Source organism: Bos taurus, chromosome 19 (assembly GCF_002263795.3).
Source record: "Bos taurus isolate L1 Dominette 01449 registration number 42190680 breed Hereford chromosome 19, ARS-UCD2.0, whole genome shotgun sequence".
NCBI lineage: Eukaryota > Metazoa > Chordata > Mammalia > Artiodactyla > Bovidae > Bos > Bos taurus.
The window spans coordinates 20319601-20579129 of record NC_037346.1 but is presented as its reverse complement, the minus strand read 5'-3'; the positions used below and the strand labels follow the sequence as shown (position 1 = coordinate 20579129).

At 51.8% G+C, this 259529-nt stretch overlaps 4 protein-coding genes, 2 long non-coding RNA genes and 2 other non-coding genes across 28 annotated transcripts; 3 read left to right on the top strand and 5 right to left on the bottom strand.

The window, feature by feature from the left end:
* Window positions 1-12661: 12661 nt before the first annotated feature.
* TRNAG-CCC (transfer RNA glycine (anticodon CCC)) lies at window positions 12662-12735 on the bottom strand. Its single transcript has one exon. It is a non-coding gene; the product is annotated as a tRNA-Gly (tRNA).
* Window positions 12736-21721: 8986 nt separating this feature from the next.
* LOC101903567 (cytochrome c oxidase subunit 7C, mitochondrial) lies at window positions 21722-22201 on the bottom strand. Its single transcript, XM_010815864.4, has one exon. It carries the CDS (start codon window positions 22138-22140, stop codon window positions 21949-21951), a length of 192 nt encoding a protein of 63 aa, XP_010814166.2. The 5' UTR covers window positions 22141-22201; the 3' UTR covers window positions 21722-21948.
* A 2422-nt stretch (window positions 22202-24623) lies between these two features.
* On the bottom strand, window positions 24624-42726 carry LOC100848570 (uncharacterized). The gene is made up of 4 exons (XR_813169.4): window positions 42450-42726; window positions 29603-29744; window positions 28887-28969; window positions 24624-28803 (listed from the first exon to the last, which is right to left on the bottom strand). It is a non-coding gene; the product is annotated as an uncharacterized lncRNA (long non-coding RNA).
* On the top strand, window positions 35388-35519 carry LOC112442791 (small nucleolar RNA SNORA72). Its single transcript, XR_003031084.1, has one exon. It is a non-coding gene; the product is annotated as a small nucleolar RNA SNORA72 (small nucleolar RNA).
* Window positions 42727-42788: 62 nt separating the features above from the next.
* MYO18A (myosin XVIIIA) lies at window positions 42789-143986 on the top strand. Of its 20 annotated transcripts, none has more exons than XM_059878444.1 (45): window positions 81091-81171; window positions 86724-86850; window positions 89151-89209; window positions 91621-92265; window positions 94354-94431; window positions 95625-95660; window positions 97735-97822; window positions 98014-98120; window positions 98244-98420; window positions 98763-98976; window positions 99515-99657; window positions 100215-100315; window positions 101017-101080; window positions 101309-101453; window positions 103958-104134; window positions 104314-104404; window positions 104625-104817; window positions 105631-105717; window positions 107746-107887; window positions 108060-108219; window positions 108479-108665; window positions 109021-109267; window positions 111267-111376; window positions 114798-114863; window positions 118263-118391; window positions 119108-119251; window positions 119623-119712; window positions 119853-119972; window positions 120170-120281; window positions 120830-120957; window positions 121252-121406; window positions 123151-123274; window positions 123362-123562; window positions 124114-124224; window positions 125005-125109; window positions 125386-125532; window positions 125894-126007; window positions 127594-127710; window positions 127880-127963; window positions 128381-128518; window positions 130520-130705; window positions 131085-131224; window positions 132029-132073; window positions 135189-135311; window positions 136789-138086. In XM_059878444.1, exons 2-45 carry the CDS (start codon window positions 86811-86813, stop codon window positions 138080-138082), a joined length of 7164 nt encoding a protein of 2387 aa, XP_059734427.1. In that variant the 5' UTR covers window positions 81091-81171; window positions 86724-86810; the 3' UTR covers window positions 138083-138086. The 20 variants fall into 20 exon arrangements, with proteins under 20 accessions (XP_059734433.1, XP_059734434.1, XP_059734435.1 ...); XM_059878441.1 differs by having other exon boundaries at window positions 86724-87629; window positions 89150-89209; XM_059878442.1 differs by having other exon boundaries at window positions 81091-81496; window positions 86724-87629; window positions 89150-89209.
* A 15152-nt stretch (window positions 143987-159138) lies between these two features.
* Window positions 159139-172779, bottom strand: PIPOX (pipecolic acid and sarcosine oxidase). The gene is given in 8 exon segments (NM_001014878.2): window positions 159139-160735; window positions 161029-161104; window positions 161692-161850; window positions 162238-162390; window positions 162943-163125; window positions 163408-163621; window positions 171192-171340; window positions 172587-172779. Coding segments are annotated over 8 exon segments (1179 nt in total). The 5' UTR covers window positions 172701-172779; the 3' UTR covers window positions 159139-160604.
* A 12611-nt stretch (window positions 172780-185390) lies between these two features.
* Window positions 185391-203453, bottom strand: LOC132343027 (uncharacterized). The gene is made up of 3 exons (XR_009491673.1): window positions 201998-203453; window positions 189587-189722; window positions 185391-189169 (listed from the first exon to the last, which is right to left on the bottom strand). It is a non-coding gene; the product is annotated as an uncharacterized lncRNA (long non-coding RNA).
* Window positions 203454-210371: 6918 nt separating this feature from the next.
* SEZ6 (seizure related 6 homolog) lies at window positions 210372-258546 on the top strand. 2 transcript variants are annotated; one of them, XM_005220112.5, is made up of 17 exons: window positions 210372-210571; window positions 231333-231968; window positions 232690-232823; window positions 245613-245808; window positions 250274-250459; window positions 252900-253068; window positions 253201-253367; window positions 253934-254128; window positions 254379-254517; window positions 254609-254805; window positions 255352-255546; window positions 255932-256123; window positions 256208-256405; window positions 256684-256722; window positions 256981-257098; window positions 257183-257285; window positions 257466-258546. In XM_005220112.5, exons 1-17 carry the CDS (start codon window positions 210517-210519, stop codon window positions 257493-257495), a joined length of 2949 nt encoding a protein of 982 aa, XP_005220169.1. In that variant the 5' UTR covers window positions 210372-210516; the 3' UTR covers window positions 257496-258546.
* Window positions 258547-259529: the final 983 nt, after the last annotated feature.

Here is a 259529-nt window from a genome sequence, read left to right as displayed (position 1 = left end):
AATTTCTCGACACTAGGGCTATGTGCCAGGCATGATAGAGGCTCAGTAGAACTTTATGAATGGCTTGGATCCCCTGGCCTTGCCTCTGGGCCCAGGGAGCCTCACAGGATGAGGCCCAGGGCGGGAGGGGTGAGGTCATGGGGCCAGGGTGGCCCCTGGACTCAGCACTTTCTGGCAAGAGCATAATGGGGCTGACCAGGCGGCTGAGCAGCACTTCTGTTGTTTGGGAATAAGCAGGCTGAGTACAAAGCAAAGGGCCCAGTCAGCGTTCAGCCAGCACCTACCTCCCCCATGAGGGGCTGCTCCTGGGGGATCTTTTTTGCCCTAGTCCTTGCTACACCTTTCAACAAGTAGGAGAGCCAGGACCTGGCTGGGCCTGAGAAGGCTTGAATACTGGGAGAGAATTTGGGAGGCATCTCAAGCCTCCAGATCTTTCTGAGCTCTCTCTGCATTCATCCATCCCTCTGCTTCCAGGCAAAAATGGATGCTTGCCTGCCTGCCTGCCTGCGAGGGACTGCTGCTGTCCTAAGGGGTCAGGCTCCTAGCCTGCTTCTTCTGTGTTTAACTAGCTGGAGGACATCTCAATTCCACTCAATCTTACTGAATTTCTCAGTTGTTGTGCAGTTGCTAAGTCGTTTCCGACTCTTTTGCAACCTCATGACTGCAGCACGCCAGGCTTCTGTCTTCCACTTTCTCCTGGAGTTTGCTCAAATCTTCTGTCGGCCCCTTGTCCTTTTGCCTTCAATCTTTCCAGCATCAGGGTCTATCCAATGAGTCAGCTCTTCGCATCAGGTGGCCAAAGTATTGGAGTTTCAGCTTCAGCATCAGTCCTTCCAATGAATATTCAGGATTGATTTCCTTTAGGATTGACTGGTTTGATCTCTTTGCAGCCCAAGGGATTCTCAAGTCTTCTCCAGCACAATTCAAAAGCATCAGTTCTTCAGTGCTCAGCCTTCTTTATGGTCCAGCTCTCACATCTGTACATGACTATTGGAAAAACTTTCTCAGTACTGAAGCTTAAAGTAATTTCCTCTCAACTGGAACCCTGTGAAGCTATTAGAAAAATAGGCACCAATAACAAGAGAAAAACAGGTATCCTATTGCAAGGCACTCAGCCCACTCAAACACAACCAAGTAGCTCAATTCTCTCTCTCTCTCTTAGTTCCCCAACCAGGGATTGAACCCGTGGCCCCTGCAGTGGAAGCATGGTGTCTCAACCACTAGACCTCTAGGGAAGTCTGTTTCATTTAGAGCAGCCAGGTTTAGCAAATAAAGATATAGGACACCCAGGTAAATTTGAATTCCAGATAAATGATTACTATTTCGAAGTATAAATAGGTCCCAAACATTTTTTGTGTTGTTTTTGTTGTCTATATTTTGGCCTCACCACCCAGCATGTGGAATCTTAGTTCCCTGACCAGGGATCGAACCCACACCCTCTGTGTTCAGTGCAGAGTCTTAACCACTGGGCCACTAGGGAAGCCCCACAACATCTTTTATGCTAAAACATTCAGTTCAGTTCAGTTCAGTCGTGTCCAACTCTTGTGACCCCATGAACCACAGCACGCCAGGCCTCCCTGTCCATCACCAACTCCTGGAGTCCACCCAAACCCATGTCCATTGAGTCGGTGATGCCATCCAGCCATCTCATCCTCTGTCATCCCCTTCTCCTCCTGCCCTCAATCTTTCCCAGCATCAGGGTCTTTTCAAATGAGTCAGCTCTTTACATCAGGTGGCCAAAGTATTGGAATTTCAGTTTCAACATCAGTCCTTCCAATGAACACCCAGGACTGATCTCCTTTAGGATGGACTGGTTGGATCTCCTTGCAGTCCAAGGGACTCTTACCTGTTGTTTATCTGAAATGGGCTTCCCTGGTGACTCAGCTGGTAAAGAATCCGCCTACAATGTGGGAAACCTGGGTTCGATCCCTGAGTTGGGAAGATCTCCTGGAGAAGGGAATGGCTACCCACTCCAGTATTCTGGCCTGGAGAATTCCATGGACTATTCCAGGGGGTCACTAAGAGTAGGACACAGCTGAGTGACTTTCACTTTCACTATACTTATGTGAAATTCAAACTGAACGGGATGTCCTGCATTTTATTTGCCAACACCAGTCTCCTTCCACCTCTATCTGGAGCCCCCTGTGATACTCCTCAGCCAATCCGCTTCTCTTTTTTCCTTTGGAGAAGACAGTGTGAAAAAAAAGTCACCATTCTCATGATCATTTTCCTGGCATACCCTGTCCCACCAACCGTCCTACAACCGTCCTTGGATAAAATGGAGAATGGGAGGAAATCTGGATGTTTTAAAGTATTTTCCCAAATGTTATTTAATCCTCCCAAGTAACCCTGAGAGATATGTTTGTGTGTTAGTTGCTCAGTCGTGTTCGACTCTTTCTGACTCCATGGACTGTAGCCCACCAGGCTCCTCTGTCCATGAAATTCTCCTGTCAAGAATACTGGAGTGGGTTGCCATTTCCTCCTCCAGGGGATATTCCCAACCTAGGGATTGAACCCATGTCTGCTGTGTCTCCCATCTGAGCCACCAGGGAAGCCTGAGAGATCTGCTTTAATTAACCTCATTTTACAGTAGAAACCTGAGACTCAGAAAGCCTATGTTACTTACCCAAGGTCACAATGCTGGGAAGTGGCAGAACCAGATCTCAAACTCAATTCTCTTTGGTTCCAAAATCTATATTCTTTAGCATGCTGTTTACAGGAATCCCTCGCCCTTCATTTGTTTAAACAGGTATGACTCATGGTGAGTAGCCATAAAAGCAAATTTATTTCATTTCCTCTGCGTCGTTATGTTTTTCCATTGTGGCTAATTTCTTTCCCTTGCCTTGGATATAAACCTGGGCAGTCCGATGACTTTTTGTGGCCATTTTTAGGTAATTAAAAAGTTGGATGGTACTTTGAAAAATAAAAGACAGTCTCAATTTAAAACGAGAATGTTCAATCCATCATCAAAATGTCAATCTCCATTTGAAGGTAAGTCTCCTCCCTGCTACCTCAGATAGGACCTGGATTAGGCAGAAAGCCTGCACCCAGGTGAAGGGCACTCTTTTTTCTCTTTCCTGCTTACTCACTGACTTCTGATCCTTCAGGAGAGCAGGACATTCCTTACTCAATGGTTCTGTGATAAGATGGCTTCACACTCTATGTCCAGCAACTCTTACAGCTGCCTGTCTCCTGGGCACTTCCTGGTTCTTGGGAGAGTCCCACCTATAGTAACCCTGACCCAGGTCTGTGCCTCTCCGCTCTGGCTATTCCTTTTACAGCCCCAAGGCACCTGATGGTTCACCTCTACTTTTACTCTGTGGAGGACCCCTCCATCCTTGGAATTCTGCTGGACTAAATCTGCTCCAGCCCCATTCCAGCCTCCTTCTGGAGGCATGACCCACCTCAGAAACCCAGACCTACATGGGAAACACTCATACGTGCTTTGCCTCAGCAAATTTCGGAATGCAGGCTGATTGTTGCTTAGGCTCCTCACTTTGCTTCATTCCTCAGCAATTGCCCAGCCCAACTTCTGACCTTTAGATTTCTCACTACAGGGACACATAACCAGTTTTCTAAGTGGAGCCCTTGGAGCCTTCACCTGAAGCTCTTTTACTCCTGCCCTGAAGGTTGGTGGGGTTCCCAGCACAATGTCCCAGAAAAACTCTCTCCACAGTTGGTCTCACATTTCTCCAACTTGATAACCTCAGCATCAGAAGGAAAGGTTAAGAGCCGTCAAATCAGTTCTCAAACACCTCCTTTGAAATTTTATGCAACATAGTGTTCTGCTGCATAACTCGTTTTGATTTCTAATACCTACCACTTTAATGCCCATTTTCACATCCTGTGACGTGCTGTGTTACTTTACTGCTCTCCACACTGCTCACCCACCTGGGCTCCCTTTACTCCCAGCAGGAGACCTTACATCCTGTTTCATCAGACATGGATTTCCTCAACTTCCTGCCCCTGGAACCTACCATACCTGCAACACTATTTCCACATCTACCTCTTCACCTCCTGTCCCAGATGTTTACCACTTCCTGTCCTGGGTAACATACCATTCTGTCCTCTTAGGAACTTTGTTTAACTCATTAGCCCTCTCTTGAGGACTTCCCTGGTGATTCAATAGCTAAGACTGCACATTCCCAATGCTGGGGGCCTGGGTTCCATCCCTGGTCAGGAAACTAGATCCTGCATGCCACAGCTAAGACCTGATGCTGCCAAAATACATACATAAGTAAATATTAAAAACATTGTAAATATTGAAATAAATATTTAAAATACTCTCTCATCTAGTATTTAAAAAGATAATTTCTACATTTTATTATAAAAGTATATGTGGCTTAAGTCACATATTTTTAAAATATGCACAATAGATAGTTTTTACAAACTATGTGTGATAGTATTTACAAACTAACTATAGATATTTTACAAACTATTTCAGCAGCCCTGCTTCTCATAAGTTACCATTTTCAACTCTTTTAGCTTTTCCTTCGGTATTCCTTGATTTTAGACATTACATGCTGATTTCTTTTTTTTTTTAACATGCTGATTTCTTATTTGGCAGATGGAATTTTAGCTCTCTTGCCCTTCCCACCCTTCTGTAGATCTATTACAAATTTTGCTTAAATCCATAATCATTGTATCAGCTTCTACGACTTTGTAAATATTATTTACTACTGGTCCAAGTAATGCATGATAATGTCCTCTTTCTTGAACCATGTTTTGCTTTCCCTGGAGTTAAACATTTCCTAGTTTTGTCGTGTGTTCAATTTTTCTGCGTCTTCATGAAAAGTGAGAATGAAAGTGTTAATCACTGACTCTCTGCAACCCCATAGACTGTAGCCCGCCAGGCTCCTCTGTCCATGGAATTCTCCAGGCAAGAATACTGGAGTGGGTTGCCATTCCCTTCTCCAAGGCATCTTCCCGGCCCAGGGATCAAACCCTGGTCTCCTGCATCACAGGCAGATTCTTTACCATCTGAGCCATCAGGAAAGACCCCTTAATACAATATTCATGAATTTTATTAATATGTTATTATTTATTATAAATATTATTTACTTATATTTATTAATAATTATTTTATATTTTATTAATATGTTATTGTTAGTATTTTAAATTATTTTATTAACAATTTTATTAGTAAAATTATTTAATAATTGTATTTCTATTGTATTAAGAGCCTTTCATGAATATTCATGAAATGCCTCTTAACACAATCTGCTATATAGGCAACCCATCAGCATCTATCGGCTCCATTTTTGTCCTTGGAGACTTCCATCTGGATGCCTCTGTTTTCTTGCTCCAGACCAAAGAAGTTTCCGTCTATGCTGCTGCATAGGTATTGTCCAGAGACCTCTCTTGGCTGACATCCTAGAAACTCCCTTGGCAGTGCTCCAGGGTTGAATCTGTATCCTCATTCATAATTCACCTTTTTATGTTAGTAAAACATATTCTGCAATAGTGTCCTAAGAAGTGGCAAATGGACATCATTTTTTTAAGGTCAAAATATCTAAAAATGTATTTTGGTGTGGTCACATTTGATTGATGGTTTGCTGGGTATAGAGTTGCTAGTACCTACGAACGGGGAAGGCAGCTCCCCATTGCCTTCTGTGTGCAATGTTGCTGTTGAGACATATAATATCACTTTGATTCTTGATCCTTTGTATAAGAGTTTTTTTCTTTCTAAAAGCTTATTTTAAAGGAAAAATTCCCAGTGATCTGAATTTCCTGAGGCTGTGCTTTTGTAAAAATCTTTCTTTATTTCTCTGGGCATTTAGTAGCCTCTTTCAAAAGTATGTCCTTCAATTCTCTGAAATGTTCTTATATTGTTTCTTTGATCATTTTCTCACCTCTGTTTAATGTGTTTCTTTCTCTGCAACTTTTATTGTTGGAATGTTGGACCTCCTGAACTGATACTCTAGTTTTTTATATTCCTATCTTACTTTTACATCTCTTTGTCTTTCTGTTCTGACATTTGAGAGATTTCCTTGATTAAAAAAATATATATTTATTTTTGACTGCTGGGTCTTTGTTGCTGTGTGTAGGCTTTCTAGTTGCAGTGAGCAGGGGTGCCCTCCGGTTGTGGTGCGCTTCTCTTGTTGTGGAGCAGGGCCTCTAGCTGCACAGGCTTCAGTAGTTCCGGCACTGTGGGCTCAACAGTCGAATGAGTGGGCTCCAGAGCGTGAACTCAGTAGCACGGGCTTTGTTGTCCCTCAGCAGGTGGCTCTTCCTAGACCAGGGATCAAAACGGTGTCCCCTGCATTTGCAAGGCCAATTCTAAACCACTGAACCACCAGGGAAGCCTGAGATTTCCTTGATTTTAGCTTTTAATTCTGTATTAGTGTCCTGTTGCTACTATCGCGAATTACTACCACAAACACAGTGACTTCCATTTCTGGAGGCAGGACTATATTCTTTCTGGAGGCTCTTGGGGAGGATCTGTTTCTTTGCCTTTTCCAGCTTCTAGAGGCTGGCTGCCTGCATTTCTTGGCCAATGGCCCCTTCCTTCAACTTCAAAGCCAATAGCATAGCATCTTTGAATCTGTCTCTGACTCTGGTCTTCCCGACTGCATCTGTCAGAAGGACCTTGTAATTATGAAGCCAGATGAAGAAGTGAACTGAAGTGAAGTCGCTCAGTCGTGTCTGACTCTTTGTGACCCCACGGACTGTAGCCTACCAGGTTCCACGATTCATGGGATTTTCCAGGCAAGAGTACTGGAGTGGGGTGCCATTTCCTTCTCCAGGAGATCTTCCCGACTGAGGGATTGAACCCCGGTCTCCCACATGGTAGGCATTGTAGGCAGACGCTTTACTGTCTGAGCCACCAGGGAAGATCCCATTAAGCCATATAACCCACCATAATCTCTCCCATCTCAAACTCCTTAATCATATCTGCAAAGGCCCTTTGTCAGGTATGATCATCTTCATAAGCTGTGTAGACATCTTTGGAGGGCTGTTATTCTGTCTGCCACAAACTTTTTGCTAAATTTGTTATTTTAACGATCCCATTTTTAATGTCCAAGAGTCCAGTTTTGTTTCCTCTGATTGTTTCATTTTTAAAGCATCCTGTTCTTATTCCAGAGACACAGCATTTTCTTTTATCTCTCTGAGGGTGTGTTTGCTTCTTTGAAGTTTTCTTCCTCTCCCTACATAATCTTCACTCGCTTCAGATTCCTTTACTTCTGTTTATTATTATTATTATTTTATGTTGGAGACATTTCCCAAATGTGTCATGATCTGTAGATTCCATCCTTATGAAAGAAAAAGCAGACTGAGTAAAACTTATTGGAAATTCTGGATGGCTGGGTAAGTAAGTGTTAGTCGCTCAGTCGTGCCCGACTCTTTGCGACCCCGTGGACTGCAGCCCACCAGGCTCCTCTGTCCATGAGATTTTCCAGGCAAGGATACTGGAGTAGGTTGCCATTTCCTTCTCCAGGGTATCTTCCCAACCTAGGGATCAAACCCGGGCCTTCTGCACTGCAGGTAAATTCTTTACCAACTGAGCTACAAGGGGATGGCTGGACAGAGACTGTCAACTGTAGATTTCATTATATGGCAAAGGGTGGTCAGTCAGCTTTTTTTTGTTGTTGTTGGCGATTGTTAAAAACCAGTGATGTTTTGCTTGGGTTGGCTTCCCTTTCTGGATGTCATACTGCACTCTTTGGGTCATTGTGCACAGCCCGAACACAGGGACTGGTGAGTTACACTCCACCTCCTTAAAGGACCCTTGTTCACTTTTTGTTTTGTTTATTTGTTTTTAAATATTTGTTTATTTGGCCGAAACAAGTCTGAGCTGTGGCACGTGGGATCTTTAGCTGTGGCATGTGAACTCTAAGTTGCAGCATGTGGGCTATAGTTCCCTAACCAGGGATTGAACCCAGGCCCCCTGCATTGGGAGCACAGAGTCTTAGCCACTGGACCACCAGGGAAGTTCTTGATTTTTGTTTTAAAGATCTGCTTGGAAGTTACATATGTCTCTAGTTTCATCAGGGAGGGAGTTTGTGTTTCTGTTTTTTGGTTTCTGTGTCATGTTCCTGTAGTTTTTAATCTCTCTCCAACTGACTTTTTCCTCAGCCTGTAAACATGCATAAGCCTCCCTCATTTCAAAAACAAAACCCCAATCTACCCCCTCCCCCAGCCTCTGCTTCCCCTTCTGGTCATCACCCACTCCCTCTGCCTTTATAACCACAGGCCTTAAAAGATTTAGTAACTATTTCAACTTCCTCACCTCCCTCTCAGGCTTCAAAAACAGCAGTCTTATTTCTGTCCTTGCCTTTCTTCCAAGACTTTTCTGCCCCAGAAGACCAGTGATTTCCATATTGCCACACCCAACTGACCCTTTTTTTTTTCTCTATGATATTTGGCCCATTGAACATGTCCTTCTTCACAAACACTCTCTTCCTTTGACCTCCGTCCAAGTGACCTCTCTGCTGCTCCTCTTGAATCTTCTTCATCTATTCCTTTTCCTCTTCCTGCTCCTTCCATGTCAGTTTTCCTGAGTCTGTTCTTGGCCTCCTTTCTCTTCTCATTCTAGACTCTCCTTAGATAATCTTATCTACTCCCAAGACCTCAACAACCACTTACTTTATGCTGATAACTCTCAAAGGTAAATTTCAAATTCAGACATCTCTCTTTGTATTCATTTCCTAGGGCTACTATACAAATAACCACAAACTTGGCTTAAAGCAACAGACATTTATTTTCTGACAGTTCCTTTGGCTACACATTTTACTCATGGTGTCAGCATGGTCAGTTCCTTCTGGAGGTTCTTAGGCAGAAACTGTCCTCATGCCGCTCTCGTAGCTCCTGGCAAGTGAAGTCATTCAGTCGTGTCTAACTCTTATGCACTGTAGCCCACCACGCTTCTCCATCCATGGGATTTTCCAGGTAAGAGTACTGGAGTGGGTTGCCATTTCCTTCTCCAGAGGATCTTCCCAACCCAGGGATCAAACCCCGGTCTCCTGCATTGTAAGCAAGACACTTTACCGTCTGAGCCACCAGGGAAGTCCTTTCGTAGCTCCTGGAATTGCTGGCAATTCTTAGCCTTCCTCGGCTTGTGGGTTTATCACTCTGGTCTCTGCCATTATCTTCACATGCTGTTCTCCCCAGGTGGTTCTCTGTGTCTTCGCATTTCTGATTTCTGATAAAGACACCGTCATTGGATTTAGGGCCCACTCTAATCCAGTAAAAAATCTGCCTGCAATTCAGGAGACCTGGGTTCAATCCCTGGGTTGGAAAGATCCCCTGGAGAAGGGAATGGCAGCCCACTCCAGCATTCTTGCCTGGAGAATTCTGTGGATAGAGGAGTCTGGCAGGCTATAGTCCATGGGGTCGCAAAGAGTCGTACATGACTGAATGACTTTCACTTCACTAATCCAGTATGATCTCATCTAAGTTTGCCTAATTTCATCTGCAATGACCCTACTCCCATATAAGGTCCTGTTCTGAGGTTCCAGATGGACATGAAATTTTGGGGAGACATTATTCACCATTCAAGTCCAGTTTTGTGTATTCAGCTTCCTCCTGGACACGTCTAGTTAGAAAGCTTCAAACAGACTCCTCTGTTTGAAACCCAACATAGCCGAACTGCTCAGATGATTTCCACTGTCACTCCTGCTCCCCAACTTGGTCTTCCTCTGACTTTCGCTGCCTCAGAGATGATGTCACCATTAAGTTATCCAAGCTAGAAATCAGGATCAATCTTGACTCCTCTCTGTTTCTAACCATCCCATCTAAACTTTGGCTGAATATTGCTAATTCTACCTCCTTAATAGTTTTAGATGTCTCCACTTCTCCATCCCCATTGTATCAGTTATTATAAGTTTGGCTGTAAGTAATAGAAAACCTAACGCAAACTGGCTTAGATAATAAGAAAATTATTTACTTCGTTTCACAGACAATAATGCAGTAAGGTAAGCTTCAGGCTTGATTGACCCAGTGATGTTGCAATAACCTGGGTTTTTTCCATCTTTGTTTTACTGACTTCAGTGTTGGCTTCATTGTAAGCCTGATTGCTTTCACGAATTGGATGTTTTCCAGTAGCATTCGGGGCTGTGTGTTTCATTGTTCACATCCATCAGAAGAGAGAGAGTGGCTTCCTGTGACTTTCTAAAGTAAGAAAGAACTTTCCCAGCCGCCTTCAACCTCTAAACCTCATGCCTTACAGCCAGAATTAACGAGGTTAACATTTGGACATATTTACTTCAGATCTTTTTAAAAAAATAAACCTTACAGATAAAATCAAAGATTCCTTTGTACTCACCCCCTGCCCCGTCTTATTCCCTTCAATCCTTTCTCAGAACCAACCACTATTCTGAAGTTAGTATGGATGTTTCCCATCTATGTTTGTATATTTCTAGCACAGAGTCGGACACGACTGAAGCGACTTAGCAGCAGCAGCAGCAGCAGTACATACTTATAAGGATATATGTGTATAATTTTTGTTTTGCAAAAATAAGTATATATAAAAATATTTGTGTATAATTTTCTATGTTTTGCAAAACTAAATACATAATGTACATGTAAATTATATAAATATAAATTACACATATAAATTCTGCAAATCCTTTTCTTTCTTCAACATTATATTTTTGGAATCTGTCCATGCTGATACATTCACTCACTTTATGGACTATATAATATTCCACAGTGTGAATTTGTTGTTCAGTTGCTCAGTTGTGTCACACTGTTTGTGACCCCATGGACTGCAGCATGTCAGGCTTCCGTGTCCTTCACGGTCCCCTGGAGTTTGCTCAAACTCATGTCCATTGAGTCAGTGATGCCATCCAACCATCTCATCCTCTGTTGTCCCTTTCTCCTCATGCCCTCATTCTTCCCAAGCATCTGGGTCTTTACTGCAATTTACAGTCTTACTTTGTGTCTTTTTAAAAAAATTGTGATTTTCTGTGCTTTTCTCCCTTCACTCCTGCCTTATGACTCTGTCAATGACCTTTTTTTTCCTCCACTGGCTTGAAAAGTGTACAGTCTCTTTCTTTTATTTTAGCAATTACATAGTCTTAAATGTGTCCAGTTTCTCTATGCTTCTGAACAAGATAAAGATCTTAATTCTGAACTGTCTATTCCTATATTGTATGTTATTGTTTGGTCCTTTATTTTATTCACTTTTAAAAAACACTTACTTAGATTTACCAATTAAAAACAAACAAACAAAAAAAGATTTACCAATTAATATTTTATCATTCCTTCTTGCATTTCAGTCCTTTCTTCTGGATTTGTCTTCCTTGTTACCATAGTAATTCTTCAATAGTTCTTTCAGTAAATTTATTAAAATAATAAACTCTCTTAATCTTTATAAGTCTGAAAACAAATTATTTCACCCTTACTTTATATGTAAGTATAAAATTTTGATTGGCAGTTATTTCCCCTGAGCAGTTTGATAATATTATGTCATTGTCTTCTGGAAACTTCAGCAATGATGGGAAATCCACTGTCCTTCTGATTAGTGTTCCTATGTAGGTAATCTGTTATCTTTTATCTTTAGTAGCCTTTAAGATATTCTGTTTATCTTTCAGTTCAGTTCAGTTCAGTCGCTCAGTCGTGTCCGACTCTTTGCAACCCCACAAATTGCAGCACGCCAGGCCTCCCTGTCCATCACCAACTCCCGGAGTTCACTCAAACTCACATTCATGCATGTTGATGTATGGCAAAACCAATACAATATTGTAAAGTAAAATAAATAAAATAATAATGAAAAAAACAAACTCAGTTCATCGAGTCGGTGATGACATCCACCCATCTCATCCTCTGTCGTCCCCTTTTCCTCCTGCCCCCAATCCCTCCCAGCATCAGAGTCTTTTCCAATGAGTCAACTCTTCGCATGAGATGGCCAAAGTACTGGAGTTTCTTTAATGCTCTGCAATTCCATTGGAGGTGCTGGATATGGACTTTAAAAAAAATTACATTTTGTGCTTCTTCAATTGGCAAACTCACCTCTCCTTCAGTTCTGAAAACTTCCCATTGTTACCTGTTAGTGTGCTTCCTCTCTTTTCTGCTACCTTTATCTTCCTCTCTCTGAACTCCTGTCTGGAACTTCTCATCCTATAGTAGTATAGTGTGTTAGTTGCTAAGTCATGTCCAATTCTTTTGCAACCCTGTGGACCATAGTCCACCAGGCTCCTCTGTGTATGGGATTCTCCAAGCAAGAATACAGGAGAGAGTACCCATTCCCTTCTCCGAGGATCTTCCAGATCCAGGGACTGAGACCTGGGTCTCCTGCATTGCAGGCAGATTCTTGACCGTCTGAGCGACCAGGGAAGCCCTCTCATCCTATATACCATGTATACTTCCTCTTTCTTATTTTCTGTCTCCTTATCTCTCTGTACCACATCCTGAACAACTTCCTCATCTTTGTCTTCCATTCATTAATTCAGTCTATAGCAGGATCTAGTTAATTGTCCAACTCTCTACTAGATTCTGTTTAAAAAACCGAAATGTCTACATGTTTTTTATTTCTAGAGTTTCTATTTGGTCATTTTGGTTTGTTTGTTTTGTTTTTAGAGAAGATGTGGTTTTGAAAAATACTATTTATTTGGCTGTGCCAGGTCTTATTTACATCACATGTGATCTTTGATCATCACTGTGGCATGCGACATCATTAGGTGCAGCGTTCGAACTCTTAGTTGTGACATGTGGGACCTAGTTTCCTGACCAGGGATTGAACCTGGGCCCCCTACATTGGGAGTGAAGAGTCTTAGCCACTGGACCATCAGAGAAGTCCCTCTATTTGGTCTTTTTCAAACTCACCTTTCCCCCCACAATATCTCACTTATGATATGGATTTTACTTCTCCCTTCATGTATTTGAACATTTTGCTGCTGCTGCTGCTGCTGCTAAGTCGCTTCAGTCGTGTCCGACTCTGTGCAACCCCAGAGATGGCAGCCCACCAGGCTCCCCCGTCCCTGGGATTCTCCAAGCAAGAATACTGGAGTGGGTTGCCATTTCCTTCTCCAATGCATGAAAGTGAGAAGTGAAAGTGAAGTCGCTCAGTCGTTTCTGACTCTTAGTGACCCCATGGTCTGCAGCCTACCAGGCTCCTCCATCCATGGGATTTTCCAGGCAAGAGTACTGGAGTGGGTTGCCATTGCCTTCTCCGTTGAACATTTTAGACTTGTTTATTTTAAATCAGCTTTCATGTTTCATGAATGGAAGCATTTTTTCAGATTATGCTTTTACCTGTAAATCTAGGGGTATAAATTTTCTCATTTATTGCATCTGCCATCTCTCCATCATGACATTTTCTTCAGTATTTATTTGCTTCTTGAGGGGTCAGCATTTTGCTCATTCTCAGGGTTTTGGAGGATTCCTGTAGGGGTTGTTTTGTCTTTCTCTGTGCTATTATTATATGGGTTTCACCACTTCTGTTTCCTAATTTCTTGGAATGGAGTTCTCAAACAGGCAATCTAGCATGGGCCCAGGTGCTAGCTTTGTGATTGGCTTGGTGTTAGAGTCTGATTTTTCCACCTAGAGACTCCAGGCAGATACTGAGCCCTCTTGCTGTGTTCCATAGCACAATGATGTAGTTTTTCTAGAAACTGTTTTATCCACAAGAAAGACTTTTTCTTCTTGGCTTTGAGCAGGAAACCTGCCTCCAGCTCAAGGAGCCTAGGCCACATCTCCCATCCTTAGAGGAGCATTGAATTCCTGATTCTGATACCCTATAGGACTCTGGGCTCTTGTAATGAGTGATACCTGAGTATATTCTGTGACTGGTCATGAGGGACCTATCAAGAGATTTTTAGGTAAACTTTTTATTGAAATCTAATATACTTATGGGGCCTCCCAGATGGCTCAGTGATGAAGAATCTGCCTGCCAATGCAGGAGATGGAAGAGAAGCAGATTCAATCCCTGGGTCAGGAAGATCCCCTGGAGTAGGAAATGGCAGCCCACTCCAGTTCTTGCCTGGGAAATTCCATAGACAGAGGAGCAACTGAGCACACATGCAACATACTTACAGAAGAGTGCACAATATATGACAAGTTTTTATAAAGTGCACACAATTGTTTGATTGCCACACACATCAAGATATAGAACTAATTGCCACTTTGCAGAAGCCTCCTCATACCTTCTCCAAGCACAAGGGTACTCTACTCTGAAAGGTAACTACTGTTCCAATCCGTACAGCATTAGATTCATTTTGACCGCTTTGTACTTCTTAAAATTTATTTATTGTGCCAAGTGGCTTGCAGGATCTTGATTTCCTGACCAGGGATCAAACTTGTGTCCCCTGCAATAGAAGCACTGGACTGCCAGGGAATGCCCCATTTTGTACTTATATACATGCAGCTGTAAGGTACATGGTCTTCAGTGTCTGGCTTCTTTGGCTTCTTTCTCTCAACATCAAACAATCTCATATTTGTGAGATTCTCCCATGTCATTATGTTCATTCCTAGTTTGCTCCTTTTCATTGCTGTATGGTAGTATTCTATGAAAATACCAGTTTTTAAATCCATTCTACTGTTGATAGATATTTGAGTAGCTCCCACTCTGGGACTGATATAAATAATATTGCTATGAACTGGGCTTCCCTGTTGGCTCAGCAGTAAAGAGTCTGCCTGCCAGTGCAGGAGACACGGATTCAATCCCTGGGTTGGGAAGATCCCCTGGAGAAGGAATTGGCAACCCACTCCAGTATTCTTGTCTGGGAAATCCCATGGACAGAGGAGCCTAACAGGCTACAGTCCATGGGGTCGCAAAAGAGTCGGACACAACTTAGCAAATGAACAGCAACAACATTGCTATGAACATACTTATATATGTTTTTGGTTAAGATCTATAAGCATTTATTTGGAGCATATACCTAGGGGTGAATTGCTGGGTCATACACACACTCAGTTTTAGCAGACATTGTCAAACAAGTTTCCAATGTTGTACTAATTTACACTCCCACTAAGGGTGTGGAGTAGTTTGCATGTCTATGGAACTAGAATTGGAGAAGGAAATGGCAACCCACTCCAGCATTCTTGCCTGGAGAATCCCAGGGACAGAGGAGCCTGGTGCGCTGCCGTCTATGGGGTCGCACAGAGTTGGACACAACTGAATTGACTTAGCAGCAGCAGGAACTAGAATAGATCTTTTCCCTCAATTGCACAGAACTGAGAATTATTAATAGTTCTTTTAGCTCCTTTTCATGGAGAATAAATCAAGATTGATATGAGAATCCCTGGTTTATCTCTTTTATATTCCATAATATGTGTGCTTCCTCAGTCACTCAGTGGTGTCCGACTCTTTGTGACCCGTGGACTGTAGCCTGCCAGGCTCCTCTGTCCATGGGATTCTCTAGGCAAGAATACTGGAGTGGGTTGCCATTTCCTCCTCCAGGGGTTGCCATTTCTTCCTCCTTCCAGGGGATGCCATTTCCTCCTTGCATCTCCTGCATTGCAGATGGATTCTTAACTACTGAGCCACCTGGGAAGTCCATAGTCCATGATATATAACTACAAAGTATATCAAAAGTACTAAGTTTTTCAAGCTTCTACCATGTGCCAGGCACTCTTCTAAGAGGCTGTTTTCCTCCCCATTACAACCCTGTGAGGTGGTAATTATTATTGCTTCATGTTCCAGGCAAGGGAGCTGCAACTCAGGAAGATTAAAGAACTGTCCCAGGACTCCAGAGCCTGAAGCAGCAGTTGCAGCAGCCTAACTCCGAAGCCTGGCCTCCTCACACCGCATGGCAAATACACACCTGCATCTTCCGCCAGAGTGTGGGCTCAGCTTTTCTCAGAAACCTCTTTTACACCTCCCTAAAAATCTAAAATGGGCTTCCCAGGTGGTACTAGTGGTAAAGAACCTGCCTGCCAACGGAGGAGACACAGGAGACGTGGGTTAGATCCCTGGGTCGGGAAGATCCCCTGGAGGAGGACGTGGCAACCCACTCCAGTATTCTTGCCTGGAGAATCCCATGGACAGAGGAGCTTGGTGGGCTACAGTCCATGGGATTGCACACAGTCAGACATGACTGAAGCAACTTAGCCCACGTGGACACGCAAAAATCTAAAATACAGAGCCATGTGTTATCAGATATGACTACCTGGAATCAGTTCAGTTCAGTCGCTCAGTTGTGTCCAGCTCTTTTGTGACCCCATTGACTACATGACTACCTGCAACAGGTGACATTGGCCCAACTGCAGCTTGAAATCCATGCCTCTGTACTGGTGGGTGAAAACAAGTAAGCGGCCACCTTGAAGAATGCTGCTCTCAGAAGTCTTGCTTCTGTCGCGCGCATCATGAGTTATGCTGGCTCAGTGCTGGCACACAGTGGCACCTTAGGAACATTCACTGAACAGAATTGTAGAAAAATTCTCATTTGTGATATTGACCAGGAGCCCTCTCGGCTGCAGTTCCTGGCTTCTAATATCTGACCACCAGGGGGCACAATATCTGTCGCTGGTGCACCCTCTTTGTCCTGAAGCCATTTCCCTGCGGAAAAGAGGTGTCTGCAGGAAAACTGAATTTTGAAAAAAGATACAAGAGAATTGGGTCTTTCCAGGTGTGGTCCAAGTACCACCAAATCATAATCACCTACTGTGTGTAGCTAAAATGCAAGCTCCATCTTGTTCACATGAGACCTAGAAAATCAGACTTTCCAGGGGTAGAACCTAGGAATTGTGGCTTAAGCAAGGTCATCAGGTGATTTTTTTTTTTTTTTCATGCACGTGGCTCTGTATTCAGACTACCCGTGTTCAAATATTGACTTTTTCACATGTTAACTGGTGGCTTTGAGCAAGTCAATTAACCTGAGACTCTATAATCATCAAAGAAGATCTTAAAAACAGACTTAACTCTTAAGAGATGCTGTAAGTAATAAATGAGACAATCCATGTGGAGAGCTCAGCATGGTGCTGGGCAGTATGTTAGCACTTATAAAGCTCAAGATATCATCATTATTGATTGATCTTAGGAAGGAGTGCGATGAAGGGGCAAGAGGACAGTGGATGAGACCCAAAGAAGTCTGGGATATCTACTTCCAGTGTAGGCTCTGCCGCTCTCACCAGCTGTGTGTTCTTGGGCAGGTCACTTGACTTCCCTGGGGCTCAGTTTCTGTACAAATAAAATGAGACAGTGGGACTAATTGGCCTGGGAGATCGCTTCCAGTGCTGATGCTTCATGAACTCTTCACAGGGTTTGAGGATTCTCATAAACACACACAACATTTACACACACACACACACACCACCTCTACAGCCCCTGTATGGCTCCTATGTGGGTCCTATCAGCCCTTGTGTGATTGTATCACATCAGATTACATTGCTAATGCTCTTCTCTGCTTTTTGTGAGAAGAGCAGGGCCCATGTCTTCATTCCAGGGACTCAGAGCCTGGCACATTGCCTGCCACATAACTGCTGTGCAATAAATATCATGTATATTGAGAAAGTAGAAATACACAGTGTGACACAAATGTGAAGAATTAGGATAACTGTTGTTCTTGCTGGTCTTAAGAAAACACCTATTGGGGTAGAGAAGAGGGTGAGGCCAAGAATGGCTGAAGGAGCCTGGAGGCTAAGGTGGGATTCGGGTGTGACTAATGGGTAGACAGAGAACTGGGAGCAGGGACTGGAAAAAAGGGAAAGCAGGTGGGACTCAGGGAGTTACAGTGGTTTATCTACCAGCCTCCTTCTGAAGGTGACTTTCTTTTTGTTGTGGTCCATCTGGTTTTTGTGAGGAGCAGGAATAGGGTCAGTGCCTAGCGTGATAACCTTCAAGTCGTAGACCTTCAAATATAGAAGTGCTGTACAGAAGTGCTGGAAGGAAGAGAGAAGTCAGAGGTGATCCTCTCATTTTTACAACAAAGCAGAAAAATATGTGCCAGGAAGAAAGAACCCCTTGCTTAAGACAACACATCGCAGGTTGTAGTGGAGACGGGCACGTGGGTCTGCCAACTTCCATCCCAGGGCTCTGCCCTGGACCCGGCTTCCTCCAACACTTTTAATGAACAATGAATGGACACAAGTGGGAACGTTTCGGAATGTGTGTGCATGTCTTTACTGGTCTTTGCGTCTGTCCAGCTGTGTGTCTAGCTGCCTCCTGCATCACTTCCCCTGGGTGGCCCCCAGGCATTAAAAACGCAGATAGCCCAAACTCACAACCTTCTTCCCAAGTCTTCTACTTCCCTTTTCTGTTTTCTCTCTCAACAAATGATGCCACTGTTTATTATTCTGTTACTCAGATTAGAAACCTGGGTACCACTCTTTTTTTCAGCTGCACTGTGCAACTTGTCAGATCTCATTTCTGCAACCAGGAATTGAACCCGGGCCCTCAGCAGTTAAAGCCTGGAATTTTAACCACTAGGTAGTTAGAATTCCTGTGGGTACACGCTTGACTCCTGCTTCTCCCTCACCCATCATCACCAAGGCCTGGCAGTCCCACCTCCTGCTCTCTTCATTTCATCCCCCTGAAGCTGCTGGGGACTTTTTCAGGAACCCTGCAGAGTCCTAACCAGTGTCACTTCTCTTCACTTCATCTCCAGATCCCAACAGTTTGAAGCATCAGTTGCTGTCTGGTTGTAAAATATGAACCTGTGAAAATATTTATTGAGGTTCTGTGCTAGGTGATAAGTGAATGATGATGAACAAGACAGGGATGGTCCATGAGATAAGCAGAGCAAGGATGATATGGACAAGTAAGTGGGTAATTACAGTGGATCATGGTAAGCGTTATGATGAGGGAAGTATGGAGTGAGATAAGAGCTTTGGGGAGCGGCAGCTACTGAGCTTGGTTTGTTGAATGAGTAAATGAGAGTAAATGAACAGTTCTAATCCTGTGAGATTTCACTATCTGCTCACCCTCCCCAACCCCCATGTCTTGTGGGCTGTATGTGCACTGCATTTTGTGAATATGTCTGGTTTAAACAAGATAGAAGTTTCTTTGTTCTCTGACTTCAAGTCCAGACTTAGTGGTCTAGGGCTGGTGTGCTTTTAGAATAAGGTTGAAAATTCTTTGACACTCCTCCCATTGAGAAGTATAGGTTTGTGACCCTTCTCCTCAATTCTGGGTGAGCTTGTGACTGCTTTAACCAATAGCATAAGCAGAAATGATGGCAAGTGGTTTCCAAGGCTCAGTTGTAAAAGGCCATGGAGTGTCTGTCTGGATCCTTGGAAGCCTTGCTCTTGGAGCCCTGAGCTGCCATGTAAGAAGTCCAGCTCTCTTGAGGTTATCACGCTGGTCACACATGGGTGCTCCAAAAGATTGTACCACAGGAACCTTTCCCTAAAAGCTGCCCCACCAAAATGCTGGACATGTGAGTGACACTGACTTGGACATTCCAAGCCAACTCGTGCACCAACTGAATACCAGCAGGTGACCTCAGTCAGTAGTACAAAACCACCTAGCTGAGTCTACCTGGAAGTTGCGTTGGCACTTCCTGTACATCCATAGAGCGTAGTCATATGGCCACCCTCTCTGAAAAGAAGACTGGGAAATGAGATCTTTAGTCTGGGTAGATATTGCCTAGCTACTGATTAGCAATCTCTGTCACTCTGTGTATATGTGTAAGTGTGTGTGTGTGTGTGTGTGTGTACAAGCTGGACCTGGAATGTGAAGCTTTGGTTGAGGTTGACCACTCACTTCCCAAGACCAGACTGCTCACACTTGCTTCATCTGACACCACTTTCTGGTACCCACATTCCAGATGGATGAAGAGATTCTGAATTAGGGCAGTGATTTCCCAGCATTCTGCAGAAGAGAGAGAAGACAGGCTGGTGGTGGGTGCAGCCTGGAATCCCAGCAATGCTTCTGAGCCAGGCCTGGGGACCCCAGTGCCAGGTGGGCCAAAGACCTACGGTCTGGTCTTTTGGTCCTTGGGAGTAACCTCCCTCCTAGCCAACTTCCTGCTTCTGCAGGTGAAACCAGTTCTCGTCAACATTCCATTACATCCTTGCCTGGGAAGCTGCCTGACTTGCTAGTATACAATATTTCTTGATGCTGGTGAGTGAGCAGCCTGAATGATACTGGCCAGCTAACTCCTGAGGCTTTATGGTGCATCTGGACAGTGTGGCCCAGTGGCTGCTGCACAATCTCTGGAGTCAGAAAACTGAGAGCCAGACTCCTCACCTACATGTTGTAAGATCTAGGGGCACAGCTCTCTGAGGGTCAATTTCCTCTTGTGTAAAATGGGGATAATAAGAACTGTCTCATAGGATTTTTATGAGAATTCAATGGAATTATACAAATATGGCACTTATCATAGTGCACCTCAACATATATTAAGCCATTGTTATCATTAGTGTTATTCCCGCTACTGCTAGTACTAAGCCCTGCAAGGCTATATCTCTGCCTCTAAGGAAAAGAGAATTGGAAGAAGAATAGTATGTTTGTATAAGATTGTTGATGTAATTTTTTTTTGAGATCTTACACATTTCCCCCCTTACTGTTGATGTTTTTAACAGCTCACCCACCATTGCCCACCTTTCAAGGAGCTGGGTTATCTTGTGCTCCTTGCCTCAGAGGTTGATGCCTCAGATATAAAGTTGCTTTTTGGCCTTGCTGGCTCAGACAGTAAAGAATCTGCCTGCAATGCAGGGGATGCAGGTTCGATGCCTGGGTTGGGAAGCTCCCCTGGAGAAGGAAGTAACAACCCACTCCAATATTCTTGTCTGGGAAGTCCTATGGACAGAGGAGCCTGGCGGGCTACAGTCCATGGGGTCGCAAGAGTCAGACACGACTTAGTGACTAAACCACCACTACCACAAGACAGATGTAAAGTTCACATCTATTTCCCACACTCTGCAGTAGAGGACTATGCTGTGTCAAGTACCATAACTTTTAAAATATATTTTAAAATATTTATTTATTTGGCTGTACCAGGTCTTAGTTGTGGCATGTGAAGTCTTTTAGTTGCAGCATCTGGGATCTAGTTCCTTGGCTAGGGATCGAACCCACACCCCTGCATTGGCAGCATGGAGTCTTAGCCAGTGGAAAACAAGGGAAGTCCCTCTAGTACTTTATAGTTACAAAGGGAATCTGTGGAGTTGGAGTCACCTAGACCTCGGTTGAATTCCAGATGAGTGATCCCAGCTAAGTTACTTAACCTCTCTGGTCTTCTGTCCACCTTGCTACAGTGTACAGATACTAATATCAACCCCACAGGATTGCAGAGAGGATATGAAAGAGTCAAGGGATGTAAAGTTCCAGAGTCTGGCCCTGGGAAGCCATACAGTATTTGCTTTGCTTCTGTTACATAAATGAGGATCAGAGAGGTGGAGTGAATTGCCCCACGCCACACAGGAAGTGATAGAGCCTGATTTCAGAATCAGATGCTGGAGACATCAAGACAGTCAGACACACTGGGAAGTCTTTCTAAAGAAGAGGGCTTTCTCCCAGGGAAACACTTCTAAACTTCATCCCCAAACTTCCCCAGGCCCCTCTACCAAGCAGGGAGAAAGGATTTTCACTAGTAAGAACTTCTGCTTTGGGAATGGAACAGCCCCACCTTCTGACTCATTCCTGGTCTTGGCGGCCAAGCTCTCCTGGTGGCCAGGCGGTTTCCAAGCCAGGCCTCACCGATGCCTCGGCATGGGTAACTTGTCAGGGTGTCTGTACCTGGAAATTGCTCAGAGGGAACTTCCCAGATCTGGCAGGCCCTGGCCACAGCTTGGTCCTGAACAGTGGAGGATGGGGGTATACTTGTAGTTTCTGTTGTAATGAGTGTGTAGGATTCTAAACATGAAGAATGCCCATTGTGTGTCTCAGCTTTTTTTTTTTAAACAAGCTAAATCAAATACATATTTAATTAAGAAACTAATAATGCAATATTACCCAAACAAAATGTAAGCACATGTTCAATTATCATGTTCCATATTTCAGAGAAGAGGCATTAAGGATTTATGCTATAAGTTTATTTACAAACATATCTAGGATGCTGAGTTCAAGGGATTGATCCTTTTAAGAGACTGCACCTCTTAATATGCTCCTCTTTCTATCTGTCTTATGGATTACTTTTTAAGCAGTTGGTGTCTTACTATAAAGAAAGGTGCAGCAAATCCAGACCCAAAGAACAAAGTCATCATAGCTAGTAATCTCCACTTGTTTTCTACTGAAAATGGTATATTCTTCCCTGGACCCTCCTCATAGTGGCTCCGATGAACCACTGAGGTTGTGAACCTCCGGATGCTCTGTCCCAGCATAGCGCTGTTGGACGCTCTACAAAAGATCCAGAGACCAGAGGCGGAAGAAATGGCGGCTGCAAACCTACCGCTCCTTGCCTCACGACCTTGCTCCTCTAACAGCAAGGATCCTTTTTTTTTTTTTTTTTTTTTTTTTTAATCTTCCTTTTATTTATTTGTCTGAACTGGGTCTTAGTTGCAGTGCTTGGGCTTCTCTTGTTTCCATTCATGGGCTCTAGAGTGTGTGGGCTCAGTAGTTGTGGTGCTTGGGCTTAGTTGCCCTGTGGTATGTGGGATCTTTGTTCCCCCACAAGGGATTGAACCCATGTCCTCTGCACTGGAAATCAGACTCTTAAACACTGGACCACCAGGGAGGTCCTGTCTCAGTTTTGGCTCCACCATTTTCTGAGTTTCCCTCCTTCAGGGCCCCCACATCTTGGGGATAAAGAGCCCATGTTCTGCATGTTTCCAATTCTGCAGCATCCCAGAGCAGGTAGCAGATTTATTTCAGCCTCCAGTTCCCAGCGACAACCACACCCTCTCAGGGAGGAAAGTGATGGGCCTGACTCTGGGGGTCTCCAGAATCCAGAGCGAACATAAAAAGTATTTAGAATAGACTGAAAGATTACCTTGCTGATGGGAAGGAGGAGAAGGAAGGCTCCAGAGCAGTCCTTGTCTATGGCTCAGGTTCAATGGCATTTTTTAAAAACTGGGATCAGAGAGACGTCTAGGTATTTCTCCTGTACCCTGTGGGCTCTAGATCGTGTTTGTCTCTTGCTTGGGAGGCTGCGTCATAGGAAGAGCACAAGCTTTGGATGCAGCGGACCTAGATTTAAATCCTGGCTCTGCTACTCAGTTTTCTCATCTGTGAAGTGGGGATAATCACGTCCATCTCAACTAGCTGTTGGGAAAACTTCAAACAGTGCACATATGAATAGCCTGGCATGAGGTAGGTGGTTTCTGCAAAGAAAGCGAATTCAGAGTAATTTTCTGTTGGCCAAGGGGCTCCGGTGTTGCCCACCTGGGATCATATGAAACAAGGAATTGGGAAGAAAATGAAAGAGCAAGTAACTACCTTCTTAACCAAGAAACTTTGGAGTAAGAATGGCAAAGAGATGCCAACATGGGTGTGCTGGTAAATGTTTAAAAACTGGCTCCTTGGAAAGATGTGTACAAACACATAGGTTATTAAAATGTTTTGTACGTATAAAGAACGTGTAGCACACAATTTAGAAATAACAAAATATACCACATTCTTGTCAATTCCATTTAGCCAATTATTCCCACAAAATGCTTTCATTGATTTTTGAGAGCCGCTTGTATCAGTAATCAACCTTAAGTTATACATGATAAATAGGTGTTTTTGTTTTTAATTTTCTTGGTTGCAATGCATGGCATGTGGGATCTTAGTTCCCCAACCAGGAATCTAACCCACTCCCCTTTCATTGGAAGTGCTGAGTTTCAACCACTGAACCACCGGGGAAGTTCCAAATAGGTGTAGTTTTGACATGAATGTTGGTTGATATTTTTGTTTAAGACATAAAATGAAAGTGCGACGATTATGATTTTTTTTTGTCTGAATTTGACTTGTTGGTTAACAACTGAGTAACTTCCTTGCTGAATTGCATAGCAGTTTTCAAGTACTGGAAGGCTAGTTCCTCAAATTTTTGTGCTATTCACAATACAATGGCTATAGATGTGACACACTAAGTTTACTCTACATTATTAATATTTCTCCACCAACACTTTAAGTCTAGGGAATTTCCTGGTGGTCCAGTGGTTAGAACTCAGTGATTTCCCTCTTGGGGATCCGGGGTTTGATCCCTAGTCCAAGATTAAGATCTGCAAGCCACATGGCACAGCCAAAAAAAAAAAACAAAAACCCAAAATAACAACTTAAGCCTAGACAATCAGCTACACAATGAACAAGCCCTGTTTTGCGGTGTTTGCCAATTTCCATGTTGTAACTACTCCTACTGTGGCCAATTTCGTGCCTCTAACATGACAAAACTGAACACAGTGTTGGGAAGAGATGCAGTAGTACACCAATATAAAATATTTCCACCATACAGGAGTAATAGGTATACATAACCTCAAGAACATAGATAATAATAAAATGGTAAAATAATAGTTATAGTAAAAGCTTGGAAGGACTGATGATGAAGCTGAAGCTCCGATACTCTGACCACCTGATGAGAAGAGTCAACTCCTTGGAAAAGACCCTGATACTGAGAAAGATTGAAGGCAGGAGGAGAAGGAGGTGACAGAGGATGAGATGGTTGGATGGCATCGCCAAGTCAATGGACATGAGTTTGAGCAAACTCTGGGAGATAGTGAAGGACAGGGAAGCCTGGCGTACTGCAGTCCAAAGGGTCGCAAAGAGCTGGACGTGACTGAGCGACTGAACAGCAATAGTAAAATAGTAAAAGTAGTAATTAGGAAGTTGAGTTTTATTTTCAATTTAATGTACTTAATTGTAAGTTTATATAATTTAATTTAAAAACTGATTTTATTGAATTATATTTGATTTGCAGTGCTGTGCCATGTAGATTTCTTAATATTTATTTATTTTTATTAATTTATTTGGCTGTGCCAGGTCTTAGTTGCTGCACGAGGGATCTTTAGTTGAGGCATGTGAATTTTTAGCTGTGGCACATAGGATCTATTTCCCTGACCAGGGATCAAGCCCGGGCCTCCTGCATTGGGAGCAGGAAGTCTTAGCCATGGGCCACCAGGGAGGTCCCCTAATTTAATTTTTTTATATGAGTGTGCTCAACAGCTGACTCTAGAAATTTGACCATTGGCTCTTGTAAGCAGGCATAAACCAGCTCTGGCACAGAAAATCAGATGGGTCTTATAAGTGGGAGAAGCCGGGGGAGTGTGTCTGAGGGAAGTTGGACAGCACCTCCTACCTTAAGATTCCCTGGTAGCTCAGCTGGTAAAGAATCCGCCTGCAATACAGGAGACCCCAGTTCAATTCTTGGGTCAGGAAGAACTGTTGGAGAAGAGATAGGTTACCCAATCCACACCAGTATTCTTGGGTTTCCCTGGTGGCTCAGCTGGTAAAGAAACCGCCTTCAATGTGGGAGACCTGGGTTTGATCCCTGTGTTGGAAAGAGCCCCTGGAGAAGGGAGAGGCTACCCACTCCAGTATTCTGGCCTGGAGAATTACATGGACTGTATAGTCCATGGGGTTGTGAAGAGTCGGACACGCCCTAGTGACTTTCACTTTCACTTTTTTTCCTACCCTAAGCCAAAAACCACTAACCAGGTCCCGCCAGCCATTGTCTATGGTATGTAGTGTAGCTAGATCACCCAACGTTTCAAAAGAAGCCAGAAATGTGGATTTTTATGTGATTCTCTTGACTTTAAAAAGATTGGCAACAAATCAAGACATTTTTGAAAACACAGTGCTAGCCAGTCAAAACACATTTATGTGCAGAATTCAGCCCACGGGTTTCCATTTGTGACCTCAGCATTCACTTGCGCCTTTCAGGCTGACCTGTTGGGGACCCACTGAGCTGGGCTGGGGTGAGAGTGAGGTGAGGGAGGCAGTAGCCTCAGGCACAAAATTGAAGGAATGCCAAAAACTCACTAATTAAGATAAAAACATATTTTAAAAAATTTAAACGAACGCAAAAAAAAAAAATTCTTGTTGAACACAATAATGTTCTCTATACAGACAGGATCAGTGACAGTATTGTGCCAGGCCACATTAGGGCCTGAGGCAAAAAGAAAAATCTGTACTACTGATCTGGAACTAGAGGAGCTTGAGAACATTTCCAAGCACTGCCACTCTCTGGCCCTGTATCCTAGAGTTTGAGGGAAGGGCAGGGATCCCCTAAGAAATGGCCTGGAAGTCTTCCCAGGCCTCGGTTCTTCTTACTAGCCTCTATGATCGTGGCTCTAAGGAAAGCCCAGAGAAGTCTGTCCAGCAGCCTCCTGCAACCCCGGAAGGTCTGAGTTCAGAGGAAGAACTGGACCCACCAGAGGTGAGACGGAAAACCTGGGGACTCACTGCTCCTAACTGCAGGGTCCTTGCTGTGTGACCTTGGCCAGTTGATTGGAGATTCAATTTTCTGTGATGTGGGGTTTTGCTCTGCTCCCTGACTTCTAGCCAGTCACAGCATCTTGTTTACCTCTCTTGCAGTTTTTCATTTTGGATCTTAGAATCTGCAGGTCAGCTCTATCATCCCCTGCTCCAAGCAAGAAAACAGTTTGCTTAGCCTAAACCAGTGGTTCTCAATTTTGTTACCCAGAGGCTATTTGGCAATGAAGATTTAAAATATATATATTTATTTATTTGTCTGTGTTAGTCTTAGTTGCAGGATTCAAACTCTTAGTTGTGGCGTGCGGGATCTAGTTTCCTGACCAGGGATCAAACCCAGGCCCCTCACATTGGGAGTATGGAGTCTTAGCTACTGAATCACCAGGGAAATCCCAGTGGGAACACTTTTGATTGCCACGACTGGAGATGGCTGCTGCTACTGCTGCTGCTAAGTTGCGTCAGTCATGTCTGACTCCGTGCGACCCCATAGATGGCAGCCCACCAGGCTCCCCCATCCCTGGGATTCTCCAGGCAAGAACACTGGAGTGGGTTGCCATTTCCTTCTCCAATGCATGCAAGTGAAGAGTGAAAGTGAAGTCGCTCAGTCGTGTCTGACTCCTCGAGACCCCTGGACTGCAGCCCACCAGGCTCCTCCGTCCATGGGATTCTCCAGGCAAGAGTACCGGAGTGGGTTGCCATTGCCTTCAACTGGAGATGAAGTCAGGTGCTATTGGCATCTAGTAAATAGAAGCCAGAGATGCTGCTAAACCTCCTTCAATGCAGAGGACAGTCCCCTGTAAAGGAGAATTATCAGGTCCAAAATGTCAATGTGCTAAGGTTGAAGCTGGGGTTGAGAAACCCGGGCTGGGCACAGATAGATCTCTGCCCCATTTTCAAAGTTCTCCTGAGAGATTGTGTTCTCATCCATTGTCTTAAAGCCCTGGTAACCAGAAACATCAACACTTGTTCACTCATGTTGAGAACTTGACGTTTTGAAAGTTAAGGAGAGGGACTTCCCTAATGGTCCAGAGGCTAAGACTCCACGTTCCCAATGCAGGGGGCCAGAGTTTGAACTCGATCACGCATGCTGCAATTAGAAGTTTACATGTCAAGCCTAGAAGATGTAGAGTGCTGCAACTAAGATCTGGCACAATCAAATAAATAAACAAAAATAAATAAGTATTTTTTTTAAAGAAAGAAAGTTAAGGGGGATAGAAATGTTCTAGGGACGGCTCCAGGATCCTGTTTAGGAGACAAGGGGAGGGAAGGCAATGAAGTCAGTGGTGAAGGCTGGAGTCCTATCTAGCCCCTGAGTTTGCACAATAAGCCAAGCTGCTGGTTTATTTAGAGTGTGCATTTGGGAGCCTGAAAGATGGGGTTGATGGTGATAACGGGTGTCAATGTTATGTTGCAGGAAGGAGGACCCCTTCCAGGGCCCGAAACTGGGCTCTTGTCTAACACTCGGAAATGAATTGTCCGAGGAGACACATGTGCTGACAAAGCAAGAGACTTTATTGGGAAAGGGCACCCAGGTGGAGAGCAGTAGGGTAAGGGAACTCAGGCGAACTGCTCTGCCGTGTGGCTCGCAGTCTCGGGTTTTATGGTGATGGGATTAGTTTTGGGGTGGTCTTTGGCCAATCATTCTAATTCAGAGTCTTTCCTGGTGGCGCATGCATCGCTCAGCCAAGATGGATGCTAACGAGAGGGATTCTGGGAAGTGGATGGACACGCGGTGTCTCCTTTTAACCTTTCCCGAACTCTTGCTGTTGGGGGTGGCTTATTAGTTCCCTATTCCTTATCAGGATCTCCTGTCATAAAACAACTCATGCAAGTGGTTACTATGGTGCCTGGCCAGGGTGGGCGGTTTCAATCAGTGTGCTTCCCCTAACAACTATGTTTAGTCGCTAAGTCACGATGATTCTTTTGCAATTCCGTGGAGCCCGCCAGGCTCCTCTGTCCACGGGATTTCCCAGGAATGAATACTGGATTGGGTTGCAGTTTCCTTCTCCAGGGAAATCTTCCTGACCCAGGGATTGACCCTGCGTCTCCTGCATTGGCAGGCAGTTTCTTTACCACTGAGCCACCAGGGAAGCCAAGGGATGTCAATGCCCATCCCCCAAACTATTCTTGGAAATATTTTCAGTAATTCCCAGGATGAGAAGCTACAGACATGTAAAGTCAGATAAGATTTTTACAATGTGAGGCCTTAAAGAGGGTCCACCTGGCAAGAATGGGGGCTGTCAGACCTATCTCTTCCAGATCCTGCCATGGGGACTAAAGTTATTTGTGACCCTGGAACCTGGAGGAAAAACTATCTAAGTTGTGGATAGTCTGCTGTGGCCTCTTGGGAAAAACATGCCTGGTGCTATGTAAGTCTGAAAAAAAAAGTGCCCAGGACAGCTGGAAGGTTCAAAATCTCATCAGTCAGGAACATTTCTGCGGAAGCCCAGTTGTAGCATTTAAGCGTGCAGACTGTCTTGGTTAATTCGCGGTTGTGTTGGGGAGAAACTTGGAGAGTTGCTGCGTCCATCCTTTCCTCCTCCGTGTCCTTTTCTCTGCCAGTTTGTTCTTCTTGTCCTTGTCAGGCAGCAAGTGGCACGCCTGGGCGTCAGGCACAGATGGAACTGGAGCTCTTGCTGAGGGCCAGAAATAGTTATGCAAATATCTGGCTGCTGGGGCTTTATATTCTCCCCCTTCCCCTCCTCTTCCTTCCCCTTACTTCAATTCCTTCCTTAAAGCTTGAGATTTCAGGGATCCAGACTGGAGCTCCTGGGGTCTTCTCACTTCCTAGAGGCACAGCTCCTGGTGGGAGAGAGAATTCTCCCCTAGTGCCTGGAGGCTGCAGCCCAGGACCCCAACCTGAGGTCACACAGGCCTTTGGCCATCTACCTCACCCACCTGGTGCTGGGGGCCTTTACGGGGTTGGTCCTCCTGCTGGGGCAATCCCCTCTGTTTGGGGTGGATGTTCCATGCTTGTTTCACGGCTGTTCCTACCCCGCCCCCTCATACTAAAAAAGATGATCCCCCTGAATTGGGGGTGAGAGTGGGCTGCTTCCTCCTGAACCTGGTGGAGCTGCAGTTCTTCCCCTGCCAGTGGGGTCTTTCCCCGCCAGCACCTTCTTGTGGCCTGCATCGGGTGCTCCCACTTCTGGGCCGGCCTGCTCATCCTCCCCTGCTCCCTTCTAACAAGACAGCCCTGGGTTCCAGGAGCCCTCCTGCATGGAGGTGTAGCAGCTGGCAAAGTGCAGACCCCAGCATGGCGTGCTTCAGGCTCACTGCCTAATAGTGAGAGGCAACCAGCTCAAGGGAGCAGCAGAGACCTGATGTCTGACTGGGCAAAAAACCCTGCACTGGCCATCACTCTCCTGCCTGATCCTTGAGGTTGGGGAATGTGGCATGGGAGTGGGGAACCCTGCTTCCTCCTGAAAGCATTACCTCAACAGATATAAGATAGCAAAGTGATTAAGAGCAAGGTTTCTGGGTCCGGACTGCCTGCGTTCAAATCCCAGATCTGCCAGGTACCAGCTGGATAGCTTTGGACAAGTTGCTTAACCTCTCTGTGCCTCAGTTCTTTCATCTGAAAAAAAAAAGGTAGGGGGGATAAAAATGAACCCTGCCTTCTAAGAACACTGTGAAGATGAGTTTATAAATGTAAAGTACTTGCCAATAGTAGCTGATTGCAATAAACATTAGCCACTGTATTTTTTTTTTTCCTTTTAATATTTATTTATTTAGCTGAACCGGGTCTTAGTTGCAGCTTGCAGGATCTTTGATTTTCACTGTGGCATGTGAGATCTAGTTCCCTGACCAGGGATTGAACCCAGGCCTCCTGTTTTGGGAGCTCGGAGTGTTAGCCACTGGACCAGCAGGGCAGTCCCTATCCATTGTGTTAACCTTAGCTCTCTGGAGAGTTGCTTTTGCCTTGCTGTCTCATGCACCCAGAACTGTGAAATCAACTACTAATTCCTCCCTCACTTGCTCCTATGGCTATTGTTAGCTGAGTCCCCACACAGATCCTCCTTCCCAATCTCTCCTACGCTGTCCCCCTCCTTCCAGTCCCCCCATCACCTCCCTGGCTCAGACCTGCCTTCACTGCCATTGCTGAACCTGCCCAGCACCTTCCTGCCTGAACAGTCCCCTCCCTCCCTCCCAACCAGCACTTGCCTCCTGGTCAGCACTCCAGCTGAATTAACCACCTGAAGCTCCTCAACCTGGCATCCAGCATCTTCTATGAGTCAGCCCCAACCTCACTCGCTATCCACTCTTTCCCATTCCAGCCACGCTAGGGGCCATGCCTGGACTTTCTTCCCACCCTTTGCTCCAGTCCCTCCTGGGGAGCTCTGCCCTGGTCAGCTTTAGGACCAAACTAACTGGGTTCCAGCTCTGCTTTGCCACTCACTGGCTGTGTGATCTAGGACAAGCAGCTAGGGGTTTGGGGGCTCTTTTCTGTATAAAAAGAGACTGACAGGGACTTCCCCGGTGGCCCAGTGGTTAAGGCTTCACCTTCCAGTGCAGGGGGTGTGGGTTCAATCCCTGGTCTGGGAGCTAAGATCCTACATGCGTCTTGGCCAAAAAAACAAAGCATAAAACAGAAACAATAGTGTAACAAATTCAATAAAGACTTTAAAAAGAGGTCCACATCAAAAAAAAAAAAATCTTAAAAGAAAGAGAGACTAATAATACCCACTTCACAGCGTTGTTGTGAGGATTAAACAAGATAATAAAGTAAATAAAGTGCCAGGTGCACAATGCTCCTTGGCAAGCAGTGCTCTTACCATCTAAATCCTACTATTATAGGCTCTGATCCTAGCCTCTGTCTGTGAAGCCTTCCTTGACTCCTCCTCTGCTCTGTTGCTCCTCTGAGCCTCCATGACGATTTCACTCGACAATTAATTACACACTGCTGTGACTCCCCTTGACCGTGGCCTTCAGTGGTTATTTCCATCCATCCTGCTGTGTGACTTTGCATGTATCTCTGATGTCTTTGCATCTCAGTCGCAGGAGGGGGAAAGGTGCTGTGCTTTGTGGAAAGAGGACACACAGTCCTGCTCTTAACAGTGCTTTGCAGGGAATAGCGGCTTGATGCATCTATCCTGATTTATCCTGATATTGTTAGGCCAGAATTGGGAGTGGCCAAACAGGGCTTCGTCTGAAGCATGTCAGAAAACCACAGGAGATGGTATTCCTCTGTCTCCTTCCACAACTTGGGGCAATTTTTAACAATCATTTAACAGCTACGAAAGTTCTTTCCAAGGTCTAATTAGAGTCCTGCTTGCTGCAGTGGAAGCTATTCTCCTTGGGCCTCAGGCAGTTCGTGTCTAGGTCCTGAGTAGCGGTGAGCTACTGCTTTTTGTTGTTGTTCAGTCACTCAGTTGTGTCCGACTCTTTGTGAGCCCATGGGCTGCAGCATGCCAGGCTTCCCTGTCCTTCACTATCTCTGGAGTTTGCTCGAACTCATGTCCATTGAGTTGATGATGCCATCCAACCATCTCGTCCTCTGTTGCCCCTTCTCTTCCTGCCTTCAATCTTTCCCAGCATCAGGGTCTTTTCCAATGAGTCTGTTCTTTGCATCGGGTGGCCAAAGTATTGGAGCTTCAGCTTCAGCATCAGTCCTTCCAGTGAATATTCAGGGTTGATTTCCTTTTGGATTTACTGATTTGATCTCCTTGCTAACCAAGGGATTCTCAAGAGTCTTCTCCAGCACCAAAATTCAAAAGCATCAATTCTTCGGCGTTCAGCCTTCTTCATGGTCCAACTCTCATATCCGCACATGACTGCTGGAAAACCGTAGCTTTGGCTAGGTGGACCTTTGTCGGCAAAGTGAGATCTCTGATTTTTGGACTGCCATGAACAACCATGAAAGGCAAAAAGTGCCTTTGGGTTATGTTAATAAGCTTGGACACTATTCCTTAGGCCATGGGTTAGCAAAGTGTAGTCCTTGGGCCAAATTTGGCCCACATCTTTTTTTTTTTTGTGGCTGCACTGGGTCTTCATTGCTGCACTCAGGTTTTCTCTAGTTGTGGCAAACAGGGGCTGCTCTCTAGCTGTGGTGCACAGGCTTCTCATTGCAGTGGCTTCTCTTGTTGCAGAGCAGGGGCTCTAGGGCACGCAGACTTTAGTAGCTGCGCCTCACAGGCTCTAAAGTTTGGGCTCAGTAGGTACAAGGACTTAGTTGCCCACGGCATGTGGAATTTTCCCAGACCAGGGATCGAACCAATGTCCTCTGCATTAGCAGAAGGATTCTTAACCATTGGACCAACAGGGAAGTCCCCACCATCTGTTTTTATAAATAAACTGTTTTTGGGACACAGACATGATCATTGGTTTCTATATTGTCTACGGCTGCTTTTGTGCTGCATAGAAATGACTAGTTGAGACATGTGAAAAGCCTAAAATATTTACTATCAGACACTTTACAAAAAAGTTGGCTGATCCCTGTACTAGGCCATCAGAAGCCTTTGAAGAATTCCAAGCCGGGGAGTGACATGATCGAGTTGGTATTTTAGGAACATCACTGGAAGATGTGTCAGAGGGGATGAGGAGGGAGCAGGTGGCTGTGAGGAGATTGTTGCAATTGTCTGGTCAAGAACTGATGAGGCCTGAACTGAGGCAGTGCAATGGGGATGGATAAACGATGCAGGCTGGAGAGATAGTTAATGAGAAGAACCAATAGGACATGAGCTCTGAGAAGGAGGGGATGGAGGGAGAGGGAGGAGGCAGGGGGAGTGGATTTCTGGCTTTACTGACTGAGGGTTAGAGTCATCAACCAAAAGGAAGAAGTCAGCGAGGAAGACTTGTACACTTGGCTTTGGATACAGTTTACTTGGGGTATTTGCAAGAGATGGGGAAAGTACCAAGCCCTCTAGTGTGATGTCTGCCATGGAAATTTGCGAGTTATCCATGGCTTGGGAGGTATTTGGGGGTCCTGGGAATGAACAAGATCTCCTAAGAAGGGGGTGCAAGATCCAAAGTACAGAACACAAGGAAGAAATCCTAGGAAGCACCAACACCGAAAGACAAACAGAAGTATGTCCAGCAAAGAGATTCAGAAGAAGAGATTCTATGGGCCAAGTTGAGAAGAAAAGTCAGGTCAAATAGGCAGCAGTAAGCAAGCCTGAGAGGCAGTCCCTAGATTAGCAATTGGTAGGTCATGGTTTGGGTGACTAACTTGTCCCATTTTGCATGGAACTTTCTGTTTTGACACTGAAAAATCCCATATCTCCAGGGAACCCTCAGTGTTGGCATTAACAGTTTGTTGCTCTTCTACTGACATCACCAAGAATGATGTCAAGAAAAGTTTAGCTTGCAAAGTACCCCACCAGGACTTCCTTGGTGGTTCAGTGGTTAAGACTCCACGATCCCAATGTAGGTGGTCTGGGTTCGATTCCTGGTCAGGGAACTAGATTCCACATGTTGAAACAAAAAGGTCCCGCATGCTATAATGAAGATCGACGATCCCACACGCTGCAGCCAACACCTGGTGCAGCCAAATGAATACATTAAAAAAACATTTTTTAAAAGTAACTAACTTCTGGAGACATTATTTTCCCATTGAGCTGACAAACCTATATCCTAGTTGGATCCTCTTTGAGTCACTGCTAGCATGATGAAAACATGAAGCTCTCTCTTGGTACAGCGCTTGACCATTACACAACTTTATTCCATCCTTACAACAACCCTGCGAGGTAGGAGTTCACAGCCCTAATTTTATTGGAATGGAAGCTGAGCGGTTAAGCTCTCATGGCAAAATAGGCTCAATTTCAAGCCTCATAACTCCAGAAGCCCATGTCCTGGCTGCCTCCACAGCTCTGCTTGTAGATGTTTATAATCTAGAACACTGGGCTGGAGGCTGGTGGGACTGTGGATCCCCTGCTTGTTGCAGAGTTAGGCAAAGGCCATGAAATTCTTGGGAGCATGGATTGAACCCTATAACTATGTGCAGATCAATACAGAAGGAGTAAGGCTGCAGGTTCAAACAAAAGTAGACATATAAACTGAGGCCATCAAAGTTGTGTAAGAGGACCCATATTCTATGCAATAGCTGGGTTCTTTTTTTTTTTTTTAACTGCACTTGAGTGGCTTGTAGGGTCTTAGTTCAACCACCAGGGTTTGAACCTAGGCCCCAGTAGTGACAGCTCCAAGTCCTAACCATTGGACTGCCCAGGGAACTCCCAATAGCTAGGCTCTTTTAAATATTGTTTTATTGTAGTAAAATATGCATAACATAGGGCTTTTCTGATAGCTTAGTTGGTAAAGAATCCACTTGCAATGCGGAAGACCTGGGTTCAATCCCTGGTCTTGGGATGATTGGTCAGGGTTGGGACGATCCCCTGGAAAAGGGAAAGGCTACCCACTCCAGTATTCTAGCCTGGAGGATTCCATGGACTGTATAGTCCATGGGGTCACAAAGAGTCGGACTCGACTGAGTGACTTTCACTCACTCATAATGCATAACATAACATTTACCATTTTTACCATTAAGTGTATAATTCAGCATCATTAGTTACTTTCATAATGTTGTACAAGCATCACCGCTATTCATTTCCATTAGTTTTTCATCATCCCCAACAGAAACTCTGTACCCATTAAACAAGGACTCCCCATTTCCTCCTCCCCTAGACTCTGGTAGCCTCTACTCTACTTTCTGCCTCTATGAATTTGCATATTCTAGGTACCTCGTGTGAGTGGACTCATATAGCATTTGTACTTCTGTATACGGCTTCTTTCGTTTAGCATAATGTCCTTAAGGCTCAATCATGTTGCAGCCTGTGTCAGAATTTTTCCTTCTTTTTTATGGCTGAGTGATATTTCATTGTATAAATGCCACGTTTTGTTCACCCATACGTCTGTTGAGGGATGGGCTCTTTTCATATTCTTATACTTCTAATAAAGTTAATCATATATTTCTAATGTTTTTAAGTGTCATTTGAGAGACAAGGATACTATATGCTTCCTAAAAAAAGACCATGCCACCTATGAAGTATTTGTCCCTTCAAAATAAAACTCAAATCTGCTCAAGCCTCTAGATTTGCCAATATACAGGAAATACAGAGGCCTGAGTATCATATTAAACTACCCTATGGGGATGCCATCAACAAAATCCAGACAGGAAAATCTGTAGGATAAATGACCTAGTTTCTTCTACAGATAAGTTGCAAGGGGAAAAAATATAGAGATAGGAGAGATAAAAAAGATATAAGAGATACTTAACAGTCTTGTCCTGCGAATATTCTCGCTCCTCTAATTTTGTAATAATTTGGGCAGGCTAAACATGTGCTACACTGAGACCATGTTTGTGTCTCCAGACCTAGATCTTTCCTTAGTTCTGGTTTTATAAATGCCGGTAGTAAATTAAGCCTGACTTATACAATGCATCTTATGTGGAAAATGTCTGTGACTCCAGGTATCTGACCAAACGTGAGAAATTACTGAATAACTAGTATAATAATGGGCTTTCCAGGTGGCTTAGTAGTAAAGAATCCGCCTGCCAATGCAGGAGACAAAGGAGACGTGGGTTTGATCCTTGGGTTGGAAGATCCCCTGGAGGAGGAAAGGGCAATCCATTTCCGTATTCTTGCTGAAATAATCCCATGGACAGAAAAGCCTGGTTGCAAAGAGTCAGACACGACTGAGCAACTGAGCACACATGCAGCGTAACATTTGAAGATAACCATTGCTAATTTGATGATTACCTGTTGCCGTTAAAAGAATTGGGCTTCCCTGATGGTTCAGACAGTAAAGAATCTGCCTGCAATGTGGGAGATCTGGGTTCAGTCCCTGGGTTGGGAAGATCCCCTGGAGGAGGGCATGGAAACCCACTCCAGTATTCTTGCCTGGAGAATCCCATGGTAAGAGGAGCCTGGCAGGCTACAGCCCATGGGGTAGCAAAGAGTCAGACACGACTGAGAGCGACTAACACTTTCACTTCTTCACTTTCATTAAGTGAATTATATTTTTTTTAAAAAGTCAATTAACTGCAACATGTGAATCTTGATTCAATCAAACAAGTAGTTTTTTAAAAAAAATGTTATGGAGATAATTGGAAATTTGAACACTGATTTTCTGATGATATCAGCGAATTATTGTTAAAAAATTTTGAGTTTGACAATAGTATGTGGTTTTGTTTTTAAAAAAGTCCTTATCTTTTAGACACATACACTAAAATGTTTTCAGATGAAGTGATATGATATTTGTTTTATATAATTTGGAATTTGTTTTAAGGTTATGGGAGGGAGTAGAGTTGAAATAAGATTTCCATGAGTTCATAACTATTGAAACTTTGTGATGGATAATCAGGGGTTTGTTGTCTTATTTTGTTTGCTTTCGTCTGTGTTTGGACTTCCTCAAAATAAAACTTTTTTTCCTTTTCTCTACACAGGCTCTTTGTTGCAGTGCACAGGCTTAGTTGTCCCAGGGAATGTGGGATCTTAGGTCCCCAACAGGGACTGAACCCACATCCCCTGCATTGGAAGGTGGATTCTTAACCACTGGAGCACCAGGGAAGTCCTCCCAAATAAAACTTTTTAATGTCATTTCAGAGATACACTCCTTTATTTTGGGCTGACCTTCGGCAGGTGCTCTCTTCCTAGGATTTAGCTTCAAGTTCCCTAAAGAGCATTCTCCACCCACATTCCAAGTGTCTGTACAAAAGAATAAAGGATCTTATGCTAATAAATGCATTTTAAGGAACAGTATTCAATATGTGTTCTTGTCATCTGAACGTCACTTGTTATCAGGCAGCTATGCAATTCTGTGGGCTTGAAAAAAATGGCTTGCCTAGGAATTTTCCTGGTGGTCCAGGGGTTAAAACTTCACCTTCAGTGCAGAGGGTGCAGGTTCGATCCCTGGCTGGGGATCTAAGACCCCACATGTCTCACGGCCAAAAAGCCAAAACATAAAACAGAAGCAATATTGTAACAAATTCAGTAAAGACTTAAAAAAAATTGTCCACATTAAATATATATATATATATATGTATATAGTTTTTAAAATGACTTTCCTACCTGCAATCCTTTCTGGAGGGTCATGTTGTGGTAGCTTACTATGTGACAAATATCATCTACATGCTCTACATTTTCCATTTCTCCTAAGCCTCACAGTACCTCTATGACTTACACATTATTATCAGCCTCCATTTTACAGATGGGGAGAGTCAGAGAGATTAACAAGGGCTGACATCTGTTAACCATTTACGATCTGTCAAGTACTGGGCTAATTGCTCTAAATGAATTTGCTTGTTTTATCCTTACATGCTTATGAGGTAGGCACTATTATTATCCCCATTTTATAGATGAGGCAATTGAGGCTTAGAGAGGCAAAGGAACTCGCTAACAGCTGCTAGACCAAGTGTTCCACTCTGCCCTGAACACAGCCCAGTCGCATGATTCAGAGCAAGCATTCCGGGCTCCGCTACTTATTAGCTGTGTAGCCTTGGGTAAATTATTTCATCTTCCTCAGCCTGGTTTCTAATGTGCAAGATGGGGATAAAAACATCACCTCCCTGGTGGGATGGTGGGGTAGGGTGTTGGGGGGGCGTGATGGGAGGGAGACTTAAGAGGAAGGGAATATATGTATACATACAGCTGATTCACATTGTTGTACAGCAGAAACTAACACAACACTGTAAGGCAATTATCAGCTCAGTTCAGTCACTCAGTCGTGTCCAACTCTTTGCAACCCCATGAATCGCGGCACGCCAGGCCTCCCTGTCCATCACCAACTCCCGGAGTTCACTCAGACTCACGTCCATCAAGTCGGTGATGCCATCCAGCATCTCATCCTCTGTCGTCCCCTTCTCCTCCTGCCCCCAATCCCTCCCAGCATCAGAGTCTTTTCCAATGAGTCAGCTCTTTGCATGAGGTGGCCAAAGTACTGGAGTTTCAGCTTTAGCAATTATACTAAATATAAAGCAATTATACTCCAATGAAAAAAATAATTTTAAAAAATATAAAAAAGAACATCACCTCTGTAATAGGGTGAGACTGAGCACTAAATGAGACAATTCTGGCCAAGGGGTTAGCATGATGGTGACCTACTGTGAGGGTTCAATTGTTGTAATCAATTTTTATTATCACCAGGCTTCTTGCTCAGGGCGCTTTTCCACTCAAGTCAGATTGCTTTGGGAGCTTAGGAATTTTCTGGAAAAACCAGCCTTTCTGTGGTCATCTGAGCTATTTTAAGTGGACACTGCTGTGCCGTTTTTCTATGAGGGGTGGAGGGGACTACACTTTTACTTAGAACCAGTACAGGGATTATTCTGACCTATGAGACGTGAAAGATTAAAAACAAGTGAGCTTGAGGCAAAATCGTTGTGGGTGTTGCCCTGGTGTTTCGTTCTTGCCAGGTCTCTGAAATCAGTTCCTGGTCCAGGCTGGAGGAGCTCTTAGGAACATCGTGTAATACTCCAAGTGCCCTGATGTGGACATACATAAACAAAGCAGGTGTTAATATCTCTGTTTATTCACTGCCATGATACAGGGAAAAAACATGGGCTCTGAGCCTTGGGGACCTCAATCTGAATCCCGATGCTGCCACTGGCAGGCTGTTTCCTTAGCTGAGAGTTGGGAAGGTTATGACAATAAAGCTAAAAGTTACAGAATGCTTCCTATATGCTGGGCCCTTTTTACTCATTAACTCACTGAATTATTTTAAAAGTTGGTAAACTTTATTTTTTAAAGCCATTTTATTTTTTAGGCTGTGCCACACAGCACGTAGGATCTTAGTTCCCCTACCAGGGATCGAACCTATGTTCCCTGCAGTGGAAGTGTGATGTCCTAGCCACTAGACTGCCAGGGAATTCCCTTTAAAGCAATAGCAGAACTGAGCTCAAAGTACAGTGTTCCCATAATACCCTCTTCACCTCCCCACACACAGCCTCCCCACTGTCAACACCCTGCACCAGCGTGGGACAGTTGTCACACCTGATAAACATACACAGCACATCATCATCGCTTAGCCTATAGTCTACATTAGGGGTCACTCTTGGTGTTTACATTCTGTTGGTTTGGATAAAAGTATCAGGACATGCATCCATCATTGTAGTACCAAATAGAGTAGTTTCGCTGCCCTAAAAATCCTATGTGCCCTGCCTGTTCATCCCTCCCTTATCACAACCCTGACAACACCTGATCTTTTTATTGTCTCCACAGTTTTACCACAGAGTTGGAATCATATAGCCTTGTCACATTGATTTCTCTTGCTTAATAATATGCATGCTCCACCATGTCTTTTCATGGCTTAACAGTTTATTTCTGAATAAGAATACATTGTCTGGATAAAATAAAATGTCTGTTTAACCATTCAGCTACTGAAGGATATCTCGGTTGCTTGTTAAGTGTTGGCAATTATATATAAAGCTGTTGTAAACATCCGTGTGCAGATGTCTGTGTGGATATGTTCTCAACTCCGTTAGGTAAAGAACAAGGACAATTGCTGCGTCATATGGATAGAGTGTGTTTAGCTTTATAAGAAACTGCCAAACTGTCTCCCAAAGAAGCTGTGCCATTTTGCATTCCCATCAGCAATGAATGAGAGTTCCTGTTGCCCCTCACCCCCTCTAGCATTGGGCATTGTCTGTGTTCCAGTCATTGGCCTTTCTAACAGATGTGTAATGGTATCTTGTTGTTTTAATTTGCGATTCTCTATGACATGTGTCGGAGAAGGCAATGGCACCCCATTCCAGTACTCTTGCCTGGAAAATCCATAGACCGAGGAGCCTGGTAGGCTGCAGTCCATGGGGTCGCGAAGAGTCAGACACGACTGAGCGACTTCCCTTTCACTTTTCTCTTTCATGCATGGGAGAAGGAAATGGCAACCCACTCCAGTGTTCTTGCCTGGAGAATCCCAGGGATGGGGGAGCCTCGTGGGCTGCCGTCTATGGGGTCGCACAGAGTCGGACACGACTGAAACAACTTAGCAGCAGCAGCAGCATGACACGTGTACCTTGGACAGCAAGGAGACCAAACCAGACAATCCTAAAGGAAATCAACCCTGAGTATTCATTGGAAGGACTGATGCTGAAGCTGAAGCTCCCAGCACTTTGGCCACCTGACGATAAGATCCGACTCATTGGAAAAGTGCTTGAAGCTGCGAAAGATTGAGGGCAGGTGAAGGGGGTGGCAGAGAATAAGGTAGTTAGATTCCATCACCGACTCAACAGACATGAGTTTGAGCAAACTCCCAGAGATAGTGAAGGACAGGGAAGCCTAGCGTGCTGCAGTCCATGGGGTCGCAAAGAATCGGACATGACTTAGCGACTGAACAACAAGATGACATGTGATGAAGAACATCTTTTCAAATGCTTATTTACCATCTGTATATCTCCTTTGGTGAAGTGTATATTCAGGTTTTGGGTCCATTTTTAAATCGGATCATTTGTTTTCTTATTGAATTTTAAGAGTTCTTTGTATATTTTGGATAACAGTTCTTTATCAGATGTTTTTTGCAAGTATTTTCTCCCAGTCTTTGGTTTGTCTTCTCATTCTCTTGACATTGTCTTTTACGAAGCAGAAGTTTTTAATTTTAATTTTAATGAAGTCTAGCTTCTTATTAATTCTTTCTTCTCATTGTTTCATAAATTGTGCCTCTGATACTGTATATGAAAAATCATCACCATATTCAAAATCAGCTAGGTTTCCTCCTGTGTTAACTTTCTACAGCTTTGTGGATATGTTTAGGTCTATGACTCATTTTAATTTTTGTGAAGGGTGTAAGGTATGTGTCTAGACTCTTGTTTTTTTTTGCCTGTGGAGGATGTCCAGTTGTTTTAGCACCATTTGTTGAGAAGACTAAATTCATTTGATTTTCAAACTAAACTTTGAGGTGGGCATTTTTAGCCCATACTTTTCAGATTAAAAAACTGAGGCACAGAGAGGTTTTGTAAGTCACTCAGAGTAATACAGGCAGACATGACAGAGCTGAGATTTGATCCCAGGCAACCTGACTCTTGAGTCCATGCATTCAATCCCTATCTATAAAAATAATGTCTCCTTAATAGGTTTGTAGTGAGGAAGAGACATAGTGTTTAGCACATGGTACGTGCTCAGAAAGCAATTGTGATAGTCATTGTGCTCCCTAGCTTCCCAGGTTTCATTGAAGCGTCATGTCCTCAGAGCAGCTTTCTTTCATTCCTTCAGCCAAATGAGCCATCCATCACAGCATCATCTCATCATCCAAGGGATGACAGTGTGGTGAATCCTGTGGGCATGCTAAGTCGCTTTAGTCATGTCTGACTCTTTGCCACCCATGGACGGAGCCTGCCAGTCTCCTCTGTCCTTGGGATTCTCCAGGCAAGAATACTGAAGTGGGTTGCCACGCCCTCCTCCATGGGATCTTTCTGACCCAGGGATCGAACCCGCGTCCCCCGCATTGGCAGGCAGGTTCTTTACCACTAGGGCCATCTAGGAAGCCCGTGGTGAATCCTACTGAGGTCAAAGTTCACCCCTCGCCCTCACCATGTGAGTTCCCTAGAGAGAGGGTCCAAATCTGATATCTCTCTGTTCCTCAGAGTGCCTGGTGCTGCCCTTGGCACTTGGCAGGGTCTCAGCCCAAGTGTGTTGAATTAAGTTTGGATTGCGTGCTATTCCTTTATTCAAGATGCACATTCTGGGTGTGGTCTATTCCTCAGGATCGCCCAGCTAATCCTCAGCTCTTAGCTCCTGAATCCCCTCGCTTGAACCTTCCCTGGTGTGTCAGGTTGAGCCACCTCTGCCTGGAGAAGTTCCGGGTTGGGCTGTTTATGGAGGCAGCTGCCCTTGTCTGCTACACCCTTCTTCCTGCACCACCCGGCTCAGTTTCTTCCACATTCTGGGTACCTCCCTTCAGTATGGACACCGCCTGTAGAAGCACCCACCTCTCTCTCTCAGCTCAAGACGTAAGCCCTTTCTTGGAAACCTGTTCTCTAAATGCCTCTGGCCTCTTTGGGAGAGTCTAACACTCCTTCTCAATGGGTAGAGCAGCTCACCTGATATTGACAGGACATGAGGACCCAGGGGCAGACCTCATTCCTAAGAGCTTCTGAAGCTGTTAATTTTGGTATTGTTGGGCTCCTTTAGGGAGTGCGAGCCACTTATGGCTATCACCGGTGGGTCTTGGTTCACCCCATAGACAGCTCCACCTGAAGCATGCCTCTCTCAAACCAGCCCACCAGGAATCTGGGGGGTACATCCTGCCAGTACCCCCTTGGCAGCCCCTGCTTTGGACTGGGCCGTACGGCATCCTCCAGCATCATCCTGCGTCTGCCTCTGCAGAGCTGCTCTGGGGAGATGTGACCCGCAAGACTCACCTGGACAGCACTGCCCCGGGAAGGCACCCTCTTGGACACAGCCAGCATAGTCCACTGGCGCCCGCCTAGGACAGGGCCTGTTTTATACACTCAGCGTGACCCCAGTGCCCGCCCTGAGCGCGCCCAGCAGCCTCGGTTGCCCGGTGCAGAGAACCTCCAGGCAGGGCCTGTGGGACCCTCACAGAGGTCTCCAGGGCAGTGCCGGGTGCCGCCTGGCCCGCTCTGGAGGCGCGCCCAGGCGCTGCCAGGAAGGCCGACCGTTTATCCCCGGAGCCGCCAGCAGGGAGCTCCCTTTCGGTTCGGCTCGCGCGGCCGCGGGGGGCGGCGCTGCGCTGCGCCGCGCTGCGCTCCTGCCCGGACCGGGCCGGGGCCGCTGGATGCCGCGTCTCCGCTCCTGCTCCCTGCCGGGCGGGCTCCAGTGGCCGGTGAGTGCGGGGCGGCGGGGGCGACCGCTCGGTGACCGGCCGGGCCCGGGGTGGGGGTGGAGGGGCGGCGGGGCGGGCTCGGGCCGGGAAGGCGGGCGGGCGGCGGGGCCCGCCGGCTCCTCCTCCTCCTCCTCCTCTCCTGTCCCCTGGAAGCGGCGGCCCGGACTCCCGGCTCTGGTCCCTGGCCGCGCCGCGAAGCTCGGCGCCGGGGACGCGGGGCCGATCCGGAGCGGGGCGGGAGGGCGAGCTCCCGCCCCTTTGCCTGCTCGAGCGGCGCTGGGAGGCCGGACAGGGTGGCCTTCAGTTTGGGAGGGTTCGGGGCTGGGGGGAGCCCAGGTGGCCCCGAGCTGCGGGGTGCAGGCTGCAGCCTGGGGGTGTAAGGAGAATTCTTGAGGCCAGTCCCAGGCACCCTCCTCGACAAACCGATGGACCGAGGTTCGGAGGAAGAGCCCTTTATCCCTCCCAGCGGCCTTCAACCCTTTCACTGCCAGGCCGACACCGGGCTCCTCTCAAAGGAGCAGCTGCCAGACAGCTGGCAAAACAATGGAGACCCTGCTTGCCTGGGCCCCCTCTCCTTGGGACAGAAGATGAGGTCGGGGGGGGTGGGGGCGGTGAACCGTAGGCTGCGGGGATTAGGGCGTGCAGGCTGCCCCCTGCAACTGGCAGCTCACCTCGCTTCTCCCTGCCAAGGGGTGGGGTACGTGTGGGAAGGTCGGCCCGCCTGCCCCAGGCCTCTGGGAGAGACTGACCCGACGCCCCGCCCTGCGAACCTGTCATGCCAGTTGCTTCACCAATGGGAAGGGGAGGTGGTAAGGTTCGAGATCGCGCCCCCCGCCCCCCGCCGCCCCAACCCCGCACCGCCCTGCTGGGGGTGCTGCTGGGTGCTGCTGGTACCCAGCCTGGTAAAGAGTGGGTGCTGTTCCTGGCTGAGATAAGGCCTGCAGGGACACACTGCATATTGGGGCTTTGTTGGGGGTGGGGTGGACTGGGGGCTGGGGGTGTCACCCTGTTGCAAGGCACATGTGTCCTGGTGATTAGTTGGAGAGGCTGCCAGTAGGGAGGGGGAGGATGGGGAAGGCTGCCAGCTGGGTTTTGAAGCGGTGCTCCTTTTGCCTGGTCACTTGGCCAATGGGGCATGTGTTTGGCAGTGTCCTCGTGGTTTGTGTTTGTGCACGGAGGCCTGGGAGGATGCTTCCTAGGAGGAGCTCTCCTGCCTAAGGTCTTCCTGCCTTCAGATGGTTCCCCCCAAATTATGGAATCGCATTTGCTCCGCTCTTCACTATGGCAATGATTTATATGGATTCATTTTGTCTTTTGGAGTGCCTGGTATGCTGGTGGCTGAGGAGGCCTAGTAAAACCCCCATATAAAGAGTTAAATGAGCTGAGTGTGTATGCACTGCAGTCAGGCTGGTCAGGACGAAAGGTCGTCCAGGTGATTAAGAGCAAGATCACCTTAGCAAGACATTGAATCTAGATAGTCAAGCTGCCTTTCCAGGTGCTTGCCAGGTCTGGAGCCCTTTTCTTGGGCAGGTTGGTATCCTGTTGTCATGGCAATGGGCTCTGCCTTGCCTCCTGTTCTCCACCCTCTTAGCTCAGAAGTTGCTTTCTATTTGGGGATATTGAAAGTTACTCTCCTGAAGTCTCTGGCTTCCGGACAGACCTCACTGGCTCTTTGTCAGTGGCCTGCCACCTCCCCAGCTTCCCCTTTGTCCTTTTGTGATGAAGACTTTCCAGGAAATATCCTCCTGGTTGCTGGACATGACTGGTTGGTTATATATAGCCTCGGGTGGAGGTGTGCTTGTCCATTTGGGGTTAGGAACATTGAAGCTGGGGCTCAATTCCAAGAAGATGGTGGGGAAAACTATTGTGTTGGGGGGTTTAGGGGAATGAGAAGGGTCACAGGTGAGAGTGCAGGGTGGGTGAGGGAGGAGGGGAATGTTGATGGTCACTTCCTGTGGGAGCTTTGAGCTTTGAACAATCAATGACCTGGCGCCTGGCAGCTCTGAATATCTGGTTTGTTTATAGTCTCTTGGCCTGGCTCAGGTGCCAGGGTATGTGACCGAGGGCTTCCTCTCATGCTCCAGGCTGTCCTCAGAAGCCTTCAAGTGTATATGCCCTTCCTGAATCCTGCCTGCTCCCTTAACCTCACTGCCTGGCAGTTGGGGCAGCCAGCCTGTTGCCTGGAGCCCCCTTCATTGGATGAGTTTGTGGCTGCTCATTGAGGGGTGCGTGTGTCTTCAGAAAGGTGAATCTGAAAACTCCAGTTTTCCCCCCAGAGGCAGACATCTGAAGGTGGACTGGGAGGGGCAGAACTGGGACTTGTGTGAAAGGGAGAATCCAACCTGCTTGGGTGGAGCAGAGAGTTGTTGGAACTCAGGAAGCCTTGATCCAGGCTTGCTGTGTCACAGGTCTCCAGGGCAGCAGGGCTGTGCTGACTCTTTCTCAACCAGAGGTCAGTCCCCTGCCAGACCTCCCTCACCTGGAGTGGACACCACAGACTGGAGCCAGAGCATCCGAGTGAGCAGGGTCCCGTGGGTGGCCCTGGGGCCCAGGCCTTGTCCTAGGCCTCTCCTGGATGTGGCGGGTAAAGCCGAGGGGCTCTGGCCCCATGTAGTTTAAACATTTGAGGGGACCGGAGGGCCCAGCCCACACTGTGCTATGATTAACAGGCTTCCCCCCGACTTGGGTTGGGGGCTTGATGGAGCTTTTAAGTTCTGCTTTGCATCAGGCCCTGGGGTTCTTTATGGCCTGCTCACTGCACCTCCCCGCCCACCCCCTTCACCATTTTTTGAGGCAGCCTAAATTAGAGGGTGAGTTGGTGCAGTGGTGGGAGCTGGATTGGGAAGGGTGGGGAGCAGACCTGAAAACCCCACCCCCCACCCCCACTTTCCTGTCTTTTCCCTTGAGGTAGGAATTGTGTGGCTTGTAAATTATACACATTCCCTTGACATTTCAAATAGTTTACAGTCAGGCAGCAGTTTAAATTGTGGACTGACGATTTTATAGGGCCCAGGGCCCTTTCTCTCAGTCAAGTACTTTAGAGTCACTCTCAAGGAATTGTTTTTGTTATTCTCTAGTATTCAGAGATGTCGGATAACTGGGCTGTTGGTCATGCAGCCAGTCAGCAGGAGAGCGGGATTCGAACCTGCCGTGTGTGGTTGAACGGAATACCTCTTCGGCAAAGGCCATGTCTGAAGTCTCAGGCCCCTGGAGATTTTGGAGTTGGACTAGCTGAGGTCTAGAGAGAGGACGGGACTGGTTCAAGGTCACCCCGGAGGTGGGGTGTGGGGATGTCAGCTGAGGTTAGTGCCCTGCGGGCTGCGGCAGGCCCCGCGTGGGGCCGAGGAGGCGCACCTGGAAGAGCCGCGGGGGACCTGGCGGGGCTGCTGGCGTAGCTCCTGCACTTGTTTCTCCCGGGACCTGCGGGATGGTTGCGTTCCAGGGGAGACCGTATCGCTGCGGAGGCGCCGCGGGGCCGCGGCTGCCCCGGACCGGGCCGCCTGGAGGTGCCAGGGCCGAGGTTCCCCGCGCGGTGGCGGGCTGGGCGGGGAGCCGGCGGGCCGGCGGGCCGGCTGATGTCATGTGAGAAGCGTGCAGACGGACTGAGCGAGCACACCTGGAGCCAGATAAGCTCCGTGTGACCCGGCCGTGAGTCACGGGGCGCAGCGGGGCTCAGCAGCACCGCCGGGAAGAGGCTCCGCGGCGGCGACAGGCGTCACCCTGCGCTGTCCTGGGGCCCGGCTAGGTGCCAGTGGAGCCCCCCACCCCGGGCCACTCCTGCGATTGCTCGGTGCGGGCGGGTGAGCCGGGTTAGCTACCCATCAAGGCCTCGGGGCCTTAGGAAACTGCCGCTCGGGGAGGTCAGAGGCCGAGCGAGAGAGGCCGGCTCTCTCGGGAAAGTATTTCCTTTGTATTTATTTATGAGTGCCGTGCTGGGTGGGTGAGAATGGGGGTACTGATCGTTTTAAGTATCCACCCGCAGCAGCCAAGTCTGGGCGCCCTGTCTTGGGATTTTAACGTTATAGTTTCCATTTCCTGGGGTTTCTGCTTTGCCAGCTGCAGGGTGACCCATTTAAATCTGTCCCCGACTTAAAGCCACAAGACAGCAATGAGATCTATTTTAACCAAGTCCCTCAAGTCACTTTTTTCAAAGCATGAGAAAGCAAGCTTTGAACTTGCCCTTGCAAACCCCTTTACAGTGGTAACGCTAAATGGATTGCTTACTACTTTGTCAAACCTTCCTTTTTTCTCTTTTGAACTTTAAAATCACAAAAGTAACATGCTAAAAAAAGGTTCCATCTGTAGCAAGTCTACAAGTGTTACCCCTCTTTGCCACTACTCCACAGAGAAAATCACGGATATATTTGTGTAATGGATCTTTCCAGGCTATTTTTTTAAAAGCTTGTCATGAATATTTTATATATTATGTATTTATAGTTTAATACATATATTTTATATAAATAGAATTTTATATAAATTTTCTTTCTGTGGGAAATAAAGGGCATGAAGAAGGAAATTTATACATAATCCACTATCTAAAGGCCCTAGGCGTAAGTGAACACATGCAGGTGTGCACACACGTACCCGTACCAGCTAAATATTCTCACCATCAATAATTAAAACAATATAGACAAAACACAGAAGTCTCCTTTGGTTTTCCCAAAATCTTTGTCTCTTTCCCAGAGTATACATTTTTCTATCCATGTGGAAATACTATACATAATACACATGTGTATATATGCACACATATACATAGCTTAAAAGTTCTTAGTAAAAATTATATACTATCTGGCAGCTTTCTTTTTTTCATTAAACAAGAGAGTATAGAATCTTTCCAGGTCAGTATACACAAATCTACATCATTCTTTTAAATAACTGTCTAGTTCTATAATTATAGCTATTACCCTAGTGGTGGATATTTAGAACGACAGAATTTTGCTATTACAAACAATTCTGCAAAGATTAACCCCATTTATTGTGTGAATATATCTATAATGTCCTATAAATGGAATTGCCCTGTCAAAGAATATATATCTTTAAATATTTTCATAGATACTACAAACCTGCCCTTCTTATATCAATTTATATTCTCAACATGTATGAGACACCCTGCTTCTCATCCTCTGATTGATGTTATTAATCTTGGTACTTTTTACTAAATTGCTAAGTGAACACAATATATCTCTGTTTTACTTCATACATCTGTGATTATTATTGAGGCTGAATACCTGTTCACGTTTGTTGGCCATTTATATTTCTGCAACTATGAATTGCTTGTCCTTATCTTGGCAGTAGTTTTATGGGGCCTCTGGACTTGAGCCAGTGTGATCCAGCTTGGCCCTGTTCTCACTGGATTGCTTTCACTTCTTTAGGCTTTACTTTCCATACACAAAGGTCCTGTCCAGCATTAAGATTGCTTGTCTAGGGATTTCCCTGGCATTTTGGCGGTTAAGACTCTGAGCTTCCAATGTAGGGGGCACAGGTTGGATCCCTGGTGGGAGAACTATGATCCTGTGTGTCTCACATCACAGTAAAAAAAAAAAAAAGATTCTATGTCTAGACTTACTTTGTCATACTGGTGCTGATAGTCATTTGTGCACTTCATCACCCTCTCTACCATTCCATTTAGATGGCAAGACTGTGCCCTGCTACTATTGGGTACCACTTTTGAGGGCTTAGTCTGGGCTAGGCATTTTATGAAAGGTATATATATATATTTCATTTAATTCCCATGGCTTAAATGGCAGGTACTATTATCTCCATTAAAAAAAAATGACTTAAGTCATTACCTTAAGTGACTTGCCCCAGATTGCCTCAATATTAACTCAAATTTGTTCTCAGCTTTATTTCCTGATACCCGAAGCCTAAATTCTTTCATGAATTTTATTTATCTTTATACTCCCTGTATTTGGTAAGGTGCTTGATAAATATATATATTTTCCCAACATTTTATCACAAAGCTCTGCAAACATTTTTAAAAGTTAGAGTTTTACAGTACCTTCTAGATTCTACAGTGAACACTTTGTGTGTGTGTGTGCTTAGTCATGTGTGACTCTTTGCAACCCCATGGACTGTAGCCCACCAGGCTCCTCTGTTCATGGGATTCTCCAGGCAAGAATACTGGAATGGGTTGCCATGCCTCCTCCAGGGGATCTTCCTGACCCAGGGAGTGAACCCGAGTTTCCTTTGTCTCCTGCATTGACAGGTGGATTCTTCACCACCAAGCCACCTGGGAAGCCACAGTGAACACTTTACTCTCCTGTTTACCACATCTTTATCCCTTGATACAACCCTAAGCCATCTTAACTTTATTTACTTTTTTTTTTTTTTTTTGCCACACTGCGTGGCTTGTGGGATCTTAGTTCTCTGACCAGAAATTGAACCTGGGTCATTGCAGTAAAAGTGCTGAGTCCTAGCTACTGGATCACCAGGGAATTCCTCCATCTTACATTTTTGATGCATCTCAAAGTACACAACAGACACTAAATATACCTTCCCCCAAAACGTTAGCATACATATCATAGAGTTCAGTATTTGTTTATAATTCTTTTTGTCTTTTGAGTATTTCATCCAATGAAATGCACCAATCTTTCTTGATAACTGTTACATCTGTTAGTTCAATTCAGTCACTCAGTCATGTCCAACTCTTTGCAACCCCATGAACCGCAGCACGCCAGGCCTCCCTGTCCATCACCAGCTCCCGGAGTTCACCCAAACCCATGTCCATTGAGTCGGTGATGCCATCCAACCATCTCATCCTCTGTCGTCCCCTTCTCCTCCTGCCCTCAATCTTTCCCAGCATCAGGGTCTTTTCAAATGAGTCAGCTCTTCGCATTAGGTGGCCAAAGTATTGAGTTTCAGCTTCAACATCAGTCCTACCAATGAACACCAAGGACTGATCTCCTTTAGGATGGACTGGTTGGATCTCCGTGCAGCCCCAGGGACTCTCAAGAGTCTTCTCCAACACCACAGTTCAAAAGCATCAATTCTTCGGTGCTCAGCTTTCTTCACAGTCCAACTCTCACATCCACACATGACTACTGGAAAAACCATAGCCTTGACTAGACGGACCTTTGTTGACAAAGTAATGTCTCTGCTTTTCAATATGATGTCTAGGTTGGTCATAACTTTCCTAAGCCTAGTCCTTATCAAGATATGTAACATGAACATCACCCCCAAAAGTCCCCTTATGCCCTTTCTCAGGCAATTCCCACTCCCAACCCACCCTTGCTTCCCAGAGGTAACCACTGTTCTGACTTTTTTTCCCCATAGGTTACTTTGACTATACCAGAAGTTCATATAAATAGTACCAAATAGTAGTTCAAGGCTTCTTTTATAGTCACTTAAGAGATGGAGAATCCCAGGGACAGGGAAGCCTGGTGGGCTGCCGTTCTATGGGGTTGCACAGGGTCAGACACAACTGTACTGGCTTAGCAGCAGCAGCAGCAAGAGATGTTTTTGAGATTCATCCTTGTTGTGTGTATCAGCAGTTGTTTCCTTTTTATTGCTGAGTAGTGTTCTTGCCTGGAGAATCCCAGGGACGGGGGAGCCTGGTGGGCTGCCGTCTGTGGGGTTGCACAGAGTCGGACACGACTGAAGCGACTTAGCAGCAGCAGCAGTATTCCATCATGTGACCATGTACATTGAATTGATGCATATTTGTTTTTTAAGTTTTATTTATGTATTTATTTTTGACTGTGTTGGTCTTTGTTGGTGCACTTGGGCTTTCCCCAGTTGTGGCGAGCAGGGACTACTCTCTAGTTGCGATGCCCAGGCTTCTTATTGAGTTCTCTTGTTGTGGAGCACGGACTTTAGGGTGCAGGGCTTCAGTAGTTGTGGCACTTGGGCTCAGTAGTTGTGGCTCTTGGGCTCTGGAGCACAGGCTTAGTTGTTCCATGGCATGTGGGATCTTCCCAGATCAAAGATCAAACTGGTGTCTCCTCTACTGCCAGGTGGATTCTTTACCACCGGACCACCAGGGAAGCCCGATACGTGCATATTTGAATTGAATGGTCCTTGTCTTCAAAATGCTTTATGTCTTAATGTGATAAAGCAGCTGAGTTGATTGAGTCAATGGTATTCTGCTTAGATTTGGGGGATAGTAGGGTCGACATGGGGAACTTTCCAGATGGTGTGGTGGTAAAGAACCTTCCTGCCAATGCAGGAGATGTGGGTTTGATCCCTAGGCTGGGAACACGCCCTGAGGAGGAAATGGCAACTCATTCCAGTATTCTTGCCTGAGAAATCTCATGGACAGAGGAGCCTGGCAGGCTGCAGTCCATGGGGTCACAAAGAGGCAGACATGGCTGAGTGACTGAGCGTGTGCACGCACGCACACACACACACACACGGTCAAGATGATTCAGGTACATATCCTAATTTGCATACATACCTTTCCTCCACTTAAAATTAGGAAAGACCTCCTGGAGTAGGGTGATGGGTGAAAGGCAGAGAAGTGGATCAAAAAAAGTTATCATCACTGGAGGGAGTGAGAGATGAAGGGGAGGTAGGTAGAAACTGCAGCCTGAAAGGAGTCCGGAGGTAATGATATCATTGCTACCAGAGACTTTGAACTTGAGGACAGGAGATGTGGCAAAGTCCAAGGTCTACAGGAAGTTGACAGAACCCAGGTCTCTGGCAAACTAGGCTCTGAGACATAAGAAACAGCTGCAGCTGTATTGCAGGTCTGACCCTGGAGGGGGACGCTGCCAGTAGCTCTAAACGTGGGGCACAGGAGAGAATCCAGGCCACAGCCAGGCCTGGCAATTGGTGGGACAACAGTGAGGAGGGGGGATCTTGTGAGCTGTGCAGATAACAGTGGCAGGACAGGGGGTGATGAGGAAAGGGCTGAAATGGATCTAGTTTCCAGAGGCCCCAAGGATTGGGATGAGAGAGGGGTGACTTTGGCAGAAAGTTAATAAATAACCTGTGTCCACAGGAGACTTAGATATTTGGAATTTTAGAGCTAGAAGAGACCTAGATCATGTCGTCCAACCTTGAGCAAAGTGACAGGTTCAAGGTCCCCCAGTGATTTGTTGGCAGATCCAGGCCTAGATACCAGATCTTCTAACATTTCCTGCCAGCACCGTCCCCGTGCTGCTGCTGTGACCGTCTGCGGCTTCTGCCGGCTGCAATGACAGTGAGGGACAAGCTTTTGCCGAGACAGCCCAAAGATTCTAGAATTCTGGGGCTGTTTTCCATTGATACCGATCAGATACCTAGCCCCCAGCAAAGAGCCAGGATTGGGTAAGGACTGCAGAGTGAGAACTGGAGACTCTAAAAGGTGTGTTGGTGGGACAGCATTGGAGGCAGTTGGGTTCTCTGTGGTTGAACTGGGGCTAAGATACTGGTTTGTTCCCTCCAAGTCCCCAGGGTGGGTTTCTTTCCCCATTTCCCCCCCAGGTCCCTCTGGAACCATCTTCTAAGCTAGCCTTTTAAGAGCATGCAGGTAGTGATGGATGAGAGGTAAGATGAGCAGTGATCAGCCAGAGATCCTTCATCCTAATATATGGTAGGTCTGTCCACACCCCCATCAGCATTCAGGAGGAGAGAGAAAGACTCCCTATGTTGAAATAGAGGCCTGAAGAGACAATACCTGATCCAGGCACTCTGCCACCCTGTATCAGTCCAGGTGCAGCTGCTGGCCAGGGCTGTTCCTGGATTTGTACTTCTTGGGCCCTTAGATTGATTTCCTAGCTTCCCACCCCCAGGTACTATGCATGGAGCAGTAAGAACGAAACAATTCAAAGGGAACTTTGTTTTATCAGGTAGAAACTGAGGTCAGAGGGGGAGAAGGGTACCTGCTAGGTCCACAGAGAGCTGATGGCCAGATTTCCCACCTCTTTGCATATGCTCTACAACAGAAGAATTCTCTAGGCTTGTGCTGCCCAATCTGATAGCCACAAATCAGATTGTCAAATACAGTAAGTCCCTTACTTAAGAACCTTCACGTTGCAAACTTTCAAAGATACAAATGTGCATGCCAGCCCCTATATGCCAGCTGTTGGTTGCATTGTACTACTATACTTTTCCAGGCGTAGTACTGTAAGAGTAAACATGTTTTCTTTATTTTTTGTGTTTTTTTATCTACATATCATTTAAGTGGAAAGTATTATAAACCTATTACAGTACAGTACTATACAGCCGATTGTGTTGGTTGGGTACCTAGGCTTTGTTGGACCTGTGAACAAACTGGACTTACAAACATGCTCTTGAAACAGAATTTGTTCATATGTAGGGGACTTACTGTACTTGAAATGTGGTTTGTCTGAATCGAGACATGCTCTAAATGCTAAACACACACTGGATTTTGAAGACTTAATATGGAAAAGAGAATGTAAAATATCTCAATATTTTTATATAAATAACATGTTGAGATGACAATATTTTGGATATATTTACATTAAATAAACGGTATTGTTAATTTTACCCATTTCCTTTTACCTTTTTTTTTTTTAATGTGGCTGCTAGAAAATTTACAACTCCATATATGATTTGAATTATATTTCTTGTGGACAGTGCTGCTCTAGAAAAGATACAATGATCTCTCAGGAGCCACATGGGTCAGGGCGCTGGGTGGAGCAGAAACAATCAACCAGCACCCCAGGGCCCTTGGGCATTCCTGGCCCTTGAAGCCTTCCTAGGCACTGTACCTGGGTTGGGAATCCTCAGTAGAATGGGGAGCCCGGAAGACCCTCTTGGTTGTGAGGATGGGGTGCACTGAGAGGAAGGGCCTCTCCAGGGCTTGGCCAGAGCTCACTGCTGTAAAGAGTAAGCTTGCAGGTCTTGGGTCTAGAACTCAGAACAGGAAGCTTTCACAGAGAGAGAAAAAATTACATTTAATTTCTAATTAGGCGGTATGGCCTACTTCTTGTTCCCTGCTGGTTAGAACTAGGAAACCTCTCTCAACTCCACCCCCACCAGGTTTTTCTCTGGTCCTGTCCCCAGTTGAGTGTGCTTGGGGATGGGAGGAGGTTGGTCTCATAAACACTAGAGCTCTGGAGCTAGGTTTTTCTCTCTGGCTGCCACAACTTACTTCCCAAGGCTATATTTAGGTGTCGGTCTGGGGAAAAGGATGTGAGTTTTTCAGGATCCTGTTTATCCAGCAGACCCCACCCCACCCCCACCTTGCAGCTGTCTGTCTTCTGTTCAGTCTGGAACTTCCCCCTTACTTCCCTCCCTGCTTCACTGTGGGCGCCCAGGCCCTAGAAAGAAAACAACATTTGCCATTGAATCCTGCAGTTGCCACCTACTAGCTGTGTGACAACTAACATATACTTAATTTTCGGAGCCCCGTTTTCTCATTTGCAAAGTAGAGATAATGATACCTACCTTGCAGGGATGCTGTGAGGTTCAAATGAGATAGTGTAAAGGGCCTGGCATTATGCCTGGTGAGTGGCAGTCATTAAATAAGTGTTGGTTCTTTGAGATCTGTCCAGCGGTGGCTCAGGCTGCTGCTTCAGGGGTAGCAGGTTTAGGAACGAGCCCAGGAGCATGTGATGTCTGGTGCCTTAATGGACAGTGGCTGTGGAAGGTCACTTGCCTTGTTCCTTTGTGTTTGAATCTTAAGTTAGGTCCCAGGTTGGCTTGATGGCATCCTTTTTTTAAAAAAATTCTTTTATTTACTGACTTATTTTTGGCTATGCTGGGTCTTCATTGCTGCATGGGCTTTTATCTACTTGGGGCGAGTGGGGGCTTACTCTCTAGTTGTGGTGCTCAGGCTTCTCATTGTGGTGGCTTCTCTTGTCGGGGATCCGGGCTCTAGGGTGTGCCCGCTCTAGGGCCCCCGGGCTTTGTAGCTGTGGCACATGGGCTCAGCAGTTGCAGCTGCCAGGGTCTACAGTACAGGCTCAATAGTTGTGGTGCATGGGCTAAGTTACTCCACGTGGCATGTGGGATCTTCCTGGACCAGGGATTGAACCTGTGTCTCCTACATTGGCAGGCGGATTCTTTACCACTGAGCCACCAGGGAAGCCCCAACAGCATCCTCTTAACTAGGAGGTTAGAGCTCCCAGATGCCATGCTGTGTACACCTAAGCGTGGGTCTATCAGGGATTACAGGAAATGATAAGATTTTGAAGTCTGGGCTTTTACAAACTTGTATCGTTTCCTTATTTGTAAAATGGGAGTAATGATAGACCTATCCATGGCATCACCAACTCAATGGATATGAGTTGGAGCAAACTCAGAGATAGTGAAGGACATGGAAGCCTGGTGTGCTGCAGTCCGTGAGGGTCGCAAAGAGTTGGATACGACCTAGCGACTGAACAACAATAACAAGAACACCCATAGCAGTGTTATGAGGGTCACCTCGAGACAGTATTGGGTGAGACAGAGCCCCTGGCACGTAGCTGGCACTCGGTGAGGGGCAGTTGTGCTCATTGGTTGGCCATGTGTGGGCTCTGCTGGAATAACCTCTCTCTGTTTCTGTCTGCAGCGGCAAGGGCGGGGCACAAGGGCCCTGTACTAAGCACCTGTAATCCTCTGGGGGTGCCACCCCTGGAAACAGCGCCCCCACCATGTTTAACCTCATGAAGAAAGACAAGGACAAAGATGGCGGGCGGAAGGAGAAGAAGGAAAAGAAGGAGAAGAAGGAGCGGATGTCGGCGGCGGAGCTGCGGAGCCTGGAAGAGATGAGCCTGCGTCGCGGCTTCTTCAACCTGAACCGCTCCTCCAAGCGCGACTCCAGGACGCGCCTGGAGATCTCCAACCCCATCCCCATCAAGGTGGCCAGCGGCTCGGACCTGCACCTGACGGACATCGACTCAGACAGCAACAGGGGCAGCGTCGTCCTGGACTCGGGCCACCTGAGCACAGCCAGCTCCAGCGATGACCTCAAGGGCGAGGAAGGCGGCGGGCGGGGTTCGGTGCTGCAGCGGGCGGCCAAGTTCGGCTCCCTGGCCAAGCAGAACTCGCAAATGATCGCCAAGCGCTTCTCCTTCTCCCAGCGTAGCCGGGACGAGAGCACGTCGGAAACCTCCACCCCCTCAGAGCACTCTGCCGCCCCATCTCCGCAGGTGGAGGTGAGGACCCTGGAGGGACAACTGACGCAGCATCCCGGCCTGAGTATCCCTCGATCAGGACCTCGGTCCCGAGCCCCGGAGCTGGTGACCAAGAGGTTTCCGGCTGACCTGCGTTTGCCCCCGGTGCTGCCCCCACCACCCCCTGCCCTCCGGGAACTAGAACTGCTGCGAAGGCCCACCGGGGACTTCGGCTTCTCCCTGCGGCGCACCACCATGCTGGATCGGGGGCCCGAAGGCCAGGTCTACCGGCGGGTGGTTCATTTTGCGGAGCCCGGCGCGGGCACCAAGGACCTGGCCCTGGGGCTGGTGCCCGGTGACCGTCTGGTGGAGATCAATGGACTCAAGGTGGAGAACAAGTCCAGGGATGAGATTGTGGAGATGATCCGGCAGTCTGGGGACAGCGTGCGGCTCAAGGTGCAGCCTATCCCAGAGCTCAGCGAGCTCAGCCAGAGCTGGCTGCGGAGCGTGGAGGGACTCCGCAGGGAGCCAGCCCATGTGAGTGTTTGCCTGGGCAGCCGGGGGTGAGCGGGGACTGGGTATGCTGGCCTCTCTGGTGTTTGTACCTGGGAGTTTGGTTGGGGTACCCAATAGCTATCATTAGAGCCTAGCAAGTGCGAGGGGTGATGCGATCCACTCCTTGGGCTCTGGGACAACTTATCTGGCCTGTGGGGAGAAGTGACCCCAGCAGATGTGATACACTGCAATACAGAATGTGTGATACCTGCGTGGGCTTGTATGTCCTGAGCCCTAAATTGAGGCACTGAGAAAGCTAACATGTGCCACTTCCAGCTATGAGAGACACTCTGGACTACTACTAGTCCAGACAGGTATTGAACTAAAATATAGGATTTCCATTTTTTATGTATTGGAGGTGAAAAAAAGAAATTATTTTAAATCAGGTCTCACATGGGACATCTGTAATGTGTGGCTGCTTTAGTATAGCTCTTGGGGAGATGACTGCAGGCCTCCTTTTACCCCTGAGCAACTGAGGAGCTGAACACCAGGTAAGGTTGCAGAGATAAGCAGGGGCCAGATCATGGAGGACCTTGTAAATAATGGTAGGAGTTTAGATTTTAGTCCAGTGAAATGGTACCATTGTAGGATTTTCAGCAGGGGAGTGACTGGATCTGATTTATAAAGATCACTTGGGCTCCAACAGTCTTTATTATCTCCTGGAAGAAGAAAAGCACAGCCCTGGAAAGGTAACAGGGATCTAGCCTACAGAGATAGTATGACCTGACTGTCCCTGAGATCTCAACTCATATCCAGCCCACACAAAACAGCCATGGAAGGGGTGACATAGGAGCAGAAGACACTGAGATTAGATGTGTGAGCAGGTCTCTAGGGGAATGGATATCTCTAACCCCAGGGGACTTTTGATAGGGTGGCTACATATCAGTTTGGAATGTTCTGCCTAGAGACAATCCATGAGGGATAAGTTGGCTCTAGCCCTCCCTTTCTCCTGCCTGTGGGTTTTAGGATTGTCTGGATCTGGTCCCTGCAGCCTGACCACTGCATAGCCTGGCCGGGACCTTTCAGCACTAAGTGACCGGCCAGATGTGTCAAAGTCAAAAGTGGGAGGAAATGCTAAGGAAGCAGGCAGAGTCCCCATCCTAGCTTTCTCCCAGGGAGGGGAAGTGGACACTCGGTTGGCTGTTCAGTCTGGCAGCATCTTGGGCCTGGAGGGCCTGGGAGCAGCAGGGTTAGGCTCTGGCAGGAAGCACTGGAGTCAGGTCTCCGACCTTCCTCTACCCTGGGGCTGGTGGGGTCAGGATGCTCTGCTAGTCAGGAAAGGGTTGTGAGGGGGAGGGAGCCTGTCATGGAATCCAGGGTAGGACTGGGACTCATTTATTCCAGAAACACTCATCAAGCACCTACTATGTGTTAGCCATCAGACTAGACTGAACTCAGGGAACCACGGCCTAGAGGGAGTAGGCTTTATTTCAGAGCCAGAGATCATACCATGATCATACCACGGGTCTCTCTGCTTTCTACCAGGGTAATATTGCTTTTAACAGATGGAATTTTCTTCCTCTTTAAGAATGAATCCCCTCTGGGAGATTGTTGCCAGCTCCCTGCTGAACCACAGCACAGGCCTCTGAGGGGCCCTGGGCCTGGCATCCCAGATGCTGTTCAGTTTTGTCCTTATAGCACACGGATCATCCTGGCATCTCACATTTCCCAGCCACTCTCCCTTCCCAGCTAGCTGCTGCTGCCTCCTCCCTGGGGAATTGGATGGCTCAGCTGTCGAGGCCCTGGTGGATCCTGCAGTACAGCAGGTACCCCTGAAAGGCCGGGTTGCTTTCACCCCTGTGGGGCAAACCCAGCTGATGCCCAGAGGACGTCTCCCTCCACCTGGGGGATCAGGCATGGGAGGCAGTAGAAAGCCCCATCGTCAGGAGTCTCCTAGAGCCCTCTGACAGGTTCAGAGTAGCCTCTGCATCTTTTCCTACCTGGGTAGGTGGTGGGGACTCGGGCCACAGCAGAGAGAAGCAGAGCGAGCCCGGCATTCCAGTGTCCTGGGACGGCCCCCCGGGGCTGGTGGAGGAGTGTTGCAGCCTCTTCTGGGACTCTCGTCCTTTATCTCCTCCTCTTCCTCCCACTCCTACTCCTGCTTCTTTTCTTGGCAGCGATTCTAATCCCAGTTCCATGCCAAGAAAAGTCTTCCCGCCTCCTCCAGGCTCCTGGGCGGGGAACCCTGACAACTCCAGCCCCACAGGGACAGCTCCTGGCGGTCACCCTGCCCATCAGGCCATCCATCAACTGTGTCCACACGTCGCCTGTCCCCAGGGAGCTCTGAGGGAGCTGGCTAGACATCTGTTCCCTCTCTGCACACAGATGGGGGCCATGGGGCCTTTTCTCCGCAACCTCTTCAGAGGACCCCAGGGAGACACAGCCCCGTGGGTTTCCTTCTCACATGGTGTGTGTCCAGAATGCTCGGTTCACACCTCCTTCGTGTGTTCCTGTGGCTGCTCAACAGGGTTCCACTGGGAGCAGGGGTGAGCTCCGGCAGGACTTGGGACCTTATAGGAATCACTTAGCTGGCCCGGGAGAAGCAGCTCTTGTGTCTTTTCTTCCACTCACCTGCCTATGAAACAAACATTTGTTGAGCACTTCCTGTGTGCTCGGTCCTGGGGTCCAGCACTGAATAGCACATAACCCCAGCCCCAAGGAGCTCACAGTCTGGTGGGAGAGATGCTCAAGCAGCAGACAAAGACGGTGCCATTTGAGGAGCTCAATGACAGAAGCCAGGACATGGTCCTGGGGAGCACAGAAGAGGGACTTCTAGCACAGCCTTGGGAAGGAATGAGAGAGAACCAATATCTGGGAGGGAGATGAGTGTAGGGGAGACAAGAGGAGGAAGAGGAAGGCAGTAAGACACATGGCGAGGTCTGGAGACTGGAGAGAATGACACATCTGGGGAATAAGACTGGGGGATTGTGTGGGGACAGTATTGAGAGGAGCAGCAGGAGAGGCGAGCAGGAAGCATGTCATTGAGGCCCTTGTGAGTCATCTAGGGAATGCGAACTTTAACCTAAAGGCAGTGAATCGATTTAATTAGGGAGTGATGGGAACAGGTTTTTGAAAAACCTCTCTGGCTGCTTATGGAGAATGCTTTCAGCTCAAGCAAGGATAGCTGTGGGGAGACTAGTGAGGGAGCTGTAGTATCTCAGTTAAGATGGACGGAGGCCTGAATTCTGGTAGAAGCAGTGCAGATGGAGAGACATATCCGACAGGAGCAACTGAAGTAGGCTCTGTTGTCTTTTTTTATTTGTTTTTATTTAAAAAATTTTTAAAAATTATAGTTGATATACAATGTTGTGTTAGTTTTTGGTGTTCAGCAAAGTGATTCAGTTATGCGTGTGTGTGTGTGTGTATATATATATTTTTTTTTTCAGATTCTTTTCCACTAGTTCATTACAAGATATTGAATATTGTTCCTTGTGCTATACAGTAGGACCTTGTTGCTTATCTATTTTATTGGTATTTGTATTTGTTAATCCCAAGCTCCTAATGCATCTGTTCCACCTCCCGCTTTCTCCTTTGGTAATCATAAGTTTGTTTTCTATGTCTGTGAGTCTGTTTCTCTTCTGTAAATAAGTTTATTTATATCAAATTTTTAGACTCCACATTTAAGTGATGTCCTAGGATATTTGTCTTTCTCTGACTTACTTCCCTTAGTATGATAATATCTCTGTTTATTCATGTTGCTGCAAATGGCATTATTTCATTCTTTTTTTTATAGCTGAGTAGTATTCCATTATGTGTGTGTATGTATGTGTGTATAAATATAAATATATATATATATCACATTTTCTTTATCAGTTCATCTGTCCATGGACATTTAGGTTGCTTCCTTGTCTTGGCCATTGTAAATAGTGCTCTTATGAACTTAGGGGTGCCCTGTAGTCTTGTTGATTGGCTGGTGTGGGAGAAGGAAGAGAGGAGGGGTCAAGTGTGATGCCAGAGTTAGGGGAAGAGGCTAAGTCCTTTCTTCAGCTCCTCAGGGGAAATGTTTTAGGATGTCTGTTTGGGGATCAGTTACTAAAGTTTTCTAAAGGCAAAGAGATCCTTGAGTCGGTGAAATTGGAGGAGGTTTTGGTAATGATGAGGATCTTAAAACCCTAGTTGGTTCAGAATTCCTTCCTCCAGGTCCATGAGTCTGTGTGGGCAAGTCAATACTCTATAAGAAGGGGGAAAAGCCTGTTATGGACTAGGACCTGAGAGAAGGGAGAGCCGATCTTTTCTGTTCATATTCTCATTGGGCCTTCACAGGGGACAAATATGGTGTCTGAGAAATGGAGGGTGTTTCTACTGAGCTCAGAAAAGCCCACCTGGCTAAACCCTGCCCAATGCATTTGTCCCCCTGCCACCAAGAGCCAGAGGAGCTGGCCTGCATGGGAGCCATACCTAGAAAGCACTGGTCCCCTGAGCTTTCGAGGATGTGGTAGGAGGGGAGAGGTTGGTGCTTTAAGGAAGGTGTATCACTTATCACTCCCTCCCATCCAAGGCTGGTTTCCTGAACCCTCTCAAGCTGTCGGGCATTTGCCTGAGATCTGTAGTCCAGTCTCTTCTGTTGGAACTTAGGGTTTGTACTCAAAGGCTGTAGGGATGTAAGTTTCCTAAAGAGGTCATCGTGTCCATCTAAAACCACCTCCAGACTCAGGATAATCTGGAAGATAGCATTTATAATGTAAACAGCATAGACTTTGTAGCCAGAAAGACCTGTGTTTGCGTTTTCCTAAAGTTACCAAGCTTTTGTGAGCTTTAGTTTACTTACTCCTTTAAGCTTTTTTTAAAAAAAAATTTGCTTGGCTGTGCTAGGTCTTAGTTGCAGCATGCAGGATCTGGACCCCTGATCAGTTGCAGCATGTGAGATCTGATTCCCTGACCAGGGATGGAACCTGGGCCCCCTGCATTGGAAGGTGGACTCTTAACCATCCGACTGCCGGGGAAGTCCCTCCCTTAAACATTTAATGAATCTGCTTAGGGACTAGCACTATACCAGGCTTAGGGAGATTAAATAAATAAAATGCAATCTTTCCTTGAGGAAGCATGAAGTGAAGTGAAGTGAAGTCGCTCAGTCGTGTCTGCATAGACCTAAGTAAAGAAATGCAACCAGGTACTATAACTGCTATCACAGGTCTGAACAGCTATGCAGTGGGGTGAGGAGGAGGAAATGGCCAGTCCTGCCACAGGAGAAGGGGTGGCAATTAGGAGAGGCCTCCCAGGCAAAGTGAGCCATGACCACTCTAATGCTAATGCTAAGTCACTTCAGTTGTGTTCGACTCTGTGCGACCCCATAGACGGCAGCTCACCAGGCTCCCCCGTCCCTGTGATTCTCCAGGCAAGAACACTGCAGTGGGTTGCCATTTCCTTCTCCAATGCAGGAAAGTGAAAAGTGAAAGTAAAGTCGCTTAGTCGTGTCCGACTTTTAGCGACCCCGTGGACTGCAGCCTACCAGGCTCCTCCATCCATGGGATTTTCCAGGCAAGAGTACTGGAGTGGGGTGCCATTGCCTTAACAGGCTCTATTCTTTCCTCCCAGAATTTGAGAAGACTCAAACTCAGAGAAGTATTCACGCCCAACTAACTACAGTTTTCTCTGAGAAGGAGAATAAGACTGGTGCTAAAGGGAAACTTGTTTTTTATTCTGCACACCACGCTCTGTGGGCCTTTATTGAAGATAAACATGTTTGTGTATCAGATGATGTTACTTATTAGACTTTAGCAGTAGTAAACGCTCAGGGAGATTAGTTCCCTTCCCTCTGCCCAGTCTCTAATACCATCCATGGGAGGCAGTTTTACAGCCTCGGTGTTAATGAGGGGCTTCCCTAGTAGCTCAGCTGCTAAAGAATCTGCCTGCAATGCAAGAGACCCCAGTTCAATTCCTGGGTTGGGAAGTTCCCCTGGAGAAGGGATAGGCTACCCATTCCAGTGTTCATGGGCTTCCCTGGTGGCTCAGATGGTAAGGAATCTGCCTGCAGTGTGAGAGACCTGGGTTGGATCCCTGGGTTGGGAAGATGCCCTGGAGGAGGGCATGGCAACCCACTCCAGTATTCTTGCCTGGAGAATTCTCCCCATGGACAAAGGAGCCTGGCGGGCTACAGTCCATCGGGTCTCAAAGAGTCGGACATGACTGAGCCCACACACACATGCTACCTGTGTTAATCAGTCCATTCTAGTGCTTTTCCATTCTTGCCCCTGGTAAGGTTTTCTTTCCAATAGGACTCCTAACAATTTTGTCCAAACTCTTTCTCTGAAGCTCTGTTCTTAAAGACAGCCCACTGGTGGGAGAGGTGGGACACTGGGATGCTCTCTTGCTTTTTCCAGCATTTTAGAGCCAGGCTTTTCTGACCTGCAGGCGTGTTCCCCAATGGCCTTGCAGGAGACTGGCCAGGCAGGGTTGTCTGCATTTGGGAGAAGGCTATAATGGAGGCCCTGGGAAGAAACGGTGTGAGCCTCCTCTTCCTGGTCCCCAGGACCCCTGGGTACTGTCACGAGTGGGGCCCAAAAGATTCCAAGGGGAGACTTGAAACTGCTGCTTCCTGGTCTGCCAGGCTGGCTTCTGGGCAACAGGCTTTCCCAGGGGATTCTGCTGGTGGTGGGGTGGTGGGGTACTGCCTGAGTTCAGTGTTCTAGAATGCCCTGTTCCTACTGCTACTCCAGGACATTGTCACTTCATTTTATGCCAAAGTTTCTGGAATCAGAGTCTCACCATGGGAGAGCCTGGTTTGGGGGCTCAGGGTGGAACCCAAACTATGTCCTTTTGGATATATGAAAGGCAGGTGGGTAGGTTCAAGGATGTATGACCTGGTGAGCGAAAGGTCTTTTGGGGAGCATTTTGGGGGGTTGTCCTGGATTAGCGGGGCGCCTGGGACCAGCAGAATAGTGTGGTGAACTAGGTCACTTCCATTCTGCTAGGTCTCCCTTCTGTCTTCAGAGGTCCAGTCTGCCTTTTCCCCAGGGAGATGCTAGATGAACGACAGCCCCAGAGTGCCCTGGCCACCCAGCCCGTGGGTGGTGGGCACAGTGCCCAGGCCGCATTGGCCTGGGTGTGGGTACATGTCATGGTCACTGGTTGTTTTCGCAGGCACAGCTTGGAGCCCTGATGCAGGGGCAGGGCCTTGATGGAGGTAGGCTGTTCCAGCCCCTTCCGGCACTGGCCAGCACCCCTCCGGCCCACCCTGATCCCCCAGACCACCTTGGCCTCCTCTCCCTTCTGATCTCTTTTATTTATATTGAAATGGTTCTGGAAAATACCAGATATGCAAACACCCAGACGGGGGGAGGTGGGTGAGGAGTGGGGTGAAGGGGGGGGTGTGTGTGTGTGTGGCGGGTGGGAACACAAGTATTTTAAAAATGCTGCAAATCTCTACAGCATTTCCCAGAAACCACAAGCACGCGTTCTGCCTGCCAGCAGGGCTCCCGCTGCCCCCCTACCCTGAGCTGCTGGATTCTCCTCACTGGAGCCTGGGGTGGGGAGCAGCGTTGTGGGGGTGGGGATTGGTGACCCGTTGGTGTGGGGGCTCCCCTGCTGCCTGGGCAGGTTGCCTGGCGCCTCCTTTGTCCGTCTGGGCAGCGGGTATGAATGTGCCCCAGGCCTCCGCAGCACCCTGGGCACCCACTACGCCAGACAGGCACTGCCAAGGAGTGGAGTCATCATGGTCCCCCACCCCTTGCTGTGCCGTTTGGGGGGCCCCCAGCCAACCCTCGAGTCCCATGTGGTGTTTGGCAGCAGCTTCTGTTCTGTTAAATACAGGGGACAGTGTTAGCAAAGCTTATTTTTTCAGTCATTGGCTCTAGTTGGGTTGGGAAACTATTTCCTTAGACCTGGGTCACTGCTCTGGCTCCCTTCACCTCCTGCCATATGTTCCTCAGAATCAGGGCATGGCGTTCTGCCCCGGCCTGGTTCACCCAGCCACTCTGCACAAACTCTGTGGCAGGAAAGAATGTCAGGGGTCCACCTGGCCTTCTGTGTGGCACCCAGTACAGTGTGTAGCTCACACAGGCTCCCTAGGTGGTATTTAATTGATCTGGTAAAGATTTAGTCCGAATAGAAATGCTTTGAGGGAAGGGCAGGAAAAATAGTAGCGAGATTGAAGATCATGGTTAGTGTTCACTCCGCTTCTGTTAGAGGCTGTTCTAGATGTCTTCCACATATGAACTCAGTACATTTTCCCAGCAACCCTTTGAAGTAGGTACTATAATGATCTCTGTTTTGCAGATGAGGAAACTGGATTACAGAGAGGTTCAGGTTAGGTAAGTTGCCTACGGTTACATGGCTACTAAGTCCCTGGTCAGGATTTCAACTCAGGGTACACCTCCTGGCCCTTCACTCTGCATAGGAGAGCTGTTTATCCACATGCGTATGTATGTGTTAGTCGCTCAGTCACGTCTGACTCTCTGCGACTTTATGGACTGTATGCAGCCTGCCACACTCCTCTGTCCATGGAATTCTCCAGGCAAGAATACTGGAGTGGGTAGCCATTCCAGTATTCTTCTGGGGATCTTCCCAACCCAGGGGATCTTCTCCAGGGGATCTTCCCAACCCAGGGATGAAACCCCAGGTCTCCTGCATTGCAGGCAGATTCTTTACTGTCTGAGCCACCAGGGAAGCCCTGTGTATCCATATATCCATGTATACATCCATACATCTACATAAGGTAGAGGAAGGCAGTCTCTGGGTATCCTTATACATCCACTGCCCAGCCCAGGCCTGGGCCTTCTGATTCCTGCTCCCAGGTCCCTAGAAGCCTCTTCTCCAGAAGGAAAGGGGGCTCCAGGGGGATGACTGGCCACTCATGCTGTGTGGATGCTACAGAAGGATGTGACCGTTGCTCTCAGCCTCTCTGGAGAATCCACCTGAGGAAGCGAGCCCAAGGGGTAGCAGGCAGGATTCAATCTTTTTTTTTTTTTCCTGATGTGGACCATTTTAAAAGTCTTTATTGTGTTTGCTACAATATTGCTTCTGTCTTATGTTTTGGTTTGTGGGCACTGATGTGTGTGGGATCTTAGCTTCCCGACCAGGGGTCAAACCCATGCCCCCTGCATTGGAAGGTGAAGTCTTAACCACCGGACCACTGGGGAAGTCCTGGGATTTAACCTTGTGGGAGCTGGGAGAGGTACTGGAAAGGTGCCTGAGGGAAGCCATGGGAAGAGAAGTGTCTTGGCAGCCTTCAGGTTTGGAACCCTGGAGTGGGGGAGGGGTGTTCATTTGCCCCTTATACATCTTCCCCTGCTAGATTCCGGAAGCCAGGCACATTGCCCCCTCACCTTTTTGGCTCTCACTGACATGCTGGTACTGACCTCTGTAGCCCTTAGGGTAGCCAGATCCCAGAATGTCGCCTCTGACCAGGAGCAGGTCCTCTTATTTTATACAGGAGTGAGCGTGTCATTTTCTAGTGTGCCCCGTGGGACAAAGGCAAGGACTGCGGCCTGGCACAGTGCCTGGCAGGTGGCAGGCGTGCAACTCAGCGTTCCCGCTGGCTTCTGCCATCCAGTGCCTGCTGTTTCTTTTGTCTGTAATGCTTTTTCCCGTCCACCCCCGTATATTTATACATACACGGGGGCCCGGTTTGACCATCATTTCCCCAGGGAAACCTTCCCTGGTCCTCTCTCAGACCACATCAGGTCTACAGCCCCCTTCTTCTCCTTCATCAGGATTGTAATGAATTTGTTCTCTTCTCATGTCTGCCCTGCTGGAGCACTTGAGAGGGGTGGATATTTTGTTGAAGGAAAGAAGGTGGTTCTCGAGTAAGAAACTGGTTCCCTTGTTCAGCTCAGTCTGTGTTTCCTAGAACCGTCCCCGCTGGCCATCCTCCGTGACTCAGCTGCAGTGTGTTAGGACTCTTGGTTCTGTGCTCAGATGCTCAGCGTCCCTCACAGGAGTGGAGGCGAGATGGGACTAGGCAGCCAGGAACTGGAGCCTGGGAAGGGGCTCTGGGAGGAGGGCCGCTGGGACAGCCTGCCCAAGGAGGCACCGAGCGCGGGTGAGAAGCAGATTTGGGGTCACCTGGGGTCACACAGTGTCCGGCCCAGGGGACCTGGGAGGAATGTGCCTGTTTTAGTGGCTGCAGGTCTCTGAGGGGGTGGAGCGTGGCCCGGCCAGGGCACAGGGCGCCCTCTTCCCTTCTGCTTTCCCTGGGCTGCCTGAGTGCTGGAATGTTGGCAGGCTGGGAATGTTCACAGCAAGGATTTTTCCCAGTCAGGGTGACAGATTCCAGCTGGAGCCTGGGGACAGCTCCCCCGTGGGCAGGGGCTACCGGAGAGATGGGTGGGGCGGGGGCAGAGGTGGGACAGCCCCAACTCCTCTGCTCTTGGGGCCCGGACTCGATTCCCATCCTCTCTGGGAGATGCAAGGGGGACCCAGCGAGGGGGCAGCCGGGCTCCTGGAAAAGCGGTGGGAGGCCTTGGGGACCAGAGACCTTGCTCAGCAAGGCAAGAACATGGCTGGTCTTATCCTCCAAGCCCTCACTTCCTCCAGTCGGTGCATGCATCAGGAAGGGTGCCGCCTGGAATTCCATCCTCAGGTGGGGCTGCATCTGCTCAGACCTGGTTCTCTGGCCTCTAGGGACCAGCAGCCTTGGCGCGAGGTAGCACTGCTGAGTTTGTCATCTGCATCTTTCCGCCACCTCGCAGAGGCCCCACAGCCACCTCCAGGGTCTGATTCTTTCTTAGTGACCTTTCCAGCCCCTATGCCCTCTGATCTCAGTTCTGCTGGCTCCTCCCTCCCACTCCCATTTCTGCAAGGAGCTGACTCACTTCCTTCCTTCCCCACCAGCTTCTCTCACTGCCAAGTGCTAGGGCAAGCGTGTACCCACAGGGAGGGGGGTCTCTCACAGGGCACTTCCTGGGCTCCCTTCTCTGTCAGCAGGACTATGAGGCTGCCCCTGGCTCTGGGCAGAGCAGGGCTGGAAGCAAGGTGGACCGGGGATGGGTGGACCTGGCTCCAGGCTATAGGGAAGACTGGGTACCAGCGCCCAGAGCCTGGGACAGTCAGGGTGGGACATCAGGAAACCTTGAGGAGCACCTGAGCCCCGTTACCCTGGTGGGGGTTGGTTCTGGGGAGAAGAAAGGCTGATGACATCATCCCTGGGATCAAGAAGCCTGTACTTTCTCTAGAATAGAAGACATCTGCGAAAAGATAGATCTCAGCCCGGAGTGGCGCGGGCCGGAGGCCAAGCAGTGACAGCACTCGTCAGGCAGCACGAGACGGTCATGGCTCTCTGTGACACCCGGTTTCACGCCCAGCCCCATCCCATCAAAAGTGTCTGGAGAGTCCCGAGGAGCCTTCCAGGGACAAGGCGATGGGAGGGGTCTGATACAATGCCCTCGTTAGTTCCTCCTGTGGGTGACAGCGTCCTCCCCTCCCCACCCCCAGCTCCCTCCTCTGTGTGCTGGTTTGGTTGTGGAGCTGCCTGCAGAGGCACCAGCTTTGGGGCAGTGAGAGATTTCCTCTCCGGGTGGGCTGGCATCTTCTCTCCCCCCTGGAGCCTGTGTGCCTGGCACCGCGGGCACGGGGGACCCAGCCTGCACTGGGCCTGCCGCAGCCTTGCTTCCTCTTCTGCAGGCGGCCTAGGTTACCTAAAGGACACGGGCACAGGGTGAGGTCAAGTCCCCACTCACTTGGCGGTGCGTCAAGATCAATAGAGGCGAGAGGCAGACTGGGCGCCCCGCCTGAAGACCCTGGGGGGTGGGGGTGGCTGTGGGCTGTCTTCCTGGAATCCAGTGGCCAGCAAACATCCTTATTCCCCTTCGTGCTTGGCCTTGCCTGACGGAGCCCCCGTTTTCTCTGGCAGTCTCCGGTGACCCTGATTCTGGCTTCATTATTTCTGGACAGTGACAGGAGGTTCTTACCTAGGTGAGGTTGGGGGTGGCAGGCAGGAATGAGGCTAGGTTTGGAGAAGGTGAGGGGCACCAGCCTGAACACCTAGCTTGGGAAAATGCCCCCACCCTGCATCATGGGAGGTGAACCATGCTGCCCAGGCCCATGGAAGCCTGCCCGCATGCCTCTCAGGCAGGCATCTGTGTGCCTGGGCAGGGCGGTTCCCCTCCCTGCACCCATCATTACTTGGCCCTGACTTGGGGAGAAGAATCAGGTTCTGTGACGGGACACCTGGCTTGGAAATGGCTTGTACACACACACACACACACACACACACCCACAGCAGAATTTAGTCTGGGTTGTCCTTTTTACCCAGACCCTTCCAAAGCATTTTTGCCATGAGTCCTTCTAACCAGCCATCACCTTCTCTGTGCAGAGGAAGGCTGGCCTCAAACCAGAGGACTTGGTTTCTGGGGCAGAAGAAGGCACAGTTTTCTGATTTTTTAATCAGGGCCCTAGGTTCCCCACCCAACCCCTGTGTCTTCCTCAGACCACTGGTTTTGAGGTCTCTCTCTGTGCCTCTGAAGGAGGCCCTGCTATAAAGAGTTTCCCCTCCTCCCTCCCCATCCCTTCTCTTCAGAATCCCCAAACTGCAGCTCTTACTGTTTTGTAGGAACAGATGCTTGGCAGATCTGAAGTTGGTTGGGAGGGCTGGTTTTGGCTGCAAGAACTGCTTTCAGCTTATTTGGGGGAGGGCAGTGTGGGCAGAAGGGCCCACAAATCGAGAGTTGTATGTGATTGTGTGTGTTGTTAACACATTGGTACCGGGCACATCATGGATTCTGGAGCCGACTGCCTGGCTTTGAATCCTGGCCCTGATGTTTACTAGGCACGTGTGCCCAGTCATGTCTGACTCTTCACGACCTCATGAATCGTAGCCCAGGCTCCTCTGTCCATGGGATTTCCCAGGCAAGAGTAGTAGAGTGGGCTGCCATTTCCCCCTCCAGGGAATCTTCCCAACCCAGGGATTGAACCTGCATCTCCTGCATTGCAGCCAGATTCTTTACTGTTGAGCCACGAGGGAAGCCTCACTGGGTGACCCTGGGCAAATTAATTTCTCTGTGCCTCATTTCCCTCATCTGTAAAATAAGAATAATAGTACTCTCCTCATAAGGCTGTTTTGAGGATGAATGAATCAATACAAGTCACTCAGAACAGTGTCACATCATTATCTGTCTCTGACAGGCTGAGAAGCTCTTGATACCTGGGAGCTTGATGGGCCATCTGCCCACAGGAATGCCACAGCCTGTTAACAGCTCAGCTCGGCTCATGGCAGGTGCAGGGAGGGGTTTACTCTTCTCCTCAGGATGATGCTTTTGCCCCTGAGGCCTTCCAGGTCGTGGGTGTTCAGTTGCTCAGTCGTGTCCAACTCCTTGTAACCCTGTGGACCGCAGCATGCCAGCCTTCCCTGTCCTTTACCATCTCCCAGAGCTTGCTCAAACTCATGTCCATTGAGTGGGTGGGGCCATCCAACCATCTCATCCTCTGTCATCTCTTTCTCCTCCTGCTGTCAGCCTTTCCCAGCATCAGGGTCTTTTCCAAAGAGTCAGCTCTTCCAGGCAGAGATGGGGAAATAAGGTCCAGGTGGGACCCCACACTTACTTGGGGCCACAGAGTAGCCTCAGAGTGGGATTGCCTTGCCCTGAGCATCCACTGTCGTCTGCAGTTTGCTGCCAGCTTTCGAAGCTCTGCTTCTATTCCTGTGACTTCCTCCAGTCAAATTCTTGGCTGATACCAGTACCTTTCAAAGGCCAGGCTTCTTTCTACCTATTTGTTTTCCAATTGAACAAACAAACTCTACTTTTTTGTGGTCTCTTTACAAATCAATGTATTTCTTTACACCTGCCTTGCCTCTGACAGCCCATGTGGATTAGGGCTAACAGGAATTGAGGCATATGAGACTTCTCAGGTGGTCCAGTGGTGAAGGCTATGTGCTTCCTTCGCCACTGGACAAGGGGGCCCGGGTTCAATCCCTTGTCAGGGAAGTAGATCCCTCATGCCACAGCTAAAGATCCTGCATGCCACAGTGTGGCAATGAAGATATCATGTGCCCCAACTAAGACCTGGCACAGCCAAATAAATACATATTAAAAAAAAAAAAAAAGAGTATTGTGGCACAGAACAGAGAGGCAGCCCTGACCCACCAGTTCCTGGGTCTGCTCTCTGCTCCTTCCTTCACACATAGGAGTTTGCCCACGCACTCGCACCTTGAATTTTCTAGCTACTGTTGCAAAACTTTTCAAGTGAAGTGCCCATGATAGAATGTGGTAGCAGTCGGATCCGTGCCTTGCTGTCTTGTTCCTCCTGAGGGAGCTTGTTGGAGCCTCTCTAGCATGGTGAGCATGCCCCAGAGTCCTCCTCCTGCCCCTCCTCTTTAGCTTTATCCAGATGACATTGCAGGGAAGTGTCCAGCCATGGTCCCCACTACTCCAGGGCAGACCTCCTGGCTTTCTGCTCAGTATAAGACTTTATTGCCTTATTTGCCCTCAAGAGTTCAGGGTTCTGCTGGCAATTCTCCTTCTGGGAGCACTAACATCAGATGAGTCCAGCAGCCGGTGATGTGGGGAAGCCCTCAGGCCACTGCATTCCAGATGTCTTACCCATGCAGGGTCCAGAGACTCTGCAGAAACAAGGAATGATTGTGTGGCACTGAGGGGCTTTCTCCCAGGCCTGGGATGCCTTGGGGTGGGGGCTGGCTTCCACTCAGCCTTGCCTTTTCAGCCCCTTGGCATCTGGCTTCTGCTCCCAGGCTGGGGGTTCAATTGCGGCTACCATCCCTTCCCCCACTTCTCTCTGAAGCCTGGAGGTCAAAGCAAAGCACATGGGGACAGGAGTCTAAGCTGAATCTGGGTCAGGGGTGGGAGAGAACAGCAGGGGGTCAGGGACAATGCCTGAAGGAGTCTTTGTCAGAGACGACAAAGACTTTGTCAAGGACAAGCTGAACAGGGATCCTCTGGACCAGACCTTCCCAGTAGAAAGTTCTGCAGAGTGATAACTGTTCTGTCTTCTTTGCTTTCCAGCTTGGTAGCTGTTAGCCACACGTAGTTATTACCTACTTGAAATGTGGCCAGTGTGACTAAGAACTGAATTTAAAACTTTATTTGATTTTTAATTTAATCAGAAGCATTCTTTTGTTTCAGTTTAAATAGCCACACTTAACTAATGACTACCATGTTGAATAGGGCAGCTCTAGATAGCTCATTCAGGAAGAGATGGTGGAGTGGTCTGGAAGCTTGTCTCCTCTTGCAGCCCCCCCGGTGAGTCTGGGTAGGGGGCATGTTTTCCCTTCCTCCCAGGAAGGAAGGCTTGTCCTCTTGGGCAATTTCTACACTTCACCAGCTCAGGAATCCTGATGCCCCAGGGCCAACAGGTCCTGGCCGTGTGCCACCACAACTGTGGTAGTGCTTCCCCAGCTCACCAAGCATGTTTTCTGCCCGGCCTGGTAACACACAGGCACTCACATGCCCCAGTGGATTTGGCCAGGGCTCTTAACGTGGAGGTGTGGGTTGGTAGGAAAAGTAGAAGCTTCTGCATCTTCCTTCCTGCTTCTATGGAGTTTGGATCTGTGCTTTATTTTGACTTCAAAGGATTCTAGAAACAGGCCCAACAGAGGTCCCCAAAGGTGAACACACAGATCCTCAAACATTTATTGAATGTCCAGTGTTTGGAAGACACTGAGATTTAGCTGAAAGAACGGCTCTAACTTTGAGAATAAATAGCATAGGCTTCCAGCTCACACCCCAGGAGACCTCACTGATATTTTATTTAAACTGGTGTGTCTGACCCTTAAACTGGGTTTCCTTTTTTTTCTCCTATGGACATAGAGAAGAGTTGTCGATTATGTGAAAAAGAGAAGAACAGTTCTTCATTATGCCTATCGGCTCCTATCTCTCAGAGCGGGCAGGGATGGGAATATTGTGTCATTCATTTACTAGTGCCCCAAGTCTTGGTGGAATTTGGGGCAGGAGAGTGAAGGATGTTGGGAAATCATCCTCAAGGCTGGCCCTTGGCTTTGGACCTTGTGGGAGCTTGGCAAGCAGAGCCAGTTTGGAAATCCCCAAGGGCCATAAGGAAATCCCCAGCAGCTGAGAGTCCTCAGGGAGCAGCAGGCCAAATGAGGCACCAGTCAGGTGGTCCCTGCTGGCAGCCAGGACCTGACTTCGAGGAAATGGACTCCTGGTCTTGTCAGAGAGGACAAGCCCAGACTTCCCTGCCTGGGCTCTGTGCCCATGAGATGGTATGGGGTCCACAGGCTCTGAACAAACCTTTGGGTTTGCAGAGACAGGGACTTGGGGAGCCCTAAGCCTTAGTGGGATTCCCTGGTGGCTCAGACGGTAAAGAGTCTGCCAGTGTTGCGGGAGACCCAAGTTCGATCCCTGGGTCGGGAAGATCCCGTGGAGAAGGAAATGGCCACCCACTCAGTATTCTTGCCTGGAAAAAATCCCATGGACAGAGGAGCCTGGGGGCTACAGTCCACGGGGTCGCAAAGAGTTGGGACACAACTGAGCGACTTCACAAGCCTCAGTGACCACCTCTGGGGCAAGCCCACTGACCCTTCTGGATTGCTTGTCCCAGAACTGTCCCCACCACACAGGCTCAAGGCGTCCCTGGAGTCTTTTCTTTATTCATGAAGTCATCCATTCACCTGTTTTATTCCATCAGTAAGCGTTTGAATGCCTACTATACATGAGGACTGTTTTGGGCTGTGGGAATGGAGCAGTAATGAGCACAAAGTCTGCGCGGAGCTCGTCCTTCTCGAAGTACCCATGGGGTGAACGGAGAGGCCATCTTGACACTTCAGCCTCCTCTCCAGGGGGCGCCTCTTGGGGGAGGGGCCGGGAAGGCGACCCCGAGGAGGTGATATCCCACTGCCTGGGCCCTGGCGGACCCTTGAGAAGGAGGCGGCCGCCCTCTGCCGGGCTTTAGTAGCAACACAGGGCGGATGCACCGCGGGATTCCAGGCGCATGTGCCGACCTGGCCCCGCCCTCCCGATCCCGCCCTTGCGCTGGCGGCGAGCGGGCGGGGCCGGGAAGTGTAGGCCTCAAGGGTTGGGGGCGGGGCCGAGGCTGACTGGCCCCCTAGCCACCTCCTAGGCAGGATTATCTGCCCAGCCCTGGGTGTGCACCCTGGGTCTCAGCAGGTTTCCTCTAGTCCTCCTCCCCTCCCAGCAGGTTTCCTCTAGTCCTCCTCCCCATCCCTAGGCTTCTTCAAGGAGGTCAGTTGATTATTGGTTATTGATGCCCAACAATTTAAAAAAAATTGATGCCCACTTGTTATTGATGCCCAACAATTAAAAAAAAAAAACACCTTTAGTATCTCAAAGGGTACCAGTCACTACTAACACCCTTACACTGTTGTTTCATAGGCGAGAAGACGTTTGTTACACACACACACAGGTAATAAAGGATAATCCTTCCCAGCAGAGGAAAGTCACAAGTACTGAGGAACCTTTGAACTGATCACCCTGGAGAATGCATTTGTCTGATGGTGAGGCGTTTCCTACCCCAGGAAGCATAAATGCTCCAGCCCCTCCCCAGCCATCAGAGCTGAGTGCTGGAAACAGAACTTGTCCCAGCTTCCCTAAATAAAGAGTTCTATTGCATGCTTCTCTCATAGCTCAGTTGGTAAAGAATCTGCCTGCAATACAGGAGACCCTGGTTCAATTCCTGGGTCAGGAAGATCCCCTGAGAAGGGATAGGCTACCCACTCCAGTATTCTTGGGCTTCCCTGGGGGCTCAGCTGATCAAGAATCCACCTGCAATGCGGTCAACCTGGGTTCAATCCCTGGGTTGGGAAGATCCTCTGGAGAAGAGAAAGGCTACCCACTCCAGTATTCTGGCCTAGAAGAGAATTCCATGGACTGTATAGTCCACGGGGTCACAAAGAGACACGACTGAGCGACTTTCACTTTCACATTGCATGCTAGGTCGCTTCAGTTGTGTCTGACTCTTTGAGACCCTATGGACTGTAGCCCACGAGGCTCCTCTGTCCATGGGATTCTCCAGGCAAGAATACTGGAGTGGGTTGCCATACCCTCCTCCAGGGGATCTTTCTGACCCAGGGATCAAACCCACCTCTCTTACATCTCTTGCACTGGCAGGTGGGTTCTTTACCGCTAGTGCCAGGGGGGCAGGCCAAGAGTCCTATTAGTGACATTTTATACATTGCAAATTAGTAATAGTACAATGGATACTACACAGTTAGAATCCATTTCTGGAGACAGTGCTTATAGCCTTTTTCTTTTTTGGAGTTCTGATTAAAGGGGAATAACAAAGACAAATGGGGTCAGAGCAGTATTCTTTCATTAATGTGTTAACTAGAACCTCAGTCTCAATGTTTTACAAATGATCTCCCTCTAAACCAGCCTCAAGAAATTCAGTCTAGTGGTTAGGGGATGAAACAAACAAAAACCCAAAAAACCCAAAACAGGCATTGTGCTTCCCCACAGTGTTCACCTTGAGGTATTACATGTCAAAACTAGTTTCACAAGTAAACCACTTACTCCTCGGAACCTCCTGCCTAGCCTGCCCCAGCTCTGCTCAGCCACTTTGTCTGGCCCAGTGCCCAAAACAGAGCCAAGGACCGTTCACTCATCCAATGCCACCAATGTGGGAGAGCAGGGTAGTTGAAACTGTTCAGTTCAGTTCAGTCGCTCAGTTGTGTCCGACTCTTTGTGACCCCATGAATTGCAGCACGCCAGGCCTCCCTGTCCATCACCATCTCTGGGGTTCACTCAAACTTAAGTTCATCGAGTCGGTGATGACATCCAGCCATCTCATCCTCTGTTGTCCCCTTTTCCTCCTGCCCCCAATCCCTCTGAGCATCAGTGTCTTTTCCAATGAGTCAACTCTTCGCATGAGGTGGCCAAAGTACTGGAGTTTCAGCTTTAGCATCATTCCTTCCAAAGAAATCCCAGGGCTGATCTCCTTTAGAATGGACTGGTTGGATCTCCTTGCAGTCCAAGGGACTCTCAAGAGTCTTCTCCAACACCACAGTTCAAAAGCGTCAATTCTTTGGCGCTCAGCCCTCTTCACAGCCCAACTCTCACATTCATACATGACCACTGGAAAAACCATAGCCTTGACTAGACAGACCTTTGCTGGCAAAGTAATGTCTCTGCTTTTGAATATGCTGTCTAGGTTGGTCATAACTTTCCTTCCAAGGAGTAAGCATCTTTTAATTTCATGGCTGCAATCACCATCTGCAGTGATTTTGGAGCCCCCCAAAATAAAGTCTGACACTGTTTCCACTGTTTCCCCATCTATTTCCCATGAAGTGATGGGACCGGATGCCATGGTCTTAGTTTTCTCTATCTAAGTATTCCTTTGGTCCTCATTCTTTTCTCCACAGCTAATTGCACATACAGGCTTCCCTGGTGGCTCAGTGGTAAGGAATCTGCCTGCTGATGCAAGAGATGCAGGTTCCATCTCCGGTCTGGGAAGATCCCCTGGAGAAGGAAATGGCAACCCACTCCAGTATTCTTGCCTGGGAAATCCCACGGACAGAGGAGCCTGGCGGGCTATAGTCCATAAGGTTGCAAAAGAGTTAGAAACGACTTAGCAACTAAACAACAAGTTGCACAAGTACCTTTCAGATCAGTTGGTTAAATCCAGTGGGTATTTACTGAACACCTACTATGTGCCTAGTTCTACAGGGTGGGATGGTCTCTAAAGGAAGTAGGAAATGTTCTTGTTCTCCAGGGAGAGAAGAAGGCTTAAACATATCACACAAATGTATTACCATCAAAACATCAGTTTGGTCATGGCATACATTCACTCATTAAAATTCAATAAATTCAAATACAGCTCACTACCCGCCCTTCCACCACACACACACACAATCAGTGCGAAAGTAGAGCTTTCCTGTGAAACCTTTCGGAAGATGAAATGGTGCAAAGTGAAGAAGCAATTACCTTGGGGCACATTTTGCTAATGGATGCATTACAAAATCATGAAGCACAGATACAGATTCAGTTCAAATCTATGGTGATTTGATGCCGAGAGGCTGAGTGTGGTTCCTGGGGAAGGAGCTTGGCAGGGTTGCCCGGGGTGTGTGCTGCCTCTAAAACGCTCGCTGCAAAACAAACGCTGCACGCAGTGTTTGCTTCTATAGCATTTTTTTTTCCGTAAAAGCGAACCACCTCTTCAGATTTCTTTTGCTTGTCGGAAGCAGGTACTAATGTAGGTCTTCTGTAAAGCTAAGTAGCATAAAGCAAACTTTCAAAAAGCAGAGGATTCCTATATGTGGTTGTGTAGGAAACTGTATTACTTGTAGTCTGAAACTGTAACCATTGTACTTTGTCTACTTCACTGTGTACATTATGCTTTCAGGTATAAGGATGGTATATACAAAAGCACGTGTACTGTATTTTGTGAGCAAGTTAAGGGATTTTTAAGAGTAATTTTGACTATATTCTATTTTTGTCTTACATGTTGACTTTAGGGAATCTAACCCCCCATGGTGTGTGACTCCCATGTATGTGACAGAGCACTGTGCTGAGTATATTCAAGAATCACCATGCATGAGCGGTGATATTAATATTTATGTATAGGCAGTGAATGCTGTAGTTTTTAGTAATAATTTAATCACTATCGACCATTTGGCAGACCTAATGCTAGGTGCTTTCCACGTACTATTTTTTTTAATTCTCACAGCAACCCAAAAAGATTAGTATACTATAAGGCAAAAAAGTGGAAAGTTTAAGAAGTAACTTCCCCTTAGGTCAGACTGCAAAAAAAAAAAAAAAGAGGCTGAGCTGAGATTCGGTCTTTGCACTACCACAGCACGCAGGCCTTGGGTTTTTAGGAACGGCTTCATGAAGGAGGTGGGACTCGAGATGGACTTGGAGAAGTGGGGAGGGTTGGGAAGGTGGAGAGGCTTTCAGAAGTAGAGGCTCTGAGGCTGATGAGGGCCTGCGGTCTTGTCTGAGAGAGTGAGAGCCTGGCGTGCTGGGGAGATGGCGAGGGTGAGAGAAAGGTGAAGAGAAGTCCTGAGGAGGAGCCAGATTGTGGCCGTCCTTGGAGGCACTTGAGGCACCCAGCATGGTCTGGCTAGCTGTGGGAGTGGCCGCATGGCCCCCCAGAGCTGTAGGGCAGGTGTAAGGACCAGGCCCCGTAACAGCACTGAGCGTTGGGCCGCAGAGGGACCAGCCGTGGTTATGTGTGAATCTGAGTGGGTTGCCAGGACCCCAGCTTCCCTCTCTGAATGAAGAGGTCTTCCTTCTCACGAAGAGAAGTGAAACTGCTCCGAGAAGGTCCCTGTCAGTAACACCAAAAATCTCAGAGACAGAGTAGACAGGACCTAGTCATGAGCAGAACCTCAGAGTGGATGGGCCTGTGGTTACCAGAAGTTGGAACAAGACTGTGCAGATAAAGTGACCCTCAGTCACCCAGAAGCTTCCAGGACCTTGCTGAATGGGAGGGGCGCCCCGAAGGTTCTCATGCAGCCAAAATAGAGAACACCCAGTCTATGTGTGAAAACCCAGGCCCTTCACTCCCAGCAGAGGCTGTGGGCTCGCCGACATCCCACTGGTTCTGCTCTGGCCTCTTCTGTCAGGCTTGGTTATCGGGTTTTACAGCCTTTGGCAGAAACAGCTTGTCAGAAGGAGGTGAGACTGCTGGAGATAGGCACGTTGACAGGCAGAGTGACAGCAGGGGTAGGGGACAAATGGACTGAACGAACAGCAGATACACAGACACAGAGGGCATCGGAAGCCACAAGGGTGGAGCGAGGCTTCACGTTGGCTGCGGTGCCGAGATGGGCCTGGAGAGTGCCTCAGAGAGTGGTTCGGGGCATCGATGAGGCAGAAGCCAGGCTGTAAGTCAGGAGCTCAGAGTTTAAGGTGTTTGAGATGAGTTCTGTGCCTCAGACAGTAAAGAATCTGCCTCCAATGCAGGAGACCCGGCTACCATCCCTGGAGAAGGGAAGATCCCCTGGAGAAAGGAATGACAACCCACTCCAGTATTCTTGCCTGGAGAATCCCATGGACAGAGGAGACGGGTGGGCTACAGTCCATAGGGCCACAGAGTTGGACACGACTGAGAGACTAACACTTTCCCTTTCAGAGTATTTTAACTGAAGAAATTTAGAAAGTCTATAAAAAGTCTGTTATTTTTATGATTTTAAGTAGTCACAGAATTGAGAAAACTACTTAAAATAGAAAATATTTTGTCCCTTAAAGGGGGTAGACTTCAGTTACCTGGAAATTTTGCTTGTGATGTCCCTTTTCTCCCCTTAATGATCACAGATAATAACTGTTAAAACTTATTGAAAACATATGGGCTTTGCAAGTCCCACTTCATTTAATCCCTGCAATAACCCTATGTGTAGGCACTGTTTTTCTCCCCATTTTACAGGTGAAGAAATGGAAGCACAGAGTTAAGTTGTGTAGTTTACTACATGGAGGAGCCAAGATTAAACCAGGCAGTCTGACTCTGGAGGTCTCACTGACTTAAGCACAGTACACTGTGAATAATTCCTTTAAAGCAGTGATCCTCAGAATCATCTGGAGGGCTGGTAAAACCATAGATGCTGGGTCCCCTATCCAGAGTTTCTGATTCAGTAGGTCTGGGGTGCAACTGTAAAATTTACATTTCTAAAAAGTTCCTAGGTGATGTTGATCCTGCCAGGCTGGGGACCACATTTTGAAAACCAAAGCCATTTCACCAACTGAGGTTTCACCCATCTCATACTAACAGTATCAGTGCAGCCTAATCCTTGTTTCGCAATGACAGAAATTTAAGTCATCTGCTCATGGTCCCGCAGCTAAATCATTCAGTCCTTCATTCACCGACTCTCTCATTGATTTAACAAATAAGTACCTCTGCCTTAGGCCTTATGTTCACCGTCCAATCAAGCAACTCTCAGCTGTGGCTGCATGTAGGAATCACCTGGGGAGCTTTTAAAAATCCCAGTGTCCGGGCTGCCCTCCTAGACCAATCAGATCAGAAACTGGGAGGAAGTGGTGGGATCCAGGTGTCGATATCTTTAAAGTCCCACAGGGGTTATCAGTGTGCTGCTGAGGTTGGCATCATTGTATCAAGAAAGCCCTGGAGATGCAGAGACCTGTGACATGTGGTACATGCCCCTGAGGGGCCAGATCATCTTCCTAGGAAGACACACCATTCCCTAGGAAGCAGTTATTGCTGTTTAGTCGCTCAGTCTTGTCCGACTCTGCGACCCCATGGACTGTAGCCCGCCAGGCTCCTCTGTCCATGGGATTTCCCAGGCAAGAATACTGGAGTAAGTTGCCATTTCCTTCTCCAAGGGATCAAACCCGGATCTCCTGCATTGGCAGGTAGGTTCTTTACCACTGAGCCACCTGGGAAGCCCCCTTCCTAGAAAGCAGTGCTTGAGCGCTAAGGCGCTTCAGTTATGTTCAGGTCTCTTTGACCCTATGGACTGTAGTCTGCCAGCTTCCACCGTCCATGGAATTCTCCAGCCAAGAATACTGGAATAGGTTGCCCTGCCTCCTCCAGGGGATCTTCCGACCCAGGGATTGAACTCGCGTCTCTTAGGTCTCCTGTATTAGCAGGAGGGTTCTTTACCACTAGCACCACCTGGGGAGCCCAGTCCTGATGGCTGGTACAGTGAGTGGCAGGTAGGAGGTGGAACTGGGCTTTGGTCTTCTTGGGCAGTGCTTAGCAGCCTTTTCACTGGGCTCACTGGAGCGGCCAGGATGACAAGCCTGGGGTCTCCAGACCCCCTGCTGGGCCCTGGTTAGGTGACAGTTCTGCTCAGGCTTCTTAGCACCCTCACCCTCACCCCACCGTTGCTCTTCCTGGAGAGGAAGAGGGAGGTGACAACTGTTTCCTTTATTCTGCAGAGCTGACAGCGTCTGAGACAGCTTCAGAAGAGCTGTCTCTTGGCTCCTTCCCACCTGCTCCCAGCCCCCACTTCGGCCTCATGGGTGTCCCCAGCCCTGGTCTGGGCACCCTGGGGTACTAACTCCACAGGCTTCTCTCCATGTGGAGCACTGGCCTCTCACTGCAGCCCTTGCTCACCACCCAGACACCCACAATTTCCTCTGCCTGCAGGCCCACCCACCCCGCCCCACCAGCCCCACCCTCCTCAGTCGCTGGCAGCGTGGGGGAGAGGGACGTCTACACAGAGCGTGCAGTCGATTCCATGCACGTCCCCGGTGTATTTATAACAGGGAGGCGGCCACAGTGGGCCTCAGACTGATCGTGTGGGTCTCCGCTCCTGCTGGACTTCACGGGGTGGCCGTGCAGCTGCTGTTTGGGCACAGCGTGCAGCGGGCCCTGTGTGTGTCTGTTGCTGTTGTTGTATCGGAGGTGACGTTAGTGGTTGTCTTGGCCTCTGCCGCAGTCATTAGATGGCTGGGGTGAGCCTATGATTGCATGTTCTCAAGAACACCGTGCTGTGATCGAGTGTTCATGCGTGCTGGTGTGTGTGTGTGTACGTATGCTCATCTTGATCCTGGCCTGTGGGGCTGGGGGGCTGCAGGTCTCAAATTCCTCTGCTATTTTTAGGGGCCATATCAGCTCAGCTGTCGGGAGCCTGGGTGTGTGTCAGCCGGAAAGTCTCCCCCTCCCTGTCCCTTGCCCCTAGCCCTCCAACACCTCCGGCCCCCCACCTCCACCCCACGTCCTTCCCCTGAGAGCCTCCTCCTCCTCCTCCAGGCACGCTGTATCCCCCCTCTGCCTCCTAGCATACCTGGTTCCCGCAGTCCTCCCGGCCAGGCCACTCAATCTCTCACTCTCTCCGACTGGCTCTGGCCGGGGTTGGGCAGCTCCGGCCGGGAGGGGCCTGGGGAGAGGGAGGGGAACAGGGGCGGGGCCGCTGCCAGTGCTATTTTGAGCCGCTAACGGGAGCAGCTTCGGAGAGGAGACTCCTTGCTCTGGGCTGCTCCGGGCCAGGCCATGCGGGTGAGTGTCCCTGTGACCCCCCACCCCGGAAACGCCCCAGACTCCTCACGCTATTTCCTCATTTAGGAAAGGAGGGGCCTTTTTGTCGTTTCCCTCGATGTGGCTGAAGTAGGTGGGGAGGGAGGGGTCAGGCTCCTCTCTTGGCCTCTTGGTGGGGAGGAAATCCTTCATCCTCGCAGTCTCTGCCTCTCTGAGGCAAGGGGCAGGGACTCCTGGGTCTGACTCATGACTTCGGGAGTTTGGGAGGGGGCACCATCCTCTAAACCTCAGGGTCCGGGACAGTATCAGTCACCCCACCTGCCGGGACACGCCTTCCTCACAAACCGTGAGTGCTCCAGGCCTTTACTCCTGACAATGCTATTTCCTCCCGAAGCCCAGAACCCTAGCATCTCCCAGGCCTTTGGAAGTCCTGTCCCTGGTTTGCGTTGCCAGCAGAGCCCTCCACCTACCCCCCACCCCTCTTTCCTCCTGGTGAACAAGAGAGAGGGGCTTGAGAGGGCTGGTCTGGGGACTTGTCAGGGCTCCCCACTCAGAGCACCCGAGGGTGGGCTCAGCGTCGCCTCCTCCATTTCTATGAATCGGACACTCGAACGGGGCACAGATGGCATCTTGGGGATGCCCTGACTCTCTACAGGTCTCTTTTTTAGCAGAGATTACTTCAGAAGAGTAAGTTCCTTAAAAAAGCAAGTGAGGAGAGACAGAGCTGCCCTCAGTGTGTTCTGCTCCCCCCACGCCGCTCCTCCTGGCCACCAAGGATAAGGTTTTCAGTTGTGTCAGCAGTTGGCCGAGTCTAGGAGCTGGCCTGGCGGGGGTGGATCAGGAGCCTGAGATGTGCCCGAGAGCATTTGTGTCCCCCTGTGCCCAGAGCCTGCCCCGCCCCAGCCTCAAAACTGGCACCAGCTCCGAGGTGTGTGGGCGGGCTGGGGGTGGAGCCCGAGAGACTTCACACCCTGGGAGTGGGTGCTTCCTGCTTAACACCCCACCCCACCCCACCCCTGCCCACCTTGGGCATCCAGGTCTCTGGCACCAGGTCACAGATTTGGGGCCATGCACGGTGATGGCCAGGCAGTTGGCAAAGTGCCCTGCAGGTGGGCAGTGAGGATCCCCAGAGAAGGGGGGCCCCCCAGCAGGTCTGGCCGTTGGAAGAGGAAGCCTGGGCCTTCTGCAACTGCAGTGCTGACAGGAAGCCATCCCAGTGCACCTGCTTCCTCCAGGCTGGCCCGGCCGGCAGAGGCCTCTCACTTGGCGGCTTTCTGTTCCGCCCTGGGCCAGAGGAGGGCTCTCGCTGGAGGCTGGACCGAAGGGGCCGGGCTGTCCCTGCCAAACTCTTCTCCCTTTTCTCCTCTGGAGCCTGGCCTTGAAGGCATTCCTGGCAGAGCCACCCCCATTCCTCCCAGGAGGCTCAGTATAAAGCTTATTGCAGTCACGGGCAGGTGGAGGGGAAAGGCTATCTCTGGAAAACCCCTGCTTTCTACCCAAACTGTTGCTCTGGCAGGAGGTGTCATGGGAGGTCAGTGACGCAGGTGAACCAAGGAAGGGAGGGGGCAGGGCTACCTTCTGTCCCCTAACATGAGCCTCCGAGGTTCCTGCTGGAGGACAGACCTGGGTGTGCGTCCCAGTCGGCTACTTGCTCCCATGAGACTTTTGTTGTTGTTCAGTCGTGAAGTCGTGTCTGACTCTGTGAACCCATGAGACCTTGGACAAGTCAGTCCTGAGCTTCCTTTTGCTCATCTGTAAAGTAGGAATCAAACTAGTACCTGCTTCAGAGGGATGTTGTGAGGATTAATTGAGATAATGCATGTCAAGGGTTCAGCACAGTGCCTGACACTTAGTACATGCTCAATAAAGGCTAACTGTTCTTACTGGTATTTCTTCCTCACACCACCACCCTCCTCTCCCATCCTTAGATAAGTTGGTGCTAGGTTAGGACTAGCAGGAAGAGGGTCACCTGGGAGATACCCTCTGCATTCAAATGGTAGAGGGGAGAGCTGCCAGGCTCCTTGGTCACAAGTGGCGGATCTTCTCTTCCTTTAGGCACTCACTCTTGGGGTGTCCACTGTCCTTGGGGGCTCACAGTGGGTGGATGTCTTGCATGGACATTTGGGCCTCAATGCATTTGCCCAGGCTGAGCACTCCATGCCTGGAGGGTGCCTGGTGGGTGGGATGATTCTCCTAGGGGCGTTTGTACACCCGTCCCCTCCTGCAAGGGACCCAGAAGATGATAAGTAAAGAGCGGATGGTCCTGCTCGTGATGCAGAGGGTGAGACCCAGCCTGCCCCAGCCCCACAACCCAACCCCAGCCTTGGAAGCCTTCAGGGCAGAGAGTAGATGGGTCTCTCCACACATTTCTTAGATTTCTCCTCCTTGAGAACAAGTGTTTTTGGCTGTTATCTCTTCCACTTTTTCTTTTTTATGGACTGTTTTGCCATCTTTATAATAGAAATAAATAGTAAGTAACAAATACATAACACAATAAATACCAAGTGTTTCTATTGCGTCTAATTTGCACAATTTACAAGATTGTTATGATCACTGTTTGCTTACTATTTAGGTTCTAGTGTTTTTGATTGATGTTATTTTAGGAGGAGTTTTCCATATGGCTACATTGTCCACATAGTTGTTAGTTTAAATGGCAACATAACAATGGATTGTACTAATTTAGCACAGTTTACCTGATCCCCTCCCACTCTAGGGAGTTAATTATTTCCAATTTAGGGCTATTATAGATGCTGCATCTTTGCATAGGTTTGTGTGTGTGTGTGTGGCGGGGAGTGGTTTCTCCTAAGTCAGCTTATACATTCCCTAAGGTGGGATGGCTACTGTTGGCTCTGCAAAGAGCTACTAAGCAATTTCAGAGTGTCCTGCTCTCCCCTCATCCCCATGGCAATTGGGTTTACTATCTACTTATTGTTGCTAAATTTAGAGATTATACCTCCCTTGTTTTTCCCCACATCCCTGGGAATCGGGATGGACAAGCTTTATTCTCGATAATTTACAGCCAACGGAAGAGACCAGATGGGAATAAGAGGTTTGTACAGAGGACCCCCATTGCAGGACCGTCAGGCAGCAAACATCTATTAAGTGCCCACAGTATGATGAGTAAAAACAGAGTCCTGCCCATGAGGAAATCACAGTCTGGAGAGTGATCTAGGCAGCACAAGCGGCTCCCAAGATCCATCCTGGCTGTGAATCACAATGCTCCCACCTGCCAGCTGGGGGGCCCTCAGCGCGGGACTTGCCTTCTCCATTTCCTTACCCAGAAAGTGTGTTGTTGTTAGGATTAGGTGAGGAGGGAGTGTGAAGCACCTACCCCTGTGCTGAGTACCACAGTGAGGATTTGGTGAGCCTTGGTTTCTCTCCCCTTCCCGGAAGAGAAGAGGCCAGGAGTGCCAGAGAGGCAGGAGGTGGCCAGAGCCTTAGAGAGTGGCAGGGTTATGGTCCCTTTGCAAGTCCAGAAACTCAGTTTGGACACGTTGAATGCTGGTAAGCTCCGCCCTTTCAATCTCTGCTTTGGCTGGACCCAGGCCTCCCGGAGCTCGATGCTGACACAGATCTTAACCAGAGTTGGCCACTAAGGATGACTCAGCCCCCCAGCCCTGCCTGACACAGCAGAAAAGATGGGCCTCCAAGGGAGCCGCACAGGCTTGCAGCCGGAGCCACTGGGGTTGAAACCCCAGCCCCACCACTTACCAGCTTTGTGACTTCATCTCTGAGTCGTCTTCCTCGTCAGTAAAACAGGAATAATAATGGTTCTCCTATCCTAAGGCTATAAGATTTATATACAAAAATACACATAAAACACCTTTACAGGGCCCTTCTCATTGTAGGTGTTCCAGGTTCAGTAATGAATGTTGTTGGAAATGTCTGAACTCACCAGAGAGAGAACAGGTCAGAGAAGAGAGGCTGTTGCTCCCAGGTACCCTCGCTCCACAGAACCATCAGGTCTCAGTTCTGCTAGGGTAGCAGAGAGAGATGCAGGTGACTGTAGCAGAGAGAGATGCAGGTGATGTAGCAGAGATGTTGCCACCATCTTTGGGACTGCATTCCTTACCTGTTCTCTGTGGGACAAAGACAGGTATTTCTTAATTCTAATTTTAGTTAAAATCTAGTGATAAGGAAGAGAGGAAAAGATCCAGGCACTTGAGCACAGAAGCCACAGAAAGAATTTCCTCCAGGGAAAAGCCTACATCTGTGGTCGGAAGGATGCTCCTGAGGAGCAGCTGACGTGGAGGCAGCCGGGTGTCCTCAGAGCCTGAGGCTGACAGGCTCCTCTCTGGACACACGGGAGAGCTGGAGCAAGGCATCAGAGGATGAGTCAGTGAATTAAACAAGCCAACTTACAGTCTAGAATATAACCTGACAATAGGGTAGAAGCTTCCATGGTGGCTCAGTGGTCAAGAATCTGCCTGCCAATGCAGGAGATGAGGGTTCAATCCCTGGGTCGGGAAGATCCCCTGGAGAGGGAAATGGCAACCCACGCCAGTATTCTTGTCTGGAGAATCCCATGGACAGAGGAGCCTGGTAGGCTACAGCCCATGGGGTCGCAGAGGAATTGGACACAACTTAGCCACTGAACAGCAACAAATAGGATAGAAACATAAACAAAGCAAGTTAAAAATAATTCACTGAAAACAAAATATTCTCTCCTTTTTTTTTTTGCTATGAATTCATGATAAGTAAGAATAAGAGTGATGGGCTTCCCTGGTGGCTCAGTGGTAAAGAATCTGCCTGCAGTGTAGGAGATGCAGGTTCAACCCTGGGTTGGGAAGATCCCCTGGAGAAGGAAGTGGCAACCCACTCCAGTATTCTTGCCTGGGAAGTCCCATGGACAGAGGAGCCTGGCGGGCTACAATCCATGGGGTCGAAAAGAGTCAAACATGACTTAGTGACTCAACAACAACAATAAGAATGAACCAGTTTAAACTCCGCTGACTTGAACAGATTCTTGAGATGACACCTCTCCCTGGGCTGAGGCAGATTCCACCTGTTGAGTTTTGAGAGGACCCACTCTGGTTTCTAACCCCCAGACAGGGCAGCTGTGTTGTTCCCCAGGCTCCTACCCTTGGCAGGTGCTGGTGAGTTGCAGGTAAAAGGCAAAGCCACAGGAGTCCTAGTCCTTCCCTAACCCCCTCCTGGTTCCCAGGCCTGCAGGTTCACTGAATTAAGAGCTTGCATGAAAATCCCATAGACCGAGGAGCCTGGCGGGTTATAATCCACGAGTTACAATCGCAAAGAGCTCGACACGACTGAGCATGCACGCATGTGCCTGTCCGCACCCCGACTCCTAGGGTACCGGACCTAGAAAAGACTTTAGCCACTGTCTGGACCAGCCCATCCCCTGATTCCACAGAGAGGCCAGAGGGGTGAAGCAGCTTATTCAAGGACACACAGCTGCCCAGGGCAGGAAGGTCGAGGGCCTGTACCTCATTTTGTCTTCTCTTTCCTCTAATCTTTTATTCCTTACTCCTTCTCTGACCTTTTGAGCTTCATAATCCTCCCCCCTCCACTCCATCCTTCCTTTCCCCTGTGGCCCACAGTCTTTGTCCCGGCAGGTCCTGGTCTTTAGGAAGACTCCGAGCCCCTGAGAGAGCCTGCCCCCGTTTCTTCTCTGACCCAGGGTGTGGGCTGCTTTCGGCACCATGGCCTTTTCATCAAGGTTTGCCTTCTGGGAGCAAAAGGAAAGTTATACTTCAAAATCTTTGTGCTTTTTTCCCTCTGTGCTTGGCATGGCGTGTGCAGGCAGGAGACTGGCTGGTGCGAGAGGGAGCTTTGGGACCTGGCGATGGACTGGGGCATGTGTATTAGGGGGTTGGGTAGAAGGACCAGGGCGGGCAGTGAACTCCCTCTTCTTGCCTGGATGGGCTCCTCTGCTGGGTCATGCTCCTCCCCTGAGCTCCACCTCTGGTAAGCTGAGCTGCCTTTTGTCCCATGGGTGCCCCTCCAAGTTAACCCCTCAAGTCCTCTGCCGCTGCTTCTCTGACTCACCCCTGTGCACTTGAGCTGCTGTGAAGGGGCCACTGGGAATGGCTTTGGCTCTGAGGCCTCAGAACTGGGTCTCCCCAAGTCTGGGGTCTGGAATGGGGAGGGCGAGAAGGAGCCAGGAGTGGGGAGCCGGGCCAGTTGACTGCCTAGGGCCAGAGGGTGATTCAGGCTGCAGACCTGCGCGTGCCTTTGTGCTGTGCACAGTCCCCAGCTGGGCAATGACCTCCAGCAGACAGAACCCTCCGGTGGGGGAGGGGCGGTGAGTCAGCCTCAGGCTAAATCCAGACCTGAGCTCAGAGCTGGGTCTGGTGTCACAGCCATCTCAGGGGGCTGCCATGCCTCACCACTTGGGAAAGACCCTTGGGGCCCCAAGCTTGAGCCACCCAGAAGGAGGACAGACTTGGAGCTGGCGAAGGACACGGAGTGGACTTGGAGTCTGGGCCATCGCTGGGCCCGAGCTAACAGCACTGCGTGCCGTAATGAGTGTGTCTGGGTGGTGTGTGAACACTCGCTGACCCTCTAACCTGTATGCCCGGGAATTAATGCATGGTGTGATGGGGGATGGGTGGCATGGGCCTTTGCGGGGGGCGTCAGGTGCAGACCTAGACTCTCCTTCCTTTCCTCTCCACCAGCCCCTCTCTGCCTGTTCTCTGCTCCAGTCCCAAATTTCTGAAGTCGTGGAGTCCCTTCTGATGAATAATGGGCCTTTTTCCCCCTGTCCGTGGCAGTGTGAACTAACTTTGAAGCTTGAGCCCACTGAAAATAGCTCTATGGGCTATTAGCTTTAAAACTGCAGCAGCCATCAGGCTGGTCAGTGCCCCCAGGCATTGCTAATTAGAGCTCAAAATCAGCCATGGACCCTGGTTACACAAGGATAGTCCCCGCGGGTGGATAATTAAAATGATTCTGGATGCGTTTCTAAGGATCTTTTCCTTTAGGAATCAAGGACTCCTTCCCATGCTCCTGTCCCTGGTGACAGACCTGTCTTTTTCCTCTAGTCCTAAGTGACTGGGGGAAAAAGAGAAATGAAAACCATTGGGACTGCCTGAGCTTTTGAAGGGAGGGATGCTAGTGAGCGGGAGAGGAGAAGCCTCACCCAGACCGGAGGCCTAGCCCTCTGGGTCTGTTCTGAGCCAGGCTCTGAGCTGAAAGAACCATCAGAGCGGCCATACTGTCTGTTCTTTTCCCAGATACGTTATGGTCACTGCCGTCTGCCCCTGACTCTGTTCCTCCTCTCTAACTCAGGCCAGCCAGCTCCCAGGCCGGGCACAGACCCCAGAGCCCGGGCATCTTTCCTCCTTTCCCCTCCTCCACCCCCCCAACCTTGGGGTTGCCTCCCTCAACTGCATGGTTGGCAGAGTTCTGTGGGTCTGAGGTTGGGAAGATATCTGGTCTCCTGAATTCCTGCCTCTGCCCGACTTCCTGTCTCCAGCCAGGGCTCGGCTGGCTGGTGGGGAAGGCATGCAGACTCTGTGCTGAGGAAATCGTACCGACCTGGAGGCCAGCCCGATTGGGCTGCCTATTCACCCCACACTGAGCTCTGTAGGCCGCATACACAGGGGTCCTTCCCCCGCAACAGTCCTGGGGTCAGGGGGCTCTTGTTCAGACCACCTCCTGTTTGAGCTGGGAATGGCTCTTGTAGTTCGGCCTGAGTTGAACTCGCTGGATGCTTCCTATAAGCAAGGCCATGATGTCACTCTCATGGGTGGACCTCTGTAGGCAGCCCATGTGGGCCACATGGCCGGTCACTGACGGTAAAGGATCCATGGCTTTAACCCCCCACAGCGATGCTTCATCCTTGAAGTTGTCCCTGGACAATCTTGACCCCAGGGTAGGATAACTGTTGCCCGGGTCCAGAGCCCCAGGACTCCCAAGCACTCAGGAGCTCTGCCTCTCGGAGGGAGCCACAGCTTGGATGTTTACTTCCTGTGCTTTCACTGCCGGGTCTCCCCACCCTGACCTCTGACCTGCCAGTGACTTCTGTCTGCTCCCTCAGGTTAAAGAGGAGGACAAAGCTCTCCCGAAGCCTGGCCCTCCCGCCAAAGAGGAAGGGGCTGTAAGTGGTTCTCCCAGACGCATGTGTGTGTGTGTGAGAGAGAGAGAAAGGAAGTGAGTGAGTGAGTGAGTTGTGTGTCCAGGCGGGCTGTGTCTGGGAGGCAGTTCCATGGAGCCGGCAGGCCTGCTAGCATGCCCCTTCTCGTGTGGGGTGGCTGGAGGGAAGGCCACTAAAGTGATGGGAAGAACAGCAAATGTGATGCCAGCCTGGGGTGTGTGAAGGAGATGGCAGTGCCAGGCATGTTGGGGACCTCTCCCTAACCCCCCTCTCCTTCATTCCTTCCTATGGTCCTCGTTTCCTGAACTCTCTGGGGCTGGAGAGGCATGGGTAGGATCGCTCTTAGGTGGGCGAGCGTCACATGAGAGCTCAGCTGTTGGGACTCCGGGTCCTGCTCTGATGGCACAAGACAAGATGGGGAGGTATCTCACTGCAGCTGCTGCCATCTCTTCCCAAGACCCCGTCAGCTGCTCGGTGCAGGCAACCAGAGGCAGGCGCCAGCCACCCGGTGCCGTAACCCCCACCAGTCATTCTGCCTTGGGACAGAGGCAGAATAAAGGGACAGTGACCCTGAATAAAGCTGGACGCTTTTAAGGCAAGAGGGGAGAGAGTTCTACAGCAGCCAGGTCCAGAGATGTGCAGTTAGGCGAGGGCTGCTGTTGGCCCAGCGGGCAGGAGGGCCAAGGGCTCTGGGACTACTGGGTCACGGAACAGATCCGAACTTCGTTACCCCAGAAGGTGCCTGCCCTCCCCCGCCCCGCTTCCTTGGGTGGAGATTTGATTAGCCAGGTGTTAACGGCTTCTACCTGATCTGTTAGCAGTCCTGCCAGGCCAGGGTGATTTCAAAGGGATATGTTTGAGATCTGTGAGGGAGGGGCCTTAGAGCATGCCAGCTCTGGAGGGAGAATTAGATGTAAAGAGCTTAAAAGACTGCCTGGCACATAATAAGCTCCGGATGATGTTAGCAGTTACTAGCATCATCACTGTGATCATTAGCTTCAGTTAAAGGGTGTGGGAGGAAAGCCAGAAGGGAGTGGAGCGTGGGACCCAGCAGTGGGGGTCACGTCAGCTCTAGGGGCTCTACATGCCACTGAACACTCTCAACCCAAGAGCTTGAGGAGGAGGCCCCTTTAAGGCCTCCCTTCCCCACCCCTGCAGCCGGGCCACCCCTGCTGCTGAGGCTTGGGCTGAGGTCACTTGGTCTCAGTCCACACATGGCAGCCAGAGGTCTGTCCACTTCTCTGAGCACCTTCCTGCATATCAGCAGAGTGGCTGCCAGCCCCTCTCAGAGTCTGGTACCCAGGAACACCCTAGAACCAAGGTCACTGTTTGGGAGAACGAGGACTCAAGCACATCTCATGAATGTCAGAGGCTTACCAGCAAGGGGCCCCCAGGTTGACCTGGCTTCCCCAGGCAGGGTGGCCATCTTTGCAGGGGACTGCCCTGCCATACTAGCCAGCCTGGTTTGCCATGCCCAGTGGCAATCCCTGGAGACCACAGACTGTCTCCACCAGGCAGAATGTCACAGCATCTCTGGGGAACTCCTGGGTGCCCAGAAGTGGGCTGAGCCAGGGCCCCAGCTCTGAGCAGAGCTGAGATGTGGTTGCTTGAGTGCTTAACCCTTTGAGTGTCGCAGCTGCCCCCTCTTCCTCCTATTATTCCGCACACACACTCTGGGAGTCAGGAGGTCTCCAGTCCTTGAGAGGTTTGCACAAGGAAAACGGCGGGGAGAGTGGCAGAAAGCAGGCTGAGGTGGAAGCTTCCTGGGCCAGCACTGGTTTTCCGCAGCCCTGGAGAGCTCGGGTGAGGAGTGGATGGTGGCCACAGACCAGAGGAGTCGGGAGGAAAAAGGCTTGGCATGTTTGAGGGCTGAGAATTCCTTCCTGGCTGTGGTTTTCATTGGGATGGGCAGGCTCTGGCGCTGACTGCTGAGAAAGCCGGGTCATAGGAGGACCACAGAGGCAGGAAGGCCCAGAGTTAGGCGCAGGATTTAATGGTAGGAATGGGTGTTTGGCCTCACTGTGCTGCATCTCTGCTGTGTTTGGTCTGTGAGGGATTGGGCTTCCCTGGATCCAAGCTTGATTGCTGTCCTGATGTAAGCCCGTATTGCTGGGGTGCCTCCTGGGCCTTTGGATATCCTGTGCTGGCCTCTCAAAGCTCAGTCTAGAGATGGACAGCAGGTGACCTGCCTGTGCTCTGTGGGAGAGAGAAGCCAAACTCTTCGATGCAATTGTTCTATCTGGAGGATAGAACGGGGGCTTCCTGGGGCGGCCTCTTGGAGCTTGTGTTGTCTGTTGAATGAATGGAAGTTCTCCGTGACCAGGCGTGAGGGCACGCCTCTTACTTCCTCTGGGTAGGGTGGGCAGGGACACAGGGCCTGCTGCTAATGTCTCCCTATATTTGTGTGACCGTAGCCAGAGGGCAGCTCAAAGGGCAGCAGTGGCCCATCTAAGAGTCCTCAGCCTTCCACCAGCCCTGTGCCCTCCGAGCCTCCCCAGAGAGCCAAGAGCCCCACTTCTACTCCAGCCATGAACGGCCCGGCGGCTACCTCAGCGGATGGCCCCAGCGAGGAGGCCCAGGGCCTGTCCCGGAAGAGGGTGGCGAATGCAGTGAGGAAGGTGGTGAGCAGGGTGCTGCCTGGTGAGGAGCCTGGGAGCGCCAAGGAGCCTCCGGGCAGAGGGGTCCGATCCCCTGAGCACCCGGCTCGAGGCAAGAAGGCAGAAAAGGCAGCCCCTGGCCCCAAGCCGCCACCCCCACCTGCCCCCCCTCCTCCGCCTAAGCCCGAAGCAAAGAAGGAGGCAGCCAAGGACGAGCTCTCCATGGGCCTGCGGAGCCTGATGTCCCGGGGCCGGGGCAGGGACCACAAGCCGCGGGGCAGGCAGTCTCCTGGGAAGGCAGAGAAGCCCTCCTCCAGCCAGGAGCCAGGCTCCTCAGGGAAACCAGGCTCCCCGGCCCCGCCGGAAGAGCTGGCAGACCCAGGCTCCGCTGGCCCGAACCTCAAGTCGAACCTCACTGGATCGCAGCCGAACAAGTCAGCAGTCCCTGATGCTCAGCAGGAGGTACCCGAGTGTGTCACTAACCGCCCGGTCCCCTCGCTGTCCTCGACGGAGGGCTGGCGGTCAGCTTCCCCAGGCTCTTTTGCACAAGCCCTGCATGACCGCAAAGAAGCTGGGCCCGGGCCACGTGCAGATGGCAGGGCTGCATGGCTTTCCTTTACTGAACGCCAGAACCCAGGGGCCCTGTTGACCGCATGGAGCTGCTCTTTTCTCACTTTTCGTGGGAGGTGGGGCCTGGCCCTGAGCCGTGTACCGTGTCAGCGGGAGGCCACATCCCAAGCTGCCCGTCAGAATCTTAGCAGATCGTTAGAAGGGTAGAAAGAATTTCTGAGATCAGGTGGCCTGTGCTCACACCTTGCCCCCAGCCCCTCACTCCTGCGGGCCCTCAGCATCTCGAAGCCTTCCGCTGTCGCATGGGGTTCATATCGGTCTACCGTCTTTCCTCTGAAGCCCTTGGGGCCACAAGTATTTTGGAAATGAGTGATTTTTGTATTTGGGAGTGTCTTATGATGTACATAATGAGCAGCAACCCGTAACCAAGCACATTATTTCCACGAGAAAACGATGCCCCGGCTCAGTGGTAAAGGAAACACCTGCCAGGGCAGGAGACGCAGGTTCGATCCCTTAGTCGGGAAGATCCCCTGGAGAAGGAAATGGCAACCCACTCCAGTATTGTGGCCTGGGAAATCCCATGGACAGAGGAGCCTGGCGGGACACAGTCCACAGGGGTCGCAGAGAGTCAGCCACGACTGAGTGACTGAGCACACGGTGACGCTGATAACAGTGTTTGTTAATGCCATCCCTGCCGTCACGGTTTCTTCAGGCCTGGACAACTGTCCCCTGCTGTCCCCTCTGGCAGCAGGACTCTTGAGGAACTCTAGGCCCGAGTGGCAAAGGAGCACAGTGGGCCCCCCCTTTGGATCTGGGGTTCCCATCTGTCCACAGAGTGTCCTCTGGGTGGGACAGGAAGCTGAGAGGCACAGGGGATTCATCCAGCCCCTTTCCCTGGAAGGTGATGCCTGCTTGACTGGTCCTTGGGTTGGGGGGCATTTCTCTTCAAGCTTTGCCATTTTGTGAACCCTTCTGGGGCCTCATGGGGTTGCGCAGGGGAGTGGGGTACGTGCCAAGTTTCACTACTGCTTCTCTCTGCTCCTTCTGGCTGGAAGGGGACAGTTGGGGACGTGGGGGCAGGGGACTTCCTAAAGGCCTGTCCTGTCCCCCAGGCCCTAGAGGCCTACCTCTCTGACTGCTACCCGATAGGATTCCTAAGGTCCCAGACCCGCCTTGCTCCCCATTCCATTCTTCCTGGGCTTTGAAGAACTGAGAGGGGAGCAGCCGCAGCTCCCCCATCCCTCCTGGCCCACTCTGTCTCAGGGAAGTGACGACCTGGCACACAGGAGTTGGCAGGGGCATTTTGGCTGGATGGGCTGGTCGTGAGTTGAACCGCTAGCCCCTAAGGAGAACCTCCAAGGAGCCAGAGAGGGTCATGTGCCTGGTCCTGGGCCGGCTTCCCTCCCTCTGGCTCTCTGGGTCGAGTTGGGGCTGAGATGGGCCTTGACCTGGAGTTCAGCCATGTGTTTCCTGGGCCTGGGGCGGGGGCCAGAGAGGATGCATGGGAGAATGGGCCATCTAGGAGCTGAAAGGGTTAAGGTGGTGGAAAGAATTAACCCTGGAGCTCCCAGGCACCTTTTTTTAATTCTCCTGCGTGCGTGCTAAGTTGCTTTAGTCGTGTCCAACTCTTTGTGACCCCATGGACTGTAGCCCACCAGGCTCTTCTGTCCATAGGATTCTCCAGGCAAGAATACTGGAGTGGGTTGCCACACCCTCCTCCAAGGGATCTTCCCAACCCAGGGATTGAACCTCTGTCTCCTACGACTCCTGCATTGCAGGCAGATTCTTTACCTCTGAGATATCGGGGAAGCCCTTTTATTGTCATTTGATAGCTTAAAAGCTTAAAGTGGTGCCTTGCTTGCCTCACTGACCATATTCCACTTACCCATGGGGGTCCCAGTGGCTTCCTGAGCTAGAAGCTTGGTGTGCTGTGCCCCTAACGTTCCCGGGGGCCAGGACTAATGGTGGTTTGACCTTTAGGCTGGAGCTGCCCCTGAGGTCTGGCTGACCCCCGCAGAGGAGGCCCACCGGCGGCTCGAGAGGATCTTCACAGCTCCAGTAATGCCGCCTCTCACCTGTGGTTCCCAGTCCCTTGTCTCTTAGCAGGGGCTGCCGGCCAGGCTGTGTGTGTCCGTGTGTGTAGGAGCACCGACCATGGAAGGCGGGCTCCCTGGTGGCCTGGAGGCCTTCACGTGGGCTTCCCACGTGAAGAAATGAGAGAAGAGCAGGGCGGGGGGTCTGAGCACAGTGAGGCCTGTTCCTCCAGGGAACCCATGGGAGGGGCCCCTCTTGGCTGGAGATCCAGCCCGCTCCTCTGGCCCCAGTCTCTTGCCCCAGAGGGCCTGTCTCGGTGCCAGGACCTAGTGGGTGTGAGGCAGGGAGCAGTCACTCTCCTTTTTTGATCAAGCCCTGATTCTCCAGACCCAAGTGGGGCTCTAAACTCCTTGCCCATTTCTCACAGGCAAGGTCCAAGGCCGGGCGGCCTCCCCTTCGTTTCTAAAAAGGCCTTGGAGTAACCAGACCGAGATGGGGAGGCGAAGGCTGGCCACAGGCTCTGGCCACAATCTGTGGTCCTTGGGCAGCTGGCAGGTGCACCTGGATAGATGCAGCCTCTGCGTGCTGTGGGGTGGGAGTGGGGTGGGTGCTATGGGACTTTGAAGAAGGGATCCTAGACATAGAGCTGCTGGTGGTCTTGTTTGATGAGCTACGCAGAGGTGACAGCTCTCAAAGACCATCCTTGGCTTGGGGAGTGGCACCCTCGGGTGGGTGTTTGGAGGCCAGGGACAGCCCATGTTGGGGTCTGGTGGCTACAGGGGAGCTAGGCTGGGCAGTTCCCGGGAGATCAGGCCACAGGCTCCCAGGGTCTCGGGCCCTGTGGGTGGTGAGGTGGCCTGGCCTAGCAACACAGAAGAGGAGGCTGTTGCAGAGTAGACTAGATGGCCTAGGAGAGACTATGGCCAGAGGCAGGGAGGCTGCCACCTGTCACAGGGAACGACTTATCAGAGCATCTGCACTAAGGAGTCTGATGGTGACAAGTGTTTCTTCACCACCCAGGGCCTCTCCTTACCTGGTCTGGCCTCTCCTTACCTGGGTGCAATGCGCCTGCCCCAGCCAGCCCCCTTACCTCCTGGGGATGCGTCCCTCTTTCCCCCTACTTGGCCCGGGGTGCTTGCTGAAGGGGACACGCGGACAGCCTGCTTGTCTTCACCCCTCTCCTCTCTCTCTCTTTCTCCTTTGCCTGCCGCTGGTAGCTGGACCCTGAGGCCGCCTCTCCTGCCCACAGCCAGGTAGGGCACTCCTGCCCCGCTCAGGAGCCCTCCGGTGACCACCCGCCACCCCCGGCCTGTACCTGGGCTGGCGTCTGTGCTCGGGCTTCGTGCTGGAGTGTAAGGCCTCTTTCCCCTTCTGGCTCCCAGCTGGTATCTGGGGGGATCCCTGGGGGAGGCGATGCCGGGAGCTGGACATGGGGCCGCCACTCTGTGTCCAGCCCTGGAGGAGCCTCTAGGCCTCTGTGGCGCGAGGTTCTCAGCCACTGAAGCCCGAGGGCCTGGCGAGAGTGTCGGCTCCTAGCTGTTTCTGTTTCTGCGGTCTCTGGGTGTGTGTCTTCGCTCAGTCGTGTCCAACTCTGTGTGACCCTGTGGACTGTAGCCCTCCAGGCTCCTCTGTCCATGGGATTCTCCAGGCAAGAATACTGGAGTGGGTTGCCATACCTTCCTCTGGGGGAATCTTCCCAACCCAGGGATCGAACCCCAGTCTCCTGTGGCTCCAGCTCCGGGTAGAGAAAGCTGAAAAGACTGAATCTCTACCCAGCGCCCCACCACCACCTCTGCCCCCTCCCCAACTCTGGAGCCTGAAAAAGTGCCTCCTCTGTCTCCCCCTGCTGGCCAGTGTGGGAACCTCTCTTCAGATTAGCTTTAAAGGACTTGGTTGAGTTAGTTAGAGGCCCTTATCCTTTGATGTCATCAGTCACCAAACATCTGTCCCCTACAACGTGCCCGTTCAATACAAAGGTTTCACCTGTCTCATGATTTCTTTTTAAATAATTTTGTTTTATAAAGCCATTTTTTTTTCAAATATAAATATCTAGCCTTTTTAAAAAGATGCCTTATTAAAACGCTGGCAGCCCCATGATGGTGATCCTCCTGTTTGAGGGATAATTTCACCTGTCCACGATGTACAGAGTCTAGAGACCACTGTGTTAGCCAGCCTTCTGACTCTAGAGCCCAGGAGGGCTGAAGCAAGGGAGAGGGAGTGATCTGAAGCTGGAATTCACCCTGGGAGTAGGACACAGATCTTTTTCTTTCAGCTCCAAGAAATGTAATAGAGAACATACTTATTGTTATTATTTGTTCTTGTCCTTTATGATCCCTCACCCAGAGGATCAGTATCACAGAGCAGTGTCTGTACGTTGGCCTCAGGCCTCATGAGGATGGGGGACTCTAAGAGACTAATTATACCTCCGAGCTGGGGACCCCCAGAGAGCTGGGAGGTAGGGCTAGTTTGAGGACTGCTCATGCCCTGGGGAGGGTGACCATCTCCCCACGAGGCCACTGGATGAATCCTGCTGCCCTTTCGCCCACAAGACAAAAGGACCCTGATGGGCCGTGGGGGCTGAGCCCCTCTCCCGTTTGCCCAGCTCCCCCAGGCACCATTTCTGCTCAGCTCAGGTTGTCTTAGGGGGTGCCGGGTTTGGCAGCCCCACACCCTGACAGTGCCCGTGAATGCTTCTTTCTGACTGGTGACCACCTGGGCCTCCAGGGGCTCCCCGCCCCTTTATACTCATGTCCCTGGCCACGCTGCTTCATGCCCTTCTGTGGCCTCAGCACGTCCATATGGGTCTGGGCCCATTCCGGGGAGGCATGGAGGGGGCACAGGAGGCTGGCATGTGCATCTGAACACAGCCCCTGCCAGGACAGCATCCTCTGGAGGGAAGGCCAGGGACGAGGCTAGGAATCCAGACCTTCCCATCAGCTTGCACTGAGTCCCCGGGAGACATTCTCAGATTTGAGGACATGTCTTTTCCCTGCTTGGTGAAGGAGGGACTGTCAGGTGGATGATGGAGAAGCTGGGCCTGTGAGGTCACAGCAGCTGCAGCCCAGGGTGAGGGCTCAGGGCGCAGAACACTGATGGTCTAGGCTTCGCGGAGAGGGGACAGGTGATTTGCTCTCCTGGGATCTGCTATCTCCTGGGCACATCCACCACGTGTCCCTGTCTTTCTTCTCTGACATCTCTGATGTCTCTTGTCCCACTTGCCCAGTGGCTCATCTGGAAGCCCCTCCCGTCACGCATCTCCCCTCCTGCTGTCCCTGCCTGCTTTCCAGAACAGGCTCCGACTCTCTGTCCTTCCCCTCCCTCCGACAGGTGAAGACAGAAGAGCAGATTGCCGCCGAGGAGGCCTGGTATGAGACAGAGAAGGTGTGGCTTGTCCATAAGGATGGCTTCTCGCTGGGTGAGTCTGGGGAGGCCCAGGGGCCAGGTGCCTGGGCCTCTCTGGTTTCAGGACTGGGCAGCTGTTGGGCCTCTGGGTCTGGCCAGGGCTGGATGGTGCACAGGGAGAAGGCAGGGCCGTGAAGGCCCCAGAGAGGACTGCCATGGCTTCCCAGGCCCATGTCTGTCTGTCTGTCTGTCCCTGCTTTGCAGCCACTCAGCTCAAATCCAAGGAGCTCAGCCTGCCCGAGGGGAAGGTGCGCGTGAAGCTCGACCATGATGGGGCCGTCCTGGACGTGGATGAGGATGACGTGGAGAAGGTTCGAGGGAGGCTGGTGGAGGGCACCAGAGGCGGGCCGTGTCGGGCTGGGCAGGCTGTCTGCTGGCGCGGCCAACCAGATCTGCTTCTTCTTCGGTGCCCACCTGTCTGTCCCATCCCGCAGGCCAATGCTCCCTCCTGTGACCGTCTGGAGGATCTGGCCTCGTTGGTGTACCTCAACGAGTCTAGCGTCTTGCACACGCTGCGCCAGCGCTACGGTGCCAGCCTGCTGCACACGTATGCTGGCCCCAGCCTGCTGGTCCTCAGTCCCCGAGGGGCCCCGGCCGTGTACTCGGAGAAGGTGCGGCCCCACAGACCCACCACCCTCTACCTCCCCACCTCGCCTGCCTTCCCCAGCTCTGCCCCTTCCACTTGGCATACCACGGGGCTCCTGTCCACATTCACAGTGACCTTGGGGACAGGAGTCATTTCAAGGGATGGGGACAGAAGCCTCACCCCCCACCTCACACAGAGGCCAGGACTTGACTGGTATCTGCATTTCCATGCATGACCTTAGCCTCCAAACCTTCTGGCTCCTCTGGAGTGAAAAGCCCAGAAAGGTGTGGGTCTTGGGGGTGAAGGCTGTCCACATGGGGCCAGCTAAGAACGCCCATCCCTTTTTTCCATTCCTCTCACACCCAAGGTGATGCACATGTTCAAAGGGTGTCGGCGGGAGGACATGGCCCCCCACATCTACGCAGTAGCCCAGACCGCTTACAGGGCGATGCTTATGAGCCGTCAGGACCAGTCCATCATCCTCCTGGGCAGCAGTGGCAGTGGCAAGACCACTAGCTGCCAGCATCTGGTGCAATATTTGGCCACCGTCGCAGGCACCAGTGGGAACAAGGTGTTCTCTGGTGAGGCAGAGGCAACCAGGGAAACAGAATGGACTGGAGGGGGCGGTGCTGGAGAGGGGCCGGGCCGGAGGGAGAGGGGGTGGGGCGGGACTGGAGAGGGGGCGGAGCTGGAGGGGCGGGACTGGGAGGGGTGGGGCTGGAGAGGGGCGGGGCCGGAGGGAGAGGGGGCGGACCGGAGGGAGAGGGGGCGGAGCTGGAGGGGCGGGATGGGAGGGGGTGGGGCTGGAGAGGGGCGGGGCCGGAGGGAGAGGGGCGGGGCCGGAGGGAGAGGGGCGGGGCGGGACTGGAGAGGGGGCAGGGGCTGGAGACGGGGTGGGGATGGAGGCCCTGCCAAGATACCAGCTCTTTTCCTCCCGGGCCTTTCTGTGTCCTCAAATCCCCTCTGTCCCCAGCAGTTCTGGTGTGAGTAACTGAGCCTTTGGGTACTAGGGGAGTAGCCACGGGCTGGGCCTCCCATTCTGCCTGGGCCTCTGGAGCCCGTGGCTGGGGGCGAGCAGCACCTGGCCCTCCTGACAGCCCCGGGGTTTGTTTTCTGCAGTGGACAAGTGGCAGGCTCTGTCCACCCTCCTGGAAGCCTTTGGGAATAGCCCCACCGTCATGAACGGCAACGCCACCCGCTTCTCCCAGATCCTCTCCCTGGACTTTGACCAGGCTGGCCAGGTGGCCTCCGCCTCTATTCAGGTGAGGGACATGCAGGGTAGTAAGAGACTGGCTGCCCGATTTCATGCCTAGAAACCAGACTCTCTCCTGTGCCTCATTTTCCTGAGATTCTGCCCCAACGAAATGGACCCCAGCCCCAGCAGGGCTGTCCTGCTTTGCCCAGAGCCTCCACATTCTGCCCACCCACCGTGCCTCCTGCCCTGGGTGGGGCATGGCTTGGCTTCCTGCCTATCCGGGGGTGGCCCACACCTTAGTTGCTCAGGGCCTTCTCTCAGCCTGACTGACCCATGCAAGACTGGCCTGTCAGTAAAGTAAGGCCCCCTCTCTGAGGCTGGTTCCCTTCCATGCTTGTGAAATAGCTCACCCCGAGTGCCTGGTTCCCCTGGAGGCTGGGTTGGGTGGCAGGGCCTGTGATCTTCCCCAGCTCTGGGGTCTGCCCCCACGCTTGCCTGTGAGGTGATCTGGCCTCTGGTTGAGCTCCTGGAGAATAAGATGCAGCTGCTCATTGCCACGGGCCTGGTTGGGGAAGCCTGACCTGGGCCTGCCCTCCGGCCCACACACTCTATGCTGTGCCGCAGACCATGCTTCTGGAAAAGCTGCGTGTGGCCCGACGTCCAGCCGGTGAGGCCACGTTCAACGTCTTCTACTACCTGCTGGCCTGTGGGGATGGCACCCTCAGGTGAGTGGGACAGAGGGCACTGGGAGGATGCTCTAGGCTCCCACCCACTGACAGCTCCTGGGCTTTGCCCCCTGATTGCATCCCATGCCGGTTGTTTATTTCACGGCCGCTATGTGTTAGGCTATGAGCTAGGCCCTGGAGGTGATGAGCTGAATGAGCCATAGGCCTTGCCCGGCAGGAGCTCCCTGGCCTTGGACCCTGGGGGCCTGGCTATAGGTGAGGGGCACTATTGACCCTTCAGCATTCCCAGGGCTTGGCTAGGATCTCTGCTCCCTGTGACACCAGATCTAGAGAGGAAAGCACCCCGAGGTGCAGGTGGTCAGGGACTTGCCTGCAGTCCCATGGCTAGTGTGGGGCTAAGCTGGTGTTGGAGCCCACATACGGGCCAGAGGCTGAGCCTTTTTTCCATTGCCTTCCATGCTGGCCCCCTTGCCTCGATGTTGGCTCCTCTGCCAGGCTCTTCCCTTTAGACCTTGGGCTTGCTGTCTGTGTTCACTGAAAAAAGGATAAATGATAAGGCTGAGCAAGCAGCTCAGGGTGCTAGCCTCGCATCCGGGCCAGTTAGGAAAGGTGCCTGATGGAAGGGCATGGTGGAGAGACGGAACTGAGTCTGGAGGCAGAGTCTCTGCCTCCACCCTGGTGGGGAGATGGACTCGGTGTGGGGACCCAGCCCTGCGCTAACGCCTCGTGTGTACCCCTAGGACAGAGCTCCACTTGAACCACTTGGCAGAGAACAATGTTTTTGGGATTGTGCCACTGGCCAAGGTGAGGGGCCTGTGTGTGTGTGTGTGTGGCGGGGAGGTTGGCACCCGGGGCCTCAGAGTAGGAGAAGCTTCGGGTGGCCTGGAGTGCCCCAGGGGAATAGCAGGAACCTGGCTCCAGGTGGGTGGCAGTACCCCAGCCTGGGCTGCCCTGAGGGCCTGGCAGCATGGGGATGGCTGAAGGGACACCCCGTCTGAGATCCGCTGCCCATGTGCCCGTCTGACCCTGCAGCCTGAAGAGAAGCAGAAGGCAGCTCAGCAGTTCAGTAAGCTCCAGACGGCCATGAAGGTGCTGGGCGTCTCCCCGGACGAACAGAAAGCCTGCTGGCTCATCCTGGCTGCCATCTACCACCTGGGGGCTGCAGGCGCCACCAAAGGTAACCCACCGTAGAGCCCAGCAGGCTGGCTGGTCACCCGGGAAAGCTGGTGGGCGCCCGGCCCGCCCCCAGTTCGTCTTCACCCCGCACACACTTGCCTATTATCAGGCACCTCTCTCTGGCTTGTCCCTTTTCCCAGTCCCCCTCATCAGAGCAGAAGCCTCTAAACACCCAGAGGAGCGTCTCTGCCAGTGATGGCCAGAGGCGACAGTGGCCGGAAGGGCTGTGAACAGCAGGGGGCTGGGGGGAAAGACTAGGGCACGAACTCAGAGTAGCCCGCCTCCCCCAGAATAACTCTCCTTCTGTTCCCTTCCTGACAGAGGCCCCCGAGGAGCAAGCGGGTAACTGACGTTGACCCCGACCAGGGGTGTAGGGGCCACCGTGCCCTGTCTTGGTGCTTGCCCTGGGCTCTCTCTGGGGGCTGGGCTTTTTCTATCAGAGCAGAGGGCACTGGCCTGGGAGAAGCCCCAGGTTTGAGGGTGGAAAGGGTGCCTGTGGGCAGCGGGGCTTCTCAGAGGCCCAGGAATAGCTTCTTCTACGTGCTTTGAGTACAGATCCTGGAACCTCTCAGGATGCCCTCCGTGGGGCATAGGTGGGGAAGGGTGTGTTGCTTCCTGGGGCTTCCCAAGGCCAGTTTCCCCTCAATCTTCCCTAATCTTCACTGGTTTGGTATTTAAGAGCCTCTTCCTCTTGCATGTCAGGGTGGAGACCACTAGGGGGAAGCAGGCGCTGTGGTTCTTAAGGGCCTCTTCCTCTTGCATGTCAGGGTGGCGGCCACTAGGGGGCAGCAGGCGCCGTGGTATCGAATGGGCTGCAGCTTCAGCATTAGTGCTTGGGGTCTCACGAATGGCTGGGAGCTTGGTGTGGCTTGGTCTGCCTTCCTCCGAGATGAAATGGATGGGCCGGCGCTCTGAGCGCCTCTTCGCCTCTTTCTCCTCCAGTATAGAGAAAGGGCTGCTGCTTCTGAACGGCACCTGGGGCGCAGGCTTCATCTTCCTCTGGGATAGGAAGGGCCCCAGGCTGTCAGCAGGAGTGAGGAAGCGCTGGTGGGTGGGAGGCCGGGTGGGAACAGGAAAGAGCAGGCATCATAAGGTAGGTACCTTATGATCCCAGCAGGTGGCATCCCTGCCAAAGAGGAAGCGGGCTCAGAGTTAAAGCTGCTCCGCACTTGTGGATGGGCGGGTGGATGGGCGTATGGTTGTGTGTTGAGGACGTTCTTTCCCTCTGAGGAGGTGACAGCCCAGGTTTCCTGTAGCCCTACTCAGTGCTGACTGCATGTGGAGAGCTCTGAGTGCGTCAGCACATGGACCTTGTTGAGCAGCGTCTGTTAGCTCTTCAGAGCTTCCAGGATTTGCTAGAGGAGTGTGTGTGTGTGTGTGTGTGCACGTGCACATGTGTGTATGTGTGGTAGAAAGTATTTTTGGGTCTCTTTCTGTGTGTGTCGGTGCGATTATATCCATACAAATACTATGAGGCTGTGAATGTGTGCATATGTGTGTGTGTGTGTGTGTGTGTGTGTTTCTGAGTTTCTGAATGGGGGTTGTGTTCTCTGTCTGGCTCTTCTTCACAAACCCCCACCCCCTACAGGCCCTACCCTGGGCCTGGCAGGCTCAGCTGATGACTGTTTGCTAACACGCTGTTTTTCTTTGCATGCTGCATGCTGGTCCTTTGCCTTACAGAAGCTGCCGAAGGTAAAACCTTGTTTCTTGTTAGCGTTCCCTAATTGCGGCGATTAGACGCGTGTTGGCTGAGGCGCGTCGTCCCAGCCCCCTGCAGCTCTTTCTTGCCTCCCCACTGTTGGGCCACAGTGGACATTTGAGATCTCCCCTGGTGGATGGCTGAGGCGAAGGGGAAGGGCCCTAGTGTGTCCATGGAATGGGGGGGGGCGCCAGTACTCTTCTGATACACGTCCCCTGCCCCCCCACCACCAGGCACAGGCTGGTCTTGTGCTTTTCACAGGTGGGCCGGCTTGTCCTCTGTCCTTCCCCACCACTGGCACCTGGAGCCAAGCCCTCTAAAGGGGCTTTCCCAGCTGTTGGGGCGCCCTCTGGTGGCCGCAGCGTGGAGTTACCTCCTCTTTTTGGATCTGCTCATTCTCTCCAAGGGGCTTCCCTGGCGGCTCAGACAGTAAAGAATCTGCCTGCAATGCAGGAGGCTGGGGTTCAATCCCTCGGTGGGGAAAATCCCCCTGAAGGAAATGGCAACCCACTCCAGTTTTCTTGCCTGGAGACTTCTACAGGCAGAGGAGCCTGGAGGGGAGGGAGTCCATGGGGTCACAAAGAGTCGGAAACGCCACCCCTAAGAGACACAGGCAGCACTGGTAGCTGGTGGTTGTCCCTGTTATGCCTGGAGCCCTTGCTGATGTCATCAGGGCTCAGTTTTTTCCTTCTGGAGGGTGCCTGTTCCCTATCGCTGCGGGCGCGAGGGAGCCGAAGGGTACAGTGGTCATCAAGTAGCCTGAGGAAGGAGACCCAAGATGCTAGATTCTTTTTTCTACTTCATAGCTGGGCGCAGGCAGTTTGCTCGCCACGAGTGGGCCCAGAAGGCTGCGTACCTGCTGGGCTGCAGCCTGGAAGAGCTCTCCTCAGCCATCTTCAAGCACCACCACCAGGCTGGCACCCTGCAGCGCTCCACGTCCTTCCGCCAGGGCCCTGAGGAGAGCAGCCTGGGCGACGGCACAGGTACTCGAGTCCCGTGTGGTCAGAGGCCGCTTCCAGGGTGCACTGCCATCTCCGGGTGGGCAGACTGTTGGGCGAACAGATGCTCCATGCTGCCTGGGCCTGGGTGGGGGTGGGTAGGGAGCATGCCCAGGTATGGAGTCCCAGGGAGCAGGAGACAGAGCTGACCCTCTTGCCCACAGGCCCCAAACTGAGTGCGCTGGAATGCTTGGAGGGCATGGCATCCGGCCTCTACAGTGAGCTCTTCACGCTTCTCGTCTCCCTGGTGAACAGGTGGGTGCCAGGCACTCTCGGCTTCCTGGCCTGACAGAAGTAGGGTTGATGCCTATTGCCTGTGGGGTCGCTGAGGCAGAGCTAGCCTCCACCAGCAGCTGAGTTCTCCCCTCGGGTCCTGGGCTCCTGGGTGGGGATGGGGATCAGGCTTAGGGCAGGGTAGGCTGCCTGGCCACCGGGCACCACCCTGGGGGGCTCTGACCTGGCTCTCCCTGGGCAGGGCCCTCAAGTCCAGCCAGCACTCGCTCTGCTCTGTGATGATCGTGGACACCCCAGGCTTCCAGAACCCTGAGCAGGGTGGGTCGGCCCGTGGGGCCTCCTTTGAGGAGCTGTGCCACAACTATGCCCAGGACCGGCTGCAGAGGCTCTTCCATGAGCGGACCTTCGTTCAGGAGTTGGAAAGATACAAGGAGGTAGTACCTTGCCCCTGCCGCCTAGCCCCCCAGGCTCGCCTGGCCCTGGCACACTAGGGAGTCGGGGGGCATCTGTGGATGCAGTGGATTCCCTGCCGGCTGCTCCCTGCCCAGCTCTTTACTCTCTGACGTTTCTGTCCCCTGTGCTGTCTGGAGCAGGAGGCATTTCCTGCCAAGGGCGCATCCTTTCTTTTGTGGAGTTTGCTTTCCAAAAAGCCAAAGATGCTTGCAGGGCCCCTCCCTGGGGGCCCCTCTTTGCCCACCTTCAAGGCCACCTGCCTTGGCCCCATGAACCATCTCCGGGCAGTTCCTGCCTCCACGCGTGTCTGGCCTGACCTTCCCTGTCTCCTGATGTGTTAGGGTGATGACTGATTAAAAGGGTATCCCAGATGGTATCTGAGAATCCTACCTCACGTGGAGCTGAGTTAAATGAGCTGGGAAGTGTTGGGGGGTGATATTTATCTTGGATGAGAGAAGATTCAGGAGGAAAATGACCGTTGTTCTTCAAGTGTTTCAAGGATGAGTATGTGAAATCGAGAGTGGGCTAACTCCAGGTGGCCAGATCAGCGGGTGTGAGTAACAGGAATGTGTACGAGACTTTATCTCACTGTGAAGGAGGTGAGGAGAAGGTTAACTGTCCAGAGACACAGTGCGGGGCCTTGAGAGGTGGTGAGCGTCCATCAGTTGGGCTGCTGGAGTGTCCCTCACGCTCTGATGGGACGTTGGACTTGCTGACCCCAGTGTCCCCTGCCTGGCCTGCTCATAGGGCCGCACATGGCCCCGTGCTCACTATCACCCCACCTTCCTTCCTAGGAGAACATCGAGCTGGCATTTGACGACTTGGAGCCGGCCACGGATGACTCTGTGGCCGCCGTGGACCAGGCCTCCCATCAGTCCCTGGTAGGAATTCCAGGGAGGGCCTGGGCTGGCCTTTTATCTCCCTTCCTGTTCTTCTCCCTCGGTAGAGCCCTTCCCTATGAACTACTGCCTGCCAGTCAGAGGGGACACTGTGGGGGGGTGGGGGGCGTGCAGCAGTCAGGCCCAGATACCAAGCACTTTGCAGTTGTGTGCCCTGCCCTCAGCTGTCAGCCGGTCTGGCCAAGGAGGGGACACTGTGACCTTCGGCCCTGGTGCCATAGAGAGCTTCACCCCTGGGTGTCTGAGCTCAGGCCCTGTCCCAGCTGTGCTTCAAGTGTGTCTGCCAGGAGCCCTCGTACCACTTCCTTGCGGGTGAGGGCCTGGCTAGACCCAGAGGACACAGTCATCCCCTCCCCTTGTCCCCAAGTACAGGAACAAGCAGGGCAAGGAGGTGGCATTCTGGCCGAATATGGATACAGTATGCAGATATAAAACCAAGGGGCTGTGTGGGTGTGAGCCCTCACCCCTCATTCTGGGGATGGGCCTTGTCACCCGCTGGGCAAGCGTCTTGGGCACCTTGCTGCCTGGGGGACTGGCTGGCCTGATGGGCACTTAGAGTTCGGCAGTCTTCAGTTAGGGAAGCTTCATAAGGTGCTTGATTGAAGAACCGGCAATTTTGCCAGGTTGCTGATCTCCCTCCTCTGCTTGGATCCCACCTCCTTTCCCCCTCTCTCTGTGGGAAGGCTCTGGCCCAGGGGTGGTGCCCTGAGAGAATGAGTATCCATCCCCCTGGGACAAGTGCTTAATGTGCCCAAGTGCCCCCACCTCCCAGGGGAAGTTGGCTTTTCTTCCTGATACCTGGGCCCCCACCAAGGCCTCCCTCGAGAGTCTTTGCCCTTCCCAGGAGGTGGGCCAGTTGGCCCCGGGGACTTACGTGTAGCAGTGGGTCAGGTGGTGTGTTTGGATAGCGCTTGGCTGTCTCTTCCTTCCTCTGACCTCCCTCGCCTGATGGGCCTTGGCATCAGCAGCTGCACCTCCGGGCAAAGGAGCCCCTGGGCACCCCGCCCGCCACTCGCCCCTCCAGTGGTTGCCTGCTCATTCCTGCCACGCAGCTCCAGCTACTCTGTTGCCCACCGGTCCGTAGCCACCTTCTGCTTCCTCCTAGTCCGCACAGACCCCCTTGGGCAGCTGGGGTCAAAGAGGGCACTGCTCTTACTTCTCTTGTCCCCAGTCCCTAGAGGCCAGCCAGAGTCCTTCCTGCCCAAGGAAGACCTGGGAACTGCATAGAAAAGGCACCCTCACACCTAGTTATTTGGTCTGTATGGGGAATTAGAAACAGAATTCAGTATTTCCACATTCTCTTGGAAAACTGGGGAATTTACCAACACTCTCAGGCCCAGGTTCTTCCAGGATGGCAGGTGGCTGCTGCTAAGTGCCGGCTGGTAGGTGCTGACACCTGTCCCCGGTCACCCCAGCTCTGCCCGTTTTAGCTGCTACATGCGTTAAGTCAACCATCTTAGGCTTTCGGCACTCAAGTTTATGACCTTGCAGTGACCCCACCCTCAGAGCTCTAGGCCCTCTCTGCGTTCTCCCCTCCCGGGGGGACCAGGGGTCACCCCACAGCCGTCTCTTACCTCTTACTGACAGCCTTCTTTGGGCCAACCTCTGTACAGACCTGCTCTTTAAATGTGCCTGGAAGGTGATACCCAGAGAGTGCAGGCAACATAGGGCTCGCTCAAGCCCCCCTGACCTCCCAGGGACTGAAGGTGGAGGAGAACCTCTGGACGGGGGCCTGGCGTTCATAAGAAGCCTTCAGTCTTTCGGGACTTTGGACACAGGTCCTAGGAATCATGTCGTGCTGTGGGCTTCTCTCTCTGGCCCTTCTTTCTGCTTGCTGCCCACCTGCTCCACAGGGTGGCAGCCGTGAGTGGCAGGAGCTGGAATGTATGTGTGTGTATCCATGTAGCATGTTTAGAGTGTGTGGTTGGGAACCAGTGGTCCTGGCCGCCACCCCCGTCCCCCCCACCACAGCTCCGTGTGACCCTGTGGGATTTCTTTCCATCTCCCCAGGTCCGCTCGCTGGCCCGCACAGACGAGGCGAGGGGCCTGCTGTGGTTGCTGGAAGAGGAGGCTCTGGTGCCAGGGGCCACGGAGGACACCCTCCTGGAGCGCCTCTTTTCCTACTATGGCCCTCAGGAAGGCGACAAAAAAGGTGGGTACCCCTGGAGGGCAGCTCCCCGCTTCCTCTCCTGAGAACCTGGTTATGTATATATGAGTCCAACTGGCCTTGCCTGGGGTGGGGCTCACTGAGTCCGTGGGCTTTGTGGTAGGGGGGTCTGGGCACTGATGATCTGAACCTTGCTTCCTCCCCACCCTCAAACCAGGCCAAAGCCCCCTCCTGCGCAGCAGCAAATCGCACCATTTCCTCCTGGGCCACAGCCACGGCACCAACTGGGTGGAATACAACACAGCCGGCTGGCTGAGCTACACCAAGCAGAACCCAGCCGCCCAGAATGCCCCCCGGCTCCTACAGGACTCCCAGAAGTAAGAGTGCCGCTCGCTCTCCCCACCCCGGTTTTCTCTTCTTGCTGTTTGAGGATTTCCTCTGCAGTGTCTCTCTCGGGTGAGGGAGGGGAGGGTCTCCCCCGCCAGGGTCCCCCACACACACCCAGATAACCTGGACCCCTGGCCACGGTCATGTTGGGGTGGTGGGGCGTCCTAAGAGCTGTGCGAAGGGGCAGCCGGCCTCTACAGGCTCCATGAATGAGACCTTTCCCCTCCCTGGCCTCCCCTCCCCCGGCAGAAAAATTATCAGCAACCTGTTTCTGGGCCGGGCGGGCGGCGCCACGGTGCTCTCAGGCTCCATCGCAGGCCTGGAGGGCGGCTCGCAGCTGGCGCTGCGCCGGGCCACCAGCATGCGGAAGACCTTCACCACTGGGATGGCGGCGGTCAAGAAGAAGTCCCTGTGCATCCAGATTAAGCTGCAGGTGGTGAGTGTGCCCGCGGGGGCGCCGGGGCACTTCCGGAACGCTGGCAGGTGGCCAGGGGCCTCCTGGGCTCACTGAGGTCACCCGCGCCCGCTCAGCACCCCACTGGCCTCGGTCGCGGCTTGCGGGGGTCGGGTGGGGGGCACGGTCCTTCCTCAATGTAGCCGCCTGTGAGTGGTCTCCGGGGCCTGGTAGCCTGGTAGGGGCAGGATTGGCTAGGCTCAGCAGTGTCCTGGCCGGGGGAGGGGAGGGGGGCCACCTGCCATCCTGCCCAGAGTGGAGATGCTGGTACCCCGGTCCCCGCCTCCTGGCTCGGGCTGTCAGCGCCCACTGAGGACCGATCCTTCCGCTTCGGCAGGACGCCCTCATTGACACCGTGAAGAAGTCCAAACTGCATTTCGTCCACTGCTTCCTGCCGGTGGCCGAGGGCTGGGCCGGGGAGCCCCGCTCCGCCGCCTCCCGCAGAGTTAGCAGCAGCAGCGAGCTGGACCTGCCCCCGGGAGAGCACTGCGAGACCGGCGGCCTCCTGCCGCTGGACGTGCCACTGCTGCGGGCCCAGCTCCGGGGCTCCCGCCTGCTCGACGCCATGCGCATGTACCGCCAAGGTGGGGCCCTTCATCCCAGAGCCGCCCCTGACCCTCCCCACCGCGCTAACAGGCCCCCCCACCCCGGGGTCTGGAGGGGAGCTTCTCCCCTCCCGTCTCCCACCGGCCCTGGACCTCGCTCTTCTCTGTCACCGCCTCCCCTGGGGTCTCTCCCTGCATCTCTCCAGCTGGGTCTGTTCCTTTCGCTCTTTCTCTCCATCCTGCTGATCTTCCTTCTCTTCCACAGTCCAGCCCTCTTCATCCCGGCCCAACCGCACCCCACATGCCCTGTCCCCACAGCTCTCTCCTTCCCCTCCCCTGGTCTGGGCAGGCCAGCTCTGCCCACAGCTGACCCAGTGTCCTACTGGTACAGCTGCCTGTAAGAAGGGGCCAGCCCCGCAGTGAGAAATGAGGTGCTAACTCTTTCTGAAGAACTTGAAATTTCCAACAAAGGTCAGATAGACCCTTTCTATGGACCAATCTAGAAGAGGGGGCCAGAGAGGATGATAATAATAGTGGTTAACATCCTTAGCGCTTTTATAGTATACCAGATGCTATTCTAAAGCTACCACACAGATTAACTCATTTAATCGTCACAACAACTCATGAGATGTAGGTACTAGTACCATCCCCAGATGAGGTGGCTGAGGCTCAGAGAGGGTAAGTAGCTTCCCCAAAGTCACACAGCTCGTTAGTGGCAGAGCAGATCTGACCTAAGCAGACCAGCTTCCCCATAGCGTTTCGTTTGCCTGAGATGTTACGAGTTGCCAGGTTTCTGCCCTCATCTCCCTTAGCTGGAGGATCAGGCAGGCTCCCACCCACCAACAACCAGGTCCCCATGAGGTACCCCCAGGGGCACCGTCACTTTTCCTTAGCAGCCAGAGCCAGGAAACAGGCTCCCTGCCCTGCTGAAAATAAATCATCGATCTGTCCCCACGTCTTGATATGGAGTTGGTGTTTATTATTTCAAAACCAGATTGTTACCGCTCTGAACCAAAATCAATGTGCTTTACTCAAACAAGCAGGTCGATGCAGCCAGCGGCGGCAGGCCCCCCTCCCCTCCCCCAGCTCCCAGCCCCCATCGATAGCACTGATGATTAATTAAGATGCCAGGCGTCCGGACCTGCTATCCTGGCCCATCAATTTAATTGCAATTCAGATACAATCAATAGCTCACTTTGTCTTGGCCCCTCGGCGGCCCCCGCCTCCTGTTTCAATTATCAGGCACATGCATCAGCCCTTCTCCCAGTTGGAGGGTTTCCCAGAGCAGCTCTGGCTGCCGTGGCAGAGCGAGCCCCCGGCGGGTTGCTGGGAGCCCCGGTTTGGAATCCAGGGCTGCCCTCAGCTGCTCCTTGGGAGCTTGAGCAAGCCTGTCCCTCCACCTCACGGGCCTCAGTTTCCACGTCTGGAGGATGAGGTCTTTCTGGCTCTAAGGCTTCTTTTTTGGTTTGAGATTCTGTAGGAGTAGGTCTCTTGGTCTTCTGCTATGGGCTCTGGTGTTCTCGGGGTGACTTGGGGTAACCTCTCACTGGCCTCCATGCTGACCTTGCTCCAGCCTCAAGCCCAGGTGGTAGAGGATCTCTGTTAGAGGTGACACTCTTTAGGGAAAAGGAATCTACAAGGCTTTTTGGTCACCAGGCCTAGGGCCCACAGTCAGGATAGGGGCAGGAGGGGTGCCCTTTCTGATACCTGCCACAGGGAACCGAGGAAAGGAAAGGAGCATTTTGCTGAACATTCAACAAGTGAGCCAAGCTTGTTTCTCCATGTTTTCTCCTGTAAGCACTGTGACTGCGGGATAAGTGGGAGGGCTCCCCATTTAAAGATGAGGAAACGGAGGCTCAAAGAGGTTGAGTGACTCATCCAAAGTCATTGATATGAGGAGCCAGGGCAGGATTCCAGCCCCAAGCACTTGCACTTTTCCTCTCTGCTACTCCCTGATGCCCTCGTTTTTATGAAGTCCTTGAGACATCATTCTCTGGGAACAGACGAGGCTGATGGGCCTGGGCTCCTCTCTCCCTAGGTTACCCTGACCACATGGTGTTTTCCGAGTTCCGCCGCCGCTTTGACGTCCTGGCCCCACACCTGACCAAGAAACACGGGCGCAACTACATCGTGGTGGACGAAAGGCGGGTAGGTCTGTGCCCCCACGGCCCCACCAGGCCCTCCTCCCCCTGTTCAGACCCCTCTGAGCCAGCTGCCCTCCCTTGCCTAGAGAGAGCTGGGCTGGCCCTTGCTCAAGTGGCTGGTTTGGGCCGCCTAGGGCCGGGATGGGCACTTAGCAGTGGGCTTGGTGGTGGAGGGAAGGCAGCCTGGGCCATGGACTGCAGAAATCACAGAAGAGCCACCTGCTCTCAGGGCCCAAGGTGAGGGTGTCTGCTATCTGCTGAGCCAGACAGTCCCCCAAGAGCCTCCCAGGGGCAGGTTAGAACTAGTGTTTTGGATGCCCCACCGGTAGCGCCTGGGCTCCTCAGCCTTGAGCTCTACGTCAGGAACCGGTCCCTCCAGCAGGAAGCTGCCCAGGGCTGAGGCAGGCATCCCTCCCAGGAGAAGGGTTGCCGTGGCAGTGCCTCCCTGGTGCGGGGTGAGCCTCGGGCTCCCGGGGCAGGCCCTTGTCAGCCAGGTCAGTGACTTCCTGCCGCACAAAAGGATGTCTTCCTGCCATTCTTGGCTGTCACTCTGATCCCCAGAGGCAGCTCCTCAGAGAGGCAAAGGGCTCCTTGAGCAGAGGAACCCTCCTGCCCTGTGCCTTGGCCTCAGGCACAGCCTGACTCGGAAGGCATCTCAGGCCTTAGGATGGCTTTCCTACAAGGGAGCCTGCTATGCCAGATGGGGCAGGACCCCCCCACCTCCCACTGCCCCCCTGAGTCACAGACCCACACTGATGGAGCCTCAGAGACCCTCTCTCCACCCGTCCATCCAGGACCTGTCAGTGTCCACGGTGACCTTGGCGTGGATGTCGATGACCCGAGTCACACCCCCTTGTCTCTGACCCTTGACCTCCATTCCCAACTCCGCCCAGGATACACCCAGTGCTTCATCATCTCTGGAAGTGCTCCACTTCTGAAATCTCTGACCACAGCCTCCTGTGTGTGCGACTCATCCCCTTGCTTCCTCTCAGGACACCCGCTCTGTGACTCCATCGAGACTTCTCATTTCTGGACCCCACTCCATTTTCTCTGCTCTGTCCATTCCTTTCTGACTTCCCTTCCTCTTCCTCTCCGTCTGGATGCTGTGGTCCAGTTGGTTTTCATCACCCTCAGCTTCTCAGTCTCCCATAGCACCTGCCCTGCCCAACCCCTCCCTGAAGGGTCACCTTTGGGCATTAAGCCCTCCTTGGATTGGAGCTCCCAAACAGCTGTGGGGGAAAATGACGCAACCGTGGGGACCGAAATTCCTATAGGTCCGTGATCTCCAGTTTTCCCCGCGCTCCATCCTTACCTGGCTTCTGTTCCGAGCTCCTCTGCTATCCCATTCTCCGTCTTTCCCCTCAAATCCTCCCCTGCTGCATTTTCCCAGCACTTGACCTTGCCTCTGAACCCTAATAACAATCGGGGTTCCAACCTCCACTGGCCCCTGCGCTCTCCTCTCCAGGTGTCCCCTCCTCCCCTGCCCTCCTGTCTGGGTGTGGGAGGGGCACCTCTCATCCAGTCCCTTCCTCCTGTGCTTCAGAACCCATTCCCTCTGGTCTCTCTGGAAAGCTGCTCCATCAGCATGAAGTCTTCTCTGTCTCCTGTCCCTTGAGCCTCTCCTTCTCCGCCGGCTCTTTTCTCTCAGTTGAGAAGTAGTCCACAGATGTTATGTTCAGAAGGGAACTTCCATCAACCCTCCCTGGTGCCCTGGGCCATCAACATTTACTTCCCTCCTGCCGTTCATCCTTCCGCCCGCCACCCCCCGTGGCCCAGTTCCCAGCCCGAGGACACCTGGGACTGGCTTGTCCTCCCAAGCCCTCCGTGTTGCCAGAGCTCACGGGCACTTTTCAGTGCTTCTTGCCAACATGTGACCATCGACAGCCCTGTTCTTTTTGAAGGATTTTCTGCTCAGTTTCTTCTCTGCCGCTCCTGGTTTTGCCCTTGTGTCCCTCTTCTCTCTTTCTCGGTCCCTCTGAGCTTCCCTTCATCCATGTGCCCCTGAAGTAAAGGTCCTTCTCTTCTTTAAGACTCTGTCCTTGACCATATCTGTTTTCTATACAACACCCTCTTCCTAGGCAACCTCATTCACACTCGTCACTTCAATTACCGCATATATATTGATGACTCCCAGATCAATACCTCTAACCCAGGCTTCTCTCCCTTTCCAGACATGCATTTCTGTCTAGCTGCTTTCTAGCTCTTCTACCTGGATGCCTTACAGCACCCCAAACTCAGCATGTTCAAACCAAACTGATCATGTGCTTGGGCTCAGTCACAAAGTTGTGTCTGACTCTCTGCGACCCCATGGGCTGTAGCCTGCCAGGCTCCTCTGTCTCTAGAATTCTCCAGGCAAGTGGGTTGCCATTCCCTTCTCCAGGGGATCTTCTCAACCCAGGGATCGAACCAACCAGGGGTTGGTTCAATCGATCAACCCAGGGGTCTCCTGCATTACAGGCAGATTCTTTACCACTGAGCCACCAGGGAGGGCCCTAGAGATGGAGAATTGAATTAATTATTTACTATGCGAGTCAAAAACCTCCATATGTCCCTAGCTTCCTCTCTCTCATCTACCTCTCCCCGACATTGAGCAAGGCTCTGTCTTTTTTTTTTTCTTTTGGCCACACCCTGTGGCATGTGAAATCTTAGTTCCTGGACCCAGGATTGAATCCTGCATTGGAAGTGTGGCGTCTTAACCACTGGACCACCAGGGAGGTCTCTAAGCTCCATCTTCTTAACGTCTCTTGCATCTCCCCCTCCTCTTCTCCCTTTGGATCGGGCTCTAGTCTTCTCTCCTATGGATTCCTGCCTAAGGGGTCCATGCATCCTCCACTCATGGGCCGGTGGGATTTCTGTAAAGAGCAAACCTGACCACGCCCCTCCCAGGGAGAGAACCTTCAGGGGCTCAGAGCGCACAGGCTTACATCCTTTAGCCCCTGCCCACCTCTCCACCTGCACCTTAACTGCTGCCCACCCCTCTCCAGTTATTCTGAACCACCTGGAGTTTCCTCAGCGCTTCCCATTGTCTTATGCTTCCAGGCCTTCATGCCTGCTTGTCCCTCTGCCTGAAATGCCCTCGCCCCTACTTTGTCTGGTTAATCCTTACTTGTAGCTAAAGACAGCGCAAGCAACACCTCCTCCGGGTGCCTTCCACGGCCCCCTTCTCTGGCTTAGATGCCTCCTCCTCTGTGCATTTCACCAGTTTTCGTGTCTGGCTCCCCCACAAGATAGCTTTGTTCCTCTTGCAGTCATCTTTATATCCCCAGAATCCAACACAGAGCCTGGTGCTGCAGAAGCCACTGAAAGTGCCTGTTGACTACATTGTGGACTGAACGGAGGAAGAGAAGGGCTGAGTGACTGGGTGAAGCCCCGCGTGGAGGCGGGGAGTCTCCTGGGGGCTTCCTGACAGAGGCGTCTCCTTGCAGGCAGTGGAGGAGCTGCTAGAGTCCTTGGACCTGGAGAAGAGCAGCTGCTGCATGGGCCTGAGCCGGGTGAGTTGACCCTGCAGGAAGGCAGCCGGGCCCACACTCTGGTCACCCTTGTCCGGATGGTTGTTCCTCCCCTCCTGCCCTCCCCACTCAGTCCAACTTCTGGAGTCTCCTGGGGCCCCTGCTGGGTCTTGTCCCCCAGCCCCCTCACCCCAGCTGCTCTGGGGCTGCACTTCCTCTCAAATGGGCTTCCCTGGTGGCTGAGATGATGATGAATACGCCTGTAATGCAGGAGACCCAGGGTTGATCCCTGGTTTGGGAAGATCCCCTGGAGAAGGGAATGGCAACTCACGCCAGTATTCTTGCCTGGAGAATCCCATGGACAGAGGAGCCTGGGGGGCTACAGGCCATGGGGTCGCAAAGAGCCAGACACAACTGACTGACTGACACTATTGCTACAACTACTTCTTTTCAAGCTGCCCCCTTCAGGGCTGGGGGCCAGGAAGTTAGATGCTCCAGCTGCAGCAAACTTGACTCTGCTTCCCTCTCAAATATTGGCTTGCTCAGGGCCAGGAACACCTCTGTGATGTCAGGAGGGAGTGGGTCGGAAGGTGGTCCTGAGTGGGCCTGAGTCCTGGTGTGGGGAATGGGGAAGACTGAGAGCTGGGAGAGGCGGAAAGAGCGTCTTCATTGCTGAGCTGTCCAGGGTCTCAAAGAGGAAGCAGGGCTCTGTGAGGCTGTGCCGCTGCTGCCTGCCCACAGGCCGGGTTCCTCACCTGATTGGAATGTACATAAAAGGCAGGCGTGCCCGGCCCTGAGTGCCAGCCTGCCGCATCACTCCACCCCAGAGGGCCAGCCGGGCGTCCCTCCCTCGGGGCTGGGAGCCTGCGTGTCCCCCTACTGAGACTGGGAGGCTGACAGGCAGCATCCACGGACGTGCTCCAAGGGCCGAGGTGGGCAGAGAGCCGTGGGGAGTCCCGGGGAGGGTTCTGGACTGTCCATCTGTCCGCAGAGAGGGAGGGAACTCGTGGGGAGAGTGAGGTAGCAGGGGATGCTTGCAGAAAGGGCTCGCACTCCGCTCCTCAGCTCTGTTCTCCCTGCTCTGTGTTCTGAGTCATGATTTTGATTCCTACCGCCCCCTCCCTCTCTCCCTCTTTCCCTGGGAATCCCTTTCCTGTCCTCCTGTCTTTGGGTCTGCTGTCCCTGGTTTTTCCTTTTTCTTTGGGCCCCGGCAGTCCCTGCTGGTCTGTGTTCCTTGGTTTCGGGCTCTGCTATTTTCTGCTGCTTTCCTGGTTCTCTCTGCCTCCTGTGGTCCCGCCCTCTTCCGTGTCGTCTCTCGGGTTTTGGTCTCTGCTGTGTCTGGCTCCTTCCTCTCCTCCTCCCCACTTCTAAGTTCTTCTTCCCTGGGAAGCCTGAAGTCAGATTTTTTTCACCACAGCCTCTTTGGTCTTTCTCTGGGTGGGGTCCCATCCAGGGACTGGCAGGCTGAGCTACTGGCTAGCCTTGGGGGGATGGCACCGTCTCCAAGGCATGTCTTGGGTAGAAGAGGGCCTGTCCAGGCTGGTCCTCTTCCCAGCTGCTGTGTCTGTCTCTCGGCATTGTCCCAGGCACCTGCTAAAGCCGGTGAGCCCCGGAGCCCACTCACCCTCAGAGCAGAATTAGGGGCAAAGTCAGATGTTTGCTGACATCTGGTTTGAAAGAGAAATTTCTGGGTTTCTAGGCTGCGGTTGGGCTTCCCTAGTGGTTCAGCGGTGAAGGATTCCCCTGTGGTCCAGGAGCCACAGGAGATACAGGTTTGATCCCTGGGTCAGGAAGATCTCCTGGAGGAGGGCATGGCAACCCACTCCAGTGTTCTTGCCTAGAGAATCCCATGGACAGAGGAGCCTGGTGGGCTACAGTCCATGGGGTCGCAAAGAGCTGGACACGACTGAGCGACTTAGCACGCACGCACACAGGCTGTGGTGGTAAGCGAGGATTCCTGTGTGTTTGTCACATTGTTCCAGAGGAAAAGCGGTCTCCATCTCATCCCACAGGTGGCTGGGAGTGGAGCTCAGGCAAGGAAGTTTGGGGGTTTAAGAGCCTCCCTGACTTTGTTTGTAAAATACGTATGGATGGGTATGTCTGGGGGAGGAGATGGCCCTGAGATTTCACCTAATACCCCAAAAGACTCAATGGCACAGACAGCTGTTAAGAGAGGCTCACTACTCTCGACTCTGCACCACCCTTTCTCCAGAGTCTCCGTGTATTTCTGGGCCATTCTCCATCCCCCTCCCTGGCATCTCGCTGCTTCTGCCTAGTCAGACAGCTGCGTGCTGACCACTAGCACGTTGGCCCCCTCCCTCCAGGGACCTGGGTCTTCCCCACGCGCTGTGGAATCTCAGGCTTCCGCACTGTGGGACACGGAGGCTCAGAGAGGGCTGAGACCCACGGGAGATGCCCGGTGCTCAGCCTTATGTGTTGTGGAGGACTGAGCTGGCTTTCTCCCAGGCCAGCCCCACGGTACTCGGTTCCTGCCAGGAGACAAAACGTTCCCAGCAGAAAGTGCGGCCGTCTCCCCACTCCTTCCTTGGAGGGAAGCCTGGGGACGCCATACCTATTGGTGCTGTTTCCTGTGGAGTTCATGTCTTCTCTGTACCCCTCCAAAGTGAATATTCTGTCTTCTGGGCTTCGTGGTGGTGGTCTATACTTCCACGGCCTTTGCCCTCTCTGAGGATACCAGAGTCCTGTTTTTTTTCACCTGACCATTTCCCCCTCTTCTTCTCTTAGCACAGAGAATTTTACCCAGGCCCAGCTCAGGGCAGAGAAGACTGAGAGGAAAGGCCAGGTGTGGGGGCGCCCAGCTGGTTCCTCTCACATCTGCCCTCCTACCCCCAAACCTGTATGACAGGTCCCTTGCCTGGGCCAACCCCCGCCCACCCCACCGGTTTTTTCACGAGGTGAAACCTGGGTGTGGGGGTGGGTGTTGGCACATGAAAGAGGAGACGGTCTGGAATGAAACTGAGTGGGGAGGGTGCGGAGAAGGGGCCCCCTCCCCACCCTCTCCCTTCTCTGCACGCCGCTGCCTGGTATTTCCTTCCTTCACACATGTGCCATCCCCTGATCCCAGGAGGCTGGAATCTGTGGTTGGGCCTGTGGTGGCCGTGGTGGCCGTGGGCACAGGGGCGTGGGTGGCCCTGGGGACAAAGCCACCAGAGGTGTTGTGGGGCGTCCACAGCACATCCTTCTTGTCCCAGATGACTTCCTTCTGGCCTCCGTCTCCCTCGTCTCTTTCCCACAGTACTCCCTCCCAAGCCTCCCCAGCCGCCAGCCCTCCTCCCCCTTAGACACCAGGGTTTTAGGCTCTCCCCAGGCCAAGGGCCACGCCCTGGGCCTGCTGGTTTTCTGTGCCAGCTGCTTGTTCCTCTACCGGGCTGCCCCCTGCCTCTCTCCTTCCCCACCTTCATCTGGCCCATGTCTCCACAGGTGTTCTTCCGGGCAGGCACATTGGCACGGTTGGAGGAGCAGCGAGATGAACAAACCAGCAGGAACCTAACCCTGTTCCAAGCGGCCTGCAGGGGCTACCTGGCCCGGCAACACTTCAAGAAGAAGAAGGTGCTGCTCCAGGGACAGCCTGGTCCCTTTACCCAGCCTATCCGGGCAGAGCTGAGCTCCAAGGGTCGGGGTGGGACTGGGAGGGACATTCCCATGGGGCAGGAGGCCGGGCGTGGGGCTGTGAGTTATCTTTGTCTGGGGGACAAGAGGCAGGACCTCCCAGGGGCACCCTGGGCCAGGGCAGGGGATGGGCAGCACCCCCCTGCCACCCAGAGTGCTCGTGTGCCTGGTGATGAGACTGTGTGGCCTGGTCCGAGGCTGGGTGGTGAGGAGCAGGGCCCAGGCAAAGGTGGGCTAGGGATCGCAGGCTGCTCCATGAAGATTAAGGAGCTGTGTCAGCGACTCCTTTTCTTATTAGCAAGTCCATAAAACAGCCAGCACCGCCGCCTCTTGTGTTTCAGCAAGATTAGGTTTTATAGCACATCTAGGCCGGCGTGCTGGAAATAATCAGGCAGCAAATAAAGCAGACGAAATTATTCCTAATGATGGCAGATCGGTTAGTGCCCAGTGCGGTGCTCCAGGGGCCGCACTCTCTGCCGCCCACTCTCTGAGGATTGGAGGGAGGCTGGGGGCAAGGGGTGGCTCAGGGAGTGTTTGACTTGAGGTGGGTCCAGTGGCCAGAGGGGCAGCCCCAGAGGCTGGGGCTGGTGGCGGGGACCATCCTGGCTGGACTCGGGTCTGACAGTCTGCTGAGCACCACCCCCACCCCAACTTAGATCCAGGACCTGGCCATTCGCTGCGTGCAGAAGAACATCAAGAAGAACAAAGGGGTGAAGGACTGGCCCTGGTGGAAGCTCTTCACCACCGTGAGACCCCTCATCGAGGTCCAGCTGTCAGAAGAGCAGATCCGGAACAAAGACGTACGGAACAGCCCGGGGAGGGGAGGGCTGAACTTCATCCACGTGGGCCAGAGTTTTGCCAACTTGTCTTGGGCTCCCCAGTGCTCCTTTTTGCAGTCCAAAGAGCTGGTGTCCTTGAACCATGCCCAGCAAACAGAAGGCGTCCTTCTAGGGTGCTGGCTGAGCCCCCGGGTATCCTCTTAAGATAAAACCTCAGGCGTCCACCGCCCATGGGGAAGGGTCTAGGGAAGGAGCCCCAGGCAGGCGGTGGCTTCCAGTTCCCTCATGTCACGGCTTGAGCTTCACCAGCTTGGTTCACCCCAGGGGTGCAGATCCTGCCCCAGCGTCTCCCAGGGGCTCTGCCTTACTTTGCCCTCCTTCCTGCGCCCTAGGAGGAGATCCAGCAGCTGAAGAGCAAGCTCGAGAAAGTGGAGAAGGAGCGGAATGAGCTGCGACTCAGCAGTGACCGGCTGGAGACCCGGGTGAGTGAGTGATTCCCAGCACCAGCCAGACTGACCCCCCTCTGCAGGGTGCCCGGCCCAGGAGGCCCCACCCCCCACCCCCCCACAACTGTTCCAGCTGAGTGAGGCAGTCAACGGGTGGTGACTCCCTCCCCCATCAGATCTCAGAGCTGACATCGGAGCTGACGGATGAACGTAACACAGGAGAGTCCGCCTCCCAGCTGCTGGACGCAGAGACCGCGGAGAGGCTCCGGGCTGAGAAGGAGATGAAGGAGCTGCAGGTGAGGGCAGGGCTGAGCTAGTGGCTGCCACACGTGCTAGTGCCTGTCTGGTCCCCCTAAGACACATGGCATCCTTGCCACCAGCCCAGCACCCCTGTCTGCCCTGGTAAGCTTGTGACCATGGTCTGTGTGGTTCAGGGGCACGGGCGGTACTGTGAGGGGGTGGGGCAGCACGGCACATAACCACCTCTCTGCAGACCCAGTACGATGCACTGAAGAAGAAGATGGAGGTGATGGAGATGGAGGTGATGGAGGCCCGTCTCATCCGGGCAGCTGAGATCAATGGGGAAGTGGCTGATGGTGACACAGGTGGGTCAGAGGCCGGAGGACTTGGCCATGGCCTGAGTGGCAAGTTCTGAAGCCCCCCCTAGGCAACCACACCCCTCGTCTCCTGTCTGTAGAGCTGTTATAAGGCTACGTGAAATAAATTGATGAGAAAGTAGAGGTCCCAATAAGTGCAGGGGATTATCATGGAAGGTGGTAACAATGGCAACCCACTCCAGTATTCTTGCCTGGAGAATCCCATGGACAGAGGAGCCTGGCAGGCCACAGTCAATGGGGTGGCATGAGTCAGATATGACTTAGCAACTAAACCACCGCAGCAACCATGATAATGACAATGTTTGAGGACCATGGTCTGGCGGTCCTTGGGAGAAGACAGCACATGGGGCCGCATCACTCTCTCTAGGCTTCTCCCGGCTAGTGGCTCCTTCTGCCTTGGAAGGAAGTCACTGATCCAGGGACCTTTCTGAGTCCCTCTGGCTGACTCCACCTGCTCCCCAAGCCTTCATCCCCCTCCACCCCTTCTCGGGGACTCTCAGCATCTCATTCTTCCGCTGTCTGCCCCCACCCCACAGGCGGCGAGTGGCGTCTGAAGTATGAGCGAGCCATGCGGGAGGTGGACTTCACCAAGAAACGGCTCCAGCAGGAGTTTGAGGACAAGCTGGAGGTGGAGCAGCAGAGCAAGAGGCAGCTGGAGAGGCGGGTGAGGCTGGTGCCGGAGAGGTGTGGGGAGGGCTGGACGCCACATGTTGGCGTGGGGAATGGCCAGTGAGCCAGGCAGGCCCTGGGAGCACAGGGAAGGGTTGGCGCTGGATGTGAGGGACACCCAAGGGCAGACTACTGTCAGAGTGTCTTAGATTCCCTGGACGAGACTGACTTCATCCTTGGTCCCCAGACCACCCTCTCCTTCGCCCACTGCCCTCTCCTCACCTCCTCCACCAGTACCTCCAGGCCTCTCGAGGGCCACTGACCCTGCACCCCCGTCTCGCCCCCCTAGCTCGGGGACCTGCAGGCAGATAGTGATGAGAGCCAGCGGACGCTGCAGCAGCTCAAGAAGAAGTGCCAGCGGCTGACAGCTGAGCTGCAGGACACCAAGCTGCACCTGGAGGGCCAGCAGGTCCGCAACCACGAGCTGGAGAAGAAGCAGAGGAGGTGGGTGGGTCCCCTGGCCTGGATGCAGCAGGCCTCTTTGAGCAGTTCCCTGCCTCCCTCCAGGGAGGAGAGACGAGAGGGCCTGAATTTGGCCCTCTCATCTGCCTGGTCCCTCGCCCTGGAATAGGAGTCAGGGTCTGACTTCTGACCTCCAAGGCGCATGTAGACCACAGCGTTCCTGACAGCCTGCTCAGGGCTCTGCTCTCAGATGTTGCCTCCCTCACACCCCAGTGTGTGCTGTTACCCTGCCTGGGATCTAGAAGGATGAGCGTCAGCCAGGCCCCATGCAGGAACCACTCCACGGTGGTCCTGCCCCTTGCACCCCCCAACACCCGGCTCCCCATTCCTGTGCCCCCCCACCCCCGCCCCTGTTGCCTCAGCTACACAAACACAGACTCCTGGCTAATGTCATTAAACTACCTGCCACTTCCATCTCATTATGATAATGCCCCGAAGTGGCAAAGGTAGGGGGGACAGCCCTCGCAGGAGAAAAGCCAGTCTAAATTAATTTCCCAGGCCAGGATGGGAATGGGACACCTTTATTAGGAACAGGGAGGAACCCCCACATTCTGGGAACAGCAGGACGTTCCAGGGAATGGGGTGAGCACCCAGTTCCCCTCTGCAGAGGACGGGTTCTCAGAAGAGGCACCGGTTGCTTTTGTGAAGGGACAGCCCCATGGCCCTGGGGGTAAGGAGGGCAGGGCTGGGTCCCTCCAGGGACCCGGGGTTACCCTCGGCCTCCTGGGCTCATTGCCAAGTGAGGGGCACTAGGAAAGCCTTATATTCTTCTCCCCCAGCGCTCTGACTCTCTGCTCCCCTGGTTCTTATCTGTACCCCCACCCTCCCTTTTACCTAGAGACAGGCACCCTTAGGGGCCCCCCTTGGAGCACCCCATGACAGTGCCAGCTCGACCTAGTTACTATCTTGCTGCACTCCCTGCTGGGTAACTTATTAAGTTTCAGCGGGCCTGGAGTTTTCTTACTTTTTTTTTTTTTTTTCCTTAACGTGGGGTTGGGATGGGAGTGAGCTTGTCAGTTTTCTACAGGGACAGGAACCCGATTAGCTATTCCAGGAAGGTGTTAAGAGGAATTTCAGCAATTTGCTCCTTGTTTGGAGTCACTGGGCAGGAGATGGAAGGCTGGGAAGTGGAGGAAAAAAGGAGGAACCCCCCACCCCGGCCATGGCCCGCGTTCCCCCTTGAAGCATGCTGCCAACTGGGCACAGGGGGATGGGGTCCCCAGCCCGGGGTGGGGTGTCCTGGGGTGATGGGGTGCTGCTGGGACAGGTAGGCCTGGGTAGAAGCTGGGGCCCAGAGGTGGCCCGTCTAGAGCTGTAGAAAGTGCGTGAGATGAGGCAGGATGTTCATTTCCACCCCTTCTGACACCCCTTCTGCCTTCACCCTGGTCCCTCTTCCTATCCTTTGATCTGTTGAAAGAGAAAAGGCTGAGACTTAATGCCAGAGGAGAGTCTGTCCACTTTTTCCCTGGAAGCAGTCTGTGGGTCCCTCTTAGGCCCCCTTGATGAAATGCTCCCCCACCCCTCAAGCCCAGACCAGGTTGCTCAGCAGGGCCCTGGTGGCCTGACCTGTAACCCCTCTGCGCTGGCCCCAAGCTCAGGCTGCATGAGTCCTCCCGTCTTGCACCCTGTCTGGGTCTGTGGCACCACTTCCTGGCAGCCTCCGGGTGCTGGGGGCTGTGACTCTTCCTTCATCTGATGGAGCCGCCATGGCCATGCTCCCTGGCAGGTTCGACAGCGAGCTCTCTCAAGCACATGAGGAGGCCCAGCGAGAGAAGCTGCAGCGGGAGAAACTGCAGCGGGAGAAGGACATGCTCCTCGCTGAGGCCTTCAGCCTGAAGCAGCAGATGGAGGTGCGTGGAGCTGCCTGCCGTCCATACCTCCCCCCGCCCCAGGCTCGGGCTCGCCCAGGACCAGCCTCATCTTCTCTTTCCCTCCAGGAAAAAGACATGGACATTGCGGGGTTCACCCAGAAGGTTGTGTCACTGGAGGCCGAGCTCCAGGACATTTCCTCCCAAGAGTCCAAGGATGAAGCTTCTCTGGCCAAGGTCAAGAAACAGCTCCGAGACCTGGAGGCCAAGGTTAAGGATCAGGAGGAGGAGCTGGACGAGCAGGCGGGGACCATCCAGATGCTGGAGCAGGTGCTGAGGGCTGGGCCAAGGGAGGCAGCACTGTCCTCTCCATGTGGGGCAGAGGAGGACGAGATCCTAAATCCAATCGGTCATCCCTTCTCTTATTCACAAAGTACTGAGGGGGCACCTGATCTGTGCCAGCCACAGTGTGAAGATAATTAAGCTTTTTCACGGCACTTTCCATGAGAGCAGATCTTAATTGAGCTCCACTGGTGAGGGGCTCAGGAGGCAGGGTAGCTGGAAGGCCGTGAGCCCGTCCAGCCTGCCACTGAGCCACCGTGTCAGTTCAGGCAGCTAGAGCCCCGAGGCCAAGTGGAAAAGCGGCAGGATTGCCCCCGCGCCCAGCAGCCTTCCCTGGGCCTGTGCCAGGCCTCTAGTAAAGGAGTTCAGTTTCTCTGGAGAAGCCAGCTGCCACCAGAGCAAGGTGGGAGCACAGGGAACTGCTGGCAGAGACGTTCCTGCTCCTGAGCCCAGGAAGAGCGGCCGATCGGGACGTGGTGGGGAGGAGTTGGGGTGCTGCCAGAGAAGAAACCCAGCCCTTTACTCCCATCCACCTGCAGGCCAAGCTACGACTTGAGATGGAGATGGAGCGGATGAGGCAGACCCATTCCAAGGAGATGGAGAATCGGGATGAGGAGGTGGAGGAGGCCCGGCAGTCATGTCAGAAGAAGGTAAACCAGTTGGCTCTGACCCGTCCAGTAGAAACACTGGTTCCCCCATCACTGCTTTATAGTAATAACTTTTCCAGATGTAAACTATTATATATAGGATGGATAAACACTAAGGTCTTACCCTGTAGCTCAGGGAGCTATATTCATTATCCTGTGATAAAGCATAATGGAGAAGAACACTTTTTAAAAAAGAATGTCTCTATGTACATAACGAAATCACTTTGCCGTGCAGCAGAGATTGGCACAACATTGCAGATTAACTATATTTCAATTAAAAAACAAATCTAAAGTAAGGGCTTTTCTGTTTTCTTTACCTCTGTTTTCATTCAGTCGCTCAGTCATGTCTGACTCTCTGCGACCCATGGACTGCAGCACGCCGGGCTTCCCCATCCTTCACTATATTCCACTGCTATTCAGGACTGGGAAGTTCTGCTTGGGATCCTGGCGTTGGCCAGGATGTGTGCTGCTCTGAGGGTCCGTAGAGAGGCCCAGGCCCTTGGGGAGCTAACACCCCCCTGCTTTCTGTGCCAAGCTGCAAGCACAAAGGCTCTGGAACAAGAGCTCCCACCTGGGCCTGCGCCGCTGCTCGTGGCCTGCTGTCCCTCCCCTCCCTCCAAGGCTGCTCTGAAACCCTGGGAACTTTGAGTTCAGGGTATGCCCCTCCAGGTCATCCATCTTCAGCCCCTACCCCACTATTCTCCCAGGGGCGCAGGGGGGTCCAGCAGGGAAGGGGCTGGCTGGCACCTGACTCTGAAGGGACCCATGGGCCCCTGTTTGCAGTTAAAGCAAATGGAAGTACAGCTTGAGGAAGAGTACGAGGACAAGCAGAAGGTGCTGCGGGAGAAGCGGGAGCTGGAGGGCAAGCTGGCCACACTCAGTGACCAGGTGAGCAGAGACCACTGGCTGCGGCGGGGAGAGCCGGGAGCAGGAAGGCGCTGGCTCTGTAGGGCCCTGCCAGGAGGGTGATCACCTGCAGGAGGGTGATCACCACCCAGGGCACACCGGGCTTTCTCACCTCGGCTGGTGTGATCCCAGCCCTGCCACTATCGTTGCTCATTAAGGCATCTCTGAGAGTGAGTGCAGGGCGAGGAGGGGGCTCGGGGAAGACAAGCAGAGGCCCTGTGGCGGAGCCCAGAGCCCCAGCCCTTGGTGTCCACCCAGGTGAACCAGCGGGACTTTGAGTCAGAGAAGCGGCTCCGGAAAGACCTGAAGCGCACCAAGGCCCTGCTGGCAGATGCCCAGATCATGCTGGATCACCTGAAGAACAACGCACCCAGCAAGAGGGAGATCGCCCAGCTGAAGAACCAGGTATCCGCAGACAGGACGTCATCAGTTCCCTCTCCCTCTTGCCCCTGCCAGTGGTTCTTGAATCCTTGGGAAGGACGGTGATAGGGAAGCGGGGAGAAGCTGGACTCCTGAGGGTCAGCGTGTGCTGTAGGCATGACAGTCAAGCCCAGAGTGATGTGGATGGCCCAACACCTGCCACCCTGTCGTGGGCAGAGAAGTCAGTGCACTCAACGCATCACAGCCCTGGGGTCTGAAGTGAACAGAGGAGAAGGAGGAGAGTGCCAGGTTCCCTCTCCCCGGGGAGCCCCCTGCACAGCCCTCCTGTCCCTGGGGAGTGGCTGATGTCCCTCCCTGGGGTGGGGGTGGGGTTGGCTGTGTTCAGTTGGAGGAGTCAGAGTTCACGTGTGCAGCGGCCGTGAAAGCTCGGAAAGCGATGGAGGTGGAGATCGAAGACCTGCACTTGCAGATCGATGACATCGCCAAGGCCAAGACAGCGGTAAGGACGCGGGGTGTGCAGAGCCGGATTCGGGCGGCTGAGGGACAACGGAGCCATGACAGTGGCTCCTTTTATGCCAAACAAGGCTCCTTCCCCAGCCCAGGACTTTCTGCAGGGAGAGTAGGCCTCCACTCCTCTGCCTCTCCCCACTTAGAGGCCTGGGAGGGGGCGGCGAGACGGAGGAGGAAGCCAGCGAGGGCCCATCTCCCTGTTTAACCACCTGCCTGTGGGAGCTTGGCCACAGGCCCCAACACCATAAATAAAGCAGCTAATGTGGCTGAGGGATGTAAACAGGTACCTAGAGATTAGCAGAAGCACCGATAAGAGGACGGGATGACTCTGTTTCCCTCCCCTGCCCCCGGCCAGCCCCACTGACAAGCCCAAGTGGCAGCTAATTAGAGCGCTTATTTAATGCCTCCCTTTTAATTCCCCACCTCTCCCATGGCCCATCCATCGGCCGAGAGCTCATTACTGGGATTCGGCCGCTGGTATACCTCCTCGGGCAGGGAACGGGGCAGGGGAGGAGGCTGGGCTTGGCTCTGAGCTCCCTGGCCCCCCAGCTAGTCCCCCAGCTGCAGAGAGATGCCAGTCTCCTGGGCTTGATTTATCCCTGTGACATTTGTGCTCCTCAGCAGTTTTCAGGTGAGTAATTCAAATTCCTTAATTGTGTTAAAAAAGGCTGTTATAAAATTACCATTTTATTTAAATCCAAGTTAATAAATTTCTTGGCGGAGGCATCCCCAGCTCCCTGCAGCCCGGTAACAAGATGGATGGGGGCAGAGAAGGAGCCAACGTAGTCATTTTGGTTTGGAATTACTGGCTAATAGATTCATTCATTTCCTGAAGCTGCTGTTGGCTGTCTCTTCTCCTCCCTACAGGAGTGGACTGGCCGTGGGGACTGGATGGTCAGGAAGCAGGCAGTCCCGGGGGAGAACACCAGTGCAGGCCAGGAGAGCTTCACAGATTTGAGGGATCCTTCCCTGGGGCCTGGAGAGGGCAGAGGTTAAGGCCTAGCCGCTAGTGCTGGACGATGGGTCGTTTGGTTCTGGGTGGACCTTTTCTGCCTTCTCATTAGCCTCCAAAGAGCTGTGGGGAAGCAGCTGTCATTTAGCCCAGGGTCTGCCTGAGCTGGGCTTCCCAGGTGGCGCTATTTGTAAGGAACCTGCCTGCTAATCCTGGAGATATGAGAGACATGGGTTCCATCCCTAGGTTGGGAAGATCCCCTGGAGGAGGGCATGGCAACCTGCCCCAGTATTCTTGCCTGGAGAATCCCTTGGACAGAGGAGCCTGGTGGACTATAGTCCATAGACTTGCAAAGAGTTGGACATGACTGAAGTGACTTAGCACACACACACACGCTGCCTAAGCTGCAAAGACAGTCCTTCCACTCAGCTCCCAGGCCCAGAGCAGGGCAGGACAGGCAGCTCCCTGAGCATCACTGGTCCTGGCACCCCCTCCAGCGGGTCGGCCTGGCCCCATCCTTAGCTCCTCCCACGGGTGGTGGCCAAAGGAGGTTCAGTCTTCCCACCCAGAGCCATTAGTCACGCCAGGCCTGATGCTCTTGGTCTGTCTGTGCCTCTGTCCAGCTGGAGGAGCAGCTGAGCCGCCTTCAGCGTGAGAAAAATGAGATCCAGAACCGGCTGGAGGAGGATCAGGAGGACATGAACGAGCTGATGAAGAAGCACAAGGCGGCCGTGGCTCAGGTACCCTGCCCGGGAGTGCCCCGCCACACCCTGCACGGGCACCGTCCCCTGGTCCTCCTCGTAGGTCCCTGTCACGGTGCCTGTGTGCCCTGGCCCTCCAAGTGGAGCAGAGCGCGCTGGAATTTGGTGCTCATGGGAAGTCCTGCTTCAGTACTCTTTCCTTTCCCAGGCCTCCCGGGACCTGGCTCAGATGAATGATCTCCAGGCTCAGCTGGAAGAAGCCAACAAAGAGAAGCAAGAGCTGCAGGAGAAGGTGGGGACCAGGATTTCCCTTGGTAAAGAGAGGGTGACAGGGTCCCTGTTCGTGGGGACCAGCTCCCAAGCTCACAAGTTCACACGCGCTTCTCTCTGCCATCAGTCAACGTCAGTGAGTGCAAAGGCCTAGGCTTGGAGCCATGTCACCAGAGCAGACGTTTTTGGCTTCAACTGCCTCATTTTGCATTTCTATTCCCTCTCTGGTCCTTAGTTCTCTCCTTTCTCTCCAAAGGGCAAAATGTTTGTCAGCACAGGGTCAGGTTGGGGGGTGCCCTTGTCCCAGGGACCCATCCTTCCAGCTCCCTGTCCAGCCTTCTGGTCACCATGGTGATCTTGCAGGGAAGGGGGTACAGAACCTGCCCCTCTTCCCTTTCCAGGCTCAGTTCTTTCTTCCTTTCCTGCCCCCACCCCCCAGCTACAAGCCCTCCAGAGCCAAGTGGAGTTCCTGGAGCAGTCCATGGTGGACAAGTCCCTGGTGAGCAGGCAGGAAGCTAAGATCCGGGAGCTGGAGACACGCCTGGAGTTTGAAAGGACCCAAGTAAAGCGGCTGGAGGTGGGCACACACTTCCCCTATCCCTTCTGCAGTGGGGAAGGGCCGAGCGGCCCTGGCTGGAGCCACGCATGCTCAGCAGGGCCGGGCAGGCCTGAGGCCGCACCCCCGAGGCCTCTGCCAAGCTTCCAGGCCAGCTGATGGGCTGGTGCCTTCTCCCCCGCCCACCCGACCTGCTCTCTGGGCACCGCGGAGCCTGCCTGCTTTACATTCTGTTTCCGTGCGTGCTTTCTGCCAAGGGACCACAGCAGCTTAGCTTTTCGTCTTCATATTTTCCTCCACCGTGCGCTCCCCCCGTCGGTCCCCTCTCTGCTCTCCGGCAGGGTCATAAATATGCAGCGGATGGCGCCACTTCTTCAAGGGCTGGAGTCTGTCCTCTCATCTCACCGCTTGCTCTTTCTCTTTCCCTTTCTTATTCCCCTTTTCCGTCAATTTTCCCCATGCCTGCTGTCTCTGCTTTTCTCCTTCCCTCTTCATTTTCCTCCATTTTTGCCCCATTTTTTTCCCTCTCCCTCAGAGTCTGTTTTCTCCCCAATCTCATTCCCTTCCTTACTTCCCTGAGCTATTTCTTCCTTTCTCCCCATCCCCTTTGTCCTCTCCCTCTACTTTTCATTCTCTTCCCTCTAACCCTTCTCCTTTTTCTGTTCACCCCCGTCTTCTCTTTCCATCCCTCCTAACTATAATCTCCATCCTCCACATTTAATCCTTTCGGTTCCACTCTCTCAAAGCCCACATGCTCCAGCGCCTTTCTAACAGAGCAGGTAGGAAGAAAGAGGCCGGCAAAATGATCTCTCTGGGTTTACACTCCTCTCTCCCTATTTCCTTTCCTCCATCTCGAGCGTGCAGACATCATCTGAGCGCTGACTGGCCTCCATGAGAAGTGTGTTCATGCTGTGGGTGCTGAGCATCCCTGCCTCTTTCCCCCTTACCCATGAGTCAGTGGAGCAGGAAAGAGGATGGGGATGGAACCAGGTGACCATGGGGCTGGCAGTGGGCATCGGAGGGCATTAGTACCCTTGACCTAGAGAAAATGTGGCTGAACCTCCTAAGACAAGGTCACAGTTCTCCAGAGAGCTAGAGAGAATTAGAGGAGGCTTAGGAATAGTCCGTGCTCTGCCTTGGTAATATTTTGGTCCACAGTGTGCACACAGAAAGGGTTAAGTAGGTTGCCTCAGGCCCCAAAGCTATTACAGGGCAGAGGAGGCCGGTGGGCTGGTGGCTGTGAACAGACTGCAGCATTTGCCTCCTTTTCTCAAGGGTCCCAGTCCCTTTCCTCAGCTCTGTCTCTCATTTTGCCTTCAGCTCAGACAGCAGTCCTGTGGTTTAGATGCGCAGAATGTTAAACACCTATGGCCCTTAGAGATGTAGCCTAGCACTCTTATCTTTTCAAGACATAGAGGCTAGGGGCCGAGAGTGGAGCCCCCATGGCCAGTCCAAGATTAGGACCAGAGGCAGGGTGCTTCCCTCACACTGCCCCCACCTCCAGGTCGTTCTCTGCTCGGCGTCCTGTGGCCTGGGAGGGGGAACGTGTTCAAGTTTCTGGGGAAAGAGATTCATCGGGTTTAGAGGGATGGCTTTGTATTTGGCATGTGATGACTGTTTAGTCTCCTCCTAATCCAGAATTCTCAGGAAAGTCATTTGCCTCTAAGCACAGGCTCTCGCTTTTAGAGCTTCTGGGTTTAGGGTCTCTGGGGGAAGCCCTGCTGCCTGTGGAGGCCCCGCACATGGCGTCAGTATGGACTCGAGACAGAGCCCTCTTCCGACCTTGGTGATGGTGGTGATAATGACGTAGCTCCTTTCATCTTGCAGAGTGCTGTTACATCGCTTACCTTATTTGGGCCTTAAAAGACCCCTGGGGAATAGGTGTTATTCTCCCCCTTTTATAGAACGGCAAAGGGAGCCACCCACCCTGGGGCTTTAGTGCTTGCCCACCTGAGTCCGGAGCTCTGCCACACCCCACTCTCTGCCCCGCTGATGGATCTCTCTTCCCACTGCCCTGTCCAGAGCCTGGCCAGCCGGCTCAAGGACAACATGGAGAAGCTGACTGAGGAACGGGATCAGCGCGCGGCGGCTGAGAACCGGGAGAAGGAGCAAAACAAGAGGCTGCAGCGGCAGCTCCGGGACACCAAGGAGGAAATGGGCGAGCTTGCCAGGAAGGAAGCCGAGGCGAGCCGCAAGAAGCATGAACTGGTAATGCCCCCCACCCACGAGGCCGCAGGCCGGCAGCCCTCTGAGAGGCTGCTAAACACACACCTCCCCACCCTGGGCTTGTGGAGGTGGGCTGCAAAAAAACCATGGTTTAGAGAATTGGAGGGATGAGAATGTGCCAAGAGGACAGATAGTCCACCAAGCCTGAGGGCAGGCCAGGGGCTAAGGAGGGTGGCACCAGCTCTGCCTCAGGTGAGGCCCGGCCCCCACAGCCCAGCCACACCAGGGCAGAGAAAGTTCTGCAGGTTCTCTGCAGCACCCACAGAGCTGCTGCTGGCCTGGAAAGATGTGAAGCCAGCCTTTTCTGGGGCAGCTGGATAAGACGCCAGCCCTCCTATGGACTGCCCCCTCTCCCTTCTAGGAGATGGATCTGGAGAGTCTGGAAGCTGCTAACCAGAGCCTGCAGGCTGATCTGAAACTAGCGTTCAAGCGCATCGGGGACCTGCAAGCCGCCATTGAGGACGAGATGGAGAGCGACGAGAACGAGGACCTCATCAATAGGTGAGGGGCCTCTGGCAACTGTGGCCGGCTCGGAGGCCCTCTTGACCACCTCCAGACCAGGTAGAACAGCTGTGACCTGGGTCTCCCCACCACTGAGCTGCCTGCCCACCCTCCCCTCACTGCCAGACCCCAGCACGGACCCCCATCCGATGGCGGCTGAGGGCTGGACAGGTGGTGCCCACGTGAGAAGCCCTCCCCACGTCCTCTCCATTCCCCTTCCTGGGCCTCCCAGGACCTGGCTCTCCAGCTCTGCCTGTTCAAGATGAGTTATTCCCCCGTTTAGCTGCATTTCTGATGGCGCCTGCCCCACTCTGGGGACAGCAGAGATTTAAGGGCCGTGGTGTCTTGTTACAGTACCAGAGATTTTCTCTCATAAAACCCACCCGGGGAAAGGTTTAGGAGATTTGTGGTCTTAGGCTGAGGAGGCAGTCACGAGGCAGGCAGACCAGCGGTAGGGGTGAGTCTGGAGTAGGGGTAGGCTCTGGAGAAGCTCCTAAGGCTGCCCTGGGCAGACCCTCCTGCCCCGGGATTTGCCCCCATCCCGCGTGAAGGCTGGGACTCCATCCTGCTCCTGGGCTGTCCAGGAAGCCTGCTCCTTTGGGGCAGGGAAATGGTACCCTAGGCAACCTCCCTCTGAGCCTCCCTCTGAGCACAGCACTGTCCTACCTCCTGGTCTTAGCCAGCCAGAGCCTTGTCTTGCTGAAGAAGGAGGGGGTCCTCGGCTGAAGGGTCCACCCTGGTTTGCCCGTTGACTTTTCTGTGTTCTTTTGGCCCCCTTGCCCACTCTTTTCTTTCTGTTTCCAGTTTGCAGGACATGGTGACAAAGTATCAGAAAAGAAAGAATAAACCGTGAGGACTGGAGCGCACGCGCTCTCTGCCTCTCCTCGCGTGGTGTCTAACTGCCCCTAACCCCGGGCTCCCGCTGTGCTGCATGTCGCATGTGGACACACAATGACCTCCACTCCTCCTCCAGCTAGTCTCTCACGCTAACCGGGCTGACTCTGTCCTGGGGGAGGCAGGGCAGCAGGCCAGGGCCTGCGTCGGAGGCAGAGGGCAGGCCATGAGGGTGCTCCACCTGGGAGGCTTCTGGCCCCCACATCCTTGGTCAGCAGGATGGGGGCTCCATCAGAAAGTGGCTACCCTTGGTAGCCGCTTTCCGGCCTCTTCCTCTTGGGGGGGAAGATCTGGGTTGGATTTCTCCCCATCTGTGGGCTCCTTTGGAGCCTGACCTGCCTCAAAGAGGTGGGTTGTTTCATTTTGAAAGGTCCGCCCCCCTACTTTTGGCAGACGGGGTAGAAGGAGAGAGGCATCTAACAGTTACTTGTTGGGAGAAAGCAAGCAACTGTGGATGATGGCGTGGCAGGCTCTGTGTGGCAGGGGGAGGGAACACAGCCAGCTGTGTTTACTGTACCCGCCGTGGGCTCCTCGGGTCAGGAGGCCCCAGGCATTGGTGCCGGAGCTGTCAGTCAGGTGGGGGGAGCCCAGTAGCCCCACCCCCTTTCCGTTTCCTTCTTTCTGGGTGGGAGCCGGACAGCAGGTGCAGATGCTTGCACCTTCAGGAGGATTAGATCGAAGTGATCCTCCGTCAGATTCAACAGGGCTGGTCTTTAGAGGTTGTTATTCCAGGGCGGCCTTGGGTTTCCACCCCTCCCCTCTCTCTTGCTGGCAGGCCGCCTCCTCTGGCCAGGATGGGCTGGCGGCAGCGCAAAGGACTCCGTGAGAGCTAATGATAAATGTAATAGTGTGTAACAGTGATAGAGGGCCGCTGGAGCCCGGTTGTCACACACAATTAATATCCCCCGCCGTTCTGTCTCCGTTTGTTTGTTCCCCCGCGATTCGGCTCCCAGTTAACTAATAGCACATGAGCCTGGACATAAATTGTATTTGACACGAGGTTTAATTCCGACCATTTAAAATTTCAACTGCCCCCTGAGCTGGCCTGGCCCTGAAGTTTGTTTACGGGCCTGATTATTTAAGGAAAAGAAGCCAAACATCCTCTATAGGCTTGAAACTGAAGAGAAGGCGAGGGCAGGCAGGCCAGCTCCTCAACTCATGCGCTGCTCTGAATGTAAGGAGGCAAATTCGTATTCTGGGCCCGTAACTGTGTGTCCCCTGTGTGTTCCAGCCCTGCCATCCTTGGGCTGTTGGAGCTTCGAGGCCTGATAAAATGCGCATTTCAGTTCACATTCTAAATTCCTGCACACATGCGCGTGCACACACACCAGTGTGCACTCATGCAGGCACACGGGGGTCTGCAGTCCTAGCCCGGTTCCTGCTGATGGTAGAGGGTGGTGTAGGGGTGGTGTGGGTCTTTCCCTCGGCAGCCCTGAGCCCGAGCTCCAAGTTATTGAGCGCGTGTGCTAAGGCGGGCGAAAAATAATGTTTCGATTTACTTAGAGATACAGTTGTTATTGCCATAACCTTAATGAAAGCAGTAAACAGCACAGTATTAAGGGAGATTTATACAGAAACGCTTTTAACATGTAGACATAGATTTTGCGATGCATACAGCACCTCCTTTCTAAAGGCAATCAATATGGTTATGAACGGTGGTGATAAATTACAGGCTCTGAAGCTGGAGAAGGAGGTTTTTTGCACGGGTGTATAAATCAGGAGGTATTGGCGTTCCGTGGGGCCTGTGCACCACAGTAAATCTGCCGGGCTCAGATGGGCACAGGGCTTGCATTAACGGTTTCGGGGTTGTCTACTAAACTCCTGTTTACCCGGGGCATCAGCCAGCCTCGTCTTTGTTATAATTCTGTATTTGACGGAAGCCCATAAAATACGCCTCTTTATTCCCCTCCCCACGAGTCCTGCTGTCTCACAGTCCCCAGAACAGTGTCTGGTGGTGTGGTTTCTTCCGTGTGTGTGTGTGTGTGTGTGTGTGTGTGTGTGTGTACATGCCTGTGTGACTATTTATTCAAGAACATAATTCAGGAACGGGGCTGCTCCTGTTGACACAGATGAAAGGAAATTTATATCAAGGAGAAATCCTAGCGTATCCATAGCAGGGAACATGGTGAGCAGACATTTTGCAGAATTCTAGAAGCATTCTCACTCAGAAGCTGTCTCCAAGCCCTTGCTGCTTTGTGAAGAAATCTCCATGATTTCAGCATCAGAATTTGACTCCTGTGGGCTATCGAGAGGGCTCAGGTCAGCTTGGCCAGTAAAAGCCTTTGGGGAGCAAGAGCCACAGGCTACCTGAGGGAGGAAGAGGAGCTAGGAGAGACAGAGCCTTTGCCGGGGACTTCTGGGTGCCCCCCACCCCAATCTCCTGGTGCAGCTTGGATCTTGGAGCTGTGACCAGCCCCTTGGAAAATGCTGCTGCCCTGCCCTGTCCTTTCTCTGTTTCTGAAAGGCCAAGGGGAGCTTCAGGACGGATCTGGGGTACAGTCTGTAGTGCCCAGGTTGGCATTGCCATCAGCCCAGGAGACTCCAAGTTCAAGTTCACTTAAGTCATAATAAAGCCCTTCTCTTCTCCGTCCTATCACCACCAACCCTCCTTTTGCAGTGAAGTCATGGAAAGTGGGAGTAGCCGTAGCCACATGTGGGGGAACAGGCAGACAAGAACAGCAGAACAGGCCTCAGGGAGGAGGTGAAGGGCCCCTGACTCCGCTTTTTAACCAAGAGCCATTTAGCTATAATTGATGAATGGATGGTCTCCCTGTCATTCTCGGTCGGCTGAACAGCAGCTTGTCCCAGAAAGTGGGGTGGAGGTGCCTCCATGCTCCTCAGGGTCTTCTTGGTGGCTGTCACACAGTGTGGCCTGCTGGGCGGGGCAGGGTTTTTGTGAAAGGTGTGCTCTGGTCTAACCTCTCTTGTTCTCTCTGACTCACTGATGCGCATGCCGCCCTGCATCCCACCCCCCGCTGAGACAAACCTGCTGCCACTTAGTGCTCCCTCCTGGACCGTGGGTCATCACCTCTTCCCAGCCTTGCCTACCTTTCTGCTCCTTATCCCACAGCGAGGGGGACTCAGACGTGGACTCGGAGCTGGAGGACCGGGTCGACGGTGTCAAGTCATGGCTGTCTAAAAACAAAGGGCCTTCCAAGGCGGCTTCTGACGACGGCAGCTTGAAGAGTTCCAGGTAAGCACGTGGCCTTCGCTGAGAGCAAAGGCCACCTCATGCCCCAGGGATGGATGAGCAGTGCCTTGATCCCAAAGGGTGTGCCTCACGCCACCTGCGTCTCTTTCTTGCCTGGAGGGGCCTCGGCACAGAGGATATGCACAGGAGGCCAGGTTTCTTCTTAACTCAGGGTCTGCGTCACCATTATTTTGCCTAAGGAATATTTCCTTTACCAGGCTCAGGGCTTTGGTTTGGTGTAGGTTTAACTTCATCCCTACTCATTCATTCAACAAATGTTGATCGAACTGCCTGATGGTTTGTGTCCTTGGAATCAAGGCTGAAATAGGGCACAGGGAGACTCTGGATCCCACAACCCTGGACAGGGCCAGCTTTAGACCTCTGAGGTCTTGGTAGGAATAGTAGCAGAAGAGGCCTCGGTTCCCCTTGACTCCCCATCACAGCTACAGACACACTTCATTCTCTGCCTGTTCTCTTCTTCCTCTGGTCTTTTCACTTGGCCTCTGCTATGCTTTCTGCTAACACCCATCTACTGCAGAAACTGGCTCCCCTGTTGTCCAGGCCAGTCACGGTCTTCTGATGGCACAGGCAGCTAACCCAGAAATGTGGGACTCCGATTCCCATTCCTCACCTCTTGGCCAGCATGGGTCCCCTGCTCTTACCCCTCCTGCCACCCCTTCTCTGCTGACTACCCCCTCCCAACTCAGAGCCATCCTGATCCCCCAGAACACACTGTTCCACCCCCTCCGAGAGACAGCTGGTGTGCTGGGTAGAAAGAGTAATTCCTCTCTTCCCACAAGGGCTTCCCAGGTGTCTCAGTGGTAAAGAATCCACCTTCCAATGCAGGAGACGCGAGTTCGATCCCTGGGTCAGGAAGATCCCCTGGAGAAGGAAATGGCAACCCACTCCAGTATTGTTACCTGGGAAATCCCATGGACAGAGGAGCCTGGCAGGCTACAGTCCAGGGGGGTGGCAGAGAGTCCGGGGACACGACTTAGCAACTAAGCCACAACCACAATTCCTTCTCTAATGCCCCTGAGGCCCCTTGCCAAGCCCAGACCCTCACCACAAACACCCAGCCAGCCCCCCTCTAATTGGTTTAATGTATTCAGCCAAACATTTTGTTATTGCAGAAAATGCTGCCTTCCCCGCCCCACTGCCGTTCACCGCAGCGTGGCACCAGGCTCCAGGTAGTTGACAATGAAATAAATTGAACTAAACGTTTTAGAGGGGGAAAAGTGATGAAATAGAACAATAGTCTAATTTACATGACATTCTCCGTGAAGCTATTTTCACTGACGCAAATTATTTTGCTTCATTTCCTCCGACGTGCTCAGCGCCACTTTGCCAGAGCTGCTGCGAGCTCTCCTTCTTCCTCCTCCTCCTCCTCCTCCCTCCCCCGGTGTCTTTATTCTCTGGGTTTAATGCCTCTCTCTCTCTCTCATTCTCTCTCTGCTGCCCCCGAATCTATCCATGCCAGAACCGCCCTCAGCACCGCGGGGAAGGAGGGCAAGGGGGTGGAGGAGAGGCCGGCCTCAGTGCTCAGCTCGCTGAGCTACCGAAAGCGGCTTACCCTGAAGGACTCCATCGGGGGCACCGGGGACGAGGACTCGCTCTTCACCACCCTGAGCGAGCGGCCGGCCTCCCCAGAGAGGCCCCCTCGGAAGGCCCGCGGGGGCCCCAAGGAGGAGCCAGGCTCGGCCAGAAAGTCCGAGGAGCCAGACGAGGGCGGCTCGGTCCTCTCCGGCGGCGGCGTCGGGGGCCGCACGAGCCGGCTGGAGAAGCGCTGGGGCTCAGACTTGGACCGGGCCTCGGCCGTCTCAGCGCCGGTCAGCCGGGCCTCCTCGGCCACCCGGCGCGGCTCCGGCGGCGAGGACGGGGTGCGCTCCTCCTTGAGCTTCTCGCTGTCGGGCTCCCCCAGTTCCCGTCGCAGCACCTCCCGGCTCGACAGCCTATCGGTGACCCTCAGCCCTTCCTTAGGCCGGGCCTCACTCCTCGGCCGGGAGAGCCCCGATTCCCGCCTGTCCCTGGGCCGGAGCTGCCTGGACGACTGGGACGATGGAGCCAGCGTGGCCTTGAGCGAGGCACACTCGCAGTACAGCCACCCGTCGTCTCTGGCCCGCAGTCTGTCGGTGCCACCCCGGCCTCGCGCCTCCGCCTCCTCCACCCCGGAGGAGCCTCTGGGCTCCAGCGTCCGCCCGGTCAGCCGCCGCTCCTACCTGGACCCAGACCTGGAGGCCGCCATCAACGAGGTCCTGAGCTACAAACCCACCCCGTTCCACCGGAGCAGCCTGGAGCCGGACTCTGAGGAGGATGACCGGAAGAGCATCCAGAGCACCCGCAGCGCCCAGCTGGACCCTCCAGAGCGAGCCACCAGCATTCGCCGCTCCGCCTCGGCCGCAGACGTGTCTCGGTCCCGCGGCAGCCGGAAGAGCCGGAGCAAGAGGAGGAGTAGCTCCAGCTCCAGCTCCAGCTCCGAAGATTCCTCGGAGCACAGGCAGCGGAAGAAGGGGCGCTCTCGGAAGAGCAAGAAGAAGGCCAAATCGAGACGGAAGAGAACGGAGTCCTCCTCCTCCTCCTCCACCTCCTCCTCCTCCTCGTCCAGCGGCTCTACCATCTCCGGCCACAGCCGCTCGAGCGTGAAGAAGGGCCCGGCTGCGGAGGATGAGGAGGCCGGGCAGGGGCGCCGGCAGTCCCGGAAGGAGGAGAAGAAGCGCAAGAAGGAGGTGGACAGCCTGATGATGCGGTACCTGTACAGGCCCGAGAGCGACTAGTGCAGTAGGTGGCACCCGGCACGGAGTGCAGAGCATGGCGTGTGCCACTCGGTGTGAACTAACGTGCTCCCGGCCCACTCGCCACCACTCGGGCCCCTCCTGCGTTCCTCTCCAGCAAGCCTGGCCTCGCAGAGCCTCCTGGCTCCCTCAGAGAGCAGAGGCTGGCTGAGCTAGTCAGTCGTTCTGAGCCCAACGAGGAACTCTCTGGTGACGTCAAGTCACAACTCCCACTTAGCAAGCCCTTACCCTGGGCCAGGGACCACCCCCCTAAGATACTTGCCGTATTTTATTCACTTAATCCTCACACTAACCCCAAAACAAAGATCCGATCACGAGCCCATTTTCTAGGAAAAGAAGGTGAGGTTCAGGCGGGTTAAGTCGTTTGCCAAGGTTACTGAGCTGGAAAGTGATGTTGCCAGGATCTGAATGAAATCTCTTCAGCTCACCTTTAACCACTCCTCTGTATGACCCAAGGCAGATCACATGAGCGTAATATTTACTGTATGGGCCTAGCAGCATACATGCAGAGCTTTTGCCCATAGCCCTGAAAGGCTGGGCCCGGGAAAGGGCTGGAACTGACCCCCCGATGTGAGTTGATGCATCAGTGGCCATCAGCAATTAAGGGGCCTTTTGCTCAGCTCTCCCTCTGCCCTGCAATGTCATCTTCCCCTCTGGCATGGATCTTGAGGCTCAGAGTGCAAGGCTTACAGCACCCACAGCACCACACCCTGCAGCAGACCTGGAGATGCCTGACTCTCTCCCCACCCCTCCCACCTGAAGCCCACACATGGGCGTCACCTCATCTTAGCTCATCTTGTAAAGTTTTAATGAATAGAAATTAGCAGCTGTTGAGTGACAGCCCCCTCCTGGCTCTCCTGCCTCTCCCAGCCTTCTCCCTGTGGGAAGGAAGATCAAGCTGTTAGACCCTTTATGCCCACACCCCCACCTCCGAAAAAAGGCAAAGACTGACTCACTGGAATACCATTGTTGCCACTCTCCCTGGTGGGTGGTGACATTTGGATCACCCTGCTTATATGAAGCTGTTTTTGGCATGGTACCCTCCCAGGGCAAGCTTGCTGCTTCCCAGGAGGTATGACTCTAGAGCATAGCCCCCCTGGGGCACGGGCAGTGTTTCCTTGATGCATGAACTAACACACACGTGTTGCATGGTTGTGGGCCTCTTATGCAGTGGAGCTGCTGAGCAAGCACACGGACTTGGGCTGATTTCTACCAAAAGGGACCAGTTTCGTTTTAAGGAATGGAGCCTGTGAAAGTGAATGTTACTTGCAGCTGCTTGGAGATGGTGATGGGATGGGTTTGGGGAGACAGCATGGGGGAGGTGGAACCTGAACCCAGACCAGGCTCATGGCCAACTCAGATTCTGTGGGCCCTGAGTTGCTCCAGAACCAAGCCCTTGGACTTAGACCTGCTCTGTGGCTTCCCGCATGTGCCAGATGGTTGCAGGATGCTCTGGGAGGAGCAGGAAGCATCTCAGTTGTTCTAGGGAGCTGCTGTCAGCACCGCAGTGAGAAAAGGCAAGGATCATGATACTGTGACCATCACAGCTTTCCACTCAACCACCCTGCTAAATGCCCTACTGCCCAAGGGCAGGAAGTCAGCTGATGGGCTATGAGGGGAGGTTTGGGAAGCAGAGCGGGCCAGGCCCTTCTGAGCACTGCACTAATACCTGAAGAGGGAGACACGGGCCTAGCCAGGACATCCCACACTGCCCAGCAGCTGGTGGACTGCAGACCCCAGTGACTCAGTCCGTCATCACCGTTGACCCAGCAAGAACAAAAACACATACAACCTGTTTCTTCCTTCAGCCACCAGCACAGCCCTTTTTGTCCACCAGGAACACAGGAGTAGTCCTGAAACCCTACACACCACCACCTCCAACAAGGGTTGGATTCACTGCGGGGAGAGTGGGCACCAAGCCAGAAGCTAACCAACCAATACAGAGCTGGCAAGAGAAGGGCTGGGGGAGAGAGGACCTAGTTGGACTCAGGGGGAACTGGCTTTGGGCAAATAAACTGTGAAGAGTTGGGGCAGGGGCTGAGTGGCTTAGCTTCCCACCTGGCGATGGGGACCTTCGAGAATTCTGAACAGGAAAGCATCCCAGCAAAGGGTGGGGGAGGGGACCGCCACCCTGGGCTCGCCCAGCAGGAATTAGCTTGTGCACCAAATCATCTGTGACAGCATGGAGCAGGAAACACTGGCTTGTGGGAAGGAAAGCGTTTGAAACCATTTGGTTAAAATGTTCAAATTGCAGCCCTGACTCTGCCCTGGGGAAGGGGGCTAGCTACCTGCTGTTGGTCACAGCTGTGGCTGCAGAAGCCACAAAGGAAACTGGCTAAGGAGCATCCAAGGTGGGAGCAGGGGAGAGAGGGGCCTGGCATGTACCCCTCCCGGCTGCCTCTGCCACTGCGCCCAGCATCTGGATGGAATGGTGTTGAAACCCAGCTGTCATTCATCCAGGTGTCTGCCTGGCAGGCACAGGAATGTGGAAGTGGGGGCTGCAGCTCCAGTCTGAGGAGACATGTGAGGAAGGAAAGGAGCACCCCACTTTCGTCTGGGTCCCAGCCCTGGCATCTACCTCACCCCTTCCTTTGCCCTTAAAATAACCCTGCTGTCTTTCCACAAAGCCAGTTCCTTCCTTTGCCCAACAGCAGACCTTAGCCTTGAGTTCCCAGAAGTTCTGTCTAAAAAAAAAGAAAAAAAGAAAGAAAATAAAACCAGGCTCCCACTAATTCAGAATTCAAACAATCCAAAAGCTAAAACGACCCCAATTTTTCCTATGTTGCACAGTCCTCGTTGAGCTTTATAATTTTGTCCCTGAGACACCCCAGAGTCCTTAAGTGCCTGTGGCCCATCCAAGTAAGACTCATTTATGTTCAGTCTAGTTTGTATTAAATGTGTTTTGTGCTATTCTGATTCCTTTAAAAATGGTAATTCATTCATGAGACATACGATAACTATTAACCAGGCTGCCCCATTCCTGAACCATTTTGCATAATTGAACATGTATTCTATCAGGCTCTTCCTGCTCCCCAGGGGCAGAGAGAGAGAGAGAGAGACCGACCTATACACACCCCCGGGCTCTCACCCAGGCCAGTGGGGAGAACGCAGGTTTCTTCTTGTTTTCTCCTCAGGTCACCGGTCTGGTGACAAGGTGGAGTCCTCAAGAGGCTCTGAGGCCTAAGGTCCCAGGTTCAGATTTACATACTGGCTGTGTGACCTTGGGCAAGCTGCTTGTCTCTTTGAACCAGCTTCCTCATGACGTTTTACGTGGTAAAGAATAAGTACATCCAGCCTGTCTGGGACAGTGTCTCACATACAGGAAATACCCAGCCATCAAATCCTTTCCTCACCACCGTTGGAAAAGCTGAGAATGTGGTTCTTTCTTGGAGAACGCTCTTTCCTCCTGTTTTGGTTTAGAGATACAAGATCTCGGACAGGTTTAGTAAACAAGGGCCTTCCTCAGATCCGTAAATCAGAATGGGAGGCATTGAAATCACAGGATTCCTGTTTATCCTAGCAGAAGCTCTCTAGGATCTGGAAGCAGGGGCCCACTGAGGCAGGGCACTGGTAGGGGTGGAGCCATCTTGGGCTGCATTTTCTCCAGCAGTGCTGAAATTACAGTTCAGAAGCGAAGGTGGGAGGGGCAGGGGAAGGGTGCTCTAAGGCTTTGGAAAAGATAAAAAAGAGAAGGTGACTAGAAGTGGAAGAGAGATCCCATCCATGCTGGACACCATGAGTCTGCTCCATCCAGGGAGAAATGCTTCATACCTTGGTCGGGGAGGGAGTGCAAGGCTCCCAGTGGCCTGATGAAGACTATGGGGTTGGATTGTGGTATCAAGACAGGGATGACTTTGCCACCCTCAAACAGAGGTCTTGCCAGCTCCTACATCCTCAGTCTCCATTCCTTGTGAGTAGATGGTGTCATGGTCAAAGATAGAAATTCTCACCATCCTCAGAAAAATCTGATTAGGAGGCAGGGTTGTGATCTGGGAGTATTCAATGGGGAAAGCCTCTCCTTAGAAGGAACCTTTGGGGAGTAACCTTTACTAAGACAGGTTGTAGTCCTGTAATCACCAGATCTCCAGTCTCCAAGTCAATGCAATCCATACACTGCCTGTAGCAGAATCTTCCAGAGAGGGAGTTGAAAATGCAGAATTCCTGGGTTTCACCCAAGAGCTAGCAAACGAGAACTTCTTGGGGAAAGAACACGGGATCCGCAGCCAATTCTTATGCACGTTCAAGTTCGAGACCCACCGCTCTTCAGCATTGCTTTCTTCAGAGTTGTAGAAAGTTCTCAGAATCAAAGAGATGTCCTTCCTCCTACTACTCTGAGTATCTTCTGGGGAAACCAGGGAATCTCACTTCTATTTCTCAATTTGTGGCTTTGGGGAATGCTGTGACAAGGTTGGGGGTGGGGCTTCCTTTGGACCAAAGGCCTTGGTGCTGAAGGTAAAAGCGCCCCTCCTCTTATCTCGTTTCTCTCTCCCTGCAGCCCCACCAGCTACTGGAAGTCCCTTGCCCCTGACCGTTCAGACGATGAGCACGACCTTCTCGACGGCACCTCCAGGCCCCGATACTCCCACAACTATCTGAGCGACAGTGACACAGAGGCCAAGCAGACAGAGACCAACGCATAGCCCAGGGGAGTGGTGTGGACCCCTCCCACCCACCGCCTCCTGCTGCCACGGGCGCCTGTCTCGTGGGGCACGGGTCTCCCCCATCCGACTGCGGATCTGCATGGGAAACCCCTGACCCTCTTCGGTCTGGGGGCTTCCCAGGCTGTGGGTATCTGACATCTCCACGTGGAAGAGTGGAGGGAAGAGCAATTCTGAAAAGAGAACTTTCTGCTCCTGCCTTGGGCCACCGTGGGTGGCAGGTGGCTTGGCACCACACGGAGCCAGCAGGTTGACCTCCATGTCAGCGCCCCGCTCAGGGACGGTGGACAGATTGCCTACTGGGACATTCTCGGGTTGCTGGGTCCGTGGGGTGGAGTCTGGGGCAGGAAACAGCAATTCCTTCCCCCTTGGCTTGGGGCGAGGGCTTTCTCTTCTCAGTGCCTGCTGTCTATTTACTTTTTTTAATTTAAATACCCAACCTCTCCATCGCAGCTGTATCCCTGAGAGTGGGAGGGGGGCTGCCGCGGCAGCTGGCCCGCCTCCCCACACCGGGAACGACTAGAGGAATCCCAGCTTCATCTTTACTCTTCAGAGAGCAGGCCTTTCTCTGTGCAGCTGGAGAGACTGGTGAGCAGAGCTGGGTCCAGCTTCTTAAGAGTCTGAGTGGGGAGGGACTCTCAGGTGCTTCTGGGTTCAAGCTGAGCAAGCCTACACAGACAGGGGTGTGGACGTACCAGCAGGAACTTCCAGCCCCCACCCCCCTTCGTCTCATCCGTGTGTTATGTGCAATGACCTATTTAAGAGTAAACCCGCTCCACCTACGCCAATTCGGGGCTTATCCAAGCACTGCCTCCCTCCCCCTCAGTCCAGGTTGCCTGGATCACAGGCTCAACTGGAGAGGGAAGGCCTTGGGTGGAGGGCTTGTGACTGAAAAAAACTGAAGATGGAGGCTTTGGTCAGTACTAAGGTGTGTTAGACACAAGTCCTCACCCTGAGACCTGAGCCTGAGTCATTTTTCTTCTTCTAATCGCCCTGCCCACACACACTTATCCCAGACATGACAACCTGGGGACTGACAGTCCCAGCTCCCCCCCACACACAAAGATCATCCCACCAGCACCTCCAGACTTGGGGGCCCAAGGGCAGTGCCTGGCGCCGCTCCCATCTGTCCTCCTCTTCTCTCCTGCAACTGGTGTGTACTCATTGGGCTGTGCTCTCCTCCCCATTTACCTGATGTATGGAAATAAACGTCCTTTTTCTCCTGGCACTGCCAGTTTTCCTTCCTGTTCCTTCAGGCTCAGTAAAGTCTAGGGTCAGCACATGGGAGCAGAGCAAGGCTGCTGCTGAGGACCGGGGGGAGTCACCCTGGCCTCTGACTCGCTGCCATGTCAGACCAGTGCCACTCAGAGAGCTTTGGCAGGTCATCTGGAGCAGGCAGAGGCAGTGGGTGAGAGAACCGGTCAAGAAAGACATAAACCTCCCTTCTGTTTTAAAAGCCCAAGGATTGTAATTCAGGTTGGCAGAGCCGTCCAGGTCTTGTCCTACCCTGGCCTCCACTTGGGAATGTTGAGGTTACTCTGATTGTTAAATCTTGCCAATTACAGAAATCCTGTCTTCCTTTTTAAGGATGCAAACGTTTATTAGATCTTTTTAAAACTTTTTTATTTTTGGCTGTGCTGGGTCTTTGTTGCTATGCTCGGGCTTTCTCTAGTTGTGGCGAGTGGCGGCTAGCTCCTTTCCAGTCGGTGTGCTCAGGCTTCTCATTGCAGTGGCTTCTGTTGTTTCAGAGCATGGGTTCTAGAGCACACAGGCTTAGTTCCCCCACAGCATGTGGAATCATTCCAGACCAGGGATCGAACTGTGTCCCCTGCATTGGCAGGCAGATTCTAACCACTGGACTACCAGGGAGGTTCCAAAGATGACTTTCTGATCAATACTTGGCAGAACTCTCTCTGACCTCCAATCCCATGGGCCATAGGGCAACTTGAATAGGCTGGGTGTGCTGGCTTCTCCACCCTGCTCAATCCCTGCCTGCATGTCCCAATCCACACTTGGTTCTCTTCCTGACAGCTGAAAGACAGCTCATGCAAAAGGACAAGAAACAAATGACCCTCCTCCTTCTCTACCTCTTGTAATATGACCAGTTATAATCCCTGCATGCATATTTACAGCTGGTCAATCAGGCTCTCCTGGTTTGGACAAGTAGGCAAGAAAGGATATCAGACAGGCCTACTGCTGATGTCAGGCATCTAGAAATGGGCAAGAAAGGGAAAGGGGGGAAAAGTCATCCCCAAAATGAATGGGAATGAAGTGTGATGTGGCTCTATCTTGAATGAAAGAAACTGCCCTGAAGGTTGAATACAGAAGGCAGTAGAAGTGAAGTTACTGGGTTGTCTTTTTAACTGCTGACTCTTCATGTTCAGTTCTGTCATTCACATCTTTTACTCCTGCGTTCAGCTAGCTTGGTGCATTTTTTCTTCCAAGGAACTAGTGTGACAAAAGTCGACCTACAGGCAAGATCCCAACTCTGCTCACCTACGCTGACTTGGGCCTCTGATTAATTATTGAGAGAAAGTCCCAGCATCAACCTCTGATAGCCTGGCCTGGGGCAGAGGGATCTGTTCAAGTCAAAAAAATATGTATTATTCATCTGCTCATTCATTCAACAGTCAAATATTTCATCACTGCCTGGCTGTCATCTGGATACTGTTCTAAATGCTGGGGTGGGATGAGGTCCTGCCTGCATGAAGTGGATATTCTAGTAGAGGAGTTAGACACAGAAAATATGTACCACACCTCCTAATATGTACAAGCTTTGGGTGAGGACGATAAAGCAACTGCCCACAATGCAGGAGACCTGGGTTCAATCCCTGAGTCAGGAATATCTCCTGGAGAAGGAAATGGCAGCCCACTTCAGTACTCTTGCCTGGAAAATCCTATGGATGGAGGAGCCTGGTAGACTACAATCCATGGGATTACAAAGAGTCAGACACGAGTGAGCGACTTCACTTTCCTTTTCCTTTTGGGTGAGTAGAAAGGAGTAAAACATAGTGTTTGTCCTCCAGGGACTCATGGATTAGGGCTAGGGCAGACCCCTTTGGAAATAATTACATGAGACAGAAAAGGACAAGTTGTTTTGGGCATGTTATAAGAGAGAGGAGGGTCTGTCACTGAGAGAGGAGGGTCAGGAACTGGGAAGGCTTCTAAAAGGAGCTGGTATTTTGAGCTGGTACTTGAATAAAGGATTGCACTTCCCAAGTGGCACGAGTGGTAAAGAGCCTGCCCACCAATGCAGGGGTTGTAAAAGATGCAGGTTCGATCCCTGGGTCAGGAAGATCCCCTGGAGGAGGGCACAGCACCCCACTCCAGTATTCTTGCCTGGAGAATCCCATGGACACAGGAGCCTGGCAGGCTACAGTCCATAGAGTCGCAAGGAGTTGGACACGACTAAAGCAACTTGGCTCACACGCACTCACGCACTTCTGCAGATAGATATTGCTGTACAGGTGTGCTAGGAAGAAAGAACTTAAGCAAAGGCCCTGAGGCAGGGAATGCTAGGTGGTGATGGGGAACTCCACAGGGTGTCCAGGGAAGCTGGACATCACCTCACATGACCAACACTTTGAGATGCAGCAAAGCATCTTGGCCAGTGTGCTGGGCTCCAGACTAGGAAGGGGGCAGTTCCCTCCACACCAAACTCCCTAGGGGAGCCCCAGGAGCTGCAAGGCCATCAAAGCCCATCTTCATTCGGGATATGCCTTCTAAGCTCTCTAAGCTCCTGCCCCAACCTGTACACTCATGGTCGCCTTGGTCCCTAAGATGTAAGTGATTCCCACAAAACAGACAGCAAATCTGTCCCTGTGCCAGGCTCAAAGCCGCCTCGCTAGATCCTCCTCTGTAATCTCAGACCACCGGGACTGCTCTGACTCCTGGATAAGAGGCATGGGGGTGCCCAAAGCCCTTTGAGGCTCCCCATGGTGCCCAGTCTGTGCGCAGAGAAAACAGCAGCACATGGTGATTCCCCAATCACCTCTTTTTGTCCTGTGTCCTCTTGGCAGACCTCCCCGTTGTCCTTCCCCCAGGCCCCGCCCCCATGCCTGGTGGCACAGACACTTAGCGATTTGCTCCTTAATTGTCCCCCAGCTAGGCTGCGCAGATGCCGCTCTTTAATCTCTCTTGATAAATGAATCGCGCCGCTCCTTTAATCATATGTTCATATCCAAGCCAATTTGAATCAATTTGGCAGGGAGTATGTTGCAAGAGATGCCATGACTGCTGCTTCCTACCCCCACGCCCACCCCCCCAGGGCCCTGGAGCCTACGCATCTGCTGTCCTCCCCCTCAGCAAAGAGCCCAAGAGGCTCGTCGGGGGAAGGACCTCCTACCTGAGTGATGGGGACTTTTCAAAGTCAATCATTCCTTCCTGTCCTCTAAGCAGGCCCACATGGGACAGGAGGAAGATGGATTCCCAAAGGCCTCAGAAGTGGGAGAGACGGGACGAGTCCACAGCCTTCCCTGGTCACTGAACAAAGCACCCCATTATCACCCCTGGGAGAAAGTGCTGCCTTAAATCTAACCTTTATGCTTTCCGTTCCCCTTTCATTTCCTCTGAGCTGGTTCTCAGGGAAGTTGTAACATTTCATCACCTCTTATATAGCAACCTATTCCAGACCAGCCTATGATAATTTGTCCTTGCCTGCTCCTGCCACTGGCTGCCACCCCAATGCCTTTCATCTTTCCCCAGGAAGTCTTCTTTTCTACATCCTCCGGGCTGGTGGGCAGTCCAGGACATGCTTGGTAATATACCAAGTTCTGCTGCATTTGGGGTTACTGCTCTTCTTCACCTACAGAGTGGTGTTCATAGACCTTCACGAAAACAAAACCAGTGCTAAACTGAGCGCTTCTGCCGCCAGCACTGAGACCTTGGAGAAAGGCCTTGACCTCTTGAACCTCAGTTTCTCCATCTGTAACACAAGGTGGAATTACTGGCAAGAAACTTTTGGCTCCTAGGTTCGTACAGAACCCCTCAATGCTGCCAACAGAACCTCACTCCCACCTCTTCATCACCTGCAATGAGGGGCCAGAGGAACCAACAGGTGGCACTAGTGGGGACTCCAGACCCGCGGGCTGGGGGACAGATGTCTTCGCCCAGCGCGAGGGCTGTCTGGGCTTGGTTCCGTCCAGTAACCCAGATGCGCCTCCGCGTCCTCTTCATTTCTTTTCCTTTCTAATGGCGGGTTCTGCGCGTCCAGACCAACCAGCGCCCTCCAGTTCACGGTGAACCTGGGCATATTAGCATATTCATATTTGTACCCTCGCTTCCGGAGCTTGAGACCTCTGGCTCCGCCCCGGTCTGGAGGTTCCCCCGCCCCCTTTCCGGAAGCCACGCCCTTTAAAGGGTCAATGCCCTTGAAGGGTTCCAGAAACCTTAAGGACCAGGTTCCCCCGCTCAGCAACCCGACAGTACCGTTTCCCGCCCTTTTAAGGGCTCCTGGAAATCCTTGGCGTTAACTGAGGCTGATGTAGCCCAGCCTCACCTGTCAGGAGTGTTGCTGAGGATGAGGAGGGCTCAACCAATATAACCATGGTGAGCACTAACTATGCCCCCAGTGGTTAAGCACTTCATAATCGCACTTAACCCTTGTCACAGCTCCGTAAAGTGTCCTTCGCCTGAGGAAACAGGCTCAGGGAGGGTGACGTCTGTCCTAGCAGAGACCTCAGCTTGGCTCCAGCAACTGGCCAGGCGTCCCCGAGCTACTCTGGCCTTGTCAGAGGATAAAGGGAGAAGCGAGAAAACCAAGAATTGCTGTCACGATCCTCCTCTCAAGTAGCTGTGTGCCTGGTATTCACCAAGGCCTGCCCTTAGGAAGGAAGCACTTTCTGACAATTTGGGGAGGTGAGGGAGGGAGTAGGGGTGGGAAAATGTCAACCTCACATTTGTGTTGCTCCTTACAATTCTCAGAGCATCCCCCATGTGTGATCACATTTGTGCTTCAAGAACACGGTGCCAACGATGTTCCACATGGCCTGGAATGCATATTTGAATCTCTAGGCACCTCAATCTAATTTCATTCATTACAGTACAATGGAACAATCCATACCATTCTCTGGGATTCCATCTGGGAGGAGTGATTTTCAGAGCAATAGCCATTTTGGAGTTAACAAGGATGCTAGGTTTATTTAGAAGGGATTTTACAGAGAAATCGAGTCTTCTGTAGCGTAAGCTCCAGTGATGGGTCATATACATGAGGGAGATTCCAAAAAGGATGTGTGCTTCGCAATTGAAGTCAGTGACATAAATCTCCCAGAGGAATACTTAAATGTGCATATAGAATTTGCTTTAGATATCAAAAGCCAGCTATGACAGCTTTAAGGGAAAAAAACGCAAAAAAGATATTAAGTTTTGACACTACCCAGGCAAATTATATTTGAGATGGTTTAAGAGTCAAACAGTTTCCACATTTTAATAAATTTTTATATGTTTTGTGCCACATCTATATGATCTGACTAGATTAGAAAAAGAAGCAAATGGATTTGGGGAAGAGAGGACACTAGGGAATTTGAAAGTGGAGAATTAAAAAAAAAAAATCCTGGTATGGGAATACAGCCAGTAGCTTTAGAAATATTACCTCTTTGAAAGACAGGTCAACAACTGATAACCAGGCAAATATAAAACTGTATGTGATGAAATAAGCCTCTTGACTCATATTTAATCCTGGGGACTGGCATCAGCTGCAGGTTGGCATCCTTGCTTAAGGGCTGCTTCTGGCCCCCACTGTCCTCTGGAGAGCAAGGGGGATTGACCCTAGTGAATGGCAGTGCCCTGGAAGGTTGTGCACTAGAAGCACGGGGCCATGACCTGCCTTTGCATGTCCGGCAGCTCATCTGTGGAGGCTGGTCCTTCCAGTGGACCATATACTGAGCCACTGGGCAGGATTTAATAGCAGAAAAGGAGCTCCTGCTCCCTCAAACTGGCAAAATAAGCCTAGAAAACCAACTCAGTAGTGAGGCACTCTGAAGCTCTGTGAATGGGTTCCTAAGGGAACATGTCCACATGACAAAAGTACATGTGAAAACACAGATAAATATTAGATGAGACTTCTGAAAACTAGAAATAGCTTTATATGGGCACGTGGGATTCTAGATGAAGTCTCTGTGCTTGAAATAAAAGTTTTCATACAATTTCTCTTTTAAGTCAGTACAGATGTGTATGTGTCAGAAACCAAAGAAGGCCCCCAATTAGTCATATTAGTGTGACTCTAAGAGGAGTGTCTTTCCCAGCACTGCATAGATAGAAATAGTAGCTGTGGAGGGTAAACCATGTGGCAAAGCTGCTTAGAAACCGCTTAGCTCCCTTGCTCAGGGAAAGCCATTCTTAAAGCAGCAGGCATCTCTTGGCATGGCTGCGAGTGGAAGCTGGAAGAGGAACAGATTGGAGGGTGGAACTTGAACAGGGTATTTAGGGAAGAGGCGCAGCGAGGGATGGGTGAGAAGAGCCTCCAGACATAGCCTCCCATGCTGCCTGAAGCCCTGCAGGTGACAGGTTTAGACAAGGAGACACGTGTTGATGCAGGGACCAGTGATGCAGTGGGGTGAGGAGAAGCCGAGAATCAAAAAGGTCATTTAGGATATTTGTGTCACAGTTACATATTAAAAAAAAAATCTGTAAGGGTGGACATGACTCAATGGCCAGACTGTGCCTGGTTAATGGATTCCTGCTTCTCATACCTGACTCCATCGAAGAAGGTTTAGCCCCTTAAGGAAAAAGTATTTTCGCTATTTCAGAGTCAAGTGACCGGTGAGTTCTCTGAGAAAAACGAGCAGGTATTGGTTTTAGAAGGGGAGGACTGGGGGGTTCAGACCTCGCAGAAGGTCTGGGATAAGTCTCCTGGGGCTCGGAGGTGATCATCTCCCTCCCTGCCCCCACTCCTTGCTCCCCAGTAAAAATCAGCTACAAATCTCAGCTTGTTGGGAACAGATGGCCTTGGCTGACGAATAAGCCACCGCAGGCTGCTCCACCTGTTCTCGGGCTGGAATAATCAGCTCGAGACAAACATCGGCGCTGAAATAACTCATGGCAGCGGGTGATGCGCAGGCACAGATTCCAAAAATCTCTTAAATAGACCCCCTCCAACTCTCTCCCTTCCCCAGCCCCTAGAGGCCATCAGGGGAAGGTAATGGAGCGGAGAAGAGAGAGAGAGCCCCAAGCTGAGAGCCGTGGTGGAGCCGGTGGTTCCGCCGGTGTAAGTGGGGGCGGGGCGAGGGCGGGGCAGAGGCGAGAACGGGGCGGGGCAGGGGCGGGGCGAGGGCAGGGCGGGGGCGGGGCGAGGGCAGGGCGGGGGCGGGGCGAGGGCAGGGCGGGGGCGGGGCGAGGGCAGGGCAGGGCAGGGCAGGGGCGGGGCAGGGGCCAGGGAAATACCTTGCTCCAAGCCAAGGTAAGTTATTTCCCAAGAGCATATGGAGAACGTGGGAATGGTTGGTCCCTGTCAGGGACAAGTGTGAGGAGAGCCAACCTGTCGGGGAAAGTAGAAAACTGAGAATCTGGGATTCTTGTGAATGTGTTCGTTGAAGAAGTGATATGCAAATGAGGTCAAGCTACCCACGAATCTCTCAGCAGCTCAGACAGCTCCGCCGGCAGCCGCTTGGGGGTGGCTGCCCAGGGGCCCGTACTTCTGCGCACTGGTGTTCAGCCTCCCCTGTGTTCAAGCCTCCCCTCACGTCCTTGATGAAGTCTGCTGGGCTAATGTTGCCTGACAGAGGCAGATGAGCCCGTCGGGAGAGTGACAGCGCTGGGAAGCAATGGTGACGGCTGGTGTGAGGCGGGGAGGGCGGCGGGGTTGCTGGCTGAAACTGGGGTCTAGCTCCTGTGGAGTCAGTCAAGAGAGGGCAAGGATTGAGAGAAAAGAGCTGGGTTGATGGCTTGCTCTGGGTGCCTCAGGCACCCTTTGATCCAGCCTCCTGGCCTGATGCTCAGAGTGTAGAGGGGATCCGAGTCTCCAGAGGTTGTGCTGGCCTGGGGAAAAAGCCAGAGATCTTGGACACCCCAGTGTATCTCTAACTGCCAGATATGGTTCCCCTCAAGTGGTCCCTGTGACTCTGCCTGAAGAATAGGGCTATGGAGAACACAGCTCTTACCTGTCATTTAGGGTCCCACACACATGGTCTCCTTTAAAGCTGGTCATGCCACTGAGGTGGCCCCCATCCTGCTGAGTGCCTGACTCTGGTTCTCACCTTGCTGTATGTTAGAAATGCTCATGGAACTGTTTTTGTTTTGTATATGAAGAGTAAAAAACATAGTATAATGAGCTTTATCTATCAAACGGCTTCAACAGTCATCAACAAGCAATGAATCTTGCTTCATCTAAACCCTTGGATTATTTTAAAGCAGGCCCCAGATATATCATACATTTCCCTCGTGGCTCAGATGGTAAAGAATCTGCTTGCAATGCAGGCATCTCAGGTTCAATCCCTGGGTTGGGAAGATCCCCTGGAGAAGGAAATGGCTACCCACTCCAGTATTCTTGCCTGGAGAATTCCATGGACAGAGGAACCTGGAGGGCTACAGGCCATGAGATAGAAAAGAATCAGACATTACTGAGTGACTAACACTTTCACTTTCCAGATATATCACTTTGTGACTGAGCTCGTGCACACACACACACACACACACACACACCCATGGAAGATATTTGTTTAGTGTCTCTCCCTTAGAGAAAAAGAAAATGACTCCTTAAAATGTAACCACAATACTCTTATCACACCATTAAAAAGTTATCAGTAATTCCTTAGTACCAAATATCCAATCAATATTTACATTTTCCTGATTGTACATTTTACTAATTATATTAGTTTTATATATTATTTATATGTATAATTTATATATAATTATATGTATATATAAAGTTGTTGCTCAGTCACTCAGTTGTGTCTATCTGCGACCACATGAACTGCAGTACACCAGCCTTCCCTGTCCTTCACTATCTCCCAGAGTTTGCTCAAACTCATGTCCATTGAATCAGTGATGCCATCCAACCATCTCCTCCTCTGTCACCCCCTTCTCCTCCTGCCCTCAGTCTTTCCCATCACTAGGGTCTTTTTCAGTGACTCAGTTCTAAGCATCAGGTGGTGAAATTATCGAAGTTTCAGCTTCAGTATCAGTCCTTCCAATGAATATTCAGGGTTGATTTCCTTTAGGATTGACTTGTTTGATCTCCTTGCTGTCCAAGGGACTCTCAAGAATCTTCTCTAGCACCACAATTCGAAAGCATCAATTCTTCAACACTCAGCTTTCTTTATGGTCCAAATCTCACATTCATACGTGACTACTAGAAAAATCAGGATTCAAACAACATTGAGGAGCTTTTTAAGAACTAGACCTGTGCCCAGAGCCTTTTCTCTCAGGGATTCTGATTTAATTGGCCTTGGGTGGGGCCCAAACATCATATTTTTTAAAGCTCTCTTGATGGTTTTAATGTGCAGCCAGGAAACCCCTTACCAGTTTCCTGCCAATTCCTTCTCATCCAGGCTATTAAATGCTTCTCCCACCTCCAGCCAATAGACCAGAGCAGTTGGCATTCACATACCTAACCTGGAGGTGTGTCTTTTCTAGGCTCCTCTTTCCAGGTGGGCTCCAACTCTCAACGGACACGAGAATTCCTTTTCTCTACTGATTCACGTACCATGTAGACCTGTTCCTACCACTTTCTCTCCTAATATGCCTGGTGTCTGTTCTTGCCTTGCAAGCATAGCAGATTTTTGTGTGTGTGTGAAAATAGCAAAATTCCTGCCTCAGGAAAAAGTGAGAACTTCCCTGGGGGCAGTTCTCATTTGGCTGCTCAAGTGGCTCCTTGCTGCATTGGAGCTGAGAGAGAAGCCTGCTGGGGGCTTGGCAGCAGATGTAAGGGAAACTGGGGACTGAGTAGGACTTGAACCCAGCACTTTTGGGGGAGTCTAAGAAACCTTTCTGTCCTGAAGATGTTGGCCCCAGGAGCATTTTAGAGAATTATGCCCACGTCCCTATTCGTAGAGTCTGCCTGCCTCTGCTCACCCACCCTGCCCCTCCACTCTGCACCGCCTTTCAGATTTCTTCCTCCCTCCTGTGTCCCCCTGCTCCATGCCTCACTGACTGTTGGTGAAACAAACCTAGTCTAAAATAATGAGCAATCAACTACCCTGATGCTTGGGGCAGGCTGGGCAGGGGCAGGGGGGAAGGGGTAGGGAGCTGAATCATTTATAAAGCCTAATAAAGATGCAGATGAACACGCTGACTTGGAGCCCCAGAGCTGGGCTTATTCATTATTCAAAGTTATGTAAATGCCACTGGGTCCTGCATGTTAGAATCCTGCCCCTTGTCCTCGCTGCTTCTTCCTGCCTGACAGAACCAGCCCGCCTTCTGCCTCCCCTTTCCCCTCAGGAGCTTACATTCATTTGCCCTGCCCAGAATCCCATTTCAGACTCTACCTGCTTTCTAGCCACAAGTCTTCCTGAGGCTTGTTGGGAGGTCCTGGCCTTCAGGCAAGATTGTGTGTGTGCTCAGTCACTCAGACGTGTCTGACTCTTTGCAACTCCATGGACAATAGCCTGTCAGGCGTTTCTGTCCATGGAATTTTCCAGGCAAGAATACTGGAGTGTGTTGCCATTTCTTGCTCCAGGGGATCTTCCCAACCCAGGGATCGAACCCATGTCTCCTAAGTCTCCTGCGTTGGCAGATGGGTTCTTCACCACTGAGCCCCCTGGGAAGCCCATCAGGTCAGACTGCTGCTGCTGCTGCTGCTAAGTCGCTTCAGTCGTGTCCGACTGTGTGCGACCCCAGAGACAGCAGCCCACCAGGCTCCCCTGTCCCTGGGATTCTCCAGGCAAGAACACTGGACTGGGTTGCCATTTCCTTCTCCAATGCATGAAAGTGAAAAATGAAAGTGAACTCGCTCAGTTGTGTCCGACTCTAGCGACTCCATGGACTGCAGCCTACCAGGCTCCTCGGTCCATGGGATTTTCTAGGCAAAAGTACTGGAGTGGGGTGCCGTTGCCTTCTCCACAGGTAAGACTATACAGGCCCAAATAGATGGACTTCTTATTTATAAAGATTTCCAAGGAAAGAACACCCTAAGAGTGCTTATATACATGTTTTAATATCTCACAAATCTGTTTACTTAGTGATTGGGTGGATTTCCTGAGGTCTAACCTAAATCCCTCTTGCTGCAAGGAAGAGGAAGCCCATCATTGAAATAGAATATCCAATAGCCAAATTCTCTTCACTCACTCTTTTAGAAAAAAAGAAATTATTTAACTGCGCCGGGTTTTAGTTGGTACACGTGGGATCTTCAATCTTTGTTGTGGTATGCAAACTCTTAGTTTCGGCCTGTTGGATCTAGTTCTCTGACCAGGGATTGAACCTGGGCCCCCTGCATGTGAGAACAGAGTCTTAACCACTGGACCACCAGGGAAGTCTTTTAATCACTCTTTTGAGAAGTAAAATGCAAGCATCAAGTCACTCCAGCCTATTGTCCCTGCATTAACTCATCCTTGTTGCCTCCTCTTACCTTTCTATTTTTGTTTGTTGTTTAGTTAAGGCGTCCTGCACAGGGTGCTACTGGAGGTTGGGTGATGCCGTGTCTTGTATTCAAGTGGCTTCTTTTGTGTGAGTTCTCAGTATTTGATACTCCCTAGGGTTAGTTCTCCGGAGAAGGCAATGGCACCCCACTCCAGTACTCTTGCCTGGAAAATCCCATGGACAGAGGAGCCTGGTAGGCTGCAGTCCATAGGGTCGCTAGGAGTCGGACACGACTGAGCGACTTCACTTTCACTTTTCACTTTCATGCATTGGAGAAGGAAATGGCAACCCACTCCAGTGTTCTTACCAGGAGAATCCCAGGGACAGGGGAGCCTGGTGGGCTGCCATCTCTGGGGTCGCACAGAGTCGGACACGACTGAAGCGACTTAGCAGCAGCAGCAGCAGGGTTAGTTCTCTGGTAGTCTAGGGTCTTGGAGGCAGTGCTCCCACTCCAAAGGCTCAGGGCTTGATCTCGAGTTTTGCGTGGTTCTATATATTCTTTTTCACTGTTGAGGCACTCCTGTCCACTCTCAGCTGGTCTTCTGCATGCACTTCTGTGTCTGAAGGTGTATTCCTGATGTATCCATGGCGAGAGAGGCACTCCATGTCCACCTACTCCTCCACCATTTTGTTCTCCTGCTTACCTTTCTAAACAGGTGACCCTCATTCCGAATTAGAACCACACTCCTTAAGACCTAAACCTGTCGTGGTTTAAAACCCAACCAAACTCCGATTAGGTTTTCACTTGTATCAACTACACCACATACCTTCTCTTTTCCACATTGGCACTACTAATTTGTGCCACACAGTTGCCTAGGTCTCAGGACTCAGATTACTTTCCCCTGACTCTCCTCTGTTCCAGTCTTTCCTTTTTCCCCCATCACCTCCTCATTTTTCAGATGGTGAGGCTGAGAGATGAAGAATTGGGTCAGAGTCGCAATGGCATCGATTGCCTGTGCTTTCCCTTCTTTTCTGGACTGCCTCTCCTCCCTCCCCACCCCCAATCTATTTTTAGCCTGCCTCTGTTTGCCTTAGTCTGGTTGGCAACCATGCCGGCCTCTTTCTCTTTGCTGCCCTTATCTCTCCCCTGCAGCTCATGTGGACCCCAGTTGCCCTTCCAGAGGTCTCTTCCTGCCTGCCCAATTTATTTTGATTTTCTCCCATCTTGAAGATAGGCAGGGTTTCTGCCTGAAAGTGGATGCCTGGCCACGGTCAAGCAGAAGGGAGGCAGGGAGATAATGCTGGCAGGTCTGCTTGGCAAATCCTTCAGTGTTACTAAAACCCTCAAGTTGGTCCTCTGAGCCCATTTGCAAGGGCTAGTCCTCTACTCCATAGCCATAGACTCTGTTCCCTGCACCCTCTCCTCCCCTCTGTGACCCCAGCCCACCCGCCATGAGAGATGCTCAGTTCCTCCCACTTGGGCTGTGTGCACATCCCTGCAGGTCCTCGCCTGCCTCCCTGGCCTGCATGTTACCAGCCTCCTCTTATCCAATTCCTGCTTCTCTCCACTCTGCCCTGACCTCACCCCTCCCATACATACCCGCATGCCCCTGCCCCCGCCCCGCCTGCACTCTGTTTCTAGGACACCCTGGCTCATTTGTAAAGGGCCTTTGCCAGCTCAGGCAGGGCTTGTCAGCGTCCCCCACTTGTCCTTTCTCAGCCTCCTCTAGACACTGGTCCCCTCCTTTTGCTGTCACCAGCAAGCTGAATAAGACTGGATATTTTGGAAGGGGAGCTGCAGCAGCTGGCTGGGGGAGGAAGGTGGCCCTGAGAGAAGCAGAGGCAGAGGGAGTGGAGGGCAGCCGTGGAACAAGAAGGAGAGAGCGAGCCCCAGAATCCTTTCTCCCCAACTTTGCTGGCTGGGGAGCTGGCAGGATCTTCCCCTGATCCCTGTCTGTACCTCATTTCTGTCTTAGTAATAACACAATACCTTGCTTTACAATTCACCATGTGCTCTTACAGACATCCTGGTATCTGCCTGGCGCACTGCCTCTCCTCCAAGTCTGCTCGATGAGTCTCACCCTGACCACCATCCAAAAGGGCAACCCTTCCCCCAGCATTCTCTGTCTTCCCCACTCTGCTCTGTTTTTCCCCCAACACACTTGTCACCATCTAATGTACAATACAATTTATTTATGTGTATTATTTACATGGGCTTCCCAGGAGGCTCAGTGGTAAAAGAATCCGCCTGCCAATGCTGGAGATGTAAGAGACGTGGGTTCGATCCCTGGGTGGGGAAGATCCCCTAGAGAAGGAAATGGCAACCCACTCCCATGCTTGCCTAGAACATTCAATGGACAGAAGGGCCTGGAGGGTGGAGTCCATGGAGTCGCAAAGAGTTGCACATGACTGAGCGCGAGCACAAGCATGAAAGCATCAGCTACATGTCTGCTCCTCACTGGGCTGTAAACACCACAAGAGTAAGATTGCCATAGATTGTTTTATTCATAGATACATCCACCATGCCTAGCACAGTGCCTAGCACAGAACAGAAGCCACAAATATTTGTGTGTTGAATGAATGACCTTATTGGATCCTCACACACTCCTTTAGAGTTGGTCAGTATTATTATCCCCTTTTTAAAAATTTTTATTTATTATCTTATTTTTGGTTGTGCTGGGTCTTCATTGCTGTGTGAACGAAGTTGTGGTGAGTGGGGGCTACTCTTTGTTGTGGTGCATGGAGTTCTCATCCAGTGGTTTCTCTTGTTGCAGAGCACATGTTCTTGGCACACAGGCTTCAGTGGTTGCAGCGTGGGGGTTCTAGAGCATGGGCTTAGTTGCCTCCATGTCATGCGGAATCTTCCTGGACCAGGGATCAAGCCCTTGCCCCTGCATTGGCAGGTAGATTCTTATCCACAGGACCCCCAGGGAAGTCCCCCACTTTTTAAAATTGTGGTAAAATATACATAACATACAATATACTATCTTAACCATTTTAAAAAAGTCTTTATTTGGCTGCATCAGGTCTTAGTTGCAGCATGCAGAATCTTTTAGTTGCCGCATGCAAACTCTTAGTTGCGGCAAGCAGTATCTAGTTCCCTAACCAAGGATCGAACCCAGGCCCCCTGCACTGGGGAGCTTGGAGTCTTAGCCACTGGACCACTAGGGAAGTCCCCCATCTCAACCATGTTAGTGTCCAGTTGAGTGGCATTTAAATACGCTCACAGTCTTATACAAACATCACCATCATCCGTCTCCAGAACTTTTTCATCTTCCCAAACTGAAGCTCTGTGCCCATTAAACAATAACTCCTTAGTCCTCTCTCTGCTGCTGCTGCTGCTACTAAGTCGCTTCCATAGACGGCAGCCCACTAGGCTTCTCTGTCCCTGGGATTCTCCAGGCAAGAACATTGGAGTGGGTTGCCATTTCCTTCTCCAATGCATGAAAGTGAAAAGTGAAAGTGAAGTCGCTCAGTCGTGCCTGACTCTTAGCGAACCCATGGACTGCAGCCCACCAGGCTCCTTCATCCATGGGATTTTCCAGGCAAGAGTACTGGAGTGGGGTGCCATTGCCTTCTCCATTCCTCTCTCTAGCCCCTGGCAACCACCATTCCACCTTCTGTTTCTGTTAATTTGACTACTCTAAGTAGCTCACAAGTTTCCCAAGAGGTACTAGTGGTAAGGAACCCACCTGCCAATGCAGGAGACACGAGAGACTCGGGTTTGATCTCTGGATTAAGAAGATCCCCTAAAGGAGGGCATGGCAACCCACTCCAGTATTCTTGCATGGACAATCCCATGGACAGTGGAGCCTGGCGGGCTACAGTCCATAGGGTCACAGAGTCAGACATGACTGAAGCAACTGAGCACACAACACACACACACACACACATGTAGCTCACACAAATGGAAACACACACTACTTGTCCTTTTATGTCTGGATGATTTTATTCAGCATTATGTCTTCAAGATTGATCCATGAGATTTAATATTCCCATTTTACAGATATGATTATCCTCCCCCGCCCCTTTACAGAGGCTGTGGCTCAGGGAACCAAATGAGAGCACCCAAAATGCAGAGTTGGAATGATGTTTCATTCCAACTGGCTAGCTTTTATAATTCCCAGGAGAAATCAGCATTAATCCATGTGCCTAGGCCTATGCGGCAATTGAAGACTAATTTCCTCTGTGTTGTTTTTCCTTTGAGAATATTTTTACTCTTTTTCTCATTTCCCACTCCTCCCCCCTCAGGGATTCCTCTAAACATTTCCAGCCCACCCAGTCCCAGTTTTTTTTTTTTTTTTTTCTCCCCAGAGCTCATTAACTCCTATTCTTTTGGGTCCAAGGGGCCCCTGTCTGGAGATGCTCCTGCTTGGGTTTCATCTGAATGCGCTCAGCCTTGCTTGAGTCTCTGTTTACACCTCTCACCCCTCCGCCCACCCTGGGGCAGTTATGAGCCTGTTTCCTTCCAAAGCAATTAGTGCAAGGAGGCCAGCCGACTCGGTGTTAATGCTGTTTCATTAAGTGGGAGCAATCCTAATGATAATAAAATGGCACATTTAACATTCAAACATTGAACAGGGTTTCTGAGCGAGTGTGTCTCTCTCTTCCTTTCTGGTAGAACAGCTCCATCTTCATAAAGACCTGACAATACACCTTAATGAGAGACTGGGGAGCCGAGCGTCTTTATGAGAGGAGAGAGCCAGACAAAGAATCCAGAGAAAGAGGGTGTGGTGCGTTGAGGGGATAAAGACCCTAAGGAGTCCTGGGGTAATGGATTCTGTGGTGCTAATTCAGACAATTAAATTCTGTAAGAAATAAGGTCACATGGAAAATAAAGCCCGCCACAGGCTTTCATGCAAGGCAGTCATTTACTTATCTGTTTGTTCAACACTTTTTTTTTTTTCAACAAACATTTGCTGTGCACCCACGACGAGCCACATTTTGTGGGGGTTCGTGATAGAGGATGGCTCTAGTTTTATGAAAAGGAGCTCCACGGGCATGAATGGTCTACAGACTATCTTGTTTACCCTCCCCTAGGCAACTTTCATCAGATCTATCCAAAATTCAACAAATGCCCCCGTGAAGAGAATTTTAATAGCTGTTTTGGTCTCCTGAGCCGGTCCTTATGCCCCTTCCTTACTGAGACATCCACCTCCAAGGTCCTTGGCACTCTGTGATTGTAGAATATCTGATTGAACTGAAGCAAAAAAGTGGTGTGTGATTGGGGAGTTGGCCAGAGAAAGAAGGTACGTTCAATCAGCCGGTGTTTATGGGGGACTGAAGAGAGTCACGAGGAAAGGATAGCCTCCCACAGCCTTTTTCTTCCTCTTACATGTCTTTCCCAGCTTTATTTCCAACTCCTGGGCACAGAAGGGGAGCTGCTGGCCAGGGGGTCAAAGGTGGGCTTTGCCCAGGCTGGGAAAGCGGCTGATTCGAAAAGGTGTCAAGTCATAGGATGGCGTTAATTTCATGCTTAATTCGTACAGGATCTTCCCCACGACAGGGGACAACTTGAACCCATGCCCTAGGGAAAGGAGAACAGGTGGTCAGGCATCCTCATAGACAGGGGCTGGGCTCCCTGGAAGTCCCCTACACAGTCCCCAGACAGGGTTAACCTTCCCACCGGTCGCACCCCAAAGGCAGAAGTTGCCTCCCACCATGAGCACCCCTTATTCTCTGATAGCCCCGTTCAGCCCCCTTATACACGCACAATCTGGACTTTGGCCCTCCTCTATCAGCTTAAAGCATGAAAAACACCATTCTGTCTTGCACCGAGGTCAGCTTTAAGGCACCCCATCTTCCCTCGCTCAGGCTCACCAGAGAATCCAGCACCAATGACAATGTTGTCGTACTTTGGGTGTCTATCAAGAACGAAGTGCCCATCGGGGGTGTTCTAGAAAGAAACAATCACACCTGTGTCCTTTGAGGATAGAGGGAGGAAGAAGAGCTGCAGGCTCAGAAGGGAGGAGACTCGGCTGGATTTCTTTCCAGAAAGAATGGGAACAGGACACAGGCGTGCTTTCTGCATGCCAGTGCCCTGGGGTACGCAGGTCTTGATCATTTGTCCATCTGTCTCTTCTCGTACAGAGCTATGAACACAGTAGGTGCTCAGTTAATGTGTGTAAACTAACTTCAGCCAAGACGCCTCGGGCCCTGGTGACATCTGTCTCTTCTCTTTGTCCCCAAGGCCTGCTCAACTAGAACATCTTGCCAAAAACTCTTTTAGAGTTCTTCTGGGAAACACAGTGAAGGACTGCCAGACGTAAGCCTAGTTTCCTAATGAAAAGGAATATGAATAACCTCTAATGGGCCCTCTCGGGTGGAGGCGAGACGACCCTCAGAAATAAGCTCATTTGTTTCAAGTCACATTCTATGTCAGGGGTCAGGCCGAGTCTGGCCCAAGCTGCGCAAGGCCGGTCTGCGCCATCACCCTGCTCCCAGGGCCGCGGGAGGGCCTGGCCCGGCTGCCCACACACTTACCGTGTACATGCAATGCTCCATCACAGCAGGCTCGGGCTGCAGGTCAGGTAAGTGATCTCTGACAAAACCGCTCAGGATGTGGACATCTTGGATGTCTGAGAAAGCTGCTGGGCAGTCCCGCTCCTCGGGATCTGCATTGTTGCCGTGGTGATAGCAGACCTGGCTCCCAATCAAAGCGGTTTGAGCTGGGAGGCCCCGGCTTCCTGCACACCACCCCCAGCCCGGCAGGAGATGGGGGGGCCAGGTTGTACACCGGAGGCACCCCAGCCATCACCCCAGCCTTCCGCACTCCTGTCAGATGCTTTTTGTTGCCATACAAGGTTGCCTAGCCCTCCGTTCCCCTGCTAACCCTCTGTTTGCAAAGGAAGGGCTCCTTTTGCTGGGCCCCAGGACAGCTGGGAGTCTCGTGCGGCACATACTGAATGGTGAAGTTGGTTCCTGCTGCTGCTCACTGGGGTCTGAGGGAGCTCATTGAGAGGGAAGTTAGGGTAGCCGCCCCAAATCTGCATGGGACCCTGTTAGCCTTCTCTGGGCCTCTCCCCTCACCTTCATCAGCCCTGGGTACTCTCTGGAGGGCAGCCCGTAGATGTGGTGAGGAGCCAGGCTGAGGCCCAGGCCCATGAAACACGGAAAGGCCTGGGACACACTGTAGCTTCCAGGAACCTTCTCTTGCCAGTAACACACGTTGATCCGCAGGGTCTTGGAGCAGGAAGAGAAAGTGGGAAATGAAAAGGAGAGCATTCTGGGGTCCTCCAGATGCCCCGCTCAACTCACCCATCTTTGTTGCACTCAGTTCTCGTGTCATTTACATGTGATATTATGTTGTGTGCGTGTGTGCTAAGTTGTTTCAGTCGTGTCCGATTCTGCGACCCCATGGACCATAGCCCCCCAGGATTCTCTGTCCATGGGATTCTCCAGGCAAGAATATTGGAGTGGGTTGCCATTTCCTTCCCTAGGGAATCTTTCCAACCCAGGGATCAAACCTGCATCTCCTGAGTCTTCTGCATTGGTAGGCTGATTCTTTACCACTGCACCACCTGGGAAGTCCCAAGGCCTTTATATATATCATTTAATTTAATTCTCCAACAGCCCTAGTCCCCATTTTACAGGCTATACAATTGAGGTTCAGTGAGGTGAATGAACTTGCCCAAAGTCATCCACTAACACATGGCAGGTGGCAGATTCAAGCTCAAGTCCCTCTAGGTCCAACTTTTCTTAAGCACAACCTCCCAGGCTTCCAGGTCCCTTTACCTGGAGAGGTAGCTCAGCTCCCAAGGGACGGAGGAGCCGGTTGGTCCAAGGACCTGCCGTGATGATCAAGCTCTTGGCTTGGTAGCTCCTGGAGGTAGTTTTCACCATGACTGGTAGCCCTGATTTTATCTCCACTACCTTCTCTCCATCATGCACTATGCCACCTAGCTGTCGAATTGCATCCTGAAAGGGCAGAACAGGGAAGGAAGAATCAGTTTTATATGTGGTTCACCCTGGTGGACAAAGAATCCTTCACTGAGGGCAGAAAAGAGAGGGCAGACTCTAGACCTCCTCACCCATATTGTCCAGGCCTAATAGGATATCTAAAATCGCCCTGCCCCCATAGTCAAGACTAGAAGCAGCAGGGCAAAGGCGCTCATCCGGCCGGAGGTCAGGGGATGGCTGATGGGGACCCAGGATGCCCAGAGCAGGAGCTGTGTGGCCCCTAACGATGCACCATGTCACCTGGAGGGCTCTGAGTGCCTTGTCGGCATAGAGAACTCCTCCGGACACCTCCAAGAGCCCCACTTCTCCCCTGGCCAACCGAATATTGGGGAAACGTTGCTTCAGTTCCTCAGATGAAAGACACTGGTGCTCCACTCCCTGCCTCGACAAAGTAGCCTGGATTATCTTTAATTCTGGGTTCTCCTTCATTCCCAGCAGCAGTAGTCCAGTCTGCCTGTTAAAAAGAAAAAAAGAGCCCTACGTGAGAGTTTGTGCCTGGGCCCTTCCTTCTCTGTCATTCTTCAGCAAGGGTCCGGGGCCAGGCATCTGGGAAGTCCTGGCCTCACATTCAGAAAGCAGGCAGAGACATCTCTGTTCCGTTGGGAGAGTCCCAGTGTTGAGCTGGTGTCCAGCCCGTCCCTCAGTCTGCCCTTGGCTGTCACTGTTGGTTTGCTTGTCCCTCCATCTTCCCTCCTCAGGATCCACCCTGCCCTTGAGGATAGAGATCCTAAGTCCTCTTTTACTGTCACACCTAGAAGGTGGTAAAGGTTGAATGAATGTGATAAGATTTCTTCCCCTCCCTCCAGTTCCCTGACCCTACTCACTGTTTTGATCTCTGTTCTTCAGAGATCAAGGGGACAACAGAGGATGAGATGGTTGGATGGCATCACCGACTCAATGGACTTGAGTTTGAGCAAGCTCTGGGAGATGGTGAAGGACAGGGAAGCCTGGTGTGCTGCAGTCCATGGGGTCTCAAAGAGTTGGACACAATTGAGCAACTGAACAACAACGACTTTATCTCTTTTCCCTTCCCCAACCCCTTGCTGTTTCTTTTCACTGTCCCTTTTCCGTGGTGTATCATGGTTTATCCCTTCCTGTGTGTCTATCTCTTGGTTCCTTCTCAGGCTGCTTGTTTTGTGGAAAGGGTCCTAAGTTGGGGGTTTTGGCTCTAGGTCCAGTCCTGGCATCCTCTCTGTGACCTTGCTCTGATTGCTCGCTGAGCCAACCCCCAGATTCCTCCTCTGTAATGCATGGCTGTTGGACTCTCAGAGGTTTCACATCAGAGAGGGTGTAGAAGTGGCCTGGATCTTTTTTTTTTTTTTTTGCTTGTCATAATACCTGGGGGTTGCCACTCACATTTGGTGGGCAGGGGCCAGGGATATTAAACCTGGAAAGTTCAGGAAAATCCCACCCAAATGCCAACAGTGCCCTCATGCAGAAACCCCAGTAGACAGCCTCTTAGGGCTCCAGGAATTAATTCAGTGATTCGGTGATTGTGTTTCTCCCTGTACATCCCTGTATGCTTCTTACTCTGAGTGAAAGCCGTTTCTGTTTAATGCTTTCCACCTCTCTGTCACCAGAGATCAGAGCTGCCTTTTTGTGGAAACTGATAAAAACAATAGAAGGGTCACTTTGGCCCTTGGGACCACTCCTGTAGTCCCTGTCGGTTCCAGCAGCCACAGTGACAAGCATCAGCCTGACACATCCCCCAGGTACTGTATATAAAGCTCGTAATAGCCTATAATGGAGTCTCATGGATATTACATGCTTCCAAATCCCACATTATCTGGTTGGGGGGATTAAAGAGAAGATTGGGAGGGGGTAGGGACACAGCGGGCCCTGGGGCCGGTGTCAGTACACAGAGCCTCGCAGTGTGCCCAATCCATTTGCCATGGCCCCCGCCTACTCAGCATCCACCACTGATGAGAAAGCACTGAGCGCCTCTGCCTCTTCAAAGCTCAGCAGAGGGAAGATGCTGTAGAAATCCCCACCTGTCAGCAGACAGTCCTTTTCCTGTGGCCCCAGAAGGACTTCAGATTGGGTTTCAGGTAATGAAAACTCGCCTAGTAAACTCCTTGGTCAACAAGAAAAAGAAGCCACCCAAGCACACATTCTTGAGCCCTTTGTACCCCATGAAGCTGTGGCTGGCTACAATTCTGCTCAAGTCCTGGCTTCATTCTCACCTGAGCAGTCATAATATCAGATCCCTGACCCGGAAATTCCCGAGCAGCATATTTTAACCTCTGCCTGCAACGTACCAGCCTTGGTCTCTTGTATATTCTGAGATTTACTTTCCCTTCATTTTACCCTCCTTTTCTTCCTCCCTTCTTGCCTTCCTTTCTTTTTTCCTTCCTTCCTTCCTTGAAATAAGAACTCCTCTTACAGGAATGTACTGCATGGAGGAAATGAACTCATGCCAAGGCAATGGGCAAATCTGTCAAATTATGAAATACTGAGTGATGTTCTAATTCCCAAGCCGTCCTGTGGTGGCTGAAGCGGGAGCACCCCATCCCTAGGAGTAATCAGCGAGCTGATTCTGCCGGTGAATGTAATTGTGCCGATTGTAATCATTTTGCTCCAGCTCTCTGCCCCTGTGGCATTTATTTCTTAGCCCAGATATTGATCTAACAGTGGGAAATTTTCCGTCTGAATTTGTGGTGCCGGACCCTCCCCTAGTCCGAAGATGCGTTTGGGAAATTCTCATTTTCCGTGGATCACAGCTGAGCTATTTGGCCCGAGGGAAACCATGCACTGCTGGAGAAATGCCTTGGATTGGAGAAAGATTTTTTGACCATTATGAGCAAATCGGAAATAAATGTAAAACACTGCCTGGAAATGCAAAGGCCTGTCATTATGGGAGATAGGTGAGAGTCTCCTGTGGGAAATGTTTAGAGAATTGGAAATCAGTCAATCAAAACCGGGATTGGAGAACGGGCTTTTTCTCCCCCAGTATGAAGATAGATGACTTCCACGGGCAGATTGAAAATCATTTAAGTGCTTATTTTCTTAATGGCTTTTCCTAGATCCCAATAAACAGTCTGCTCATTCTGCATCAATTTCTCACCCCCATGCTCTGGACATCCCCTTTTCTCTTTTTCTGCTCAGACCCTGGCTACCAAGTTTGGGGAGGAAGAGGGTGAGAAGGGACAAAGATCTCACAGGCCCCCCCCCCCCCCAAAAAAAAAGAAAGACCAGGAAATGAGTAGTCAGGGAGTAGTCAGGGCTGGTCTAGAAAGACAGCACCTTGAAGTGAGGCTGGGTGCCAGGGAACTCTGAAAACAGTTCAGCTCCGAAGTCACAGGACACCATCAACTGAGTGCTGAGAATTTGGTGCTAAACTGTGCCTTCCTCCCAACCCTAGCTGGATCCAGTGCTATGAAGAGATTCCTCCCAGCAGCCTGTTGACTTCTGTGTGTGTATGTGGGTGTGTGTGTTAGTTGCTCAATCATGTCCAACTCTTTGCAACTCCATGGACTGTGACCTGCCAGGATCTGCCCATGGAATTCTGCAGGGAAGAATACTGGAGTGGGTAGCCATTCCCTTCTCCAGGGGATCTTCCTGACCCAGGGATCAAACCTGAGTCTCTCGCATTGCAGGCAGATTCTTTACTGTTTGAGCCACCAGCGAAGCCCTTGACTTCTCTGTGGCCCTATTAAAGCCTTAGACGTGATAGAGGGAGTTGGTGATGAGGGATTTTTACCAGTTACTACAATAGGACAGGAGGCAGGATGGAGCTGGGAGGAATTGGGAGGGGCAGACAGCTCTCCGTGCATCTGCCATCTCCCATTCCAAGCTCCAGCTTCCCCCTCTCTGGGTGAGAAGTGCCAGGCAAGCCAGCTCTGAGAGTCACCTTGGGAAAGCAACTCCGATAGGACTTGGTAATGGCTGCTGTCTTTGTTGGTTTTCGAGGAGCTCCTGGTGTTTCATCTTCAGCTCAGTGGGCCGAGGTGGAATTGGTTAACAAAGACTGCTCCAGGGAGGGGATGTGGCTGACAAGCCAGACACTTCTCAGACACAGGAAGCAGCAGCTGCGGAGGGGGCCACCAGGTTCTACCAGCAGCTGTACTGCCTACGGCTGTGATCTTGTCTGATATTGTCAGCTAAGCAGGGGCAGCCGGGGTCAGGAGCTAGATAGTAGGACTCAAAGGGAGAAGGTGGGGGCAGGAAAGAGATGGGCCACAGAGCTGGGATTTGCTCTGGGTATCAGCATCCTGGCTGTACACATCACAAAAGACTCAGACCTTGTGATCTGACACATGTGTCATTGTCTGTTCCCGGAATATATGCAAATATCCAGAGCCCACCTATATTCAGTATGCCACTGTCACTGGAAGTGGCAGAGCAGAATGAAAAGAATTGGACAACCACCTTAACTCTCAATTCTTGAAGGCTTTTTTAAAAAAATCATCATCAAATATCAAATATCAAAATCATCATCAAATATTAAGTCAATATATTTGTATCTATCAGTTCAATTATGATATTGTGCTGGTTCTTCCAGAAGAACTTAGGAGAATAAGAACCACACGGCTGATGAATCATTTAGAAAATCAGAATTAGGAACAAAAGCTCAAGGAATTGGAATGGGAAGTATCTGTTCTGTGGCTCCGAGTAAAAGAACTAAATAAACTTGTGTGCCTGAGTAAATTAGGTTGGCCATAAGGAAAGAATTGTTAATAATAACAACACAATAATAAAACCTAGCACTATACAGAACTTTAAAGATTTTTCAAAGAACATTCACTTCACTCTTCATTTTCTGTAAGTGGGGCTTCAAAGCATAGGGAGAGTCTTTTTTGGGGGGAAAGCAGAGAGAAAGTCTTTTAAGATGGGCTAGGATATGTCCAGGGCCTCACACGTGGCTCACTGGTACAGAATATGCCTGCCAATGCAGGAGACCCAGGTTCGATCCCTGGGTCAGAAGATCCCCTGGAGAAGGAAATGGCAACCTACTTCAATACTCTTGCCTGGGAAATCCCATGGACAGAGGAGCCTGATGGGCTACAGTCCATGGGGTCAGAAAGAGTCAGACACGACTGAGGCATGAGCACATGTACACACATATAGCAATCTTTGACCTGGGATAATTTAGGCATAAACTTGTATGGAGGCAAGAGATGGACAAGGTAACCAGTCTGTGGTATTTCCTAAATCAATCAATCAATTCAGTCGCTCAGTCATGTCTGACTCTTTGTGACCCCATGGACTGCAGCACAACAGGCTTCCTTTCAACTCCCTGAGCTTCCTCAAACTCTTATCCTTTGAGTTGGTGATGCCATCCAACAGCCTCATCCTCTGTCATCCCCTAAATCAGGAGCCAGCAAGATATGACCCAGGGGCTATATCAGGTCTGCCACCTGTTTTTGCCTATTCCACAGCCGAGATGGTTTTCATGTTTTTAAATGGTTGATGAAAAGCAAAAGAATATTTCATGAGATGAAAATTATGTAAAGTTTCAGTATCCATAAATAAAGTTTTATTGGAACCTAGCCGTGGTCATTTGTTTTCATATTATGGTGGCTCAGATGGTAGAGAATCAGCCTGAAGTGCAGGAGACCCAGGTTCAATCCTGGATCAGGAAGATCCCCTGGAGAAGGGAATGGCAACCCACTCCGGTATTCTTGCCTGGAGAATTCCATGGACAGAGGAGCCTGGCAGACTATGTGGGGTCACAGAGTCGGACAGCTCTTAGCGACTTTCACTTTAACTTTATTCGTGGCTGTTTTCACAATGGCAGAGTTGAGTAACTGGCAGAATTGAATCGCTGCAAAAGAGACCATATGGCCGGCAATGCCTGCAAAACTTACTATATGGCCATTCACAGAAAGTTTGCCAAACTCTGCTCTAGACTAAACGTTGAGTAATTCTATGAACTGCACTACTGGTTAAGATCTTGACTGGTCAGTAGCAACCCTCTCATAAGTTTGTGGGGAGAATTAAATGAGTTAACATGGATCAAGTACTTTTAGAACAGCCTTAGTTTCCTTTTTATTTTTTTCTGGCTGAACAGCATACAAGATCTTCCCTGACGAGGGATCAAACCTGTGTCCCCTGCATTGGGAACGCACAGAGTCTTAGCCATTGGACCCCCAGGGAAGTCCCAGCTTCTTATCATAAGCACTAAAACATGCAGTGATGATGATGATGATGGTGATTTGTCAGGTACCATTCTAAACCCTTTACATACTTATCCTCACAACAGAACTAGGAAATAGATATTATTACCTCTATTTTGCTGATGAGAAAACTGAGTCTCACAGGGGTTAGACAGCTTGCTCCAAACCACACAGTTAAATATGTCAGAGTGAGCTGATATCTAGAGCCAGGCCTGCCTTATTCCAAACCTCTTCCAAATTCCTGCCTTCCTGCCAAAGAGGATTGTGAGATCATGAGTCTCCTATCCAAGGGTCCCTTTCCCTCTCTCCAGTAGCCTTCCCCTTGATGTCCATGCTTCCTGCATCCCATCTGCCTCCTCCTGCATTTCTTCCCCTCCTTGCTCAATGGAGATAGATCGCAGCTGACCCAGAATAATTGGAAGGAAATGCCATATATTCAAAGGTGCTAGGCATAGTGCCAAGTATTTCATAAGAGTCTCGTTTAATCCTCACAAAGCCCTAGAAGAGAAAATGAGGTGAAGAGAGGTACAGAAACTTTTCCAAGGTCACACAGCTGGTCAGAGGTAGAGCACAAAGTCAAATTCAAGCCTGTCTGACTCCAGAGTTGTCTCCCCTCTGAAAGATTCCACTTTCCAAACATCTCTCAGTTGCCTCCTTGTCTTCTGGGATGAAGTGTGCCCTCTAAGACCTCGGCAGGTCTTTCAGCACAAGATACTCAGCAGTATTCACAGATGGCTGACAGAGAGGGGGGTCCCTTTGCCAGGCCACCCCTCAGCAAGACATGCTCCTTTATTTGGGTGCTGGGTGCATTAGCTGCCTCTGGAATCAATCTGTAATTAGCTGCCCTAGCTGTATTTGCATAATGGATTTCACTTTGTTCTTAAGTTAATGGTGTTTTTGCAACAGAACAGTAACCTCTTGGTTCCTGGCCATTAAAATAACTGCCACCCTGTAGGGTAGAGCAGTGGTTCTGTAGGAAGTTCAGTTAAGAGCCTTAGAGAAGGTGGGAGGATGATACGACGGGTGGTAAAACTTCTCTTTGCCTCCTGGGTTGTCGCCTTCTTCCCCATGAGTATTTGAAAGGTCGTGGATGGGGGACGGATCTTAAGGGTCAGAAAAGACATGGGAGCAACAGGCTCCTATGGAAATAGCTGTAGGCTCCCTCCATGGCAAGCAGTGCAGCCTGAGGAGCTTCGCCATTTGTTCCCATGGGAGGAGGTATGCAGAGAAAAATGAAATGGATTTATATGGTTTGTTCTAGGGGTGAGGACCCAGTATGAAAAGTTGTGATACTAGTAGGAACATAAAGAATCAAGCAGAGGGACTTCCTCTGCTTGGTCCAATGGTTGAGAATCCACCTTGCAATCCCGGAGTCATGAGTTTGATCCCTGGTTGAGGAACTAAGATCCTACATGCCAGGGAGCAACTAAATCCATGCACCAAAACTACTGAGCCTGCGTGCCTCAACTAGAGAGTCCACGTGCCGCAAAGAACAACACAAGATCCCATATGATGCAACTAAGACCCAACACAGCTGAATAAATAATTATTTTTTTTAATTAAAAATAATCAAGCAGAATTCTCCTCCTCTATTTCAATCCCTGCCCCGACAGGGTTTCTGTCAGCTCCCACTGTCTTTCCAACAGCTTTCCCCAAACAACCTCTGCAAGCCTTGGACACATGGTCTGAACCCAGCCCTGGAACTCAGAGCCTGGCTGGAGCCAGCTGGACCCGTGGGGGGATCATGATGACAGCAAGCAGAATGCCTCCATGTGTCTAATACCTCCGAGACCTTGTGTGTCCCTTGTTGCACATCAAAAGTGTTCCTGGCACCACCCCCTCTCATGGTAAAAGCACCCCCAGGTGCCAAGCCCCAGGATTCAAGGAATTCTCCCCCACCAACCCAACCTGTATAATTGGGTTCCCGCCTCATGCTCCAGCTGGGCCCACAGGGAGTAGCACTCAGCCATCATCTGGGTGTAGAAATCTTCTGGGTATGCCCTTCGGATGATCCGGCTCTGCCCATGGGAGCTTCCTCGGGAGTGCGGGAGAAAGAACTGGAGAGGGAGAGCAAGAGACAGCTGCAGCTGACACCCCTCCCCTTTAGGAGCCAGCTCATCCTGTGCTGTCAACAAGGAGCACTTATCCTTCAAATATTTCCATACAGTCTCCCTTTATGGCCAAGTACTGACTTGGCTTCAGAAGAGAAGTTCTTCAGTAGTTCTAACTCATGCCTCCTTTTTGCTAACATCATTCGCATCCCAAAGTCCCTCTGTGAGTTAGTCTTCAGTCATCCTGTTGGAACCTCCATTTAGACTCTTGGAGAAGCAGAATTAGAAAGATGCTTTGAGATCTTTCTAGTCTAGGCTCCTCATTTTATGGACAAGGAAACTGATGCTGACTCTTTCTCTGTAGTTCAGATTGCTCAGGACAAGGGATCTATCTTGGGATTTAACAAGAGACGGAGTGTTTCCTGCGAGGTTGGACCAGGAATCCCTCAGGCTTTGAGAAAACTGATCGAGAAATGAAGAAGGTTTCCAACTAATCTAGTTCATTACCAAGAAGAGAAACCAAAAGCATCCTGGATAGATGCAGGTAGAATGGGAAGGTGGAAAGCTTGGGAAGGTGGGCTGGGTGGACCTGCCCTGGGAAGGACCCTGTGGATACACAGGGCCTACCTACATGTGCAGTGGCCAGTAGATTGCACTTCATGGGGTCACTTTTTTATAAGGAAAAAAAACAAACCTAAGTCTCATTTCCTGTGTATCAAACAAGGAGACTGCTATTATCCAGAGGTGACAGAAGAAAACAGAAGCCTCTGCTGGGTTGCAGGGTAAGGGGCCAGAAATATGCCAAGACAAACCCTGCCTCCTAGGCGGACTAATCAGCCTTTGCCTCCAGGCAGAATTACCTCTACTTAAGGTTACCCAAAGCAGAACTGATTACTTTTCTGGGCCAGAGCAGCCATTTTGGCACAGAGGATCCTGGGTAGATAGAAGGTAGAGCATGGGGCCTGGGACGCTTCTTGGTCAAGGACAGGATCTGGGAGGCAGCAAAAGGAGGAAATGTGCCTAGAAACCCAAAGTAGGTCTTAGGGAGGGTGGAACTGTCTTTGCATTGTCATGAAACACACCAGACTGCTAAGCTTCACACTGCACAGAATTTGTGATGACCAGGCCCTTTGATTTGTGATGATCAGGTCCTCCACCCCACTGTCTGCTGGCTCCAGAAAACCCTCTGGGGGTTGGGGGAGAGGAGAAAGGGACCGTCCCTGAGGTCAGGAGTGCAGAGGGGACCAGGTACCTGCTCCAGCAGGAGGACTTTCTTGCTGTGTTTGGCCAGGTGGTACGCCGTGAAGCAGCCCTGGATGCCTGCCCCGATCACAATGGCGTCATAGAGCTCCCTCTGAGCAGCCATCCTGCCCGCTGAATTAGCCCTACAGCCTCAGAGACCACACAGACCTCAGAGACCAGAGAGGGCCGGCGGAGGCAGGCTCCAGACTCAAGGAGGAGGAGTAAAGCAAAGTCCAATCTGGTCAGCATTCCCACAGTCCCCTGGGCCCTGGCCTTCGCCCCACTCCTCCCAACCCCCAAAGCCTGGCACGGGGCTCGGTCCCCGCCTCCCCTGCAAAGCAGAGCCGGGGAGTCTGATTTGTGAGGTTTAGCCCGGCTCAGCTGCCAGCCTCACCCCTTGCATCCCTCTAGCTTTCTATTCTTGGCTCAATTATTGTCATGCAAATGGACTCCTTCCTATGCCACCTTCCTGTCTCATTACGATCTTTGTCTCAGGACTCCGGCCCTGGAATTTCAATGCCTCCCAGACCCAGCCGGGCACTGGGACTGCTGCCTCCCCCTGCTGTCTTCCCACTCTCCAGCCTGATTTCCTTTGGAGACTCTAGAGGGCCCGGCTGAGAACTTGGCACGATGCCCAGGGTAAGACCCACCTCCCTGGTGGGTGGTGAGGTCAGGGGGTAGGCTCAGGGGCCAATTGGGAGGGCAGGTTTGTGATTATGAAATTATTCTCAGCGTGTCTGACTTGTGTCTTTTAAAAAGGAGAAGGGGAAATGATCCTGAACAAATGGAAAGGACAGAGTAAAAGGAAGAGCTTTCTCTGGAGACACAGAAGGGGACCAGGCACTAGCCTAGGACGTGAGGGGCCCTGGAGTGAGGGCTCCCTCTGTGCCAGGCAGTATGCTAAATGCATTTGGGACATAGCCAGGCTGTGTAGGGCCTAATTCTTATACAATTCGGTGGGACTCTTGAAGAAAAGGAAAGGAAAAATTGTGAATACAAAATTAGTTGCTAAGGCTTGGAAAAGATCGTGCAATTAAGGAGCCCCGTGGTTGAAGTTTCATTAGCTTCACGGTGAATCAGCCTCTGCATGCATTATCTAGTTTAATCCTCACAGCCCTAGATGTAAATATTGATATTTTTATCCCCACTTTTGGCACATTAAAGATGGCCCCCACTTCTTGGTCACGCTTCCCATCACAGGCTCTGTAACAGCTTGACCCGTAGGATATAGAGGAAGTGACCTGGGGACACTTTCTGGCCCAGGCCTTAAACGCAGCTTTTTGGATCCTCCATGTTAGTCCAACCATCCTGTTGGAGAGACCACGTGGAGAGGCCCTGAGACTACATGGAGAGACAGACATAAGAGTGAAGCAATCTTGGGACTTCCTGATGGCCTAGTGGTTAAGAATCCCCTTGCCAATGCAGGGGACACTGGTTTGATCCTTGGTCCAGGAAGATCCCACATGCCACAGAGCAACTAAGCCTGTAAGACACAGCTACTAAGCCCACGCTCTAGAGCCCGTGCTTCGCAATAAGAGAAGCCACTGCAGTGAGCAGCTCGTGTACCACAACTAGAGAAAGCCCAAGTGCAGCAATGAAGACCCAGTGCAGCCAAAAACAAATAAATAAATAGTTTCTTTAGAAAATAGTGAAGCAATCTTGGACCTTCCAGCCCACCCTAGCCACCAGCTAAATACCACTGAGTGACCCAATTAATGCCACGTGGAGCATAAGACTCATCTAGCCAAAACCCATCTGAATTCCTGACCTACAAAATCATGAGACAGAATAAAACAGGTTTTTCTGTTTATTTATTTTTGGCTATGCTGGCTCTTCATTGCTGTGCTCAGGCCTTTCTCCAGCAGTGGCAAGTGGAGGCTCCTGTCTAATTGCCAGGTGGGGGCTTATTGGGTGCCTTCTCTAGAAGGCATTGTGCTGCTCAAGAGCATGGGCTCGAGGGCGCTCAGGCTTTAGTAGCTGTGGCTTCCGGGCTCTAGAGCACAGACTCAATAGTTGTGGGCTTGTTTGCTCTGAGGCATAAGGGATCCTCCTGGATCGGGGATCAAACCCGTGTCTCCCACAATGGCAGGCAGATTCTTTACCACTGAGCCACCAGGGAAGTCCAATAGTTGCTGTTTTTAGCCACTAAGATTTTGGGTAGTTTTTCATGCAGCTATAACTGAAATACCACTTTACAGAGAAAGACAGGAAGACTCACAGAGACTGTAACTTGCCCAAAGCCTCGCACCTGGTAAACAGGGGTACTGAGAGGTGAGCCTCGGTGTGTCTGGTACAGAACATGTTCTTTAAGCACTGTGCTATAGCAACGAGTAGTCAGACTTGTAATGATGATTCTGATTTGAGTACTTTGTTGTTTCTCTCATGGCCATGCTACAAGCGGGAGAAAGTAATGGACCAGGACATCCTTGGGACCATAGGAAGGTGCCTAGCCTTAGCAAAGGATCCTCCAGCATGGCCTTGGCAACTAGCCTTTCAGCCCAGGCTTCCTTTCCTAGGAAAATAGGGGCCCAGAGAGGGGGTGCCATACGACTGGCATTTTTTTTTCTTCTGAAAGAAATTTCTCTAGGATCCAGAAGTGACCTCAGGACTCTCCCACTCCCGAACCACATGTGACAAGCTAGCATCTACCTCACAATGTGACGGGTCCCTTAGGGAGTGGCAGATATAACTGAGAAAAATGGACTCTTTCAGTATGTAAAGTCTTGATATAAATACCTAAGATCAGCCTTCAGATTTCTCTTGATAAGACGTCAGAGGAGATGAACAGTTTACAGAAAGGAAAAGCAGACAATAAATCCTAATGTGGAAATCTGCCCAGTCTCACTGGCAATGAAAGAAATGGGAATTAAATAACTTCAAGGTACAATTATGTCCCTATTAAATGAGCGAAAATAAATAAAAATGATAAAATCTGATGTTGTTAGTGCCTCGGGGATGGAGAGAGAGTAGGGTGGCCACTCAGATTGCCTGGGTTTCCTGGAGAGCACTGGAGCGGTAAAATGGTTCAAACCTTCTGACCTAGAAATTGGACTTGGGGAACTATACCCCAGGGAAATATTCAAGGGAAGAAAAAGGCATTTATGAAGACATTCCTTGTTGTGCTTTTATAATATATTAAAAAAAAAAAAAAATGGAGAGACTTCTCTGGCGGTCCAGTGGTTAAGACTTCACATTTCCGCTGCAGGGTGCTTGGGTTCCATCCCTGATGAGGGAACTAAGATCCCATGTGCCATGAGGCCAAAAAAAAAAGAAAGGAAAATTTCTTGAACTGAATAGCAATGAAAATACAACATACCAACTTAAAAAAAACCAAATGGGGAAAGTAACAAATTTAAAAAAAATAAAATTGGAAACAACCCAGCCATAGGGGTGGAGGAACAGACACTGGCACATTGACACTATAGATAAGATATTCAGAATGACAAGCCTGAGGACAGAGGGCTCCACAGACATGTGTATATAAAATTATACCGAGGAAGAGGCGCAGAACACAAATAGACACGCACGGATCACAACCACGAGTCATGTGTGTGTATCAGAGATCTAGAGAGAATTTGGCGAAGGTAATTGAGCTTAATGCTCATTAATTTCCATATTCTATAAAAATTGCGCTTTCATTCATAATTTGTAAAAGGATAAGGACAAATCCCTCGAGGAAACAGATGCTTCAGATCTCCCCGGTCACCAGTTCCAGGGCCTGGGGAGGTTCTTTCTTTGTTCTAATCTCAGTTTTCCTAGCCACTCCCCCCACCCCAACCCTGAACATTTCTCATTGTTCATCCTTCTGGGAAACTACAAAGCAGCTCTGTATCCCACCTCTCCTTTGTTTAATAGAATATAACTTCAGTAAAAAAATAACAATTCTATCTCCCCATTCCTACTTCACAAGCCTGCCCTGGATTCCTGGACTCAAGCATTCTGCTTCTTGTTAAGAATTTCAAACGACTCCTCCGAAAGCAGACACTGGCCGTGGTCCAACCTTCAGATGAAAAGCACTTCGGATTGTGAAGGCTTCCCCTCTCTCTTAGTGTTGCCCGTCCTTGTGGTCATCCTGATAGGGGCAAGTAGAGAGAAGTGAACCCCTCAAATTTCATTTTAACACCCATTCTGGATCGGAAGACCATTAAAGGGAGAGCCGGCGGCCCTACACCGCTGCTCTGTGTCAGCAATTGCTGCTGTGTCCTGGGGCAGAGCCGCAGAGGATGGAAGGCTGAGCTGCTCATCCGATGGTTTGATTGACACTTCACAGACAGGGGTGGGAGAGGCGAGTCGGGGAAGCAGCAAGCTGTACAGCTCAGAAATAATGAGAGGACCCGAATCGTGAGAGAGAGAGAGCATGGAATAAATAAGAGAGACCTAGGAGTTGAATGATGAGGAACAGGCTTCTGTTCTTTCCTCTGCACCTCTTTGCCAAGCAGCTAGAGCCTGGGGCAAGGAGACAGGCAGGATGACCAGGGAATGGCCCCTGGGGACCCATTCTGCCAGCTGCTGGGGATATTTGGGGCAGAATGGGCAGAGGATGCCCGTGTGAGAAAACCAAGCGCGCAGAGCTAGATCTGTTCATGGTCACCATGCACATTTCAGACCCATAGCATGTCTCAGCTTTTATCCCTCTCCTCCATCCCCACTCCCTTTGTCATCCATCTGCCTTCCTTCTCCAAGATTCCTGCATTAACCTCATAACCAGTCTCTCCACCCCATTCTTGCCCCTCTTAATCTATCCTTCTGTGTTCCTGCCAGAATCCTCCCTCTGAACAGCCACTCTGAACGGGTCACTCCTCTTCTGAAAATTCTCTAATAGTTGCCTATTTTCTATTAGGATAAAATTGTGGCTTCTTAGCCTGGCACACAACGCAATAGGCGTTCTGGCCTCTGCCCCTGCAGTTCCACCACGGTCTGTTCTCACTGTGCTCTTCAGGCCCTGGCAAGGCTGAGCTGAGAGAGGTTCCAGCACTCTCTGTGATGATTCCAAGTCCCCCACACACACCCGCACACCGGCTCGGATGGCCTCTCTCCCACAGTCCCTTCCTACCCTGTCTACGTCTCCATGATGACAATGAGCAGAGAATATTTCAATTGTCTGCATGTCTGCCTTCGTCCTCAGCTCCCTAAAGAGAAGGGTCTTCTTTGATTGTCATTTTTTATAGGTAATACAGACACGGTGAACAACAATGAAAAAGTTCAAAAGAAAACACTACAAAAAGGAATTCTCCTTCCCATCCTACCCTCAGCCATTTCCTGCTCCTCATCATAGGCAATACTCTTACTATTTTCTTTTGTATGCTTCCAGGGATGTTCTGTGGGTATACAGACATACTTACATGGTATATTCCTTTTTTTTTTTTTTTTAATCTCAGAAGTAGCATACTATACCGCACCTTGCTGTTTCCATTTCCTATATCTTGGCTCCCTCCTGAGTCATCCTGGGCTGGTACATTCCTGTTGATGGCTACACAGTATTCCCTGGTGTGGAGAAGGCATATGGGATAGAAAAGCACCCACACGTGTCTGTTGAATTGATGGTGGGTTTCTCTGCTGTCCCAGGCATCTTAGACATGTGGCTCTCTCAGTTCAGTTCAGTTCAGTCGCTCACGTGTGTCCAGTTCTTTTCGACCCCATGGACTGCAACAAGCCAGGCTTCCCTGTCCTTCACTATCTTCCGGAGCTTGCTCAGACTCATGTCCATTGAGTTGGTGATGCCATCCAACCATCTCATCTTCTGTCATCCCCTTCTCCTCCTCCCCTCAATCTTTCCCAGCATCAGGGTCTTTTCTAATGAGTCAACTCTTCGCATCAGATGGCCAAAGTATTGGAACTTCAGCTTCATCATCAGTCCTTCCAGTGAATATTCAGGACTGATTTCCTTTAGGACTGACTGGTTGGATCTCTGGTACTAGGTATTTGGGGGAGGTGAGAGGTCTGTTCTGGACTGGCCCAGTAAGGTTTATCAAAGGCTGAGAGTGTCTTCTATGAGATGCTGAGCACAGTACCCTCCTTCAAGCCAGGAAGTAGGTTGTGGAACCCCTAGAGACCTTAACTTCTGCTTCCTGCCATGCCTTTGTTTTGCGTTTGTTGAATAGCAAATATTAGGGTCAACTCTGCTCCCTCAAGATACAAGAGTTCAGTTGCTAGGCAGTCTCCAAGGGAGGGAGGAAATAAGGAAAGTCCTGGAAAATGAGGCTGAAACCTCTGAGAAAATATTAGATCATCATTTAGCCTGAGCACTGGGGGTTACACGGATGCTCTCAGACCTCACTGGGACGAGAGGAAATGCAATAAACACGAGAGAGGATCGGTTTTCATTGTCTTAAGGGAAAACATCCCTGAAGACGAATGATGGCCTCTTCTTAATCTTGTTTCAAGGCCTTTCTATCCAAGCTCTATACAATTTGTTGTGGTTGTTGTTATTTACTTGCTCAGTCATGTCCAACTCTTTAGCGACCCCATGAACTGCAGCCTCCCAGGCTCCGCTGCCATGGGATTCTCCAGGCAAGAATACTGGAGTGGGTTGCCGTTTCCTCCTCCAGGGGATCTTCCCGACCCAGGGATCGAACCGACTTTTCCTGCATTGGTAGGCATGTTCTTTTGCACACTCTTCTGACTGTGGTGCTCTAAGATATACCCAAGTGCTCATTAAGCTGTCTTTACAGATGTATGTATCTGAATGGGTATGTTCCCACTCCAAGGATTTTGGACAAGGTTCGATTAAAGCTCAGCTGATGTTGAGGCAAATGACAAATCAGAGTGCTGAGAGGATTTCCCTGGTGGTTCAGTGGTTAAGAATCTGCCTGCCAATGCAGGCGACACGGGTTCCATCCCTGGTCTGGGAAGATTCTACCTACTGAGGGGCAACTAAGCTCGTGTGCCACAACTATTGAAGGCCACGTGCCCTAGAGCCCATGTTCTGCAACAAGAGAAGCCACCGCAGTAAAAAGCCTGAGCAGCACAGCTAGAAAAAGCCCACTTGCAGCAACGAAGACCCAACGAAGCCTAAATAAATAAAATGTAAAAGTTTTTTAAAAAACAAACCAACCCAATGCTAAAAACTGGTGTCCCAGTGCTGCTCCTTGGAGGTGAGGGTGTGTCTGGAATGGAGACTATATATGAACCCTCTGTCAGGACCTCCCCCTTCCTCTCTCTTTCGTGTCCTTCCCATGCTTCATATCCTGGATATCAGGAAAACTCTGGAGTGGCAAGTTGAGGGGAGGAGTGAGAATTGAGGGCAAGAAAAGAAAAGTAGCTTTCACACGGCTTGGGCTGGCTTGACAGGTGACAAATAGCAACTAAAATTCAGTAGCGTGCAGGAAGATTAACTCCAGGGGTTCAGCTCTCTGGTATTCTCCAGTTTTCAAGTAGATCTTGTCTTCCCCTCTCCCATCTCTGCAGATGGTGCTGTTAGGGAAGGTCGATGAATAGGGGAGTTCAGGTCCTCTCCCACAATATACTGCCAGATGTGGGCTCATAGAGGCAGAGAATCAGAGGGAAGCCTAAGGGAAGGGAAGAGAAGCAAAATTCTGGAGAGCAACTTTTTTTTTTTTTTTCTTTTTTGGCTGTGCTGTGCAGCATGTGAGATCTTAGTTCCCCAACCAGGGATTGAACTTGGGCCCCCTACACTGGAAGTACAGAGTCTTAACCACTGGACACCAGGGATGTCCCTGGAGAGCAATTTCTAAGCCATCATCAATCCCCATTTTCTGCTTGTTGCCTCCAGACTGCCCCCCCCACCTCCCAGAGCCAGTCTAGCCCATCTCCTGAGCAATAATGCCTGCAAGATTCATCTCTTACTCTGTTTTCTTTTCTGTTTTTTAATATTTATTTATTTTTGGCTGTGTTGGGTCTCTGTTGTGGCACACAGGATCTTTTGTTGGGGTGTGTGCAGGCTCTGGTGTCCACAGGCTCGGTAGTGGCAGCACACGGGCTTTGTCTCCCCGAGGCATGTGGGATCTTAGATACCTGCTGCTGCTGCTGCTGCTAAGTCGCTTCAGTCATGTCCAACTCTGTGCGACCCCATAGACGGCAGCCCACCAGGCTCCCCCGTCCCTGGGATTCTCCAGGCAAGAACACTGGAGTGGGTTGCCATTTCCTTCTCCAATACATGAAAGTGAATAGTGAAAGTGAAGTCGCTCAGTCGTGTCCGACTCTTAGCGACCCCGTGGACTGCCGCCCACCAGGCTCCTCCGTCCATGGGATTTTCCAGGCAAGAGGACTGGAGTGGGGTGCCATTGCCTTCCCCTTAGATACCTGACCAGGGATTAAACCTGCGTCCTCTGTGTTGGAATGTGGATTCTTAACCACTGCACCAGCAGGAAAGTCCCTCTTACTCTGCTTTCTCACTGGTTCTTATTCTTCCGTTCATTTTTCTGTTTCTGCCTGGGCCCCCTTTCTTCCTTTGAGATCAAGAGTGAAAGAGAGGTTTGAGGGAAGGCCTTTGTGGACAGATGGTATGATACCAAGACTTGGCTGGAGGAGAGGCCTCGAGGCAGTGAAAGAGGGAAAGGGGACTAAGGGAGCCAGGGAATCTAGGGCACCAAAGCCACAGGGCTCTGCTTCTTACTGATGTTCTGCCGCTAAATCGTGTCTGACTCTTTTCGACCCCATGTACTGCAGCACGCCAGGCTTCCCTGTCCTTCACTATCTCCCGGAGTTTGCTCAAACTCATCTCCATTGAGTCGGTGATGCCATTCAACCATCTCATCCTGTCACCCCCTTCTCCTCTTGCCCCCAATCTTTCCCAGGAGTAGGGTCTTTTCTAATGAGTGGGCTCAAAGTACTGGAGTTCCAGCTTCAGCATCAGTCCTTCCAATGAATACTCAGGACTGATTCTTGGTGGGAGGCTTTATGGAGTTTAGCCTGCTGGGGCTGGGAAGGAAGCCCTCCGTTGTACCGCTTGCGCCTTTCTCCTCTGGCTGCTGGTTACAAACAGGACTTCCATGCTTGGGATTTACTGGCCTCTTGAATCTGTGCACTAGTGTCTTTTACCAGTTCTAGAAACTGCTCAGTCATGATCTCTTCTCAGATATTTGCTTCTGCTCCATTTGTTCTTTCTGTCTGGGATGTTAATTACATGTGTGTCAGGCCTTTGTCCACTGTGTCTCTTACCTTCCCAAGTCCCTCCTTCCTTTTTTTTTTTTCTCTCTGTGCCGCATTCTGGGTAATTCTTCACTATTATCTTTTACTTTGCTAATACTCTGTTCCACTGCATCCAAGTTACTTTTAAATTAATGAGTGGCTTTTCAATCGTAGTTCCTGTAGGTTTTTTCTTTTTTTAGAAATTTAAAAAAATTCTATTTTTTAAATTTTTTAAAAGTTTTAAATTCTTTTTCAAATTTTAAACTTTTTTACTTTGTAATGGGGTGTAGCCAATTAACAATGTTATGCTACTTTCAGGTGAACAGTGGAGGGACTCAGCCATGCATATACGGCACCCATTCTCCCCCAAATCCCCCTCCCCTCCATAGAATTTCTTTTTTTTTTTAATTCATTTTGACACCTTACACAATTTCTTATTCCTTGTAAATATTTTCAAGCTTATCTTTTACTTTTTTGAGCGCAGGAAGCATGATTTATTGTCTATACCTTTTTTTTTTTCTTTCCCTTGGTCATGCCACACAGCTTGCAGGATCTTTGTTCCCCAACTAGGGATTGAACCTGGGTCCTCAGTGGTGAACGTGCCGAGTCCTAACCACTGGACCACCAGGGAATTCCCTATAGTCTACATCTGATCATGCTAATTATGAAGCCTCAGCTGTTTCTCCTTTGTCCCTTGTTTCTGTGATTCTCACTCATGGAGCCTTATTTTCTTGGAGGCTCCGTTCTTTAACCAAGTTCTGGTAACTTCACTTGAAGAAATGATTATTTATCATACATTGCTCCAAATAGACAGGAGTCATTTGAATATAAAGGAACCTTCCTCTAGAGAAGAGTGCGCTTCCTTCTGCCAGGCATCAGAGGTACCACCAGCCCTGAGCTACCTAAACATGTTCTGGTCCGAGTTTCCCTGGGTCACCGGGCGATGTGAACCTGGCCCGGGGTACTTCGGTCCGCCTTTACCCTGATGATGAAGCCACTCAGGGACTCAGCGTACAGAGAAAACCATCCTTATTCGATTCTGCACTACGTGCAGGCGCTGAGCGTGGACGTCTAACTCCCTCCCTCTTCCAAGTGATCGAAATGAAAGTCCAGCTTTGCTAGGACTGTTGAGCTCTTTTAGGGAAAACTGGTTTCTATGCTCTGGTTTTCTCTTCCACGTTGGCCCATTAATTCCGTACTACTTAATCAATTCTTTGGGTCTTTTAAGGTGTTTATGATATTTTATCCAGCATTTTTAGTTGCCTTTACTGGGATAGTTAGTCCAAATAACTCAGCCTGCCATAACAGGCTTCCAGCCTCAGCTGCAATCAGATTGTTGTTGTTTAGTCACTAAGTCGTGTCTGAACTTTTGCAACCTCCTTTACTGTAGCCCACCAAGCTCCTCTGTCCATGGGATTTTCTAGGCAAGAATACTGGAGTGGGTTGCCATGTCCTTCTCCAGGGGATCTTCCCCAACCCAGGGATTGAACCCTCGTATCCTGCACTGGCAGGTGGATTCTTTCCCACTGAGCCACCAGGGAAGCCTGGATGACTAGTACCCAAAATACATCACCCTTTCAGTATGTCCTCCATCGACACATCCCTGTCCAGTTCCTTCTCAGATACCTGCTGCTGCTGCTGCTGCTAAGTCGCTTCAGTCGTGTCCGACTCTGTGTGACCCCAGAGACGGCAGCCCACCAGGCTCCCCCGTCCCTGGGATTCTCCAGGCAAGAACACTGGAGTGGGTTGCCATTTCCTTCTCCAATGCAGGAAAGTGAAAAGTGAAGTTGCTCAGTCATGTCCAACTCTTAGCGACCCCATGGACTGCAGCCTACCAGGCTCCTCCACCCATGGGATTTTCCAGGCAAGAGTACTGGAGTGGGGTGCCATTGCCTTCTCTGTCTCAGACACCAAGAGTGAAAAAAAAAAAAGGCAATAATCAAATAAGAATGACCACCTCACTCAGAGAACAACAAGAATGGGATGCTCATAATAGCCACATGAGAGTCATATTTGGGGTGGACCAGCCAGGCTTTGGCTGAAGGGCCAGTATAGATGGGACCCTAAAGCATCATCATGACCAGAATAAGACAGAGGAGAATTTTGCTGACCAGATGCCTTTTAGAGAATCACTCTATTTGTTTAAAAACTATTTTGATAAGATGCAGGTGTAGATTGGGACATCCCTGCCCCATCACCCGTGTTAATGGCCTTCAGCTGAGAGTGGGTCCCACACACTTCACTGTTTTTGTTTTAAAGAATGAGGCGTGCAATTGTCCACCAGAGCCGAACTGCTCAGAACAATAAAGAAACTCGGTCCTCTGTTCAGTCTTTCTCTTTGCAGCCCCTAATCCCTTTAAATAAAGTGTTGAACAAATATTTAAAGAAAATCAGTTTTCTCTCTATAAGGATAGCAAGAAACTGGCAACAGTAATCGCCTCTGGGGAATGACGCTGGGTGGAATCTTGTTATATAGGAAAAGGCTTAGAAGAAAACACTACAGATAATTGCTGTCCTGAGGGGGCTCAGGGACGGGCTTTGGGCGTCGTCCTGCCTGGAACCTAAGCTCCCAACCACAGGCAGGGATTGGCCTTGGTAGGATGGAAAGTCACAGGAGGACCAGAAAGCAGGTGAAAGGTGGCATGCAGCACCTGGAAGCGTGGGGAATATAAAGGGAGTGGGATTGAGGGGGCCCATGCTGGGTCTCGCTGAACCGAACCTTGAAAGGATCCATAATGAGTTCCCAGTGACACAGAGGGTATGAGGCAACTCTCCCTGTCTCCTGCCTCATCCTTGGAAACCCCCCTCTCTCAGTCTCTCTCTGTCTTTCCCTTCCTCCCTCCACCTAGCATATTTGTCTACCTGTATTTTCTTGATATTTGGAGGGGCAGAAGGAAAAGCTTAGAAAAGACATTGGGAAGGGTCCAGCTGTGTTTGAGGAGATCATCAGCGCTCCTTGCCCAGAATTCTTAAACAAAAAGAAAAAGCTGAGATTCAGGGAATGGGCTGAGACCTCTCAGCCCAGAGCACATCCAGAAAGCTCTCTCTGAACAATGCTGGTTTTAAGGTTTTTTTGTTCCTTAATAAGACGGGGGAGCCTGGTGGGCTGCCATCTATGGGGTCGCACAGAGTCGGACACAACTAATGTGACTTAGCAGCAGCAGCAACCCTTCAGTACATTGCATAAAGGCCCTCGCTTTACAGACAGGTCATTGGATCTTCACAACAGCCCTGGGAGGTAGGCGGGGCAGGGATTTTTAGCCCCATTTTGCAGATGAGGAAACTGATAGCTGGAAAGGGACAGAGCCAATATTCCAACCCCCAGCCTGGATTTCAAGCCCCAAGCCCTGTCTCCACATCCAGAGACAGGCCCAGAGCATCCTTGTTCCAGAGCATCCTGGGTGCTGGGCTCAGGGCTTACACCGAGGGTAGGCAAGAATGTGGATTGGTCCATGTTGCAAATCACAGCCTTCCACACCCCCACCCCCTGCAAAGAAAGAGGAGCATGACCCCCAATGGGAAGAGACTCTAAAGCAGCCCCTGGGGATCTTTGGAGAAGCTATGTGATTTATTCTAGTCCCTACTGGTATTGTGTGCCACATTTATAAACGTCAGCACTGGAAATGAAGTTCCCACTGCCCTGGCAGCTGCTGGTTGCTGCTGTTGCACACCAAGGGTTCAGATAAAGTGTTTTCCCCTCCCCTTGATTGATAGAAAGCTGAGAATAAAAGAAAAATTAAAGCCCCCCGGAGCACTGATGGAAGGGAAGAGACAGCTTCTCAGAAATAGAAAGAGTGAAATAGGAAAGGCTGATATTCGTAAAACAGAGAGTGTGTATATATAAGGAAAGGATCCAGTTTTGTTTGTTTTTTTAAATAATTTTATTTATTCATTTATTTTTGACTGTGCTAGGTTTTCTTGCTGCTTGGGCTTTTCTCTAGCTGTGGTGCTCGGGCTTCTCACTGCGGTGGCCTCTCTTGTTGCAGAGAATGGGCTCTAGGGTTAAAGGGCTTCAGCAGTTGTGATTCCCAGGCCCTAGAGCACAGGCTCAATAGTTGTGGCTCATGGGCTTAGTTGCTTTGCAGCATGTGAGGTCTTCCGAGACCAGGGATTGAACCCATGTCTCCTGCATTGGCAGGCAGATCCTTTACCACTGAGCCACCAGGGAAGCCCTGTTTGTTTGTCTGTAATATTTATTTGGGCGTCCCTGGTGGCTCAGCTGGTAAAGAATCTGCCTGCAATTTGGGAGACCTGGGTTCGATCCCTGGGTTGGGAAGATCCCCTGGAGAAGAGAAAGACAACCCACTCCAGTATTCTGGCCTGGAGAATTCAGCGGTTGCAAAGTCCACAGTCCACAGGGTCGAAAAGAGTCAGACACACCTAAGCAACTTTCACTTTGTGCTTCCAATGGGACTTTAGTTGCAGCAGTTGGGATCTTCCATCTTCATTACAACATGCAGGATCTTTAGCTGCGTCATGTGAACTCTGAGTTACCACGTGTGGGATCTAGTTCCCTGACCACTGATTGAACTCAGGTCCCCTGCATTGGGAGCACAGATTTTTAGCCACAGGATCTCACCAGGAAAGTCCCAAGATCCAATTCTTAAGGCTACATGGAAAATAAACATTTTTGACGTATGTGGAAAGAGGGAAAATAGTGAAATCCACGGTTCATTTCAGGAGCTCTGACACAAGAGGAGGGAAGGAAAAGGCATCTGTGAAGCTGTCTTTGTAGCCTCTGGGCTTCTACTCTCTCTGAGCAGAGTCTACTATTTTGGGGGGTCTAGGAAAGGGACAGAGGCTTGTAGAGACTTAGAGGAAAAACGTCCTGGAGGAAAGTGGAAAAAATGAAAGGTAAAGGTTCCCAAAGGACCACACACATACAAGGCATTGTCTTTATTAACAGAACCAGTGGCTGAGGTTGGAGATGCCCTGCTGAAACCAACACACTCTGCAATGATGCCTTTCCTTGATGGCCGCCCAAACCTGTGATGCCCTCTGGTCTTTGAGAAATGCTAGTTGGGTTCGACTCCATCAGCCCCGACCAAGCATCTGAGAAATGAAGCAGTTAACCAGGAATGGCCCCAGTGGCCCCCAGATGAGCAAGTCATTTAAAAATTGCTTTAATTTAATTTTATTGTACTTACATTTTTTAAAGTACTAAGCCAAATATTTCCATTGTTCTCTTCAAAGTCGCCCCCCCTGAGAGGCTGTGTTGTTAATCGGGCACCACTCAGTGTGCGGCCCATATCGTGTTGGAGGGCAATGTGCGAAATACTTTCAGGGCCAGTTTATAACCTGGGGCAATAAAATGTCAAGTTATTTTATAGGGGGTTCCTTTCTTTCCCTTAACTTGATATATCAGATGTGTTTCCTGGTAACTTTTGACCCTTTCCAAGCACCAAATCCTTTGCCACACTGCTTTCTCAGAGTGGTCTCGAGTGGTCCTTGGAGGACAGCATTATTCAATTATTAGCAACAGAGAGAAACACACAAAAGAAAGAATTGTTATGTTAATGTGATGGAACTCTAGATGAGTTTTCTCTTTTCACTCTCCTCCTGTGAGTAGAAATGTTTCTATTTTGTGGGGGGAAAAAAGTGTGGAATAAACAAAATGTGGTATATTCACAGGATGGATTATTTTTCAGCCTTAAACAGGAATGAAAAACATTTTTAAATTTTTATTGGCATAAAGTTGCTTTACAATGCTATGTTAGTTTCTAATGTAGAGCACAGTGAATCAGTTATACATATACATGAATCCCCTCTTTTTGGGATTTCCTTCCCATTTAGGTCACCACAAAAAATTGAGAAGAGTTCCCTGTGCCATACAATAGACTCTCATTCATTATCGATCTTATACATAGCATCCGCTGTGTGTATATGTCAGTCCCACTCTCCCAGTTCATCCCACCCCGCTTTCCCCCTTGGCATCCATACGTTTGTTCTGTCTGTGGAATGAAATTCTAACACATGTTGTAACATGGATGAACCTTAAAGACATTAAGCTAAGTGAAATAAGCCAGTCACAAAAGGACAAGTACTGTATAATTCTACTTATATGAGGTGCCCAGAGCAGTCAAGTTCATAGAGGCAGAAAGTATAACGGTGGGTTCCTGGAGGTGGGAGAGGGGGGAATGGGAGTCACTGTTAATGAGTACAGGTGATGAAAAAGTTCTGGAAATGGACGGAGGTGAGATTGCCCAACTATGTAAATGTACTTAATGCCACTGAACTGGACACTTGAAATGGTTAAAATGGTAAGTTTAAAAATAAAAATAGGGAATTTTCTGCTGGTCCAGTGATTAGGACCTGGTGCTCTCCCTGCCGTAGGTCCGGATTCAGACCCAGGTCAGGAAGCTAAGATCCCACAAGCCCCGTGATGTGGCCAATAAATAAATAAAATGGTAAACTGTATGTTATATGAATTATACCATCAAAAAAAGTGTGGATAACAAAATCAAATCTAGTCCCTGGACTTCCCTGGTGGTCCAGTGACTAAGACTCCAAGCTTACAACGCAGGGGGCTGGGGGTTTAATCCCTGGTCGGGGAACTAGATCCCACAGGCTGCAACTTAGACCCAGTGCAGACAAATACATACATACATAAATATAATATATATATATAAAAGATCTACTCTCAAAAGGTGAAAACTTGACATCACTGAACCTCCAAAGAATTTGCTGCCAGGTAAGCCACAGGTCCAAAGAGAAAGGCTCCAAATATTCTTTGCTCTGGAGCAAAACCAGGACACTGGGGTCAGGCCGGTGCTGGGTTCAGGCCCTGCCCTCAGACAGCTCCAAGTAGGGGCCACCTCCTCCAGCTCTTCTGTTTTCTCATCTCCATGACATCGTTCACCTGCAAGCCTGCTGGAATGCCTCTCTCAGTCCTGGAACATTCCACAGCACAGCCCAGGCCTCCCTGATCCGGCCCGCCGGGGCTGGCCCGCTCCCCTGGCAGCATGAATGAGGCTACACCAAGTCGTGGCTCTGCTGGCCAAGAGGCTGCTGAGGTGGCTTTTTAATCCTCCAGCCGTGCTGTCCTAGTGATTGCTTTTATTAGGAAATGTAATGAAAAAGACTATATGAAGCCCCTGCCAGAAAAAAAAAAAAGCTAATAAGATTCTGCACCAAGTGTGGCGAGAAAAGAAAAGGGGGAAAAAGCACATTAGGAGTCAGATAATGAGATAAATGAAAGACCGCAGGGAAGATCATTTTTGCAGACTTGCTGGATGGTTGTAAAATTTTTAATTTGCTGAATTTTCTTTTTTTCATTGTCTCTGACTCTCCACGTCTCTGCCTTTCACTGTTTCGATGCTCTGAATCTTGTCTCTGTCTTTCTCTCTTTGCCTCTCCCTGTCTTTCTAGATTTCTTTCTCTCTGTTTCAGCTCTTTCTGTCCAAGTGTGTGTGTGTGTGTGTGTGTGTGTCCTTTCACTGTGGTCAAACCTTTCCTCTCAGAACTTGGGTCGGAGGCTGGTACCTTGGGCAGCGAGGTCCCACTCTGTCAGAAAGAACAAGAGGACAAAAGATTGCTCCCCGCCCCTACCCCTAAACCCCTCATCACACCTGCCTTCTAGGGAGCTGCTGTGATTCTGCCAAAGGGAGAGAAAGAAGGAGACATCAAGGGAGGAAGGAGGGGAAAAATGGAACTATGAAGGAAGGACAGGAGATCAAAGACCAGGGAAGTAGGGAGGAAGAGAAAGCCCCCGCTGCTCCCGCAAATCGATTCTCCGCAATGCCCGCCCTCCCGTCTGTGCTCTAAGCTGCTGAGCAGAATGCCACATCCGTGGGATGCCAGGCCTGAACAGACGGGTTCTGGGGCACTGGGCAGGCACACAGGTCAGTCTGCTGGGGACCACTGGGGCTGCCTGGCCCTGCTGGGAGAGGTTCCGCATCACCAGAACTACCCTCTCACCACCTGTAAGGATGTCCGCTCCAAAATCCAGCTTCAGTACTTGCTTTGGCAGACTTCTCCCTCCTGTGTCACACTTCCGCGATGGGAGGGGCTTGAGGGTGGACACAACTACTAGCTTCCCCGCAGGGAAGGGTGATGCCTGTGAAAGTACAGCAAAGAATGGCTCAGGATGGCAGACTCATTGTCAGGTATTAGGAAAATCACTCTCCATCCTCCGTCCCTTCCCCGCTGGAGACTGTCTGCTCTGTTTGCCTCCCAGGGAAGCCATCTCTCTCTGTGCTCCGCCTCCTGCGCTGCTGGTTACCTAGGGGATGGGTGTTTCCTGTATGGGGGCTGCAAAAGATAAAAGAGCCATGAACATCGGTAAGATCCATGGGAGTGAAAGGACCTATTAGAAATCAGGCAAAAGACCTGCTGAAATCTGATTTCTGTCTGCAGAATTCTGGGAATCACAGGGGGCCCTCTAAGAACCTAGGGGGTCTGACAGTGGGGCCCTAAGCCAGGCTGGGCAGGGGAAGGGGGATGGGAAATAAGGTGGATTGGGACAGACAGGCAGTCCCAAAAGAGAAGATGAAATAAGTTTGAGATCAGTTGGGAGGACTTCCCTGGTGGTCCAGTGGTTAGGAATCCACCTGCCAATGCAGGGGACATGGGTTTGATCCCTGGTTCAGAAGATCCCACATAAAGGCAAATACACGTAGTTAGTGCTTCCTAGTGCTTCCTACTGGAGAAGGCAATGGCACCCCACTCCAGTACTCTTGCCTGGAAAATCCCATGGATGGAGGAGCCTGGTAGGCTGTAGTCCATGGGGTCGCGAAGAGTCGGACACGACTGAGCGACTTCACTTTCACTTTTCACTTTCATGCATTGGAGAAGGAAATGGCAACCCACTCCAGTGTTCTTGCCTGAAGAATGCCAGGGACGGGGGTGCCTGGTGGGCTGCCATCTCTGGGGTCTCACAGAGTCGGACACGACTGAAATGACTTAGCAGCAGCAGCAGCAGCAGTGTTTCCTATGCTCCAGGCTCTGAGAACCTGAGCATATTTACTTCTTTAATCCTCACCACAATTCTATGAGGTTGGGTACTATTGTTAATGTCTCCATTTTACACATGAGGAAACTAAGGCACAGTGAGAGGTGAGGAGAAGGAGCCAGGATTCCCAACTCCAGAGTCTGTGCTCATAACCTCTTCTCTCTTCTTCTCTGTCCTTCCAGAGCAGGAGACAGGTCTGGCAAAGGATCAGAGCCTAGTTGAGAGACAGAACAGCCCTGTGGTTAAGAACATGAACTTCTAGGCCAGATAGCCTGACATGGACAATCAGGGTGACCTTGGATAAGATCCTTAGAACTTAAGGTTACCCCCCAGAGTAAAATAAGAAGGGACTAAAGGCTTGTAAGTTTAAACACCAACACAGCGCCTGGCCCCTGAGGTCAGTCAGGGGCACTTTTGTGTTTTGTTTGTTTGGCTGCTCTGGGTCTTAGTAAAGGCATATGAGACTTTAGTTGCAGCATGTAAACTCTTAGTTGAGGCATGTGGGATCTAGTTCCTTGACCAGGGATCGAACCTTGGCCCCCTGCGTTGGGAGCGCAGAATCTTAACCTCTGAACCACCGGGGAAGTCCCAGTCAGTGGCCATTTTTAACATCATTACTCTGCACCTTCCATGAGGAGAACAGAGCATCTTCTGTGCTTGGCAGCTGAAAAGCCTCAACTTCTCACCTCTGGGAAGCATTTTCAGAAACACTGGAGATGGGCCCTTCCAAGGATCAACTTCTTAGGCACACAGTGCTGCAAACAGGCCCCGCACCCACAGCAGATCCTCTCCCCTCAGAGACCCTGCCCCTGCTCTGATCAGGTGACCCCAGTGGTCCCCAGGCCACAGGAGCAACCCCCAGTCCTGTGACTCATTGAATTTTTCCAGGGAGTATGTGTCACTACCATTCTCTTTTCCTTTTCCTTCCCTCCCCTAGCCCCTGCTTTTCTCTTGATGGAGAAAGCACAAATTAGGCAAAAAGGAAAATGTTGACAGTTCCCAGCCCTCCCTTGCTGGGGATAAAGAGAAATACGTTAACGGTTGAAGCTTTAGGCGGATCAAACACAGTTTGTGAGATGCTTCAAATGTATTATTCATCTCACCAATGAGATGCAATCGTGGGCGTTCTCTTTTCGCCCCAGCAAGAGGAAACCTCAGCTACCATCAAGATGCTGGGCTCCAGGGAGGAGAGGAGCTTTCAGAATGCCCTCTTTTCAATATTAAATCAACAAGTCTATCTCGTGTCCCTCTTGTTCCTCTGGAAGCCTTCCAGATGGGATAGGTCAACTTGCCAGAGAATCTTAGGGAGCAAAGGCTGCAGGTAAGATCCACAAGACCTGGGCAGCAACGAGCGCCTAGAATCAAAGAGAAGACTGACTGTGACATTTAGAGGAAGTAGGAATTGGAAGGTGCTCCATGCGCCACATGATCTTGAGGGATGTCACTCTCATGGACTGGAAGAGCTCTGAGAGGAAGCATCCCAGCTGTGCCTTTAGCCTGGAGACCCTCACAGAGAGTGGGGCTGCACTCACCCTCTGCTCGGATGCCTGGAGGAAGGATCTGGATCCAGACCCAGATGCTTGATACACAAACCTTCGACGTTGTGATTAGGACTTGCTGAGACCCCTGCCATCCCGGCCTGAGGGTTTGGCTCATCTGAGCACTGAGGTCCCCTCTGGGACTCCTGAGAGGATCCCAGGGGTCTGAGGCATCTCAAATCACACACTGCCCTCTTCTTGAACATCACCCAGAGAAGAAACAGTGCCAGCCTCCCCTGGCTTTGCCCTACTATCTCACAAACCTGATACTTTTGTGCTGAACAAATCAGAAGTGGGGGTGGGGAGCGGGTGGTGGAATGGGAGATTGAAACAGCCCTGAAGGAAGGAAAATTGACATGATGGATCAAAAAGCCCTTAAAGTATACATTCCCTTTAGCAATTCCATTTCTTAGAAACTGCCCCAAGGAAACAATGGATGAGTGTGCAGAGATGTACAAGTGTCCACCCCCCAGCTTTGTTGATAAGAGCAAAACCAGCAGACATCTTCAGACCACAATAAGAAAGGATTGGTTAAATAATAGCCTTCTGATGGAGTCATTTAAAAGTAGATTCTGGAATATTGGGGGGAAGCAATATACAAATATATTTGCATTCTAAAAAAAATCCTGTATAATGAATACAAAGTTCCCCCTTTTCCTAACCCAATCCAGTTCCTCTCCTCAAGATACCAATTATCAGTTTAGCACGTATCCTCTCAGAACTTTATTTTTGAAGAATAAATATTTAATGTAAACAAGTGACAAACTCAGGTTATGCAAATCTGTGGGCTTCCCTGTTGGCTCAGTGGTACAGAATCCACCTGCAATGCAGGAGACATGGGTTCAATCCCAGGATTGGGAAGATCCCCTGGAGGAGGAAATGGCAACCCACTCCAGCAATCTTGCCTAGAGAATCCCTTGGGCAGAGGAACCTGGTGGGCTACAGTCCATAGGGTCACAAGAGAACAGGACACAACTGAGCAAATAAACAACAATATGCAAGTCTGTAACTAGAGATGTGTGTGTCAGTGCAGAGAAAAGGCTCCCTGAGTATACACCAAGACATCAACAGTATTCACCGCTGAATAGTGGGATTGGATATGATTTTTATTTCCTTCTGCAGGAATAATTGTATTTTCTACATGAACAAAAAAGGGAAACAATGCTATTTTTAAATATAGTCAAAACAAAGAATCAATAACATTGGCTGCCTCGGAGGAGTGAGAAAGACTGTTCACCATATACTATTTAATGCGTTTGGAATTTTGCACCTTGGGCATGAACTACCTACTTGAAAAATGAATAAAATTGTTAAAAATTTAACACTGCAATAAAATAAACTGAGGGGCTGGTGGAGAAGACCTCTGAAGGATGACAAGCCCTGATCTTCTGAGAATCTGTACAACTCTCCAAGCTATAGTTAGTTTCTGAATCTGGTCAGGATTCACTCCAATAGTGTTTCGACTCTTTCTCACCAGACAAGGAATTAGGACCTATAACCTGGAAGAAATGAGGTAGGGTCTAAAATAAACCAGGCTGGCAGCCAGAAATAACTTTGCAATAATTTACAGCATAGCAACAATAATGGCTTGGTTGAGCTCAATTTCATACTTTTTCAAAGCACTTTTCATTTCCCTTTGGTTCTTCAAATTTTCCTTGAGGCAACCTGCTGCTGGCAGTTTCCTGGGCAGGAAAGGATAGAATGGAAGGCCTTGTCTGAAGAACCATTGTTTGAAGACAGCCCCAAAATTCACATTTCCCTGGGCTGGGCGTCAGGTCTCAGACCACAGCGCTCTCTTCTAAATCCCAGATCATCTCATCTGTCAGCACCCAGCCTGCCACCTGTGTATGAGCCTCAGGTTCCTAACTTGTAAAATGAGCCTAATCAACCTTCTCCCTCAGACAGAAAAGCGGGTGATGGCTGGGTAGACTGTAAGGCGAGGACGCTGCCCAGTCAGAACAGAGGGGCCCCCAAAGTGGAAGCGGCTTCCAGGCAGCCCCCTGGGTGGGGGGGCAGGCAGGATCTAGACAGCCCCCAACATCCTGCCCTCGAAGTGTCTCCCTTGCTCAGAGACCCAGGCCCACGGGTGATCCCCACCCCACCCCCCACCTTCACGCTGCTCGGCACAGGGACACCCACCGGTGATCCCGTCTCACCTAATAATTTCCTGTCAGAGAAGCTGTCAGGACCTGGGAAATAAATAATGATATTTAACATTTTGTAATAACAACAATTAACCAGTAAATAATGTCCTTTAAACTGCAAACGCTGGAGTAAATTAATTCTTCTAATGAGCTGTCAGGCACGAAGAAAAAAAAAAATCGCCGTTTTCTTTGGTGCCACGCGACTGCCGTGTGAGCAGCGAGGAAAGCTCACCTCGGCCCCGGGAGCTCATTACCGAGAAGCAGGCGGCGCGGGTTTCCCGGAGACTCGGCCGGCCTCGCCTGCTCCCACGTGGGCGCTCGGCCGCCGCCCGCCCCGGCGCGCCCGGCGCCCCAGGCCGGCCGCACCTTCACCCGCACCGCGCGCCGCCAGGTGCCGGCTGCAAACGCGCAGCGCGGGGAGCATTTCAATTAGAGACGCCCCCCTCTCTCTCCTTCCCCTGCCTGAGCAGCCTCTGCTTCGAGGTGGCCCGGGGTTGGGGGAGCAGGAACCGAGGCCGGAGCTGGGGGCAGAAGCCCGCGCGCATCTTTAGTCCTTGCTGCGTGACCTTGGAGCGCTTTCCTGCCCTCTCTGGGCGGGGTAGTCATAAATGGAAATGTGGAGCTAATCAAACCAGATGTGATTACTTCTGAGCTCCCTGAGAAGCCTGTGACCATAAAAAGACACCTAAGAGGAAGGCAGCTCTTTATGTACTGATTCAGAGTAATCTCCAAGATATATTGTCAGGTGACAAAAGCAAGGCAGAGAACAGCGTGCCCGGCTAAGCTGCATCTTGTGTGTTAAAAATGAGACGAAGGAAAGAGAATATGTGTCCCTATTTGCTTGTATATGTGTGGATGGGAAACAGAACATTGCTTCCCCTGGGGAGGGGAACTGGGAGACTTGGGTGGGAGGGAGACCTTTCACTGAGCCAGCTCATTTTTTGTACCTTTATTTTTTGAAACATGGGCAGGTACTGCCTATTCAAAAAATAGAGAAGGGGCTTCCCTGATGGTCCAGTGGTTAAGAATCCGCCTTCCAATGCAGGGAATGTAGGTTCTATCCCTGGTGGGGGCATTAAGATCCCACATGACTCAGAGCAATTAAGACCCCCATGTAGCCAAAAATAAATATTAAAAAAAAAAAGTCACACTCATCAGAGGTCATCTTGTCTCTCAGTAGCTTTCAAGAAGTGGGAGTCACGGGGGGTGGGTGGACAGCTGAATTGAGACCCCAACTGAAACCGCCCCAGAGACAGTACTGCCTCTTGAATAACCTCTCCTAGAGACAGTCTCCTGCATCTGGAAGTCTTTCCAGCATCTACTCCCATTCCCTCTTGCTTTCTTCTGAGTTTCTCTCTTCATGCCCTGTATTTGGTGGGTCAAAAGGCTGATAGATGCGAAACGGAGTGTGAGGAGCAGCCTCCACACAGGGAAGAGGGACTCCAGGCAGCCCCAGTCCTCTGGAGTCACACAGGCCTGGGTTTGAATCTGCTTCTGTCACTCCCTAGCTGTGGGGTATTATATGTCACTCTCCATTGCTAGGTTTCAAGGTTCAGACGCCCCTGCCTCCCTCAGGGAAGACATAAGATGCAGAGCCTGATGAACAACTGTCTACCCCTACAAGAGCCAGCTCAAGCTCCCTGGGACAGATAGAAGACCCTTCTTCATAGTCCAGGGCCATCTGGTCCCCAGACCCAAGCGTCTACAGCTGCAATGCCCAAACCCAACCCCCAAAGGATGTAGCTATGTGGCTTCCCTATGGCCAGGGGCAGCTTTGCCCACTTCGCACCTAAATTGTCATGCTCAAAACCCAAACAGGCTCACGGTAGCTGTCAGGTGAGAGATGGTGTCGGACCCAGAAAAATAGCCAGGCCCAGGGCTTGGTCACAGCACCTGGGGTGCAGGGGGCAGTTACTATGGGGCTGGGGGTGAGGGAAGGGCTGGAACAGGAGGGCTCCCAGCCCCCATCCCCATCTGACCAACTCCCTTTTGTTCTGTTTGTATCCTTGCCTTTATTTTATTATCCTTTTTTTTTTTATTGTTGTTATTTTATTATTATCCTTGGTTTTATTTTCTTGGGCTCGAAAATCACTGTGGATGGTGACTGCAGCCATGAAATTAAAAGACACTTGCTCCCTGAAAGAAAGCTATGACAAACCTAGACAGCATATTAAAAAGCAGAGATGTCACTTTGCTGACAAAGGCCCATCTAGTCAAAGCTATGGTTTTTCCAGTAGTCATGTATGGACATGAGAGTTAGACCGTAAAGAAAGCTGAGCACCGAAGAATTGATTCTTTGGAACTGTGGTGTTGGAGAAGACTCTTGAGAGTCCCTTGGACAGCAAAGAGATCAAGCAAGTCAATCCTAAAGGAAATCAACGCTGACTGTTCATTGGCAGGACTGATGCTAAAGCTGAAGCTCCGATAATACTCTGGCTACTTGATGGGAAGAGCTGATTCATTGGAAAAGACCCTAATGCTGGGAAAGATTGAAGGCAGGAGGAGAAGGGATGACAGAGGATGAGATGGTTAGATGGCATCACCGACTCAATGGACATGAGTTTGAGCAAACTCCAGGAGATAGTGAAGGACAGGGAAGCCTGGTGTGCTGCAATCCATGGGGTCTCAATGAGTTAGACACGACTGAGCGACTGAGCAACAACAAAGTGTCTTCATTTTGTCGAGATCAGATAAGAGACATGCCAAGAGGTTAAGAGACTTGCCCCGGATATTCTACTGAATGGGCTAGAATCTGAGCCCAAATCAGCTGACTCCAAAGTCACATCTCCCAACACCCTGCAGGCTGTCCAAGGCCCCACGTCTCACCACACAGATAGACTAATAGGGTGGGAGAGGGGAGGGGAGTAATGGACGAGGTGCAGGAAGGTGGCCAGCTGGCCTCTTGACCTTCTTATCATCTCCTCAGCACCCTCAACTCAGTACCTGGAGCATCAGGTGAAAATTCAGGGAATAATTGCTAATTGTCAGAATTCCTGAGAGGCTCCTTTCCCTGGCAGGTTGGAGGAAAAGTAATGGGTTCATTTAACCAGACAGGATTCAAGCAGGGGGAGTGTGAGAGGCATCTCTGATGGTGTCTTTAGGATAGAGTGGCAGCTAAGGCTTAGGGACAGGAGTCTAATAGACCTGGGTTAAATCCAGGCTGCATCCATTACAAGCTGTCTTAACCAGAACAAGTTCTTTAACCTCTCTGAGTTTTGGTTTCCTCTTCTACAAAATGTAGAAATTGCTTCCTCTCTTTGGGCTGTTGCGGAGATTAAGAAGATGAGGTGTGTTAAGTTCTAAGCTTACCTCCCTGGGCATAAAGTAAGCACCCAGTAAATGGCTTTGTCTGATCTGGTGAGCTTTTTTGCTGCCCTGCTAGACAAACTCCGTCTCCAAGACCAAGAAGGGCAGTTGTCCTAATGCCTGAGGTAGGCAAGCTACCTCTGTGACTCCTGATTTGGGAGGCAGCCCAGAAAGGCTCCCAGGCTTGCTTTTTGCAGAGGGCAGCGGAAAATCGGAGCTGAAGCCAGCAAAATGAGGTTCCCAACAGCGGGGCTGAGTCAGCTCCTCCTGGGTTTGGGGGTTCAAGAGCCTTCTTCAAGGTCACACGACCTCCTAGTCCCCCTGTCCTCCATACGACTGCCCCCCTTGGCCTAAGCTCTCCAAGGACCCTGGGCACCTGTGTGCACGAGACACCAGCTGGGAAAGAGGAGTGCTTCAGTGAGCAGAGGAAGCTGGGCTCGGCCACGGGGAAATTAAAACCAGCTTGCCCAGTGCTGAGTTACCATGTCGCCCGAAATCAGATTGATTTCTTGGGCTTGTTGTGACAGCAGTGTTGCAATTGATTCGTCTAGATGGCAGGGAGTTTATCTATTTGGAGCTGTCTGTCATTGATCTGAATACGCTTCTAAAATAGCCCAAATACCTGGTGAGGGCAAGATCACCAGCAACCCCGGCTCAATATTAATTATAATAATGAACAGGCGTGAGGAGGGTGGCTTCATTGCCTGCCTTGCAGGGCTGGCCTCTGTGAAGTTTGGTGTTTAATATTCATTGTGGGTCAACCTGTACCAAGAGCTGGTGGACGCTCCTAAACTGAGAGAAGTCTACCTGGGTGGTGATGCCGTTCTCCGCTTCCGTGGGACAGAGAAGGAACTGCTACTGCTGACACAGACAACATTTAGGTTAGACCTCAAGAAGGACTTATTCAGGACCAAAAGTAGATGGATAGAACAAATCATTCACTTATTAGCCTAGACATGTTATTTCTGAGTCTCTTTCCTCCTCTGTAAAATGAGGATTATACTACTACTCAGAGCTGCTGCTCCTGCTGTTCTTGGGCAGAAAAAGAAGACAAAACAAAGCAAAATAAAGCTCAAGACCTCTTCTGGGCTGATGGTTCAAGGAGAAGCGAAGGGTCTTGCTCTGGGTAACAAAGCACCCACCCTTCTTGGCATTCACAGGGTGAGCATTCAGTCAATGGAGTTATTATTATAATAATTATTGATTCTGTGATATTTACTGAGCACGTGCTATTTGCCTAGCCCTGAGGGAAAACTAGGAAAGAAGCCATGCTTGCTTTGAGGAGACTCTGGGTTACTATGGGAGCCAGGACATCCCACTTGCTCAGGAGTAAGACAGACCCCTTTCTCTGGGAGACAGTTTAGAAGGTAGGCACAGGTGGACGTGAAGACCTCATGGTGTGGGTGCAGGTCCCAGGCAGTGTTACCCAGCAGAAGACGACTCTGCTAAAAATCATTCCACAAGAGCCCCTCCAGAATAACATTCTTGCAGGAAGAAGAGGCTCCTGCCCTCAAAAGATCTAACAGAAATCTGATTAGACTTTGTGGTTCTGGTCGGCAGGAAGCAAAGAATAACCAGCTGACTCTCATTGCCTCTGAAGACACCAGCTGAAACTGAAGCAAGAAACATGGAGGTCAGATCACCATAAGGACTTCCTGGCTGAGGTTTGGAAAGCCGTGAAGGAGACCGGGATGGAGAGACTCCTGCATCTGTCTGGGAGCCTGGTCTGCTGCCTTCCTTGTGACATTCCTGCTTCTGTTCCTACAAAGCTCTCCTCTCCTCTGGCTTGGCGGCTGGTGGAGACCCCCATGGCCAGCCTTAAGAGAAACATCAGAAGAAAGTTAATAGCGAATCGCTCTGGCGGATCTAATTGATTTTTTTCCTATTGGTTCCCTAATATAGGCAACACTGTTCCTGCCGCTTTTCTGGGCTGGAGATTATGTCATAAATAAAGAGATTTGCTCCCTATTTCCATGTGCTTATCTTTAATAAGTTAAGAACTCAACAAGATTTAGGAGGACTTGAAATAAGCAAAGGATCCGGTGGTGGTTTCAGCTGTGGCAGCGGCAGCAGGAGCTTTATTTGAACAGAGGGGGAGGGGGATGGCTGAGGCAGGTGGGGCGGGGGAGGGAATTTGCATTCTTTGGGCAGCCTTGGGCCCAGGCTCAGTCGGAAGATGAGAGGGATGGGGTGGGCAGAGCTAGGGGAGAAAACTCCTGTCTGAAGATGTGCAAAACAGCTGGACAGGGCCCATGAGGCTGGGGTTAACATGAGAGTGCAGGTTCTAGAGCCAGGTAGCCTGGGCTGAAATCCTGGGCCCATTGTTGCTTACAAGCTGTGTGACCTTGAGCAGGTTACTTAGCCTCTCTGCTTCCTCATTTTAAAAGTGGATAATAACATCTACCTCAAAGGTTCAACAGCAGGCAAAATGCTTAGGCCAGAGCCTGCCGTGGGGTATATATATATGCAGACTTCATGTTAACCGGCACAGGATTATCAAGACAGCGTCTAACTCAGTTCACCTGAACTGCTGCTGAACCTCTGCCTTGTATCAGGCCTTGGCGTGGGCTTCACAGAGTGTGAGACACAGTCCAGCCCTCACTTCCTGGAGGAGGAAATGGCAACCCACTCCAGTATTCTTGCCTGGAGAATCCCATGGACAGAGAAACCTGGCGGGCTGCAGTTCATGCGGTCGCAAAGAGTCGGACGCGACTGAGCGTGCACTGCACAGCCCAGCTGGGGACCCAGCCGCTGCGACGGGCATGAGCTGGGCGGCAGTCCTGAGGATCCACGTGGGGGAGCCCAAACAGGAAGTGCTGACCCCTTCCTGGGGAGGCGGCCCTGCTCTGACCCTGTCTGAGGCTGACCTGCTCTCTGGCTCCAGACGCCCTGCAGATTACTGGCACTCCCTTCAAGCTGACAGTGAACAGAGACTGTGCAGCATACGCAGAACCACTCAAGGCTGAGCACAATCACCACCATGCACTTGCATTTCACAGGCGCCAGGCTTGCTCTCTCCCTACCTCGTTTAGTCCTAAGCAATCCTATGAGGACAATACTATCATGAGTTCCCATTTCACAGTTTAAGGAAACTGTAAGACAATTAGCTTGAAAGCTTATAGCTGGTAAGGATCAGGATTTGAACCCAGATCCACTGACTTCTCTTGCTCTAAATACTGCCCTCTGTTCTTACACTGCATTTAGAGTCCAAACATTCATGACACACATATAATATGCAAACCCCAGGCTAACGGTTGAGAGGATAGAAAACTATAAAAAGCATTTATTGAGCACCTATTATGTGCCAAGCATTCCTACAGGTTATCTTATTGAATATTTCTAAGAAAGGTAAGTGGCATGGTGTTCCATTTATATGCAAAGAAGTGGAAGCCCAGAGAGGATCAGAGACTTGCTCAAGGCAAGTTAAAGGCTGGGATGAATTCAACTCAGATCTGAATTTGAAGCCTGGTCACTATTCGGGATGCCCCCAGCCTCTTTTTTTTTAAACTAATTTATTTGGCTGCATGGGGTCTTAGTTGTGGCACACAGATCTTCAATCTTCTTTGCGGCCTGAGGGATCTTGAGTTGCAGCATGCTGGATCTTTAATTGTGACACGCAGAATCTTTAGTTGCAGCCTGGGAACTCTTATTTGCAACTTGTAGATCGTTTCCTGACCAGGGATCAAACTGGGGCTCCCTGTATTGGGAACATGGAGTCGTAGCCTCTAGAAAGTGAAAGTGTTAGTCACTCAGTCATGTCTGACTCTCTGAGACTCCATAGACTGTAGCCCACCAGGCTCCTCTGCCCATGGAATTCTCCAGGCAAGAATACTGGAGTGGGTAGCCTTTCCCTTCTCCAGGGGATCTTCCTGACCCAGGGGTCAAACCCATGTCTCTTACATTGCAAGTGGATTCTTTACTGTCTGAGCCACTAGGGAAGTCCTGGACCACCAGGGACATTTCCCCCTGCCAGCCTCTTGATGATCAGTCTCCCTTTCCAGAAGGCCTTGCTCTTGCAAACCACTAATATGATCTCGGGGGAGCCAGCAGGCCTGCCTAGTCCTTCCTGAGAAGTATCAGCAATTTCCCCCTCCTTGGCACCTTCACATCCTCTCTCCTTCCCTGATAAGATCAAGGCTCAAACATGGGCCAGGTCCTGGCAGCCCCTCTAGGCCAATGGGGCTGAGAACAGAACCATGCTCCTACCTCACTTCCCAGTGATACATGGGGCCACCTCAGTGATCCCAGGATGCTGCTTACCACATCCCATCACTGTCTACAGCCCATCTGGGTGGGATTAGATGAAGTTCTCCCTTCATGGGCAATTTCACAGGGGCTGTTTGTCAGTGTAGAAGCTTTTCAATGAGGGACAAAGTCAATAAGCTGGTTTTACCTCCCTGTGGATGGGCTAGAATAGAGTCCTCCTCTCTCCCATGGGTCTAGAATGGCCTTGTACTTTTTGCATAGAAGCTGGTTTTCTTCTCAAGCCTCCGTTTTGCCTTCTCCCTGTCTCTTCCTGACCATTGTCTGGCCCTACAGACACTGTTGCTTTAAGGACTGGTGACCTCACAATTGGTTGCCATAGAGACCACTGTGATGTCACAAGCAGAGGACAAATAGTTCAAGGAGGAGTGAAGAGTGGGAGTGTGTGGCTGGAACTGAGGGACATTTGGGATTTCTGTCCTATTTTTTATTCCCAGAACAGGCAGTGTCTGGAACTGGATTCTGATATCTGAGGGAGACCTGACCAATTTTCCCTGTGTTCATCTGGGACAGAGATGCCTCAGAACCCAAAAGAAGGGTCAGTGAAAAGGGCCATCAGAAACACTCCCCACCTTGGGGCTATGAGAAGTGGGCTACTTTTGTTGCCGAAAGGAATGAGGTTAGGTGCCAGGAAGAATTGTGTGGCTGGAAGATCTCCCTGGAGGGGTTGATGTTGCTTTGCCTTAGGAAGCTTGAACCATGGGAGACACTTAGCCTCCAGGGTGGTGACTGCCTGCTGAACCACCTTGTACAGATGGACATGTTATGTCACAGTGTGATGAAACTAATTCTCCCGTCCCTGGGAGCTCCCTGAGGGCTCTGCCTCTCGAACAGGACACTGAGGTCCTGCCACGATAAATGGTCCCTCATTCAGTAAGCAAACGAGTGAGAGGGTGATGAATGAACTGGGTAGGAGATTGGAGGAAGGCTGAGTGACTGCGTGGACAGATGAACACATGGACAGATGGGCAGCCTGGAGGTCATGTACAGCAGGCCCCCCAAGCTTTGAAGTTCTATACCTGTCTGCCTCTCTAGCTGCATCCCACCCTACACTTCTTTTTTTAAAGTTATTCATTTATTTATTTGGCTACATCAAGTCTTAGTTGAGGTGCACGGGATCTTCATTGCATCACGCAGGATCTTCCGTTGCCAAACATGGGCTTAGTTGCTCCGTGGCATTTGGGATCTTAGTTCTCCCACCAGGGATGAAACCCACGTTCCCTGCTTTGCAAGGTGGATTCTTAACCACTGGACCATCAGGGAAGTTCCCCACCCCATGCTTCTTGTTCTCTATGATCCAGCCACACTAACCGTTTCTTAGTCCTGCCTACCACAGGAATTTGCACCTACTGTTACTTCTGCATGGAACATACTCGTCATTCCTATTTGATCGAATAACTCATACATGTCCCTTGGTTTTCTACTCAGTCAGTATCTCCTCAAGGAAGCCTTCCCTGATTAAGTCAGGTCCCCACTGTGGGCCTCCACAGCCCTGGGAACCTCTCCTGAGTACCTGCCACACTGTAGCTTTGCATTTATTCAGGCGGTTCTGTGTAATGTCTCCCGTTCTAGACAGAGAGCTCTGAGCACGCTGGGGCAGCTTCTGTTTTTACTCATCTTTGTATCCCCAGCATTTAGCACTGTGGACACTTAATATTTGTCTAAAGAATAAACTGATAAATAACCAGTCCTGCCCCACCTATTCCGAGAGGCCTACACTCCCCTGCACCAGAGGAGCCTGCAAAGGTGCACAGACATATATGCATTTCTGCTCTGCCATGGTAGTCTCTATATATTGGTTTGACCTACTAGGTAGCTACAAATCATTTAGTCTCCCAGAGCCTCAGTTTCCTCATCTGTACAACGGGGACAGTAACAGTGCCTATTTCATAGGATTACCTGAGAATGTAGTTAAATTCCGCAGCGCAGTGCCCAGTAATAGTAAATAATAAATGGTGCTGTTATTCTTATTTTTAAAGGTCAAGTACAGCCTACTGGATTTAGGGCTAACTGCTTAAAAATAATGAGAAGTATACCAAATTTCCATAAATCTGCTTTAAATGTATGTGGCTATTTTTTAAAGAGGAAATTTACCTAAAGCCCTTCTGTAAAACATGAATCAGCTATAAGTTTATCTTTTATGTAATTCTGAAGCTTCATGCCTGGTTTTGCTCAAAGGGGAAAACTCAATTATCCTCTCATATTATCTAAAGCAACCCCCTAATCTTATCTCAGGCCTTAAAAAAGGGTGAGGGGGCATGCCCCCGGCCATGCTTGGCCCAGGGTGAGTGCTATCAGAGGCAAAGGCTGAGGTCAGTCTGACTGGGATAGTAGTTCATGCCTCACCCATCCTGCCCTCATCCCTGGAGGTGGGTGGAGATGGTCTTGGGATTCTATAGAGTAGAAGGGCTCTCCCCGACAAAAGGAGACCAATTTTTCGTCACTGGCACCTCCTCCTTGCTTTTCCTATACATAGTTTCTACCTACTGCTGATCAAGATTCCAGTTAGGTCAAACCCTGTAAGAAGCAGTTGGGGCACTATAGCTGGTTCCACATAGGGAAGAGCTGAGATGCCTTTTTAAATATATATATTTATTTATTTGACTGTGTCAGGTCTGAGTTGAGGCAAGTAGAATCTTCGTGCATCATGTGGGATCTTCCATTGCAGCGCTTGGAGTCTCCAGTGTGGTGCACAGGCTTAGTTGCCTCGTGGCATGGGGGATCTCAGTTCCCTAACCAGTGATGGAAACCACATCCCCTGCATTGCAAGGTGGATTCGTAACCGCTGGACCACCAGGGAAATCCCCGAAAATGCCTTTGAGGGTCATCTCAGCCAGCCAGAGAAGCTTTGTTCCTCCCATCCCCTCCCTCAGTTCACAGTAGCCCCCTGAGGCCCATCTGACAGCCCATATGATGTATTTGGGCTCCTTCCCCTTTCTCAGGAGCTCACTGCTCCCCCACCCCTGTGACTCATTCCCTCATCCCATGGTCGTCATCCTGGTACCAGATCTCCAGCCTGAGCCACACTACCATAAACCCAATGCCTCTGGACAGATGTATTTTATGTAAGTTCAAGCACTAGAAATATTGAGTTCAGAGCATTTTATTTCTAGAGCTCTCCATATTTCTCTGGGATTATCACCTGTCTTTGTTCCCTCCCTTTCTGGGTTATTATCTTTGGACCTTTTCCAAGCCAAGCTGCCTTGATTGCTTGGGGAGAAGAAGGCTGCCTGCATCCTCCAATGGGTCCTCTGGGTCTGGGGAGGGCAACCTTCAGGGACCCTTTCTTCTTCCTCCTGCATAACTCTGCAGGTGGCCGCACTGCCCAGGCAGCCTTGGCTTTTAGGAGTTGGCTTCACTGAGAGACTCTCCAAGTGCCAGGGAACATTGAGGGGGTGGTGGAAGTGAAAGCCTCATCCCCCAAGTTAGGGAGGGCTATGCTCAGGGTGAGCCTCAGGGTACAGAGGGGAGGGAGAAGGCCAGCTGTTCTCTTTTCTACGCAGTGCTAACCTAGCCTGACACCAAATTAATAGCATTCAAATGAGATGCAAAGCATTATGCAAATCTAGAAGAGAAGGCCACTCTCACCCAGGGCTTTTCGGCTGTTGGAAGGCCAGCACCTTGAGCCCTTTCTCAGAGGACCCTACAGACTTCTTTCAATTTCAACCCTCATCCCTTCTGCACCAGGCGATGTGAAGAATCTGATGAGACTGGCACGACCATGTCAAGGTCCTCTGATCCAAGGGCCACTTTGGTCTCACCTCCCAGGCACTTGAGTCCTCTTCCACTCTGAAATGATGCAGAGGCAGCCACAGAAGGTGGTATAACCTTCCTCTGGATGCAGAATGCCAGTTCCCCATTCAGTAGCAGTGTATGCAAAGTAGATGCAGGGAGTGGGGTGTTGCATCTATTTAACTGTCTATTAAAATGGCCCCACGCCCATCACCTCTGCATAAGCCCAGGCTTCCAAATTGCCAACCCCTGCTGCCTGCAAGTACCATGTGGTTCCTGCGCCTGGTAATTGCTGTAGTGTTTGTTGAGCTGTATTTGCATTTGATTGTCATTTAACTTTCCATCTTTCTCCTTCAATCAAACTGGGAACTGGGCTTCTGCAATTGATTATTCATTTTATTTTCAGCCCCTTGGTGGGTTTTTAGAGTTTCCTTCATTAGTGCCACAAACCTGAATCCTGGGACTTCAGTCACATGGAAGGGGAAAGCCTCCTCCCACCCATCCCAGGGCTCCTACGTGAAAATAATCTAGCCAGCATCATGGATCTTAAGTCCTACCCCAGCCTCTGTGCTTCAGCACCTGCCTCATTTCTGCCCAGCCAGTGGCATTAAACATTTATGGAGCTGAGGAGGATCAAAGACCTTGGCTGGGAGTGGTGGGCAGGCTGGAGGCCTCATTCTAGAGATGGAAAGCAGCTCACATCAGACCCTTTTCTGCTGTCTCCACCCACCCGGGCTCTTGCTAGAGCTGATCTGGTCCTCCTCCCAGAGCAGGAGCAAATGCTGAGGAGTCAGGACTCCCATTTATGAGAGCAGGGCCCTCCTCCTGCCCCTAAATTCAAAGGGTTGATTTTGGATTCTCTGGGAAGCCTGGTTGGGGCTTCCCTAGTGGCTCAGTGGTAAAGAATCCGCCTGCCAATGCAGGAGATGTGGATCTAATCCCTGGGTTGGGAAGATCCTCTGGAGAAGGAAATGGCAACCCACTCCACCATTCTTGCCTGGGAAATCCCATGGACAAAGGAACCTGGCGGTCTATAATCCATAGATTCTCAAAGAGTCGAACACAACTCAGCAACTGAGCAGGCATGTACAAAGGGAAGCTTGGTTGGAGCCATGGCATCCTAGACTGTTCCCGATGCTGCAGGGTCTTGGAAACCCCCCTGAGGAGTGGGTTGAGGTTAGCAGGCTGCCCTGTGCCCCAGGAGTCTCTGGACAGAGGCGGTAGCCCCTGCCCCTGCTTCCCTGAAACTTCAAAACCCCGTTGGCTCCACAAGATGTAGTTTTGGTTTGAAAGCTGTCTTGAAGACTAATTTTCTTCTTCTTTCACTCAGAAAGGAGTGTCATCCAGGCACTTCAAAATAAGTCACCAATGTGCCCATGATGCCACAAACTGATGGGCTGTTTGGGAGTGGGGAAGTGAGGCTGGCTTCTCCAGGGGGCTGTGCTGGATGTCTGGCACTCTCTGGCCAGAGGCTAGGAGGGTCCCTGAGGTTGGAAAGCCCCTCTCTAGTTCCCAGTCCTAATGCAGTGGCTGTAACTCAGTTCCCTTCCCCCACCGTCTGAGTGAGCAGTGAACCCCTCAGTTCCTATCACTGGCCTTGGTCATTGAAAACCCACCTTAAGAATTCCAGATTCTCTGGTTTTGGTGTAAATATCTTTGTGATGGCATAACCCTTTGCAGTATTGTCACTAAGGATGTCCTATGACTCAGACGACCACAAAGCCTGGCCCCCACCTGCTCCAACCCTTCCTCCTGTGTCCCTACAGAGACTCCCTGCTCCACCAGAACCAGTCTTCTCACTGACCCCAGATCATCTTGCATTTCCCACCACCTTGAATTTGCATAAGTCACTCCATCCACTCTGGATGCCCTCCTTCCTCCTCTCCCCTGACTGAAACCTAAGGCATAATTAAGGCTAATTTCAGGGACTTCCCTGGTGGTTCAGTGGCTAAGACCCCATGCTCCCAATGCAGAGGGCTCCAGGCTTGATCGCTGGTCAGGGAACTAGATCCCACATGCTGCAACTAAAGATTCTGCATGCTGCAATGAAGATCAAAAATCCTGCTTATCTCAACTAAGACCCAGCAGAGTCAATAAATTTTTAAAAAACACTGCTTTAAAAATTATCAACCAAAAAAAGGCTGATTTCAGTCAACCCATCTCCTGTGTGAAGCTCTCAATGACCTCCCTTCACCCCCAAAAGCAATTGTCCCCTTCTCCTTTATCTCACAGCATGAATTTAGCATCAATGATATGCCATAGACATGCCATCATTTATTCACAAATATTTATTAAGCATCTATTATATGTGGGGCACCAGTAAGGTTGGGAGTGGAAGAGAGAGACATTTTCTGTGCCTTCACAGAGTTGACGACTAGTACAGAAAATAATTAAGCAAGCAATTACATAGACAAGGAGGTCCAAGACCCTCTGGGGTAACAATCAGGTGGGGGACACAAAGCAAAGAGGAGAAACAAGACCAGTAAAGGGAGCCTTGCAAGTCTCCCCAGGCTGCCACTTTGAAATGCATATACGATTTAAGCACATTGTAAATCTGTAGCACAGAGCTCAGTGTTCCCTAGGGCATCTTATTGTACTTAATTTGTGGGTGATGCTAAAATCTGGGCAGAGTGAGCCCCTTGAAGTGCATGAGATAGGTGTTGACAGAAACTCTGCTGCTTCCCAATTTGGTGCAATCTCTGCCTCAACCTAGCTAGGAGCCCATGGCAGAGAGGCCACATTGACCATCTTTAGGAGGAAGGGACAGACAACCTAGGTGCATATTTTCCCCATGATTCAGGACAAACCCATCCTCTGAGCTCAGGGCAGGGTGATGAATTCTGGGACTTGTAGTCTTTATTGGACCCCACCCCCCACCGCCTCCCACCAATGCCTCGGTTAGTTCAGGCAATAGAAACCATAATGTGACAGGTTCCTGAGCTCCTCCTTTTTGTATTGCCCAGCTTATCAAGCAGCCCAGCTTCCACCAGCCTCCAAATTCGCATGAATCATCCTGGCACATAAGGTTCATCCCTGGGTCATGATTCACCCTCCTCTGCCCAAGTTGCGTAGTTCAGAGGAGCCAAAGAATCAAGGAGGAGCTCAGAAATAACTTCAAGGAGGAATCTCTTGCCATTTGCCAGTATTTCCTCCGCTGAGCCACAAAACCTTCTACCTCCATCCTCTGTTGGCAGCTCTCTTCCTCCCTCCCCTCTCCATCTTCTTGCCTGGCTTCCTCTCCTTACCTCTGATTCTTTTGTCAAGTCCCCTCCCTTCTGCCATCCATCTGCTACTGCCCTCTTTTTTCTCAGCTTCTTGAAACGATTGTCCAGAAATCCTCTCCCAGTGATACCCCCAGATAATTCTACATGCCACCTGCCTGTTGCTTAGGCTTCTTTATAGCCATCAAGGTAGCTCCTCAGAGCCCACAGCAAGAGAATCTAGAGAAAATCTGAGAAGTAGAGCTGAAAAATTGTGAAAGTAGTAAGGACCAAAAGACTGAGAAATGAGCTCAGAGCAGAAGTCTTGCCATCTGCTTCCAGGATGAGATAAGGAAGGGCATTGGACAATGACTGGGGTCTGGAAGCTTTGGAGAGGAGCCAAGTTCATGTGCAAAGACCTAAACAGAAAGCTATTCTCCCTGGGAGCTGCAGGAAGTTCAGCCCTCTTCTTCCTCTACAAGGAGAATAACATCAGTCACAGGGTGATGTCCACTTGTCCATTGAGGCTCTTCCAGTGAGCTCATCCTTGGAGCCAGAAAAACCTCTGGATCTAAACATCTGCCTCAGGGATCTGATTGCCCTCTTTGCTGTTCTGTGACTCACTGGGGCTCCTCAGTCTAAGCAGAGCCCTCAAAGCTTGTTCTTCCATGTCCTTGAATGGTACCACCTCCCTGGCTACCCCCCTGGCCTTCCTTCAAGTCTCTATCTAAAATAATCCTAGGGAAATGCCCTCACACTCCACCCGCCCCCCCACCATGCCTGTCTCATTTTCTCCACCAGTTCCAGGAACTTGGGCAAGGATAGATGTGAAGGGTCTGCTCTCACTGGCTAGCATTATGGCTTCTCTGGTCCTGTAGGGGGGCCAAGGCAGGGTCCTGGAGATTCAGGGCCACATGCGGACCCAGGATACTACCTTCACTTGCCCAGTTTGGCCAGGTTAGCTCCTGCCAAGTGTAGAATGTCTTCCCAGGACACGAGTACTACTGGCTTTTAACTATAATATCAGGATAATTAAGCTTTTCTGTGAGCACAGTTTGCTGCTGATGCAGCTGCCTGGAGCCCTGGCATTTATTGAGCGCAAAGTAATAATTTATTGTCCTTTGTACGCTCAAAAGCCATCTTCATTATGGGCTCGGGACGGAGCTGCCACAAGGGCACGCGGGCCTCGCCAGCTACCTCATACGCGAACGCCTTCCCAGGTCACCCTTGGCGCCCTCAGGTACCAGGATGGGGTGGGGAGAGATGATAACAGGGTGGCTCTCTCACGGAGACATCAGGTTAGAACCCCACCTCCTCGGTAGGCTGCTAATGAGGGAGAGGGCGGCAGACTTGGCTGGGCGTGGGCAGCGGGGAAGGGTGGGGGCCGTGTGCCCACGTTAGCAGGGAAGTCCTTCCTCAGAGCTGGCGGCGGCGCAGGGAGGCTGTCCTCCCGCCGCTGGGTCTTCTGCGCCTTTGCTTGAGACTTTACGGTAAGCCGCTCCTCCCGCGCCCCCGCCCCCAGCCCCGCGCGGCGATCCCCGGCGCCGACGCCAGGCGCTGGCCGTGGTGCTGATTCTGTCAGGCGCTGGCGGCGGCGGCGGCGGCCACGCTCCCTCTTCCCCGGTCGGACCCGGCTCTGTCCCCCGCGCCCGAGCCCAGCTGAGCTCCCAGCCCTCCCGTCGCAGCCCCGATCTGGGGCGCGGCCGCCACCGGCACCATGCGCCCGGCAGCCCTGCTGCTCCTGCCCTCGCTGCTGGCGCTCCTGGTTCACGGTAAGGGACCTCAGAGTCCGGCGGCAGGGGCAGGGTCCTGGGGGGTGGGAAGAGAGGACTGTCCCCGAGCTCAGCTCCGCGTATCTGGCTGTCCAGGTCTGGTACCGCGCTCCGCCGGTTGCTCTGCCCCCCGCGCCGGCCAAGCCGGGCGGGGTGCGGGCTCCGCGGGGCGGGAAGCTGCCGCTGCTCCCGCCATTCGCACCCGGCCGAGACCTCGCCTTTAATCATCTCTCCGGATCTAATGGGATTTCTCAGCTGCAATTCATCACGCCACCCCCTCCCCGCACACACTCACGCGTTCACCCGCGCGCTACCTCTCCACACTCCCCGGGCGTCTAGGAGCGTTGGGGCGCGCGTGCCGGGGGGAGGACGGCACAGGGCAGTGAGTCGGGACGGTCCCGCTGGCGGCCCGCAGTCCCGCCTCCCTTGTCGCCCGCCAAACTTCGTTCGACTTTGCCGCCGGTTCTGGGGCCTCTCACAGAGGAGGGACGGGGCCAGATGGCGGCGGGACCCGGAATTGGGACTTCGCCCACCTCTCTCCTCCTTGGCGCTGCCACGCAGAGGTCGGGATTTAGAGTACCATTCCAGGGAGAAACTCGAGGGGCCCGGGGACCCCTATCTGGCTCCTTGTTCTGCCCTGGGCTGCAACAGCTGAAATCTTGGGATAAAAACTCCGTCCTCTCCGGAGCCCTTTCCTTGCACCTTCCACCCTTGCACACTCCCAGAGCTCTTCCTCCCTCCCGGCCTGCCGTCCTGCTGCGGCCCCCACCCACCCCATGGCCGCAGACTCATCGCGGGAGGACTGGCACCCCACCCTGAGGTCCTCCGTCCCCCGCTTGGAGTCAGGGCTCCAACTTCATCAGTCCTGGGTCGAGGGAAGCTTGGCCATGAAGTGGGCAGCGAGGGAATGTTAGGGAGACAATGAGGGGTTCTGTGCCTTGAGGAAGGAAGGTTTCCGAGTCTGTCTCCACGGAACCTGCCCTGGCTCAAACAAACACTCATCAAAACTGAGGGCACCCACCTCTTTCTTCCACTGCAGCCAGTCGGCTGGTGGGATCGCTGAAATCTTGCTTGGCATTGGGACCCACCATCCCTTAGGAGTGTGGTTAGTAGGGCATGATGCGGAGGAGGAAGAAGGTGGGAGTTTCTAACCTCATCATTCCATCTTCCCTGGCGTCGTTGGAGCTCAGCACAGTGGAGATGGGGCCAGATTGGCCCCCCGGGCCTCAGTTTTCTTTGCTCTGCGTCCTCAGAGACATGGAAGCCCCTCTCCGAGCCTCTAGCTAGCACACAGCCAGGTATGCTCGCTCTGCTCCCTGGCTGCCCGTGCCGGGTTCTTTTGTGATTCCAGGAATTCAGTACTATGTGTTCCCATTGAGGGAGAGGGAAAAAGTCCTGGATGCCCTGCCGAGCTGGTGCAGGGAGAAAGGAGAGACGCTTACATCCTGGCCCAGCTATCGGAAAATGTCCCTGGGAGTTTGGGACGCATATTGAGATTGGGCCACATTCTTGTGCTGGACAGCTCCCTTGGGGTGCAGAGCCTGTGTGTGCCTCCTAATCTGTAGTCTAAAGGCTCCTGTGAGGGTGTGTGGGGCTGCTGTGAATGTAATCAGGGCCCAGAGTGTGTGGAGTAGTAGGTCCAAGTGTCTCTGTGCTTCAGAAGGTCTGGATGTTGCATGAGGGCTCAGCAGTGAGTGGGTGTGAGGAGTGTGGAAGGCCGCTAGTGTGCGATGCAGCCTCTGCCAGAGAGTTCCCTGCAGGGCTAGAGTGAAACTGTGGGTCTCCAGGAGGATGGCTGGGGTGGCCGGGAGCCCGGCGGGGCCTCGCTGGGGTCATGGGTGTGAGCATGGAGAAGAATCAGTTCACTCTGTGGCCGAGAGTCTGTGTGTCTCCAGCCAGTGTCCCTCCCTAACCATCTGGACCTCTTCAGTGCCCAAGAGACTTCTCCCCAAGTGATATGTGGAATAGGGGTCTGCCTGCTTGGAAAGATCTTTGTTTATATCCACCCCCTCAAAGGAGAAGAGGAAGCAGCCCAGCAATGCCAGGCATGAGGAGAGAACGCCTGGACCTGGGCCAGCCCTGGTGCACCTCTTCCTCCCAGCAGGGCTGCAAGGTCCCAGTCCTTGGGGTACTGAGTGGTCTCACTGAGAGACAATACACTGGGCCATCTCAGGACTCCTGGGGGCTTCAGCTATGAGAAGGAGGCCCCAAGCAGTAAGGGCCTCAGGCTGTGAGCATTTGCGGCCTGAGTGCTACATCCCTCAGCCTCGTGGCCTCGAGAGGGGGCCCTCAGAGCTTTGCTCACGTTTAGGCAGAGAGACACAGATGCAGCCAGACGTGGCCCAGAAGTGGCGGGAGATGGGAGAGGTGGAGACCTGGGGGTGCACGGCAAGATGTTGCTGGGCCAAGCTCAACCCCATGAGCTCAGCTCCCTACTTCCTCTGCAGCCGCAGGGGCACAGTCAGCATTAGGCTTGAGGGGCACCGTGAGCCACCGGTAATCCTCCTGCAGTTGGTAGCTGGAGATCCTGCCACGAGGGGGGAGGAATGCTGTTTGGGAGGGGCAGTGTGTGCCCAAGCCTGCTGTGTCAGTTTAATGATTTTTAATGAGCAATTACCTTTAGTCATTCTCCTAATTTCTGAATATCAATAAAGTTAATTAAACTCTGCATGTGTGAACGTGGCCTGGGGAGATGGTGAAGGTGGAAGCAGCAGAAACTGGGGTGAGACTTGGGTCTCCAGAGGCAGAGGCTCCCTCCACTGGCTGTGTGACCTTGGACCTGATGCTCCCCGTCTCTGAACTCTGATGGAGTGTTCGGTGGGAAGAGTGAGGGAGGGGACAGGAAGTAGGGGTCATTCATTGTGCCAAGAACTGGGGAACAGGGTCTGGAAGGTAAGAAGAGAAGGAAAATCTGGCCTCCAGGAGCCCTAGTGCTGAAAGGGTTAACAAACCAGGGCTGCCTTAACCTGAAATGGTAATTGCTGCTTCCTGCAGACTCTGTGGTAGGTGCTGGAGTCTCAAGGTACATTCCTGAGTCTGGGGGCTGAAGCCAAAGCTAGCGCCAAGCCCTTTTCCCTGTTGCCCAGCCTGGCACATTGTGAGAGTGCGGGGACAAGGCTCAGTGGGAGGCAGTCTAGACTGTACCCAGAGCCCCAGGGGTTGACATGGCAGCCAGGAGACTCCCCTGGGCTTCTGAGGAGACTGGAGGGCCCAGAGACTGCTGTGGACTGGAGGGAAAGTCTGGGTTGGCTTTTTACCCCTCACAGGCCCAAGCTCATCAAGCTTGGCAGGCCCTGGCGGCGGTCCCAGCTTCCTCAGCAGGGTGGCAGCTTAAAATGCCTTGGGGACACCATGGGGCGCTAATGGGGATCGAGGAGACACAGGGACTGGGTTTAATTAGAAACTGGGCTTAATTAGAGCTTCTGTACCTCTCCCACCAATGGTTGTCTGAATGGTGGGGGGCACGTTAAAAATCCTGCTTCTTTAAAACCCTGCCTTCACCCCGGCCCTACCCAGGTGCCCAGCTTCCCTTCCCCTCCTTGTCCCCACTTCTCCAGGCCCCGTTTGCCAAGCTAGGCTCAGTTCAGGGATGCTGCGCCCCAGCCTGGGCAGAGCTGTCAGAGCTGGGTACCCCAGCCCCCAAATAAGAAAGAGGGTGTGGAAAAGGGCCTATAGGCAGGGGTTACTTTAGCGAAGGAACCTCTCACTTCAGGTGGTTAAGACCCTCAGGCTACCTGTCTGGCCTCAGGCATGCCTCTGTCCTCTGTAGGTCTCCACCTTCTGGAACGTTCAATTTAAGGGTGCACCACATTGGTGGTTGCCAAGCCTGAAAGCACATTAGGGCAGATTTCTGGGTCTTCAGCTTACTGGCCTGCTCTCAGGGAGGAAGAGCCAGGCTCCGTATGTAAGTGGCTGGGGGAGTGGTGTTGAGGAGACAATGCTACCAGCCAGAGTCAGCAGCTGGGAGGTGGGGAGCAGACACTCGGAGGTCTCCAAGGCCCCTTTCAGACTAATTCCAGCAGGAAGCCAACTTACCCAGCCAAGATGATCAGTTCCCGGAACTAGCCATGTTCTCATCAGCTTCTGGGCTCTTGCTGTCCCTTCTGCCTGAAATTCTTTTCCGCTCCTAGGCCAACCTGGCTCACTCTACCTCATGCTTCAGGTCCCAGCTTAGTTGGCCCTTCAGTTCTTCAGCATATATTTATGGGGCATCTACTCTACGGCTTCTCAGATCCTCAGCCTGAGCCGGGGCATTCTTCTGGGCTCCCACCACCCCCTGGCTTTCCCCCATCAAGTTGCCCACCTTGTGGGGTCACGAGCTCCTAGCGCCTGATGTCCCTTTCCAGGAGCAAGACTGAACACAGGAAGGAAGGCACCAAGTCTGTTCTGCTCAGACCCTCCATTTCAAGACAGTTCTAGAATTCTTCTTTGGAAGAAGTTTAGGGTCAGCTGCCTGTTCAGAAAGATGAGTTGGGTGCATGGCAGCTGGGACTGAAGCTGAGTTTGCGTAGCAAGCACACTATTTTTACATAGATTGTATGTTAGGATTTTTTCCCTTTCCTAACGGTTGGCCAATTATCCCAACTGTAAATTATAGCCTTGACTTAGTTTTTTCCTTCCACAAATTAAGCTGTCACGCCATCAGCCTGAGGTGGCTTGGGGGTGGGGTTCTGATGGCCATTCTAAGAAGGCTAAAGCCTCTCTCCAGCTGCCCTGGTACCACCACTGCTCCGGTCCCCAGGGGCACTTGGCGGACATTAAATACCCATTGAATAAACTCCCGACCTGGACAGGTAGGCAATGGCAGAGTTAAGCCCAGAGCCTAGACTTCTTGATTCCTTCCCATAGCATGTACCCACCACTTCTGCTGCCTGGGAGGGGTGCCCTGCATGAACTTAAGAACTGAGATAAGGGAGGGACAACCCCATGTCATCTGTCTTTATCACTTCCTCTTCCATCTCATCTTCAGACACCCTCTCAGAGCTTGGCAGGACCAATATGAAACCTTGGGAGCTGCTCTGAGCCTTTCACGCCCTTAAATGAAAAGGTGGAGGTGAAGGAGTCCTCCCGAACCACAACAATTCATGTCCATGAAGCTTCCACAGCTCCTAAAAGAGCCATCCCTTGGAAACATCCATCCCTAGGGGTTCATTCTTCATCCATCTCACAAACATCTTTTTGGGGTATGAGGCCTGTCTCAGTACCCTCAGGAGCCAAGTCTTTCATTTTTAAGCCTTTTCTATTTAATAAAACCAGAGACTAGTTATCTCCACTTTATAGATAGGAAAACTGAGTTTCAGAGATTAAGTTACTTACCCTGGGCTTAAAGCCAGTAAGTAATAAAATGACTCGAAAGTGCCTCCCCATTTTGCAAAATCTGGCTGCAGCCAGCACTGTGCCTACTCCCCCACCCTAAGGCAAATCTTCAGTACAAACAGATGAGAACCCAGGAGAGTATCACTATCCTATTAATAGTAGTAGCAACAATAATAGCAAGTATTTATTAGTTACCAACTAATGTGCCAGGCACTGTACTAAGTGCTTTATATATTAAACATTAGCTCATTTAGTCCCATATCATCTCTGTGAGGTAGAAGCTGTTATCTGCATTTTATAAGCCAAGTTCAAGGCCATGTTCAGACAGACCCAAGATATAAATGGCCCCTGACTTTCTTCTAGCACGTTTCTGGTGATGACAGTGGCTTATTTTCCTGACATCTACCCTCAGTCCTTACTGCTGCAGATTAGGTATATTTTATCTGGTTCAGTCCTTGGAGGGCAGAAGAAAAAAACACCCTTTCTGACACTTGGAGGTCAGGATAGAGCACAGGACTGGGGGTCAAGTGAACCCTGAAGTCTTGGCCCAGAGACCAGTGACCTTGGATAACTCTTACTCTCTGATCTTTTAGGAGACTTAGTGAATGAGAATACCAGTCACTCCTGTCCTGAAGCTGGGCTGCCCCACCTAGCCGGTACCCCCACTGCTGCTGAGGTTCAGCCCCTGGCGGGGAAGGCCCGAACTTGCCTTGAATCTCAGCTCTTGGACAGGACTGGGCACCAAGCCTGCCCCAGCTTCCCTCCACCTGCCCACCTGCCACCGGGCTGCCAGCCCTTGGAGGCGAGGATCGATGCCACAGCGCCGGCAGTGTTGTTGGCCATTGATTGTTGAGATTTCTCGGCGGGCTCTGGAGTAAACAAACCTGCCACTTCTCTAACAACAGTCCGGGTCTCAGGCTGCAGAGTCTGCAGCCTGGCTGGCAGGCAGGCTGGTGGAAAGGAGCCAGGGATGGGGGGGTGGGGGTGGGGGTGGGGTGGGGTCGGGTCCTGGCTGGGCCCAGCAGTGACAAGGGGCTCTGCCAGGAGATGAGAAGGAATGAGTGGGTGGGAAAGGGGCAATGGAGAGACAGAGAGAGAGTGAACCCTAGACCCTGTACATGCCTTGTTCAGTCCAACCTCTCCATTTTCCCTTAGCCATTTTCCCATACCTGGAATGCTATACCTGGAACCTTCTATTTGTTTCAGTTCAACCATTCCCTCTTTATCTGATCATCCAGCCCCCCAGGGTTCTCTCTCTTCTCTCAACACTACCCCACATCAGGAACTTAGCCTATCCATCCTTCACCCACCCATCCCCTCTCCATGCAACACCTCTCTATTTTCAGCACCTATCAGGTGCTTTAATAGGCAGGAATACAACATAATCCCTGCCCTTAATCTCCACAAGCTCAGCTGCGACTGCCTCACCACCGACACTACAGACTCTCTGATTTTAATTGAATGCGATACAAAAAAGTTGCTAAACAGCATCCAACCACTCACCTTCAAAAGGACAAGAGATTCCTAGCCAGGGACTCTTCTGAGCCTCAGTTTCTTACCTGCAGTGAGAGGGCTCATCTTTTTGGTCTTTGAGGGCCCCAGCAAGACTCTGGGATCTCTGGGCCAGGCTTGCTTGGTGCCCTCCATCACAACTCTTCCCATCTCTGCTGGGTCTGAGGGTCCCTTTAACCCCCCAAGAAGGCAGAGCAGATACAGGGTCCCTCCTGCCACCAAAAAGTTATGACCAACCTAGACAGCATATTCAAAAGCAGAGACATTACTTTGCCAACAAAGGCCCATCTAGTCAAGGCTACGGTTTTTCCAGTAGTCATGTATGGATGTGAGAGTTGGACTATAAAGAAAGTTGAGCACCAAAGAATTGATGCTTTCAAACTGTGGTTTTGGAGAAGACTCTTGAGAGTCCCTCCTCAAGGAGATCCATCCAGTCCATCCTAAAGGAAATCAGTCCTGAATATTCACTGGAAGGACTGATGCTGAAACTCCAATACTTTGGCCACCTGATGTGAAGAACTGACTCATTTGAAAAGATCCTGATGCTGGGAAAGATTGAAGGTGGAAGGTGGGAGGAGAAGGGGATGACAGAGGATGAGATGGTTGAATGGCGTCACTGACTCAATGGACATAAATTTGAGCAAACTCTGGGAGTTGGTGATGGATAGGGAGGCCTGGTGTGCTGCAGTCCATGGGGTTGCAAAGAGTCAGACACAACTGAGCTGAAGTGAACCGAATCTGCCACTGAACCACAAGTGTTGCAGAATAATCCAAGGTGGGGGTCTCTCCCTTCCCGCAGTGAAGTCCCCAGGAGCCCAGTTGGACTCCTGCACCCTGGCAAAAACCTCAGCATCTCCCCCAGTCACCCACGCCTCCCCTCCCACTGACTCCTCTCTCTACCCTCAGGACTCTCCTTCCAGCTGGTCATGGGCTGCAAGGGCAGAACTGCAGGGCCCCTGTGAAAAGTGCCTGAACCACAGAGCAGCCCCCAACAGATGTTCATTTGCATGCTGTTTTACCCCGCTTTGCATTCTGTCTCCTTATTAAAGGCACAGAAGCAGACCCAGCCCCTCCCACTCCCAGCCCCTATCCCTCCTCCCCTCCCCCCACCCACAGCTTCTCCCTCCCTCCCTGCAGCCCAGCAGCTGAGCATCAGCTCCTTTGTCCCCCAAGCGGCCACCTGCTGAGCGTCTGGCCCCGGTCCCACCAGCCAGCAGGTGCCTAGGGAGCCCCAGAGCCTGTAAGGGGGGATACTGCACCGTGTGGAGAGCCAAGTTGTGCCTCAGCGGGGAGGGGGTGGCCCCAAAGGAAGAACATGACTAGAAGGATGCTGGTCAGAGGGCCAGGACTCCCGGGGTTTAAACCTGATACTGGCTCTTACTAGCTAGGTGCTGCTGCTGTGTGTGCTCAGTCGCTCAGTCATGTCCAGCTGTTTTGTGACCCCATCGACTGTAGCCCTCCAGGCTCCTCTGTCCATTGGATTTCCCAGGCAAGCATACTAGAGGGGGGTAGCCATTCCTTTCTCCAGAGGATCTTCCCTATCCAGGGATTGAACTCAGGTCTCCTGCATAGCAGGCAGATTCTTTACTGGCTGAGCCACCAGGGAAGCCCTTACTACCTAGGTGACTTGGGGCAAATCATGTCACTCCCCTGTGTCTCAGTTTCCTCAGGAATTCATGGCACCTGTCCCACCTCTTTCAAAAAACAGCATCCAGATCAAAGAAAATCAGAGGAGTTGGTGACAGGGAAGAAACTGGAAGCCCTGCTTAAGAGGAGCATATGCCTATAGCCGGAGCTGTCCAGCACCAGGAGGGGCTGATTTCCAGGTAGTCACTGGAGGGGCAGATCAGAAAGCGGAGGAGTCTAGGGCTGGCCTATAAGTTAGGGGTGGGCAGTGAGCACAAGCTGGCCCAGGCCTGACTAGGAAGCTGAAACTAGCCATTGGGGGTAGGGTGCTTCTAAGGGCCTTCACCCTGGCTTGCTGCTCTGATGGACATTCTGAGATATCATTTATATCCAGCAAGGGGATGTGCTAGTGATTTAAAACATCTGCTCAGGCAGCTGGCAGGCTCCCTCCTGTTGTGAGGTCCTATTTTCTGGCTGGTTAGAGGAAGTGGGGGAGAGGGATTCACTTTCTTTTGAGGACAGAAGAGCCCCTGGCATCTCCAGGGAAAGGTGTAAGGGACCAAACAAGGCTAGTCTGATGGAGGTCACCAGTGCATCTGCTTGTCCAGCCTCCCCTTGTCCGCCTTCCTTCACTGCCCACTCCATTCTTCCCACCTTCTGACAGAGTTCTAGCCTTGATCTTTTGGGTCCAGCCATCTCCCGCTCATCCCCCTACCCTACCTGCCAGTCTAGGCCTGCTGTTCAGGTCGGGTGCTGCCCTGAGCCTAGTCTGTTTCACTTGTATTCCTGATGCTACCCCTGGTGTTCCCGGGTCCTTCACTGCCCTCGGCCTCAAGCAGAAGAGACTGGCAGGGACACGGGGAGAGGACTTAGCCTTCTCAACTCAAGGCGTACACACACTCCACCTGGCAGGGTCCTTGGAAGAAGTCAGAGCAAGGTTGGGGCAAGAGAGGAGACAGAGGGATTAGGGGCCGCACAGCTGAGTCCATCTGGTGTTCTCAGGGGGTCTGGAGGAGAAGAAGCCCCAGATTTGCAGGTAGCCATGTCTGTATACATCTTGCCCTGGCTGGTCCATTTAACCCTGGGTGTCTGTGTCCATATGTCCCTGCATGTCTGTGCACTCCTGTCCCCATACCCTGGGACTCTGTGGCCCTGGGTGCAGGAACTGCAGGTCTCAGCTCTGCTGGTCTCTCCTCTCCCCAGAGCCCATTCCACTCTCTTCCTCCCCAATCTTGGGCTCCACTGACCCCTCAAGGAGACTTGAGCTGCTGCTGCTATTTTTAGCAGCTCTGTACCCCTCCCCTCCCCCACTCGGGCTTGCTGGGGGAAGTGGGGAGGACAAGCTGAGCCTGGGGAGCCTCAGAGTCCCATGGAAACAAGGGGAGACTGGGATGGTCCACAGGTACAGGGGCCATGCCCTGGGGAAGCTTAGGCCCCATGCCACCAGGAGAAGGTCCCAGGCTGCCCTTTCTCTGCCCCCTCCAAGCCTCTAAGTGCAGATCCCAGGCCTCCAGGGACTCTTCCACAGGACATTTAGAAGTAAGGCAGGACTCTCAGAGTTTCCCCCATAGAAGCTGGAAGGGCAGAATGGGGTTCAAAGTGGCAGGAAGTCAAGGGAGAGAGCATACCTGGATGAGATTACCCTACCCACACGCACACACACACACACACACACGGTCTTCTGGTGCTGGAGATGAGGAGACCGGGGCCCAGCAACAACCAGAGGAAATGGGCAAGTCAACAGAGCATAGTCACCTGCCCTGCCAGGCCCCCTCCGCCTCTACCACTGCCCACCATGAGGCTCCATCAATTCTGCACTTGGGCACTGAGAGTAGAGGGGCTCTCCACCCACTCACCCACCCACCCACAGAACCTAGAAGAAACCAGGAAGGAAGTACTACATGGAAAGCCAAAGCAGGCCCAGAGAGAGCAAGAAAAGCCCAAGGTCACACAGCCTGTCAGTGGCAAAGCTACCTCCCACGCTGGAGACGGCTCTGACAAGGCCTCACCAGGCTCCTCCAGGGGAGAGAGACCCCTCCTCAGCATTGAGGATCAGGGCAGCTGGGGGTCTAGGCTCAGCCAACTCCCTCAACCCATCTCCTCCCAGATATAGCTGACAGAACCAGCCACAGGGCAAAGGTCACAAGGTCACTTGGACCCTTGGTACACAGAGTGAGCCTCGTCCTCTGACTAAAGGCCACAGAATGTTGGGGCTACCAGGCTCAGAGGTGGGCACAGGACCTGGGAGCCACCTAAGTACGGCCAGTTTTTGAACTTCAGAGAGGGTTGGGAAGGGGCAGCAACCCAGAGATGCTGATCTAGGACCCAGGGTGGTACCCGATCTCGGGTCCTGGTGCCTTGCTGGGCTCAGCGGCTGGGAGGGATTCTCCTTGACCAGTGTCTGAACTTGGGCAGGGGGCAGAGGATGGAGGGGATGGCCATTCCTCCTTAGAACAACCCTCCTGTTCCCTAACTCCACCACTGGGCTGGTACCAGCTCCAAGGAGAATATCTTTCTGCCTTCACAGCCTTCCTCATCCCAGCTGACATTTCCAAGGTTTCCAGTCAGAGAAATATAATCCCTGCTGTCACTGAGGAGGTGGTGGGAGCTGTTGGTGCTGGGGGAGGGCTGACCTGAACACCCAGCTTGGGGCCACGTCCCTCCTCTGCCCTGGCCAGTGTTCCTGCCAGTGGGCATGATGGAGTGGAGTTCGGCAGACTGATCAGCTTTCTGGTGGTGAGGGAGGTGATGCCCAAGGATGCCCAGTGTTCCTCCTCTTTCTTCCAGCCTGCCCCAGGGATGGCCATCAGTCCTGCTGCCCCCCAAGCCCAGCCCTTAGTTCTCTCCCAATCCCCCACCTCAGGCCCCCAACTCCCGTGCCTCCTGCCAAGCACCAGGGACTGTGAGCCGGCAGGATTAGGACCCCCAGGTCCCCGGGGGTAGCGGGCAGGCAGGAAGGAGAACACAGGGCCGCAGGGGAAGGTGTAGAGCACAGCAGGTGACGCTGTAGCAGAGGCCTCATTAATCACCTCTCCAGCCCCCAGCTCTGCAGTGGCGAGACCATATTAGATTTTAAATTGGAAAGCGGCGAACGTGGCAGTTAGCTGGGAGCTCCCTGTACCCTGAGCCCCTGGTCACAGCCTTACGGGAGGGAGGAGGCTGTGGGGAGGAGAGGGCAGGAGCCCAGAGCCCTGTCCCTTCTCCCCGCCACACACCCAGAGCCTGGGGAGCTGTCCCGGCCACAGGGCTCTGGGAAGGGTCAAGGCGAGGTCCAAAAAGGTGGCAGAGTGAGAAGGAGGGAGCCCAGCTGCCTTTGGGAGAAAGGCATCACTTCTGGGAGGCAGAGCTGCCCAGACTTGAGGACCGTGAGGCCGGGTTCTAGGGTATGGCATCCACAGGCAAGGACAAGTGGAAACGACTTATGTTAGTGTGTCTGGAACTACACATGCGCGTGCGTGCAGGCACATACACTCAGGTGTACACATAGGCCCACATAATCACATGTGAAGCAGCAACTCTGCAGTAAAAACTTAAGCCCAGGCTGTGGAGCAGGAAGACCTAGTTCAAGCCCCTTATTTGCTAATTCCCTCCCATGTGAACTAGGATGAATCACTTTGCCTCTCAGCCTCAGTCTCTTCACATGTAAAGTGTAAAATATTGATTCCAGGAATAAAAGGCACTGCTCTGGGCAGAAGACAGCTCCCTAGGAAGTCCTGCCTAACCCATGGAGGGTGCTCAGTGTGAGGCCCTCCCCTGGGCCCAAGGTCAGGCAACTACTCTGGGGCTGCCCCAGGAGTCCTGGGGTGGTGGCCAGGCCAGGCTCCCTGCCCGCATGTGTCTGGCTGGGCAGGGAGGTAGGGGCAGGTCGGCCAGCACAGCAGGCAGTTTCATAGAATGCCACACACCCTGAGCCCATCCAGGGCCAAGCATTCCTGGCTGCCCTCCATCCATGAAGACCTCCTACAGTGGCTCTGCCCGAGCTCCCCAAATTGCCCACTGAACACCCCACTTCTCAGAACACCAGTGCTCGGACAAGGTTGGGAAGCAGACATCATGGGTTGATGGACTGATTGGCTGACAGGCCCCTCTCTTGAGGCCTTTATGAAAAACATAAGGGAGTCCCAGGACTCCTTGTCACCTCTTCCTGCCTGGCCCCAGGCCCAAAGAGAGGGGTAGACACTGCCAGCCCATCTTAATCTTCTCTGGAATGCCATTCCCCCACCCCCACACTGGCCAGGCTCTTCCCTTCTGAAAAGTGAATACTGCTGGGGTCAAGAGGTCAGGTGATGGAGCTGCACTTTCCATCACGGTAGCTACTACATACATGTGGCGGTTTAAATTCATGAACATGAAATTGAATTTCAAATTTGGTGCCTCAGTCTCACTAGCCACACTTCAAGGGCTCACTCGCCATGTGTGGCCACTGACTACCATGTCACACATGCAAATATAAAACATTTCCATCATCACAAAAAGTTCTATTAGCCAGCACTGCTCTAGGGCTGCAAGGCGTCTACGTTTGAATCTGACACCTCCAAACCGGTAACTTGACAATTGCCCTTCCCTGGGTCCCTGTTTCTTCATCTATGAAAGTTTATATCTCAGAGTAATTGTGGGAGGTTAAATGAGTTGATTCTGGTAAAGCACTTCTAATGGTGCTAGGCGTGTGATAAATTCTCAGTAAACAATGAAAATGTTACTCGTTCAGTCATGTCCAACTCTTTGTGACCCCGTGGACTGTGGCCCACCGGGCTTCTCTGTCCGTGGAATTCTCTAGGCAAGAATACTGGAGTGGGTAGCCGTTCCCTCCTCCAGGGGATCTTTCCAACCCAGGGACCGAACCCAGGTCTCTTGCATTGCAGGCAGATTCTTTACCGTCTGAGCCACCAGTAAACAGTGGCCTTCTGTATTTTTTATTCATGGAGCCCTTTGTGGGTCACTGGATCCTGGAAGGTGAGACTGGGCAGGGCCCTTAGATACCTTCTCTGTTTTACTGATGGGGAAATGGAGGCTTGGGCTGGGGGAGTGATTTCTGCAGAGGGATTAACCTCATAGGGGCAGGACCAGGACTGGCGGGCCGACTCCTGGCTGTTGCCTGCTACACCCACCCACACTCCCTGCATCTGGCAAGAAGACCCCAACCCTGGAGCTGATGAAGCCCAGGGTTACCCACCCCCCTAGTACAGTGGGGGTGGTAGCTGCTCCTGGCACACCTCCTGTCGCTGGAGGTATACCCTCAGATGGCAGATGGCCCCAGGAGTAGTGAAGCGTTCACTGTTCAGAACAGTTGGGCCAGATGCTCTTTGAGCCCCAGCATCTTGAGTTCTAGCCCTGCCCCAGGTTTGCTGTGTGACCTGGGAAACCTCTCTGGATTCCGTTTCTTCCTGTGTGAATGAGGGTGGGCTGAGATGTTCACAGAGACTACAAGAGCTCAGATTCTGGGGACTGGCCACTTTCTTGCCTGGATCCCAGCCAAGAGGAGGTGCCCCATTCATCTCTGTGCTCCAGATTTGACCAAACTGCCACAAGTTGGCCAAGAGAAGGTAGTAAGAGGGTGCAATGGGGCAGTGGTCAATGGCAGAGGAAGGGAGGATAGTCTAAGTCTGGAGGCCCACCGGCTCGTGCCGGTAGAGAGTCTTCATCAAGTGCCAGTTGGGGCTGTGCTGGGGCACTGCCAAGGGCTGACTGCCCATCTTCTCCCTTCAGGACACACCCACCCTCCCCTGCCCACCCCTACTGGCCAAGGGCCAAGTACTTTGGGGAGCAGGAAGCCTTCTGAGTGTGCAGACATGCAGAATCCTGAGCCCACCCTGCACTGTGCTTGGCCCCAGGGTCAGCAACTACGAGCAGAGATGAAGGAAGAGAGATGTGCCTTGTGCTGGATCCTTGGCCATGGGCACAAGCTGTACCCATGCTGAGGGTCCACCAAGAAGTGCCACCAGGAGATCAGAGGAGAGAACTGTTGTCACCCCATGGGCCAGGCAGGGGTGGCTCCCTGCTGCCCAGGAGGGACTGGAGCTGGGTATGGTAGGATGGGGAAAGTTTAAAGAAGACTGTTAGATAGTTGCTCAGTCAAGTCCAACTATTTACGACCCCATGGACTGTAGCCCACCAGGCTCCTCTGTCCATGGGATTCTCCAGGCAAGAATACTGGAGTGGGTAGCCATTCTCTTCTCCATGGCATCTTCCCAACCCATGAATTGAACCTGGGTCTCCTGCATTGCAGGCAGATTCTGAGCCACCAGGGAAGCCCTTAAAGAGGCAAAGAAGTGAGCAAATGGGGCAGAAGGGGGAAGGCACCTGTTTTGGCAGAGTTCCCTTGGAGGGTTTCTCCTCCATTCAAACCACTGTCCACCCCCACAACGGCCCCTCCAGGACGCCACCAGGACCTCCTTCCCATCACCCTAAGCTGCAGGGCTCTCAGCATGAGTGCCCCAGAATAGTGGCGGCCAGTTAATGGGGAGATAGTGAAGAGGGACAGCTGAGGGCCGGTGGCAGCAGCAGACAAAGCTGAGTGATGGAGCTACTGAGCTCTGGGTCCTAGTCCCAGGCTTGCCACGCACTGGCTATGCAACCTTAGACAGCTTACTTAACCATTCTGGGCTTCAAATGGCTCTATCTCTGGGGAGGATAGGTGATTACATGTGAAGGTGCTGAGTGCCTGGTTAGCACATGAGCACGAGGAACGACAGCTGTCTGGCTCCAAAGAACAGGAGGCAGAAAGTATCCATTCTGGTTCTACCATAGCTTTTGGGTGATCTTGGAGAAGCCACACCCCAGCTCTAGACCTCAGTTTCCCCATCTGTTCCATTGGGTTTATATTGCCTTTCCTGTTAATACAAGAAGTCAACAGCAGAAAACCTACCTCAGACACAGGAATACTGTGGGGTGAGTATGTCAGTAGTGGCACAGGGACTCAGGCCTCAGGGGCCCTCTGTGACCCTGCCAGCCTCTAGCTGGGGGCCCTCAGTTCAGGAGGCAGGCCTGGACCCAGTGAAACTGTCACTGTGGACACCAGGCTCTGGCTCTGGGGGGCCCCAAGTGCTCTTACTCCGGGGGCCTCTCTTCCTGCCCTCGGGCTCTAGGATAATGGGGGTCTGCAGGGGCCAGGCCCTCACTAATCCCCTATTAAAACTTGAAAGGGGCCAGGGAACCTCCAGAATAAACTCATTAGCTTTTATGGGATAATAAATGGATCCCATTAAATTCTCATTCTCCCTATGCTGGGCCAGCTTAACCTCCAGAGCCCCAAGGGGCAGGCTCCCTGCCCACTGTAACCCCTCGACTTCCCCTGTACCCACCAGCAGGCATGCTCCCCACAGCCGAAAGCTGGTGCTGCCACAAGTGGGGATCAAGCCTGACCTGTCTGAGGACTCTGGGGCCCCCCTCCATGTGCCGGCCTCTGAGACCAGCAAGCCCCTCCTGCCCTGGCAGAGGATGAGGGGCAGGGCGGCAGAGGGGCCTGTTTCTAATTGGCCGTCCCCAAACCAGGAGGACCCCACTCCACAAATGAAGAAGCAAATGCCCAGCTCAAGTCACACAGCTAGTGGGAGATAGATGGGGGATTGGAACCTGAGGTTTTTCTGTCTGGAGCAGAGAGATCTGCAGAAACAGTAGCCCTAAGCAGGCAGCCCACCTGGGCCTGGTGCAGCAGCTGCCCCAGGTCTACACTGCATGAAGACCACCACCCTGGACTTCTCTGGTGGTGCAGTGGTTATGACTCTGCACTTCCACTGCATGGGGAGGGTTCCACCCCTGGTGGGGGAACCTGCCTGCTGCCTGGGGTGGCCAAAAGAAAAGACTACCACCCTCCCCCATTGCCTGCATACAAACCAGTTCAAGCTCCTCAGCCCACCCATGCTGTGACCCCTGGCAACATCCTGGGCCTCACTGAGCCTCAGTTTCCCCATCTGTCAGACAGGGACAAAACACTACCCCTGGAAGCTATGAAGAAGAGTCCCCAGTCGTTATGGGCTTCCCAAATCAGAGGTGAGCACCCCGCCCCATTTGGATCCCAGTCTGTGGGGGTGGAGGATGCTTCACCCGCCGCCTCAACTCCACCTTCAACTCGCTGGATCCAGGGAAGGAAGGGGGCGGGGCCGGTGGCTATCCCTGGGAGGACCCGGCTGGAGCCAGGAGGAGGGGGCTTCCGATCCCGAGAAGGGCCACAGCGGGGCGGCGAGGGCCAGGAGGCGGAGCGGGAGAGAATCCACCGGGGAGGCATCCTGAATGGCTCATTAGTGCCGATGAAAGCCTTTTTTCATTTCGTCTAAATACTTTAAACAGGGCTCCCTCCGATGTCTATTTGCATAGCTTAAGAGCTAATGTGGGGGGAGGGCCCAGGCGGCGGTGGCGGCGGGGCCACACCGGGGCTGGGGGCTGCCGGGAAGCTCCGGGCCTCCGCCAGCCAGAGGGGGAGCTGGGAGCGGAGGAGGTGTTTCCCAGCCCCGGCCCTCGAGAGCGGGGGAGAGAGCGGCCGCCCAGGGAGTGCGTTCCTGTGTCCAGGCACCGGGTGGACCGGGCAGCCGGGGGATCCTGGGGGGCTGTATGACTATGGGCCACTGTCCCCCAGCTCCATGCCGGCCTTGGAGGCGACGGTCCTTTGCACCATGTGGTACAATACTATTCTCCTTTAACAGATGCCAACAACACTGACATCCTCGAGGTCACACACACTGCTATACAACAGGGAACATGGTCCCCCAGGAAGGAGAGGGTGGCCTCACCCGGGCCAGCCTCTCCCAATCCCAGAGGGCTGTCCCCCTCGGAGTGTGGCCTCACCTTCTGTATCCCCACCACCACCCTTCCCCCCAGAAACCCCTGCTACTTAGAACATTAAGATTCTCATAAAACCTCTCCAAAGCGCCCGTTTTACAGCTCAGGACACAGCGGTGACTGGCCTGGGCTCCCTTGACTTTTAAGTGGCAGAGCTGACATTTAAACCCCAGTGCCTGTGTGACACGGTGCCCCCTCCCTGTGAAGCAGTGTCCTTGGCCTCTGGTTTTGAGTTCCAGACTCAGATGTGCTTTGGGCACAGAATGGGACTCCCTGGGTCCCAGCCCAAAGGCCTTCTGGGAGCCCAGCTCGGCTTAGACTCAGCTTAGGTCCCAGGTGCCAGAAACTGGCCCCAGCTCCGCTTCCAACCTGCATCAGACCGTGGATAGGTCCAGTCCTTTCTCTGGGCCTTAGCTTCCTGTACTGGCTAGAGGGCTCTCTGCTGGGGAACACCAGTCCCCTCCTCCTGTGAGGCAGACTGGTGTCCTGCAAAGACTAGGGCTTTTGAACCAGATCAAGGTAGGTTCAGATCCCAGCTCCACCGCTGTGCCCCAGGCAGGTCGTCACCTTACTTCTCTAGGCTTCCAGTTCTTTTCCAGTAATGTGGGAATAAAAGTCTTACCTCACAGACTTGTAGTGTCACATAATCCAAGATCTGGGGATGGCCTGACTCAGTGTCTGGTACACATTAAGGTATCTGAAGAGACTGGGCATTTGGCCCCCGACACCTGGTAACCCACTCCAGTATTCTTGCCGGGAAAATCCCATGGCCAGAGGAGCCGCAGTCCATGGGGTCGCAAAGAGTCACACATGACTGAGCAGTTAACACACACCTCCTGTGTATCACACCCTCTTTGTTGGCCTCTATACCTTTGATCTCAGTCAGCCCAGGCAGAGAGAACCCCAGGAACCTGGTGAGGGAGGTCACAGGGCCATAGGCTTCCATCAGAATCACCAGAGTGTCTGGAGACGCCCTCTCCGTAGAAATGGCTTGTCTCCCACAGATTATCCTACCCTCTCTGACAGTGGGGAGCACCCTCAGGGACCAAGCGGCAGCTGATTGTGGAATCAATTTGCTCGTTTGATATGCTATCTCCATCCCATTTAACCAAGTGCTCAGTCCCCCCAGATAACACAATCAGTGCAATCGACAGTGACGGGAGGTGCCCATTAGCTCTGCTCCATTGCCGAGCACCCACCTGGCAGCCGGCGGGAGGAGCCGTGCCACACTCTGGTCCCTTCCTGAGACAGAGGCATTCCCTCTCCCAGTGAAGACTCCTGCAGGTGCCTGCCCTGGGAGAGTCATCTCTTCTTGGGCCACCCTGGAAAGGGACACCAGAACCCTAAGGCTCCAGTCTGTGTGATTGATGAGAAAGGCTCTTCTTCCTTGTGACATGCTAAGATTAGTCTCAGGTCACCTGGCAAAGACAGTGTGACATCTGAGGGCTGGGCAGAGAGCAGTCCTGTCCTGGCAGGTTACAGGCACTCCCTGGACCCTCCACCACGGACTCAGAAGAAAGACACAGGACACTGGCAGACCATCTGCTCCAGGGGGTGTGGGCCTGGCTGTGTATCTAGTTTGGGCACCGCGTTGTAAGTGTCTGGTACAGAATGCCAAGGCACAGATGGGCTGTTTTAGTGAGCGTCCTGAGAAATAGGGGTTGGTCCTGCTTTCTCAAGGCTTTGGGCCCCCGGACCCCTCTGACCCAGAGCAGCAGAGGGCCCTCTGACCTGCAGCCACCTCCCCCACCCCAGTTTCCTCCCTCCTCCCAAATGTCTAACACATCAGAGCTGCCATGGTCTCCCGAACAGAATGTAGGCCATCTGCTGCATCCTCGTGCCTGCCAATCCACGGGGTGGGTGTGGAATGACAGCCCCACCATCGGATGTGCAGAGGAACCAACCTTCTCCTTGCCGACTGTTATCTCACCCTGGCTGTGTTTCCCTTTGAGTCCTCATGCAGCCATTTTGAGAGTTGTTCAAATCAGAATATCTTCCCAGCCTTCTCGAAACTGGCAAAATTCTATGTGAAATGTATCTGGAGCCAACATCCGTTGACCTTTTTTCTGACAGTCCAGGATCTGGGGAGCCTGGTGGGCCAACGTAGAATATGCAGCATCTCTCCAGCTATGATGTGGTTAAATAAGTCAATACAATCAATAGCATAGCAACCTCAGACCAGGAACAACAAACATGTTTCTTCTTCCATAGCCTATCTAATCAATTGGTAGTGGCTGCCTGCATAACTGTGTTGAGAAGGATTCTGAAGTCCCATGTGGCCTCAGCAAGAAATAATCAACATTGGTTAACAATGTCTGCCATGGATTGGGGGTGACATGCAGATGACCCTACTTTAGACCCCTACCCTAGATGGATCCTGGCTTGTGTCAAAAAAAAAGATAAAGAGAATTCAGAAAGACATAGCAAATGGGAAAGGGAAGCAATATTGTCTCAGTTAATCCTAGAAAAGAAACGTCATTTTACAGATGAGAAAAATAAGGTTCAGAGAGTTTATTTGCCCAAAGTCACACAGTCCCATGGTGACAAATTTGAAGTTATATCTGCCTCACTCCAGAGTTTAGCTTCTCTTACTCTATTCATATTACTGTTCTTGGTGGACAAAAAAGAGCGAGAGAGACAAAAGGAATGATTTTATGGAAAGTGAGAGAAATCAGGTGTAATGGGACCCTAACAAAAAAGTCATCATGAATCCATGAAGGAGTCTAAAATAAAATCCCAAATATGTGAAGTAATTCCTGAGACTAATGACCAGCAATTTCACTGAGAATAGAAAGTGAGCTTGAATGCAAGGCCCTGTAATCTCAGGCAGAAAAGTCACTCTTGCTAAGGGTGTCATCTCTGACCTTCAGTTGACTGGTGGTTGACTTCGAACAAGTCATTTCCTTTCTTTGACCTTGTTTCCTCATCAAAAGCAGGCCTTTGAACTACATTAGGGATTGGAAATATTTGTTCAACATGTGTGTCTGAGGCGTCAGGCACGGCTACCTAGAGTGCTGTGTTAAGAAGGATTCTGAGGCCGAATCTGAGAACAACCAAGAAATAGTGCGATGACAGATTAGCCTTCCAGGTGGTGCTACTGGTAAAGAATCCGCCTGCCAATGCAGCAGACCCAAGAGACCTGGGTTCAATCCCTGAGCTGGGAAGATCCCCTGGAGAAGGAAATGGCTACCCAGTCCAGTATTCTTTCCTGGGAAATCCCATGGGACAGAGGAGCCTGGCAAGCCACAGTGCAGAGTCAGACACAACTGAGCACTTGTCAGCAGCAGCAGATTAGTAATGGCCACCTCTGGTGTTGGTGGGGGGAAGAGATCTCTCATGTGCCATCCTGGAAATGCGTGTTATCATCTCACTTTCAGCTCTCAAACTCTATAGCTCCATGATTCTCAGCCGTGAGGACACTCCCCAAGGCTCTCGGTCAAAAGAGAGATGGGTCTCCCACTGCCTGGACTGGGTGTGCTGCTGCTCACTGTGGGGCAGGAGGAGAATCTCTGAGCATTTGTTATCATTTCAGGACTCTCCTTGGAGGCCCCCACGGAAGGGGAAGGGCAGGCCCCAGGCCTGGAAGAGATGGATGGAGAGTTGACAGCGGCCCCTACACCTGAGCAGCCAGAACCAGGCGTCCACTTCGTCACAACGGCCCCTACCCTGAAGCTGCTTAACCACCACCCCCTGCTGGAGGAATTCCTACAAGAGGGGCAGGAGAAGGACGAGCTGAGGCCTGACCCACCTACAGCGAGTCCCCTGCCCCGCCTGGCCAACCAGGACAGCCGCCCCGTCTTCACCAGCCCCACTCCAGTCATGGTGGCAGCACCTACTCAACCCCAGTCCAGGGAAGGACCCTGGAGCCTGGAGTCAGAACCCCCTGCACTTCGTATCACAGTTGCCCTACCTCCGGGGCCCGGCATGGCAGTGCCCACCCCAGGCCCAGGGGAGAGGCCCAATACCCCACCCCCTAGTGGAGCATGGACTCCAACCCCAGAGGGTCCTGGAGACATAGGCAGGCCCTGGGCTCCAGGGGTCATGTCCCAGACCACAGGGCTCGGGATGGAGGGGACCGTCGCCACCTCCACGGCTTCAGGGGACGATGAGGAGACCACCAGCACCAGTACCATCATTACCACCGCCGTCACCACAGTCCAGCCACCAGGTCAGTTACTTGCTGGCTCAGATCCCCATCTAGAGAGGGGGATGGGGAAGCTGGGGGCCCTCTGGATTCCTCTCTCTGTGTCTCTGTGCTGGCCTGCCTTGCCCTTTGGCAGCAAGGGCCAACCCACAGGGAGCATGTGGACTGGAACCAGACCCAGGTTCAAATCCTGACTGGAAGGATTTGAGGTTCAAACCCCAGACCTTGGGGCTTCCCAGGTGGCGCTAGTGGTAAAGAGCCCACCTGCCAGTGCAAGAGACGCAGGAGATGTGGGTTCGATCCCTGGGTCGGGAAGATCCCCTGGAGGAGGGCACAGCAACCCACTCCGGTATTCTTGCCTGGAGAACCCCATGGACAGAGGAGCCTGATGGGCTACAGTCCTTAGGGTCGCAAAGAGTCGGACACGACTGAAGTGCCTTTGCATGCACACCAGACCTTAGGGATTTTATCTAACCTCCCTGAGCCTCTTCTGTAAAATGGCAATAAGAAGACCCACCTCACTGGGTCACTGTAAGAACCGAGATAAGATTGCACACAGTAGGTGCTCAAGAGAAGGTGGTACCCTGCTTTCAACAGGGTAATAGAGCTCCCAAAGATTGAGTGTCATCACATACCAGACATGCACACACACACACACACACACACACACATACACACACGGCAGCCATCGTTGGACCCAAATTGCCAGAGCTAAGTTTAGCTTATGTCTCCCCTTGCCTTCCAGGCCCTTGCAGCTGGAATTTCTCAGGCCCAGAGGGCTCTCTGGACTCCCCCACAGCCTCCAACTCACCCCCTGATGTCGGCCTGGACTGTTTCTACTACATCTCTGTCTACCCTGGCTACGGTGTGGAAATCAAGGTGAGTGACCTGGATCTGGCAGAGGAAAAACTGGGGTCAGTGTCTTATCTTTCCAGAAAGGTGCTGGTTACTGGAGGGAGGTGGGGATGTGCCAGGTCATCAGTGGGAGAAGGGGCCTAGGAGCAGGGTCGGGTGATGGGCCTAAACCGTGGTTGGATTCTGCCCTGTGCATTGGGAAGTGGAGAGCTCCTGTTCCCACTCAGCAGTGCCAAGGCTGGGAGGGGGTGGCAGGAGGGGCAGGTGTGCCCCTCGTCTTCCCCCAGGGGTTTAATCAGGAGCTCAGGAGAGCCCGAGGAGGGGCTCTAGCCATGGATGGCAGAGGATTGGGTGAGTGTCTGAATCCAGGTGTCTGAGTCAAAGAGGACTCAGGGTAGCCTGGTTGGGCCTCTGAGAGCCCTGGAGCCTCACTTGCACGTTTATTCACTTACTCATTCCCTTCAGCAAATACCCTCTGAGCAGCCTGCTCTGCTGGCTCCTGGGATGCGAAGGTGGGAAAGACAGACGTGGCTGCACCATCCAAGGTGACCAGCTGCTGGGGGAGTCAGACCTAGCACCCAGCCCCCTGCCCCCTGCCTTCCTGCACCATCTCACCCTTCCCCTGGCATGAAGTGTTAGTCGCTCAGTCGTGTCCACCTCTTTGCAACCCCATGAACTGTAGCTGCTTCAGGCTCCTCTGTCCATGGGACCCTCCAGGCAAAAATACTGGAGTGGGTAGCCATGCCCTTCTCTAGGGGATCTTCCCGACCCAGGGATCAAACCCAGGCCTCTTGCATTGCAGGGGGATTCTTTACCGTTTGAGCCACCAGCTCTCTCTTAATCCCCAGACCTGAGCCTGTAGGTCCTCATGGCTGCTGCACAGGCTCCAAACCCAATTCTTCCTTTTTGTTGCTCTAAACCTGCTTGACACTCTACATCTATCCTTAGAGACTGGCCCTAACCAATCAGAAACCTAGAGCAGCACCCCCACGGTACATTGTAGACAGCATCCCTGGAACTGTGCAACCTTGGCCCTTCCCTCTCCCTGTTCCCTGAGTCCACCAACTCATCCCCGAGTTCTGTCACCATGACACTCTCCCAAACTCAGATCTGCCTACCGCTCCCTCTTATCCCAACCACCACGTGATCCAGCCTCTGTCATCCCTCCACTGATGATATAGTGGCTGCCTCACTGGTCACTCCACTCATGCTTGCCCCCTCCTACCATCCTCCACCCACACTGCAGTCATTTTTCTCAAATGAAATCCATCCTACCTCCCACGTCTCCCCCAAGGGCCTCTGAATCAAGGCCAGTCCCTCTGGGCCCATCTCTAGTGTTTCCTCCCTTGTTCTCTACTCTTACTTTGCATTAAACAGCTTACAGCTAATGGAACAGACCAAGCGCACTTTCCTCACAAGCTCCTATTGCACCTGCTGGTCCCTTTGCCCAGAAGAGTCATCCTGCTATACCTTCCCTTAGGACTCTAATCTGGCCTCACTTTTTCTGGGAATTCTTTCCTGATCCCCAGAGCTTGGGGTATCTCCCATCATAGCTCATTGCTCTGTCTCCAATGGGTATGTTTATAGCTGTGCACCTCCCCAGCTAGACTGTGAGTTCCTTGAGGGGTGCCTTGAAATTCAGGGCCCAGACTGGCTTCTCCATGGTCTGATTGAATGAAATGGACCAATGAATGGAGGAGGGAAGGAATGAGGTGACATTTGGTGTGACTCTGGAGACTGAATGGAGGTAGAGAGGAGAGGCATTCAGCCCAGTAGAGGGAATCAGGCAGGTGATGGAGGAGCCAGGGAAGGGGCAGAGAAGAGTCCGGGCGGGGAGCAGGGCAGCACTGCCTGTCTCCCCTTCCTGGCCTGTCCCCCACACATCCCAGAGCCCTGGATCTGGGCTGAGAGCCAGCCCATCTGTCCTGGGACAGCACCCTCCCCTCTGGGGATGGCAGGTCCAGGTCTCTGAGCCAGACCCTGAGGAGGGGGCACCTTCTCCCACCCCTGGTGGGCCCCTCCCCTTCTTTCTGTAACTGTTTGCTCCTGTTCTGCCAAGCCCTGTGCCCCTCACTCCTGTCTGACTGGGAGGGTAATTAGGAACAGTCACCACCACCCCCCACCCCCAAGCCATTAGCTCTCAGTGCCGCTTAATTAAGGTAATTAATGTAACATCATCACCTAATGAGTGGTGGCACCGGCTGTGGCTCACCGGGTGAAAGGTGCCAGCTGCAGGTGTGGGGCAGGCAGTGGGGGGGGCAGATGCCAGGCTGGCTGCCCCCCTACAGGCCTGGGCTGGCTTTGCCTGCCCCCCAAGCCTACCACCCCCACTGATGCCCACTAGGCCAGGCTGGGCCGCATCCTGGTACTCTCCACAGTGAGGTGAGATGCTGCAGGCTCTGCCTGCCCTGGCCCTGGCCCAGGCATCTGCCCCACCCTGGATACCCACCCCCTCACATAAGCCCTAGGAAGCCCCGTGTCTGTTGTCTGGTTCTGCCACATTTTTTTTTCATCAGATGCAAAAGCTGTTACCAGGCAACCTTGAGAGGAAGACCTGCCACAGCCCTGGATGGCTGTTAAGACATGTAGTAGACAGATGCTGGCTGTGCCCTCTACTCCCCCACCACTGGGCAGAGTCCTTGGGGACCCTGTCAACCTGATGGCCTGAGACAGAGTCTGAGGCCATAGCAGGCAGGGCCAGGTGGGGAGGGACACAGAATCAGCCAGCGCTGAAGCAGGATTTAAGGTTCTTCCACGGCCAGTTCCGGCCACTTCGGCTCCTATCCAGGCCTCCTGGGAGCGCCACACAGACCACCTGGGACCTGAAGAATTACTGACACTGCAGACCGTACCCAGTGGGTGTGTGAAAAACAGAGGCCATCATGGAAAGGGAACTGCCCAAGGTCACTCCGTTAATCATTAACTAATGCTTTTTGACGAATGAATTTGTTCCACAAATACAGATCGAGCAATTACTACATGCCAGGCTCTGTGCTGGGCGCTGGGGACACAGATATTCACAATTAGTGGGGGAGACAGAAATAAAAAATAATGACCACCATCAAAAAAAACCCACCACCACCACCAATGACCATAAAATGCACGGTACTGTTGGGGATGGGAGTGGGGAGCACGGAGGACCGTAGGAGTTCTAGGATGGGGCACACTCCTTCAGCCAGCAGTCAGAGTAGGGGGGTTGGTCAGGGAAGGCTTCTGGGAGGTGACGATACCTACTTTGAAGGCTGAAGGATGAGAGGCCGGCAGCCAAGCCTGGGCTTGGAAGGACAAGTAAGGCAGACTGGCCCTTGAAGCCTGGCCTGGCAGTTTTGGACAGGTGACTTTATTGCAGAGGAGCAGAAGGTGGGCTTCAGGGCTTCTCGATGGCACTCCTGCCAGAGGCTAGGTCAGCATAAAATGCTCTCCTGCTCAGAGCTGGATGTTGGGCCAAGCCATGCTGGGCATTGGCGGCAAGATGAGTGAGACTGTTGGCACGCCTAGGAGGCTGCCCACTGCTCCTTTAGGCTTGTGGCTTCTGCCTATTGTGGGTAAACCCCTGCCTACCCCTCCATGAGTCCACAGAGATGGCTCACACTAGGTGAAAGGGATGGAATCCTGGCAAGGGGGATGGGAGGAGCCATGGGAGGAGAGGAACATCTTAAAGATCCATAAATCACAGCCCTGCACTGGTCAGCCTGGCACCATGCTGAGCCCCTGCCATGTGCCCAGAGTCCTGGCTAAAGACTGGGGCCCTAGGCAAGACCCTTTCAATCCCCTCTTTGTGAGGAACAGTCTCAGGGTTCTAGAATCTCTAATGGCCCAGCTCCCCATGGCTTGGACCACCTCCTTTTAGGATGCTCCTTGTGCCCTCCGAAAGTGAGGATCTGAGCTGCCTGCAGGAAGAAGGCCAGGCAGGAAGAAGCTTGCCTGTTTCGACCAGGAGTTTGGCATGGGGCTAGGCTCTTTTTAGACAGATCCAGAGAAGCCCCTTCAGATGGGTGGGCTTGAGCTCTGTAGCCCATGAGGGTCCCATTTCCTCTCCAGGCAGCCAGTCCCTGGAGGGCTCCAGGCATTTCTGGGCCTGGCTCATGTCTCTCACTGTGCTTGGCATTCCAAGAGCCTTCCCACTGCCAGCCCCATCTTGGCTTGATGGCTGTCTGTACCATCTGGAGCCTGGGCACAGCTGCCCACCATCCCTGCCCTGGTGCCCCGAGTGGCCCCTTTGGAACACTGCTCTCCCAGGCCAGGCCAGCTGCCAATTTGATAAGCAGAACCCCCTATCCTCCCAGGCGAGGACCAGGCCTGATGCAGGCGTACATGGTGGGGCAGTGCGGTGAAATTCCTCAGCAACCTCTTCTTTCTTGGCTCCAGGAAGGCCCATGTGGGGGCGGGGGGGTCACAAGGGAGCAGCAGGTCTAGCCCCACGGATCTAGGCCCTTCTCCCCATCCCTAAAGCAGACCCTATGCCATCAGGGTTTGCAGACAAGCATCAGTTAAGACAAGGGCATAGAAGCTATAGGACTGGGCTTCCAGTCCTGCCTTTGCAGCCCATCTCTCAGTCATGGGGCTAAGCCCCTGGCCTTCTCTAGGCCTCTGTCCCCTTCTGTGAAAGGAAGTTGAACCAGATGATATAAAAGTGTCCTCCACGCCAGTCCCTCTGAGTATGGCTCCTTTTCTGGCTGAGAAACTCCCTCACAGGTCAGACTGGGCGGTGGCACCTCAGGCCCTTGACCCTGTTTCCTGCTTCCTAGTAGCTGGCTTCCTTGGTGGCTCAGACAGTAGAGTCCTCCTGCAATGCAGGAGACCCTGTTCAATCCTTGAATCAGGAAGATCCCCTGGAGAAGGAAATAGCCATCCATTCCAGTATTCTTGCCTGGAGAATTCCATGGAAGGAGGAGCCTGGCAGGCTACAGTCCTTGGGGTCTCAAGGAGTCAGACACGATTGAGCGACTTTCACTTTCAGAACCTGGGCCAGGGAGAGGGTGGTTCTCAGGTACTGTGCCTCTCAGGCAGAGCCCTGGCACAGCTGAGGTGAGGTGGCCCACAGCCTGGATGGGGCCCGGGTCACTCCAAAACAGGGGAAGGAGACTGCAGATGCTCTGCCCACTCTGTGCTGAGCCCGTGTAGGTGGGATCTAACATAATCCTTACAATCCCAACTCACAGATGAAACTGGGACTCAGAGAGTTCATGTGACTTGCCCAAGGACCTATCAACTAGTCAGTGACGGAGCTGGGATTTGATCCCAAGATTCAAGAGCCCCTGTTCTTCCCCTGGCCCAGAAGATTGGCCTGTTCCAAGAGGGAGTTCAGCTGGGGACAAGTGAAAAGCTCCATCTGCCACCCCTTTCCTCAGCCTAGCCCTGCCTGTTCCTTTAGGACCCCCATTGGAACTCTCCCAGTCTGGGGGCAGAGGCCTGGGATGCATATGCATGAAGGCACAGCACTGGCCCGGGAAGCAGGAGTCCTGGCCTGGAGTCCTGGCTTTGCCTCGGATTCACTGTGTGACTCAGAGGACCTCTCAACTTCTCTGATCACAAGATTCCTCTCTATAGAGTGGAGGTAACCACAACCTCCCTGCCTCCTTTATTGAGGTTCTGTGAGATCTGAGAAGATAATGGGTGTGAAAGAGCTTTGAAAACTGTAAAGGATCTCATAGGAAGAACTGTGATTCTACTACTGTTGGAGTGAGGGAGCACGTGGACACGAGGGAACGCATATGTGTGGACATGCGTGTGCCAGCTCATGTATTTTAGGGAGTAGTGTGCACACAGTGGGTGGCGCTAGTGGTAAAGAACCCACCTGCCAATGCAAGAGACATAAGAGATGCGAATTCAATCCCTGAGTCAGGAAGATCCCCTGGAGGAGAGCATGGCAACCCACTCCAGTATTCTTGTCTGGAGAATCCCCATAGAGAGGAGCTTGGCGAGCTACAGTCCATAGAGTTGCAAACAGTGAGACACGACTGAAGTGATTTAGCACGCACATACGCACATGCATGCAGTGGGCTTATGTCAGAGTATACACATGGCTGTTGGTGACCAGGAGAGTGCAGTGGAGCAAGGGCTGTGGTCAGCCTCTGGGGGTGGGCCTCAAGTGCTGGGGGAGGGGCTTGCACATGAGTCATCCGTGAGCTCGTGGCCTGCCTCTGCAGGCTTATACTTAGGTGATAGTGTGCAAAGCCTTGTGGCACCATCCTGCCTGTGAGTCATACCATTAGAGTGTGTTCTGGAGACCGACTGGCAGCTTCCATGGGGACAGAGAGGCCAGGCAAGGCTGACAATCTGGGGTTGGCAGAGGGCAACCTAAATCCTCCCCATCTCCCATCCAGGAAGGAGTCAGGACAGAGTCAGCCCCGTCAAAGCAGCCCTATTTCCTTCCTTGAACTGACCGCTGGTCTGCGGGAAGCCAGGCAGGGTTAGACAACCCAGGGTCCTGTGGGAATTGTCCTCGCCTCCTCCTGCCTCTGTCTTCCCTGGCCTGGTCCTCAGCTCCCCTCTTGTCACTGGCTAGGGGTGTGGGAAGACAGCCCTCATGAGCAGAGCTGACATTTCAATCTATCTCCTGAGCTCTTCATACGCCTGCAAATTACATCAAGACTTCATCACCCCCCTTGTCTAACACCCAGCCCTGTCTGGCCCCTGTCAGGCCTGGCCCTCAAACAAGTGACAAATTACATCCAGCCACGGTGGCAGGCCTGCAAGTGGGTGCTTGAAACCCAAGGGGCCAGCGCTGCCTAGACAGCCACTGGGAGAACAGGGTGCCTTCTGGATAAGAGCCCTGAGTAATCAGGTCTACTCCATCCCATGCTCTCATGGCAACCCTACAACCAGGCCAGCTTTGAGGGGAGCGTGCCTTCCCCAGATCAGAGAGGGACAGAAGTCTCAGCTCCCAGTTTCCCCAGCTTTACAGGCTTCTGAGAGCTTCCCAGGTGGCTCAATGCTAAAGAATCCGCCTGCCAATGCAGGAGATACAGGTTCGATCCCTGGATCAGGAAGATCCCCTGGGGAAGGAAATGGCAACCCACTCCAGAATTCTTGCCTGGAGAATCCCATGGACAGAGGAGCCTGGCGGGCTACAGTCCACGGGGTTACAAAAGAGTCGGACTCCACTTATCAACTAAACTACAGGCTTCTGAGGGGGAAGACGGCTCAACACCTTTAAAAAAATCCCAGCCTGGCCAAAAACCACGTCCCTGCTAAACCGGCAGACCTGGGGCCTGGGAATAAAGATGTCTAGAAATCTGTCTGCAGGTGACACCCCCGTGAGGCTGGGAGGGAGGGAGCTGCCTTGGCCTCCAGCAAGGAAGGCTCTGTTACTTAACACCTGTTCAACCTTTCTAAAGCTCCTTAGCCTCTCCCAGCTTCTGTTTACTTAAGGGGATTTTACCACCTACCTTCCTGATAGAATTGTGGTGAGGATGAAATAATATCTGTAAATAGTCCAAGGTTTCACGCATGGTAGGTGCTCTGTGAATGGTAAGTATTGGTATTGCTGCCGCTGTTGCTGGCTAAACAGCAGGGTCGGGAACTGGAAGCTGGGGTCAAAAGGGTGTTTAGGGGAACTAGGAAAAATGCTAAATTCATGTGTATTTCTCTGCCTTTGCTTCCTTAGCAATTTCCCTGCGGTGATGTCATCCCTTCCTCCTCCTCTTCCTAGTACCGCCCCGCCCCCTGAAGCACTCTCAGACCCACCTGCTCCAGCCTCTCTCCCCCCGCAGCCTACAACCCCTCCACTCTCCCCTAGAGGATTCCTGCTGCATGCGTTCAGTCCCACTTAAGGCAGAATTATATGCTGCCTGGCATCTCTCGATAATTACAGATTCCACGTGTGTGAGTCTTGTTTGCCCAACTCGAGAATCACAGAATCTCCAAGTTTGAGGGGACCTCCTCCAGCCTCCGCCTGCTGCAGGAATTCCCTGAGGACTGTCCCTGGCAGATGGTCCAGCAGCCTCCACCCAAATGTGCCCTGAGCTGCTCTTGGAGGAGCAGCACTTCCGGCCCAGAATCTCTGCCTCGGGCCTTCTCCTCATCCCCTAAGATCCCCCAGGTCTTTGCTCCCAGGCAGGGGGGTATGCAGGGCACCTCTGCTCTCAGCACCCACAGTCTGAGGGGCTCAGAGCCTAGCACAGCTCTGTCCTCGGACCTCGCTGTTCTCAGCAGCCTCTGGCAAGTGATATATATCCAGTGACCCGCCCATTCACCCTTTCCATACATCTTTATTGCAACTGGCCAGTGAAGAGGACGTGTGCGTGCTAAGTCGCTTCAGTCGTGTCTGACTCTGTGCAACCCTATGGACTGTAGCCCTCCAGGCTCCTCTGCCCATGGGATTCTCCAGGCAAGAATAATGAAGTGGATTGCCGTGCCCTCTTCCAGGGGACCTTCCCGACCCAGGGATTGAACCCATGACTCTAATGTGTCTGCATTGGCAGGTGGGATCTTTACCACTAGCTCCACCTGGGAAGCCCCAGTAAAGAGGACATTGTGACCCAAAATGCTACCTTTAGGCTTTAATAGATAGAGGACAGGTGGGGAGGGCCTGAAGTAAAGGAACTGACTTCAGAGGCAGAGGATGGTGGCCCTGAGACCTGAAAGAATGAGCAGCTTCAGCAGGAGAGGAAGAAGGGCAGGCATTTCCTGGGCAGGATCCTGGGCATGCAAATACCCAGAGGAGGGGAGTAAGCATGGCCTGTGGCCGCAGTGAAGATAAGAGGCTGGCATAGCTGCCGAAATCAACAGTGAGCTGGGAAGTTTGGACCTTGTCTTGTGGACAATCTGAAATCACCAACAGCTTTGGGTAGAAGAGAGACATGATCCAATAAGGGACAGCCAGGGCCCAGGAGACGAGTTGGGAATGGACAGGGTGAAGGTCAGGTGGGAAACAATGGAGGGGTGGGGTCCTGGTGGGGGTAATCAGAGCCAAGATAGAGACAAAAGGATGGAGAGAGGGAGTCATCTGAAATATTTGGGAGATAAGATTAGGAGGGATTTGGTGACTCACTGGATGCTACTTAACTAGCCCAAGTGGATAATCCATGGAAGTCCTACCTCAAAGCAACATACTAGGGACCTTGGAAAGGTCTGCCTGCAATGTGGGAGACCGAGTTCGATCCCGGCATCAGGAAGATCCCCTGGAGAAGGGAATGGCAACCTGTTGCCTCTCTTGCCTGGAGAATTCCATGGACAGATGAGCCTGAGGGGCTACAGTCCATGGGGTTACAAAGAGTCGGACATGACTGAGCAACTAACACTTACACTTTCACTTTGGAAACTATGTTGATCAGTGCTTTGGAGTCACAGGGGAAATCTTGTTAAAAAGTGTGTGTGCATGTGCTGTCGTGTCTGACTCTTTACAACCCCATGGACTGTAGCCCACCAGACTCCTCTGTCCGTGGAATTTTCCAGCAAGAATACTGGAATGGGTTGCTATTTCCTATTCCAGGGGATCTTCCCAACCCAGAGATCAAACCTACGTCTCCTGCGTCTCCTGCATTGGCAGGCGGATTCTTTACCACTAGCACCACCTGAGAAGCCCCCTTGTTAAAATGCAACAGATGATTTAGTAGATCTTAGACGGCGTCTGCGGAGAAGGCAATGGCACTCCACTCCAGTACTCTTGCCTGGAAAATCCCATGGACGGAGGAGCCTGGTGGGCTCCAGTCCATGGGGCCACTAAGAGTCGGGCACAACTGAGTGACTTCACTTTCACTTTTCACTTTCATGCATTGGAGAAGGAAATGGCAATCCACTCCAGTATTCTTGCCTGGAGAATCCCAGGGACAGGAGCCTAGTGGGCTGCCATCTATGGGGTCACACAGAGTCGGATATGACTGAAGCGACTTAGCAGCAGCAGCAGCAGCAGCAGCAGACGGGGTCTGAGAGTCAGCTCCTGGGTGGTGCTGACGTTGCTGGCCCAGGGACCGCATTTTGAGTAGCAAAGATTCACACTAGGCCGTTTTATATATGAAGAAACTAAAGCTCAAATAGTCGGCATATTTGTCCAAGATCACATGGCTAGAATTAGGTTCCAGACCTCTGGGCTCCTGACCCAATGCTTCTCTACCAGGCCACACACTCACCTGGACAGAAGCCACTCACCTAAGACTGGGACTCAATCCCATCTCAGTGCCGGGACTCAAACCCGTCCAAAACCCATGATCTTCCAACTGAGGTCACATGCCTGGTTTCAGAACTTAATGAAGGGCAGGTTCTTTGTGAATCACTGCAGGAGGAATTCAGCGAGAGTCAAAGTGATAGGCAAGAAGTAGGTTTATTAATATAGGATTTATTGTAAGAGAAGCAAGTGGGCAGGTGAGGGAACTCTGCCCCGAGGATTAAGTAGGCTACACTTTTATAGTCAAAGGAAAGTGAGGGAGGGAGAAAGACTGCCTTCTTTGAGAAGATGTCAGGCTTACATCACTAGTTGCTCCTTCATATCGGGCAGGAGAGTGTTTGATCCTATGAGGTCAAACTAGGATTATCATTGTTGTTGCTCAGTCACTCAGTGGTGTCTGACTATTTGCGACCCCATGAACTGCAGCACACCAGGGTTCCCTGTCCTTCACTCCCTCCCAGAGTTTGCTCAAACTCATGTCCATTGAGTCGATGATGCCATCCAATCATCTCATCTTCTGTCGCCCCCTTCTCCTCCTGCCGTCAATCTTTCCCAGCATCAGGGTCTTTTCCAATGAGTCAGCTCTTGGTGGACAAATTGTTGGAGCTTCAGCTTCAGCATCGGTTCTTCCAGTGAATATTCAGTGTTTATTTCCCTTAGGATTGACTGGTTTGATCTCCTTGCTCTCCAAGACACCCTCAAGAGTCTTCTCCAGCACCATAGTTCGAAAGCATCAATTCTTTGGATTATCATAGCAAGTAGCTCAGTTGGTTAAGAATCTGCCTGCAATGCAGGAGACCAGGGTTCGATCCCTGGGTCAGGGAAGATCCCCTGGAGAAAGAAATGGCAACCCACTCCAGTATTCTTGCTTGGAAAATCTCATGGACACAGGAGCCTGGTGGGCGGCAGTCCATGGGGTCGCAAAGAGTCAGGCACGACTGAGCAACTAACACTTACTTACTAACACTTATTCAAAACAGTGGAAGGTTGTTGTTGGTTTTTTCTCTTTATCTAATGGCCTGGGGCATGTCTCATGCTTTTATTTATGGCTTTATGGTTAAGCAAGCCTGCTTCATTTCACAATGTTCCAATAGCTTTCTTGAGTGATCATTAACTTATACTGGTGTCCCAAAGTTTTCTAGGTTTCCCCTCTCTATCCATAGTCTCCTACTGGGACTTCGATAGCTACCTGTTTAACTATCCTATTCTAATCCTATCACTACCATTTCTCCTCTGGGCAGACTCTGTTGCTGTCCAATCCTTGTTTGACTGAATGAAGGCATGGAGCCCAGAAGGATGCTCCAGGGATTGAAGGACTAAGGATTGGAGCGATGGCAGAGGGGCCTGTGACAGACAGGAAATGATCAGAAGGGAGGGGTGTGGTGTAAGACCAGGCTGAGCAGTCAGTAGGGGCCAAGTGGGGCAGGGACCCCAGGGCCACAGCAAAGAGCTCGGGCTAGATACTATGGTCTTTGTGGGCTCACTGGAAACTCACAGAGGATTTAAATAAGAAAGCACCATGAGCAGCCACAGATCAGGGCGATTCACTGGCTGCAGTTCAGATAATATTGATGTAGAGGGAAGAGTGGGGTAAGCCCTGTAGGCAGAAAGGCTGGCAGGAGCCTGCTGCATTGGTCCAGGTGAGCAGTAACAGTGAGGACTGTGGGGAGGGGGCAGTGAACAGAGCTGGGGGCCAGTTGACAGGATGGAATGACTGACTGGATGTGGAATATGAGGCAGGAGGCAATATGCTAGTTTCTAACTTGGGCTTACAGATGGATAGTGAGGTCATTCCCTGAGCTAGGGGCCAGGAGAGCTGCTAGTTGAGGAAAGAGAAGAAGGTGGCTCAGTTTGAGGCAGACTGGGTGAGAGATGCCTGTGAGGGATCCAGCAGGGGATTTTCAGGGGAAACTGGGCTCATGGGTCTGATGTTTAAGACCCCACCTTGCTGGCCAGGCCCCTGGACACCACCTAGTTCAACCTACCCACTACATCCCCACTTTACAGATGAGAAAACTGAGCCTCAAGCAAGGAAGGGACAGGAAGCATATGGTGTAGTTGAAAAGTTTTGGAAAACAGAAGTGAAGTGACATGCAAGTCGTTCAGTCGTGTCCGACTCTTTGCGACCCTGAGGACTATACAGTCCATGGAATTCTCCAGGCCAGAATATTGGAGTGGGTAGCCTTTCCCTTCTCCAGATGTGTTTACAAATCCCACTTCTACTAATCTCTGGGTGCGTGCATGTGTGTGCTCAGCTGTGTCTGACTCTTTGCAATACCATGGACTGTGGCCTGTCAGGCTCCTCTGTCCATGGAATTCTCCAGGCAAGAATACTGGAGTGGGTTGCCATTCCCTTCTCCAGGAGGTTCCCAATCCAGGGATCAAACCTGTGTCCCCTGTGTCTCCTGCATTGGCAGGCAGATTCTTTACCATCGCACTACCTGAGAAGCCCTATAATCTCTCTGCGACCTTGAATAATATACTTACTATCTCTGAACTTCAGGTCCCATTCCACAGGGTTACTGGGGAGGTAAAATGAGCTCTTCCTGCACTGAAGAGCCTAGCTCCAGGCTGGGGGCTCCAATGCCCAGGGGGCACCGAGGACTGGCCATGCCTCGGGGCCTGCGGGAGCCTGAGGGCAGCAGGGCTCAATCAGTAAAAAGAAGCCTGACCCTTCTGCTTTGCTCTGTCTATCCCATGGGCAGGTCCAGAACATCAGCCTCCGAGAGGGGGAGACCGTGACCGTGGAGGGCCTTGGGGGGCCTGACCCACTGCCCCTGGCCAACCAGTCTTTCCTGCTGAGGGGCCAAGTCATCCGCAGCCCCACCCACCAGGCAGCCCTGAGGTTCCAGAGCCTCCCACCCCCTGCTGGGCCTGGCACCTTCCATTTCCACTACCAAGGTAGGCCTGGGGAGCTGAGGGCAGCACCAGTCCAGACTGGCTGCCCTATGGGGGTCTCTGGTGCTGTTACAGCCTTGGGGGGAACACAGAGAGGCTAGTAACATACACTGGGGTGAGTATGGCCCATCTGACACCTCCAGGACATTCCCTCCTCCACCTACCACCCACCAGAGAACTCGTCCCGAAGGGGGACTGACACGGAATCAGGTAGCCCCAGGTGTGTCCATCACCCCTCATTTGTTCTTTCAGTAAACTTTTCCTAGGATTCTGCTCCTTGCCAGGCCTGTGCTGGAGACTGGGAGTATTAAGATCCAGCGTAGTCCTTGCCCTCAAGGAATTCAGAATCTCCGCAGCAGGCAGACACTTAACAGGCAGTTAACAACAGAAGCCCGCTTCCCAAATGCAAGGGGGTCAAGGTCAAAGGGGCTTGACAGCTGACCATCTAGAGGTCCTTACCTACGACCCTCGCCTTCCTGAACTGTCTCACCCACCCTGGACCTGGCCCATGTCCCAGTCAGCTCAGAGTACCTCTGGAAATAGGAGAGTGGCATGACGTAATAGGAAAATCACAGACTCAAGAGAAGGGCAGATCCGCGTCTGAATCTCCTTCCCCCTGGCTATCAACCTTGTGCAAGTCATTTGACCTCTCTAACCCTCTGACCTCTTTCCCTCCATTGTAAAATGAGACCAAAACACCGAGTCCACAAAGCCATGGTGGACAGCTGCTTAGCACTCATTCATGAGAAAACTGGAGACTATATTAAAGAACTGGCAGGATGGGAAAGGGAGGAAAAGCAGCTCTGTCCCTCTCCCACCAGGATCCCTCCTGGCCCCTTCGTCCCCAGACAGTCTCCTTGATCCCTTGCACTGCTGTGACAAGGTAACCAGTTCAGACTGGGGAGTGCCAATGGGGACATAATTGATGAGAACAATTGTCTTGATCACCAGGAACCACTTCGCCACTCCTCTGGAGATGGGGATGCTTGGTCCTCCCCCTAAGAAGTACCCACACCTTCCTGGCCTCTCCACCTAAACTGGGGGAGCAGTCTGGTGTGGCGATAGGGAGCCTCGTGGTCATCAGGGGCTGGCCAGGGGCTTGTCAGAGACAAGGGACCAGCTTGCCTTGAGGCAGCGGTGACATCTCGGCAGCCCGGCCAGCCTCCATAACAGCTCATCAATCCTCCCTACAGCAGGCATAATTTCACGCCACGGTAACCTTCTCGGTAGCTAGATTCCTTTGCACAAATCCTCGGACCTTCTCTCTGTTGGGCCAGACAAAGGTGGCTGAAATGTAGCGAGGTGGAGGCCTGGTGAGGGGTGCGGACCCCAAGGAGGGGCTGGGAAAGCTGGCCCAGTCCTGTGTCTTTCTCAGTTCCCAGAAGCCCTCCCTCCTCGGCCCAGTTTTTGTCAATGATCAGCTCTTTCCTTAATGAGTGTAATTCCCCTAATTATAGGCTGTAATTAGCCCTGATCCCAGAGATGGGAACAGGAGGAACGTGCACTCATACGCGCGTCTCCCCCGGCTGGAGAAAGAGGGTGCCAGAACAGGGGGTGAGGGGCCCCGGACCAACAGCCCTACCAGAGCTGTCCAAGAGAATGTTGGAGATCATGAGGCAGGGGTCTCATCTGCAGAACCAAATTCCAGCTCCCCTCCCACAGCCTCAGGCAGGGTGAGGAAGCAGAGGGCCTTGCCAGGCATCCCCCTCCTCCCTCCTGAATATTCCTGGCACCGGACTTGGCCCCAGAAACAGATGCCAGGGAGAAAATAGCTCAACAGATTGCAGTGATGCAGGCTCCCCGGGAACAGTCGTCATGGCAACATGAGGAAGCTCGTCCTGGGAAGCGGCACTTTATCCACCATGGAGTCTGGGGGCTTCATCGTCTGCCCCCAGCCTCCTGCTCTCACCTCACACCAGCCCCATTTCCTAATCTGTGAAGTTGGGGAGGGGGGTCTCTGTTCCAAGAGTTACGGGGAAGATGGAAATACAAGTTCTGAGTATGCCATCTGCCTCATGACCTAGACCGCCCTGGGTGTCATCCCCCCTCCATTCTGGGTAGAGTGTCCCATCCCACCCCAAGCTCAGGTTCCTCCCCAGATCGCTGTGAGTGGCCACCCTGCACCACCATCCAGGGCAGCCTTGCTTATTACTCCCAGGTTTCTCTGATTCTTGAGCCCACGTTTCTACTTCAACTGGGAAAGCAGGTGGGAAAGGGGAGATAGAAAGCAAGTGGGCTCCAGAGCCAGGAGCTTCAAATGCCCACTCTACCACTTACTGACTGTGTGATCAGGCCAAGTCCCTCCATCTCTCTGAACCTTAGTTTTTTCCTCACCTATTTTTTTTTCCATTGTGCTCCGCGGCATGTGGGGTCTTGGTTCCCCAACTACGGATCGAACCTGTGTCCCCTGCATTGGAAGCGCAAAGCCTTAACCGGTGGACCGCCATGGGAGTCCCATGAAGGCACTTTAGAAGCTGGAAGGTGCTCCCTTTCCCATGCAGATGTGAGGTGCTTTTATTAATCAAAATTACAAACAATAACAGCATCTGGTGCTGTTCTGTGCCAGGGCTTCTCTGGTGGCTCAGATAGTAAACAATCTGCCAGGAGTGAGGGAGACTCCGATTCTATCTCTGGGTCAGGAAGACCCCCTAGAGAAGGGAATGGCTACTTACTCCCATATTCTTCCCTGGAAAATCTCATGGACAGAGGCTATGATCCATGGGGTTGCAAAAAGTCAGACAACTAAGCGACTAACACTTTCACTTTCCCTGCCCAGAAGTATTAGTGAAGGTTCAAATATGGAAGGTTCAGACACTGCACAAATATCTTCTCATGTAACAACAGAATGCAGGGTGGGTAAACAAGGAAATTGAGGCACAGAGAAGTCAGGTAACTTGCCCAATGTGGCATAGCAAGGAGAGGATCCTGTATTCAAACCCAGGCAGTCTGACCTCAGAGCCCACCTCCTGAGCACTGCCCCCGTACAACTGACTGCCAATCATAAGCTACCACTCACTGGCCATTCTTCTAAGAACTCTGTGAGAGAGGGATAAGTAAGAATGATCTCCCCTTTTCACAGACGTAGTAACTAAGGCCAGGCCAGGTAAAAATCACAAAACTAGTAATGACTCAAAGGTAAAGAATCTGCCTACAATGCAGGAGACACAGGAGATGCGGTCTAGATCCCTGGGTCAGGAGGATCCCCTGGAGTAGGAAATGGCAACCCACTCCAGTATTCTTGCCTGGAGAATCCCATGGAGCAAGGAGCCTGGCGGGCTACAGTCCATGGGGTTTTGCATAGAGTCAGATACGACTGAGTGACTAAGCACTGGCATTGACATTGTGTCTGGACCCTGGTCTGCCCAGAAGCAGCCCTTTCTTATATTCATACAAAGACACACAGAGGCTAGTCGAGTTCCTGCCTGGACCTCACTTCCCATCCTCCCAGTGCCATCAAGTGAGGGTGGGCCTCCTCCATCCCCAAGACCCAGGAGTGCTTTCTCAGTCTAGACGGTCCTCATCTCTCCCAGCACCCCAGGGTTTTCAGGCTCCATAGCCCAGACTCTTCACTCAGCCTTTCTCCTTGACCCCTCACCTTCTTCCCTACCTCTCAGCCCTGGTCCCCACTTTTAGCTAAGGCCCCAGTTTGGCACTGGATTGGGATTTGCTGGGTTGTTTAATAGGATTTGCTGCCACCATTCGGTCATATTTGGTATGACAATTTCAAAAGTTAAGTTTCCCAGGGCAACTTGTTCCTCCCACAACTTCCATGAAGTTGCATCCTGCTTCCCCATCCCGGACCCCTCCTGTTTTTCAAAGTCCACAGCCCTTGTCATCAAGGTTTTTAGCATTCCTCAGTGAATACCGGGAAAGTTTTTACTGTTTGACTTTGGTGTTCCCTGCTGTAATTCATCTTTGTCCTTTGCAGAAAAAATAATAGCAATACTTCACATCAGTGTAGGCTTTTCACTATTTCGAGGGACGGGGGAGCCTGGTGGGGTCGCATAGGGTCGGACACGACTGAAGCAACTTAGCAGCAGCAGCAGCAGCAACAGCACATCTATAAGTCATTCAGTACACATTTCTTGGTTCCAGGGATACCAAGCTGAATAAAATACTCCCCATTTATTTTCACAATAACCCTGAAGGTGGACTGACATTTTGAACCTCATTTAACAAATGAGGAAACCAGGACACAGAAAGGAGATATAACTTGCCTGGAGTGTCAAAGCTTGGAATCCAAGGCTCCAACTTCCAGCTCTGTGCTTGCTCCAGCCCAGGCTGCCGGAAGTATCACTGACACCTTCTGGGGAGGGGATCAGAGTCTCTTCTGGGATTCCTGATGCTTCCTCTGACACCTCGAGGCAGGCTAGGGCAGGCCTCTTTTGCCCTGGCTATGACTCAGCCCCTTCCACACACACACACACACACACCACACACACACACGTCACCCATTCTCTCTCTGCAGCCTACCTCCTGAGCTGCCACTTTCCCCGACGTCCAGCTTACGGAGCTGTGACTGTCACCAGCCTCCACCCTGGAGGTAGTGCCCGCTTCCGCTGTGCCACTGGCTACCAGCTGAAGGGTGCCAGGCTCCTTACCTGTCTCAACGCCACCCAGCCCTTCTGGGATTCTCAGGAGCCGGTCTGCATCGGTGAGTGGCCCCCGGGGACTCAGTGCCAAACAGGGAAGTGAGGTGGGGGGCTCATTCCTGCTCTCTGTTGCGGTCTGGCACCTCCATTTGCTCTCCATAAGGAAGCCAGAAAATAGCCTCACACCTCAGTAGCATTCACACAACCTGCGCTTCTTGAGCACTTACTGTATGGAGGCACCACAGGTATACCGAGTGGAATTAAACAGGGACTGTGCCCTCAAGGAGCCCACAGTTCTAGGAAACGAGGGAGGAAGACAGCCCCTGGCTCACCAACTTCCAGAGCAGGAAGTTAAAAGTATGGATGAAGAGACAGAGTGGCCTGGAGTGGGTGGAAGCAGTCGCTCTTAGCTGGGTGCCTAGGAGGCTTCCTGGGGGGAGTGGCTTTGAAGGTTTCAGTGGAGGGAACAGTGTGGGCAGTGAACCCGAGGTGACAAGGGGAGGGAGCGTTTTAGGGACACAGAAAACAGCCAGGTTTGGCTGAGGCCTGAGACATGGGGAGAGGGCGGTGGGAGGGCCTTGAATGTCAGGCCAAGACACTGGGTGGAGAGCCGTTGACATTTTGTGAGACCGGGAGGGAGGGGTTCAGAACTGTCCCTCAGGAGAGACAGGCGGGCGGTGTCTGGAAGCTTGCAGACAGCCAGGCAAGAGGGTTTAATTTAGACAATGACTTTGGGAATGAAGAGGTGGGAAGAGTTTCCAGAGACCCCAGCGAGGAAAAGGGGGGATGTAGGAGACTCCCAGGTTCTGGTCCTGGGTGATCGGAGAGTCTGAGATTGCTGCCAGTGAAGAGGGGCTTGTTGACAGAAGGGAGATGGAGTGTTTTGTTTGCAGGGTGGAAGGCAGCTTGGGGTTTTGATACTTATTTCATCCTATAAACTCTTGCTGGGCATCAGGCCAAAGCGGGTGTGAATAAGCCAGACGTGGGCTCTGCCCTCAAGGAGCTCTCTGTTCAATGGGAAGACTGGAAAGCAACTCAGGAAGTTCAGGGCAGATGGTGCTGTGATGGGGCGAACTCAGGGCACCATGGAGATCCCAGCAGGGGGAGTAAGGGAGAGCTGCTCAGAAATTAGGAAGGAGGTCAAACAAGCTTCCCAAGGAGAAGGCAGGGAAGGGTGACGGGCATGTCAGAGCTCCGGGAAGTGGAATGGATTCCTGGAACAGGACATGCAGAGATGCGGAGACATGAAGTGGCACGCCACAGTGAGGACCGGCAGGGCGTGCCTGAAGAAGACAGTGGCTAGGAAGCACTGCAGCCGAGCCAAGAGAGACGGGTTTATAAAGGGCTCGAAACCCCTCTTGATCTTGGACTTTATCTTGAGGGTTACAGGAAGCCACTGAGGAATTTAAGTGGAGGACGGGGCATAGTCAGATTTCAAGGGCAGTGCCGTTCCAAGACCAAGCAAAAAGGCGAGTCTGCCCTCTCTGCAAAGAAGCAGAGAAGAAACTCACCAGCACCCCTTCCCCGGGAGCTGTATTAGGTTAAAATACTCTTCAGTCTGAACACTTGGAGACAAAGGCACTGCATCTTGGCCAGGGTAGCCTGGTCTCTGAGAGCTGGCAGAGTCCAGAGCTGTAGGTCCAGGAAAGGAAAGTGCTACCGGGGACCAGCCAGAGTCCTATTGCCTGCGACTTCTTCTCTGGCCCCATTTAACTGCCAGGGGCTTGTGGCCAAGTAACTCAGCAGCCCTTGGTGATGGGGAAGGGCGAGCTGCCAAGCCTCTGCTAAGGATGAGGGGGCCGTCCCAGGCCAGAGGGACTAGTGCTGGAAAGGGGTCAGCCTGTCAGTCAGGACTAATTGACAGCAGTAGTGATGCTGACTCAAGACTGTCTCCTGGCTAACAATGCTTGCTACAGGCACAAGGTCTGGAGGTGAAGGGCATGCCCACCAGGTGTTTGTCATCCCTGAGCTAGTCCTACTCTCTTTTTTATAGTCATTCATTCATTTTATCCAAAAAAGCATTGAATACCAACTCTGTGTCTGGTTTGAAAAGACCTGGCCCCTGCCCTGGAGGGCTTAGTTAAGGGACATATCCAAAAATAACTGGTTTAGGAAGCTGGTCTGAGACAGAGGCAGCAAATATATTCAAGAAGGTTGGAGCCCTGGGAAGGGGAATAAAGTTCACCTGGGAGGAGGAATCAGGGAGGGCCTCCTTGAGAAGTCAGCAGTGAGGAAAGGTGACTCACCCAGGACCACGTGGCTAGGCAGCCGCAGATTCCCTAGTCAAGGGAGTTGCACATGAATGGTCCTGGAGGTGTGAAAGGTTAGGAGGTTGGCTGCCTGAAGCTGCAGGGTCACAGGGGCAAAGGATTGACCTCCAGAGCAGTGAAGGCAAGCTCCCTGCTGCCCCGTGCAGAAGGCACGGAGCTGGGATGGGTGGGGAGGCTTGCTAGGCCGTCTAGGATCCAGCCGGGGCCCAGCCCACAGCGGCCCGTCTCACAGCTGCCTGCGGTGGAGTGATCCGCAACGCCACCACCGGCCGCATCGTCTCGCCCGGCTTCCCGGGCAACTACAGCAACAACCTCACCTGCCACTGGCTGCTTGAGGCTCCCGAGGGCCAGCGGTTGCACCTGCACTTTGAGAAGGTTTCCCTGGCTGAGGATGATGACAGGTGAGGGGGTGTCCTGGTGGGATCGGAGTGCCTGGCCTGGTAGTACCCTGCCGGAGGGATGGTACCCAAGCCTGGGGCCTCACCCCACCCAACTCAGCGACCAACCACGCAGCTGCCGCTCTCGTGGCCCAGGCTCATCATCCGTAATGGGGACAACGTGGAGGCCCCGCCCGTGTATGATTCCTACGAGGTGGAGTACCTGCCCATTGAGGGCCTGCTCAGCTCCAGCCGACACTTCTTCGTGGAGCTCAGTACTGACAGCAGTGGGGTGGCTGCGGGCATGGCCCTGCGCTACGAGGGTGAGCCTTCTGGGGCCTAACCAGGGGTCGGGGTCTCCAGCCCAGGGTCTCTTCTCACACTCTCCCTCTCTGCCTCAATTCCCTCATCACTACTTCCAACTCGCCCCTTGCTCACCTGCCACCCAGGTCCTCTCTCCTTATTCATCCCCTGAAATCCAGGATTCTGCTCCATCTTTGCAGGAGACCCCTGCCTGGACCCAGGCCCTCTGGTCCAAGAGAATCAGTTCTCTAGAGTTTGAAGAATAAAAATAGCCCCCACCCTTACAGAAGAAGAACTGCCGCAGCAGACATTCTAGCACCACTCATGCGTGCATGTGTTCATTAATTTATTAAAAAAAAACCAAACATGTATTGAGCGCCTTCTGTGTACTAAGCACAAACTCAGCACTGAGAATACAATGGTGATGGCCCCCTGAGGATAGACGCTCTGGGCTGCTCCGCCCCCTGCTCCAAACCCAGACACACATCTGTTGTCAGGAAGAGAAAGGCCCTGGGGAGGGAAGTAGGACGACTGGCCCGTGTTTGTGGCGGTCGTGCAGAGCTGGGCTGGGTCCTGTGGTTTGCAGCCTTCCAGCAAGGCCATTGCTACGAGCCCTTTGTCAAATACGGCAACTTCAGCAGCAGCGCACCCTCTTACCCTGTGGGGACCACCGTGGAGTTCAGCTGCGACCCCGGCTACACTCTGGAGCAGGGCTCCATCATCATTGAGTGCGTGGACCCCCACGACCCTCAGTGGAATGAGACAGAGCCCGCCTGCCGAGGTCAGTAGGCATCAGGGGGTAGGCCTTCTGTGGGCAGGGAGCAGGGTGGGCACGAGGGAGCCGGCCACAGGGCCTGGGACCACGGGATCCGGTGACACATGTGATTGAAGCTTCCCCTACCCAGGAGGAGGTGGGGGGTCCCAGCAGTGGGCAGGCACTCCTGTGGACAGGAGGCAGCCCCAGGACATGGCACTGGCTGGGGGTGGAGGGGGGTGGAACACCGAGGGGATGCGGTTCCCCTGCCTTCCAGCCGTGTGTAGTGGAGAGACCACAGACTCGGCTGGCGTGGTGCTCTCCCCCAACTGGCCAGAGCCGTACGGCCGTGGGCAGGACTGCATCTGGGGCGTGCATGTGGAGGAAGACAAGCGCATCATGTTGGACGTCCGAGTGTGAGTGCCCACTGGGCTCGGCCAAGCCACCTCCCGGGATCTGGGGCCCTCTCTCAGCTGGCCCACCCTGCCTGACGGTTCCCCTCCACAGGCTGCGCATAGGCACGGGTGACGTGCTAACCTTCTATGACGGGGACGACCTGACAGCTCGGGTCCTGGGCCAGTACTCTGGGCCCCGTGGCCACTTCAAGCTCTTTACCTCCATGGCTGATGTCACCATTCAGTTCCAGTCTGACCCCGGGGCCTCAGTGCTCGGGTACCAGCAGGGCTTCGTCATCCACTTCTTTGGTGAGCTTGCCCCTGCCCTGCCCTGCTGGGGTGGGGGGCGGGTAGAAGCGACGCCAGGTGCAGACCCCCAGCCTAGGCAAGTCAGAAAGGCCAGGGAGGTGAGGAGTCTGAGCACTCTTATCTGATTGGGGGAAGCTGGAAGCTGGGACATTCCAGGCATCACCTTTGGGAAGTTAATCTTATTCTCCATCTCCCCTGAGGGCCCAGTGAGAGGAAGCAAGCCTCTGCTAAACGGAATTGGGTAGACAGGGAACTGAGGAAAGGCCTTCATTGAAGTGACAGTTTTCCCCACCCTACCCGGCCCCTCTCTCAGGGCTAAGGAATTGGCCAACGCACTTGGGAAGTAAGGACAAAGCTTAGGTGACAACCCTGGAATCTAGGAGACAGGCAAGAAGGAATCCCTGAGCAGGAAGGCATGATCGCTGAGCCTGCCCAGGCCAGGCCAGGCGTGGATGAATTAGCAGGAACTGGAGTGCCCTCGAGGGGAGGGAAGCTAGCACAGTCTTCCTTGGGTGCTGCTGAGGGCCTGCATCTTGCTGCCCCCAGAGGTGCCCCGTAATGACACCTGTCCGGAGCTACCTGAAATCCCCAATGGCTGGAAGAGCCCGTCGCAGCCTGAGCTGGTGCATGGCACCGTCGTCACCTACCAGTGCTACCCTGGCTACCAGGTGGTAGGCTCCAGTGTCCTCATGTGCCAGTGGGACCTCACCTGGAGTGAGGACCTGCCCTCATGCCAGAGAGGTAAGTGTACCTGTTCCCCACGCTCTCCCCATTGCAACCTAGAAGCCTCTCTCCCGGATTCTAATCCAGACTCTAGCTGTTATTAGCTGATAGTCATAGCCTCGGTTGCCTCATCTGTGAAGTAGGATCATACCTTCTCATAGAGTAATCCACCAAGTACTCCAAGTTTTCCATTCCTGGTATGTGGCCCATCAGTGTTTGTTGATTCTGATGAATGGGGAGGGGGACAAATGGAGAGAGAACACCAGCACAATGGTAGGGGCAGATAAATAGGGGTGGAGCCCTGTGCTGTGAAGATTTTGGCAGGCCTGGAACAAAGCCAGTATGCACTGAGTTTTGTTGAGTTCTACTTGGGCCACTTCCCTTTGTCACTCTCTACCCTCAGTGACTTCCTGTCTCGACCCTGGGGATGTGGAACACAGCCGACGTCTCATATCGAGCCCTAAGTTCCCCGTGGGGGCCACTGTGCAGTATATCTGTGACCAGGGTTTTGTGCTGACGGGTAGTGCCCTCCTCACCTGCCATGACCGCCAAGCCAGCAGCCCCAAGTGGAGTGACCGGGCCCCCAAATGTCTCCGTGAGTTCAAACGGGGAGGTGAGAGGATGCTGCCTCTGGCGGCTAGGGGCCTGGCACCCTCACTGGGCCCTGCCTGTTTTGCAGTGGAACAGCTCAAACCGTGCCATGGCCTCAGCGCCCCCGAGAATGGTGCCCGCAGTCCCGAGAAGCGGCTGCACCCAGCGGGGGCTACTGTCCACTTCTCATGTGCCCCTGGCTATGTGCTGAAGGGCCAGGCCAGCATCAAGTGTGTGCCCGGACACCCCTCACATTGGAGTGACCCCCCGCCCATCTGTAGGGCTGGTGAGTGTCCTACCATCTGCTGAACCTCTGCCTGGCCCACAGGGCTGCCCTGGCAAAGATGTCAGAGGCCAAGAACCAAAACCCCTTGCCCACGGCACCCCCACCTCTTATGTTATTCCTGGTTTCTCGGGTGTCTGCCAGATCCTTCTGACCTGGTGACAAACTCTGGGGTGGGCTCCACTTGGACAAATTCCTCCCCATGACCAGCCCCCTCCCTGCCTTTGTGGTCTGGCTCTTTGGGCTCACCCACGGCCCTTGGCCCTCCCCTCTTATTCCAGCCTCTCTGGACGGCTTCTACAGCGGCCGCAGCCTGGATGGTGAGCCCCCAACCTCCTCAAGGACCAGGGAAATAATCTCCCTGCCCCTTGTTCTCACAGCTTCCAGGCTGTGGGCTCCCCAAGGAGGGAGGGCAGAGAAAGAGAGAGATGTGGGACTACCAGGGGGCAAAAAGCTCCTTCCCCTGCCCCCAGCCAGCTAGAGGGAGCTGGCAGCTGGCTGCCTCTGGGCAGAGGTGAGGGGACATGGGGCTCAGGCGACAGGGCCCTCTGCCCCAGCCCCATCCTCTGTGCTTTCAGTTGCCAAGGTGCCAGCTGCCTCCAGCACACTGGATGCTGCTCACCTCGCAGCTGCCATCTTCTTGCCGCTGGTAGCGATGGCGCTCTTGGTGGGAGGCGTGTACCTCTACTTCTGCAGGTGAGTCCGGCTTCTCTGCCTGTCCTGCACCCCTGACTCGCTCCCGCCCAGCACTCCTGACTCCTAGGCTTCTCTGCTGCACAGGCTCCAGGGGAACAGCCCCCTGCAGCTGCCCCGGACACGACCCCGCCCTTATGACCGCATCACCGTGGAGTCAGCGTTTGATAATCCAACTTACGAGACTGGAGTAAGTACCCAGGCCAGGCTCAACACCCCAGTCAGGACCCAATTCTGTGCTCCCTTGGCCAGGTACCCCTGAGTGTCCTGCCAAGCCCTTTCACTCTTTCCTTTTTCCTCGGGAAGGTGGATTGTGGACTGGCAAGGCTTTGACAAGTTTCCAACTCCCAGAAGTCTCTTTCCTTTGCAGGAGACGAGAGAATATGAAGTCTCCATCTAGGTGGGGCGGCCTGGGGAAGCCGGCTCCGCCCTGCATCCCAGTCCAGCAGCAGAGCTCCCAGCTTCCTGCTCCCTTGCCCTCCACCTCCTGTACATACCACCTGGGAAGAGATGCGGCCAGTCCCTCAAGAAGTTCTGCACTTCCCGCCTGCAATACCCACCAGGGCCTATTATCTTGGGACCACTGCCCACTTAGGGCCCTTCCTTGGGTCCAAGTCAGGGGCATCTGCCTCCAGGCCAAACACAGCTGGAGCACATGCACCAAGAACCAGCATTCTCCTGACCCTCTCTCAGGCCTGGGACCTCTGGGCTGGAATTCACAGGCAGGGTGGAGTACCTCCCTCCATGTGACCACCCTCCAGCCCTGGCATGCAGCAGCCCTGACATGACAGTGGCGGAAACTGTGCCAGGGGGCTCCTCACAGGGCCGCTGCCAGTGGCCAACCCTGCTCTCAGCAGTGACCTCTGAGTAGTCCTGGCATGCTGACATCAGTCCCCTGGGGAGATCTCTAGTCTTTCTCTAAGGCCCCAGGAACGGTCAGTTCTGCCTTCTGCCCCTTCCTGGCAGAGGCAATAACGCTAAGGGATCTTAAGGGGTTTAGGGACTCTACCCCAAGCTCAGGTTGGACTTCCCTAGGCCACACCACTCATGCGCCACACCAAAGCAGGACACCCCCCGCTGCTCCCCTGGTGGCCCTACACCCTAAAAGAGGGAGATCTTCCCCTGACGTCAGTCTGGCTGTGAAAAACACCCTCTTGCCCACCTTCCCCTCCTCCAACCCCAGCGACCTGTCAGGCTTCCCTCCTGGCCACTGCGTTTTGGGATAAGGGGAGTGTCAGGCATATTCTAGAGATGCGCAGAGGTCCATGGGTGCAGGAATTTGGCATGGAACAGAGGGTCAAAGCATCCCAGGGAGAGGCCCAGGAGTTGGCTGCAGGCTACTTTGAACATGTAATGTATTATATGGGGTCTGGGCTCCAGTCAGAGAACAATCTTCTATTTCTGTTGTTTCCTTATTAAAATGGTGTTTTTGGAAAAAAAAAAAAAAGCAATGGCCTGGTGGATGGTGCTTTCTTGGAGGGAAGGGAGGCGGAAGACAAATGGGATGCGGACTTGAGGGCCAGAAGGCATGCTAAACCTCCCAACTGATCATCTCCAGACTTTATAAAAAACCAGTCATGGGAATTCCCTGGGGCTCCAGTGCCTGGGATTCAGCACTTTCACTGGACAGCCTGGGTTCAGTCCTTGATCAGGGAACTAAGATCCTGCAAGCCCCACGTGCAGTCAAACGAAAACAAAAAGTAGCCACGTGCCAGTGCTTCAGGGACTACTGTCCCCAGAAGATCAGTGTGACAGCTGGCATGTGAAGTGAGAGGCCCCAAGGTTGGTGCCACAGGGGTGTGGGAACCCAGAGACTGAAATGCTCAGCCATCCCAGTGCTTCACTTCCCCTCTTTGCTAGGTCCAGAACCAAAGCCTAGCACAGTCCTAAGTCTGTCCTCAAACCCATCGTATTGCTGAAAAAGCCCAAAAAATCTGACGCCTTTCTTCCTTGACTTTGTTCCAGCTAGCAAGCTTTAGGAAATTGGAATAGGAATCAGAGACTGAGCCCCTGAACGTGAGGCTCTGGTCTGTCTTGGCCTCAGAGAACATCCAGACTGTCAAGTGCGGAGGCAATGTAGCCTAGGGGCTTAGCTTCTAATTTAACAAAAGCTATGTCCATGGACTCCAGAAAGAGGTGACTAAAGAGGATGTGCTTAAGTTTGCCTTGTTGGGTCCCTCCCAGCATCTATGCCCCTTCCCTATGGCCCCCAGAAATCTCCTGAGATGTGTTTAGCCAGCCTTGGTCCGCATCACACACATCCATGCTTAGAGGTGTGCTCTGCATGGCTGCTCTCCAGAATAAGAGCAAAAGGAAGGCAACAGGGAGTTGTGGGCACTCAGAAGCCAGAAGACAGAAATGGTAGCAGCAACCAGAACTTCTAAAGTTATCCAACACGGAGATCTTGGATCACTTATGGCTGGCCACCTCCTGG

Bases quoted from the DNA above. Each gene is read 5' to 3' on its own strand.
- LOC101903567 (XM_010815864.4), bottom strand. From the start codon at position 22,140: ATGCTGGGACAGAGCATCCGGAGGTTCACAACCTCAGTGGTTCATCGG.
- MYO18A (XM_059878438.1), top strand. From the start codon at position 55,393: ATGTTTAACCTCATGAAGAAAGACAAGGACAAAGATGGCGGGCGGAAG. The intron at 98,121-98,243 runs GTTCGAGGGAGG...CCCATCCCGCAG, and splicing joins ATGAGGATGACGTGGAGAAG to GCCAATGCTCCCTCCTGTGA. The intron at 101,454-103,957 runs GTAACCCACCGT...TCTACTTCATAG, and splicing joins GGCTGCAGGCGCCACCAAAG to CTGGGCGCAGGCAGTTTGCT.
- SEZ6 (XM_005220112.5), top strand. From the start codon at position 210,517: ATGCGCCCGGCAGCCCTGCTGCTCCTGCCCTCGCTGCTGGCGCTCCTG. The intron at 210,572-231,332 runs GTAAGGGACCTC...TTATCATTTCAG, and splicing joins GCTGGCGCTCCTGGTTCACG to GACTCTCCTTGGAGGCCCCC. The intron at 257,099-257,182 runs GTGAGTCCGGCT...TCTGCTGCACAG, and splicing joins GTGTACCTCTACTTCTGCAG to GCTCCAGGGGAACAGCCCCC.